We start from the raw sequence: 288358 nt of genomic DNA on the forward strand, positions 1-288358 counted from the left end.
TCATCTGGTGAAGCAGAAGAGAGCTGATTCCTTAGCACTTATACAATATTTCTGTGTTTAGAGGCCTGGGTCACAGTCATGTCTGGTGAAAGCCGTTGGATATGCATGATCTTCATGGCTAATTTAGTGTTTTTGTTGCACTTAAACATTAAATTAGTTCCGTGAGCAAAAATAGATTTGCTCACTTTGCGAGTGCCTTGCCCACAACCTAAAAGTCTAACTCCAATTTTTGCCTTGTGAATAAAAGTATTCTCAGTGGAAGAGAGATTATTGCTGTGTTACTTGCCTGGGCTGTTAGCCTCTGTGCTGGAAATGGGGACTAGGGCGAGGGTTTTATAGTCTTCGGAATTGATAAAGCTTGGGGTGTCACCAGTTGCAAAAATAGAATTTCATAGCAATATGAATTGATTTTATTTTCTCAGCATCATAGGGGGGATTCAGAGAGAATATAAACTTTCCAAACATTATATTTTGTACATTTGAACTTTTTAACAGAGTTAGGACTAGCTGGGAGAGGTCTCTACTCGGATTTCTCTCCTGATTGTACAAAGTGTCCGATCGTATGCTTCTTTAAATGGACCTGCTGTCACCTCTAGCATAAGTGCATTTAGTCTATCCTGCGACATAACTAAACTGAAAAAGCATTTCAGTGATAATGAAAACCTGAACAGGGCTGTGTTTTGGGCACAAGTGAGGAAGATTTTGTCAGCTGTTTGTCTCAGTCGTGTCACAGAGACGCGTTACAGACTGAACCTGTTTTTTAATCAGTGCGGTTAATTTTCATGCGACAGAAGGGAACAGAAGACACTAATTATCAGCACTACTCTCATGACATTCTGCTGTGAACGTAAAGCTCTTTTTCTCTGTGTAAGCCAGCATTGCTTTAACAGTGGCATTTGTTTAGGTCAGTCTGTAGGCTTTGATATTATTCACCTCTTGCATTCTCTTATGCCAGATAAAAGTAAAAAAGAAACAAACCTCCTCTCTTCTTGTAGCACCTTGTGTGCAGGGTGGTTATAGAGGGAATGGCAGGACTTGCATATAGAAGGGAGAGAAAAGTTAATGAGCCAGACTTCTAGGTCCAAAAATGCTTGTTATGTGCTATACAAAGCTAGTTACCCCATGGTCTTAGGTAATATGTTTTATATATCGAGCTATGACAAATATTTATTTTCAAGAAGTTGATGAACTAAAAAATTCCCAGGTTTCTTGGCATGATGGTTCTTAGCACAGCCTTGCCAGTCATGCAGCTGCTATTCTACAGGAGCAAAGACTCTGTGGGTTTGGTCATGAGTGTACGGGGAGATCTGTAACGTTTTTGACTTCAGGGGAATCGCGTCTGAGAATTGAGATTAGGCCGGATCTGTCTCATAACCTTGTTGCCTGCCTGTCTGTTTTATATGAAAATTAGTATCTGGCATTTAAATCTTTTCTATGCCAGAGGAATCAGTTGCAGTGTGCTATTCCGTAGCTGTGATTCAGTTCTTTATCAAACACATCTGTGCAGGACTTCTTGACTTGAAGTAAGATCTGTCCTGCCTCTGTTTTAAAGTTGCCTTTCATCGGTTCAAGTTGGATGGCTGTTAAGAGCTCCCTCATAGTCTGTCCTCCTCAGATTGCCAGATCAAAGTCCAAATTCTTCTGCCTCTCTGAGTTTTCTCCTCAAAATCCTAGGCTCAGTGTCTCCCAGCCTCACGATCCTTCTGTAGGCCTTCACCCAATGAAAGCGGTACGTGGACTATCAAGAGGTTTGTTCCTCGCATCCTCGTCACTGGTTGTGTCCTCTTCTCCCTCCCCTCAATCCCTTCGTTAATGCTGTGCCTCTCCACTGATAATTTGTCCATTGGTGCTCTTGCCCTGAGGAATCTCAGATGCCACGCCAGCAGTGAAGTACCAGGGAGAAGCTGCCGGGGGAGTTGCAGCAGGGCTGCCCTCGGGGCGCAAGGCTGGTGGCTGCCGGACGAAAGTCTGAGCCTTTGCATCTCCCTGCTGCTTCTGCGCTCTCCAAACCTCACCGCCACTGTAAAGGGCTGGGACGGGAGCTGGGAGCTGGAAGCTGAGGAGCTCTTTAAAAACAAAACTACCGGCCTTGTTCCGCCTGTTGCAGCCAGTATCAGTAGCGAGTATTTTCCCTGGCAAAACTGGTCAGTGGTTTGCTGGGTAAAATGGGATCAGCCAGCTGGGAAGGGTCGGGAATGCTGAGGAGAGGGGTGGGTAGAGCCTGGGTTGCAGCTTTCTCCCTGAGAACCGTTGGGAGCATGTTTTGTAGGACGAGCTGCAACCCTCGGCTGAGGAGAATGGCTGGCTGTACGCATGGTTAAAGATGGCAGCTTGGTGGGGGTTGCGGTCTTTTTGTCTGTGGCGGTGCTTGTTACTGTGCCTCATTCGCTGTTTACATTAAATGCTACTGTAGTAACTTGCTAAGTGTTGCCACCCGTGCTCGGAGGATGTGCGCATGGAGGGGAACAGAGTGCCGTGGCGGTGGGAGCTGGTGACTGGGTTGCTCAGCAGCGAAGTGGGAGGATGGCGTAACCCCAGGGGGCAGGTCAGGGAAGAAGCTGGAGCGTGGAGGGACTAGTGACAGCCTTTCGTTCGGAAGCATCAGAAACGCAGGCAGGAGGGCTCTGTCTGAAGCTGGAGGCAGCCTTTGCTGTCATGAGACAGCACCAAGGAAGGGGAGGCAAAAGTTCTGTGTATCATTTCATCACTCATAGTGGATGATTTCGTTCTCAAACGTAATTGTCTTTCTGATTCTTTTTCTGGCTAGCAGCAAACATACATCTTTGGGATCTTTAAGGTCAGCAGTATTTTTTTGTAATAGAAGAAATAAAATAAAGAACTGATTCAATAGAAGCAAAATGACATTTCACTTAAAAAAATAAACATGCCCTTGAAAGCTGTGTAGGTGTGCTTAGAGAATGAGACAAGGAAAATCCAGCTCATAGGAGCAAACAAAAATGAAAAAAAAGAACATACAGAACTGAAAATTGCCATAGTGCAGGAACTGAGGGACACAGTTGAGATTAGGTCAGGGAGAAGAAATTAGCCAAATGGATCGATCATTTAGACTTGTAATCTTAATTGTTTTTATTCTTAAGGAGGCAGTCATCGTATATGACTTTCTCATGTTGATAGGGAAGGCGAGAGATGGTATAAAACTGAGGATAAAGCATTTCAGAAAATTAAGGCTACTTTGTCACTTGTTGACAGGTGAAGGAAAGCATTCAGAGTGACTTCTGACTTTGCTCAATATCAGGGTTTCAATAGTAGCAAGATCCATTTCAGAGTAACCCTGAACTTCGTAGAGGTTGGGTTAATACTGACCTGGAATTGTACCGCCAGAAAGCAGACACTGCAGACAAGTTATCTCCTGGATCTGGAAACTAGATCAAAATAAGGGACTTCAATACCAAGAGCAGGACTTTGATAGTGTTCAGGAGTGGCTTAGGTTAAAACCATGATCCGCTTCTCTCGGCTGCTGCCTAAACCCTGCTGTTTGACAGCCGTTCTTTCGGCAAGCCCCGAGCATCTGCCTGGGCAGCGCCTGGCCTGCTTTCTGGGCTGCCCCCAGCAGCGCGCGCCTGCTCCTGGAGTCCACTCCAGACACGCGCATCTGGAGTCCCTCATTGGACTTGCTGCTCCTGGGGTAGCAGTGCGACAAGCAAGGATCGTGCTTTCAAATACCATTCTTACATGGGCAAGGTGTGGGCATGTTTCCCGTTTTCAGTATCAGTGTCACACATGTGACAAGCCTTAATCTTTAAAGATTTTTTTTTTTTTTAAATTCTATTAGCATAAGCTATAGACAAACGTCATCAGTGTTTTGGACAAAGTGAATCATCCTGTAGACTCTACAGAAAGGGAAGATTGCAAGTCACAAAACAAATTGCCGCATCAGTGATTTTAACATCACTAGCTGTGTTGCATTTGCATAGTCTTTTTGTTCTTATGGTTTTCTTATGCTTCCTTGCAATCTGCACTGTTTTCCAAAAGTTTATAGCACCATCCGATTTTTGCTCCTGTGGATAGATCCGTGAGCTTGCCAAAGCCTGCTGTGTGTTCTCTGTACCAGTCGCTGTGGCGGGGTGAGACCAAGCCCGTTCCTTTGGTTGTCTCTAGCTTCTGCTCTTCAGTTAACTTTTGACTTCAGACCTAAACTCTGCATATCTCATTTCAGAAAAATAATAATAATAGTTTTAGGTGTATAATATGCGTAAAAGCCACAATAGGTTTCCTTGCCAAAATCACTCACAAGTAACTAAAAATTAGTAGGTGGGTTTGGTGGGGGATTTTCTCCGGTCTACTTGACGCTAGAACAGGTAACCACTCACCATCCCCTTCTCAGATTACCAGCAGCATACCAGGCGTAACCTTGATTTATTTTTTTGTTATCTGTTAAACCAGCAATCCAACCAATTCATGCTTTCTTTGGAGAAAAAGAAAAATGGGGAAAAAAAAAAAAAAAAAAAAAAAAGGCATGGAACATGTGTTCTCTTTCCAGCCCTAGTGTAAAACAAAACAACAACAACAAAAAAGGTGTAAAGTCTGAGCACGGTGACAACAGGCAACTCTCGTAATTTCCACTTCTTTATTATGGAACAGAAGATGGAGGGAGGAGTAACAGGAAACCAGTGAATATAAACTGAGAGAAAAGGAGAAAGAAAAGGAAACAAGGGAAAACAGGGGAAGGAAAACTCATAAATAGGCAAAGGCAGGACCAAAGAACCAACGTGGAGGTGGGGAGTCAGGTCACTTTCTGGCAACCAGCTTGTTCCACATGGGAAATACCCCATGTCCGGTTGTGGAGCGTGAGGGCTGGAGAGCAGGAAGGGCTGGAGGCCGGGCTGCCGGCAGCTTTGCTTGCTCGAGGTTTGGGAAGATGCAGCTGCTCCCAGTCATTGCTCCTTCCACTTCTGTACCTGCAGGACAACTATGTAGTGCAGCAGCTAATGCAGCTGAAGCCCCGCTGCAGCGCGTGCAGGTGGGTAACAGAGAAAACGCTGTAAGGGTAAAGGTTCTATGTAGTAGTGAGAGCTCAGGTAAGAGAGTTTGAGGATATATTTTCAAATGCAACTCACCTTTCCCACACAAACCAAACGTGGATTGTGTTATAGGCCTCTTCTGATTTACCCATATTTTAGCTTCCCGTGCAGCTGAGCTTAAATGCATTCTTTAAATAAAAAATATTAAACCAAAGAAATACTGTACTTCAGAAGACTCTTCATAGTGAAGCTCTATCAATTACGGCCTCTTTCCCTTTCTTTCCCACTGAAACATTATTCACCGGTTCTTGGTTCTGTTCCCGGGCATGCACAACATTTAAGATGACGGGTGTTAAAGCTCCGGCCTGTATTTGTTGTGTTTGACTGGAGGAGGGGTGGAGACGAGTGTCTGCAGAGGGCAGTTCACATCATACCCGAGCTGAGTTTTCCGCCCTTTCCTTGCCTTAGGCCTCCAAACGTAGGTGTAGTAAGTCAGGGAAGGTGAATGTAATGTAGGCCTCTGAATGCGTATGTGGAGAAATAAATTAGTAACGTTCTTGATTTTTATCCCGTAATAAGCCATTACAAAATAAGGAAATAATTGACCTAAGGTAAACGTCATGTAAAAAAAAAAAATAATAATCCAAACTCCTTACAGGTGCTGCTTAGATAACTAACCTGGACTTTTGGCTGTAGCAATTCTTCGTGAGAAACATACACTCTGGCACAAATAGCCGGACAGTGGAGTTTGGGATGTGAGAGGGCAGTATGTTCTGTCGCTCGCTGTGTTTGCATTTCTCTTCCAAAAGCCAAAATGAGTTTCCTGAGTTGCTGTTGCTTGTTGTGACAGAACTTCGAGACACTATGAAGTGATATTGCCCTTAGTAGTACGTATCTTTCTTGGTTTGGGCACGGATGTCATGTGAGAGCTTACTTAAAACCAACAAAAAATAGCCAAACCGCAAACAAGAAGCCTCAAACTTTTTTTGTTTTTTAATGATACCCCTAAAAATTGTCATGTTCGTTGCAGTTGTGTAAAGATGTGCCTGATTCACACCGGTCTATATTCTTACAAGAGAGTTGTACCCGCTTCACTATGAAGTGGGCCCGACGTAACAGTTGTATTAAACCAGAGGATTAACGTCATTAGTACTTTACTGGTTTTTCGTAGGCTGAATTCTTCTTTGGCAGGGGACAAACGCTGCTCTCCCATCCCTGGACGTGCAGCTGCCATGAGGCCAGTGCCATCTTCGGCTGGTGGCAGCGGGGCTGAGGCAGGAGGCAAGTGCTGGGGGGGGGCGGGAGATGTAGATTATTGAGACAAGTATCGCAGTGGTGGGCTCTGGAAAAGAGAGGTAGCGGGGGTGTTCTAGTTTCAGTCCTCGGCACCACTATAAGCCTTTTTCCGGAGGAAAAAGAAGTTTTTTATGTAATATCCTCCAATTATTCATTCAATAGGTTTTGCCATTATTCTTCTTTTTGCTTTTTTTTTTCCACTTCCCCCAGGAGCCCTTAACCCAACTCCCCCCCTCCCACCCCCCCAAGAAAAGCCGATCAGCTTTAGCCACAGCGTCACTGTTAGGACGGTGACTCGCGATACAAAGCCAATACAAAGCCTCATCTTGCTGAAAATGAGTTTTCTATTAACTTTGTTAGTTGCAAATTCTTGAGCTTGGGGAGGAGGGGCAGGGATCTTTCCATGCCCAGCGGGTGACAAATCAGGTATTTATTCTTCCCAAGAAGCAAAGCAGTTAAATACCTTTTTCCAGCACGTTACTTAAAATCTGAATCTGTGAGGTTCAGTTTGGAGCTGTAAATGGTACTTCCGTAACTCCATGATTTTTTTTTTTCAAACACCCATCATGCCCAGGACATGCTCTGTACTGTATTATTTGGGAATTTAATAAACATACTTTCTAAAGAAACTCCAAGCATGAACACAGACACAAATTGCATGAAAAAAAAGAATAATGGTTTTCTGTACTCCTGTGAAATGTTGGTGCTGTTGGGTCGTACTTTGCACATTTCTGGTCTGTTTTTCCTTTACTCGCTACTACTTATCATGGTGGTGTGATTTTAGGTGCAGAATAGCTTGCTTTTTTTTTTTTTTTTTTTTAAAGTGGTATCTGGTACTTATTAAGCTTCGTTTATGCGTTTTAGTTCAGTTCTGGGTATATAGCGTATTATATTAGGTAACGGAAAAGCTGCATTACTAATTTGTGAAGAAAGTTAATGCATTGTCAAGGTAAAATTTCACAGCAGAATACGCTCAAGACCACAGTGATCATTTAAAATAATGTAAAAATCTAAGTAAACGCTTTAGAACCATCCCTTGAAAAATACATACACTTTTAGCTTTGTGGCTTGGTTTATTCTTTTTTTTTTTTTTTTTTTAGCAGAGAAAAAGCAGCAGCTCAGCCTTACGCTGACCATTGTACAGTAGGTTATAAAACACCAAGGCTGTTGGAATCCAGCAGCTGAGGGAGCGTAATTTTCTGCTGCCCTTACTAATTACTATCTCCTCATCTCACACCGAAAAAGGAAAATAGCTTCATGGTGGCAGCTATTTCTGAAAGGGGCAGCTAATGAAGGCATTGGAAAATTCTGTAGAAAACTAACGTAATTTGCAGTCTTTCACCTGGAAATCCATTTCGGCATCGCTCTGTTCAAGGCAAGAGCGTCCTCTCCTCCTCCCCTCCCCTCTCAGGTCACCTTAGGAAAATATTTTACTGTAGTTCTTTAAGCTTAAAATCCAGTTGTCTGTTCAGCTTTGTTGTGTTTCATTATGGAGTGTGTCAGATAATCCCTCTTGCTTTAACAAAAAAAAAAAAAAATAAAAATAAAAAAACATATTTTAAACTAGTCCAAAGGTATGGTCATGTATTACTGTAATAAGGATCATGGTTTTAAGTGTACTCCATTTTGGTTTCCACCATGAACATCTAATCCCTGTAACAGTGTTGTATGTTTATTTAAAGTATATATATATAAAAAAAAAAATTAAATGTCAGATTTTTGCATTAAGATTTTTTTAAATTTGAATATGAACTTTGAGTACTTTATTTCACAAAAAATTTAAAAAAATAATTTAAAAAAATACTTTCCTGGAGTGTTAAGTTTCAGAATTCAAGACTATATTTGTCAAATTTAAGTTTAAAATATGTAGCTAACATTGTTTTCTGATATTGAATGTAAATATTTGTAAAAAGAAATTCTTTTGTATATTTTTGTGAAAATGTAGTTCCCCAAAAGATACGAAAGATTTAATAAAAAAGTGCATTTATGTTACCGCTCACCCCTTTCCATTATTACAATATCACTTAAACGTATCTGCGGGCACCTCCTCCTGGGATCACTGTTTGCGCTGCGAGAGCCGCAGGAACTGTCTCCGATGAGAAGTACAAGGTAATTGCCCAGTCCTCAGCTGCACTGGAAAGAACAAGGATTCTTCAGAAAGAGATTCAGAGCGATACTTTCTCTCTTCCTGGTACAAACAGAGACAGCTGAAAACATTTATTTTCTAGTGAAGGGGTATTTAATTTCGTAAGCTTTTTAAATGGGGCACAAGATCATTAATTAATTTTTCTTGCTCATGAAGCGTTTTTGTTCCCTTGTCTTTGTTTTTTCCCCTGTTTGAAAAAGCACCCAAAAGATGCACCATTTCCTCTCTTTTTTCCCCGTGAGGGGGTGATGAGTTCAGTCACTGGCTGCTGGGACATCCCTTCAGTTGGATGCATTGTTCCAAACGTTTGCTGAACAAAAAGTACTTCCAATACAGGAATAAGCTTTCTAAGCCCTTCTGATGATACACCTCCTTCTTCAACAAGAAACATTACCCAAACAGAACACCACATGTGCTTTGAAAGTTTTTAATGGAATTTAAAGTAAAACTTTTCTTACGCAGACGTTTTCTTCTTACAGTGTAAAAAAAATGTAAAATTGCTCAAACTTACAAACTTGGAAAATTAGAGACATTTCAAGTATGCAGTCAGCCTCATTTTATGAAAACAATGTATATTAAAAGTTCAAAAATGCATGAATTTTTCTAACATCCTGTGCCCCTGGTGGTTCATCTTCCTTTACGCTACTGTCCGAAGGAGGCAAAGTTCAGTCCCAAGGTGTATCACAATCATTCGCTGAGGGGAAAGAGAAAAACAATTTGCGTAAGTAACAATCCTGCCAGTCTGTGAAGGGGATTTGAGAAGTGATTTGTGTCCTGCCCCTGCACTGATTGAGACCTTTGCATTTGAGGGAAAGGCTCACGTGATTTGACTGCAGCTTTGGGAATTTTGCTACCGGTTTATGAAATCATGGAGCTTTTCTGCCAGAAATACCTGAACGTGTTGTGGAAAAGACATGAGATAAAACAATGGTAAAGAAGAGCTGATGTTGGATTTTCAGCTTTATTCAAATAAAACTCAGTAAACACAAGTCCAGGTCACGCTTCCAGTGACTCCGCCACAATCTATCCGCAGGCCGCTTGTTTTCCAGTGTTGCATCATATTAGTTAATGTTTATACTACAAAGACCAAACAGTACAGAGTCCTCTTTAAAAGAAAGATGCCTGTAACAGGTATCTTTCTTCATACAATCTTCGTTGCTCATCACACACACGTTACATTGCTCCTGTGAGTAAAATTACATTGGTGACATAAGTCACAACATACATACACTCTAAACCTAACCAAGAAAAATAAAATAAAAGGCATCTTACCTGGTCTGAGTTTGAGGTCGAGTCCATTTCAAGGCATGGCGTGGAGGTACAGCAATAGTTGGATGGTAAAAAGTGCAGTCTGGTCTTGTACACTGGGTATTAAATCTACAATGCTAAAAGCGAAAGTATTTCAGGAGAGGCTACTCGAAGTTGGGGGGCTGAACTTCCGAACAAGCTAACCTAGAATCTGTTATGTGCAAATTTGTGTTACTGTATGACAGAGCTGATTGATAGGTAACTGAACCAACAGCGACACAGACTATTCGACTCCATGACAGAAGGAAATCCTTTTTCAAAAGCGTTAATTATGAATGAGATGCTCCAACCCTGCCACTGCACTGACAGGTGGAAGTGCCTTTGCTTTTCAGGGTTTAGAGAGTTCAGTTTCCATTGATGTGCGCGCACAAGTTCAGAGCACGACACCGCATGGTCTGCGGGGCGGAGGAAAAGCCAGAGTATCTGGCTAAGAATATCTGGGAACAGAGTCCTGGGAACCCAGCGCATTTCAGCACTGGTAGGGCTTGGAAACACACTAAACTTACTGGCGTAGGAATATGCAGGGACACAATTCCATAGAATAGAAGAATGTGAGTTATAAACTCTTGTACTATACAAATGACATTAATATACTTTAGGGTAACTGGGTATCTTTAAACTTCTTCTATACTGCAGCACATCTGAAGGAAGAGTCAAGAGTCTGAAACATATTCCTCCCATATAGGCTACAAGATCTCCTCCTCCTCCTCCTCCTCCTCCTCCTCCTCCTCCTCTGCCCCAGCACCCTGGCTGGGCAGATTTTTGACAAGTGCTACAGCTGGCTGCCTGTTTGAAACTCCCCAGAAAGATCTGGTAGAAAGATTATTTAAAAATATAATTTTCCAAACTCTTCAAGTGACTGCTTTTGAATAGTCTGAGATAAAGTTAGAATGTGAAAAGTAAAAGCAAAAAGTGTGAAATGCTAGAGACATTTCCTGACCCAAAGTAACACACTTCAAGTGTCTTTCTAGAAATTAAGGGAAGAGAGAAGGGAGAATTCTTACTTTTGGGTGGTAAAATGGACATTCCATTTTCTTACAAGCAGGAAAAAACTTGCACAGCGGACTACTGGAGGATATAGACGGTGTGGGTAGCGGTGCTAACAGCAGAAAAGAACAGGAAGTGAGTCAGGATCACAATAAATTGCTTTTTTAACACAGTTCCACACAAGCTTAAATATATCAATCCTTCTGCAAGAAATTACATTTTATAATACACCAAATTTCTGCAAGAAATATGGGAAGCCATATTTCTCCTCCCCAGGATCTCCTCCTGGGGTAGAACAAGACTACGGGGTAATCATTAGTCTGGGTTCTTCACCGTTTCAGGACAGAAGGTGCCATGGTCATGGCAACGCTTCCAACAAAGCAAGCAGAGCTTCTGGTAGGCAGAGAAATTCAAATGTTTAAATGTAGAGAGCAGGAAGTCTGTTCGAGTTCAAGCTAACCAGACTGAAAAGCGCAGGCAGCGCGCTTTCCAGGAATACAGAGGAGCTGCTGGAAGTGACACAGGAGATAAGCACATTGTACTCTGCCTTCTGGCAAAGTAACAAAACTGCATCCTACTAGGACTAAAGCGCTAAACCACTTCCAAAAGATCATGGCTTCAGTGGAGTAAAGGCCCTCCACCTTGGCACCCTCCAAAGGCTCAGGAATACCAACCCGTAATCCAAACACAGCTATTGCCTTCACTGGGTAACCTCATCCCTGAAAGTCATCTCATCGTTACATAAAGTTAACTCCTACAGTGTCATTAAAGAAAAAAATGCTCATACAGAGACAGAAACCTCTGTTTTCAACTTGTCCCCCAAGCTCTCGGTACAACACGTACTCAGTTGAAGAAACAAAACTGAGTAAAACTGCCATGCTGGCTAATCCCTTTAGAAGACGGGAACTACTTGTGCAAGTCACCACTTTGGCCTTGCACGGGTTTCACATGGACTCTCGCATAACGGCATTCAGGGATGTTTCTGAAAACAGTTTGTGCGGTAACACTATGTTATTATTCTTCATCTAGCATTAAGAGTTGAAATAAAATTAAGTCAAAACAAGCAAAAAATTATTTTTTCACCACTGTCAGTTTCTGCTTCCAAAAATATTGTTTTCCCTTCAGCACTTTCATTTAAAGCTCAGAAAAACAGGGGCTCACCTGGTTTGGGAGATGAATGGGGGGTTCGTCGACTGGCATGAGTGTAAGGACAGTCTGGCTTAGTGCACTTTGCATCGTATTTACAGTTTGGATGGATGAACAAGCATTTATCAGCAAATTTGCAGTTAGGAAAAACTCTGAGGGAAAAGAAATCAAGTCATAAACCCATTCCCAGAGCAAAACCCCCACACAGCTGTTGGGCACAAAAGCCAGAATATCAGAGAAAGCCAGAACTACAACAGGGTTTGCGCACGTGTGTTGGTTTCTTCCAAAGCAGAGCACGCAGGAATAGGGTACGAGCTGTACACGGACAGATCTGCGTTCATTTTCCCTGCGGACGCTCTTCACATGCAGTAAATAACTGAACTACCTCCCACTCAGTGGAGTTTAGCAGCAAGCTACTTGTTGCAAGCTATTCTTAAGCGTTATTCTTAGTGTGGGGTGCAGAGCAGCGCTGTGAATTCAGACCTTCGCACAGAGGGGCACAGAATTCCCTAAGTAACGTGGTTCATTCACAGAAGAGAAAGCGTTATTTTGAATTTAGTTATGTCAGATTTTAAAAAGAAAATTCAAGTGTCTGAGTAAATGAAGCTACCTAACCTAGTAACATTTATCTCAAAACAGAAATTGGTTTTCTAGACTGTTGCTGCTTCTGGAAGAGACGCCAAAGGCTCTGTGCACATTCGAGAGTTAGCCTTTGCTTGCATTTTGACAGCTAGCAGAAGAGTGCCTGTTATTTTAGAATGACACCAATTCCCACTTCTCTAAGCACCACAAAACTACCAGCCTGTACACTAAACTCAGCTTTCTTCTGCGTGAGCACAGCTGGGAATTTACTTATTAAAAACATCAGTGTATTCTGACACGTGGTGGATGGGGGGAAACCAGACGAAATTACAGTGCGATAATCTAGCTCCGATCCTACCCTAGCAGACTTAACACTGCCTTGGAATATTTAGTAACACAGAAGAGAAATTCGTACCACCGAAATATAAATAAAAATAACAATAACATGCCACGGGGATGAGCTCTGCACTACTCACTTGCAAGGTAGCGTGGGGTGATGGTACACACATTCATCTCCATTTTTACAGGCAGGCCAGTACTTGCAACGCTCAAGCACCTTCTCCTGTTTTTGCAGCACATTTAACTGTTCCATATCCACTAGGAAGGAAAGAAAAAAGAAAAAAACAAAAACAAACAAGCTGTGACCTTTATGATTCTATATGCAATTTGGCGTACACATAATTGAAATTCATAGTATTTCCTATTCTCTCTCTCCTTTTATCCCAATTCTTGATAAGCCTCTATTAATCAAAAAAAGTCACGACAATAAAAATTTATGTACAATCATATAATCTGAAGAAAATTTCACAAACTACAAAATTAAAGAAGTCAAAATATTTGACTGAAAGCTGCTTTTTGGTGATTAAAAAAATAAATAAATAATCAAACTTGCACATTTATGAGCAAAATAAATTAATTTTCTTCACAAATCCAAATTGAGGCATGAAAGTCAAACAGACCAGATCTTGATCAGACAGGACAAACATTCTTCAACTGAACTTTAATTACGACGGTTCTGCTGAACCAAGCGTTAATAATAGCTATGCTTCCTTTCTCTAAGATACTCTTGGCTCTAGAAAATTATTTCAAGAGATAAAGTAAAATAAAAAAAATTTAAAAAAAAAAATCAGTTTTTACACCAATCAGATACAATTTATTAGTATGGGGGCATACACTGAAAAAGAAGCACTTTCATGTAATTTGCTTGGACAGATACCACATTCACTTCAGTTACCAGAACCCAGACTCCATTCCAAAAAGTATTTTAAGAAATACCAAGCTATACGCGTAGTATTTCTGCAGCCAGGGAGACTGCAAGGACATGGCCTTAAAAGATCTTTCACTTTTCCCCCCATGGGTTTTTCATAATTGCATTGCACATTTACAGCTGGATCCATGAAATTTAAGAGTTCTCTGTATAGCTTCAAATACTATTATTTATTTATTTATTTCAGAAAATTTGGATGCACTGCTACTATGGAAAATAAAGGTCTTTATTTTCATAAGAAAACTAAAAAAATTAATCAAGTACGGCCTTAAGGCAAGCACTGAGGAGGTCTATTAAAAAACAATATCCTCTGTATTTTTCATCACTGTGTCAGCATTCTAAACAATTCAAACATATGCTTCAGCAAGCAACTTCCGATATTATTCAAAAGGTATCCTGAATATACAAACCTTCAAGTGAAATCATACACTGTTTAAGTTCTACTTTCAGAGGTTTTAGCAACTTGACTCTACCAACACCTTATCCTTAACAGGCTTTGATATCACAAATCTAGACAGAAACATTAAAACAACCAGACATATTTTTGAAGTTCAAGGCACGGCAAAACATTTGTCGTAAAATCTCCTGTCCATCATCACGGGGACAAACAATAACGGGTCAACCAGAAGTGCAGGTTTCTGGCAATGAAGACAAACTACATTTTCAAAACAAAAAAACCCCAAATTTTACCAATATCGAGATGTGTGGAGAATTACATACGTGCCATATTGCTCGAGTTTACCAAGATAAAGGCTTCTAAAGATATGGCCCCACTGAAATACCACATTTCATTTGCCTAAAGAATGTTCTAATTTGAAATATAAACACCATCACTTTGATTTCGTAGCAATGGTATCTCCAAGAGTTCTATCCACAATCAAACCAGCACATTAAGTTAGATCCTGTTGGTAAGCAGAATTACCGTCACAGCTGTCTAGCTGCCTGGTTACAATTTGCATCTGCTGTGCTCGAAGGCCTTTTAATCCTTTGCCAACACACATATTTTGGGTAACTGGCTTTAATCCTTCAGTTACACACAGATCTTCCTCTTCCTGATCAGAAAGGTATCCTGGTGGACTGGGCACACCGTCCAGTGTCACGATGAACTTGGGACTAGCAGGTTTCTCTGGCTGCGCAAGCTGGTCTCTACCAAACAAAGAAACGGAGTAAAAATAGATTCTCTGACTCGAGAGGTTTGAGTAAAAGTGCGCTGTGCTAGTAACTAAAAGCAGTACAAGCTAATCTATAGAGAGTCACACAGTAACAAACCCTCTTTTAATACTACTGTAACGTACTCCAGTTAACAGTTTGACTTCTCGTCTCCCTGAAGCACTAATAAGAAATAGAGTTTTCAATGGCATTCAGCAGAGAATTGGGCAGGTACATTGCAGTTTGTTTCACTGTGCTCAACAGATAGATCTGAAAGTTCATTTACAGACATGATTAAATAAAGGAAAGTGATTAATCTTTTGAGGAATTTACAGTTTTGAGACAAAGAAAGTGAGCTTAACTACCATTCCTGGAATCATGAGCCTTTTAACACACAAAAGAGGTGTCTTGGAATCATGAACCTTTTAACACACAAAAGAGGTTATCTCCTCCGAAATACTGACCAGTGCATTATGGAACAGTGGGTGTAACAGTTTTTAGGACTAGGAAGAGAGAACTGAAATACTGACAGTAAGAACTTCGACATTTGGCCTGATCGGAAGATCTGTCTAGCCTAGTATCCTGTATCTGACAGGAGTCAACATGGATAAAAGAGGGAGTATAAAAATAAGGGATGGATATATTTTCTCCAGTCTTCCACTGTCCCACCCATTTCACCCTAGGGATTACCTGAATGGCACGTGATTCTAAATATTTGGAAAATGCACTAAGGAGTTCTCATCTTTGACAGACAGTAACAGTATAAACTTTGTTTCTCTGTGAAATTAGGCTAAAAGCACCTACAGTGTTGAATGCCTTTAAGAAGAGAGAAAAACACATTAAAAACCTGCAAAAATTTACCACTCTCCTGCAGCACAGTCACAGTTTTCAACTGTGACATTGTGAGGTCAACCTTCTGGGTATGTTTCTTCTTTGTTAGTTCTATTTTTAATTAACACAGGCTGTTCAATGCCACACGGAAAGGAAACATTAACAGTTTCTCAAACACAGCAGCCCACTGTGATGAAGTACATCCCATTGTTCCGAGTGGTTTTTAACTCTAATAGGTAAGATACATAAAACTATTTGGTAGCACGAAATATCAGGCCTTTAACAAGTTAGGCAAATGACTGTGCACTGGCCATTGCTCCCCTGGAGAAATTAAAATATATCCAACACCACATCATTTGAAGCTGACATGAACTTTAAACTTCTCTTGGCCAAACTCACCAGTAGGGAGCCTTAAATCACTTCTCCCACATGACACTTAACTGTTTGTTGACTTATGGGTACTGAGCTACCGGCGTGCAGAATGTGCTGTTGTATCTCCAGCACTGAGAGCTCGGGATTCACCATTCCCAGTACTGCGTTAAAAGACATTTCTTAAGAAATGTAATCTCAGGGTGAAACAGGTGTAAAACTAAAGGCAATTTAAGCAAAATTATTACTAAATTAACATTTCAGAAATCAGAACAGATATGACACAAAACAGCAGTACTTTTCCGTTCCTCCTTCTTTATTCTTGCAAATCAAAGACATGCTCAAGCTACAGTTGACCATGGGAATTATTTTCCAGTTAGAAGGAATTCTGGGAGGTTTTTGCCACTGCTTTTTTTACTCTGCTATTCAATATCAGTCCATTTTTCATGATTTCACAGATCCTGGCTGGACTGACATGCACAAGTGTAACTGAGTGATTCCATATAAACCACAAACACGCTTTTCGACTAATGAAAGTCCTAAAGAAATAACTTCTTACCGTGTCTGTATCAGACGCCCTGAGAGTACTCGTACTGCCTCTGTGGCCCTCTTTCCCAGTTGCTGATTCTGTGGCACTATTTCCTCAGATAACTTGGGCTTCTTCAGGATAAATGACCTAGTATCTGTGTGGACCATAGATTCTGCATCATAGTAATCTGAAATGTGAGAAAAATTACATAGAAAAGAGAAAAATTACGTTGTAGTTGTACTCTTAACTTATAGCATATTTTTTTAATATAAATTTAAATGGCCCATCAGCTAATTTTATTTTCATTTCTTACTAGTAGCTTCCAGAAAACATTTTTACTTCCTTGCTAATTCCATAGAAGTGGGTCAACAGAAGCCATAGACCATATTAGACCAGACCAAGAAACCATTACTGAAATGGCTGTGCTGAAACAACATTGAAGGGGATCCACAAACACCCAAAATCTTTCAGGCTTTGAACACCTACTGATGTCCTGCTTTTATTCCTTAGAGATGTAGAAACTAGAAAATACTAGAAATCAGTATACTTAATTGAAAAGGAAGTTATATTTTAACATTCACTGACCAGTAGTGTTCAACTGGAAAAGAAAAGATCACAAGACTTAACCTTGAGTCACTTGCAAGGTATCTTCAATCACAGGATCAATCTGCAGCCGAGAAGAGAGCTCCTTTTGTTCAACTCCTAAAAAAATCCCATTAATTAGAAGCATATTTCACTCCATGTCAAAATGAAACCATACATTAAAGAACTCAAGCATACTCTTTTAATTCCTTTGATTAAAAAAAAAAAAAAGCCAACACACACTTCCACACCTGTAACAAAAAAAACACCATTCTCATTGTTATGAACCCCCTTCTCATTGTTTCAGAAATAGTAACAAGCTTTCTCCTGCCACATGGTATGGCAAAATCTAAATACTGAAAGACTCGAGTCTTTCCCGTAATCATTGCTCGGTACAAACTAAGTCTGTGGGTACGGCAACTTATAAAGGCCAAGTTCTTCCTCTGTAAAGGTCTTGACTATTCAGAGGACACACACAGAGGAAAGCAGCTAACTTCAAGGGACTACTTTACGGTCTTCTTAAAAGAGGTGAAACAAATCAGAGTATCCCTGTTCTACATTTGACTTATGCTTTGAAAAAAATTATTTTGCTTTCTGTAGGTTTCCTAAGCAAGCTGTCATTTCCATTTCAATGGAAAAAGAGCGAATATATTTAGCATAAATATCTTCTCTGCATTAATTCTGTACTGATAAAGCTTCTTATGTACTTTACAATTTCAACTACTTTATGTTGGCAGAAGGATTCCAAACACATCTATATGAGAAATAAGAGACTGAAAAAAACTGGTTTTTTTAATAACGAATGTTCACCATTACTTAACAATGAACGTGAGCTTATGTAACAAAAAAATCTTACTCAAACCAAATTTTACTCAACAATCTAAATATCTAAACACTTAGAAAGAGTAAACTAACTTCTTACAGAAGTGTTTTTCCACTGCTTACTTCCATGATTCCTTGTAACTAACACAGACACACACAATTCTTTCTTTGTAACAAATTCATGCTGGAAAGATGCTTTGGTTGCCTTTAAATGTTAGCCATTTTCCTTCCAGTTTCATAACGGAAGTAAAAACAGCATACTGCTCACGCAGTTATCCTGGTATCAGCTGTCCTGTAACAGCAGGTATAGTACTCCAATATTTACACAAAAAATAAAACATTAGAACTATTTACGTGGTAACAATACGTCAGAAATAATCTTTTAGTACTTCATATGCTGCAAAATTATTCCAAATATTGAGTATCTTAACTCTCTCACATGAAGCTTTGTGACAGAATTATTCCTACAAGATAGTAAGGAAAAAAATGCAAAGGATGGGGGAAAAGAGAAGTTATCCCACTATAAATGGATACATTTGCTTATTGCATTTGCTTATGCAAAATTAGTCTTTGGTGATATGCCAGAACCCTATACCACCCTTTGTGTGTGTGTACATATCTGTCTTACAGCCATGCTTTAGAAAGCTCCTTGGTTTTCAGGGAATTTCCACATCCAACTTTTGATGTTGACTTCAAAATTAAAAGTATTTCTTTTCTCTGCTTAGCCTATTGTAAAATGACATTCCCTTGTATAAATTTTTAAAGAATATTATCAGATGACCTTGAATTCCTTCAACTGTCTGCTCCTTTGGCTCTTCTGCTTGTAGCTGAGAACTCAGAGCAGGCAGTCTGTTTTGCACATGGATTACATCTAACTGAGATTCTTCTGGGCTAATTCGAGTTCTTGGTGCAACTGGAACAGTCTGTTTCTGTGGAACTTTAAATAAAGAAACAATGATAAATCACTTACATGCAACTCAATCACACAACAGTACTATTTTTACATATAGTGCTAAAATAACTCTAATAAATTCCGACACACACACAAAAATCCCAAGCATCTGTCTCCATGAAAAGCATCTTTAGCTACCTGTAAAATCCTTGAAAATACAAGCGATGACAAGACAACAGACCACAGGTGTTCACGATGACCATTTTGTAAATATGTTAATGTAGAAGGAAAATACATGATTCCTACAGTGAGTTTGCAGGATTTGAGAGAACGAGCAGGCAATAGATTTTGGATAGCTTTCAGCCTTGCTCCAGAAGGCATAAAAGTCATGGTTTAGGTAGTTTAGTGAATGCTCCTTCCCTGGCAATGTGCAATGCTTCCTGCTGACACCACTACGTTTACTAACACCCAATGAAATGAAAGCACATGAGATAACAGCTGGATTTGCCCTTCTTCGGCAGAAGTCTCTCCCAGCTAGAAGAACTGAACACCTACACACAGGCAAGTGCTCAGTTGCTGTATCAACTGCAACTCAATATCTAAAACCACTGACCTAAATTGCAGCCTCACTGTTTAAAGAGACTAGAAACTGATGTATCAATTGGTGTGTTGCTCATTATTTTGCACTTTTATTACCTATATCCAGTGCATATTGGCTTTTTGCTGTTTGGCTTTTTTTTCTCCTTCCCTCTCAGAAGGAAGGAGGAGAGTGCAGAAAGGAAAAAAGATCAACCAAATAGCTGAAACTAATAGATGCCTAATTCTGAACACTTTCCCCTTGACAACTATCAACTTCACAATACATCTGACACTTCCATATTGTATCTATAGAGTTTACAGACTGACTATCTTGATTAATATATTTTAAATGACTCTTTCCTCCCTTGTTTACGCTTTCATAATTCAGCACTGAAGATTAATGTAGTCTTCACAGGATATCGAAAATCCCTTACATGTATCACTGACATGTGCTATTTAACATTCTGTTTTATCTCTAAGTGCTATCTTTAGCCTAAATTTCTAAAACAGGGCTTGGAAATATTATAGCTTAGCACAAACAAAAATAAAGCTAATTACCAGTGGAATAATTGGTTGTTTTTGTAACTGATTCCTGTGCTTCAGAGATTGCTTTCAGTATTAAATTCTTATTGGCCTGTTTTGAAGGTGGCAATGAAGGTCTAAGGGAGATAAAAAACCATAATTAATTGTACATGAATTGCAACAGCAACTGTACCCATGTTAAACAGGTATTTCAACAGGTTAACGCAGTTGTACATAATACTGACAGAAATCATCAGCTAAGATTACTTTATCCATATTTGTTTTCAGCTTGTTAATCTATTCTCTGAATGGATGGGGATCCACAAAATGCTCTAAAAAATGGAAGTCCAGAGGCATGATTTCACCTCTCAGCCGAAGCTGCTGTAAAACCATGCTGCACCTGAAAGGCACAAACTGACATTCATTTCCTCCCACTTCTACCCCTCACATGCTGTTACCATGTTTGCGTTGGCACTAATAGTTATGCAGCTGCACTGGGGAGTAAGATCCAGCTGAAAACTGACTCTATCAAAAAAGTATCAGTTGTAAAAAAAGCTTTCCGTTTGTCTTTGAACATCTATCAACAATAAGGAAGTTTAAATCAGATAAATGTGCTGTGGCACTGAAGATAAATTCAATAAAGTGTACTAACTTAAACCATCTTATACAAGCTAGCACTAGATCAGTATAACCACCTCTTCCCTAGTTTAAATGTTCTTCCTTTTATTGTTGAAAATCAGGTACAAAGTATCGATGTAATTTGACTGACACCAGACATAAGGAGCAGAAAAAAAAAAGAAAACCCTCTCAAGTCCTTTGAAAAGTTGAGATCACCTGAAAGAACAAGTGATAATCGGTTTGAAAACTATTCCCAAAATAAAAGCAAAGCAATTAGAACTCTTGCATTTTTTTTTAACCACATTAAATACCTGTTCTGAAACACGCCAACATTAATGTTCTTTTCCTAGTAAACTTTTCCCAAATAATGTAAGATTTCACATTCTGTTGCATTTTATGCACAATAATAAAAACAGGTTACAAAATCAGAGGAAAAAGGGGGGCATAAACAGATATCTCACTCATAGAGTTGTGAGATTGTACAAAAGATATAAAAATGGCTTACTGGATTTTGTCTGTCAATTTTCAAAACTGCAAACCATTTTCCCCAACTTCCACTTTCAAAGTTTTTATTCATTAAATTCATTCTGGAAACCACACAGAATCACTGAGATCTTAAGTACCTTCTTTCTGGCTTTGCAGGTACAGACACACTGCTGGAGATGCTTCCTGTTCGCGATCCATAGTCTTCCTCTTCTTCCTCCTCGTCTTCCCCATCATTACAGAACTTTTTCACTTTGACTACTGAGCTTACAACAGGCAACCGTCTCTTCCTGGAGCTTTCTTCCTACAATAAAAAGAGATGCCAAAATAATTCATTTAGCATAAAACATGTATTAATAAGCCAGCAAATAAAATATTGCAATTCTACCTATAGCCAGAAGATGGAGAACTTCCATTCAAGTTGCACGAGTCTAGGACTACTGTACTGTCTGCAGAAACAAGTGACAGCACTGGAGAATATGAAAATCAGACATGTATCTCATTAAAAATGTAACTGTAAATAACATTTAGAAAAGGAGAAGAAAAAAGTCTGAAGTATAGACAATTTATCCAACTACTATGGACACAGCAGGGTTTTCCAAAGAAATTCATACTACCCTTCAAGATGCATCTGTTGAAAGTCTGACAGAGAAAAGCAGAATCAGTAAAAATAACCTTCTCCTCTGTATCAACTCTGATTTCAGATTAGTGTAAGGATTAACTTCTAGCAAACTGACATATTCCAACAGACGCTAATAGCTGGGCAGGCTGAGTTCAGGCAGTGCACTCACCACCACCACAGCGCATGTGGTAGCGACAAATTTTAATGCTAGGCTGTGTGAAAGCACAGGAGAAAGTACACGTCAATAATTCCTGTAGGAACCACCACTCAGCACTGAACTACACAGGAGCACAATGAGGCATCTGGATGCCAGGTTTGCACACAGTAACCTTTAAATGATCCTGTATCGTCCAAGGAGAAATATCCTAAGGGATGGACCTGGACTACACAGATACAGAAGACTCATACAGTAAAAAACTGAACACCTAAATAAATGATCTTTTTAAAGATAAAACTTCCCAAAGCACAAGAACTTGTCTAAGAAAAGGCAGAATACAGCAAAAGTCCACAGTTCTAAGAAACAACCCTAAAATAGCCCTCTTCTGGATATTATTCATGAAATAGTAATAGAAGAAAATTTTCACAGGAACTTTTTCTAACATTTCCAAAGAGAGATGTGACTGTCATTCAGCAATGACCACTTTAAATAAATCACTATATTCTCATTCTCACTTCCCTATCTTAAAAACCAAAGACATCAGCACATGTCTTTGTAAAGCATTCCAGATTTCCAAATAAAATCCATCATCCTTTATACAGAACTAAATAAGTAGTAGCAAAGCAGAGAACTACATAAGCAGTAACACACAGAGATACACTTGGAATACAAGGTGTGTAAAATTTCTGCTTCATTATAACATTAGCAACCATAACAATCTTCATTCTTCTCACAAAGGCCTCGACTAATTCATATGGCTAGTCTTAAAAATATGAGCTAGGTCTACCACCCTGCCTAGCTTAGTCTGGCCTCCAAAGTATGTAGGGCAGCAATCACCTTTCAGTTTGTCCTTGCATAACACCCATCCCAAAGAGTTCTAAATGCTATGGTTCTAAATAGTATAATAATAATAATCCTAATAAGCAACATAACCAGGCTTTAGAGACTAATGTTTATCTAGCATAGGTATGAATAAACAGCAAAAATACTGATTTACAGAACTGTGTAAAGCTGGAGATTTACATCACACTTAGAGAAGATCATGGTGTTCCAATGATCTAGAGATCGAAATTATTATTTCTGATTCATCATGTGCATCATAACTATGTGCTAACCTATTAGTCCAACTAAATATGGCATGAAGATGTACAAGCTAATTAATGCTGAGATGCAGCAACCTGTCAGGGATGATGTTAAACTATGCAATCTCTTTTTATCAGTGGACCCAAAGAATGAAATCCCAAACCTACTGGTAACGGTGACAGAAGTCCTTTGATTTCTCTAAGCTCAAGATTTTACTGGAAACATACATAGTAATCTAGGTTCCTAGCAACTGTAAAATATTGCAATAGTTTAGACCGTACTAACCTCACTGCCTACTTTATCGGCACTAAGTTTGGAGGTGGGTCTGTAACTTTCTGCTAAGCTGCCAAATGCTTCTGGATTGCACAGCTGGCCTGTCTCCAAAGACCTGCAGCTTTGTGTGTCTAACTGCCGGCTCCCCTGTAAGCTGCCCTGTTGTGACAATCTGTGCACATGTATATTGCCATCTGCACTCCTGCTAGCTGGTGGACGGTAAATTTCAGCGGAAGGACGAGAAGAACCATAAGTTACAGTTACAATAGGTTTCTTCCGTGACAAAGGATTCTCCTGCACGAAGTTAAGGTCTTCATCAATTAGATCATCTGGTTCAGGTTTAATGTCAATTACAGCTTCAGAAGGTGACAGTTCCCTCAAAGGCTTGACTGTAGATGTTAAGCGGGATGTAGAACCATCTTCACAAGACTGCCTGTTAAAATAAGAAATTGCCAACTATTAACTCATCTGCAAATAAAGTTCTGGAAAATGAGAACTGTCTTTTAAACAAAGCCAGCAGGGAAAAATGATGACGGTATTATTGTTCATACAAATCTAACACGCTGATCACTACTTTTAGTTTGGACAATTAATCTCCACCCATCTGTTGCTTGAAGAAATGGAACTGAATTCCTGATTTAATATTTTTTTATGCAACAAATTGTAGCAATGCTTTACTGTTCAAAACCACCTTGATGTTTCCGAGTATCTGTGCTCTTCAGAATGGCTACTACAGTCACACAACTACTAATGTCGGAATGTGTGTTAGTAAATAACCAGAAGCTTTACCGTGAAGCAGTGTTCCTTTGCTCCTGGGAGCTAGTTGAAACTCTCGAGTCATTTCTTTCTGTTCGAGTGCTCGAAACTGCAAGAGGTGGCAAGGTATCCTCACGCCTCCTCTCATCACTCACACATAAACTGCTTTTGCTGGAAGGAAGGCTGCTCTCAAAGATATTAGATTCTGAAGTTTTCGCACTAGTTGGTTCTGTGGAGACAGGTACCTTTCATTTTTATATCAAAGCACAGCAATACAGATTTTGCAGTAAACGTAGCTAAGAAACTGCAAACAAGACGTCATGCAGATCTGAAAACACAACATGCTGAAAGCTGTTTCAGCTGAAAACATCAGCAAGAAACACCCAGAAATAAATTCTGGACTCAGAAATAAATTCTTTATCTCAAAACATAAAACAATTTTCTAAAGAGTCAGGTCCCAAAAGACCATATAAATTGAAAATTAACAAGAGTCAGCTAAGATCTTTTTTTGAAACTCATTAGACACACAACACTACACAGAAAAGATAAACCTACTTTCACTCATAACTAATTTTCTTACTTACCAGTAGTCACAGATCGCAGCTTATCCAAAACACCATGGAGCCTGAAATAGATGGGGGACAGGGAAGGAAGCAAAAGAGAAAAAGGAGAAATAAAAGAACTTTAACTTACATTCAGAATCATCATCTTTCAGAAATGAACTGCCTTTCCCCTCCCATAACAAGCATCTCATTTATCTAAGACTGACATATGTTTAACCTCAAAAGAGAGGCATTAAGTATCTTGCCTCCACAGTGAGTCTTAATACATGCAGGTAGTGTATTCATCACATCATCATCGCTCCAGATCATACTTTTGGCATTTAGTTGGTATACATAATTAAAGCCAGTACTTTTCACTCTTTCACTACAATCAATGGTGTGAGTTAAGTGTCTTCAAAAGGAGTGATTCAAAAAACCTAAGTATAGCTGAAAATTTTACTTTGTATATGAGAGTTTAATTACACAGCAGAGTTAAATATAATTCTAAATACAAACCTAAACAATATACAATTCACAGCATTTAACATACTCAGGATTATTTCAGCATGCTTTTTATATACCAACAATATTCTTTGAGACACATTGATGAGCAAAACCATTTCAGCAAGGTACCAAATTTGCCCTTTGCCTGTGAAAAAGGCACCAAGCTGAAGCAATACATAAAATCAAAAGGCTATAAAATAATAAGGCTGTTTAAAAATAAAAAATCATTACAGTGAGAAGAAAGAAAAAAAAAAAAGAAAAAAAATCCCAACACTTAAATGCATATCCTACTTGGAATTCAAACCTGATCATGGGCATCTCCAGAACTTAGACTGAGTATGAGAAAGGACGTGAGGAACAAAAACATATTGAAAACTGGGAAAAGTAAGACTGTATGTGAGCATAAGGGAGGCTTACGCTCACCTCCTTGTGAGTTTTCACTAGAAGACTCTTAAAAGTTTCATCAACTGAGCTCTGCTGATGCATATCAGTTTTCACACTGACCTCCAGATAACTGTGACCTGACACTTTGTTCCGAGTAAGAAGCCTTGGCCAACCAGCAGGATTGCCAGGTCTGCCACAGAATTGCTGTGAAACTTACAAGCTACAGAGACAAACCAAGGAAGGCAGACCTTATTGAGTATTGTATTTAGCCAGAGACCCAATATTTAAGAATGTAAACATTATAGGTTGCCTTCAGAAGAAATAAAAGCATATAAAACTCCTAACTACAATGCTATTTAACTTTTTTCCACCAGTCCTCTACAGCTTATTGCATAGGTTTCGCCTTGTCTTCTTTTCCATCATTCTCTCAACCAATACCTACCTCGTTACCTGATAAAGTACTCTGACATTGAATTTGTATTTATAAACAAACGTGGATACTGAATTGAGATTAAAAGACTCATTACATTTGGAATTCACCCAGTTGTCAAAACCAGCAGGAGATATATCTACATATAGTTGATATTCAGTTCTAAATATACATATTAAAAAAATAATCGTGATTTCTCTGCCCTGCTGAAATTTGCTTTCTCTGCATCTGTTTTTTTTTTCAGTAAAGTTTTAGTTTCATTTATAAAGCCATAAAAGTGTTTGTTGCTATATATTATTGTGTTACTTCTTCCTGTGTATCAGGATTCAGTCAAAACCCTAGTACTGGAATTATCTTCTTCAACTTGTAAACCTCACTAATTTGTCTAACTGATTCACAAAACTACGAGAAAGACAACTTCATGACTTACTGCTACGGTGAAACCCAAATCTTTGCTGAGACAGGCCACAAGAGGGAACGAATAACTGAAATGCCTGTGTACTTTTTAAAAAAAGGGGTGCATGCTTAATTGCACTCCTTGTATTTTTGACAAATGTCAGAAAAAAATTGAAAACTTTGAAAACAGACTCAAATTATACCCATTCAGGTAACTCTGTCACATGAACACCCATCAGTTTAAATAGTTAATATAGAACAGTGTCATAGTTGGAACTAATCTTCACTTTTTGTCAATGCTTGTTGTTTCATAACATATCCAACTTCCAAAATGTTTTTCTCTGCTATTTAATAGCACAGAAGCTCCTAACCAAATAAAGGGGAACTTGACTAATCACACAGAAGAAATACTGGAAGTGAATGTAAACAGCCAGTATAAAAATGTCAAAGAAAGCAAACTCAAAAAGCAGAAAAAAGAAGTAGTAGTTGTCTAATCTATACAAAACAAAATAATGTTCCTTAAAACTATATTAGGTTAGACACTCAGAAATAAGATTAACTTGAAAAAACACACAACTCTGAAAGGAAGAAAAATCTCTGGAGTGAAATATCTGTTTGGGTACTCTGAAACATGGAGCTAATTAAAGGTTTATACTGTAAGTCAAATTCAGTATTAGAAAATGCATGAGAAATATAACAGCTAAGGCTGTCGTGCCACATAGCATCATTTAATCTACACTGCCAGGAGTTTAGAAAAGAGTTCATCTGTTGCTAATTTGTCCTGCTCACAATAATTCTGGGGTTCTGCTTTTGTTTTGTAGAGCTGGGTGATGGTAAGAAATAAATAGCCTGAGAGGTGGGAATACCTAAGCATTTGGTGCTAAGCCTTGTCAAAGACAGTATACAGAATTAGATCCACCGCTCATCTGTCCTGATATAGTAATTCACATGCACAACTGCAACCTGAAGCTCTATTAGCACAAAAGCAAAGACGTTTCTCTTTGAAGAACTGTTTTACATCTAACTACATTGAATCATAGAATGGTTTGGTTTGGAAGGAACCTTAAAGACCATCTAGTTACAAAACCCCTGCCATGGGCAGGGACATCTTTCACTAGACCAGGCTGCTCAAAGCCCCATCCAGCCTGGCCTTGAACACTTCCAGGCGTGGGGCATCCACAACTTCTCTGGGCAACCTATTCCAATGTCTCACCACCCTCACAGTAAAGAATTTCTTTCTAATATCTAATCTAAATCTGCCCTCTTCCAGTTAAAACCATCACCCCTTGTCCTATTGCTACACTCTCTGATAAAGACTCCCTCCCCATCTTTCCTGTAGGCCACCTTTAAGCACTGGAAGGCTGCTATAAGGTTTCCCTGAAGCCTTCTCTTCTCCACGCCGAACTACCCCGATTCTCTCAGCCTGTCCTCATAGAAGTGCGCCAGCCCTCTGATAATCTTCCTGGCCCTCTTCTGGACTTGCTACAACAGGTCTACGTCCTTCTTATATTGGGAGCTCCAGAGCTAGACATAGTACTCCAGGTGGGGTCTCACCAGAGTGGAGTACAGGGGTAGAATCACGTCCTTCAACCTGCTGGTCACACTTCTTTTGATGCAGCCCAAGCTGCAAGCGCACATTGCTGGCTCATGTTGAGCTTCTCATTAACCAACACCCCCAAAGTCCTTCTCCTCAGGGCTGCACTCAATCTATTCTCTGCCCAGACTGTATTTGTGCTTGGGACTGCCGTGACCCAGGTCCAGGACCTTGCACTTGGCCTGGCTGAACTTCATGAGGTTCGTGCAGGTCCACCTCTCAAGCCTGTCCAAGCCTGGATGGCATCCCTTCCCTCCAGTGTGTCGACCACGCCACACAGCTTGATGTCATCAGCAAACTTGCTGAGGGTGCACTCAATCCCACTGTCCATGTTGCCGACAAAGATGTTAAACAGCACTGGTCCCAGTACTGACCCCTGAGGAATGCCACTTGTCACTTTTCTCCACTTGGACATTGAGCCGTTGACTGCACCTCTTTGACTGCGACCATCCAACCAATTCCTTAACCACTGAGTGGTCCACCCGTTGAATCCAAGTCTCCCTAATTTAGAGACAACGATGTTGTACAGGACAGTGTGAAATACTCTCATCCTCACAGCAGGCTTTGCAGGAATAATTTTTTTTAAGTCAACATATGGCTCTCACTTACCTGAGCATTTCATACTTCATTCAGAAATTTTGACTGGACTTATGAGCAAACAAGGAATATAAGCACTCCAGTCCTTTGCCACTTAACTATCACTGCAATAGCCTAACTGTTGAGAGACTACAAATAATTTACTTATTAGACCTGCAAAGTAAAAGTTTTGATTATTGTAAATTACACAACGGGAAGGATAAGAAACTTCTTAAATTCTCAGGTTTCACTTATAGAAAGCAGTCCTGATTACTGGTAAGAAGTGTGACAAGTAGCTTACAAACATACCAGACAGTAAACCTGACAGTATTGTTTCCAAGGAAAAGGGAAAGGTCTTCTGTCATCTGCTCCTGACTCTTCTTATTGGCCACCATAACCATAATATAATCAGGAAGCTCTTCATCTAATAGAAAGAGAAATATGTTGCTTTAAAGTACAATAAATCATAAAAGACATAACAAACATCCTTAAACATGTAATGAGAAATTTTTTTGGCAGTTTTACTATAAAGACACTGCAGGCAGAGAACTAGGTAAGCAAATTAACAAGACTTCCATTTCCTCTGAGGTTCAAGACAAGTTTCAGCTAAGAGTGAGGAATAAAAAAAAAGATAGTCAACTTCACAAGAACATAAGCTGACGATAAGACCAAAGTATTTAAAAAGTGAGTAAATAACACACAAAAAGATAAAAGAAAGCCACTCTGCTGCCTATATCCTTTTACTTGAAAACTAGCAACCATCTAAAATTTTCATCACTTCAAGTATCGCCAAATATAGTACCGTATCCTTGTCAAATTTCCTTTAGCTACAAACACCAAACAGATAAATATCCCTTTCTGATTCGTGCATTAAACAAATCAAAACAGTATTAACTACTAGATTTTCCACCTGAAAAAAAATCCCAACCCAACACCAAACGGCAACCCCACGAGTCTGTTTCTCTAACTCCCTAACGTATGCAATTTCATACACAGTGAGAAATTTATTCCCCTGCTGGATTGCTCCCAGAGGGTACGCCTACACATCAGAATGGCCAGGAAGGTGCTCAGAATCTGACATTAATGCATTACAGGTTTGGGGAGCTTGGTATTCAACTTTTTGCTTTGCCCTAGCTCTGGTCTACTCTGAAGGGACTGAATGGCGCATTTGTTGCTCAAGGACATTAGGTATGCTTCTTGAGCACGTATTTCAATTTAGTTTAATCAAACACCTCATGCTCTCCAATACCACTCCATTACACGAACATAACAATAGAAAGTGAAGATATTTGGGAAATCCACTTCAAATTGTGAATTTGAACCAACACAGCTGTTCTCATTTCATCAAGTTAAGTCTGTACACAACATTAAAAAGACATAAAAATGAAAAATCTTAAATAGAAATCAAAGGAATTGCCTTTCTTTTGTGTCTCTCTACATACCTGGTAAATAATTCATCTGTACCCTAGACTACAGAACTAACATGCATACATTGCATCTGCACTCCATTATCACTGTTCAAGTGTTCCAACATAACACATTCCTAGCCTAAACCCTAACTTTTAGGTTTTCTGCCTCTTTTTTTTTTAATGCAAACCACAAGTTGCATAAGATGGATAGATAGATAGACAGATACCCAGAACTTAGAACAAATTTTATTTTTTGGCCAAGCTACTTTTAAACCTGATCAACTCCTCACACTGTTTAACATATGATAAAGAAGAAGATACTTTAAGTATACATCACAACATAAGTTAGCACGATTACCTGTAAAAGTATGACAGACAGACAGAAACAACTGCTTCTCTCAGTTACTGTGTCGGCTTATGCCAACTTAAATTGTATGCAAAACTACAGACTCTTGAAAATTTTTATAGTTGATGAATATTTAACTACCTTTATTTTGCTTCACAGATACAAATTTTTCCTTTGTAAGTTCTACACAACAAATCAGTCTCAACACATCTTGTTGTAGAAGACTTTTCGAAAGAAAAGAACTAGCAGTTACAGAAAGAAACAAAAGCATGGTTCTGGCTTGCAGAAGCTAGAATGAGGGAGAACCAATTTTTACCAGTTACCAAGAAGAAGAAATATAAAGTTTTTGAAAAACATTGCTTGAAAAGTCATCCAAAATACTCTTGTCAAGAAAAGAAACCTGGAACAATGATAGAAATTTGGAAAGAGTGATGTAAAAACAAAAAAGAGGCCAAGGGAAGTCAGACTTGGCAATAAAGAATACGAAGTTATTTAAAGTTCAGAAGCTGACTGAGAATAAACTGCAGACACTGTACGCTGATCTTGGGAACTGCCTTATGAATACAGGAAACAGAAAGAAAAGAAAAACAAAGAAAGAATACTCAGCCGTAGCTGGAATCAAAGATTACTACTATTCTACCAGCATCTTGGTATAGAGATAAGAAAGGTTTTTTTCAGAAATGCAGGAAAAAGCAGACAAAGAATCAAGGACTGAGAAACTGAAACCTGGAATGACAGTAAAAAACCAAAAACAAGTTACTGAAAAAGACAACTTTTGAGATGGTGAAAAAAAGATGACCTTGCAACAAAAAACTTCTAAACACAGTTCCTTGGCACCTGCTGAGTTCAGAACATCAGCTCGTATGTAACTCCCTTCTGTGGAGTCAATACATTTTGATTCTATACACACAATGGCCCTCTTGAAGTAGGAAATACGATGAATTCAAGATCAAACTACAAACTTTGAACTTAGTTCTGCAACTCAAGGGATCTCTGAACTATGCTCTTAATTCCTTTCCTTCACCTGAAACCCAAGAAGTATCACGGACAACACGGCAGTTGCAAGACTGAAGTATTCTGCTTCCAACAGAACACTGTCTTAAGTTATCAACTTTTACTCCTGTAAATAACAGCTGCTCTTAAGCGCAATATCCATTTAATCCTGGATTCAGGAAAAAAAAAACAAAGCAGAACACAGACATTCACACTGCTTAAATCTCCTCACAATCCAATATAAAATCTCCCCCTGCCTCTACGACTCAGTTAAATATGTTTACCAATGTTAGCTTAATGTAGCTCTTAGTTTTCCCCTTAACAGTCAAGCTCTTACATTTTGCAGATTTGTCCCACATAATGTTTCTGACACGGCCTTTCCACCTCCTAAAACAGTCAGCCTATTTCTGTCTTACAGTAATACCCTAATTCTCCTAATGTTGACAAATGTCTCACCCTGAATTCCAAAGTCTGTTTCAAAGATGCCTATGAAACTCTGAGTCCATCTCAGAGTGGTCACAGGTAACTGCTCCTATATTTGCAAGGATCTTGCTTTATATGTTTCTCCTTGTGCTTCCTTAAATATTCACAGACACATCATTTTTTGTTTGTTTTTCTTTCAAATCCCTTGCCACCATTTCTCCTTGAAAGGGGAGACAGCCTTCTTGGCCATTTCCTTTAGATGTCCGCGTACTGCCTCTTACGCTTAGACTATACATATTTTCTGAAGTAAAGTCTTTTTCTTTCAAACTAGTTCAGAACCTTAGGTAATTCATCTCGTGTTTAAGGCTTCTGTAGGCAGTAATAATATGTAATAAATAGTAATAAGTAAATATGCCGTTCCATTAACTAGCTGGTTGTTTCCTAACAACAAACCTAAAGAAGATTGCTAAACACATGATAAAACTTACCAACATAAGCCCCCAGCTCCTGCAACTTTCCTTTTATAGCACCCTAAAAAATAATGAAATAGCATTTAAGGGATGGAGCAACAAAGTATTTCTAACTGCAAAACGGTGGAAGACTTAGCAAAGTTCTTCTCCTTAACTGTTTGAGCATGTTGTTTAATTTTCCTATTCTCCAGTGCTCTTGATATAGACGTTCTAACAGTGAGGGACTGGGAGCAGAATAGCAAGAACTGTCAGGAATCTTGCAGCCTCTACGATACTTCCTATATCCCAGTTCCCGGTGCTACCAGACAAGCTCCAAGTCCCAGCTGTCTTTTTTAAAGCAGCGACCATCCGGGCTCATAAGGTGCAAAGAAAACGTATCCCGGATGGTTTGATACAAGCTCATTCCCAGCTCAGCAAGAAGAAAAAACCCTGCCAGGATTTTCAAGCCGTGATTGCTGAGCAGGAGCAGCTTGACGAAGACCTGACGGTAACGGAGACTTACACCAAATTGCCCGGCCGCGGCTGCTCCCCCTCCCAGGCAGCCCCCAGTTCCGGGCCTGACTCCCAGGCGGGACGCTGCAGGGCGAGAACTCCATCTGCGGGGCAGAGCTGGCAGCTGCCCTCCGGGGTACGGTACGACCCCGACTGCGCTTCCCAAAACAGTGACACTCCTGCTCGTGGCCCTCCCTGGGGAGCCCCGGGGCCGAAGGCCGCCCGCCGCCGGGAGCTCCAGGTTACCCCGGCCCGGCTGGGGGTTCACCCCGCCGCTTCCTTCCCCCGGCAGAAGGGGGCTCGGCGGTGCGGGGCCCGCAGCGCGCCGGCCACCTCCGCGTCTGAGGGAGGCCAGAGGGAACCCGGCGCCTCAGCCATCGGCCGGGCCTGCCCCCCGCAAACGGGGTCAGGCCCTTGCTGCGGGTGGAGAGGGAGCGACCCGGCTGCTTCTCTCTCACCCGTATCTTGCGGCTGATCTCGGTGCCGATCTCCATGGTGGTGGTGGCGCCGCCCCGGTCCCTTCCCGCCGCGCCGTGCCCCGTCTCCCCCCCCACCGCGGCCTCCCGGCTCCGTTGCCGCCGCCGCGGGCCGCGCCGCCTCTGGAGCGCCGAGACGCAGAGCGCGCGGCCTCCGCCTGCGGCGCCCCCTGCCGGGCGGCGGCGCTACCTCCGCGCCGCCCCAGCCCCGCCGGCGGGCGCCGCCTGCCCCGCAGCGGGCACAGGCCCGAGGTGGCCCGGTGGCCCCCTAAGGCGGTGGCCGCGGGGAGAAGGGGGACACGCAGCCCCCGCTGGGAGGCCGGTGGGGAGGGACAGTGGGCCGCCCCTCACCGCAAAGCGCTGCTGAGCCCGTGGCTGCGGCCTGGCCGCCTGGGCGAGCGCGGGGCAGCCACCACGCAAGAGTAAAGGAAATAAATATATCTTTTTAGCGTATTTCTAAATAGCTGCGTGTCAGAGGGTCTACTCTTAATAAGTCGAGTGTCACATTTAGCTGTTTTTTTGAGTTGCTTTTTTCTTCATTCCTGGTTTTTATAAAATTGGTTTATAAAGTCCTGCCACATGGCTCAGGGTAAGTATGAATGTCCTAAGATTAACTACAAGGTTATTTCAAAATTAGTGCTCTTTCTTAAAAGTACAAAAAATGACAATTTAAATATTTGTTTGTAAAAAAAAAAATACATTATGGTATAGGAATACACAAAGTATCAAAGTAACTTTTCATGCCATACCACAGCTATACTATAAAAGCACTTTACTATTAAATTTTAGTTTTGTGACCCCATGTTAGACTGATAAGACGTCTTAAAACAATGTGACAATGTGCTTTTTTTTTTGTTCTTCTTACAAAGAGATGGTTGTATCTACTAGTCTTATTGCTACCCGGGATCAGTTGCAGAGGGAGGAAGAACTCTGTGGAAGTGGTGTTTGAGCCACGCCATTTATCTTTGGCACCAACGTCCCAGCTTTGCTTCAGCTGATTTAGTGAGCAGTAACGTTACAGAAAAAGGCTCTTTTACAGGTAACGCCACTAGGTAAAATAAACTCCAGGCGTTGTAGTTAACAGCTGTATTAATCTCTTGCTGCATCACTGCTCCTAATATAAACCAAACATCATACGGAGATAGCCTAGACTAATTATTGCTAATGATCTGTGCTGTTTGCCTGACTATACTTCTAATATACTGGTGTTTCAGTGAGATACCACTAGTAATAGATTAGTTTAATTACTACATTCCATTTTAACCTTCAAGAGATGCATTTTGTTTTCAAGATTTCAAGTAAGCTGTATTACTTAATTAATGGAACAAGAAAAATAATTATTGAAGGACAGAAATAGGAATTGAGTTTATTTCATAACCAACTAATGGATTTACTTTAGAAAGAAATATCGTGTTTAAAAAAAGAAAGTATTCTTGTGAATAACAACAGGAGCTCATTGCTTCAAGTTCAGCACCACATTATGTGTAGGAAAAGTGCCTATTTTCATCTAGGAAAATTCTATAACCTTAATTAGTTACTTAGTAGAACATGGTTCAACATTTTGCAGTGCCCTATAAGTAAAAATGAATCTTGCAAACATGAAATGTCAGGCCTCAAGCATGTAATAAACATATTGTATGTTCATTTTTCTAGCACCTTCAATTCTTGCCAGTACCATCAAGAAATATGTAATGACACTATCTCTTGCTTTTCACAAATAAGAAATGGAATGATGAAAAAACAGGGAGGCTTCAGACACTTCTGAAACATAGAATTGATGAGTAAAGTGAATTTAGAGAACAGCTTTAGGAGTCGTATGTAGAATCAGAGGTATTCTGACTTTTCACTTCATGAAGTCACTATTCTGCATGGCTAGTGAGTAAATCAAGATCCTTTTCCACATAACTTCTTCATTGTTTCAGCATCCTGGGGATGGCCCTTTAATTCCTGGATTATCCTGCCTGCGTTTTTCATCAGAAATGGACAACTCTCCACTAGGCCAAGGAGTATATACATACATACCGCTTTTCTGCCTGGAGGGTGACTGATTCTGCTTCCCATTCGGCTTACTTCCAACTTTCTGTCTTACCATTAGTCACTGCAAAGACCTGATGCTGGACAGAGTTCCCAGAATCGGAACAAGGTGAATACTTGCGTCAGCCTTCACCCTGTTGGCTGATACATTCAACTGCAATCACGCATTTGGAGCAGGATGGAAAAAGAATCAAAACTGTTCGAGAAGGGAAGATGTCAATAAGAACAAAGTAGGTTTATCCTTGTTCCTTTATGGGCGGGCAGTATTCAACCCAACGGGCAGAAACTTCTCTCTGTACTTATAGAACAAGGGCTGCAACATTCAGCTGTAGGGTATTAGTCTTTTCCTCCCATCATCTTCAACAAGAAGATAGAGAATACAGTAAAAGATGCGGGTGTTTTACCCATGCATGTCATGAGTGTTGATCAGGGCTTAAAGGGGAGAAGCAGAAGCACTGTATAGTGCCCTAAGGCAATCACTCTGTGTTTTACTGATGTGTATCAGAGTTCATCATGTGTTCATGGATGCCTTCGTCTCTTTGTCCTATTTATTAGAGTTGATAGTTGGAACAAAGCAGGTAATGGGGAGCTGATGAGGCAAAAAATGAGATAGGGCAAAATGGAGAAAGTGCAGAAAAACACAAAGTTAGGACGAAAACTGGGATTATAGGAAGCAGAAGTAAAAATTTAATTCAGGAATGTTTGATGAGCTTCAAAAAGAGAAAATGTAAGCTGTAGAGGAGCATATTGACTTGTGTCATTATGCTATGCTACTTATGTAGCATATCCTACTTGTGTCTTCTAAGATGATGTGTTGTCTAATGTAAATGCAAAGAGAAAAAAATACAGTAAGGAGTAACTATGGAAAATAAGAAAACTGTAATAAATGCAACTTCTAGGCAGCGAATCAGGCAGGAAATGGGTGTGATCAAGATTTAGAATAGGAAATGTGACAGATAAGAGAATTGAGACCTTGTTTCCAGTATGAATTGTTTAGAAATAGGAAGGGTTGTCTCTGTTACCCTGAATTTTCATGGCTTGGATTTGTCATGCAATGTATTGGTCAGTTTTCTCTGTCGAGTAACCATAGTTCTGGCCTGTAGCAAATACCATTAAAGAAGGGCAACTGCTTAGTTTATTTCAGTTTATCTCACTCAATATAAAATTCCCCTGAGTGAGTTCTTTCCTTGGCTTATGGGCTGCTTATCATAACTATGGCTGATGTATGGGGGAGGGAAAAAGAGATATTCCCCTGATTAGAGGAAAGCCCGTTGTGCAAGAGAAATAACTCTGAAGAATTCATCATAGTGCAAAATTACCTACATATTTCAGCTGAGATTAGTGTCCTCCTGAGTAACAGGCTATTTGCATAGCAGATCTGCAGGTTAGACCTGCTCAGACAGTAGCATGTTTGTGCGCTTTACATTACCATAACACTTTCTAAGTTTTAGTCATGAGTCAGCGTTTGCATGCTCACTTTACCTTTTTCCTCATCCCAGACCTGTTGCAGGTTCGTATATACTTTTGTCTGGCTCACGTATGTGGAGAGCCGTAAAATTACAAATTGCTGATTTCACGCATGCACACACACACTGAGGTTTCCATATATTTGTGGGACTGGAGTGCAGCCCCTTATATGATGTTTGCATTAGTTAAACACAATATTACTTAATTGATATGGATTTAATGCTTGCTAAAATGGTTGTTATTAAGGGCATAGTTTCTTTTGACATCTTTGGGAGTTTTAAGTCCAAGTAAGAGCTGAAAGATCAGTCTTTAATCTGCATTTTCTTGCTATGCATATTACCAACAGCTGAAGCTTTTCAATGACTTTGTTTTTAGCTGCAGACATAAGTGTATCTGCATAGGTCATTTGGTACAAAACACATGGATTAAACTTTTTTAAATATTTCCAAGCTGCGTGAAAATAAGACCAGCAGATTTTTTGGTAAGAGATTTGCCTTAATTGGAAAGGCTTAAAATAAACGATCATATGATTAAAAAAAGCAAGGATTGCCTGCTATTTGTTGTAACCCCTATTTCTGTAATGCCCCTGTAGCCAGAGAAGCAGCTGTTCATTGCTGACATTCTCCCTGCCAGGCATTCCAACTCTCTGAGGTAATGGGCTACAAGCATACGGGCCTTCGCTTTAATTCTTTCAGCGTATCCTTCCGCATGGATAGACCGAGGGGAACGCCTCCAGGAAAAGAAATTAAATGCACACACACAGAGGCACACGGAGACGGGTGATTTGAAAATATTCTCGAGAACGCAGTTTGTGCTCATGCAGCGCAGCGTCACATGAAAGAGGCAGCCTGAAGAGCTGGCTGGCGCAGGTTTATTTTGTTGTAATATTTTCTTCCACCCCCAGCTCTTTACCCAGTGGAATGATATCCAGAGCAAGTTTTTTGAGACAGGAAGTGAGGAATGTTTTCACTATGAGTGATCTGAGAAGAAGGTGGGTTAGCCGAGATAGCAGCTGTTTCGGACAAGAGGAACACAGTAAGTCAGTTCCCGAGGAATACCGATGAGATGGCTCCGGGAGAAACAGTCTTGGAGCGCTGTGGGGTTTTTTCGGCTACACGTATGTGAAAGGAGACTCGGTGTCTTTGGATCACTGCAAAAGGTAAGGGGGGAAAAAACAGACACAGTAAAAAAAAAATAATTAGTGGGTGATCTCTGCTGTGCACCGTAAGACTAAGGAGTTTCAGGCACTTACTTTTTGAAAAGTAAAGGCTGTGGAACTGTGCTTCTGGAGGTAGGGGAGGTTTGAGATAGGCGCTTATTGCTGCTCTTTCAGTCCAAGAGTTATGTCAAAGATTAACTGGTAAAACAAGGGGAGGGTGGAGTATTCTGGGGTTTTTTGGCTCCTCAAATGTTTCTGAAATAAATATATGTATTTCAAGCATTTGAAATAATAGGAACCTTTTTTTGGCATCATATATTGTAGTTTTATTTCGCACGCTGTCATTCATGCAGGCTGTTTAAAAAAAATCTTTGTAAAGTAAAATGCTAATTATCGAGGGGGGAGTGAGAGGTGTAGGTAAAGGAGAAGGATACCACAGTGCTTAATAATCATGTGTCAGTCGCAGCCATGTTGCTGAAATTCTAATATGACATTTTTGAAACTAGATGTTTGTGTTGAAATATAAATGTACAAAGTTAGGCTACTTACAGAAAATTCCAGGCTTGCTAAATAAAGGCTTTTTATTGTAGGAGTTGTCAGTTGGATTTGTAACTCCTCGCAGAATGTAGTTTCTTTTTGCTAAAGTAGCTTTATAACAATGCAGATGTGTCTGAATTTAAAGTAATACAGAAGGTAAATATGAGAGCACTTAGCATTGCAGAATGCACTGCCGCTGAATAAAACCAGCACAGCTGTGTTTGCAAGAAGTACGCATGGCTAGCAGTAGAAGTTACTGAATGATACCTCAGTATTATTCATCAAACTTGCCTTTATTCTACAGTGTTAATTTATTATATGACAAGAATTATTTTTTTGGAGTTGGTCTTTTGTGACATGGAAGTTGGTTACTCAAGTTTTCCTTGTTACAAATGTGTTTCAGAAGTAATGAAGATTATGTCAGACATGTACTGCGTTACAATGAAACTGTTTAGGGTAAATGTTCAGTAGAGCAATAAATGGAAACAACAGACCATAACCTGAAGAGCGCTCCTGGCACGTTCTGAAAATTCTGCTCTAAACTTTCTTCCTATGCTTGCATTGCTACCTGTCCGCATAGCAAAATAACTGAAAGTCTGAGATTGCCTCATGTCAGCATTAGATGGTTTGGGAATTTCACCTCTCAGGTCAGCCTCTTGTTAGTGATTATTATTTTTTTAATTTTTTTTTTTTCCATGCCCTTAGAATACTTTTCTAACGGCCTGATGGGGGCATGGAAGTTTGAATGTCTTTCATATTGGTACAGCATAATAACTGAGATTAAAACAGCACTGCACTTCTGATTGCAGCTTTCAAAAGGATGAGTAAGTTGTTTTTTCTCATTGCTGTAGCACTGAAGAAAGTGCGTAACTCTGCACAGAATGTATTGGAAAACAGGCCCTGGGGACGTGAGCTGAGGTCAGTCAGCCAAAAGTTTATCTGCCAGGAATAAACCCAGTGCGAGATTCTGCTGGCAGTGGGCAGGAAACTAAAAGCTTCTGTCTGCGGAGCATTCCCTGCATGCTGCTCCGGGGAGGCAGGATTTGGAGGATCAAAGTGCAGAGCGAGTAATAAAGTGAGGAGTCCCCACGTATCCCTGAATTTTTCAGGGAAACCTGTTGCTATCAGTTGTTATTTATTCTGCTGCTGCACCCAAAAATAAATTAGTGTTTGGGCCAAGTTATTTTGATTCAATTAAGATTTTAGGTGGTTATCTGTTGAGGATGGGGATTGCGTAGGACAGTAGAAGTGCTTCCAGATTATTAGAAACGTGGTCATGAAGTACGCTTATGGGCATTCTCTGGAGTAGGGTTGCAAAGATGTCATCGAGGAAAAATGCCGTGCTGCCTCATCTTTCTCCCCGTTTTAGGCCTTTAGTGTCTTTCAGCCTCCCTTTCTTATTTGCCTGCTGCTTACAAGGGAGTAGGGAGTCCGATACGAGATTTTCAACCAAAAGCGTTTATGGTTGTGGCGAATAACACTCAATTTCTAGGGCTGTATATAAATGTACAAGTAGTATATGGCTGTCTTATTTGTTTATAGCTATACTTTCGAGTTTAAAAACAGGTGCGCTACATCTGCAGATCCCCTCCACCCCCCAAATAAACGCACATCCTCGTGTTACTCCTGCCTGATAATTCCGTGACTCTTCAGAAACCAAATTATCCCTTGCAAACTCTGCTGCTAACGCCTACCGGCCTGAAAATACAAGGAGGTGGTTGTTTTCTTTTTCCCCTTTTTTTTTTTTCTTTTTTTTTCTTCCCCCCTTTCAGGAGCTGCCACTAGAGGTCCCAGGCCGACGGCAGCTAACAATGAGAGGAAGAAGGGTAGTTTCCCCCTCAGGGCGGCTCGGCCCCCTCAGGCCCGGCCCGGCCAACGGCCGGCGCGCGGGCAGCCCAACGGCCGCCGCGGCGGCCGTTGGGCTGCCCGCGCGCCGGCCGTTGGCCGGGCCCGGACCCCGACCCGGGAGCCGCTGCCTCGGCCCACACCGGCCCAGCCCGGGTGGTCCCAGCCCGGGGCCGGGCCCTGGGCTGTTAACGTGGGGACCGGGGGTACGTATAGCTTTGAGGGAGGCGTTTCAGCCCTTCCCCTTGAGGCGATGGTGGGTTTTCTCTCCAGCGTGTGAAGCGCTCTCTCCCCAGCCCCCTCGCTGTAGCGACTGCCCTCAGCACACGTAGTTCTGTAGGAAAAAAAAACAAACAACAAACCACCACCCTGTATTTATAAAATGTTTTTCACGTGCTGCTGCAAACCAGCGCTAGTGAGATCAGGACGAATTTCACAGGCGAGGGTGCACGCGGTAAGAAAACACCTCAAAAACCTCAAAAGAAGAGGAAGGTGAAGCTTGTATGTTACGGAGTCGAAGGGAAAGGAGGTGCCAAGGTGTTTGCAAAAGGTGGGGAAATGGGTGGCTGCCTTTAGGCTGGGAATAAGTATGTTTTTCAAGAAAAATTAGAAAATAAGTGGTTCTCAGAGTTCACGTGCTTTCTTGGTGGGGCAAAACGTAACCTGAAACGTTGTATGGCAGCTTGACGTAAGAAATAATGGTACAGCTAGCTTTAATTTGGGGACAATTAGAGGAATTGGATTTTAATTGTCTGGTAGGAAATGGCTAAGGTGTGAGCTTTAATGCCTCTCTTCCTGCCTTTCTTTTTTCTTAATCGTTTATGGGGCTTGGTTTTTTGTTTAATCTGACAGATAGCGGCTGAGGCTGCATGCCGCTCTGAAAAACAAGCCAGATGATTGCTGGTTTTGCTCTTAAAGAAAATGGCTTTGTTCAGTATTAGAAATACCTTAGGTAGCTTGGACTTTGTAGAGGTATTTCATCTAAGTACTGCTTCAATTTAGAAATACTTATTTTAAGACATTGAAGCCACATTTGAGGAATGCTCATTATTCACTTGCGAATTGTAAAAAAAAAAAATAAATCATATTGCCAAAGACTGGTGTCTGTGGAAAAACCAGAAACTCTGGTGCTTATTTCATTATTTGAATGTGTAACAGCTCTGCATTTTGGAAAAGTAGACTGATTATTTAGATTTAGAAGAAATATACATGTTATTTTTCCCATGTTACCATTCCCCTTTCAGGCAAAGTATTTCTGATTCTTGTATTTATTCTCTTTCTCTTTTGTTCCTTGCTAGGATTCCAGTGGATGCCCCTTCTACTTGTCTCTTGGTGGAAAACTTGCTTGTCTTTAATGGATACTGCTGCTGCTGGTTGATCTCTGGAGACTTTACAGCTCCTTACCTTTTGAGAGGAAATTGTCCCCTCTCAAGGTCCCAGTGGTAGTAGCTTTTTATCTGTAACCATCTGTGAGGGAAAAAGAAGATGCCTCTACCTTTTGGGTTAAAATTGAAACGAACTCGACGTTATACAGTATCCAGCAAGAGTTGCTTGGTGGCTCGTATCCAGCTGCTCAACAATGAATTTGTGGAGTTCACGCTGTCGGTGGAAAGCACAGGCCAGGAAAGTCTGGAAGCAGTGGCTCAGAGGCTTGAATTGCGGGAGGTAAGAAAACTGTCCAGCAAAGGCAGTCTTCCTCTCTGGTGCTAGATGACTTATGTGGTGACTCCATACCGTTTGGGGCAATCAGTTTAGTTACTGGAGCAGCTATCCCGTTTCCCCTTGTTTCTTCCTATTCTGGTCTTTCTTTATGGGATATCATATTGGTCCAAAACAGTTGCAAAACTTATGTTGTAGAGCTAGGGAATGCCCAAGGGGAGGACATGTGAGAAGTGGCAGTGAATAGAAGCTTAGAGCGATAAACAAAGTGACTGTTTTAAACCTGGCAATGTTGAAAATGCTCTTTTAAAAAAACCCCAAAGGATAAAACAAAAAAAAAATTCTGCTTAAGCAATGTGGTTAAAAATTACTGTGAGACTTGAGACAACTTTTAGCTAAGGATATGAAAGAGAGTGTTATTTGCTTGCATGTATTTCTTTATGATGAATTAGTGCTGTGAAAAGAACTTAAGGGACAAAATGTGATAAGTGTACCAGTGACCCACTATTTGTATTGCTTGTTCAAATACCACAAACATGTTTGCAGACACTGTCTTACTGTCTTGGAGCAAGCATATAGTGATTTAGATCGAGTGCTGGACTCATGAGGAAACACAGTTTGCTAGTTGAATCTGTATATATCTGTGTAACCTGCCTTTTTCCTCAAAAATTCCTTATTTCATATTTTGAAGGATCCTTTTGCAACTGAGATTTGCTTTTCCTCCCACACATGTAGTGATTATTCATACATCTCCTGTATTGAGCGAATTACTTCTGGAATGCTGAGCTGCAAAGTGTTGTTTATAGAAATCTACATAGATTACCAACATATGAACGAATGTAATTGCTTTATAATTTTAGTAGTTGAATGCTGTCAATCCTGTGTAAACTGACATTTCCTATGAGAGTCTCAAAAGGTTTAATTCATTTTATAGTCATTAAACTGACAGAATGTGCAGTTTTGTGGGGCAGGAGAGGGGAAACTTGTAATAAAAATTTACTGTTCTAGCATTGTTGTGAAAAAGACGCTTTTGCTCTATTATGTGGTCTGCCATATAACGGTGTTTTGAATGTGGGATTCAAATACAGGATGAAAACCTGAGACATGGGTAACCAAAATAAGAGTAATTTTTGTCTAATAACTATGATTTTTTTAAAATGTTATATTTTCATTGCCAAGCAATGGCAAGAACTTATAACTTTGCTCAAATATTGAGCAATTAAATTTAGGACTCAATCCTGCAACCATTTATTACTGTACCCAGTATGCATTACTGTAGGATTTCTCAGTAGGAAATGCTATATACAGTAGTTTTCAGAAATATTTTTTTTTCTGTTTGGAGAATAATAAATAAATGAAATAGAGGTGGATCCATTAATCTCTAAGCATTTGTTTACTGTGGTTGTTTTCAATACCAGTATGGACTCTTGTAGATTCTCCAAATATTTTTTTTTCAGTGTACAGTTGGTTTAGAAACATGCAGTTCTGTGCAACAGTATGACTTCTTTTTTTTATCTTGCTCCTTTTAGCACAGGGAGAATCTAACTACACTGGTAGGCTTAGTGTTTACTTAGAATACATCAGATATCATATATTTAGAATTTAGTTATTGTTATGTGAATGGAGTTTGTCAGTTTTATCTGTCCACTTTTAGATGTCACTGCTAAGTCAACAGAAGGTAAAGAATTTTAACTATATTTGGCTTGCAAAATGCAAAGGCTTTGTCTTCCTGAATGATGACCGCTAGCTTTTATTGAACTAGTCGCAGAGTGTTGGAGATGCAGTTTTTTTCAGCTATTCTTCATTATCTTTGTTTGGAGCTACTCCTAAAAATCTGGGTTGTTTTTTTTTTTTTTTTTAGAAAAAAAAAAAGAGAAAGATGGCAATTGCCTCAATTAAGAGTCATATATCAGACTAAGGGAGTTGACAGTACACTATTGAACTCTGAGCAGATTCCTTCAGTCATGCATTCTTGCATGGATTATTTTGGCAGGAAAATGTGTTACAATAAAAGGGAATGGAAAGTAGGGATATAAATTACTTTCCAGAGCTTGCATTCAAAAAATGTTGTTCTGCCCTTAAATAGTCAGATTTGCCAAGCAGATGCTGGATCATTCCTGATTGCTTGCTTGGTAGAAACTTTTCAGAAAGAAAAATTTGCTGAGCACTTTGCTTAAATCTGCAAAAACATTAGTTCTTGATACAGTAAAATACTAAGTACTTTCTATAAGATTTTGCATATTGTTAATGCACTAAGCATCCTTAAAGAGTGAGGGTGAATTCAAAGTGTTAAGCATGAAAATATGACTGTTTATTTGAATACTGAGATTTAATGCAGTTATGAAAACTGAGGCATCAGTTCCAGATTACTGTATATGGGCTATGCAGTTATGACAAGCAGTCCCCATGCACCTTCAAAAGAGTTTATTGCAGAAGGCATGAGGGGGATTTCTACCTTTTTACACATTGAATGGTAAAATTTGTAAATGTGTCTTTCTCTCCGGAACAGCCTGCAATTACTGAATTTGGAAGGTGAATTGAACGGCTTATTTTTAATGCTGTGCCATCTTTTAAGATACTTGTTTTAACAGATCTTTATGTAAATGAGTAGTCTTCAAATTATGCTTTGTGGGGCTAAACACTGGTTTTCTTTTGGTTTTCCAATTAGTACTTCTGAATTTCCAAGTTTTATACTAGTATGGACACATAGCTAGGGCTTGGGAAGTCTTAAGTGTGTTGACAATTTTTTTACTGAATGGTAGACTTTAGAGAAAAGTGAAATGAATGCATTAAACTAAGAAGAATATCTTCTGGTATTCCCAGAATGTGACTCATCAGCAAACGGGTATGTAATCCAGCTCTCTTAAACTGAGGAACTGGGGGAAGAAGCCAAAGGGAACAGGGAGCAGAAGTTACTTACCCTTTGTAGCACAGCCTGTCTTTTATCCTGTGAGAGAACCATAACCAAACCTGATGCATGCAAAAAGCTGTATTCGTTGCAGAAAACTGTTCTGGAATTTCAAGTTTTGAAAAACTGCTGAGAGCTCTGATTGTTAACTACCTTAAAAAGTATCTGCAACACTGCTCATCTTGCATCTAGGGCATGACTATACAAATTAAATACTTGAAAATATAGAAATATTTTAAAAAATATTTATAGAGCTAGATATCTATAGGATGTTTAGCAGGAGATGTTACAGCTGATTTACCTCTCTTGCTGGATCATCTTCTATTTCTGCTTTCTAATAACACTTCTAAACCAGAAAGAAGGGGCAAATTCTGCTACTGCATACAAGCAGAGTCTGACTTAACTGCAGATATGTGGGAGAGATCTGGGCCCAAGGACAAGAACTAATGGTAGGGAAGTTCTGTGGAGAGTATGTTGTGCATATGGAAGTTCCTGTGTTTGTTTTGGATGTGAATGGGAAAGAAGGAATCAAGGTTATGCGGGTCCTGAATAACTTCGAAGTTGTGAAACATTGCTTCAGAAATGCTTGAACTATGCTGTAAAACTTTGCTCTGGATTCTGAAGTATCATCTCTTGGTTAAAGAAAACACAAAAATACCTTTAATTCAGTGTGGTGGTTTCTTAAATGTGTGTTTTGCGTTCATAAAGAGTGTTTTTAAAATAAGGCCAAGTGCAACCATAAATATTCTTACATATGTATGTATCAATAACCATAATGGCTGGCAAATAAAAGTCGGGCCAAGTCATGACAGGGAGGTCACAAGCATAGTTATGTTTATGCCTTTTAACAAAGTCTGACAAAAAATTAGCTAATGCTTGGAGAAATAAGAGAAGCAGTGCTCATAGTTGAACCGCTGTGGTTGTGCCTCTGAACGAAATTTTTGTTAAAATTAGGAAAGGAGAAATTGTCATGGAGGAATGTGTATAAAAAATGCAGACCTTCCACGTGTAATTAATTAATTTAAAAGATGCTACTTTATTGAAAAACAAACTTGACTCCATCTTAAACACGCATTAATTATAAGTATGCTGGAATTGTAATTTAGGAGCCAAGATAAATTGAAGGGAAGAGCACTCAGCCAAAAATCAGTAATTGCATCAGTGCAACTATTGTAGCTCTTACTTTTTTTGAAGGAAAAAAGCTATACGTTCAGGTATAGTATTTGCACTCAGCCTCACTGCACTGAGCAGCACAAAATCAATGTTTTTCCATGAAAGCAATAGTGGCAAGTGGGAAGCCTATCTCCTGATTTCTTTAGGTTTTTTATAAAGTTAAGTCAGAATTTGAATTTAACACTTTAATTGTATTTTTTCACTGTCGCAATGTCTGTGAATTGCTGTACAGTTTTATGCTAATTTTCACAGGTTTTCTTTACTTGTGAAGCAAAGACATTAGTTTATTGTTTAGTATTTTTAGACTACTTTGAAATTTTGCTTTTCCCCACTGTAAAGTAATGAGAATTTAAGCCTCTGATGAATGGGAACACAGTACTTCTTTTAATATCAGTGCTGTGTAAGGTGTGAGTCAAAAGCAGGTATGTAAGTCCATCCTTCTCAGAGCCTTGGTCAGCGGTGGGGAAAAAATAACACAATTTAAAAATAAAACAACCTATGTTTCTACATTTCTTGGTCATGTTGATTGATAAGTGGCCTGTTTCTGCAAGAGGTTAAAATCTGTCTTAATTGGGATATAATGTAGTCTATGCACTATGAAGGTATTGCGCTCTAGCTTGTAAATTAGCCTGTTTACCTTTCTCTAATGTACTGATGAGTAGAATCTGCCTTGCCTGTCAGAAGACCATTTATTCAAGATACTTGAAGGGTGTGTAACACAGTGTATTGTGATTTGTGCAATGTTTTAGTTGAATAAATTAGAATATGTCAGATTACCTTGCAACGTATTGATTTTGTTTATTTCTTATCCCTGCAGTTTTGCTTTAAGCTATAGTTGGCAATTGCTTTGTTTAAATAGTATTTGTGAAACCGATGATGGAGTAATTAGGAGAATGTAACTGTGGGTGGTGTATTGCAAAAAACGTTTACATTATGAAAGAACTAAGACTTAAGACTGACTTCTCTCTGTCTTCATATAGCTACCCTGCAAAACACTCCCTCCTGCAGCTACAGTTGAAGATCATGTCTGTACTAGAAAAACAAAAATAGTATAAGCAAAAGTACCCTAAAGTGAGTAGCTTCAAGGGAGGGATTTTTATGAGTACAGCCAGCGGTCCTCCCTTTACTGCAAGAAGAATTGGTCATGGTAGTATGCAGAGGGGTGCAACTTTCCACTTGGCTGGTACGTGGCAAGACTTGCAGATTTCTTTCTCCACCACTTCCAGGAAGGCTTGGATCTTGTACACTGGCCAGTCCAGGCTGCTCCAAATCCTTTCTGCCCTAGAGACTGGGAAGATTTGTGCAGGAGGTTGTCTGCTGTGATAAGAGTGAAGTTTCTGGAGAATTTTCAGGGCCTGTTGTGTCCTTTTGTAGTTCTTAACATTGGACGTAGGGTAAAGCTTTCACTTGCTATCTGGCAGTTATGTGTAGTACAAGATTATTTACCCAGTTCTCCTGCACGCAGTTTAAATAAACTGTGATATCCTGATGGCAGGAGCTGTTTTGTATCCAAGCATATAATAAAGCTAGACGCAGTGGAGCCTTTGGGCTAACTGGGATTTTGTAAGTCCAACTGCAGTTCTTATCCTTCAGTAATGAGAAGGCGTTTTCAGCACTCTGTTCAGGAAAGGTTTATGGCTTGTTTTGTACCTACCTATTTGTAGGTACCAGTGTAAAACAGGAAAAGCCTGAAAATATATTTTGATTGCATTCTTCTGTAAACCCTGTTGTTGCTTTCTTTTTTAAATTTCTTAGCTCTCATCTTAGGGTGTTGATTCCTCAGGTCACTGTACCCTTGAGGCAGGTAGCAGATTGCATTAATCAGAAGGCACTGTTTTAATAAACAATTAGAAAACAATTCTCATTCCAGTCTATTTGTAACCTGTAAGATATTCTGTAAGATTTATAATATAAGCTATGAAAATTAGCTGGGAAATATATAATTAAATACATAAGTTTGAAGTAAACTTTGAATACTGCTACGCCTGAGGGGATTGTGTGGTAAAGTCTATTTTCCTCCCTGCTTCCATCAACAAAAAGTGGCTGGGTTTTTTTTTTTTTTCCTTTAATCTGAGGGTTTATAGGGAATGATTTTATTATTTTTTTCCTTCCTCCCCCCCTCCCCCCCCCCCAGATGGTAGTAATAGTGTTGTCTCAAAGTCCCAAGGAACATAACTTTATATTATATTGACAGAAAGTGGGAAACATAGTTGAGTTTGGGGATCATAATAGGTGCTGTTTACCTCAGGTGAGACGATTACATGCATTTAATACCTGATATATACCTTTGTCATTTGTATTTCTTTTCTAGATAGCGTAAGCTGTGACCAAAATAGACCCTGAGATTCTATATTAAAACTTTTTTTTTTATACTGCTAATCAGAATAACTGATAGATACAAATTGTATTTAGATTAGAGCCACAGTGGAGTTATATTAGGGATGAGGCTGATCCATATTATGGAAAATAAAATGAAATGAAGCAGTTAGTTGTAGCTAACTAGTACCAGGCAGTTGGTATATGGAAGAAGGACTATCTCACTGCTTCCATTTCAAATTACAAAACAGATGAGGAACAGCAAAGTATGTTCAATAGATATGGAAACTGATGAGAATTTTAAGATTTAAAGCTCAGTTTTTAATGATTTTATAAAAGATATAAAGGGTAACACTTTTTTTTTAAAATAGGTTGGTTACTTTATATCCAAGAATTTCTCAGTAAGCTGTTTCTCTTTGTCAGCACCAATTCTATAATGACATAGAATCATGTAATAGTTTGAGTTGGAAGGCCATCTTAGGGTTGCATGATCCTACCTTTTGCTCAGGAAGGCCAGCTTGGATCAGGTGGCTCAGGGATTGCCTGAGTGAGTTTGAGTGTCTCAAGGATGAAGATTTGACACCTTTTTGGGCTAACTGTTCCAACGTTTGGCTAGTCTTGTTGTGAAATTTTTTTCCTGATCTAGTTGGAATTTCCCACGTTGCAGCTTGTGCCCACTGCTTCTCATACTTGTACTGAGCACTTCCAAGAAGAGTCTGGCTCTGTCTTCTTTATACCTCGCTCTTAGGCAATTGAAGTCCACGGTGAGATTTTATTTGAGTCTTTTCTGAAGACTGGTCAGCCCCACTTCTCTGACTTTCATCATACATCATATGAAAAGATATAATCTAGTCACCTACAGTAATGTAGTTTTGTGGCACTCATACCTAACAAAGCACCTCTGCTTAGCTTAGGAAGTCTGGTTGACTTCATGTAATGCTGTGTTGGACTTTTGGTACTTTTGCGTTCCTGATAACTTTATCTTTTATTCAAAAATGCTTACTATTCTTGTCTGCAGTGACAGAAGGGAGCTAGGTAGAACGTAACTGCAGAAATTATTTTCTTTTTATTTCTATTTGATTTTCTTCAAAGGGGTTGAGTCATGAATAAGTCACTAAAATAAATGAACCTCAAAGTAGTGTTAATCTTAACAGCTTAACATATTTTAAGAATTATGTCATGACATTCTTTTTAGAATTGGGTGCTGTCCTGAGCTGCTAATAATAAAATGTTTTAGCAATGAATAAAAATGGATTCTATTTTAATCAGTGCGAATATTCCAGGGTGCATAAGCTCCTCCGAAAACTCACAGGATCAAATTCTGCCCTTGAAGTCAAGTGAAAGGTTTGCATACAAGTCAGAAGACAGGCTTTGGTCCATAGTGTTTTGTTTGGCTTTCATTTTATGGTGACGTTGCAGTGAACACAATATTTCTTCCTTAATGGAGTTTGTGTCATAGTACTGTTATAATTTCTGACATCTTATGCAATCTTAAGATACTGTTGTCTTCTCAATGTTCTTGTGGGGTGCCAGAGGTTAACACACCCTGTATCTTATGGTTGATGGATTGAATCACAGAAATAAAAGCGAATATTTTCTAAGGTATCAGCAAACTTTGTGTACCTGGACTGAGAAATTTAGAAAACAGTGTTGTTTATAGTATTTGTATTCAGAGCCATATTTCTTTTGTCCTCTTGAAGTTGAAGTATTTATGACTTCTTAAATTTGACTCTTGGTTTGCAGAATTCAGAAGTGAAGACCGCACAGTGTCTACCTGTGAAAAATTTAATTTGTAGGATTTTCTTTACAAGAGAACTCTGTTTCTGATGTGGGAATACAGTCTGTTCCTCTATGGTAATTTTTAAACTTCCCCAACCGTTAAACTATCTTGTATATATATCAGCATTCTGCCTTTCCTCCAGATATCTTCCACTATACTGGAAAAACTGCTTTTTTCTTCTATGAACAGTTCCAATTTAATTTAATTTTTGTATTATAGCCTCCCTTTTTATCAAATAGGACCAAAGTTGTCTTAGAGTTTGCAGAAGGCATCTTGATTAAGGTTAAATGGTCAGAATTCATCCTAAATTTTTTTTTTTGTCTTCTGAATACTGATTTTGCAATTACATGGTAACAGTAATTATAATTTAGAGTTGTTTTTTTTTTTAAACATTGGGAAAAAAACCCCACCAAAACCCACCAACAATCACTTAAAACTGTGTTGATGCTAATTTAGAGAGGGGCAAGGAAGTACCTTTTGCCAGTATGCAATGTCAAAGGAACATTATGCTTTGGAATTGGCTAAAATTTTGCAGTTTTCTAGTTTCCCAGAGGAAATGCTTTTATGGAATAGATGGTTTTATTAATTTAATGCTACACCCTGACTTTTGTGCGCCAAATTACTTAATGATCTGTGCCGATATGGAACATTGACTTCACTGCTGTCCTTGAGGTTTGGTATGTAGCATACCTGCCCATGCTGTGACTATTACATGCATAGTCAGCCTGTCAGAGCTGTAAGGGATAGCTAGAATTCCGTGGGGGTTGACTCTTCATCCTGTTTAGACTATAAACTAAGAAGATGTAGGTAAATGAATTTTCAGATGTGTATATAGGCGAGTTTTCTCAGGAAAGTACTAAAGTGGCCTTTCTCTACTATCAGCTGTTGCTCCTTAGTGCATTTCAAATCTGTGCTCCAAAGCATCAAAATGCTAGAGCTTATGAGAAAACAACAGTAAATACTTTGTTTGCTAGGCAGATAATTTTTCCAAGTCTAAGTAACAGAAATTATTGACGTAAAAAAAAAATCATTATGATGAATAACAGTCTGTTGTTTTATAAAACTTTATCCTTAATAGCTTTATTTTGTATAAATTAAAAACATCTGAAAATATATAAAGAAAAGTGTTGGATTAAGGTGTTGGTATTTCTACCCTTTCTACATATAGTAATATGGACTTGTAGAATTTCCATGTAAATGCCTACAGACATAATTATTATTTTGTAGCATTCCCTTATCTCCCTCCCTCAACTGAAAAACTTGTAATTATGATTTCTAGTTTTGCTGTGATAATGACAAGAATATTTTCCAGTACACATCTGTTTGGTGGTCCAGAACTGAATGAAATACGTACTGCAGGAGCAGATTTTAATCAGTTTGAACATAGTGGAGAAATTTAAATTTGATTGTGTTGCTCAAGATTTTGTGCAGTGGGATTTTGACATTCCAGGGATGGACATCCCTCAGCCTCTCGGGGCAATCTGTTCCAGGGTATACTGTATTTAGGGTTGCCTGCTCAGGCAAGGTAGCTTGCTGCTGTACTTGGTCATTTTCTTGCTCATGGGATGAGCCATGCATGTACTTTAATGAGCTTGTCTTTGACTGACCAGCTGTCCTATGCTCTTTTGTCCTTCAGCATCCCACGTGAGCCTGTCTGCCAGTTCTCCAGAGAAGCCATACTTTGCTCTTTTGCTGTCCGATGTCATTTTCTATTTGCCTTCCTCAGTTCCTTTAGTTTTCCTGTCACATACAAGTGCTTACTACTAACAGCTGTGAGTTGCCACAACAGGGTCAGGGACTGTTTGCAAATAAAGAGTAGGTTTGCTTATGTATGTGGATTACTTATCTGGAAGTAATGACTGCTTTTGATATTAAATGTCTCTCCAGTTCTCTAAGTTTTCAATAACTCATAGCCTTAGTGTTTCAAAACCTTTATTTCTAAGTAGCAAGATTTTCATACAATCTATTTTATCTAATATTGCAATACTAACTTTTTTCATCATGGAAATGCTTCTTTTTCAGATTACATATTTCAGTCTGTGGTATTATAATAAGCAGAATCAGCGCAGATGGGTAGATTTGGACAAGCCTCTGAAAAAGCAGCTGGACAAATATGCCTTGGAGCCAACTGTGTATTTTGGAGTAGTGTTCTATGTGCCTACTGTTTCTCAGCTTCAGCAGGAGATTACCAGGTAAACTTCATGCATGTGTCTATAATTTTGCTTTCAGCATTCTGAAATGTATGGTTTATTGAAAAATTGTTTGCTTTCCACTCCCCTACCTCTATAGAAATGGAAATTATTATGTTAGGCAGAAATTATGTTCAAACTGTGTATTTATTTCCCTTTCGAATACTTAAGATATGTGATAAACTAAGCAAACAACTACCTTTTTGGTGGTTTTAGGAATCTGTTCAAACCTGTTTTCAGTAATAGCCATACTTGCATGGTTAGACTTTTAATTGTTTTAGTCCCTTTATGTTTGTCTCCCCCCCCCTTTTTTTTTTTTTTTTGTTTAGAAGAGCCATATGTTGCTTTTGGGGACGTCAATCCTGCACAAAGCACATGCAGATTTTATTGAGCCATGCTTTCCTTTATTTTGCTTTCAGTACTTTCTGTGCTTTCAGTACAATACATTGGCAAACTACAGGCTAAGCTTCAGCTTGTGATTTTTTTGTGTATCACTGGGCAATGAAGATGGATGGTAGTTTTGATACCATATATCCATTTCTACTGTGAATCTGGGGAACATCACATAAGTGGTGCTGACTGCAGGGGAAAAGTAAAATTGAGCATATATACTGGCCAGTTATTCCTATGGGCCTGTACATTGGCTTCTAGTGTCTTAATGTGTATGGTTATTCTGATTTAATTATTGTTCTCAACAGGCAAATAAGTACAAAACCAGTAACTGGTTTACAAACATGTATTTGTTATTTCAGAAATATGTGCTTGCATTAATTAGCCCAATTAAGCTGCTACCTTCAAGTTGGCCCTGCTTTGAATGGGTAGTTGAACCAGATGATCACCCAGAGGTCCTTTCCAGCTTAATTTATTCTGTGGTTACATGAAACTGTCCTTATATACTCTGGTGCTAAAATACCTTGCCAGAGACCTTTCCCACTAATTGTGGTGTGTAAGCTTTTCAGGCAGATAAACCTCTTGGTGCAGACACTGGTGCTGTAATGTATTGCTAATGCCTGGCAGCTCTAGTTTTTGTTTTATGCATAATTTCTGTACGATTATTTTCTTTCCGAAAACTCTTAAAGTTTTGGGCTTTTTGTCAGCAATTTTACTGGTCTAAAAAGTCATTCTAGTGGTCTTTTTTCTTCTTTTTCTTTTCTTTTTCTTTTTTTTTTTTTTTTAAATAAAATAAATCTTTGGTTCCAGTTCTGTGCTTGTTGGTGTACTAGGATGCATTACAGTAAGATAAATGTCATGATGTTGCGTTGAATAGCTAAATTTCCTGAAAAACCTTGAATATTCTTCTCTGGAATTGATTTAAAGAATATGATGTTTATGCTGGAGTTTTAACAGCAATTTTGCAGTGTACTGCCATGTAGAAAGTAGGAATTTATGTGCCAACTTTATACTCAAGTCCTAGAGGATGGTGCTTTCTTTGATGTATGATAGAGTCTGGATTAGTTTTAGAAATCCATGAAGTTTTTTCATCCCTTTTTGACATAAATGAGATTGAGCACGTTTAAGCAAATTATATTGGTGGATTCCCCAACATTGGACACTTTCAAGATTCGGCTGGACAGGGTGCTGGGCCATCTTGTCTAGACAGTGCTTTTACTAAGAAAGGTTGGACCAGATGATCCTTGAGGTCCCTTGCAACCTGGTATTCTGTGGTTCTATGATGTGTTTAATGTATACCAGGAAATGGAAATGTCATAGACAACAGAGATGGTATTTGTACTATCATGAGGTAGTGTCAAGATTCTTCTCTGTATGTTTATTTTTAATAGCAGTTATATGGAAAGAGCTTATGTACTACTGCTTGAGTGGGAAGATTTATTTCCCCAAATGCAGAGGCTTTTTCCACTTTCCATCCTTTTTTTTTTTTTTTTTTTTTGTTAAGGCCTGGGCTTAGTCCCAGCTGTTTTTGTTTGTCTTGTGTAAGGTTGTTATCTACTACCATATACAATACTGCTTTTTTGTAGTAGGATCCAGAAAAGTCTAAGCAATATTTATAAAATGTCACTGTATTTAACAGGCTGTTAAATAGTGAGGGAAGAGAGCCATCTTTTAGCCCGATCAAAATTCATGTGGAATTTACCTGACCTTTCTAATCACTGAACGAATTGCAACACATGCTTCCACGTTCTCAGGATTAAAACCTTACTTCACAAGAGTTAACATACAATATGAGGAAGTTAAGAAGCTTTTAAAACTAGACTCATAGAAGATAAATGTCCTTCTTGGCAACGTTTGTGTAGCTATAATGGCATTTTTGAGTTTTGAGGTGTTTTGGACTCAAGATAGGGTGTTGCATGGATGGCTGCAAGGGGCAACAGAATTCAAGAAAATAGTCGTTCAGACTGTGGGCAAATGGTACAGCTAGCAGTGGTTGCATGTACAAAAGATGACTCGGTGAAAAGGTCAGATTAAAGGAAAAAATGGTTCCTTGAAAGTGAGAACAAAATGTACTTAGAAGTTGTAATGCAGAAATGAAAGTCACTATTGTGAGCGAAGGGCTGTGGAATGTTAGAGCTGTTGGAAGAGAATGCAGCTATACTGCAGAAGTGTAGTGATCACTGTAAAGAGGAGATCATAAGAATATTAAGGAAGGAAGAGGTAAAAATAAAAAAAAATACGAGGGTATGACAGTAGATAGAAATTATGGAGATTCTTTGTTTTAAGAGGTAGTGGTATTTGATTCTGCAGTGCTATATGAAAGCTAAGGGAGGAGTTAACAAAGACTGTGAAATAGTGGGTCCGAATGATGAGGAAGACTACCCTCCTCCCAAGCTGGGGAATGCAGAGAGGAATAGGAAATGCAGGCATATTCATCAGCACTGTCTTTAAATTAAGAGAGTTAGCTTTTTCTTTTTTTCCCATGTAGGTATCAGTATTATTTGCAATTAAAGAAAGACATCTTGGAGGGCAACATTCCTTGCACACTGGAACAAGCAATACATCTGGCTGGTTTAGCTGTTCAGGGTAAGTAAGGCAATTGTGCCAATTAGCTAATGTTGCGTTAGAAACTTCAGTGACATATTTTCTATTGCATGTTTTCTATTCATTGCTCAAAGACCCGATTCAGTAAGTTATGAAAGGCTTTCTCCTGAGAACTTTGTCATATGGACCGAGGAAGGAGAACAGTGGGATCAGTGGCCCCTAACTTCCTGCTATTTCTGTGCAGTCCTCAGTGGTGTACCTTGGTATCTGACACATGTTTTTAGGAGTTCGGTTTAAATTAGGCATTGGAGTTCCTTTGGAGGCAAAGGCTTTAGTCGTCTGCTTACATCGACAGACCTTTCATCTGTTTCTGTTAATGAAGACTCTTTATTCTGACATGGTAACAAGAGAAAGAGACATGTTTTAATAAATAAGCAAATTTGAATGAACAGTAGTACTTGTATCTCCACTTTTTCTCTCAAATATCCTAGCACCTAAGATCATTTCAAATTAGTATGCAAGACTGTTGGTATGCATGGGAATTGTTAACAATTCCCATGTTCAAATCGCTCCTGAAGACCCATTTCTGTGATACCTACATGAAAATGGGTGCTTTATTTTTCCTAACTGGGGACAGATGGGACAGAGTATGCACTAGAGAACCACCAGTCCTAAGTCTGTCTGCAATAATCATGTCTGGTGTTCCTTGCTAACATGCTTGTTCGATCTTAAATCTCTCAAAATAAAAGTTTTTCATGGCAACAGCTTTGTTTAATGTGTTTGTATATTGCTTCACAGTGAATGCCACTCCAGTATTTCTAACAGCAATTGTAACTCTGCCAAAATTGAAAGGGACTGAAATCATTGACAGTGCATACAACTTAAGGTTTTTTGTGTTTTTTAATTATATGTGTTGGTAGTATCACATTAAAGATGATGATTGTGTTTTTTGAAAATGTGGTTAGCAGTGAAGTAGGGTGAATTATATTAGTACCTTGTTTATATAACTGTGAATCTGTTTAATCCAAGCCAGGATTTAATGGTCTTCAACTGACAAAATCTTGCTTTGCTATTTTCATATCTTTAGGCCGTGTAAGTATCTCTCTGCTCAGTGAGTTGTTTATAGAAATCTTTCAATATAATCCTCTTTCCAGATGGAAAATATTTATCCTTTTAGCTTTCACATTCCTTTTTCAGTCTTGTATAAGAAAGAAACTGTATGTGTTGATAACACAGTGAAAAAACAACTTGGAAAAAACGCAGGTTCTAAATTAATGTGCTCCGATGACTGAAGTAGCTTATACCAGGTAGGTTAGTTAATTTTAGTTGGCGAACGAACAGAAGCAGTTGTTTGATATTTTGAGTGAACTGGTTTCAAGAATGATCTGTATTTGAAATAATTACAATAGCCTAATTCTAAACACTACTTTATGTGAAGTGCTGCGTTGGTGTAGGGTGTCACAGGTTCTCCCCTTTCATCATAAATAACTTGCATATTAATTGTTAATGCTTAATACAAAGTTGGTTCCTAAGTGTCTCTAAAGTTATACTATTATGGATGAGAATCTGTGGTAATGTAAATAGGATCTGTATACTTGGGGATTGTGTTTACGTTTTTGGGAGCAGCCATTCCATACAGACTGCTGTTCCGCAGTTTCTCCTGTGAGACTGGTAGATAACTTTTCCAATTTAGACTGGTTTATTTCTCTTTGAAACGTTGGCAGTTTTTTTCCTGGAAACAGAAAAAGATGCAAATTCATTTGGATGCCTTTTGGCATGAAGTAAAATCAAAACTGTTATTAAAATCAACACTGTTATTAAGTCCCTTCTGAGCATGCCTCTGAGTCTGGAAAGGCTTCTAGGTCCCACTTTTTTTGCACGTCTGTGTGCAGGGAGCTGTAGAAGGCTTGAGAGTGGAAGAGTGCTCCAGCTGCTCTGTGCAGTGTTTTTGTCCAGCCGCAAGTTACGGCAGTCTGCCAGTGCTATACTGTAAGTAGTTAAGTATCTGGCATGAGGCAGTAAAGAAGATGGAGCTAGACTCTTCTCAGGTAACAGGAGCAAATTGAAATACAGGAAATTTAGTTTAAACAAAAGTTTTGTGTTGTGAGGGTGGTAGGACACTGGAACAGGTTGCCCAGAGAAGCTGTAAAGTCCCCATCCTCTGTATTTAAAACTTGACTGGAGAAGGCTCTGTGACAGTCTGCTGTAGCTGACCTATCGTAGGGCTAGATCTCCAGAGACCCCTTCCAACCTCAGCCATTCTGCGTTTAAAAAAACAAATAAAACCCAATGGAACTAAGGAACTTGGAGCAACACTCTGAGTTTTATCATTTCATCTTCTTTCCTATTCACAAGGAGTGTTATCAATTTTTTCTGAACAAGATAAAAAGGTGGGATGTGTTTTTACTTGTCCTCTTCATAAGCATTACTGGTTAGTTTGTTCCGTTGTTTTACTTTCAGATCGTAGTTCAATAGGATGGAGATTTGCTACTTGGAGATCCTGCTGCAATTAATTGGGTATTGAATCATTTTGTTATAAATGTTTGAATCCAAGAAATTTTTTATTTTTTAGCTGATTTTGGAGACTATGATCAGTATGAATCTCAGGAGTTTCTACAAAGATTTGCTTTGTTTCCAGTGGTAAGTACTTACTTTAAATTAATAAATTTAAATTCTTAAGTTGATAAATTTGAATTTAAATCTTTCTTTAGATTGGTAAATGTAAATCATTATTAAAGACTCCATGATTCATCTTGCTTACTGGTCCCTAGATTATCCAAATCAGTAAAGGTTTTCTTTGAGACTGGAGTGAGATAAGATGCTTTATGTTAGACGGGAGCAAAGATATTGCAAGATCTTTGCGATTTTGTTGTCTATTACACTGAAAAAAAAGGTTGGTGTGGAGATGGGAAAGTGAGTAAAACCACTTCAAAACAGTGTTTGTGCTTTTTGGTTTTGTTTGTGTACATATTACAACATCTAAGGCCCAAGAGTAGAGTGGAAGGTCGATTTGCTTGTGTAAAGAAACTATAACCATTTAATTTTGTAGAAATTTTTGTATTTCATTCTATAAATGCTATCTTAAGGGTTGGCTACAAGAAGAAAAAATATTGGAAGAAGCGACACAGAAAGTTGCCTTGCTACATCAGAAGTACAGGTACCATTTCTAGAACTCTTTATTGCTTAATTTTAATGTGATTGCTGTGGTAGCTCAGGAAGTTGGGAATCTCAGAAGGTAGTTGGACTAATTTCACTTCCCATTTAAGTAATTTTTTCACAGGTACATCTGCATTAAAATTACAAGAATTTTTGCTGAATGAAAGTGAAGAGAGAACAGAATGACCATTAAAATAAATTAGAGGACTCTGCTTGAAAATTAAGAATACAGGACACAATTTAACAGTGTGACTTCACCTCTATAATGTTTCTGAAAGTTGTTTATATGAAGTTGTGACCTCAGTAAGGATGTTTCTTGATAAACAACCTTGGCAGATAGTGAGAGCAGTAGAAATGTAGAGGCAGTCATTGTGCCAGAATGCTTTTGATATTAAGTAAAGGTAGGTAATATGCAGTAGTTCAAAGTGAAGGAAAGTTAAGTTGTCAGTTCATCAGTGAAAAATGTTTGTGCCTATGTGAGTAATAGTGATTATATTTGCCTGTATTGCTTTAAAATATTGCTTGAGAATTTCAAAGCCATTTGTCGTTGAAATGCTTTTGTAACAAGATTGCATGGTTAAGGTGCAGGAAAGAAAACTTAATCTGCATGACATTAGGAAAAAGTAAAGAAACAAAAAGTAAAGACTGATTATTGAAAAAGTGTTCAGAGACAAGAAAGAGCATGACATGATTTTGCAGGTAGCGATGATGTCTTTTATGAGATCAACTGAGGTAGGCAGGGAAACACAAGCTTTTAATCCCCGTGACACTACTGCAAGTCTGTGAGAAAACTGTCTTTGGCAGTTGGTCTAATTAAAAAAAATATTACCTTTACCTACAGATCATGTCCTTCTCATATTTTAAAATCATTACAGTTAAAACTCAGTCAGCATTTAGAAAATGAGACTCTCTTTCCTGAAATGCATGTATACTGCAATAGGAGGAATTCAGGTCTTGAACATCTGTGCCAGAATAATCATTCTGATAAAATGAGAAAATACGGTGACAATGATGGATTTGAAGAAGAATGTGGTAATTGTCTGCCATGAGCAGAGATGATAATTTTAACTGGTCTTTGTTGCCATTTACCCCTAGAGATGCCTGAGAGAAAGAAATCACTAGAATGAAAGTGTAAAGGCTGAGACAAATATATCAGCCATTGGTACTGATGAAAACAGCATGATTTGTATCCCTGGATGTCTTGCGAATGTTTTTTAAGCTTTGACAGTGTCAGTCAGAGTAAAACAAAGATCTGTTTTTTTTCTTATTGACAGTACTAACCCATTGTTGTTTTCATTTGTAGAGGCCTTACTCCTCCTGATGCAGAAATGTTATATATGCAGGAAGTAGAGAGAATGGATGGCTATGGTGAAGAGACCTATCCTGCAAAGGTAAACAGAGCTTTGATCTTTGTCTCAGTTACTGTCTTTCCCTATTTAAAAAGGGTTACTTCCTGCCAAAAATAATTAAAACCCAAAAACCATACCACCCCTTTTCTCCTCCACAGTTGTAAAAGTAGTTGCTTCTCATGTAACTTTGCTTTCAAAGACTTTTTTCTGTATTTGCATACTTTTTTGTAACTTCTTACAGGACAGCCAAGGAAGTGACATATTCATCGGAGCATGTCTTGATGGTATCTTTGTGAAACACAAAAATGGTCGTCCTCCTGTTGTATTTAGGTTAGTATCATTCTTTCTTAAAATATCTGTGTGCACTTCACACTTTCTGTGTGTTCCTCACTGGCATGAATAACTCTTAGGTATGATCTGTATTTAATCATTTGATAAAACCAAACATAATCCTGTAGTTGTCACGCTACAGTGAATACTGAAGTTCATGGGAATTTTTCAATGTATTGACTACAGGATGAATATCTTTAAGCCAGATTAATTCTAATTCCATTGCAAAACGCATACTGAGTCAAAAAGGAACAATTCTCTGCACATAGAACGTCTTCAAGTCCTTAGATGGGCGCATCAATTTACTTAGAAATTTTCAATTGTAAAATTATCCAGGAGTAAAATTATACTTTCATATATTATATATAAAAGAAATAGAGGAGAGTCACATTATAACATTTGTTTCATTGTTTTGGATTCATACGTTGTTTTAGTTTACTATTTAATGTTCTCAAAGTTAAATTGTAGACATAGGCATGTCTGCAAATTACCTAACAGTTAGAATTCAGTCTCATGTGAAATGACCTGGTTCCCACTGACTTCAAGAGGGATTGCTTGGGCATCTTGGAACAGAATTTGGAATAAATTTTAAAAAATACATATCAAGATTTTTATTTTTTAAAATGAGTCTTAGTAATCTGTAGTTATCGCTAGAGCAAAAAAGGCTTTATTCTTAGTGAACTTTAATCATCTAGAATTGAATTTTTGTCTGAATATGAACAGAATATTGAAATCCTGTGGTCCAACAGTTGCTGGAACTCGTGCTGAAAGTAGCAACTGTGCTTTCTGTTAGTGGTTTTGTTTAATAGAATTTATAAATTCAGTACTGATAACTCCTTCACAAAAATCCATCACTGCTGCTGACAGGAGAGCTGTTGCCATATTCTTGTAGAGTGGTAGAAGTGCTGTACTCTGCTTTCTTGCAGAATGAAGCAACAACAGTGCTGCTTTCTGACTTTTCAAGCACACAGGGGAGAGCAATAAAGCTTTATCCATGCATTCCACATAATTTCCCAAAGAATCATGAATGGAGTGTCTGTGTAAACATAAGAAAAAAGTTGTGCATTGGAGAGCATCAGAAAGTATTCATATTCCAATTCCAGGATCTAGTTTCCTGCCCTGTTGCTTATTTATTGTATAACTATGGGCAGTTCTACCGGGGATAGATATATCATGGTATTTGGGTGTCAAAAAAGCATAGACAAATGACCCACTGGTACAATTTACAAAGGCTGGGTTATGCTTCAGATTGGTTTAAGTAATTTCATAATTGCATCCATAAATGCCTATGAACCAAGGCTTTAAATATGAGGGGTCTTTTTTCTACATCAAAATGGGGATATTACTTTTTCTCTACCTCACGCATATGATGGTAAGTAGCTATAGGAAATGCTATTAGCCACATCTATATAATGAAAATGGAAGTCGTATGAATACCTTTAGTGAGAGTCCTGTATGTAGATCATGCTTTTTCCCTGTATTTGCGCACTGCAGAATATTCTCTTAATAAATCAATGATACAGGCTTTATTTACACTAACATAATACTAATGGATCAAACTACATTTATATTTAACAAGAAGTCGAATAAATATATGGTATTGTATTTCTTGCAATCTAACTTCTTCTCATCTGTCAATATGCAAGGGAGTTATTGAAAATATGTGTAATGATGCCTTTATGTCTTTGTTTAATGTAGATTTTTTTTTTTTTCCTCTGAAATGTATAGTTTGTTTTCAAGCAGTCGGGACATTATAACTTGCTGAGAACTAAATTTTGTCCAAATTTCATTGATTTATTTATTTATTAAAAAAGAACCCTTGAAACAATTTCAAGTGGAAGATAAGTAATAAACTTATTATTGTACATGTTGTGCATCTTCAAAGGGATAGTCACATACATATTTCCCTTTCAGAAGTCATTTAATGGACATGGAAGTGATGGTCTGCAACTTGTTGAGATAGATTGATGAACTTTGTATTTGTCCGCAGTTCTTGGTGGTGGTTGTTCTTCAGTTGCATTTTCTGTGGTTTAAAAATCAGAGCTCGCCAGTCGTGTTCTATCCCTTTTGTCTGCAGGTGGCATGATATTGCCAACATGTCTCACAACAAATCCTTTTTCGCATTAGAGCTGGCAAACAAAGAAGAGACAATCCAATTCCAAACTGTGAGTAGAATTTTACTTTTAATTTTTCACTAAGACAGCAGTAAATAAAAGCACAAATTAAGACAGCTAATTTAACTCAAAGGATAAAACCTGCTTTTTACATATTTAGCAACTTTGAACTGTATGAGTGATTATCAAGTTCAATCATTAACCTAGCACTGACAAGTTACCACTAAACCATGTCCCTCAGCACTACATCTGCCTGTCTTTTAAATACCTCCAGGGATGGTGACTCAACCACCTCCCTGGGCAGCTTGTTTCAGTGCTTGATAACCCTTTCAGTGAAGAAATTTTTCCTAATATCCAATCTAAACTTCCTCTGGTGCAACTTGAGGCCATTTTCTATCACTTGTTGCTTAGGAGAAGAGGCTGAGTCCCACCTTGCCACAACCTCCTTTCGGGTAGTTGTAGAGAGCGATAAGGTCTCCCCTCAACCTCCTCTTCTCCAGGCTAAACAACCCCAGTTCCCTCAGCCGCTTCTCATAAGACTTGTGCTCTAGACCCCTCACCAGCTTTGTTGCTCTTCTCTGAACACACTCCAGCATCTCAAAGTCCCTCCTGTTGTGAGGGGCCCAAAACTGAACACAGGAATCGAGGTGTGGCCTCACCAGTGCCAAGGTACAGAGGTACAATCACTTCCCTAGTCCTGCTCGCCACACTATTTCTAATACAAGTCAGGATGGCATTCTTGGCCACCTGGGCGCACTGCTGGCTCATATTGAGCCTGCTGTCGACCGATACTTCCATGTCCTTTTCTATCAGACAGCTTTCCAGCCACTCTTCCCCAAGCCTGTAGTGCTGCATGGGGTTGTTTTGACCCAAGTGCAGAACCTGGCACTTTGCCTTGTTGAACCCCATACCATTGGCCTCAGCCCATCATCGATCCAGCCTGTCCAGATCCCTCTGTAGAGCCATCCTACCCTGAAGAAGATCAACACTCCCACCCAACTTGGTGTTGCTTGGGAACTTACTGAGGGTGCATTCGATCCCCTTGTCCAGGTAGTCGATAAAGATATTAAAGAGAACAGGCCCCAATACTGAGCCCTGGGGAACGCCACTTGCGACTGGCTGCCAACTGGATTTAACTCCATTCACCAGAACTCTTTGGGCCAGGCCCTCCAGCCAGTATTTTACCCAACAAAGCATATGCCCATCCAAGCCATAAGCAGCCAGTTTCTCCAGGAGAATACTGTGGGAAACGGTGTCAAAAGCTTTACTAAAGTCTAGGTGGCTTTTAATCAGTGGCATTTAAAGATAAACATGGTCTTGGAGCTTTTCTGGAATGGGCCATGGCATTCCTTGCAGAATTAATTTTATGTAGCATTTACTAGTTGTCTTTGTCAAGAAGGCAGCTGTTGACAATCTTATAGCATGAGATATATTGAGATATAGATATACACACACACACACACTGTAAATTGTGATAGTACTGTAGCTGATAAGAGTGTCCTCAACAAAAGGCTTCTACTTTCAACTTCCATAAATCTAATAAAATTGTTAGGTTAGAGTGCATGTTCAGGCCCACAAAGTACAGTTTTAGGGAAAACCTGTTGAAAGTAATGAAGTTATGTTAATAAACAAAATCAGTCAATGCTAACTTAATCTTAAAAATTTCAGTGGCTTGTCTGAAAGCAAGCAAAGGGTATGCATATTTGGCCTAATATGCAAATTTTGGTTTTGTTTTTTGGCAGGAAGATATGGAAACAGCAAAATATGTGTGGAGGATGTGTGTGGCTAGACACAAATTTTACCGACTAAATAAATGCAGCCTGTAAGTAGAATACATTAGCATAACTGTTGGTGCCCTTGAAGCTTCTGTTGGGAAGTGAAATCTTTTATAACCTCTGTAATGTCTGTACTGTCCTTTTTAGATGGTAGTAATTAATGTCTTGGGGTTTTTTTCTTAGTCTTTTTTGTGAAAATACTTATCACCAGTTTCTCAAACATGGTCTGCATTACAACAGAGGACAATATTAAACGCTGAAATCTTAACAAAAGTAATAGTGTTTGATACCTGCAGTTGGATCTCAGTGCTGTGACTAGAAGTGCAACTTTAGTTGCTTTGGGGGCTACTGTTGCTAGAATGTTTGTGAACTACTAGAATCAGTGGGATTTTGGCCTGGATTTGGGTGGACTGCTCTGAAAGGACACTCTAGAGGCCTTTAAAAGGGCGGGAAGTGTATGTGAAGCACTCCTGAAATGTGCTGGATTGACAGCTGAGAGGTATGTGGTCCTTTGGATATCCATGGAATCTGTATAGCTCAAGTAGCACCAGTGCAGAGTAAATTCAATACGATTCATCAAATTAAATTTAAATTGGCTGGTCTCCAACTTGTAAATCAAGGACTGGAATTTGAGCTACTCTGCTGTACAGCTTTCCTTTAGTTAAGTTACTTCAGTCAAATAATAGGGAATTAGACCCAGTGAATAGTTTGTCGTAAAAAAGCATGATTCCCAAATGTTCCGTTCCTCCACTTTGTACACAGGAAGATAGCTATGGAGGGGTTGGTCCAAAATTTGCTGAGGCCAGTGCAAAGATAATAGAATATTTTGTACCACAGATGACTTGCTAGTGTGTTTAATGCTAATTTATTTTAGAAGAGTAAGATTAATTTGGAATAAAGTAGACCTTATACCTCTAAGCTTGTAAACCTGGATGCTGTTTGAGGGAGATGAGATATACTGGTGGTAGTGTATTTCTGGGACTTGTGCATTACTATCTGAATAATGTCACTTCTATTGAATGTCAGTCTCTTACTTATTTTAACCCTTTCACCACAATGTAGTTTTATTAACAAGCAAAGTCCTCAAAAAAACCTTTTCTGATTATCTCTACTCTAAGATTCCCTTTCATCTGGTCCTGCTGCTGAAAATTGTCTTATGCATGCCTGTACTAAGTTCAGGGTTTTTTTTTCTTTATCTGTACGTACCTTGTCTTTAGAGACTCCCTGGACTCTCCACCTGAGGAGGGCTCTCAGAAATCTTCCCTCATTCTTTCCCTTCCACGCTTTCCAATCCTTTCTCGTCCTTCACTTCCCAAAGGGTGAGCTGAAAATTATCTTTCTTTCTGAAATCTAGCAGTTCCTGCATTTGTATTATTCTGCTGTCTTTTGACCTCTGAACCTTACATCCTGGAGGCAATCCAACAAATTATGAAAATTTATTACCGTTAGCTTGAATGTTAGAACATAAAAATGCTCATGCAGTATAGTCGTACTTTCTGTAACATCTGTAACGTTACATTCTGTAAACAGTTTTATGACCGTTCTTGTAGAACAGATAACTTACGGTATGAGATTTTATATGGGGTTCAAATTTGGAGCTAGTCCCTGGTCATTGTGCTGCTTTTTCTGCCCTGCTGCAGTGCTTCAGGGAGGTCTCCTTTTTATGCCTCATACAAAGAAGGCAAAGAAATAACTGAAGTATTTTGTTCCTGGTTTTGTGATTCTGATCATCCTACCCGCGATGGTGGTTTATTTCCTTCTGAGACTGTTGGGGGGGACTATTTAACACAGAGCCTGTCTCCAAGAAATTTAGAGTGATTTTTAACTGAACTTGGGAGCACTTTCCAAGGTTTGAAGTTGATCTTGGTGGTGTTAAGAATCATTTCTCACCATAAAACTTCTTCTGTAGACAAACCCAGCCCGTTACAGTGAATCCTGTTAGAAGGCGATCTTCGTCCAGGATGTCTATGGTAAGGAGAGCAAAGAGTTTTATATTTGCATTTTTATGAATTTCAGTTGGCTTTGAATCAGCCATTAATTTTCCTTCAGTGGAATACAAGGAGCAGTGAAAAAGATGAGTCTAGCTTGTGAGGAACTGTTTCTGGCTTGTAGAAAAGCTGAATAATGGGAATTAAAATAATTGCAATGAAAAATATTTTAAGCACTTCTATTTTTAGTTTGATTGCTCTGTCTCTAGGAGACTCAACCAGGAGACTCTCCTAGATGTCAGATAGCAAGATACAGTCTTGGGTTGGGGATGGGTGGTTTTGGTTTTGTTTCCTTCTTTTTTATTATTTCTTTTATGACCTCACAGGAGAAACTTACATTGCAGATTTAGAGAAATGGTTTAAGACTAAGGCTTTGCATGTATTTGTGTGTGTGTATTGAACATTGTATATATAATATTATGTGTTATATATAAAAAAATCTTCAAGACTTATCAATAAATCATGAGGTTTTTAACTAACAATAAATGTTTGCTTTCTTAGCCCAAGCCTCAGCCTTATATGATGCCTCCACCACCTCAGCTGCATTACAATGGTCATTATACTGAACCATATGCATCCTCCCAAGGTAAGTTTGTTAAATCCAAGGCCACACTACACAACTTTAGAAGGTAAAAACTATAATTTGCATTTATAGCTACTCTGGCTAGAGATGAATAAATTTATAGGGTGAACATGGGATAGGTTTGTACTACAACACTAATTGAAGTTCTTGCTGCTACTCTAGGCATATAGGCTAATGTGAAATAGAATCATAGAATCACCTAGTTTGGAAAAGACATTTAAGATCATCAAGTCCAACCATTAACCTAGCACTGCCGAGCCTACCACTAAACCATGTCTCTGGGTGCCACATCTACACGTCTTTTAAATACCTCCAGGGACAGTGACTTAGCCACTTCCCTGGGCAGCCTGGGGGCAAGCCTGTTATGCTTGACAACCCTTTTGGTTAAGAAATTTTTCCTAATACCCAATCTAAACCTCCCCTGATGTAACTTGAGGCCATTTCCTCTTGCTCCATCTCTTGTTACTTGGGAGAAGAGGCCAGCTCCCACCTCACGACAACCTCCTTTCAGGTAGTTGTAGAGAATGATAACATCTCCACTCACCTAGGCTAAACAGCTAAACAATCCTAGTTCCCTCAGTCACTCCTCCTCCATATCTTTTCCAATGGGATATGAGCAAAGTTAGTTATGGTATCATATACAGCAACTATAGACTGTGGGCCTTGTGCGAGCTTAAGCTGCCCATCATTTTTTTGGTTCATGTGTCAAACTGGTATGTTAAGGCATTGTGAGATCCTTGTCAATATTGATCTTAATAGCTGCAAAAAGTAACTGAGCCCCCAGACAATTCAGACAATTGAAAAATAAAGAGAAAAAAATGTTAAACCCAAGATGCAGGAACAGAGAAGTTTCTCTCGGAGTTTACTGGACTACAAGGTGGCGGGGAATTCAAAGGCTAAGGAAGTCTGCAAGTTATGGAATTGGTATACATTTGATTGAAAAAGGAAAGAAAAAACCCAAGCAAACCCTAATCAGAATTAAGGAATGCACACTTCCAACCTGGGCAGTTTGCCATGGAGTCATGTCTGCTTTATCTCCTTTTTTATTTGATTGTTACATGTTGTGTCTTTATTTAACAAAGTTGCTCCCCCAAAGGGCTTAATCTAATCTTTTGCAAAGTTGCCTCAGTTTTGAAAGTGACTGTCCAGTCCTACAAATCAGCTGGAAAAAAAAAAAAATGCTCTAACAACTCACTGGTAAGGGAATTAGCACATTTTCTATCTAAAGAGAGTAACACAAGTATTCATGAAGGTACAGGTATATAAATTCAGAATGTAGTTGAATTCTTTCCAGTATAATGTTGGAATTATTGCTGGATACTTGCTACTGCACATGTCCTATTTTTGAACAATTCTTTTTACAAAGAAAAGAATGCTTGATAGTCAGCAAATTCATTAACATAAGTGTGGCAATTATTTTGGTGAACATGAAGAGTTAAATAATGAAAGGCATCTAAAGCAATGACTGAGTTGTTCTTTTCTGGAGCTCGGCAAATTGTACATCCAGTGAAGTACTGGTTAAATTATTGAATGTATATTGGATGTATAAACTGTTACATCGTTTTCTTTACCCATCAGAGTGGGTATACGTTAACATGCAAACAATATATGGTGATGGTTTAAACTGTCACCACAATTTCTGGAGAAAAGTTAATTAAGTTAATTTGATTATTTTTTTTTTAAGGACTTGTGGAATTATATCTACTTGTCACCTGGGGGGGAGAAGAAGAGTGAGGATTTTTTTTTATGGTTGTTGTGGGGGTGTTTTTTTGTTTTTTGGTGCTTTTTTGTTTGCTTTTTTTTTTTTTCTTTCTTGCCATTTAAACTGATCTTATTAGATTAGTGCAAACCCTGGTGTAGACTGACTTTCTTTCAATTAGTGTGGTTTAAGATTGATATGGAGTTTGTTTACCTTGGACTGAAACTTAGCAAACCTATCCCAAACAGAAGAAAACTGTTCTTCAACTGAGACATTGTTTTCCAATAGGAATTTGCATCATCTAAATGAACACAATAGGTTATTCTGGTATACATACCTTGGGTATCAACAACAACAAAAAAGCTGGGGTGGGTTTCTTTTCCTTCCCGTTTCAATATATAGCTAAGAATGAATAACTGAGATTTTGAAAGTCTCAAACATTGATTAGCCATGTCTTAATAGAGGATATCTTTGTTTGATATCTTGGACGTAAAGATTGTTCTTAAACTTTATTTTCAGATAACCTCTTTGTGGGCAATCAGAATGGATACTACTGTCACTCTCAGACTAGCTTGGATAGAGCCCCTCATGACTACAGTGGTCGGATCCGCAATGGTAGTGTCTATAGTGCACATAGCACAAACTCCTTGAACAATCCACAACATTACTTGCAGCCGTCCCCCATGTCCTCTAACCCAAGCATTACTGGAAGCGATGTCCTCAGAACTGATTATGTCCCATCACATAGACATAGTGCACTAATACCACCTTCTTATCGCCCTACGCCAGACTATGAAACTGTGATGAGACAGCTCAACAGGGGAATGATGCACGCAGATAGGCAGAGTCATTCAATGAGAAATCTTAACATCAGCAATTCATATGCTTACAGCAGGCCTGATGCCTTAGTTTACAGTCAACCTGAAATACGAGAACACGCTCACTTTGCTTCCCCACAATCTAACCATTACCCATTTAACCTGAACTACAGTTTCCATAGCCAATCCCCCTATCCCTATCCTGCTGAAAAGCGCCCGGTTGTTGGGGCAGTCAGTGTGCCTGAGTTAACAAATGTGCAGCTCCAGGCTCAGGACTATCCAGCACCAAATATAATGAAGACCCAAGTCTATCGACCACCTCCCCCATACCCATACCCGAGACCTGCAAATAGTACTCCAGACCTTTCACGACATATCTACATTAGCAGCAGCAATCCAGATCTAATCACAAGGCGAGTGCACCATTCTGTCCAGACATTTCAAGAAGACAGCCTGCCTGTGGCACATTCTCTTCAGGAAGTCAGTGAACCTCTAACATCGGCACGCCACGCTCAGCTGCAGAAGAGGAACAGTATTGAAATAGCAGGCTTGACTCCCAGCTTTGAAGGAATAAGAATTAAAGAGAGGACCATGTCAGCTTCTGCAGCAGATGTAGCTCTTCCAAGAGTTATCTCAGAAGGGTCACAGCCCAACGTTTTGATGGAGAGAACAAAGCAAAAAGAAAGCGAGCAAGAAGAAAGTGTGAATTGTGATCATAAGAAAACCCTTTCAGATGCCACTATGCTGATTCACAGTAGTGAGGAAGAAGAAGAATTTGAAGAAGAAAACAAGGCTAGTACAAGTCTTTCTCCTCTCCCTGAAGATCAAACACAACTTTCATCCGTTTTGGGTGGTTATTCTCATGATTCAGTGCTGAACTACCCTTATAGCTCTGTTGCTTCGTCTGCTGGCCCTTTGCATATTCTTGAGCCTAAATTACATATCACAGAGACAGAAAAGAGAATGAAAGATATGAGCCCTGTTCATTTACTAGTAGAAAGCCAAGTACAGAGAAGAGGGGAAGGACTGCTTACTCCATCTATGTCGGAATCTGATCTTACAACATCAGGGAGATACAGAGTAAGGAAAGATTCAGTAAAGAAGAGACCTGTGTCCGATCTTTTGTCTGGGAAGAAGAATATTGTGGAAGGCCTTCCTCCTCTAGGTGTAAGTGGATACTATTCCTCTTGTTTCGGGTTGTTCTGTAGTGGGAGTTGCGTGTGGGTTTTTGTTTGAGGTTTGGCGCTTTTTTAATCTGCCTGAGATGCTTTTAAAACATGTGAATTAAAAGCTACTTTAAGCTTGACCTTTATTTTTCTGGTTTTCGTTGATTAACTTTGCTTAGATATCTTTTATCTGCTTCTCTGCCATGTCTGAGTTTTGCTTGTATAGGCCTCCCACACAAATCCAGTTCTGCAGCCTCCATTCATCTGATATGCCTAACCTGGCTAACAACTATAGAATAAGTGAATTTAAAGTCAGTTCTAGATCCCAAATTCCGCCCTACCTATTCTTATCTGGAACAGAAACAACTCTTTCCATTCCATTACGAGCTTTCTAATCTTCCTTTCACTGAAAAATTGGATGTAGCTGAATGTTTACTTTTTTTGATTCATTTGCTTTCTTCTTCTGAACTAAGAGGGACACCTGATGACGTTACGCAATAAATTATTTCTTTGCATTGTCTTCTTTCCTCCATCCCTTCCCCTTTTCATATCTTTTCCGTTTTGCCTTCTCTTCAAGCTCTTTTTAGCCCACTAAAGGTACTTCTTGCTTGCTATGTCTCTTTCTCCTACTCCAATCTTATGAAGCCATAAACAGTGAACAACTGCATGTTTCTCCACCTTCCCTGTAATTCCCACCTCATAGAAACATCAAGGTCTGTGTGGGACTGTACAATTTCACTGGCAGTCCTTACTGCTCATTTTGTTTTAAACTTTTTCTCAGTTTTATGTAGCCTGTGGCATGTTTCAGTTGCTAATGGAAGAAGGCCATTTTTATTATTATTACTGCTTTTTAAACTTGGTTGTTGTTAGCTTTGCCTGATGGAGTTGGTGTCAAATAGTTCTCTGCACAAACTGGACTGCAGTGGAACTACCATATAACTTCTGCTGTCGTAGTAACCGTTACAGCTGATGATGCAAAAGTTGTGTATTTAAATAGTTACTGCTCTCACAACTTTTTGTCAGTTAGACTTGCTATACCTTCATCAGCTTCATTTCTTTTTATAATTGTGTATGTTTTTCTAAATCTTCTTCCTCCTGTTTGTTATGTGGTTATAGGAAAAAAGGTGATAACTTTCTCCTTGTGTTCTCATTTAGTCACTTAGTGTTTTGATCTCCAAAAGATAAATTTTCAGACACTGATGTGTCTACCAAAATCATAGCCAGCCTTTTCCTGCTGATAGCTATGTAAATGTTCAAAGCAACCTCTGAAATGAAATCGGTATTAAAACTTTTTCACTGGAAATGTTCAGTAAAATACTTTATAGTTCAGTAACACTTAAGAGTGCCATTGCGTGATGGAGAATATCACCCTTCTGTATTCCACGTTGAGATGAATATCCTGGTAACAAAGCTGGCCCCTGGCAAGGTTCACATATTTTGCTTTTTAATGAACTCTTACTGTTGTGTTTGTGTTCACTTCACTTTTAAATGTGGTCTCATCCTCTGAGCTTTGTCTTCATGTTCCTTACTACCATTTAGCTTTTGAAAGCGTGATTATCATTCAAGCAGCCTATGCGCTCACATTTTCGGTATATTTTTGTTCATAACCGAACTTAGCAACTGCGGGAATGATGAAGTTTTCTCTTATATTTTTTAAAAGAATTATTTCAATTTATTCTTTCATAAACATCCCCCTTTGGTATTTTTCTCAAATAATGAATGGTAACTTCAATAATTTAGATTCATGGCCTGATTCAGGGCTCATATCTGTCTGCAGTTCTGTGTTCATATTTTTATGTGCAGTTTGTTGCAAACTTAGTCAAACATTTAACTATACCCAAATATCTGAAATGAACATCCTCATTGTAATGCCCACTTATAGGAAAGAAAAGTGCCTGCAAACTGAATAGTCTAGTAAGGAAGCATTTTTATGTGTTTTTGGTGTTGGAAAGTGATTTCAGTTCTGTCCAAGAATGTCAGTTATCCAGAAGTGTCACCTCACACCCTCAGTTGTGAGCTGTTAGGGAACAATATTTGTCATTCTCAAGCAGTTTCATTAACCTGTCTGGAATGAAGACAGACTTGTGTTGTGTCCTTGGAGGAATGTAGTCCCACCACCCTAATCTCTCCCTGCAGTGCTTATCAAAAAAAAAAAGGTCAAAGGTGTTGGCAGAAGGGGTCAAAGAATTATCCTTTGCTTAATTGAACTCATCTGATTTCTGCCTTATAACTTCATCAGATATTTGAAAATATTTACAAATTTTAGCTTCTCTTTTGCAGGGTATGAAAAAGAATAAAAATGATGCAAAAAAAATAGGGCCTCTAAAGCTAGCTGCCCTAAATGGATTAGCTTTGACTAGAATGCCTCTGCCAGATGAGGGGAAGGAAGAATCAACAAGAGCAACAAATGATGAACGGGTATGTTGAAGTTTTTTCATGCTTGATTTCTCTTTTACACTATTTATTTTTCAAAATGAAATGTATATGAATGGTGCTTTGTGTTGACTTTAAAATGCTTCAGGTTCAAGGTAACTCAAATACTGAGAATAGAAACAAAATGAAGAATGAGACTTCTGATTGATAAGCCATTGCTAGAAATATTGGGTATAACTCAGATTTTTCTGTAAGATTTTAGATTACAGTGATTTAGATAGTAGTTTACCCTTGGAACATATAGGAAACAAATTAACTAGTATCTACTGATAGACTTTTGTGCCAGATCTGTCTGTTTTCTCTCTTAATTTTTGGGTTTTCCACACTGAAAACACATGAAAATTAAAATTCTGAGTGTGAGGTTGAACTTAGTTGTAATTATTTGAAATTCATACAATTTTTACAATAAATTTTGTGGTTAAATTACATTGCCAGAGTATAGCTTGTGCAGATTGTATTTATCTGTTTTCCTCAGGTGGATCCCTGAAAATATAGATGGAACTTGTGTGATCTGCAGAAATTTTAAATTCAGTAAAAGATCTCAGATCACTGAGAGGACATAAGGTTCTAGAATTTGAGGATCATTTTTTGAGAAATACAAGACACCATCTGCTTGTATCAGGGTAAATAATGTCAGTAAATATGCTTCAGCCTGCCTCGTATATCATTAAATAGTAACAGGAAAGTGAAATACAATCAGTATCCAGCCTGTGAAGGCCATGTTGAACAGTGCTGTCATGACACACCTGACCAGGGAGCAACTAGATAGATACACCAAGATCTACAGTGATTATTGTACATCCTGCGACCAGTGGTCTCTTTAGAATCTGGTTCTGAGCATGGTTGGGCATCCTCAGCTGCAGACCCCCACTAGCTCAATTTGTTGACAGTCACTGGGCAGGGATTAGAACTTAAAAGAACAGTCCTGCTCTCACCAGCTGCAGTTTTAAGGAACAGGCCAAGAAAATTAGTTGCAAGTCACACAGTAGAAATTTAGTCTTGGAGTTTTAAGACTTGGAGTGAGAGCCATAGGAGAGAAATTTGACTGTTCCATTTCAACACAGTTGAAGTTATTTTTGAACTGTATATACATTCCTTAAAGATGCTAAGGGACAAAAATTGTGTTGTTGACAGTTCTGCATTTAGTACCTGTGTTGGTTATTTCCTCTTACTTACAGCCATCAGCATAGAGGCAGAATAGATAAAATGAAATGGGATTAATTCCTAAAACAGCTGAGAAGAGGTAATGCAAAGCAGATGTGAGACATGAAGTCCAGACTGCAGATATTTTTTTAGAAGACAACTTTAAAGTTTATTCAGTGCCTGTTTCATTGCTCAACTTCATGCTATTGTGAGGGAATTAGCCTAAAGATAATAAAGGAGTTTGTGCAGTTGATGTATTGATGTGCAAATGGTGTATGACTGAGGTTTTACCCCTTCCTCTACAACATTTGGCATTGCAGTTATTTGATACAAGATATTTTTCTGACCTGATACCGCAGAGCAGTTGCTGTGAGAGGCCGGGGACATGTGACATAGATGAAATTTTCTGGCTGAAATCTTACGTACTATTCCTCTAATTATTGTTGGCAAAGATTCGCTGAAATTCCAGAAGTGTCTTATGATTTAGAAAGAACTTGATTTTGAAAGAATAAATTGGGGTGGGGCGAGGCGAGCAGCAGCTTATTAAATAAAACAGGTTGAATTATACTAGTAGAAAAAATCCTGGGTTTATACCTCAGCTGCAGCCAGAGGTTCTAAGAAGGCTTTGCTGCTGTATGCAAAGTTTAGTATCTTCAGACTAAGAAAATGGAATATTGGTAGCGAATTATTAGCTCATTGACTGAGGCAAGTGTTTTGTTTTACATTTTTAGACATTTTCTCCATCCAAATGACAAAGTTGACTTATTTTTTTTATTACAAGATTAAAGGAGACCTTTGCAAATGGTGTAATCTAATATGCTGTATTGAGTAGGAGGATTAATGAGTATTTCTTGTTCAAAGGTATTTGAGGTGGTTTGTAGTATAGCATAGGTATCTGGTTTCGTCAAATATTTCTTTGCCCAAGTGGGTTGTCTCTATAGAAACTATGACATAATTTTTGTTTCACCAGTGGTAGTCACAGTCTTTGTGACCTAATGAAGTATAAGAGACTTCTTAGGTTTCACTTGAACAAAATTTCTGCTGGTTATGGTTGCTTCTAATTTATTCTGGTATGTGTGTGAAAACAATAGCTGGAAAAGCATTGAAAAAGTGTGTTGGAGAGGAAAATGCATACATTTTATCCTTCATGAGTTCTCTGTTAAAATAGACTCACCTTAGAATGTGACTTTGTATGGTTGCCTGTGTTCTGTCTTTCAGTGTAAATTTCTGGAACAACGGTTAGAGCAGGGGATGGTGTTTACTGAATATGAGCGCATTCAGAAAAAAAGACTTATAGATGGTGAGTGCTCAATAGCTCGGCTTCCTGAAAATGCTGAAAGAAACCGGTTCCAGGACGTCCTTCCTTATGATGATACCAGAGTAGAGCTAGTCCCAACCAAAGAAAATAACACGGGTTACATCAATGCATCTCATATCAAGGTGAGAGAAATACTGTTGGAGAAATATTTTCCAGTTCATGTGGTAACTAAAAATGGATGTGGCTATCAGTTTTGGTCTGGTCAGATGAGTGAGAATCCCTCCATCTCTATCTTTCCCTTCTTCTGCAGAGGTTTCTTTGGGGAAAGGAGGAACCAATTTTTCCGCATTACGTAAAATAATGGAGGGTTAATTATTGGAGAGGTCTTTTGCATCTTGCTTCTGTATTGATTGACTGTCTTCTTTCTGTCTCATCTCTCTGTGGATTGGTGCTAACAGAAAGCACGTCCATTCATCCCAGGATTAAGAAGGCAAATAGCTTTATAATAAACTGGGATCCTTTGCAATGATTATGATATTTTTGAACTGCAGTGGCAGAGGAACGGGAACCAGGGGGAAATCTGCTTGTTTATAATCTTCAGTTGTGCCCTTTCCCCAGCCTTAGCTCTTTCAACTCTATTTAAAAAAGTGAAGAAGTTGCAGGGTGACTTCAAGAACCTTCAAGGCAATTCATTCATTTTCAATGCATTTACCTACTTAAAGTGCAACTAAAATTGCCTTCATGCTTTCTTTGAAAAGAGTTGAGATCGTCCAAGCAGCAGTTGTAGTTGCATTGCTGTCTTTTTTTTTTTCTTTTTTTTTTTTTTTTAAATAAATCTGTTTGCACATTGACATGGTACCATAGTTTCTATACTTTGGCTCGTTCACAAAGGTTGAGTAACTCTTCTGACTCTTCTCAAACAAGTAAGATACTATTTTTTGAGGAAACATCAGCTAATGCTGACTTTTTACTGCATTTATGGCATCCAGGGTATGAAAGCTTTCTAAACCTGAATTGTCTAGAATACCTTAAATTAACAAAGAAATACAATTTTATTTACTCACTTCTACATTATGTTTATGATGTGAAATACATTATTTAGCTATGTGCTTATACAGTTTTAAACATTGTGTCTCTTCTGCATCTAATGTGACAAGATGCAGCTAAAAAATGGGAGGGAGATATCTCACAATTGTTGCTGTCTTTTTGCAGTTTGTGCATCTTCAAATGCTGACTTAAGAACTAGGAAAAGGAAGTTTTCAGTAATTACTAATCTGATGCCTTTCTTTTTACAGATCTCTGTTGGCGGCATAGAGTGGGATTACATTGCTACGCAGGGCCCTTTGCAGAATACATGTCAGGATTTCTGGCAGATGATCTGGGAACAAGGGATTGCCATCATAGCTATGGTGACGGCAGAGGAAGTGAGTATAAACCGAGTCAGGATTCTCCCAGAAATTTCGCAATGATTTTGTTATGATCTGTTAGAGGAAGGGGATCTTTGCTCCAACAAGACAATCAATCAAAGATAAATTTCTAGTGACCCCTTTGCCATTTTGTCTTGCTTTCCTTGGCAGAAAGATGTAAATTTGCAAACTCTTTCCACTGGAAATTTGGTTTACTCAGTGAGAAACCATAACACTGTAGTAGTACTTAATAGAGGAGAGATACAGTTGTTACAGGAGCATTAGTTGTATTAGTATTCTTATGTTTATTGTTCAGCAAGCATTTTACTTTTAAGGAAAGTGGGCGAGAAAAAAGCTTCAGATACTGGCCACGTCTTGGTTCAAGACACAACACTGTAACGTATGGAAGATTTAAGATTACCACACGATTCCGTACAGACTCAGGCTGTTATGCAACAACGGGTTTGAAGATTAAGCATCTTCTCACAGGACAGGAGAGAACAGTTTGGCATCTGCAGTATACTGACTGGCCAGAGCATGGCTGTCCAGAGGATCTAAAGGGATTTCTCTGTAAGTTGTGTTTAATAGCTTTCATTTGTGGTTGGTTTTATTTGTTTTTTTAATACCTCCTAAAATGGCTGCTATACGTGAATTAGCTTTCTGCTGTAAAAGGTTCCTTCACACCAACAAGAGATACTGAACTACATTCTTGTCAGGAATATACCTGCCAGTTTGTTAAAGTGACTGTTTATGTCTATATAAATTTACTAAAAGCTCATATAGATTAGAAGATAATTGCATCACATACAACACGTTTGAGTATGTTCTAGAAGTAGCAAGATGGCCACAAGCTGCCTTTGGTGGGGGGTAGGGGAACAAGGCAAAGAAAGCCTTACAAAAGTTAGATGATCTTTATTGCTCTGCATTGGTTTGGTTGGGATATGACTTTTGAGTGCATCATTTTTCTGTGGGACGTCTTATGTTAAATTACTACTTTTCTGGTGGTCATACAGCATGATAGCATGGCTTATGTGGCTTCATCTCCCAGGTTTATTATTCTTATCTTGTTGAACTTAATAGCATACTTGGAAGAGATACAGTCAGTGCGGCGCCATACGAACAGCACTGCGGATCCTAAGAACTCCAATCCACCTGTACTGGTACATTGCAGCGCAGGTGTAGGACGAACAGGAGTGGTCATTCTGTCAGAAATCATGATCGCTTGCTTGGAACACAATGAGGTGATCTCTTTTTCTTTCTCGTGCTTTAAATAATGTGAAGTAGTGGAAGAGTAAATAACCTGCCTAATAAATATTTTATGGCTGTTCATCTGAACTTTCCCAAGATGTGTCCTTTGGAAGAGCCCTTACAACTATGGTTGAAAAAGCTCTTGGCAATTCAGCAGAAGTCAATAATCTTCTAGAGTTGCCCACTTACACGCTGGGTACTGGAATGCTCATTTGGATTCTTGACTCCATAAGATGTTGAGTCACTGAGTGGAACAAGGTGTGCCCTAGGCTACTGAGCATATTTCAGGAATTCGCCCTGACTTACCACTTCTACTTCATGCAGTAGTTTTAATGGATAATATTCAAGAACGTGCTTTGTAGCCACTCTCTGTGCTTGTTATTAAATATTTTGCTCCTAAGTGAGTGTATCTGCAGTATCAGTCTCAGCAGAAGACAAAGGGGTAGTTTAATAGAATAAAATCTGGTCCTATCAGCTTTTAGCCAGAAGTGAATAGGTGTAAACTGTTTATTAATAACATAATATGCCTGCTGAGTCTCAAGAAACTCTTCTGTTGTGCATCTCTGTCCTAACTCTATAACAGACTTTTGCAGCCATTAGAAATGTGAAGACCCATACCCCATGAGATGCATTTTCATTTGGCAAGTTTATTGTTACGCATATTTCCCAGATGAGGAGGTAGGCATGGTCAGTGGTGTCATGCAGTCCATACTGCAGACACAGGCAATGAATTGTCAGAGCTGAAATTGGAGCAGCTGATTCTGCCCTTACATCACTGGCACTACTCTGAACCTCCTGCTGAGAAACTGCAAGCCAGTCTCCTTGCTCACCAGTCTCTTGTAATGGTTTATTCTCTTCCTCCAGATGCTGGACATCCCACGAGTGCTGGACAAGTTGAGGCAGCAGAGAATGATGATGGTGCAGACTCTTTCACAGTACACTTTCGTCTACGGAGTTCTCATTCAGTTTCTCAAAAGTTCTAGACTTATATAATCCCTGCCACTTCCTAAGGGACCCTGCAAGAGTTTACAGAAAGAAAGATACAGTTGTCCAGGCACACCTGCTCTCACTGGTGTTTTCTTTGTATGATGAATTACACAGTTACCTTTAAGGGCTGGTATGTGACTGTTAAATGCGAGTCAGTGTAACAGTCCCTGCAAAGCAGGATCTTCACTGGACTAAATTCGTCCCATGTTCAGTTGCAGTCATACTAGGGAATGATTTTACTTGTACTGGTCTGTAGTACTTGCATACGTTCTTTAGGGTGGTGTTACTCTGGGTAAAATAAGTATCTTATGGAATGGAAGTATATGGCACAATTTTACTAACATTATGTTTTAAAACATAATCGGTAACTATGCGAAAGCTAAAATCTCTAGGTGCACACGGGGTGAGAAATCTGCTCCTTGGGAATGTCAAGGTCTCGTGCAGTTTCATTCTGCTTTCAATTTTATAGTTAGAACAATACATCTATATTTTTTAAAATGAACTTTTGTTTTCTTCTGGTTTACTCAGCAAACTTAGCAGCTTTTAGATATTTTAAGCTGTTGCTTTAAGGACAGCTATTTTTATATTCAGCATTTTTAATTAAAAAAAAAAAACCACACCAAAAACCAAAACCCCAAACTTTTTAAACAGCATAATGTTTTCAGAGGAGAAGACTGACAGTGTTTGAACTAACTTTTCAAAAATCATGCAGAGAGTAGTAGGGGAAGCTCTTGGCAATTAGTTGTAGTGCCGTGTAATAGAACTGACAAGTGAAAGGTGATGTTAACTGCTGATAACTTCCATTTGAGCGGAGGCATGTTTACCTGCAAAAAAACAGGAGAAAAATATTCTAATTATTTACAAGGTTATTGGAAACAAATGGATGAGAGAAAGTACATATTCAGTATTATTCATATATTTAGAGGACAGTTTGATTTTACTGGCTGAAATCAAAGTGGACGCAAATGTTTTAAGCACTTTTTTTGCTCTGTTATTTATGTAGTTAAACATAGAAACTATAATCATGCATTGTTTCATATAGTAATATACCATTACTAACCTGTTATTTTAGGAAGAGCCTTTTAAGGTGATGAAGTGAGAGAACCAAAATTGGAGTAAGAAGGTGCATAGTGGCGAAGCGGAAATGATCGTATGAAGCATAATGGAGGAGGTGTGGCAGCTATGATTGCTGGTTTACACAGTGCAAAGACGACCATTAAAAACGTTTATGTTCCCAGTCAGAAAAGCCTTTAAAGCACTGGAAATTTCTGTAGAATCCTTCAGATTATTTTGTCAGTACTAGAACAGATTTTGCTAATGCTGTGCAGTGTTGCAATGAATATCCACAGAAGCTGTTTGAGAACACCTGCAGAATGTAAGAGCTCTTAGAGGTGACGCTGGAGATGTGGGTATTTTTGTAGCTGTGTAGGTGGCTGAGTCAATGGCTGTGGCATGGACCCGAAGATAAGTTGTACCTTTTGTCCCCTGGGTCTCGTCTAATGACAGTATCCCTAAATAATCCTCTGTCTGTGGTTTTCAGATGGGGACAGCGTGGTTTTACCTGCCTTTTCAAGTGTTTTGAGATGATGAGTTGAAAATCCCTATTCAAAAGTGAGCTATTATTTTCTAGATATCTGGTTTAATTTCAAGAAAGCCCTATGGTAGACCAGTCTGCAGGCATGTTTAAGTGTCCATTTCCCTTGATACCTGCTTAGTGAAATGAAATGAGACTGAAAGTCATTTTTATCTCTGGTGAAATTACATAATTTTTTCTGAGCTCTAACAAGGGTTTGGAAACTATTATGGATAATTAAAGCCCCTTCAAAACAATAATTGTCTCCCAAAACATTAATTAAGAATAATAAATAGGTTGCCTCAATTTCCTCTGTAATAAGCTACTTCCACAAAAAAAACCCCCACACAGTCCAAATGATATTGTGCTAATATGTCATTCTATACAAAATATATTACTTTAAAGTACACTGTATTAATCTAGTGCATTTGTTCTGGTTTCAGGCAGTCTGAATTGTTCTGCTCTTAGTAGAAGAAAGATTGAATATTTCAGATGGGGGAAGAAAATATTCTTTTTGTGACTATAAAATGCCTAGGAAGTATTAACTGCCAGATGTAAAACTGGAAGTCCAAACCAAATCTGACACCAATTTAATACTTCTGTGTCAACAGAAGTATTGAAAGAAACAAACATACTTAGCTATTTGTATTGTGCTGTGTTTTAAAAACATTGCTACTTTTTGCCACAATTCCGTCTATCTTCAGAAATATTTTTGAATGGGAAAGTATGCTCTAAAATGTAGTTTGTACCATTTCCATTTCTGAATTTTGGACTGTGATCTTCATAACCTGACACATGCAGCTTTTAAAGAATTTATATACAACCACAACTTCAAGCAACAATTTTTAGCTGTTCATCAGTTACTGGGAGAGAGAATCAGATGTGAGGCATTAAAAGGAACAAAGCAAGTAATTTAATCCAAAATTTATGGGATTATTTGAGGTGGGTGAGGAAATGTGTGTCTTTTGGCTTTCTTTTCTGTTTGCTGAAAGAAGTTGTGTTCACTTTTAGAGGCAGTTGCTCTCTAATCTGGTAGTCACACTCTTGATTTATTTTTTTTAAGCATAACATTGCTACCTCCTCCACTTCAGCTTTCAGTTCTGTCCATCAGCAGCCTGGTTTTGCATTAATAGACTTGACCTTAATAGTCCTGACTTTATGTGAGTTTTCCTTGTGAAGATAGCAGGATTGCTTTTGTATGTGAGCATACGGCTCCAAGTGAGCGTTGAAAATGAGCAGTTTCTCTTCTAAAGATACCAAATGAAAATAAACCTCACAACATCCTGTAAGAAAATTAATTTTAAAACCATTGTTTAGATTTTCGGTTAACTTTTAAAAGAAAATTCAGTTTTTAGCACTTTGTTATGAGCCTTGAAAAGGGATGCTTTATTACGTGTAGTTGCGCTGAGTGCTTTGTGAAGTGTTCGGACATTATGAGAACATACACTGTCCAAATCCAGTAACGGTGTGAGTTGGAGGTGGATTTATTTGTCAAAAGCTCAAAACTCCACTATAAGCCTGTCCATTTTGCCAAATGTGCTTCTGTTGTTATGGGGATGAAACCAGATTATTATGCAAGATTTGAACTGACTTTTTTTAGTAAGAAAGACATTCTTGCAGTAAATGGCAAAGATGATGCTGATCTCTAGGGATATCAGAGCTCTCAGGGATAAATAAAGGTGCTATATACTGTCAAGAGACAGATTTGACTGTCTTTTTGTGGGCTAGGTGGAAAATGCTTTTTAGATTCAAATTCTATGAAGTCGGGAGAACCAACAAATTGTAGTAAGGGCTTCTGCACATTTGATTTCTTTCTTGGTTGCTCTAATGAGAGAGTCTTCGGCCAGGGAATCTTTGTAGTCTTAGGCTAGTAGCTCTTCTCTAAGAACGTAAGTCATCTTGTTTGTTGCAAAGATGTCACTGGCTTAGCTGTAGGCTGCAAATCCTTCCTTGCCCTGTTCTGAGACAGAAGCCCCATGGTACGCAGGGGAGTTTGGCATGCATAGCTTTTCTGCAGCCTGCACAGGAGTGCTCTCCTTTTTCTGCTGTCCCCTGTGAAAAGCAGGAAAAGTTTTATGCCTTAGTGTCACTCATCGTGATACCTTTTGCACAAGTGAGTGGTAAAAACTACAAGTGCAGGGTGCTATGGTTTATATCTAGAAAGACATTTAATTCAAAGCAGGTGAGCAAAGCAGAGTTCCTATAATTTCTGTGGATGAAAAGCTGCTCTGAGTTATCATCAACATTTAGTAAAAACAAGCAATAACAAATAAATTTAAAATAAATGTGTACTAAAATGGGAAAAAATCCTGGCATTTCGAGAAAGGTATTTTTGGCTCCTCTTGTGATCCTGTGTATCTTTTTTTGAAGTGGATGACATTTGGAGCAATTTTCTCCAAAAATAGCTTCTTAAATTTAATAAGAAAGATTACCTGAGGCTGCTGCTACATTTTTCCTGTTGGAGCAGCTGTTAAAGTTAAGTGGCTCATAGATTTCAATGGCCTCTGGACCAAACCTGGGAACTGTGAGGTTGTTCATCATACAAGCTAGCTGTGTAATGAGACCTCATTTTTAATATCAGTAGCATTACTAAAACCCTGGACTTAAAAATTGTGAACTCATTACTATATTTCAGTAGTTAGTTCAAATTATTAATTTAAAAGAAACAGCACCTCAGTTGTTAAGAACTCTGTGCTTTAGAGTTCAGGGTTTGTTTTTTGTTGTTTTTTTTTTTTTTTTTTCAATACTGCAAAGTAATGCAAAGCCAGAGTCCAGTCCTGCAAGATGCAAAATTCCTGCAGTTCTTCCTGATATTGTAGGAATTAAAATGGGCTTATTGCCAATGAAAGCTTGAGCCCTCAAAGCATGAATACTCACATGTCTGCTTTAAATTTAAATACAGATTACAAGAATTAACCAAAAGAACGTGGCAGGAATGTGCATACATGAAGCTACAGCATTCAAAGGAAAAGTAGCTGAGATAGTTCAGAAGAAATTCTCTTGTGAAAGTACAAAATGTTGGAAGTAGAGAGTGAGGATTTGAGGAATGGCTGAAGGCATTTGGAGGAGGATTTGGAACATTTTGTATCCGCAGTAGAGCTGCTAGAAAGGTGTGATTCATATGGTATGTTTTTCATGGCATGGTAGGGTAAGTGAATATGTAGTCATAAGTGTTATTTTTACTGGCTTTTTAAAATGTGATTTTTGAAATTCCAAATATTTTTTTCAGAGGTTCTGTTATTTTTACATATCCTTTCCAAATATATTTAATGCAATCTGTCGACTCAGTTTCTGTTTACTTATTAAAGGTCAGATTTTTTTCAAACTATGGTCTCTGGTTTTACACATGAAAAATGCAGGGGGAATAGGCATACATGCCGTTTTGTAGTGATAATTTCTAGTGGATGCAGGTGAGATGATTTGAAAGTCTAAATACTTTATGAATGCAGCCAGTTTACAGTCAGTGTGAATTGCACCAGTTTAAGGCTGGGCTGAAAATCAGGCCCTTGAAATGTGGAATATAACACGTGCTTGGAAGTTATGTTGCAGTGCAGCATTTGCAATACAGTGATATTAAAATAAGATAATACTGTGCTAAGGTAAGGGAAAAATCTTGAACTTTTAGCAGCTGTTACAAACATGTCTAAAAAAAAATAATAAAAAAAATACATTTCTTAGTAAGATCCTGTTGGGGACCAGGTAACTTGGTGCATTCTGTTGGCATCACATATGTTACTTTAAGGTCTACAGGGGCTGAAAAAAAGAAAGGATTTGTTAACTTCAATGAGCATTTCAAAAAACAGTTGCTAAATGGCCTTTGGTTCTATTCTTTGCAATTTTCCCCGTGACGCTGCGTTCAGTGGTGAAGAATAACCTCCAGTGTAGTTGTTCTTTGGAAGACTATTCTTCAGCTCTAATTAGGGAATGAAGATAGAAATCAAATGCAAAGAATGTAATGAATAGAGTTTACAACAGATTGAGCCTGTGGCGAGTTAGAGAGCAAGTCTATAGTTAACGTAATGTTATTTTGGTTCAGATATGCAGCAATCCAAACTACCAAGTTCTTAATTTCATGAGCACAGTTTCAGAAGGTGCCTAACTTTTATAAAGGGAATTTAAATGCTGTTTTTCCATTTGGAAATATTTATGTAAAATTAGGAGACTCTTAAAAGACTTTGCAAATGCCATTAATTTTTAGAATGGTAGGAAACTTGATGAGGAAAAAACCATGTAAAATCCTCCAGTCTGTCACCTTGCTAATCCTGGATAATTCTGACAGACAAGGTGTATGTGCTTTTTGCAAAGATACTTTCTTAAATGGCTTTGAAATACCCAATGTTATCTGTCCTCAGCGTGGCTGATCTGGGGGGACTTGGATGGAAATTTTAGAGGCTTGACCTGGCAAATCAGTAAGTATGTCTGCTCCTGCTCATTGCTGAAATCTCTTCATTCAGTTAAAGCAAATGGGTGTTTGACGTCCTTTCAGCAGTTTTGTAGGATTGAGTCCTTAATGTCAGAGGAATGCAGGATCTGGCTTCATTTTCGTTTGAGCCAGCGTGCAAGGATTTAAATGGGACTTTGTTTAAACAGTAGCAAACATGAAGTATTATTTTCTAGTACTAAGCTAGTGGTTAACATGTCTATTTTTGCTGTCTTGCCACCAATACTGTAAAAATGTATAATCAAAGCAGCTTTAATTCTTGTAAACTGAAATTGGTTTGTAAAACAATGTACAAATTGTGTTTCATAGACAGAAAAGCTTGTATTACTGAATGTAATATATGTGAAATGAATATATTATAGTCTATTTTTGCCATGGAAATAAATATTTGAAGCAACTATGAGTTTTTATTGTTCCATTGTTAAAAGAAAAATCAGAGAACTTAGTTTTCATGTGTAGTCCTAGGTTGGGACTTTACCTTCTGTACGTAAAGAAGATCACTCTTCTAAAACACTGCAAGTACTGTCCTGAATCTCAGTACAAAGATAAAACTTGTACTGTCAAATACTAATAGCTGTCATCTTTGTGGCAGGAAAGTCTTGCACCTGCTTCCCCACCATTTTTGTTTACAATGTTTTGCATTTTCTAAAGCTATTTTTAGTATTGAACATAGAGTTTCCCCATAACTTTTAAGTGGAGGAGGGATAAAAAGATTTTGAAAGTTGAAAAACCCTTTCCGAAAGCATGTGAGAGAGGGAACTGTTGATTGTATACTTACTTACGATCATTGGAGCTGCTACCAATGACTAACACTGAAGTTTTTCTTCATTTTATAATTGGCATTTAGTCAATAAAGGAGGTGGTGCAAAAGATTTGGTGTGTAACACCTGGTGCAGCACAAGACTGCATGATGTCACGATAAATGAATCGCATGCTGGACATTGCAATTTCACTGGGCAATGGCATTTCCCTTGTCTTTGCTAAACGCCTAGTGCGCTGCCCACTTAACTGAAATCTGAAACGACCGGGCTTTTAACTAAAATTTGTCTTCTAGGTATGATTAATTTGATGGCATTAATCAACTTAAGGTAAGACAGTGACATACCAGCTATTCATGTACTTGTCTGATCAGTTCCCAAATCCTGGGGAGCGTGCTGTGCAATGTTCAGTCTTATTTGACACAGATTCAAAATCAGAAGAGGGAGATGTCACTTTTTGGGGTCCTAAGCACATGGTAAAAATAGCCAGTAGTTCTGACATTCTGATCAGACTTACTATTTATACTGGGTTTAGACCTAAGGCAAAGGTCTCTTCAGAAACCTAGGTTTCCCCTAAATCCAAATCACTCTAACCTGTAGCTGTTATTTTTCAGCACTGTAAAATCCCCATTACAGCCTTCTGGTGGCCAGAGCTGGCTGACAGGGAAGTGAATTGATTCTTGGAATTGGCATAGCCCGCCAGAAGCTTTCTTGGGCAAGAGTTCCAGGACTTCGTACAAGAGAAACTTAGGGGAGCTGTTGAGAGGGGCTCCTCGCCTAGTGCCTTGACTAGGGGAACTGAAGGAGCTCTCCCTCAGCTGTTAGGGTTGTTTGAATCCAGAATGCCTGTGGACAGGTGAAGGTTACATGAAACTCACCAATGACAGGTACTTAGCTGGAAGTTTTACATGTGGCAGTTGCTCTGTTTAGGATCTGATGCGTTGTTTTTTTTTTTACACCAATTCCTTTTTCCTGAGGGGTCAATATAACATATAAATATGTGTTCTCTCTCTCTCCACTATTTTGATGAGCATCCCCTGGAAGGCTGAACTCTGCATGAAGACAAGCTGCCCAGTGACACAGAAAAGTTGCCAGTTTACCTCCTGCAGCCTGAGAACTACTTGTGGATGTTCACAATTTGTGAATATGATGGGAATGTCACTTGCACAGGTACTGCCAGGAGAATGGTGTTGCAGGCGAGTTGGAGTTGAGTGAGGACTGGGTGATCGGTGAATGCTTGTCAGCTCTGAACTTCGCAAGTTATTTCGTATCGTGGTGTATCCCGTTGTCTCGGTTTGGCTCTTGGGCAAGTCAAATCTCATGCCATCAGCACTTGCATTTGAGTGATGGGAACATAATGCATAGGGAAAGGGTGGTTCTGATACCTAAAAGCTAATTCTGTTATTACAATTACTTTAAACTAGCCTCATTAATTCAAAGAAAAAACAAGTGTAAGTAAGATATGGGTGAGCCTGGGACTATTTTACCACAAAATTTCTTTATCTTTGAGGCGCACAGGGTTGAAGACATGTAACATTTGACGTCATGGCATTTTTGGGGAGCTTTTCTGAAGCAAGGACTTCAGGACACAGGCGTGTTCTTGGGGTCACTGCTTGCAAAACGGCACAACATAGAAGTGAGAGCTAGAAGGGGTAGAGCTTAGAAAAATTCTGTCCCATTTCTGATCAATCACCACATCTCCCAGCCTCATCTGCATGACAATCTTTCAGGCAAACATCTAAGTTTAAAGCAAACATCTGCCATCCCTAACATACCAAACCAGTATTATTTGCTGCCCTGCTTATTCTATGGATTTAAAGTATCTGTTGTAATAAACAAAACAACCAGAAAAGACTTGGAGGGCTTGCAGATAAGGTTCAGATTATCATTATTATTATTATTAACCATTTCTAAAATGGCAATCATGTACCTTACGTAAATTTAGAAGGACATCAAATCCTTCCACGAACAGACCCTGAATTATCATACCCAGAGGCGAATGAAGAATTTTCACTGGTGTTAAGTACCTATGAAGAAAGCCCCTGTCAAGCCTGGCTAATACTGATAATCGGTGATTTAAGGGAACTGCATACTTTGTGTGCGCGTGTGTGTATCTGATTTCTTCTGTCTGCATGCTGTGCTAGTCACGACTGGTAGAAGCTGAAAATGTCTTTCCATTGACAAAAATCTTCAGGGCGCTATAAGATAGTCTGGTTTTAGTTTGATAATGTGGAAGATACTATTTTAGCAGATTTATCAGGGCTTATTGAGTTTCCTGCACCAGAGCAGTATAGAAATAAATTAATTTGTTCTGAAATGAGTGTTTTTGAGCCCCCAGAAATAGCAAGTGCTCACTCTGTATTTCAAAAATTTGTCTCCTGAAGGCCAGGAGCTGTAGGTCTCTACCACTTTAAATTCCATCAGTCACAAAATGTTTTCTTCTCTCCCTGAATTAGGGGAAGCAATCTAATTTGAAACTATAAATCTTAGGGAGTTCTACTGCCTCAGTTTTCCGTTTTAAGCCATCCTTTAACTGACACATTAAAAACATGACATTATTTTTATTTCCTGGCTCTTGTGGTCCTGAAAGCTATCTTGCAGAGGCAGGCCAGCTATGATAATCAGTAAATCTGATTAGATTTTCTTTGGGGGGGATTTCTGGCTTGAAAAAGAGAAGTATATAGACAAGGATCAAGTCTGTCAAAACCTGGCGTTCGATTCACTTCCTGACAGCAGCTCCGTAATGATTAAGGAGAAAATCACAAGCAACACAGTGGCTCCACCAGCCCGCGACAGTTGGCCTGCTGATCCCACTTGTTGTGGTGAATTATCGCCCGGGGACACTGGACCCAAGGACTTGTTCCTTCCAGGGTGCTGGTAGGTGATTCTTTCTTCCTCTCTCCTGCTGCATGGCTCTTTCCACCTTACTTGAAAAGAATCCCTACCACCTTCCGTAGATGTGCTGCGACTCTTGCTAGAGCACACGGGTTCCTGTAGCAATGCCCTGCCCAAATGTGGTCATCTGTTTTCTTCCTCATAAGGAGAGGGGAAACACTGCACTGCATTAGTAGTCAGGATCAAAACGTAATTAGGAAAGAGGAGGAAAGTGCAATTGTTCACCAAAAATAGAATCAAACATAGTTGGTTGATGAAGGATTTGTTTTCTTCCCAAGTTCCTTTTAGGTTTTAAAGGGCAGAAGGAGCTGTTGCACAGCCACCTCAATCAGTCAGCGGTAGGAATGCAAACAGCAGGTATTAGATGCAATAGCTTTGATGCACTGTGGGAAAAAACCAATCTACCTAAAATAAGGAGCATGGCGGAGTGTATGTATGCACTCCCTGCACGCAGAGCAGAATTATTCCTTAGTGCCACGGTGTTAGTTAGGAGGGCTGCCAAGGTGAGTTTAGCACTTTCAGTGCATTTATGCCATCAAGCTGGAAATAAAATGCTCCATTTGAGCCTGTTTTCAGGACAAAAGGTCAGCCTTATCCCTCTGCACAATGCTGGTGTTTAAATAATGACAAACAAGCAGAACTGAGGCTAATTTACATTCTCTGTTGAAAGAAACGAGAAATATTGCACTACAGGCTGAATTGTCCCGATACCTGTGATGCTAACTTTGGCCATGAGCTGGCCCGTCCCATTGCTCACCTGCCCCATAGCCTTGTTACTGAGACTGCGTCATGGGTGCTTTATGGCAGGGGTGTGCGCTCACCTATCGGCTGCTTCAGGGAAAGGGATGGACAACAAGGAAGTGGCTGTGGAGATGTGCCCGGGAACCCTTTGGAGAGATCTGATTCCACCATGAAGTGAGCTGAATAGAGGCTCTGAGACGTTCAAATACTGAGGAACAGCCATGGAGAAAACACACGCTATGGAAAGCTACAGTGAGCTACATGTTTAAGCTGAAAGCCCGTGTGTAAGGCTTAAGACTTTCAAGGCGGGATGGGAGGACACATCATGCAAGCTTGTTTCTGGGGAAAGGGAAACTGAGCTGGGAGCTCGAGGAGCTCTTCTATCTTTCTCTGACAATCCACTGTTATCTGAGATGGTTGTTCCCAGCATTTGGGAAGCCTCATAGCCAGCTCTCAAACCCATGCTATCTGTATCATCTCTGGTCTTGCTTGTGTCAAACGTCAGGAAAAGCAGGGTGCCAAATGCCTCTGAGCTGAATTTCTGGTTGGAGAGGCTACACCTCTGAGGTCCTGCAAGGCATTCTCAGGCTGACAGGAGAGCTGATGGCCTTTGACACGTTGCTTCACTTCTTATTTGGCATGCGAGCGTGCTTATGGGCGAGAGAAACAGATAGCTGGGAAGAGCTGGGGTCACCTCATAGTTCTGTTACTCATCTTCTGGAATCGGGCTCTGGCTGCTCTGAGATGTAAGGTATGCTGCAGCCCTCGGGCAGATACTGTAAGGGGAGTCCTACAGGCTTGCTGAATTCTTGGGATAACTGCGGAGAGCTCTGCACCTCGTGCTGCAGATCACGCTGCCTGTCCTCTGTGAGAATGGGACAGCAGAGCTCCGCGGCCTGCCAGGCTGAGGCTGTGTTCGAGTTTCTCTCTCAAGTTTCATATGCCTCCCAGCTCCATTTATGTAGCCTTTGCTTGCCCTTCTCAAGGTCTAATTTCATTCCCCCGATGCAGTAAGGCTGGAGGGATGGTAGGGGAGACTGTGTGTGCCGAAGCCTGTGATCTGCAGGAGGGCAGAGCAGCAGCCCCTGCCTGCGCCCAGTGGGGATGGGTGTTTGGCGCCACCCGCATTCCTCCAGCCCGGAACGTGGTGCTGCGTTGAGACCCCCCCACCTTTTGCAGGCCAGTCTCACAGTTTAAAAGATGAATGCAAATGTAACTTTTGTGTGTTGTCACCTGGGCGTCAGGCACACCTCCTGCCCTTTGCTGCCTGCTGGAGTTAGCTTAGTGGGGGAGCTGAAAGGATCAGTCCCTTTAGGAGGCCTGAAGAGAGAGCCTGGCTGCTCTGGAGGCTTTCTACAGAGCACAGAGTCCCCTGCACCGTAGACACAGCATTCTTGATTTTGTTTTCCCTTCACTTGAGTTAACCCTTCTTGTTGCTACTCGTGAAGTGCCTGACATCCTGGAGTCCTCCCAGTTTTTCTTTAAGGAGGTTGAGATGGAGATCAGCTGCGGGTGCTCTGCAGCTCAACTGATGAGTTGGGATGCCAGTGATTGCCGATTCTTCTCTCCCTTCCCAGCGATGCTTTATCCCTGTGACATGCCCAGCTTCCGCTGGCCCACGATCTGCTACAGGCTTTGAAACTGAATCCTTTGACTGGTTGTGACCCATGCTGGTGTGGCTGATTAATTTACCGCTCACCTGTTTGCATATCGCTTGCTTTGCTACTTGGAATAGAAACTGAAGACGGTTGTTTCTGAATGAAGAGGATTTCGCTATTGATAAAGGAAACAGGAAGATTGGACTGCTGGTGGGTATCTGGTTTGGTTGTTTTGGAGGGTGAGAAACTGTTTTTATTTAAGTCACTGGGTGCTGTTCTGTTCCTTACAATCCGTGTCCATACCAGATGTTAGCTCCTGAGTCGTGGGGACAGCGGGACAAGTGCCTGGGAAGCGCCAGGGAGAAAGGCTCTAGAGATAGCCTGGATCCGCAGTGCCCTGCACTTGCTTATCAGTGTGTGCTCCTGCCTTGGGTGGCCAAAAAACTAAAGTGGGATGCTGGGGTTTCCCATAGCTCCCTGCAGTACACCCCAAGTTACAATTTTGTGGGTTTTCCCCTTTTCATTAATTTTTAGGTCTCAAATAGAAACGCTTCAATACAAAGGTGGAAAAATTGAGGAAGCTCTAATGTATCTTTGAAGACCAATGTTAACGAGTGGCATCTAAAGTTCTACTCTGCACCTGTGTTCTACCTGATTATAGGTCTCACCATTTTTTTAAAAGGTGGAATAAATAATGATTTCCCTTTCCCCTTTCCTTTCATCCTACGTTCCCTTTAAAATTCATTTTCCATTGCTATTTGTCCTTCCCCCAGGCTGTGGCCCAGCAATGCCGCCTTTCACTGGTGCTCAGGCACAGAGGAACTGAAGGGTGTTTTTGGGATGGCTTGCTGGTTAGAAGCTGTGCTGTCACTGCATTGAAATAGTCTGCATTAGGTGCTATGAATGAAATTCCAGGACCTAATTTTTATTTATGCTAATGCTTTAGTACTCTTGTTCATACTCCTCGCACAGATCATTGCTGAGAAAAAGGTAGCACTTCTTTCCCCACTGTCTGATGGAGCCATTTCTACTTGAATTATGAAATGTGATCAGTTGAGCTGCATCATTCTACAGCTCCTGTTGCATAGCTATAAATGATGTGAAGGTGTACAGAAACACAGAGAAACAGGACCCCGGAGTCATTCTGCAGCTAAGCCTAAATGAAAAATGTGTAGTTGCCTTAGTCGTGGGGTCGATTGGGGATAAAAGGATAGCTTGCATTCTGCTTGCAGGTTTTTGTCTTCTGGTCAGCCCTAAGACATCTAAGCACCTGTTTCTTTCATCACATTAATCTTTCCGTCAAATGAGCAAAAGCCCCACTTTGCTTTGTAAATAAATGGGATCCTACCTTTGAAAACAAGAGCAGTGATGACAAAACCGGAGGCTTTAAAGATAAGAGACTGGTTTGTTACAGAGCAAAGTAACAACAGCGCGCTTTTGTCCATTTGAAGTAAACATTGATGGTGTTATGCGTGCGCTCATCGCCCTCATAAACAGGGGCAGAAATCAGTCTTTCCAGCGCAGATCACAGCTGCCGACTGCTTCCAAGATCGTTACTTCTGAAGCATGCAGGTTTGTCATGGTGTCGTGACTACCTTGTTCTGCTGTTGCTTGTGCCAAAACCTGAGTATATCACCAAGTAAAAGGCGAAAAAACAAAAAACCAAACCCCAAACAAAAAAACCGCTCAGAAAAAACAACAAAGCTTGCTTTTATTTGTCTTATCAGTGATAAGATTAAGTGGGTCAGGCTTGCATATCGAGTTGCTTAAACAACTTCTGCTTGAAGCACCACCTTAAAGTAAGTGTGAATAATAGGGAGAACGTTTTAAGCCCTGGATAGCCTGAATATAGCCTGAATAGCTTTTGGATCCGTAGATAAACTAATTGATTTTATATAAATAACATTTCTTTAGAATGTTTTTTCCCCACTAGCTGGTGGGATTGGCTGTTCAATGAGAAACCAGTTCCTCGGACTGGGCTGACCACTCCAGCTGCAAGGATGGTGGAGTGTGTGATCTTCCAGTTTTTTACTAGAAACTTCACTCTGGATACAAGAAATGTTCACATGGTTGAAGCAGAAAGATGCTTTCTTTGTGAAAGGTCTGCTTTAATGAATCCATCTACTCTTTTAAGTTCCATCTACCTACAAAAAATATCCTTGATGTTCAGACAGCTCATCAACAGAAAATATGGTCAAGGAACTTTTCTTGTTTATTTTCGTGTTACTCATGCTACAGGAAGTGAGTGTGTCATTGTTTGCACTTCTCTGAGGTGACGTCATGACCACTTTCACTGCTATGGTGTTTATTTTTTTTTTTTATTTGTGGAATTTAAATGTGAAATTCTTGTTAATCTTTAATCAGACTCCTGTTGACCACAAGCTAAAGCTTGATGAGTGATCTTTTTTATGACAAGCAAGTTATACAAGTGTAGTGATAGGTAGGGAAAAAAACCCTGAATTCCGTTATTGACCAAGATCGGAGAACTCAGAATGGAGGGCACCAAGAGCGAGTGAAGTCCTGGCTGAGCAGCAAACAGCCTTTATACTTGATTCGTCTGACCACGCTCTTTAGTTTTCAAACCAGTCCCTCTGTGTTAAAATTATTCAGAAACATCTTGCCATTCAGCGCTGTGGGGTAAGGAACAGAGAGGGAGGTTGCTTGGGGATGGGAGACATCCACGTTTGTCTTTGTGATGGAGGACAAACCACCCCTGCACCATGCTGCATCAGTCCGGTGGGTGTTTGTCTTTCCAACAAGACAAGTGCTGATGGAGGGATGCAAAATCCTCACGTTATCTTACCTACTTCTCAGTGAGCCAGAGCCCACCAGCTGCGGGCCAGGTTTGCAGGCCAGCCAGTCGAGCGCAGCAGATGAAAGGCTCGTGCCCATCCGCACAGCTGCGTGTGTGCGGCTGAAATAAACCCGGGTCTGCTCTCGTTGTCAGCAAGTCTAATTTATTATTGTGGCAGAAGCAGCCAGGAAAGTGCCTTTCGTTTTTGGGGGAATTGCAATGCAGTGCCAGAAACGTTGCTTTTGTTTAATTGGCTTTCTCTAGAGTTTTTTTAAAATTCCCACCCTGCTTCTGCCCCCACCCCCCCCCCCCCCCAAAAAAAAAAAAGTTTATGCTTCACAAGTGAATCTGTGGTCTATGTCTAGTGAAGCTACTTCTAGCTGCAATCGGTCATCTAGCTTACGGAATCACTAGTTTTTGGTAGACACTCATGAGCCACGGGGGAGGCAGGGGGGAGCACTTGTATGTGTGAACCGTGTCCTGGTTTGACGTAAAACAGAACCAACTTTCTTTTCAGTAATTTTACTTTTCAGTTAAGTCTCTTCTAACTGACTGCACGCTCTGAAATTAACGGCATATTTTTAAGACTGTAGTCCACTCCCCGAGTGATAAGGCCTGATTGCTTATAAATTGTAAAAGGAATGGTACACAGAGAGGCTCCTGCTGATACTTACTGCTATAACAACCCAGGTCAGCTCGCTTGGCTACGTGCCCTGGTGGAGGGCTGGAGGCAGAAAACCTGCATCACGCTCAGTATAAAAGCTGAGGGATCAAAGGGGTCAGGCTCGCTCTTTCTTCAATGGCCGGCGTCCGAGGAGGGCTCTGTTCGCCTGCCTCTGATCCCAATCCAGGCATTCTTGAATCCAGATCTGGAATCCAGTTCCCGTCTATCGCTGAGTCCAGTCTGGGACTTTCCCAGTGTGTGATCGTCATCCTGGGAGCTCAATATGGTTTTGTATGTATTGTATAGATATCATTATTTTCTTTGTTAATATTATTTTCTTTTTATTATTAAAGTAGTTTTAATTTTCTTTTCAATCGGTAAGTCTCTCTCCCTTTTTTTCTCACCCTTCTCTTCTGGGAAAGGAGAGAGAGAAAGAGAAAGACAGTATCTGTTGTTTGGTTAGTGGCCAGCGCAGCCCCAACCATGACAAACTGCAACCACTTGGGTTTGTCCTTGGAGGAAGCAGATTTAGGCCAGCCCTAAGCGCTATTTGGGGACAGGGTTTATCTGCTTCCTCAGGCTTCTTACAGTTCCTCACCTACAGCAAGACAATACAACTTCCTGGCACTTCCTCAGAACCTCATGGTGAGCTCGTTCTGCAGTAACGTGGATGCCAGGTAATAGCTGTACTGATTACACACAGAAATTTGGGCTGATTTTGCATAGGTTAACGTCAATGTAAACTCTAATCATAAAATAGACCACCTTTTCTCCATTTGCTGTACGAGATGCCTGATGGGTCTTCTACTAGTCTTAGGTACTGACTGATGACTAACTCGATGTTTTTTCAAAACTAAAGCTTGATGCATAACACTATGCCAAGGTTGTCATTAGTGCAAGAAATTGAACCGTGTATTTTAGTGTTGCGCAGGTTGAAAATTGCTGCAGTCTTCGCTTTCCAGAAACATCAGCTGAATCATGGACAACTAGGATTAAATAGCTCAAGAGCTGCCATATGCAGTAGCTAGAGATAAATGTCCTTTTCAGGCAGGAAAGCTGATGGGAGGTGAGGCAAAGACTGAGCGCAGCCGGTGCTGCAAAACGGCTCTTTATTCCCCTTGGTACAAGGAATAAGATGAATCGAATTCACGGCTGAGGAAGGAATTCACGGCTGAAGGAACGAGGGCTGAAGAAGGAATGATCATCTACCCCCACCAAAAGAAATTCTTATGTTCGGAAAGTTGCCTGTCCACACTCATTCCTTTAGGTAATGCAAGGAAAAGGTATGTTTCTTATCTTCTCCAGATATTGTAAAAGCAAAAAAAAGTTGATTGTATGAACTTCATGCCTCAATGGGATTTAACATCAAAAAATGGACGGAACGTTCGGAGAGGAAAAAAATGCCGCCTTCTTCCGGGATGGACAAACAGTTCCATCCCTGCCCTGCAGGTATGTAATATACCATGTTTTGGTGTGGATAAATTGAATTCTTGCAGACTAAAAAGATCTCGGATCTTTATAGCAGGACCACAGCTGCACTAGCAATGTGTTACCAATTGATTTATTTATTATAAATAAAAAACAATAAATATTTTGTAACATGCTATTACAGCTTTCTAAAAATATATATCTATTTCAATATTCTCAAAAGTTAGTCCTGAGTTATACAATTATAGACAAAATATACAAAATTTGATAACCAAAACTACCCCTTACAGTCTACATTACAACAGATATTAATTAATGCCTAATTAATAAATACCCTGCTAGAAAGACTTTAGCAGTGTTTTAACAGAAATAAACTGAAAATAAATAATTTACTACTATTTAACAAGTGGCAGTTCTCCACAGAACTAGCTCCATCCCTCTTCAACAGCTATATTTTGGCTACTGTTAGGAATAGTCGTGTGAGATCTGAAGGGCCTCTGCAAAGGTTTCTTCAAGATCATCAAGTTCCCTGTTGGTTTCCAAATCAGTGTCACAAGTAATCAAATGTAAAGTTGCCCCACATGAGGGTGAAGTGTCTGGCTCTTCTTCAGCTTCCACACAAGGGTGAGACTCTGTCCCAGCATCCACCATTTTAGCGACATCTTCTGAAAAGTCATCCTTGTTCTGTGTCTCCTTTGAACTTCCCCTGCATACTGGTGATTCACGTTTGTTTGGTTCCTTTAACGATAATTCCATGGTCCCAAAGAATTCTTCACTTTTTGTAGGTTTTCTTTGCCTCTGACTTTTACTGGTAAACTCAAGCTCTTCCATCGCGTCAAACTCTTGCAGATCCAGTGAGTCGAAGGCTCCCCAGCCTGGGTGGATTTGCTCTGCACCACTGCCCGCGTTGCAGCCCAGGTCTGCTTTCAGCACATCCAACAAGTGGCGCATCTTGCTCTAGGGGATGAAGAAAAAAAGGGGTGACACTTCTCCAGTCGCGTGGCCCCCATCTGCCCAGAACTCAGGGCTTAACTCTGAGGTAAGGAAAGGCAGGCTGCTTACAATCGAGTGACTAAATTATACAGCGAGTGTCACCACACTGAACTGACTACTGTCCCTCTTTTGTGACTGTGCCTGTGACTCACGCATCACGGTAGGTCAGGAGTCTGCAAATCTCATTTACAGAGAGCGCTGCTCCCCGGTGAGCATTCCGGTTACCTTTACCAGCAAATACGCCAGCGCATTTCCACTGTACCTTGGAAACGCCGCTGAAGCCCCCTGCAGAGAGGGAGGCAGCTACGGGGGCAGCACCTACCTCATCCAAACGGGTCTTATTTTCTTGAATATGACACTCAAACAGTTCTTCCAGAACTCTACAAATGAACAATTAAATGAATTAAAAGGAAGAAAACCAACGTTTAACAGATCTACACAAACGAATGACCTCAGATTTTTAGTTTCATTTCTTAGCTGAAATGGGACCACTAAGGCTGTTTCCCGCTGGCCGTGTGCTCAGCAGGCAGACCCACGGTAGCCATGGGATGATTTGTAGCGTGTTTGGTCGGTTGGGTCTGGACGGTGGGAAAACCCAACGATCCAGTGGTGGCATGCTGAAGTATCCAAAATCTCTCAGGTGCACCACAGTGGCTGAGATACACAAGTGTAAATAAAGGGAAGGAATAAAATCCAGCTTCAGAAAAAAATCCAGAGAAAAATCCTCAGTCCCAACCAAGAGCTCTCTCCCATTGCTTAATCAGGATGAGAAAAAAATTCAGGACAGAAGTGTTTTGTGACAACTAAGGTACACAGTCATTGGAACAAATTTCCAGAAGGTCAAGTGAATTTAATCTCGTTTACAACAGAAATTGTTAAAAAAAAAAAAAAATAATGCAAGAAGGGTTTTAAGGGAAGACAACCTTATTGTAAAAAAAGAACCAGAGGGAGACTGCTCTTGAAACTTCTCAAAGATTAATTTTTGGATTCAGTGTATTTAACATTCTCATTGATAGCCGACATGGGAAACAAAGTGAGAGTGCACAGAATAGAAAAACAGCTGGGAACATTATCAATCCAGAAGAAGATCAGAATATTATGCTGAAATTAGACTGCCCTGAAAATGGAATTACAAAAATGGGTTAAAATTCTGTATCAGAAACAGTGCAGGATTTTTTTTGCTATAAACTTGATAGTTCTTTATCCAAAGGAACTGATGTGGAAAAGAATTTGGGAGTAGTACTCAAATACATGAATTGTATCATAACTTAGCGTTTAATTATTGAAAAAAACCTGATTTGGCAGCTGGTGAGCCCTTATCTGAAACAGTCTGTAATCCTGATAACCCACCTTGAAGACTGAATTCATATTAGAACAGGAACAAGGACAGAAGGGAGATGGAGGATCTGTTGTGTGAAAGAGTAGTAACTTGGTTTATTTAGCAAAAAAGATGTTGCAAAATAAAATGATTTCTTCTTAGCATCACTCCACCGAGGGCTGCAGGTCATTTTCTAACAGAAGCTTTATCTCATGGTACAACAGCAGCAGATCAAAGACCCACAGGTCTTCCCTAGTTATCCTTTCTTACATAAAGCAAAAAAGAAAAGGAAACAAAGCAAAAGCAAGAGGTAGCTGTGCAGTATCTGTATATTCTTTCTTACAGGCAAAGAAATGATTATCAAACACTGCTTCCCTTTCTTACAGAGTCCATATTTTTCTGACACGCATTACAAATTTGAAAACAACCGTAACCTACCTGTTAGAAAATAGCCCAAGGCTAAGAATATCATTTGTTACATCTTCAATGAAAGCTAAATATAAAAGCTCCTCTTCTCTGCAGGGAGAATAGAAAACCCAATGTTAAATGTTTTAAAATAGAGACACATATTACACAATGCAGTAGGTCCAATCACCGTTACGGGAAATGCCATTAAGAAGACTGTATAGTTCTTCCCACCAGCTGCTATTTTTCAAAACGGTAATTCTATCAGGAAAAACTGACCCTTTCATTCAATTTGAATAATAATAAAAAACCCTGTGTAAAATATCAGACTTTTAGAAAGGCCACTATGGTGCTCTGTGTTTATGCTAACTTTCTGTTGCGGTATAAATTAGCACAGAGATCCTGAGTGACGAATCAGCAAATCTTGGAAAGCGCTCTGAACCTGCTCTGCACTGAGGAAGAAAGGGGCGCTAACTGGGAAGAAAATGTAAAATTGCAGTTTGATGCTCTGAGTAAAGGCTTCCAAAGGAGCTTCTAGAGAATCTGACCGCAGCTGAAAAGTGCTAGTCCTCAGTGGAAGCTCAGAAAAATCTAAGTGCTTATTTGCCAACCCCCACTCCTTTCAAACAACAACTCTCTGATGTACAAAATCCTTGTTAATGAGAGATGTGGCTTTCACCTCTTTGATTGAATTTCTCTCTGGTTTAATACCTCTTAAAGCCTTGTTGATGCCAGCTGCTCTAAAGGGGAGACTCTCCAAAAGTTTGGAGTTCTGTTTCGAGAACAACAAGAGAGAAAACCCCCAAAGAAAATATTTCAGTGCCGTTTCTCTCTCATAGCATCTTTCTAAATATCCCGAAGTACTCAATCAAGCTCTATCAAACATCCTCCAGTCTTAATAAACAGAAAGTAAAAAATGGGATACATCTTGCATGACTTTCATTATGTAAAATTTTTCATTCAGGTTGAATATTGTCATTTTGGTTCCCTCTATCATCAAGAGAGAAAGGTATCTATAGCTGATCTCTGATACCTATATAACACCCTTAAAGTTAGACAAGAACAAGCCTCTCCTAAAGCACAAAGAATTACACAACTTTCTTAAGGTCGCACAATAAATCACTAGCAGTTTTTCTGATTCTTAGCATATTTCAGAGCAGAAATGTGGTTAAGAATGCCCCTAAACTCAACATTTTACCTTGCCAATGTTTGCTTCAGCCAGATTACAGCCCTAAAAAAAGAAAATCTATAGCCACTGGTTAATGAGTGAAGTCTATCTATCTTCTTTTTTTATTCACATGGAAACTGTTAAGTATTACAAAATTCATAGTCATGTAAATTCAGTTTATTCTGAGTCCTCGTTTACTGATTCGAGTTCATCAGTTTTGAGGAAGGGTTTCTAGCTTAATGATGCAAACTAGCAGAAAGCCAGTTCAAGCATACTTACTCAGTCTCGATAGTCCTCCTTGCTGAAGGCTGCTGAGAATACAACGACGTCTCTCTAATCAGAAAATCAGAGGGGAAGAAAGAGCAGAAAGCAACGTTCTAAAAAAACCCCTTTCTACTACCTTGCATCTTACTTTCTTCTGGAGCCATGCTGTGCCATTATACCACTTCCTCTTGGAAAAAATCCACTAGAACACCCCCAAACCCTGCTCCAGTAGCAAAATCCACTGCTTACGCTGAAGCCTGAAAGACTACGGTTCAAGGGTATTATAACGCCTCACTAGATGCAGAGCTCTAATACCTCAAAAGACCTCAGTGTTACTTCAGATGCTGTACAGACCTCCACTGTCCGTGAGAGTGCTTTTTTTTTTTTACTCCGAGTACAATTGTTACTCAGGTACAAATGCCTTTGTATGAAAAGGCCGGAGAGCAAATCGGCAAGTCAAGCGTGATGCTCAGGTCAGCAATGAGGAGAATCAGCTGTCAGCCCTGGGCTCTGGCCTGATTTCCAACACTGTTCTTCTATCCTAGACAATATTCTGAATCTCAGTGTTACATTTTCAGAAAAAAAAGATGTGGGAAATGCCTTTGGTCTGCAATTCTCACAGATCATAGATTCATAAGGCTGGATGCCTGCAGACCTTTTTTCCTGAAAGGAAATGCCAACTGGAATACCAACCCGCTACGTAGTTGTAGCGCTGTGTAAGAAATACATAGTTTTTAAGCTCTGATGGAGAGAGCTAACAGCTGTATTAACATGTCATCAGTCTCACTCCTGACAAAAATATTCATATATTTCAGAGTTCTCTTTCTTGAATTGGCTTCCCAGTGGAACTTTATCATAAGAAAATAATGAATTTTGAAATTGAGATAGGCCATTGATCTAAAAAAACCAACCAAAAGTCCTGTGAGAAGAGACTTGGTAATGAAGGTTTATGACCTAAGAAGAAGCTGTATAGAAAGCAAGAAGGAATGCTTCAAATATTCCTTCCTGCTGTAAATCAGTCACCTTAGGAAGGAGTACGGAAAAGCAGCTATTTCTCTCTCGGGCTCATCCAAAGTATATCTTCTACCTTCAGCCTACAACACAGAGAGAAGATCTTTATTATCAGTGCAAATACACAGAAAATTTTACCATTAAAATGAACCTAATAACTACCTGTGATTAAGCAGCCCTCCAAATTTTATGTCTTTTCTGAGGAACTGTGGGTAAACTGAGACATATGGCAGAGACTTTGCTTTGACATCCAAAATTTTAGTCGGGGGCAACAGGAGATGCGGAACATTTCTCCCCTGACAAGTACGTTAAAGATGAATCATCTAAATGCCAGAGGGGGTTGATGTCACCAACAGGAGTAAAACTTGGTATGCAAAAACAGGAAACCAGCACCGTAAATCACATCTCTTGAGCTGCCTCCACAAAAACGATGGAAGGTAAAGTTGATGACTGCCTTCATTTTAAATGATAATACCCTGAAAGCACCTCTCTAAAGCTACATGACTTACTGTTGTCACTTTTACAACAGCCAAAGAAAAAGTCAGATATGACAATTTTGAAATGAAATCAGAAGTTCTTCATGGAACTGGAGTGAAGCCTTCTGAATAACCATTTAACCTTTCCTTAACGAGGTCAGCTGCAGCTACAGATCAGTTCAGGTGTAGCCACCCTTCTGTAAAGCTATAACTACACATTCTCTCTCACCCCTCTCCTCCAATGAATAAACCAGAATTATTTGCTTTATTAAGCCAGAGACATGAGGAGTCTGACCCCGGAGCCTCTATCGAGGAAGAAAGTCCACAGTTATTCAAGTACTTCTCTTACGTTTGACAGGGCTCTTTGATTAAGGACTTGCCTGTATAGTGGCTACAAGGTAAAGCACAAAATAAGAACCTAACTTCCGATCGAACTCTTCCATGCAAATATTAGTACAAATTAAGACAAAATAACTTTGTATTTGAAGTCTAAGAAATATTTCAGGTCTTTTGCCTGCTTCCCTCTGCCTCCCAAAGATGCTGGTATTCCATTTCATCTTTAAAACGTAATCATCTTAAATCACTATCCACTAAGGCAATTTCTGAAATACCAAATAACCAAACTACTAAATTAAGCTGTCACAAACACAGAATTAAAATCAAAATGATGGATGCAACGGTGACTCTGTGACTCTGACAAAAAAATACTAGAAGCAGGTAGAATTTGAAATGGTGATTGTTCATTAAAGCATTCCAGATCCATTCAGCAAGACAGAAAGCGAACAGTATCAAGGAAAACTTCACCCCTCGCTGGTTTGGGTGCTTCCTCAGAGGAAGGGATTCCTTGGTTCCAATTATTTTCTCAAGGGCTTTTTGGAATATGCTATCCAATGTAAAAATGAAGAAAAAAGATCCTTGAAAAAAATGTACCTTCTGCTACTGAAAAATAAGGTACCAATTATGTATGTCTTTAATAGGTATTTAAGCGATAGTGCACTTGTAAAAACCGTTGGAAAAAAATTTGTAATATCCTAAGATCTCTTCACGTGCCTCAATATATTTTCTTATTGTTTCCACTCATTCTTTTGAAACTCTCCAGAACTAATTCATCTCACAAAAATAAGGAAAATTAAACTTAAATCAGTTGTATACTGCTGTGGCAGAGGTGCAGTATATACTCCAAAATGATGGTGAAGGGTGTGGTAAGAGTACCCAGATGATTGATAGATGATGGCTGTATTACCTTCAATGTGATCTTCTGCTGTTCACTCACAAATTTTCTCCCAGATGCTTTGTCTGCAGATGGAAAGCTACAAAATTTTGGAATGTATTAGATTTCCAAGAAGGCTACTTTCAAAATATGCAGGATGAGAATACCAGTGCCACTATGGAAATTGCCCATCGATCCGAACAGGATGTAGTATTAAAATGTCGTGGACAGTTTAGAAAATTTCTGCCAGACTTCCATTCACATAGTAAAACTAAGCCGTCGTTCATTTTGAAGGACAACAATGGTCATACATGTGTTATGCAAATCCATTATTTGGCTGCATATTTACAGGGGATAGCTAAACTATCCAAAATAATTGTTCAGGGTTGGGAATGGAGATGGTCCTATACATTAAAAGTGTACCAGAAAAATGTGTGACCCATAAGCCAGAAAATTAATAGTTGCAATATGGAGCCGAAGCTATCCTAATTCCAATCTTATGAAATTCCTACTTTGTTCTAGGACAAAATCAGAGTTAGACATGCAGGCACTGAGGACACAAAAGAGAAAAGATTTCTCTTTATGAGGTAGTATCAGTAAAACCAGAACCAAATTAAAACGGTTTAATTTCCTAAGGAGTTCAATGCAAGAGGATATTAATTTTGTATAAAATATTTCATATAGGATACAGCTGAAGGCATTTAAATTAAAATGATAAAAAGACAATGAAGAGCTGCATTCAAGAGTTAAAAAAAGGAAAGGATCTTTGCATGATGTATTAATTAATGAACTGGAAAGTATGAGACTACAGGGGCAACAGTGGGGAACTACCTGCATGCTTATAGCGGTTAATTCTTTAGAAGACAGAAAGCACAACTACACGCTAGAGAGAGCAAAGAAAAGAGAGAGGGAATGACTATCCCCAGCAGATGTGAGATCCCACGGTTTGGATTTAGTGGCAGTTTGTATCCAATTTGTATAGATGAAACTAGTTGCTCCGGAGAGAAGGCAACAAAATATGTTAGTGAAAAAATGAAAACCACATTCTGTTCCAGCTTTTGCTAAGGCTTATCTAGAATAATTTCAGAATAATTATTCTGGTTTAATACGAATGGAAATGAGAGCAAAACGTGTTGCTTTTATGAAGATAGCGTTACCATAACATCTAAATTCCACAGTTTCAAAATAAAGTTTTAATCTCTGTACCTGATCACATCGGTCTGCGTTTGAGCTTCCACATGCTGCTTGCAGTGATTTTTCCTTCTCCTTCGAGCAGGAGTGTAATACCTGTACTCTGACAGGAAAGATTTAGCATCTGATATTAAGGTGCGTGGAGTAAAAGGTTTTCGGCTACCAGTAAAGAATTCAGAGTGCCTGTCTAGAAGGTCCCCACTGCGTACTTTGGAGTTGCTTCCTTGATGCCTCTGGGAATGACTAGTGCTCACAAAACTATCAGTGGAGCAACTGCATGAAAGTCCAGAGCGTTTTCTTGGTGTACTTGATGTAGTGACACTTGAGTTTGAGTTAGATGCATTAGATGTGTTCCGAGAACTTCTTCTGGCATATCTTACTGGACTGGAGCGAACCAAGCTATGCTCGCCATAAGGAGAGAGCGCTCCTGATAGGTACTGTGCGTGCTGAGCATAGGGGAAGAGACCATCTTTGTCTTCTGCTTCCAAGAAACTCTAGAAAAAATTAAAACAAGATTTGATTGCTTCGCAAGTTACCAGCTTTGCTCAGGTTGCTGCTACTCCCAGCTATTATTGTTACCGCCTTGGAGGTATTTGCTATGTAAAAACTATCCGATTTTGTAAAATCAAACTGGTTTCAGAGCAGCCCCAGATTTTTAACAGATTTTAAAACCTAGTCATTGGAAATAAGAGCGTACTAAGAAAATCGTTTGCTTCAGTAGCAAAACCTTGGTGCTTTGTTACAGAATATCAATGGCTACATCAAACCAAGAGTTTCAATCATTTTAGTCCAAAGGCTCAATACATTTTTATAAGTCAAGGAATTGTTGCATCAAGGCAAATGATTTTATCTGGGTATGCTCGGTTCATACCGCCTGGGCAAGGTAAGGTAGACATTATAATTATCCTGCTGACTAGTTCATAGTATGTATTCTCTTCAAGTGTGGAGTTGTTGCCTTTCTCCCCAGATCCTATTGGCTTCAAATCCTATCACACACCAGCTCTCTTTATAAGGTGTATATTCTGTAAGGGGCACCACGTGCTGATTCAAATTGGACCAACGTGGTAACCACTATAATGTGCTTTAAGACACGGAATAAGAAAACTGTAACCAGCTGTTCCTTCCCTCTGTGCCCCTGTTCTTCCTGTACAGGCCATAAAGCTCTGCAGTGACAAAAGGGAGAAAGGAAAGTTGATTTCCATATGCATTCCATTCATCTCTTCTTTACGCTTCTATCAAACAAGCAAAAGCTATTAAGTAGAAGCATTATGTTATTGAAGTTGCTGAAAACCTGAGAAAGAGTGGATCCAGTGTGATGCGACTTAAAAGATATTCTGCATTATGCATTTATTTATCACATACTACCCTAACTGCCAACTGAAAAGATTCACAAGATTCACCCAGCAGCCCGTCCTGATCTTCTAATTAATCCACGTGGAAATTATTTTGAGAGACTGAGGCATGGATTCAGTGGATTTCCAGTGGTGCTTCCTTGCCTAAGCACAATATAAACCTGGAGAAAATCCTCAAGAACGCTTCACTTTTTGAAAATAATCAGATGATTAAGAATGTGGATCGAAGGCTGGATGTGTAATTTTCCCCACCAGCAAGTGACAATGGGCTGAATGCCAACAAAAGCAGCAAAATCAACTGTAAAATAAAGTACCTGTGGGAATTCTGCAAGATAATCAATGCTTGTGAGACTTGTGAAGTCTCCTACTGGGGAAGGTGAAGAGGGGAAAAAAAATAATAAAAATCTGGAAATCCTTTACATTTGTTGAAAATTCATGACACTGAACCCTGGTATAGGATAGTAATACATTACTAGCAAGGTGACAGTATATAGTATATTAACCTATGTAATTCATAGTACAGATTGTAGATATACACAGATTTTGTGTTCTATCATTCAATTCCTAAAAAAAGGTGTTCTTAAGAGTTCTAAACAATATGAATTCTACTGTATAAATGTTGCATTTTCTCATAACGCTGCTACTGTTACTGCTTTGAATCTACACCATTCAATATTTTCCTTTCAGAACTGCTTGATATTTTAAATTAAAACTTAATACAATTAATATACATTTTGTGGCATGCAGTAAATGCTATTTAGAGGATTAAAAAATGCAGGTAGTTTACCATCAAAATTAAGTCACTGAACACACTGCTGTCATATCATGTATTTCCTTCACAGCAATTCCACATAATTTTCTCCCAAATCAGTAAGACCTATCTATGCTATTCCAGTAACTCAAAATGTTTATAGCTGCTGATGCCTAATGGGAAGGTATTTTTTTCAGTTAGCTGAGCCAAAATAAGCCCTTCTTGATGGTGTCTCATGTGAGACAACTTTATTTTACTACTACAGCATAATTAAATGCTGAACTGATAACATGCAGTAACAATACCAAACAAATGCCTGTGTTAGCAAGCAGTATAATAAGGCTTACCAGCGTGATTGTTTGCATATAAAGTAGTTGCAACGGTAGCTCAGCACTATAGAAAACAGATAAGACTGGAAAGTTTCAGAATCCACCTATACAGATGTTTTGAAAAGCTATTTCCATACCCTTCAGCGTGTATTATAAACAGCTTAATTTTTCTTGTATGCTTTTTACTCTCAGTGATTAAAACAGTCTGTGGAGCTGCGATATAAATCAGACTGTAGAAGCATTTGTGAACACATGATGAGTGCTGCCTCGCAATATACAAAATAATAAATAAAAAAAGATATTGTTATGAGCCAACTACACAACTCATCGAAGCCACATGTTCTATTCTGTAGATGCAGACAAGTTGATCCTACAACAAGAAAAAGGGACGGGGTAAATATGGCAATATCCTAAATTTAAGCATTCCTTATTTACGGGGAAGCTTGGGGAAGTTCTTTTCTTCTCGTTCTTATGCGTATCATAAGCAAAACAGACCAAGCAGCTAAGATAGTGACTAGACAGAACTGCAAAGTAAAGCCGTATCTGTGTCAGTCTTGAGATGTATTGAGAAAGAAGAATGTCTTTTGAAGGCCTTATCCTGGGGTAAACCTTTACTGCCCAAACAGGTGGGCAGTTCAGCCTTCAGATACACAAAGAAAAGATGTCAGGAACAAGGAACTATGTTGGTGACTTCAAAAAGATTTTAAGGAGTGTCAGAGAATGCTGTTTGTTTGGAATTTGTCACTAAGCTTTCATAAAATTATTTGTACACCTGCGTTGGTATAGGCAAGTTAACTGTAAACAACTACGTTAATTTTCTTCTCTAATCTGTATCTATAAAAACACCAGATGTTTAGATGGAAAAACAAAAGCAGACAAAAACATGCCTAAAATATGCAGTAACCCACTGATGGAAAGATTTTTAGCTCTATTCTTCATAAACAATTAAAAAAAAAAACAACCCATGGAAATACCATAGGTTTGGACATAAGCACTATGAAGAACTATAACTAATGTAACTTGGAGTCAAGAATCTTGACATCTATCTTGCTTACCAATATATGTTCCTATTCTATTCATTCAACCAAATGTAATTTGTTTTGAAAGATAAATTTACTTAATTATATATTTCATTAATAATAACCCCCTTAAAAAGGTTTCATAAATTACATATTTATACTTCAATTTTGTTAGTCATAAAACTGTGGGAAATGGAACATTACTTGCAGAAAAGTTGTATACAGGGGACCCCTGAATCTTCATGGGGTCTGTGGAAGAGAAATTTCAGTAAAAACAGATCAAAGCATACGGCTGTCATCTGACGGGCAAGAGAAGTAACACAGAGAAAGAACCCAGATTTCTCTCTAAGTTACTTTTACATTCTAAAAGAAGTTTACTTCTCAACTCAAAAGCTGCTTAGGTATCAGCTGCCTTATAAAAACCAAGCTTTGAAAAGAAAGCTTGGTAAATCTATTTTTATGTAAAAGGTCCAAAGGCACCTCTCACTGCGGTCAGTGAAGTTACACCAAGATGAATTTAAGTCTTGAAATTAACTTGCTCTTATATGAAAAGGTCTTCCAATAGAATAGTTCATCTACCATTGTCAAACGAGATCACAGAGACACTTATGAACTGCGCTGTCAAGATACGGAAGCTGCAGTTTTGTAATAAATGAGCATCTGATTCTTTTAACTTGAGACAGCCCAATTTATAAAGCTGCTTTAATAGTGCTGTAAGTGGGCAGAGCGCCTGCCCTCCCCTACCCGCACAGAGGAGAGGTCTCCTGTGACAAGTGACAAGCTGCCTTTACAGGTCCCGCTCTCATAACCCCCTTGTATGGCACCTGTTCATTTCATTACACACTTCGATAATCAGTCAAGAATTGAGAAAGGCAAGAGAGAAATTCACACAAATAAGTGAACAAATAAGAGCTGTATGAATATAATCACTGGGCATGCTGGCATCAATAATAATAATTTTTCTCTTTCAAAATTATGTTCCTGTTACATTCTTTCCTGCCATGTGCGTGTGTGTGGTATTCAATTGTATAATATGGTATGCTCCTACTTTCATCAAATACCGTGATGTTATTAATAAGGGTTATTACTGAATGTGCGTATGGAAATGTATTAATTCAAGCAACCAGCGTGAGAGGTGATAGTCACTATGAAGCCTGAAGGGAAATCTGTACTGAACATTCCCAATGAACACATCTTTCTTGATGCTCAGAAGATTCTTCTGCTTTCTTTAGTCACTTAAATCTCTCATGCTGACAGAACGAATTCAAGCACGATACATCTTCAGACTGTTAATATCATAACAGTATAATAAATCTTTGAATATAAAGCATTGGAGTAGGCAATTCACGTAGCCATGCATGTGTGCTGCATAAAAAATTAATAGGAGAGATTTGAAACAGTTAATGGTGTTTCCTAATCTATACTTCATATGCACAAGCAGACGGTCATAACCATCATTCTTAAGAAATCAAAAAAACTCAAGAAACAGGCTGAAAGAGATCTTGAAATGTCAAGGCAATGGCAACCATGCTTCAAAAGGTTAAAAGAGAAATATTTTTTTTCTCCAACTGACGTTTGGCATGGATTAATTTCTTCAAAAAATTTCCTTAGCAGCCAGAAATGCCTATTAATAGGATTATCTGAACAGGGGATATGAAATACCAAGTCTTGCTCAAATCAGAGATTTTACTCACGGCCAGTTCCATTCGCTTCAGAGATAACTTACGTTGAGCTTCATGTGGTTGGATCTGCTGAATCACTCACACAAATGTTTAAAAACCCAAATCAGCTTTGTACAGAAAAATAAAAATTAAAAATCTAGAGATTTCACTCGGATACAGCTTTCCATCCCTGGCAGCAGTTGGAAAGACTACATAGTAATGGCACTCTATGCATAGATGTCACAGTATTTTCCAGACCGTGCCAAACAGCCTTTTCTATTGTGAGAAAACTTAAGAGTAATTCATTAAAGAAGGAGTATATGTAACTAATTTGCTGACAGATAAATGAGCGGATACCACGAATGTGCTGCTTATCCATCCTCAAGCTTTCCAGTCTAAATAAGCCTCTAAATACTCTTAAAAAATATGCTTAAAAACTATGTATTCGCAAAGACACACAAACACAAAGCTAGCGTCCCCTTCAGCATCCGTATCTGTAGTTTATAATCCTATTTTGATTAAGTTTTACACAAGGTGTCAACCATCGTTATTACACTACATGGAAAGAAAGGAGCAGAAGAGAAGTACAGCTGTGTCCCCAGGACATCTTATGCTTTCCCTGTCCCTCTACTTAACTGTGAGAGATAAACCACTGTCCTCAAAGTAATTCAGTTGTAGCGATCCCATCCAAAGGCTGCTCTGTCATGCCATTTGAAAATGTGTGTGCTCTTTAGGTCTTCTGCTCAAAGTAGAGAAATGCATGATCCTCTTACACCATAAACAGCTATCACATCTTAACCCCCTGGCTGTAGATGGAATACGTCCATCTCTGTGACCAAAAGGGCTCCAGGGAGACTTCATAGCAGCCTTCCAGTACCTAAAGATGGCCTACAGGAAGGATGGGAGGAACTCTTTATCAGGGAGTGTAATGATAGGATGAGGGGTAACGGTTTTAAACTGAAGGAGGGTAGATTCAGATTGGATATTAGAAAGAAATTTTTTACTATGAGGATGGTGAGACACTGGAACAGGTTGCCCAGGGAGATTGTGGATGCCCCATCCCTGGAAGTGTTCAAGGCCAGGCTGGATGGGGCTTTGATCAGCCTGGTCTAGTGGGAGGTGTCCCTGCCCAGGGCAGGGGGGTTGGAACTAGGTGATCTTTAAGGTCCCTTCCAACCCAAACCATTCTATGATTCTATGAAAATACTCTCTTTGATAAAAATCACTGATGATTTCAAGAAGTCAGTAACGAAATCTATGTAACCACAACAGAAATAACTTTCTCAGTTCATTACATATCGTAGCAGATTCTCACATTAGAGTAACTTTTAAGTTTATAACTAGATATAACAGATAAAGAATTAACTGTTCTTGTGCATTTAAACCCTTGTAAAAAACAGTCAAAGAGCAGGCCACTCCGGTTCGAGACACATTATAGCTGTTCAGTTTCACAGTCATAAATAAAATACACTGACTAAATCACAGAGCTTTTAATAAACGTATAACATGTATTATATAGTTTAGATGAACTATTTTTACTTCTTTTTGGTTTTACCATGCACAAAGCACAGTCTCAATTGAAAACAGTTTCTGGGCTCCATTGCAGCATTAAATAATAATAAATGCAGCTATGTGAAAAATTAAAATGATGATATAAAGGCACCAGAGTTACCAGAATGCATAAAAAGTGAATGCTAATGAATGAAGCCTTTTGAAAACAGAAAGTCAGATGCATACATCAAAGCTGTTTAGCATGTATTTAGCCTATAATCTAGCCAGGCATTGACCTTGTCAGAGTTACAAGGGTTATTATATTTTTATATACATATATATGTATGCATGTTACTCTTAAATTGATACACATTTTAGAAGAGCCACATTTTATTAGGCAAGAAATTATGCATTATGAAAGTAATTTCTTTAACCTTTGCATTCTTACATTTAAATGTAACAGTGGCAAAGCCAGGAGAATTCCACTTGTCTCTTTTTCTTACATTCCTCCTATAATGTTCTAAGATGCTTCTTAAGCACAGGACTACATTCTACTCTTGCCATTACCTCCTTGGAAACCTGGAGTATTCCAAGGTTGACTGCTTCAAGTTTGCGCTGAATCCCAATCCCAACCCAGGAATATTCTAATTCCACAAAACAATTTTTGGAGCAGTTCCACAAAAAGAGGATGTATGATCAGCTTTCTCCTGATGGCAACAGTGACAGCAATAATATGATTACTGTGCGGCAAAAATCCTCTACATTATCACATGCTTTAATAGGCATCCTTAGAATTTGTTTTCCAACTGTCATCCATTGATACATCCTGATGGCTAAAGAAATACAATTAGAATGGCTAACTCATCCTCACACGGCGTTAGAGGACAGCTAATCATTGGAGTAGAAGAATCCTCCCTCGGTGCATAAACAAGCATAGGAAATCAATGTCTATTTTGGCAAATGAAGTAAAGTTTAAATAGGGTTGCATTTTTAGCACAAAAATATGACAGACCAATTACTTCCACTGCCCACCCTTCTACCAGAAGGCTCACTTCCAGATTTTCACTTCTTACTGACTCACTGGTGCTCTTGTTTATACTACAGTGAAACATATTTTAGAAGTCCAGCAGTCAATGATTCGATTAACAAAGTGCCAAATAGTATTTTAGTGAAGATTACTCTTCGCATTTGTAAAGTTTTAAAAAAAAGCCTTAGTGGCAAAAAAGTATTATATCCAAAAATTACTTTTTATGTGTGGTTAAACGTTAATTCAGCATGTCTCCCAACATCGCTTTCTAAAATATACTTTTCAGTTAATAACTTGAAATTCAGACTCAGTTTGTTGCGTTACACCCTGAGGCTAGCAAGCATAAGGAAAGCTGCTGTTTCTGCTGGCATGATGAAGGCTACAGGACAAATGGCGGTGGGAAAGCACCTGTAAGTAATTAGAAGAACTGAGACAGATATTACTTTAGAAAAACCTTGTTTTGCAAAAGATTAAAACAAAGGAAAAAGTGAGAGTCTGTTATAACGCTATATTAAAGACCACAAGTGAATCCTTTCATTTTAAAACTGAGATTTTATGCAGTAATTAGAGATACTTTTTAAGCACACTTTACTTGGTTTTGCAATGAAATGATTTAAGGAACTTCTTAAGAAAAAAAAACTTCTTTATGGTGAGGGTGACAGAGCACTGGAACAGGCTGCCCAGGGAGGTTGCGGAGTCCCCTTCTCTGGAGACTTTCAAGACCCGCCTGGGTCCTGAGTAATGTGCTCCAGGCAATCCTGCTTTAGCAGGGGAGACGGACTAGATGATCTCTAGAGGCCCCTTCCAACTCTGAAATTCTGTGATTCTCCTGCCCCCACTTTGCAGAAAATAACACGGAAGGACAAAAATGGTATTAATAAAAAATAAAATTTGGATGTTAAATATGACATTTCCTCCCTTTTCTTATGCATGCCTGCACTTTCATCCTTAACTAAGTGCCATGTACTGAATTTCAAAGCGTTATTTCTCTGCACGGCAATAAGGTCACACTCAAGACTGCCTGCTGCAAAAACCAGTCACACAGAAAGAAATTAATGGTGAGTTTTCTGCACTACTTGGAAACGTCCTCCAGCCCTATATATATTTAAACAACATATGATGCATTTGCTGTTAAAATCAACAGAGTTAAAACATAATTTTGTTTTAAGTTGCAATTGCTCCTTTACCGTGACGAACAAGAGAATGTCATTTATTAGGCTATTTATTTATTATTTGGAAATATACACCACATATCTGATTGGAATGCCATCCAAAATAGGTGAACCTATGTATATAAACAGAAAAGCACTTATTTAGACAGCTTAAGTAGTATTTTCATATTCAATAACTGCAATTTGAGCATGCAGTATATTGTTAGATATGAAATGTATTTCCAAAGCAGGACTTCCATGATAAAAAAACCACAGAAGATACTCAGTTCTTCTGCCAGGAAGGTTAGTGGTAACTAGAGTTCTGCCTTAGGAAATAGTAGAAAGCTCTGGAATGACAGAGAGGACATGGGAATTTCAACTGAGATGAAAGTGAGAAAATTCATGCGTAACTAGAGCGTGGATTTACCACAAGCACTACTCATCCAGGTACCTGCCGTCTTTGTCAGAAGGCTGAGATGTGCATTTGGTGTTGGGCACATGCCAGGAAGACCCTGGTCTATTTTCTGCTGCTTGAAATATGCCAGTCCTCCCTCTAGAGCTGCTGCACAGCAGCGATCAGCTGTTATTACGGGAGGCATGAAGACTGTGATATCTACTAAACAAAATTAAAATATCTACCTTTCCAAAAGAGGATGGCAGCAGCCTTCCACTCTCTCTTGAGCTGGATCGGGAGGCAGTTTTACCAACACTCATTTCCTCTTCACACCTGGCTATCTTCTTTTTCAGTCTCTCTCTTCTTTGCTGGTCAGCAACTTAGAAAAGAGACAAAGTTTGTCAGATCCAAACTGAAATCTTATTCTTTTTTTGTCCTAAGTGATTTGAAAATGTCACAGGGGTTTCCAATCGCTCAGCAAAGTCAGAGAGCAATTATGAAAAATTAACCTCTATTCTTAGAAAAAAATATTAGAATATGCTGGTAGCTAAAACTGTACCTTAGCTGAAGCTGTACCTTAGCTTCCCTGAAGTATTCTCGGCTCCCACAACTAATGCAACACTACACAAGAATTCCAAGATCACTACTGCTAACAGAGCACTCTGCTCAAAAACTCACAAGTGTGCTCTCAGATTTTTATGGATGGAACTCCTTTGATGTACCCTCACCCAGTATTTCAGCAAAATTCAACGTGTTTACTGACAGTAAATTGGACATGTAAAAAATCCATGCTTGAACTATGTAAAAATAGAGAGTAGTCTCCCAAGCGCAGAAATCCATGGCAAAACAGCACCTTCCTACCAAGAACATAAATGATGAAGGCAAACACAGTGAAAGGGCCACTGCCACAGCAAGAGGGAGAAATGTTATCCGTCTGCACCGCTCTGCAGTTCAAGACCTTGTTCAGTGTTCCTGTAGCACAGAAGATGAGCGAAGTATCTGCCATCAAACAAAGCGAAGAGCATGAAAGATGGGTAAATTTTCTGTGTTCAAGTGTGCTATCAGTCACCTCCATCTGCTACCTTGCATAATACAGCCCCCAGGTGCCACAGATGAAGTTCACAAAGTTGAAAAAGCCAAACGAGGCTGATGAAAAACATTAATAATTTAATTTCCAAATGTGAATGAAGAGGTTTTATATAAGCAATCATACTTTTTGAAGTCTATATACGCAACAAAACCTGTTTTAACTCTTCACTACATTTCTCACTCACTTAACGCAGACCTAAGCGTATGTATGGTTTGTTTGACACAGACAGAAAGGCCTTTGCGGATTTCTTCTTCAGTTTCATAACGTATTTATATCACACTCTGGTAAACCCCAGTCTTCACACACACTACTATACTTAACACATGGAAATGTAAATAACTTTGTGGATTGGTATGGTACATTCTTCCAGACAGCTGAGAACTACAGCAATCTGAGGACATTTAATCAACCTTTAAAATACATTCATCTGTGTACATTAACCCTCCAGACACATTAATCTCTAGGAATTATTTAAGTAAGTGTATTCATTTTATGAAACATTTTAGTCCCCTCTTAAACTAGAAATGATTCTTTCAGATGCAAAATCCTTGCTCTCATTCCTCAGGAAAATCCCTCTTTCTCTGTTGTTCAATTTTTACAATTGATATGTAAAATACAAAGTAATTTCTTTTATGTCTGCTGATTTATTAAGTGTATTCCATTAGAGTATTTACAGTATGAACTTGTTTTTATTCCTGGAAAAAACATTAGCTGAAGTTAAGATATGCTAAATTCTACAACTCTGAATTAAAAATACACCTTGTAACAGAAGGAAAAAATATACTGCACCATTAAACAATTAAAACTCAATATTTTTTTTCCTACACTGATTTATTATTATCTGGCTGTTCTAAATTACTATTTTTTCTAATTGTGTTTGTCTTAAAAGTTAACAGACAAGCACTCAAAAATTAGCTGCAGGTCAGAAGTTTTACATGTTTGAGCTAAATAATTACACGCGCTGGGCCAACAGAGCGTGTCCGTGCGTGCACGTGCATGGAAGCTGTGAGAACTCACGTCTTGCCTACTGCTCAGGTAAAATGGTGATGGCTGAAATGCGTGGTGAATAAAATATCTAGGGAAACAATGAATGAATGACAGCTCTACAAAGCAAAAATGCAAATCATACAGAAGTATGAATGTCTCGTTTTGTAAGTGTGAGTAGACGCCTGAAACACAAATTTCCTTACACTCAAGTGCTTAAGTGGAAAGTGGGTTTGTCTAAGACAAGACAGGCTTAATCACTTCACTACATGTTCTACCTGCGTACCACGGCTTAACAGGAGTTTCTGGGCAAAGTGCAAAGCACTGTGAATATTATTGCAAAACTGAGTTCTCGTATTGTCCTTATTCTGCTCTTTACAGGATAAAGACTAAGATTTAAAATACATGGACAGACTCTGCCTTTACTACTGGCGTTCAAAGCTATAGAAGCCCACTACAAACCTCCTCCCAGGACTGTGTGCTACGACTCTTCTCAGCCAAAGCACAGCTTGTGCCCATGAGTAAAGAAAGAACGAAGAGTAAGTATGCCAGCTAAGGCTATCTTTAGATGTCAGAATGACCCATTGGGACTACTGTCACCTGCATGGGAAATGTACAGTCTTTGTCTCGCACCAGCCATATAGTGAGCTTAGCTCAGCTAATCCATTAAGTGCGTTCCAAAAGCTATAAAGTCACTCACGCATACTGAAAGGCAGAGCAGACATATGCAAATCACAACAGCAGAAAATCCCAGCAGTGTACCCATCTTGTTGCAAAATTGGGGAATTTTCAGGCTAGATCAGCTGTAAAAGCTAGGAACTGTGAAACCAGCAAAGCAAGAGATAAAGAAATCCTTCTTGAAAGGTTCTTGTAGACGTAAACAGACAGGCAGGTGTAAGTTAGGATAGTCCTGAGGCAGGTAGCAAGTAACTCAGACAAGGGTACAGGAACAGACACAAAAACATGCATTCTGCCTACCTCCCCTTACTTCACATGTCCTTACCCCAAGCAGGGACTGGAGAATCCAGTCTTTCCATTTGACTTTAGCCAGACAGAAAATGGTATCATACAAATGGCCTGAACCTTGAAGGCACTAATTACAGTATTACAACTGATGGGAGCTGAAGATACTTAAGGCTGCCATACATAACCACTTGTCCTGCAGCTGTGAATATATTAAACGCAGAAAGAATGAGGCCAGCGTTCAGGAAGAAACATGTAATTTTAAATGGGAGATTTATCTGTTAATTGGAAAGCTTGCTCACTGCTGAAGATATCTTCTGCCTCAAATAAATCACAGATACAGCTTCTTTAGTTTTCAGTGAGGTTAATAAACTAAATTTGACAAGAGTGCCCTTGTCATAGACTAGCGGGAAGTAAACATCAACTGCTTTTGGTAACAGATACTTAATAATTTCACTGCACGTAGCTTTTACGGCACATTGGCTCCAGAAACACATCACATTTGTAGAGTTAAATATGGGAAAAGTTCAAGACAATAAGTATCTTGCGACAAATAAAAAAAAAAAAAAAAAAGAAAAACACTGGGTTTTTTTTCTTCTCTTTAGAACTGGAAAACTAAAAGTTTAATAATAAAATACAGAATGAAAAAATACAGTCTATAGATCCAAATAACGTGAGTCCCCTTTAAAGTCTTATTAGAGTCTTTAAGATTAATTATATCTTAACAACTGCTGTGCTTAAAACCACCACAAAGATTTATAGTATAGTAAAGAGAAAATGTATTAGACTATAAACAAAGTAGTGATTTTTGCATATCAGATAAATTCAGAGTCTGTGAAACTGAATGCCATTAACTTATTGCACCCACCCCATGAATGTGTTCTCTAAATTCTGTGGTTAATGAGGGGAAGCACAAGACCATGAATGTTAGAAGTTAAACTGTAGCGTTCTCCATAAAGAGCTACCTATAAAACGCTCATCAATCTGTCCTAGAAGTAACACTTTTGCCCAGGCAAATGCCCTTTTTGCAAAGGGTACACCACACTTCTAAAGCACAGATCACATTGTTGTATTTCCCTGTTGGAATACTCCCTCTATAGGCTTGATTCTTTTTTCCTCAAGCCTAGGCTGCAGCAGTATTTCCAGACACACGCTTAAAGTTATAAAACAAATGTCGTAAACCTGAAGAAACAAAATAATCATACATACCACACTCCCAAGCAGCTTGAAAGCTCTGCGCTTATAAGGACAGTACGATTTGGAATGCCAGTCCTTGTCCTTTGCTCTGAATTTCCAATCTCCAGATTTATCATACGTCACATCACAGTAAAACTGGCAGCTAACCTTCAAGTTATTTCATTTTTGATGTAAATAATCCATGGCAGACAATGAAATATTAAGTTAGATTTAAATTGAGTTCAGCTTGCAGAACAATGTACCCCAAAGGAATTGTCCAACGGCGAGCATTTCTCCATTGTGTTTTTATATCAGCTATTTTTGCAGTAACCCATTCTGGTTATTATTTCCCTTATGAATTCTCTTAGATAAACAATGCAAACATCAGCCTCATTTCTGCTGAGCTTGAAGTGCCTGCAGTGACCGTAATTAAAGTGTTCAGCATATCAGCTGGTGACATTACTTCTGCAAGCAAGCTTTTCTTTCTGTAAGAATTTTTACTATCAGCTTCCTAGCCCTACACAAATCCCCAGTACACCATGATTTAAGCACCTGGGGTGAGATCTCATCAAATACAAACTGAATTTTGCCATTGGGTGTGAAGTCCAGGTTTCTCATAAGTCTAAATCTAAATATCTTAACACAGAAATTTTAATTTTCATAACCCTAAGAGATGATTCTGCAGGCCTGTGCATCCATTATCAGTAGCACTGTTTCATCAAATAGGGGAGGAATCACCATTAAAAAAGGTCACAAAAGATTTATTAGAGGCTTGATATTACAGCCTTGCTTGTATCAAATAGAAAGTAACGTTTGTATTGGGGTACTACTAATGGCAAAATCTGGCCATTGCTAAAGCTTGGAAAGAAAGCCTAAGAGTGAGAAATGAATCCTTCAGAGGAATTTCAGGAGAGGCTAGAAGCACAGGATTATCCCAAATCCATCCACCTCTGATCCTTGTACAGGGTCCTCATCTGACAGACATCTCATAGATACTTCTGGCAGTCGTATGAAGAATACAGCAGCCTGTACACAGCCTACTACACGGGAATTGTGAAATGCTGCACTAACGCTGAAGAAAACTTCCAAGGCTGCTCAGGTAAACCCCCACTCATGTTACAGCCTAGAGAGATACACCCTAGAGAGAGGTGTATCTGGCTTCTGGGTGGATTTTGTTTCAGGGTACCACTGGGGCAGTCCCCAAGGACAATTTAGACATATTGTACTAAGCTAATACTGAGAATAAGTGGAAAGCATAATTTTATTCCTGTTCTCTGGCATGCTACAGCTATTTTGTGATCCTCAGTGGTGGAAAATGTTATAAAAACAACACCACCCCCCCTCCAGTGGATAAATAGCAAAGCTGGGTCAAATCAATTAAAAATCAGGGACACATTTTTAATAATAATGATGATGAACTACTGAAACAACTACAAAAGGAAATTATATTTTCTCTATTTCTTGACCTTTACAGGTCAAGACTGCAGGCCTTTCTTGTTTATGTGCTTTATTTACCATATTCAGTATAGTTGTTGAGTTCCCTATTAGCACAACGGGATGGAATTTTTGGTCTGCTTCACTCATGATGTCAGACTAGATGATCTAATGTTGTTGCAAATACAAACTCTGTGGAAAATGTATTTTTGATGTACTGAATACATATCTAAAATGAATTACCTCTCATAAAACAAGAAAGAAAACCTTTCTGTAGAAGAAACTTTAAAGTAAATAACTTCTGCAAGAAGTAAAATTACTACAGTTAAAAGTACACGTTCATAAAGATTTTTTACACAGTGAGTTTTCCTGCTCTCCAAAAATTCAGACTCGATAAATATACTACAACATCTTTCCAAAGACACACTTGAACTCTGAAAACACACATTAGAATTAGCTGAGTGTTTGACTTTAAAGAGCTTATATTAGTTGCTTATAACTTTCATTTTCAGAAATGCGTATGTAAGGAGAAGACTCAACAGAAAAGTTAAGAATCAAAGATGGGGAGATCTTCTGAAAGCTTCCTGTAAAACAGCAGCAACAACAGAATACAGAAGACAGCTGTTGACAGCATAAAGGGTAGACAGATACAATGTAAAACGTGGTCACGTGAAAAATTAAAATTTAAATACAGAATTCTATAAGAATAAATATTTCTTGACATGTCTACTTGAACCTAACCCCCCAAAAATTAGAAAAACAACATCACTGATCAGTCTGAATTGTTGTCTCTCCCCATCTCTCAGCCCCCTCCCCAAGCGTTCCAGTTCCATCAGGCTAAAACAGACTTCTGGTGGGTAACTTCTCAGAATCTTTTTTTTCCCCCTTCTTCTTCTCCCCCTCCCTCCCCTCGGTATCAAAGAGACCTGCATTCCCAAGCACACTAATCACTGGGTTCAGGCTGTACTATCAATATGCCCTGTGGAAAAACCTCTAAACACATGGGTTGAAAAGTTAGTACTGTTAGAAACCAGGCATGTGTAGCAGCAGCTGTCTTACTTGGCACAGCTTTTGTCAAGTTTTCTGGCACAAATTCCACAACCACAGGCTTCTAATGGCCGCTGGTATCAATCAACATGCTTGGACTAATTCTGAACATAAAAGTTTCACATTTCAAGAAGTTTCACATTTTAACAACTATTTTAAGTCAATAAGGCTGATCTAATACACAAGAACATGCTCGCTGCTAGCCCAATGGCATGGCAGCTTGCCTACTTCGCTGCCAGCGAAGATACCAGGAAAAGAACAGTGGAAACTAAATCCACTTTAAGGACAGAACACATTCAGTTGGCCAGGGAGAATGCCAACTACAGTATCATGTTTAATTCTTAAACACTGATGACTGATTCATGGCAACAACCCCAAAGGGAAATACTCACCTGCTATTTTAGCAGTCCATGAAGCACATTTTCAAGGGATGTTTTCTAACACTATCTGCAGGAATTCTGTTTTGTAATTCTATGTTATTAATAAATCTTGGCATTTCAAACTGAAAATTTACGCCCTTTCCCAAATCTCTTTTGAAATAGAGGGGGAACAGAAACCTTATTTGGGATACGATAAGTAATAAGACAAGGAATACAAAAAGAAAAAAGTAATAATACGCTTCAGTTGAGGCAATGACAGGCGCAAAACTGCTGGCAGAATAAAGCTGTAAACCCCTCGACTATAGAGATTCCCCTGATATTCAGTCATATTGATGCTGCAACTGTTTCTGGAAAAATTGTGGGTCCCATCTCCACCAAGAAAAAGAAATTGGCTTGAAAATATTTTAAAAATCCTTTTCTCTTACTGTCTTCTTCAGTACATTTTCAGTACTCTTACTGCTTGAGCTACTGGCTGTCATACCCACACGATCTGTTTCATTGAGACAGAAGAAAAACTATTCTCCAGTGGATTGCCAGAGACACTGCAAATGGTACCTTGCACTGAGCCGAACACCTGAACAGAAACACTTGGTTGCATTATTATTACAGTACAGAAATCTGTAGTTCTTGATGAACAATGCATAGAACAGTAGGAAAAAAAACCAACACCTCTAATCTTAGGAATGAAATAAATCAAAATAATTCGCAATTTCATTCTAAACATCTAGAGTTTATAAGATTAGTGCAGATACTGGACAAGGGATGCCTGAGTAGTCTTAAACACCTTGAAGGCAGTGAGACCAATCATGAAGAATTTGAAAGTAGATGTGCCCTATGGAATTTTCCCTTTACTAACTCTGCACAAATTTCAGCCTGCGTGGCAGAGTTTCTTATCTAAGGTGATCTCAGTCAGGTAACAAAAAATATGAAGAAAGCAGGTCAGAAAAAAATATCAGTTACATGCACACATTGAGTATAGATATTAATCCTCAAAGATTTTTTTAAGAAAGGATAATCTTAAGTATCTGGTACAAACGCATACACAAAAATCCTGGACCTACTGCAGCTGAGACACTTTTGTCATTGACCAACACAAAACAACAATCTCAACTATGGCACCTAAACCCCTTATATTCCACCATCCAAAATTTGCCTTTGAAACTGGAATTACCAGGATAAATGCTTTCAAATGAATTCAGTTCTAATCCTGACAGTGTTTGAATTGGACATCTGGAAAAAATCTTTTAGCTATGTAAATATTACGACATTGGAATGGGTAACTCAGGTTGCAGAACCTCCATCCCTGGAGGTTTCCAAGACTTGGCCGACTGATCTAGTGTTGGCAGAAGCCCTATCTTGAGCAGGAAGCTCAAGGAGTTCTAAATGACCTCCGAAGGTCCCTTACAACCAACATTTCTGCGATTCCATGAAGGCAGGTACATGACAGAAGCTTAGCTTCCAAAACATTAGGAGAAATGACAATGCATGCAGACTGAGCCGCTGAAGAGAAATCACTAGACAGGAAATCTATGAACCAGTGTCTCTCATCTCTGCTGAGTGGAAAGACCCTCTTCTGAAATGGTAAACAGAACCAGCAAGCAAGCTATATAACTTACAGCCTTATGTTTGGGGCAAGTGCTGAACTACTAGTAAAATCAGACATTGAGACATTTCTCTCACTCTTGCAGAAAAAAAGAATGGGCATCTTCTACTGCAAGAAAAATAAGTGTTTGTAGCATTTTATGTAGACAATTTAAGATAAAATTGTAATTGGTAACATTTTTCAGCATTGCAAGGTAAAAACGCTACATGGAGGAATATTCTACTAAAAAGATGTTGTTTACATAAGTTTGCTTTATTACTTTGCTTTCTATCTTTCACTTGGCACTCTCATTTTTAATAGAGAACACGAAGCACTTCACAAAATAAAACCTAAAAACTGGGACAGAGACATAATACTGCCTTGAGAAGCCACTTTTAGGGAAAAAATACACAACACTATTGCTTTGTTAAACAGATTTTTAAAAAATGGCAAATTCATTGTCACTTTATAATTGCACAATTCTTCCCAGTGCAGAACAGCAAGCAAACAAACTATATTTTAGAATTTAGCTAAATCTAAGGATAAAAAGCTCTAATCACACTGGATACTCAGCTCTGGGAGACCAAGAAGTCCGTCCAGCATTTCTTCCAAATGAATCCTGTGCTACTGACTAGGATCCCAGTCCTTGAGCTATGATGCTCAGCTTCACTTTATGAGCTATCTCTATTTTGGGAATATAATAAATTTCAAGGAAGTAACATTAGAACTTCCAAGTCTTAGGCTAGACTAACAGCAGGTAAATTGAGGATTTTTTTTTTTTTAAATCAAAGGCTTTATTTTTTTTCTGATAGCTATAAGATTTTTTTTCTTTTGTGAATAGGAAACATCTTCTAGGGCTGCATTGGTTGTATGCATGTTCTAATACGATAAAACACAGCAGCAGATTTCTCCAGCCCAGTTTGAAAACAGGTGAAAGAGCAATTAAGAAAGGATTTAGTGCACCAATTTTATCAAACAGATGGGTAAAAACAAAAGCAGCAACACAGGTGAAATGTTTCCGTCACACTAATGTTCTGTCTGTGACCAGGACAGAGTTACATAGTCAGACACCAGTCAGAGTAAGATGAACTGAAAGAGAAATATATTGCACAAAGCCTTGCTATCTGAAATGGAAATTTCCTCACTACAGAGCACACCTGCTAGTGTCATGACAATTAGCTGTTAAGGTTAAGGCACTGTTGCTGTCTCCCAAAATGAACTCATTAGTCAAGAAAACTCATTCTGGTGTGAAACACACAAGCTACCTACCAGCTCAGAAGCATTTTATCTGTAAAGACAGCGGACTCTAAAATATGTGGGCATTTGTTGGTGTTGAGAAATACCCAAGATCTGAAAAGGTATGGAAGCATAATTGTTAATTAGGGGACCTAAGAAAGATTCCAGTAGATGCAGAGAGAAAAAATACATGAGGGTTTTACTACACAAACACATAGGTGTAAATTTTCTTCTTACACAAACCCTGTATTTTTCAAAGCAAATCTTGGTAGAGCTGGGGCATGAGAAGGAAGACTCTTTTCAGATGACTCTGCAGAACAGGTGATCTGAAATTCCTACTGCAATCTGCAGACTCTAGATATTCCCGCAATACTGCGGCTGCTTGTGATGCACCTTTTGAAAGCAGGAAAACACAAGCCAACATACAGCATCTTTGATCCTGGTGCAGCTTATTGCTTAATTCAGTCTCAACCCATTATGCAGAAGTACTGAAACAAATTCTAATGAAATTGAGTCTTTCTGCCAAAAGGATGACTGATTTCCTGCATCAGCTCTAGTTACTCTGATCATTTTACAAGGCAGTATCACTCTGGTTTGGCTGGATTTGAGACTAACCACAAAGTATTCTGTCCCAAGTTTATCTTTCCCTCCTAAAAGAATATTTTACTTTTTTACTGTACCTCAGCAGCTGTAACTAAATATTGAACTCGAGAAAAAAAGAACATTCTCTAATTGCATTAGTGAAAATGACAGATAGAAAACAGAAATATACCTTTGTTATTTTAACAAACAGCTGCTATTTATCCCCTTTGACTAATACACTTCATTTATTATTCCATAAATCAATGAGTTGAAAGTATTGGTCTTTAGCTAACACTATGAAGTAAGGCTACCGTAATGATATCGTTAAACAGCATTAAGAAATGAGATAACTCCCAGAAAAAGTAACCGTGGTTTAATCCAGGCTGTGGGGCTGTGCACTTGTAACTGGTTCTGTTTTCTGTGAAATGGAATGAGAAATTTCAGACCCGGTCCCCAGGTGCCCAGAATTCCTCTTGACTTTGCACTATTAAGATATCTTCTTGAAAGTTCCAGCTCACATTATATCAGAATAAAGGAGAGAGAAAACGCTGAAGTTCTCCTTACATGCTCCATTAACTGTGTGGATGAAAAGAACCCTAAGCAAAATTAATTGTGAACCTAAGCCCAACTAATCACTCTAACAGACAAGGTCCATCTCACTAGCATTACATACACTGCAGACTCTTTACAGACTTTTTACATACACTGCAGACTAATAGCTGGAGCAGTATATGAAAAGCTGAAGAAACAAGGAGATACATGAATGCTTTATCAAGGGTTATATTCTATTGTTATTCTTCTATTCCTCTGGCTTTTTTGTTTTAAGTTAGTTTTACAGAAGCTTTTGCAGAATTAACGTACCACAAATACTTACATTTGATGCTGGTCAACCTACTTTTGGGCACTGAACAGTCTACAGCTGCTGAAAATAAGAAAAAAAATAAGTGTGAGTGAGTCGATATTTACTTAGTATTTATCGTGGCCAGAAAAAAAGCAATAAAACAACACAGAAGACTAATTTAATTAGCTCACAGCAATTTTTCTCTATTTTAAAATATGCTAGTTACAGTGTATTTAAAGTACTAGTTTGATATTAATACAGAGAATTTTTGAGATAAAGATGTTAAAGTAAAATATATATTTGAAGGAAGAATCATCATTTATATTAAGATTCCTTACAAAAGGTTTCTATACACTTTGCGCTGATGGCATTTAACTGCACATCTGAGGATACTATGTTAAATGGTAGAGACATGACAGATTATTTGTGAGCATGGACTCTGGCAGAATCCAAAGCCCCACTATACCTCTCTTTAAAGCAGGTATTAAGAAAAGGAGCGATGATAATCAGTGGAACCACCTCCAAACCCTATTTCTGAAAATACGTAGAAAAAGAGTGTACAATGTTTTGGGAGGCATTCAAAAAACATTTCTCTTGTAACTCATATCCCACAAACTTTTATGGATTCAATTTAAATACTCAGGACATCCTGTCAAGCCCTAGCATTAATAACTCCAGGACTGAGATCCCCAAGACAAGTTTATGCTGTGAAGAATGAAAATAGGCTGTGAACTGTAAACCAAACCAACAACTATCTACAGACTTTTCTTAGTTCTGTGCACGATATTAACTTTTTAAGCACAGTATTTCATGCTCCTTGTATAACCTTAAAAAAACAACTTTGGCTGTAATACAGTTTATTTTCAACTATAGCACTGACAACGGCATATTGTCAGTTCATAGTGGAGTAAACACATATTTCTAAATCTGAAAATTTTTTGATCAAGATCTCACAATAATTAAGAAACAAACAAACATGTACAAATTCAATAGGCTTTTAAGTTCCAAATTTCACAATATTTGTCTTTTGATAAATATAAGTGAAATATGTGACAAAATCACATACATATCTAGTGCTCAATAAGACAGATTAATAACACAATTTTCTCATTTGCAAACACATGGGGCAATTTTCAAAGTCCTTAAAAGTACCTAGTGCAATTGACTGAAATATGAACAAGTGATAAGGAACATTTTTAAATTAAAAAAAAAAAGAAAAAAAGAAAGGACACAGTGGTCTGAATTTAACTGAAAATGTTCTGTGTTAATTCTCAAAATAAATTCTGTATGCTTGCTATTGTGACTATCTCCATGATTTTCAGTTCAGCATATTATTTCATAATTAATTATTTTATCAAAAGTAGAATAAAGAGAATTCAGCACAAAGTACCCTGAAATTAAACTAGTATCTTTGGTAGCACTTAAGGAAAATGTTTCCATACAAAACTTCCTATTCCAATAATATAAAAGTATTATTAAGTAGCAGCCATATCTCCTTGCTGACATCAGTCTGAGTATGAAACAGGAAGAAATCCATACTTCCCACAATCCAATTCATTCCCTTGATATGAGTCCGTTCTGAAAGAAAGAGCTAAATCTGGGGGGAGAAAGTTCATTCATATATGCACATTTTTACCTTTGGCTGAAAGGATTTTGTTATAATGAAACACCATGTGATCTCTGATCAGGTACTGGGTAGTTAGACTTCGGGAGGAGTCGATGCAGAAAGCTGTCAAGATCAAAATACATTAAAACATTGTAAAGGCAGGCACAAGAATGCTAAAGTTTTGAACAGTTATTAACTGCAATTCAAAGCCACAAACTAGATTAGTGTGTGCGTAACTTCTTTGCCCAATGGCAGTCCTTTTTCTTTAACAGCTACTATCACATGAAATCATCCCGTCTCCTTTGGGTTTTTTTTCCCCGCACTGAGCCATTAACTCAATAAATAGCTACAGAAGTGGCTGAAGGTGGACTATGAAAATGTCAGCATGGAAACTTCCTGTTTCTCCATTCTATGCTCTTCTGAAAAAAGTGTCTGAGGTGGCAGTATGGTACAGAAACATATACTAGCTCATATAAACTACTGACTGTAAAAGAATATGTTTAACCTCAAGGGTTCCTTAAAGCAGTAACCATATTTATAATCCAGCTAATACAGATGTGACATCTATATATTTGGATATCTTGCTAACCATTTCTAGCTAGCATTACAGTCCAGGCAAAACTCACTTCTCAAAAGTATTTTCAGTAATGAATACTAAACGTAAATACTATTAAACTTCACCAATTGAGCTCAATGCAAAGGTTTTAATAACAAAAACATTTTAATCATAAAATCAATGAATTCACATAAAAGGAATCACGTCAACCTTCTGATGAAAGCACATGTGTTACTTACCATTACTCTTTGTACTCAAGTGTCCTTTAAACGGACTTGCTGGACCACATTTGGGAATGCCAACAGCTGGGTATTCACTCACTTTATTAAAGTGTGAAACAAAACAAAAACAAATGTTAGAAAAAAGAAAATGCATATTTTGAGAGACAAGATAAAGCAGACAATCCTTCCTCAAAGAACTCATGAATGACTGTAGTGGACCTTTTTCACAGAGGAAAAAAATCGTTTGTAAATGTTATACTATTACTGGAGTACAACAGTGTAGTTAAGTAACTTAACCTAAACACCAAGATATGATGGTAGTACTTTCACTGGTTCAGGGAGCTAAACAGTGGAAGAAACCATTAGATCACTTCACTCTGAACTTTACACCGGTCATCAAACTGCAGGCAGAAGGTTTTGTACCTATGCTAATCTTCCATTTGTTTTAAAGTTTTAGGGATGGAAATTTATCATTACGTCAAATGAGTAATGTGAAAATATTCCGTACGCAGACAATGACTGGGGTTAGTATTATATTAAAATACAAGTTTAATAGGTAGAAGGAATTATGCTTGTGTGAAAATCATCCTATCAATGAGAACACACTGTTTCAAAAATCTATTGTTAATGTAATAGCAATTTGGTTTGCCATTCAGTCTTCTGGCAGTTTGAAAGACTGGGAACTCTATAGACAAGTGTAGATGCTGACAGAACTTAAACAACCAGTTGTTCCAAAAAATGAAGGAATTAAAAGCTCTACATCACCACCTTGAAAATAAATGTCGTACTGCCAGGTCACAATCACTGTCTGTTATGCAACCTACGATTTAAAAATCTGCACCTGAATTAATTAAGAATCTGAAGCATTTTTAGATCAAATTTTAACAGGCAATATCCTATTACTACGAATACTAGCATATACAAAGCATTCCTTTAAGGTTTACAATACCCTGCTTAAAATGCAAAGCAAAACAAACAAGATTTCTTTAACAGAGTAAATATACCACACTTAACACCGGTTATAAAGCCATGCAGCATATCTCTCCAAATTTATTATTACTATCAAGGTCCATATGGTCTTCTCATACCCATCCTACTTCTCATCTGTCAATTCAGGAGTCTGTAATCTGCCACGTAAGCGTTTCCTAGCAATTGGAGGCGCTAGAGCTCTGGGGCAGTAACTCTACTGCTCTACACCTACTGGCTACCTCTGGCTTCCCACTCTTCATCAGATGAAGCAGCAAGCTGGACCTACCCAAGATGAGTGAGAATCTCTTCTCAGTGGCCTTCAGCTGGGTCAACAAAGGCTGACATAATTACAAACTGACTGGGTGGTGCAAGAAGCCATTGCACACATATTAAAAGCCCCTTAATTCCACATCTCATGGCTTTTTACCTCTTGCATACCCAGCACCTGGCTTCTCAGGTTTTTTTTTTTTTTTCCCAATTTCCCACTGTTATATAATGACTCTTACAGTACTATTGCAATTACGTACGTAACTATTACATTCTGTAGCTCTACTTTAAGTGCAACAGCATGTTGCACAAGATGGTTAACACGCTGTCTGACTATTAATTAGTAGAGATTGCAGCAAAACAAATAATTCCTTTAATAATGTTTTAATATCATTTTCCCAAAGGCCTTATAAAAGACCACATAAATTTCAAGTGACTAGGATTAGTTTGGAAATCAACAAAATGTGTCTTGAGAAAATAAATAAAATTAAAATCACCAGCATATGTGGAAATTTGCAGAGTACTTTCTTGGGACCCTGTTGTGAAATTACACAAAATCTGGATCAATAAACTCAGTCCTCACTCTCATGAAGCCCAACAAATATCAAGGAAATTTTGAATTAGTATGAGGATTCCACGCTCCAAAAAGCCAGCATTTATGTATGGACTTCTGTGGCTTTACAGTATTAGAGGTGGTGTCTGCAACAATAGTGCTCCCACTACTCTTTGCTATGAAGCTGACAGACCAGCAGTAGGAAAGGGACAAGAAAAAAAAAATTCATCCCTGTCCTGCAATTGTTTTATCTTTCTAATGTTTTCTTTAAAGCCAAAGGACAACATTCCTGCTCATCTGCATCAATTTCAAATGGCTCATTTTACATTCCCCTCGTGGTACAATTCTTCCTAATCCCCATTTGTGATTTAAACATACATAGAGACAAACAAAGCTGAATTACTTTAAAAATATTTAAATTCCAAACATACAGCAAGAATTTATTAGATTTAGAATGACTGTCTCCATAATGACTGCAAACCTTTGTCAATAATGGCTTGCTTTCTTGTTTAATACTATATTTCTCTACATACCAGTGGTATTCACGGTCTAGCTGGATACCCACCCTGAAAGCCACGACTTCCTGAAGTTAAAATGTTCACATGTTTAACAAATGTGAGTTTTTGGGAGGACGTGAATGCTAGAATATAACATTTCAGTTGATAAAAGTTTGTCCTAATGATAAAAAAAATGCCATGTATATGCCAGAAATCTATATTATAGCAGACACCTGAGAATCAGAAGGTTTCATTCACAGTTGCTCAAAATAACCTAAATATTCCAGTATTTTCTGTATTTCAGAGCTAGGTTATAATTCCAGAAGGAGACTGGTGTGATACTGATAGATAAATGCTCACAACACCACCTCTAACTCATTTTTATGTGACAGAATCATAGAAAGGTAAGCACGGGCATCTTAAAAAAGCAGAGACATTGTTATAACTACAGTTGATTCTCCTCAGGTGAGCTAAATGACCTTGCCCTGAGTTACAGATGATCAGAGATGCTCAGAAACCTGTTGCTTTTACTGTCTTCAGCTGGAGACGCGTCTGTTCAGCTCTACAGGAAAACCAGAGGATTTTGAAATGTTCACTTGCTTTGCATAACCAGCAGATGGCATACAGATAAACTCCATCGAAAAAACTACTGTCTACTGGTTTTGTCTTTTACAGTTAATCTGTAACAGGCTTGAGGGAGGAAAAAAAGAAAAGGGGGAAAAAAAAAAAGTCAGCTTCCGCCCCTCCTCCACCCACCATTGTTATTACATAGGGCAGAAAAACTGTCAGAAAAGGTCAGATGGGAGAAATGCTTCAGTTTCCTCTATTTCAATTATGGACACGTGGACAGCCCAGAAATCCCCAATTTGCAGAAGTCCCAATGGCACTGGAAACTCAGCACCATTTGTCAAGAAGTCATGGTCTTTGTGCAGGTGCTATGTCCCCAAACCTCGGTTCCTCCTGCATGCTGTAACTTCTGTGCCACCAAGGAAAAGTTTCAAGTCCCTGATCCCACCAGATGGATCTGCGACCCAGCTCCTGCTAATTGCAGGATAACACCATCGCTCAGCACTTTCACAGGTATCCCTGAACTCCCCCAGGAAATACCTTGGACATTACAATATTGATGCATTTTCAGGAAGTAGAGGGCCTTGAATAAAAGTGTTCCTGACTGCTCAGATTTTAGGATATCCTTGAAATGTTGGGGTTGCTGCCCCATTAATACCTGGACCTGTTGAAAACTTTCATGCCATTAACAAATTACATTTTCTTGCTGTTTAGAACAGTTCCTTGACGGACAAAAGTTTATGCTGAACAGCTTTTTTCTTAATATCTAGTTGGGTTCTGGTCGCTCTATTCTGGCAAACCGTACATTTTCTTGTAGCTTCAATTAAAGAACAGAACAGTCTTTAACTTAAAAATATTTCCATAAACAGCAGAACTTGTGATGAAGGCTTCCTATGGTCCTCCCATGGTGCTTGCTCCTACACTCTCTGACTCCCGTGCAAAATAATGGGACTGAGGCCCTCTCTCTCTGTGAACTACTTGTTTTCACAAAACACGTAGAAAACTTATCACAGAAAAAGGGTCAAAGACAGTAATATGGGTGAAATAATGCTTAGCACTATTGAAAACAGAAGAGGCAAAGAATAATAAGCAAGACTTTGTTTTCTTAGGATCCCAGGCTGTTTCACGTAGATTTTCCATCAAACGTATAATTTCTACACCGAGTTCAACTTATAATATCCTCCCTATATCTTCAGTTTGAAACTCAAACCCGCTTTTTATAGTGTCAACTATTTACAATGAAGATGCACATTGCTAATATCAGAGGAGAAACTGGAGGATTTGGTATGTGGAGGATACCTAATATATTTTACTGTTTCTAAAAAACAACTGAAGTGAGGTAGAAAGCATTAACGTTCAAGTGTTTCACAACTGTAATGTCAGGTTGTTTACTGACTTTAACAGGTATTTGTTTAGATGCAGTCTGTGTTTTCAAAGTTATTTGCACAATAGCACACACTAAACTTAAACCAAAGGCTTAGATATGTGAAGACAATTTTAAAGAAGGTGGGATTTTCAGCAAATTACATAGTAACTAAATATAGACCCAACAAAAGGATGGTAACTACAAAACATAGGAATTAGAGCACCTGGATAGCTACAGGAGTGATGGAAGCTGTATTGGTTTAGGACTGCGAGCAGAGTAGCCTGTATTTTGGCTACTTTGCCTCTTTTTTTCAAAGCCATGCATGCAAGCAAGATTTCTTTCAGTGAAAAAGTTTCTACTGATTTTGTTAGTTCTTAAACAATATATTATTTGGGAACAGGAGCACTTGTCTGAACTGAACTTAGGAGAACTGATCCCAGTATTTGCAGTACTGTATCAGCTTTTGCAATAATTAGGTTTCCTGACTACAATGCACACGTTCTACTTCTTACAATAAAAAACTTCCAGTCACAAATTAAAGGTCTATGTAAATATATTTTCAGAACTGGACTGGAAACTCTAAGATAATTTCGATTCATTTAAGAAATTATTTTCTGAGATTTAAACCTCAGAAACTGACACGTGTAATGGACTCCTGTCTTTGATGTAGTATACATGTAACTATGTCACCTAAACATACATTTCCTCAGAGATATAAGTGGACTTTCCACACTGAATATAAAATCAGGATTCTTACAGTGTGTGTTCTCCAAAACTACAGAGAGCAAACAAATATTTCTAAATATTAATTAGATCTTTTAGTTCCTTCTTACTACTTCTATTTGCTTGTTGTAAACTTCCCCTGCTAGTGTGTGACACTACACAACAAAGAAGAAAATAAATTAAAAAAAAAAACCCTTTCTCTATAAATCTTTACAGCTGGTATCTATGGTAAGTAATAATTATATTATTCTAAAGGGATTTTAAGATATTTTGTTTGAATTATCTTTTCATTTTCATTTAAAATGTATCCTATCTTTATTTCTAATTTTACAGTCTTAAAAATGATGGAAATTGGTGGTTTCTATTTGTTACTTTGTTTCCTAGTTTTTGGATATGCAGAATTTATGGAAATTGTTTTTCTACAAAGCCATTTCAGACTTGGAACGTGAATATGTACTGGAAAGAAGCCCAGTCTTTCATTACAATGTTCTCATAGGAAGGATTTTAAACACAAGTATTAGACACACTATTTTTATAACAAACCTGTACTTCAGATATAGCAAATAAAAAATACTGAAAAAATTCAGTCAGGCTACCCTTACCCACCAAGACTTGTTACTTAAAAGATAACCCATAAAAAATACAGAGACCTTAGGTGCAATATTGGATATAGGCATCTAAATCCAGCAGTACAAGCCACAAAACCTTCATTTAACTGTGTAGAGATGTATGAACACTGTGTTTTCCAAAACGCAGCTCCTAGATACTAGCTTGAGTTCAAACAGCCCTCAGTCCCAGGTGGATTTAGACCTGAGGTCTCCCCAGCTGTCCCAGAGAAATATGCTCATCACTCCGCCAAGGTACGAACCCTTTTGTGCACTGCTTTTTGAGTGGCTCCAGGACTCTTGCATTCCCAGCTGAACAGCGGCCTCCTCTCAGCTGGAAATGTAGGAAGCACCTGTCTCTAATGGATTAGAACTGCAGCATCTGCATGAGATGTGGGGATGTGATCTCCCTGAGGCTAATAAGGACACTCAACCCAAGGTGACAAATGCTTTGCAAACACTCTAGCCACTACACTGATTTATAAAGGTTTGGTGGTGTTGCCTCTTCCACCTTCCACCACCAGCTCCTTTTCTTCATCTCTTCTTCCCCAATACCTCAATGGTCGAAACCAAAACTAGCTAGTGAGACACATTTGTCCAAGTGGGTAACTCGGACAACGACATGCAGAAGGGGGTTTTTGCCGTGAATTTAATACAAGTCAAGGATGCTCTATCACTACCACCCTTGTTCTACCACCTAGTGATCTTTTCAGTGATCTTCCTGCTATGAATTCACTCTTCTCTGTGCACACTAACAGTACACTACAGCACTAATGCTATACACACGCTGAGGAAGGAACAGCGGTGCTTTAAATAATCTCTGTGAAATCCTAAAACATTTGGGAGTAGGGATGGAAACGCCTTCAAGCATCTAATCTAACACATCTAAAAAGGTCATATTTAAAGTAATTATATTAGGACCTGAAATATAGGTTCCTCTCTTTTTGGTACTACGATAATTTTTAAATCAAAGTATGCATTAACTCTTTATGCTCCAGAAATTGTTGTGCATATGAACACAACACTGAAATATACAGAGTAAACACTACTATCTTAAAGTACATTAAGAGATTAACATGGTTACGAAAATCCACACTGGATTTAAACTTAATTTACTTAAATAAGAAACTAATTTTTCTATTTTTAACTGATTTTCTTTCCTATTAGCACGATGATATACTTCAAAAAAAAGAATAACAGGATACTCTATTAGTAGTACTACTACTAAAGCTTGCTTTCCTACTGATGAGGCTCACATCTTCCTACCATACCCCCTAAAATCCTTTCAATTTCCCAAACTTGCTGCCTTTTCCTTAGCTGCAGTCATTCCCCCCTCACTCTAACATCCCCAGCTGTGGCCGAGGAGGTGCTATTGATGTTATAGTCGGTTATCTAGTTTAAGCTTCTTTGGTCGCTTACCCTTGGCTGACTAGTTCTTATCCTCTAGTTGCATATCTGGGAATGAATGCAGAACAGAATGACTTTCTCTAAAAAATGCATGCTAATTTGTTGGGTTTTTCTCCTACCCAGCCACTGACATTTGTGCCACTAAGACTCCTACTTCTTACTCACAAATGGGTGAAATTGGCTAATAGATGCAGAACTGGAAAGAGGAAAAGGCCCGCAGAGAGCAGTGACCCACCCACAGGTTCCTTCTTCACCAGAACAGGTTAAAACATGGCAAGTCCCTGCAGCACCTATGCAATCACAAGAGACCTTCAAACATGGCTTGAGATTTAGCTGGTTACTGAACGCAGATGGTATTCCATTTTATTTTAAATCTACAGTGGGGCAAAACTGAGCACTTCATAATCACATCTGTAATTTTTTCCTGTTGATACAAGCTAAACCGAAGCCTCTTGGACCCATTTCTGGTTTCAGTGACAACAAAACTCCTATCAATTCTGAAAGTATAAGGTCTTAGATGTGAAGCCAGCTTTAATAGGATCACATTAAGATTTCTTAAGAAACGGCAGAATCCACCAGAGGAAAAAGTATAGTCATTATTTTCTAAATTTTCTGAAGCAAAACTTGATGAATAAAGCCTGAAGAAGCTACAATACCCCAATTTTGAAATAAAGTCACAAATGTTCCATCTGAATTTTGCATGGGGCTTGATTTGTATCAGAAGCAAAATATGATGAAAGTGATACAACAGATCACTCCCTGACATGCACCATACATAATCTTCTAAGCCATTAATTAGATGGGCACTATTTATACACTTACTATGCTGGATTACACAAAAGCTCTTCTTTACACCTACTCCTAATGCTGAAGAGTTAGGTCTCTCAGTCCTTTACAACTAATAACCTAATAGTATTCTGCATAAATTAAAACCATGCAACCAAAATTATATTTCCATTTCAAGAGTCAAACCATCCTCTGACAAATTTAAGAAGTCTAATGAAATAGTATTGTACAGTAGCCTTAAAATATGCTAATTGAGTCACATTTGATGAAGTAATTATTGAAAAATACTTGTTACAATTTTCCTAGCTACAGGCTTCACATGACCAGTAAGGGATATTTTGGATGCACGTTATTGCTCTATTCGTACTCCAAAAGAAGAAACTAATGGCTGTGTGTATCAGCAGCACATTCTGTGATACAAATCGCAGGCAGAAGCAAATGAAACTGAGTCAGTCCCAACATCATTTGCTTGGGCAGCACCTGTAGCCTTAGCAGTGGCACCAGCAGTTTCCTATTTTCCAGAAGGGTGTGTGAGGGATGGTGTTCCAGAAATGACTGTATGCTACCTTTGAGTGATATGTATACAACTATCAATACTCATATCACAATTTAGAAACTTCTGGCTTAAAAGGTTACTAACCTGAGTTCACTGCAAGACAGCACAGAGTAATATAGGAGTATACACTACCTTGTGCTGTAACAATTCTCCTGTGGGAATGGTGCTATTATTCAAGGGTGTCAGAACACTAGCTCATGAGCACATCCTACACAGCAAATATATGCGCTGGCTTCTACTGCTACAAGAAACTCAACATTATGTCATCCCATGAACATGCATTTTGAAGGTGTTTCAATATCTAGTGTCAAACCAACCAACAGATAAAACATACGTTTAAGTCTAAATATATGGACAGAGTATAGATTCTTCTGTTCGTATTACCTGTGCCTACAAGGAAGCCCCACCCCACCACCCCATTAGTGTTATTAACTTCCACTCTGTCATATTCCTAAATGAAAATACATTAGCAAAACTCTAATGCACAGCTGGCCTCATCCACAATGGAGAGCAGAGAAACCTTGATCCACTGTGCTTCAAAGTTGCAGGGTATAATCTGGAACAAAATAGCCAGTAGGCTTAATGATTTGAATCCTGTTTACTTTAGCACTTATTTCACTTGAAGCATGCAAGAAATCTTCAACAAAATGGGACCAATCAGGTACTTAACTCCTATTACAAATTTAAATTATTTGCTGGGATTAGTCACATTAAGTGACTAAAACTCACCTAATAGACTATTTGACTAACGGTCAAATTAAGGATACGTTTAAGTGATTTGCTGAGCCAAGGTTTTAATGTGGTAAAAAGTTAAGGACAGTGATTAACATTTCCCAATTTCAGTTAAAATGTACTATTATGTTTCAAATATAACTTCTAAATGCCCTTCCTTCTTTCAAGATAAAAATAGATTCTTTTTCAGCTTCCCTGACGGTCAAAGGCAACTTCAGCTTCTGAAAAATCGAACTGGTATTACCAAACTAATGCTTGAGTTTAAAGAGCTGCTTGTTCAAGTGGCAAATGAAGGAATACAAAGAAAAAAAAGCAGTTCAAAAGTTACAGATGTGTGTTAACACCCTTCCAGCTCCAGTCAAATTAGTGCAAGGATTTCCCGCGATGCAGGAAAAATCTAAATAAAATGGTGTTCTCCGTAAATATGCGAAGTATTTTAATTTTGTTTTAGAATCTTTGAAGCTTGTGCAAACTGTCTGAAGTTGACATCAGTCTCCACCCAGCAACAATGACGACTTCCCCATTGTTGTAAGATAAAAGTGACACAAATGTGTGTCATTGATTAACAATATGCATATGATTTCATTGCTGTTGAGGTATGTGCCAATCACTGGCTGTGGGAATTAAACATCCCAATGCAGAAGACTGGATCTAAACAACAAAACTGGTTTAGAATTACAGTATTGAGATTATTTGAGGTCATACTATAAATCTGTGACTATATTAACTGACTCCTGAAATTACTACAGTAAATAACTGGAAGGTTTACACCTGGAATTAGGGAAAAACATAAAGGACTAATTCTTCAATATTTTTATGGGGGAAAAGATAGCAGCCTCATTTGAACTTTGTAAAAAACCTACGTGCAATTCCTATATAGTCCAACATATTAAAAAAATAGTAATAAAATTTTTCTTTTTGCCCAGTATTCTCACTAAACAAAACAGAAACCCTGATACAAAACAAGTTTAAAATTTTAGTTCTTTCTTTACAATGACAAGGCCAGGCCTAAACAAGAAACTTTGCACAGAGTACACTAGGACATGAGACAGGGTATCCCACCTCTTCTGTATTAATGTTCTGGAGAGACAGTGAGTGGATACAAGTGTCTTATACAGAAACCACAAATATGATGCATTCTGCCTCTTTCATAAACTGTGTGCAAGCAACCCAATGGCTGTTCTGCCAAGTTTGCTCAGGCACACAGATTTCTAGGTTAGCTCACCATAAGGAATTAGTATCTCTGCCTGCGCTAATCCCTGCTGTCTGTAAGGATTCTTCCTGCGTGTCTGTGAAATTAGACATAGGGCTGTCCACTCACATACTACTGACTCTATCATAACCTCCTATGCAGACAGGAAATAGCTTCCCAGGTAAAGAGACACACATTAAGTCTCTCCTACTTTTGAACTATTTTTTTTTTAAACAGGAGTCATTCACACAAAGCTTGCTGCAACCTCAATGAAATTTAGACCTTGCATGCTATTTATTTTCATTTTATGGTAAACAGACAATCAGCATGTGCTTTCTAATTGTGTATAAAAATATTCTGAGAATCAAAAATAAGAATAGTCAGAAGAAGGATAAATTTTTAGTAAAATTGCCTTCACACTACATAAGACAGCATAAAAATTGGGTGCACAAGTTTTTGCTCTGAATTTCGTATTTGCATGTAGTGTTAGAATTCATGTTCAAACCCTACTTTGATATGAGGCATCTTCTGGAGTGACATCCGTCACTATCTCCAAAGACTGGAACTGACACCGAGATACAACATGAAAGCATAATGTTATCTCAAAGGATCTGACCTTATACAGCTATGTAGGATTTTGACATTACAGCACAGCATTGAATAATTCCTACCATAGTTTTATATTATGCATGTAATCCAGTTCAGATCTAAAAATATTTTAGGTATTTTCCAAGAGCTGGAGTTGACTCATGCAAACATTTCTGCATGTTTATGCCTGTTTTTATCATGAATTACAAAGGCTCCTACAATTATTCATTGGAACAGAGCACAAGAGCAGCCCATGGTAAGGAATCTGGGTAAGGAAGCACTTTCTAAGAGCTTCAAAACTTTTGAGTCTTTTATTTTTCAACTACGCTTGCATTAAAATCCCACCAAACCAAAAAATGCCATGCAAGTGATGTTCTACACACAGGGTAAAATCCACTGTTATCCATGAATACCAGCTTTGGTGAAGGAAAAAGTTGACACCAAACGGCACAGAAACTTAGGCCTTGAAAACAAAGCGGCTGATACGGGCAGCCTGAAACACTCACCACAGCAACACTAAATACCATTAAAAATACATATGCATACCCATGACGATGGCTGTAGGGTGGACAATGTAAAGCCACGTTTCTGGGAGGACTGTAACCTTTCAGGCGTTTTATGTGTAACCTTTCACATCCCCAGCTGCCCGGCCTTGCTCACTGAGGGCGAGGGCCCGCACTGGGCTACGTTCAGGGCCGCAGGGATGGCACAGCAGCGCTGCCCCACAGCCCGGCCCGGGCCCAGCTCCCCACGCCTGACAAAACATCTAAAGGCGTGAGAGGAGCGAGCCCCGAGCTCCCCTCAGCGCCGGCTGTAAGAACCACCCAGCCCCGGGGCCGGCTCCGTGCCCGGCCCCCCGCGCAGCGGCGCCGCCATGCCCGCCATCACACGCCGGCGGGGACAGGGGAGGCACCGCCCGCCCACAACCCCGGGCGGGAAATGGGCCGCGCCCGGCAGCCCCATGCCCGGTGGGGACGGGGGAGGCCGGGCGGCAGCGCGCCCCACCGGTAGGCAGGCGGGCAGCCCCCGGCCTCGCCGCCTCCCGCGTCCCCCGCTCGGCCGCGGAGCCGCCACCGAGCCCCCCGCACCTTGGCTCCGCCTGCTGCCGCTCTCCATCCTCAACCCCATGCTCCCGACCGGGCCCGGAGGGGCGGTGCAGGCCGGCGCTCGCCTCGGCGGCAACCCCGGCTGGTCGCCGGCGGCGGGCGGGCGGGGCGGGGCGCTGGGCCTGGCCCGCCGCGGCCTGGCCCAGCCGCCTCCGCCGTTGCCATGGCCACGGGAGCGCGGCGGCGGGCGGGGAGGCCTGCGCCCCGCGGTGCGGTCCGCGGCCTCCGGGCCTCGCCGTGAGGGCTGCCCGCTCTCCCAGCCCCGCGTCGGCGGGGACGCAGGGCGCTGAGGTGCCCCCTCACCCCTCGGGCTCGGCCCTGAGATGTCTCTTCAGCCAGTGCCTTGCACCCAAGTGAAAGTTCCACCCCATCAGTGACAGGTGCCCTAATTATTTAAGACTTTTTCTTATAATTTGACAGGAAGTTGAAGAGTCCTGGATGCCAGGGAGTGATTTAAGGCAAATTGCTCATATTTCAGAGGAGCGAATGATAAATTGAGAGCCTAAACCATTCCTAGCACATTAGACTGAAGAAATTAATTCTCAGTATCTTTCAAATTAAATAGCACCTTAGAAATGAACCGCAAAAGCAAACTTTTAAAAAGCAGCATTTTATACATTCACTGATGAATGTGTTCATGCTGAGGTGTTGTTTTTTAACTTTTCAAAGAAGTGATAAGCTTGTATTTACTGTTTCTCAGGCAGGTGAAATCTCCCAGGATTTTTACAAGAAAACCCTTTGCATGAAGCTTTTTTCTTACTGATAAAGACAGGGCACTGCGGTCGCCTCCATAGCCAGACATCTCAAAAAAGGCTACATGTCATCCCAGCTGGAGGGATATTTTCCTTCACCATCTAGAAATGATTATTAATTATAGGCTAAATAGAGTTTGTTATGTGATTTGCTACCCTTCGTTACATGCTGGGAAAAATTGTTTGAATCTAGTTCAAAATCATAGTAAAATCAAGGGGATGTTATTTGAAAACAATTTTTCTTCCTTATTTCTGCCTCATTCAAAGCTCCCAGTAACACACACAAACGTTCATGCTGCATTAAGCCTGTAGTTTCTTTACCCCAGTACTTTGTGTAGACTCTACCAAATCCTTCAGAAAAATTTTAGTAGTCCGCTATTGAATTTTAGCTGAAACGTCTTGGTAGCCCCTAGCTGTTGGGGGTCAGCCTGTGACTCCCCTTGTAATTTTAGATATTCCCATGGGCTACATGAAGTACTCTTTGGGTATGGCCTTAGTTCTTGTACTCCACATTGTAGCAGTCATTTTGGCAGTTTAATTCTGTTTTCTGTAAAATCATCTATAAATACAGTTGTATAGTTAAATTTGTCTGGGTAAGGTCAGGAGAGGGAATATATGCCTTGGAAACCTGTCAGTCTTCAATCCTCTGGTGGTCCTCTGTCTTTCTGACTGTTTTTTTTTTTGGTTGGTTGGTTTTTTTTATAAAGCATCTCTTCCCATGACATTTCAACTGCTGACAACCATGATGCCACAAGTACCTTACCTTTTTGTCAAAACAAAGTAATTTGATAGCATTTTGTAATTTTCTCTTTATGTCTCTTGGATGTGAGGGCAATGTGAGATGTGAGAGTATATGTTCTCCTGATTCCTCCACAGAGAACCTAGATTTGGGGTTTCAGGGTCTCTGGTTTAGACTTCTTTGATGTCATCCAAATAGTTAAATCCATAGATTGTAGAGGTAGAGATTGTCTTAAAACAGTTTCCATTTCAGATACCTGAAGAAACTAGATCTTAACCATTAGCTGTAATACTCTCTATTGGCTGCAGAGATCATGCTACAGGAAACACTTCACTCCCTTTGCTTTTTTAAATATTTTTTTTGTTTCATTGTCTGAATTCTGCATTTCAGGTTCCTGAATTCTGAGTATGCAGTACCTGTAGCTGTTCTGTCTGACCCAAATGATGTATTTCTCATAGTTTCCTCCCTATTCTTATACTTTTATTCCACCATGTAGATAATTAAAACACACAAATGTAAGTGAGCGTTTTTAGAAACATACCACAACTATTCCCCTGGTTTCTAGGCAACGCTGAGGGAATGTAGTGATTTCCACTAGTTTCCTCTCAATCAGCAGCCACAGCATCCTAGAGATGTCCTGGCTCTGAAATTTTTGACCTGCAATGGCAACACATGCCAAAGCTTTACATATTTCTAATTGGTCTGACTTATGGTTCTTTGGCCTTTGTCTCCCTTTGGTCTGTGAGAGTATATATATTTTAAGGCGTAGTTAAAAAGTAACCCAGATGTATAGCAACGCGCTAACACAGTAAGTGCTGTAACATTTACTAAATAAAAATAAGACTTAACAGAAATTGAATCAGTCCTGGACTTTGATCCATCCAAACAAGTACAGAAATAACACAGATCGCTGCAGAGAGTCTACCATTGTTGAAGACGCAATAACATGACAAAACCTGTAAAATTTGTCCTTTCCTAATTTGAAAAGAGGAAACACAGCACTGAATGCTGTTGTCTGTCTTTTTCAGCAGGGCATTTTCCCCTTTTCCTTGGAATGCATTACAACAGAACATGGTTTTGAAATGTGCCTACACTGGGTGGGACTGAAAGCAGCAGGAATGTATCATGAGAGTCACATTTGCACGTGTAGATGGCCATCTGTCCCTACCCTGACACAGACCTACACAACTATTGCCTTCTTGTCTACTATCTCAGCCCTGTGTATCGTCCAACATAGACACCTAACTTTTCCTTATAGCTGTCTATCAAAGGAAGCCTACATAGGCAGGCAGGAAACATCCCAACAACGAGATCTGCACACCATATTCACAGACTATTCTACAAAAGTCCTAAATTCATCACACTGTGAACTTAATGATGGAAATAAATCTCCTGGGTTCATTTGAGTTTTTATTTGGCATCAGTGCGGGTTTGTCATCCACCCATGGCTTGGGGTGTCAGCTTTCCAAGCCTCTCGCTGCTGCTTGCACCAGGCTGCCCACTGGCTTGCAGCAGTCCCCGGCCAGCACATTCAGACCATTAACCTTGTAAGCCGTTCCTCTACAACTATCTGGAATGAAAAAACTTTCCCTGAAAGATCAGAGGAGGCAGTGCGTTCTAAATGCATTTAAACAGGCTGTCTGAACAGATTTTTTTGCTACCTACTTAGAAAATTCTTCTGTCAAACAATTGGAGTAGCTCTCGTGCAGCTGGTGTGAGGGGAAAAAAGAAAAGACTTAATAACTACTGAAATAGTTCTTTTTTTAAGCACACTTTTTCCAGGAGGAATGGTAGGTTCTTTTCTGCCTCATGTTTGCTGCATGTTCTTTGGTCATAATGGTTCTTCGAATTATTTAAAATCATGTGCAGTCTTGAAATATCATTGCAACTTTGTAGATGATAGAAACTTATGTGTTCTGGCAGGGCTGGAGACTCTTTCGCTTTCTGCATGGCAACGCATTTAGTTGTTTTGTTATTGTCTGTATGGCAGTTGTAGTCAGGGGGTTTTGTAAAGTTAGGACTCCAGTGGGAAAGATGATGCAGAACCAATTCAGAGGAGATGGTCCATGTCTTAAAAACTGCAGGTTTTAATACCGTATAATTTAGAAAGCAATAAGGGAGCTAACTTAAAGTAAGAGGGAATGTGATAAGGAAGATAAGGGGAACTATAGGAAGATATAATGACTTAAGGTTTCTGTGAGCACGGTGTTAAACTGCCATACTATTTATCAGTTTAGAAGAAAAAGTCTCCCCTACATTGTAACTACTACCAAAACCCCTTCAGGAAGTTGCTGTGCAGACATACTCGGTACAACTATTCTTTCTCTTCAGATCTATACAGAGTCTTATAATGCACCTATCCCCATGATAGAAGAGTATTTTTAAATGTGGCAAGGAAGAAACCTCTATAAATTGTGTAAGATGTTATTCTCAGCTGTAATGTAAAACCTAGTAGCTGGGCTCACTCAGGTTCTGCTTATATTTGTTCTTACACTGTGTCATTTTCTGTTTATCTGTTCCCATGAAAGTTCACAGACAGGAGGCTTGTATGTGAAAAACTGTCCTTTATTAGGGCTGACTGCTGAGGGCTGTTCTTTTCTCATTACCTTACTTGAACTGTTAGGTATAAAGAATGAAGACTGCAGTTACTAATGGAGTAAATGGAATTTTAAAGGTAAAAAACTATGTAAATGTCATAACTCAGTTGTCTAGACCATAAAAATGCTTTATTAACAAAGGTGGTGAAGGGTTTAGAGCACAAGAGGACCGGAGGAGCGGCTGAGGGAACTGGAGTTGTTTGGCCTGCAGAAAAGGAGGCTGAGGTGAGACCTTACCACTCTCTACAACTACCTGAAAGGAGGTTGTGGTGGAGTGGGGGTTGGTGTCTTTTCCCAGGTAACAAGTGATAGGACGAGAGCAAACAGCCTCAAGTTGTGCCAGAGGAGGTTTAGATTGGATATAAGGAAAAAAATATTTACTGAAAGGGTTATTAAGCATTGGAACAGGCTGCCCAGGGAAGTGATTGAGTCTCCATCCCTGGAAGTATTTAAAAGATGTGTAGATGTGGTGCTGAGGTGCATGTATTAGTGGTGGACTTGTCAGTGCTAAGTTAACAGTTGGACTCGATGATCTTAAAGGTCTTTTCCAACCTAAATGATTCTATGATTCTGTTCTGCCACATGGAAATGCTTACTCATAGTAATTAATGAGAAATGGAATGAAAACATATTTTTAATATTTCAATCATTATCAGAAAATTAGGACTCAGATTAGACATATATGAATGATACAACTCCATTAAATCCATTGAAGCTATTCCTGCTTATGCTGAGATGGATCATCTATGTCTACCCAGCCTGTGGCAAGCAGACAGAATAATGTCAGTGTGGCATTTTGTGCAGCCCATCCACCTTCTGCAGAGCTATTGCAGCATGCTCATGCGTGCCTAGCACTTATTAATCAATGCACGTGCTTGAACAAATGGCATCCTATGTGCTGAGGAGAGTTTCTTCAGCTCTACCAAAGTTAAGAGGAAGAATTCTTGAGGGCAGCTTTAGAATTGCCTGCAAAAGACAATACAGATATATTCTGATTCTCCACTTCGATACATTTTTAGTATCTGGGTGAATGAGAAATACAGTTTTACTAGAAATAGGCTGAAATTCCCAACTGGAAGAGTTTGGGGATTTTATTTCGGTTTAAAAAGGTACTGTAATGACGTTGCCTCTGTGTTTTTATGTATACTCGAAGATGAAGAAAACAGAAAATCTCTTGCATGCTGTGTTTCACAAGTGATAGGGATTTTGGTCATGTTAAGCACTTATAACTATGTGTGAAAGAAAACGATGGGCAAGAAAATGACAGGAATCAAAATGGAGGGTGTGAAGTGTAACTGTTGCAATGAAATCCTGTAAGACTAATTTTTCTATGGAATAATTAATAGTAAAAAAAATTTTTAGGAAAAATTGCCACAAGTACTTTCTGTTACATGGTCTAGGGCTTCCCCTCAACTAAAAGTTATATTCCAAGGAAAAAATTTGCTACTTACTAAATTTGTATGTTGATACTGACGTCGTAAGTCTTCATGAATATCCATGTTCAGATTTACATAGAACCTGAATTTTATTGTTTTAAAATTTGGTATAAAACCTTTTCTTTTTCCTTGCCATAAACATGTTACATGCATCAGAAAAGAAAGGGACTTCAGTTTGATGGATGTTTCACAGGCCCAAGCGTCAGGATGCTCAGGGTCTGTTTATAGCTTTGCCGGTGACTTGCGTGACCTTGCGTACACCAATTCGGGTGCCTGAGTAGGCTGCAGTCTAAATCACCTTAATGTGATTCATAGTTGGTAGTAAAAATGGAGACACTTAGAGTTACTGCAGTTGTCTGCATTTTTGGGATGAGTCTCTTTGCACTGTGCTTATCACCAACAGAACCAGAAATTACACCTATCCATTGAATAATAAATATCAAAACCACAGATTATATCAGATGGATGAAACCTAAACACAGAATAATATTTATCCCTAATCTAATGTCACAAGAGCCAGTAGAGCCAGTGATTTTTAATATTAAACATAAATATCTCTGGTTGTTAAGAGGGTAGCGTAATGAAGTATAGCAATTCAACGCAGGACTAGAAGGGGTTGAACTTACTCTGAGTAAGCAAATCAGATAGATACAGAATGTAGAAATAAAGGAAAATAGGACTGGGATAGGAAGAAGTCTTATTTGTTATAATGGTTTCTTTAATGACAGGCAACATCATCATATAAATCTCTTCCAGGAGCTCTTCAATCTCTGCCTTAAAAGTTGTATGCTTTTATTCTTGCAGCCATCTTTAAAAATTTGCTCAAAAATTTGGTTCCTTAGATGACTAGAAACCTCTAAGTTAATGATCAGTGTATACTCCGTTAATATTGTACCAGTATTCGTCTCATGCTCTTCTATTAACTTTTCAGAAGTTAGGATTCCCATTCCCCAAATTTATGTTTTTCTTCATCTGTTCTAGTAAGATGCGTGTTAGAAACATTTACCTGATTCATATGAATTTTGCTTTCCAAGACTTCCTATGTTCAGTTAATATTCCCATGTTTCTTTCCTCCTGTGTCATCATCTACTGTGCATAATAACAATTCTTCTTTGTCCTCCAGTGCATGCCTTTCCACTTGGTGCTACTAATACTAGTTGTGTTCTAATTTGTACCACACAGATTTGCAGTATTAATAAATACTTTCCAAATTATAAGCTGTTCTTTCTTGGTATTGGCAATACCTTTCAACTTCTGTCATTCCCACATCCCATACATTATAAATATGCACAATTAGCTATATTACAAAATGTACTGTGAAAATATTAAAAGTCTTCCAAGATTTGTCTTCCAGAATCATCACCAGTAACCTCTCTCCAGTCCTTGTAATTTCTCTATCAAGAAAAACTGTTTCATCTCTCTTCTAGCTAAGTGCGTCTCAAGAACCTCTCAGGTTCTATTTGGTTAATAAAACCTGTTAGGTTTTATTGCATTTACTAATTACTTCCACATGCCTTTGGTTTCTGCTTTCTTTAAAATATATCCTTAAGAGTGTTGAGGTCAAAGTAGCAGGCCTATCACTACCTGGGTCGTTTTCCTCCTTTCTGGGTTACAGATACTATATTCACAATTTTCCAGTTATTTGGTATCACCATGGTAGCTTGGTTATGGCTAGTTGTGTTCCTCTCCCGCACACAATTATTTTTATTTTTTTCAGATTTCTAAGAACTATGGAAGGATTTCTGGAGAAACTTCACTGTGTTGTGAAATTTCATAACCTCATTCTGTCTGAAAGATACGGACTAGGGTCCTCATCTTCATCCGTAAAGGGATGAGACACCTGACAATCGTAAGGCAACATGCTTTTCAGTAAGTACCCGGAAAACTATGCATTAATACCATGAGTTAGAAAATATTAGCAGGTTCTTTCCACCTCAGCAGGAATTATGGGGAAGGAGTTTCTATTCACTTTACTGGAGGTGTAGTAATTTGATTCTCAACGGCATTTGTTATTATGTCTCTAAGTCTAAGGATTGGGGAGACAGCAGTTTAACACACATTACTTCATTGATTAAAGCTTGATGCAAGTTTTCAATAGCCTCCATTGTTCTTGGCCTTAACAACATTAGCAATTTTTTAGGTGGAATAAAATATCTGAGAAGGAAGATGACACTTATAAAACAAAACACTCATGATTCACCTCAAAATGGAGGTGAACGCAAGGCTCCCTGTAAGACCATTGTCTTTAGATTTGCAGATATGGAGATTTTTCTTGTTGCTTTGGAAATGACTGAAGAAAAATTGGTTCTTTTAGTAGAAGTCGAGACAGTAGCAAAAATCTTTACAAAGTACAAATGGGGATGGGGGTAGTTCAGCCATGGCAATTCTGCTGCTTTTTCTTTGTGTGTAAGAAAAAATGATTGTCATTTCATTTGCTGAAAAGAGAGCTCAACTGCCTTTTTTTTTTTTTTTTTTTTTTGCTTCTGATAATTTTCTTTTCATTTCAGTGGCCATTTCTTTTGGATCTCTGGAGGTTTAGAGGATTACATTTCTAGTAACTAGCTCATGTTTGCTGTGTTGTGGCTGCTGCAGTGTTACTGATCTGAAAACTTGATTCTCCAAAATAATGAAACGTATAGCTATATTGGTTTACTTTTGTCAGTTCCCATGGCAGCCTCTCCAGCTCTAAAGATCCTATGGGCTGTCAGACTGTTGTGTATTCAATGTTTGCAGCAGCTGGATTTCCTCCTACCACTATGTGTGAATCAGAAACAACTAACAAAAGGAAGTTGACTGCCTTTTCTCACTAACCCCTGATTAATGAATAATGAATGTCATGGTAGAGGATAAAGTAAGCCAAAAATAGATGTTTGTTTTAGTGACATCATTCCTAAAGCCAAAACTGAAATATTATTCATTTTGGAAAATTTCATGACAAACAGACACAATCTTAGAGAATTTTCATGCACAAAGCACCTATTCACTCTATGTCAAAACTTGTTATTTGGTGTTTGTTGCATAAACAAAGAAAAAAACCCACTTGTTTAAATATCTATCCCAAATCAGAGTGAAGCACAACCACACCAAGTCCTATCTGCCGTGAAGATGTCACACCTCTGAAGCAGAAAAAACATGCTGAAGAGTCAAATACCAGATATCACCTCATTTGTTTTAGAAGTTGTCACAGCTTAAGAAAGTACTGATTTCAGTGCTTCAGTGAGTTTCCTACCAGAAATGAGGAAACAACAGGATCCCAGCTTTTCTGTAGTTTGCCTTGAGTAGATGTCTTCATCCAGTTAGGAGAGAAACAAAATACATTACAATGTTGAAAGGCATGGAAAATAACACACAAAAAAGTAATGAAATAAAGTTGCAATAAATCTTTGTTTCATTCAGTTTTTGCTACTGCTTTTCAAGACAGCAGAATAAAGATCGAAAAGACAAAAAGAATTGTGGGAGTGAGAAAAAGGAAGTTGGCATACAAGAATAAATTGACAGGTATAGATTTCTGTGATTCCACAAAATGAAAAATTGAAGAGCCTCTGTGATTTGTTCTTTTGGGAGTGTTACAATATCAAGAATGAGATATTTATTATAATTAAAGAATGATGAAATATTGCCAGAAAGTAAGATGAAATACTGATTTATAACCCAAATAGCCAGCATGTATAATTTATAGATGTTTGTGGTAATTGAGAGGGAGGGTGGGTTTATGCAAAGATTTTGTATGGAATAAACTACTGGAATAGTAGGTATATTTTTACCAAGCAAAATGATAGTATATGTCTTGATTCTTATTCTATTTCTTTAAAGACAATATTTTTCAGTATGCCAGTCTGGGCTCTTACATCATAAAATTACCCTTTTTTTTTCCAATTAAGTGGTTGGACTTTGGAAAATCTCATTTTCATTTTTCACTGTATTCAGGATTCTCATGAAATTAGATGAGATGCTAGACCATTCTATATACCAATTACCTCATCTGTAAATGGCCATAATAATATTTATTCTAAAAGGTTTCCATGATTCACTTTTGCTAGTAGAGTGTTTTCAGATACTCAGCTGGAAGATGCTAAAGAAAATAGAATTAGCTGTATTATGTTTCTCCTTGAAATATCAAGTACAGGCATTGGCAAAAGCAAGTTATTGATCTATTTGGCAAGGACTTGTAATAGCAAACTTCCACACCTGTTCATATATATAGCAGCATCTAATGTTAGTAGAATCAAATTTCTGTCGATATTCTTATAACCATAGCTGTCTGAGTTCCAACTTATGGGAAAACTTGCCCATAAATATACATTTTTGCACTACTTCTGAACTCCTGTGGAGTCCATTTTTATTGCTGTCTGTGCAGATAGCTAACTATCGTGGTGACAGCCTTCATTCATCCCATCTCCTTCCTTTACTCAAAATGTTTGCCAATATAGTCCTGTGCTAAATTCTTTTCTTCTTTAATTCCATTAGCGTGGTTACAGTACTGATGGATTGGGTGGTGTGTGCTTAAAATGAGTTCCACAAGATAGTTAGGTGCCTAACTGCCATTAACTCAGTCAGAGTTGCTTGCCTAAATACCTTTGTGAACCTGTGCTATAGTCATTTATAGCTATGGATCAGGACTAATTGTTTTGGATCGGATCCCTGAGTTCTTGAATGGTCAACTGGAGGCTATTTAAAGGGTCATCTTTTTCTTAGCATGAATACACAGCACTGTCTGAAAACTTTTTTTTTTTTCAAGGTGTCTTCAGCTGGGGATGGAAAATCACTTGTTGCTTGTGAAAGCTTTGGTTGACAGCTGCTATAATAAAACAGTCACCAATTCCCAGTACTTTTTAGTATTTCAAAGAAGTGTTCTAAATGAGAGGGAGGTCTTTCCCTTAAGAGTTGTGTGAAACTATTTCTTTGTTACAATAAAAAAAAAGAAAAAAGAAAAAACCCCAGAGTGCTTATCTGAGTTGTATATGCATTTTGTTGTACAAGTAATTTTGATCCGACTGCTCAGGAACCATATTAAGTCACTGTGAACTAGAGATTACCTGCATCACATTATTTTGTGTAGTAAGGTAGGAGATTAGAACTACTAAATGGGATCTTCGTAGACAAATACAATGTAAAGATGCAAAAGATATACAGTGGTTTATATTGTTCCTTTTAAATAGAAGATCCCAAGACTTTTCTATGTATTACGCAAATAAGTCATTGCAGCTGTTTTAGAGCTGTAAGAATGCATTCCTGAATGCTTAGGAAGTTAATGTACATCAGTTTTTCCATTCTTCAACATAAAGACATGTTATCTCAGTACAATTCCCAACTCAAATAGTCTTTTCATTGCATTTATATTCCCAGACTACATATAGTCCAGAAGCTTACTATAATTATATATGGTGACACTTTTCTTTTCATGGGTAACAGAATGAAATGCATGTCACCTGTTGGTCTGTAGGCTGTAGCGGATCTGCTAACTGTGAGAAGCCACTGCCTATGGGTTGATTCACAGTGAGCTTCTCACTTTGCTGAGAGTATGCCATGTGTGAATAACACTGCAGTCTCTTGCCATGTTGTATCTAAACTGTTGTAATTCCACTACATCTTCTCCCACAGAATGCTATGAAATAGTTAATGAAATGGAGAATACGTTCATCAGGGTAGTTGTTGTAGAAGGTGATGTCATATACTAGTAGGAATCTAGTCTTTTAATTGCCTTCTTTTTTACCAGGTCCACTGGATTCCACTCACAGGTTAGTATTTGTGTTTCTTGTTCATTACTATATATGTGCGTGTGTGTACAATTTGTGTAGAAATTCAAATTGGGATGCACCTACTGTTAGGTTACACATCTTCAGAAAGGCAGGAATAGCTTTTTCCTTGCTAGTATATTAAGACATGCAGTCATGAGCTGTTTTCCTGATTGTTGTTTTTGTGCCTGGCACACCATTCCTATAATTAATTTTAATGTTTTCTAATTTACACTCAGAACATAGCTCCCACTCATCCTACAACAGAATAATAAATTATTGATTTGGTTTTGCTTGAAATATCATGCTATTTCAAAGATATTTTCCCCTGAGAGATCCAGCTCTGAAGGTGCTGGTGGTGTGCAGATACAGAGACCTAGGCAATTCAGAGTGTTAGCCTTTCAAACAATGGCTAAACTATTGGTTGCAAAAGTTCTACATCTGTGTGGCTGCAGAGATGTATGTCCTGGGCTACAAAGTTGAGGGGAGGTGGGGGAGAGTGCTGGGAGTGAAACTGAATAGGATGCCTCTTCTCATTCCCTATTCCATAGCTCCATACTAAATACCATTGCTTTTATATTTTGCGAAGAGCTTCTTACTACACAAGCCATGTGAGAAATACGCTACCTAATTTAGAAAGTAGTAAAGCTCTTCTAAGTACTGTAAAAATGGTGATGATTAATGCAAGAGTTGTAGTCAGCCCTTTAAATGCTCAGTATATCTTCTTTCTTCCCTTGCTGTTCAGAGTAGAAAAGAAATAGGCACAACTGAAAGCTATAGAAGGATGGTCACAGTGAATGGTGTCTGCGCGGACTGTTCCTCCCTCCTTTATTCTATAGCTGCATTAATCCCTGCAATTAATAGGCTGCTGAGACGATATACTGCGTTGAAAAAACCTGAAAGGAACAGCTGCAGTTAGTGGCGTACTCGATTCTAAGAAATGATGAACATTTTCAGTAAAATGGGTGGTAAGACAATGCTTCTGAGACCAGCATTAACATCTTTGGTGTGTCTGGCCCCTGACCCTGCCCTACTGGCTGATAAGGCTGCTGTCATGTCTCCGGGAAGTAAGGTCAGAGTACGGGATAAGCATTCTTCCATGTAGCTGAGTGAGTTCTACTAGTCCTGCAGATTAAGAAGGAAATAGTCAGGCTATGCAGCAGTACAGAAAATAGTCTGAAGTCTTGCCCAAGATCCCTGTGTGTTCTAAGTACAAAGCTTTGTAAGTGCATTTCTTACACCTTGAGGCACCAAAAAAAAAAAAAAAAGCATTACAGCAATGAGCGCATGTATATAAAACCAGGTTACTTGTCTCTATTTTCCTTGATCTACTCAAGTAGTGCAATTTTATACTACTCCTTGAATGACTCCTATATTTGCAGGTGTGATTTAATATATTTCTATAGTGCATTAAGCACTTTCACTCGTTTATCCCCTCATTCTGCCTTCAAGCTATAAAGTCTGTGTCCCACCCATTTGTCCTTACCCTTTTCATGTCAAGGCCATCTATTCTCCGATCCTTCATTTGTACCACAGGCTTTGTGGTTTTCCTGTTCCCTTTTTACCTCATTGCTAGCATGGTTGCCCATACTTCTCTCAGGATGTTCCTGATACTGACTGCCCTTCATCCGCTGCGCCTCATTTTCCTTCTCTGGATATTTTGTGTGCTACTCTTCCCCATGTGCTGGCTGCTACTTTCTCTTTACAAAGTCTGCATTGTCACTGCATTGACGCTGCATTGTCACTGCATTGACGCTGCATTGCCTTGGCAGGCCAAACTCTCACGTGGGGCCAGGAAGCTCATGCACTAGGGAGGCTCATACCCAAATTTTCGTGAATGGCTTGTTTCTCCCATACTTCCCCCGGCCCAGATCCCTGGTGCCAGCGAGACCGGCGGGTGAATGGACAGCCGGGGAGCGGAGGGCTGCCCGCCGACTAGTCACTGTCCAGGGTCCTGAAAGCCATCAGCAGGCTGGGCTGACTGCTTCGTGTACCGTTCCTTTCGTGACCCTACTACCAGTGTGAATGTCAAAGAAACATACGTATCTCCGAAAGCTAACCCCCAAATTTCCTGTTTAATATAGAGGGAAGTTATCAGCCTGCTAAGGTAAAGCATCGTTTAAGTAATCTAGTAAGAAATCTTTAAAAAATGATGAGAGGGAAGAGAATAGTACTGCTATAAAATGAATTTGGCGTCTTGTTTTTATTAATCAGGCTTGCTATTTTTGTCAGATATCAGCCCTTGATCTTATGAGGATTCTTCAGGGACATCATGGAAAAACTAAGAGCCAGATTGTAATTCTCCCATGACTATGATTCAGGGGTAATTGTACTGAAGTCAAATTAAACTAATGTGAAACAGATGCAAGTGGGTTCAGACAGAGACTCAATACTATGCAGCTTGAGTTAATACTTTTTTACATGGCAGATCTTTTACTGAAAAAAAATTGCTACATTATACTATTACACTAATAATGTGCATGTACTCTACTTTTTTAGGTAGAATAAAAATGTGAGGTAACTACTCACATTTTTGCAATTTTACATTGTAGTCCTTGCTGGTGATACAAAGAGACTGATATAACTGTTGTCTGAAAGCTGGAGTCTGGCTAATGAGGAATGGTTTCCAGAAAAGAACTGAGGATGAAGAAGAGGATTACAAACTGTGAACCAGGTACCCCCTCTCCTGTTCTGGCATTTAGAGGGTGGATGCCTAAAGTGGGTCTGAGGATATGAATGATGTGTTAGGATATGAGAGGCAGGATCCATAGTGTATTCTGTTTAGTGTCACTGGCCAAAGGAACCTGCAGACAGGCTGTAGTAACTCAAACAGGTCAGATCTGAAAAGACACCATCCTGGCAAAGGCTACTATTGAGGTCTAGTTGCCAAGAAGTAAGTTTTCTGTTCTGTGGATTCATCCCTGAATGCATGAAGACCCAGCACTGCATGCTAAGACTTAAAAAGTACTGAGAAACTGCATACAGTAGAAGAAAATAAAAAGTTGGTTTTCCTTGCACAGTACATAGTAGTCCTGATTCTTAGTTAACTTCTTGATTCCTAACTGCACTAAAGCTTCTGAAAACCATCTGAAAAAAAGGATCTTCAGGTTATCCTAGAGAAGAGGCTTTAAATGTCCCCTTAGACAGAAGGCTTCCTAGAGAGTAAAGTTTTAAAGGATTCTGCACTGGATCCTGTCCAAATTCATACTACTGAAGGACGCATAAATAGTATATAAAGAACAGGATGCACTTCACTGTGGCTCTCTTGGTCTGAGTGTAAATAACAACAGTCCCATGGCAATAAACTGAATGAAGAATGATCTTCACAATCAGAAATACCAGATTTCAAACAACCATATAGTTAAACATAAACTGAATAGTTATATAGACAAGTGAGCATATTGCAAAGTGATGCCACAAAGACTGTCTAGACCTCTATCTAACCGTGTCCCATCTCTTCAGTGCATCCAAGAAATGGAACATACAAGATACAGATGATTTCTGTCTACTATTGGTGCATTTTTCCATTCCTGCTCACTGGGTTTAAGTAGGTATAAGAACTATTTATTCATCTGTTCTGCTATGGCTTTCTTCAAGTTAAATCAGAGCAGCTTCTAAATCACTCATGCCATATTATTAATGAACAGTAAAAGGGCACTTAGCTTTTTATTTTTCTTTCAGTGAGATTGCTTGTAATAGAAAGCCTCTTGTCTATTGTATTGTGACTGTCACAGGCCCAGTCCTATAAGGCGCTGATTCTCAACTAACAACAACTCTGAGGGCATTAAGTCTGAACAATAAGCCCTAAATGAAAAGGCAGATCAGTTTGATAAACTATTAATAGCACTACTAGTTGAGTCCTGAAAATTCTTATCCAGATACTAAAGTAGGCTGATCATGCTATATTTAGTTTTTTTGTCTTGGTGGTCTTTCATTTAAATGTTAAAAATTACTGAATCCACTTAGCTTATAAAAGTTGACAGAGTAACAGCTTGAAACACTATAGCTTCAAGGCACTGGTTCTCCCTATCATGAGAATTTGACATCACTGAGGGGTGAAAGGCCTTTTATTTGCATAAGATAATAGTTACGTTTCTATGCAACAGCTGTGCTGCCAGTGAAAGATGCGCTCATTGTGCCAAATCCATCTCTGGAGTAACCCCATTGATTTTAAATGAGTTACTTTGGGAATAAATTGGCCCACTAGATAAAACTGCAGGTCTGAGGCATCGAAATAATTGAGCAAGATTTCCATGATCATAACATGGTAAAAAACTGCAAAACGCTTACATGATGTCATGCATTTATGTACCTGACAGATCACAATTGATTTGCAACAAGGTTTTTAAACCATATAGCTTGAGCAAATGTTTATGTAGAGCTTACAGACACTTTTTTGGTAATATAGGAACATTAAGAGGATACAAGAAATGGGAAAATGGTATTGTGTCGTTATTATCTACTTAGCGTTACTGTAAGTGAAACAACTATGAGATGTCTTTCTAAGGTCAGTTTAATAATAAAGGATTCATATGACCACATGAAAATTCTTCTTCTTTAGTTAGTAACAATCAGGATCTGCTTCTGGTCATGAACTACCTGAAGATTGCACCTCTAGACTATAGACTTCCTGCATATGTTAGCAGGAATTTAATGCTGTTGGCCTTTCAGTAGCCTGGTTGAGTTTGGTGATCTTAGCTGAGTTCTCAGTGGACAGTTATCTGTGGCACAATACCGACTTCATTAGTTAATTGCTTATAGTTATGGCACAAAGACAAAGTAGTGCTTGTGTTAGGGTGACTGAGCTCCAAATCACAACTGAGTAATATATGTCTATATGTTAGTTTTTCCCAGTAGTGTAGAAGGAAGATGTCAGTAAATTGGAAACGGTTTTGAATGCTGAGGGAAAGTTACGTACATGCATATATAGATGATATATTTGTGTGTATAAATATATAAGTAGTTTTTTATTGTTACATATTTGATAAGTGATCTAAGCCTTCTTTGAAACCTTTTTGGTTATTAGAATAATGAAGAGATTAACCAATCATGATTCAAGTGAGCGCACAGCACAATTAGCAAAGCCTACTCTCACTTTTGTTTCCATTCAGTTTGCAGAAGAAACGTCAACAGGAATCCCAAAGCCTGTTCAGAATGCATCGTGGTTTGCTTGCAAAGGAAATACCTTGTGCTCCTGATGTCATCATTGCAATCATCTCAAATTCAAGTCTGACTGAGCAGGCTCATTATCATTCTCACCATGTCCTCCCATAGAGCAGCCTCTCCCGCCTCCTCCTGTACAGCACAAAACAAGAGCCACAGGGGGTGCTTGGATTAGGGAAAGGAGAGACACCCAGCACCTCCCCCCAAGAAAACTTGCTGCGCTACTTACATCCAGTTCCTTCAAACTACATACTGCTTTACAGGATCTTGCACGCCAATGCCAAATGAAGGTGGGGATTCACAAATATTGATTTCCCCTTCCTGTTTAGGGTTGAACAAAGACTGGGGACAAGCATGGACATGAGTATTTAGCTTCTGAATGCGGTTATGAAAAGAGTGTGCCGGCCTCCACAGTAAGAGTTTCCTGAGGAGAGCCACACATTTCAGACTGCTTTTTTTTTTTTTTTTTTTTTTTAACCAGGGCAAATTTCTCCCTTTTGTCTTACAAGGATAACTAACATTTGAGCAACAGATAGGAAGGCAAGACGGAGAGAATGGTTGAGCAAAAAGCAGGGAAAAAATTGTCTCAGGCACCAAGTTTAGGTCACAACTATGCTTCCTGAAAATTCTGAAGGTCCTGGCTGTGGACCTCAGGACCAATTCTATCTCTGAGCCATAGCCCACGTGAATTTGTGGATCTCTCCCCCAAACCATCCCAGCCAACCATCCCCTTCACACAAGGAGTTGATTTCCACTGTGGAAGAGAGGAGGCAGGACAGGGTTAACCTTGCACAGTCTTCTTTCAGGCCCCCAGAGGGGCTGGGGTTTTGTTTTCCTGGCTAAGGGAGGGGAGCTGGGGCATGTATTGTAACTGGAACTGGAGACCTTTCTGGTGTTACCAGCCTGTTTTGGGTTTGAGGGAAAGCCTGGAGCAGGAGGGAGAGGAGAGAGAATGCAGACTTGGAAAGCAGCGAGTGTCTGGTAATTGCCCAAGGTAGAAGCCAAGTGTCCTCCATTTCCCCGAAGCCTCCTGACAACTTAGGGGGGCTCAGAGACCTTCAGCCTCCCTCCCAGCCCTCCTGCCCCCTCCCCGCAGCCTGGCCACATCTTTCAGCTCGGCCGTGCCAGCGTTTCCCTTGACGCCAGGTGTCCATCCCTGTCCGCAGCACAGAGAGGAGCGGGGACAGAAAGGGGAGCAGGAGTCCCCTGCGTTTTGGGGTGCCCGGTCCTGGTCCTCCTGAGCCTGCGGGGGCTCGGACCATCCCCTGCCCTTCCCCTCCCCCTGCGCCGCAGAGGCTCTGGATGCTGCCGTACTCCTGCCATGTGCTGCCGCCGCCTCTACCGCTGCTCGTAGCTTAGTGGAGCGTGTCTCCGGCTGCAAACTCCGCCAAACAAGCCTGCATCCTCCTCCAGGGAAGGATACCCAGTAAGTACCAGCCGGAGCCTGCCCCCTCCCTAGGGCACCCCGCCACCGCCTCTTACAAAGGGACTCGCAGCCTCTTGCCCCCGCTTCCTCTCCCCACCCCCTTTTTAAGCCAGTGCAGAGAGGGGCTCCGTGAATTCCCTCCAAAGCTATAGGGTGGCTCCCTCCTCCTCCTCCTCCTCCTCCTCCTTCTTCTCTTCCTGCTCCGGCTCTCCTTGCCGAGCCAGGCTGCTGCTGCATTCAGCCGGGGTGGTCCCCAGCCTCGCCCCAGCCATGCCGCTGCGGCGAGCCCCCCGTGGCTGACTTCTGTTACCCCTCTAGTGCCCGGGGCTGAACTGAGGTGGGCTCATTTTTCGGGGGGTGGCTCAAGCTAGAGAGTGTGCGCGCGTGTGGGAGGTGTCCCTGGGGGTGCGGGGGGGCTGGCTGACTCCCCGATCCTTGCAAGCCTGCGGGCTCGCCAGTCCGGGTGCCCCCTCAGGTGGGCGCAGAGGAGGGGCCGGGCTGCAGCGGGGACCCCGCCACCCTGACATCTGCAGGTGGACTGGGCGAGCCAGCCGCGGGAGCCTCCCCAGGAGCTAGCAGCACCCTGGACCCGCTGCCCATCTCAGCCTGCTCCGTTCCCACTGCCCCCGCAGACCCTCTCCCGTCCTCACTCCATCCCTTCTCCCCCTCTCTCTGCTGGGGTGCTTGCACCCCTCCTCACCTCGCCGGTATACAAACCCCTCCACTCCACTCCCCTCCCCGCCCCTCCCCACCTTCTTTGATTTATTTGTGTATTTCTTTCCTTGGCAACCACCAGTTCCCCTCAGTCAAACAGCGCAGGCTCCCTATAATTTGAAATTAATTTGTTTGACTGCAGCATTGAGACAGGAAGGTTGGGAATTTATTTAATTCTTTTTCCTCCCTGTGCAAAAAGGAAGCGATGAAATTTCCAATCGAGACTCCAAGAAAACAGGTGAACTGGGATCCTCAAGGTTGGTGATTCTCTATTACTATCATTACTATAATAATAGCAATTATTATTATTCCTTGTGTCTAGTGACTCGTAGGAGACTATTTGACTCCAAATGGGAGGAGACATTGGATGCTTGTCTGCTTCCCATGTGCACTGCTTAGTCTTTCTTGCTCAATCCTAGCAGTTCGGTAGAAAATGCTTCTCAGCTATGGGGTTGGGCGGGTGCGTGGGTAAAACCTCTTCTAGGTGTAAGTTTTATAGTTCTATATTTGATATCTGTCTTCCCTCCCCTCCCTTTTTCTTGAGTATTTTCCTGACAAACTTGCCTGGGATGGCAGCGATCTCTGGCTCACAGCATTGTTTGTTTTATCTGTGGCTCCTTTGTTGTTTCTAGTGATCATTGTTTCTGCTAAATGGGTGGTACAGGAGTGGACACAGATGTGACTGCTCAGGGCTCCTCGATGGCAAATGTTTGTTGGCAAGCAACTGGAGCAAAATGCTGCTGCAATATGACCCATAATGTGGATGGTATCAAAAGACACATTAAATAATGGAGCCCAAAGGGAGCTTTAGACTCCTTACTCTGTCCTGTTAACAATTGATCAGCCCAAGTGGATAGTTTGCTTAACTCTATAGTTAGGTTTGGAGACTGTCTTAGGGAGTGTGTTTGTGTGATGATGGAAGGAGATTTACGCCAGTGCAGTGGTTTTCAATAAAAAGATCCAAGTGGTGTTTTAAAATAAACCATAATGAAATGCTCTCCTTTCCTGGCATGGGGAGGAGGTTCATATGCAATCTACAGAAGAAGTGACTGAAAAAAACCCTACTGGTAATTTGTATACTGGTGTGTCATATTTCTGTGCATTGGTACAGGAGCAGAGCAACTTGAAGCCATATGCTCAGGTTTGCAGCAGAACTGCTGGCAGCCAGTCGCTGTACAGCAGTGCTTGCAGGAAGTATGAAGTGATAGCACGGGCTTTGATTATTCATCTTTATTCTGCAGGTTCAGTTTTAGTGGCCAATTTGTCTGCCATCCCCCGTGCCCTCACGTCTACAAAACGAAACCTTAGAAACAGTTTCTCCTGGTGTAGAAGGAAAACAGCAGAACAGACATCTTTCTGCTAAGCAGATCTGATGTGCTGTTTGAACAGTATACACAATTAAGCTTTAGTTTAAGCCTTACTACATCTTTAATTAGTTGAAGGCTGAAATCAACACTTCAGCCTCCTCCGCCCTCATCTCTACAACGAACACATGGATAGTAGTGCTAACAGAGATTTGATTATTTTAATAACACTATATTCCTTATCCTAGGGTCAAAATTCTGTGTGATGAAAACTTGCTCTTCCCAGGTGTTTTTCTGAATGTGTGTTTGCTGTTACCTCATTTTAATTCATTTTATGGATTGCAAAATGCCTTTTAATGCAAAAAGCCCTTTCCTCCCTTTCCCTGACAAGGCACACAGGAGGCTTTACTGATGGCATTCTGTATGCAGCTCCTTTGCTTGGCAATCAGCTTTAAAGCATATGGATCCAACAGGTGGTTGGTCACAATTTACTAATATGTCTAAAACTGTAGAGTACTGTAACAGGTAAAAGACCTCCAGCCCAGCAGGTTTCCTCTCTACCAAGCCGAATCCCTGCTAAGCACTGCAGAATTCTACCTGTTATTTCCCCTCAGTGTGTTGACTTCATTAGCCAAGCAGCAAGGATGCTAATGTATAGGCAGGAAGGAAGCAAAAAATGTTAATTTCTGATTCTCCAAGGGACTCAGGAAACAGATAAAATTTGGTGGACTGGAAAAAGGCAAATTAGTTAGGAAAAGTTGTCTCAGGCCCAATCTTTTAACCAATAGAGGAACAGTGCAATGACGTTGTACTCACATAGTCCCACTGAAGAATTAGTGATGTGGTTAGAAAATAAGGTAGATCAGAGTTCCATTCTATTTGAAACAAAATATATATTTATGTAGATATAAATGTTAGTGAAGATCTACACAAAATTACTTAGAGCCCTAAAATGAATTTGATTTACAGTGACATATGTAGGCTGTTCTCTGCATGTACATGTGAAGAATGATGTTAAGTTTTGCATCCTATGTGATATCCTTGGAGTAAAGAACCGAAGTAGCTTTTCTCAGATACAAAGATCAACATGTAGAAAGCTGGTGGTGCAAGGATATGAAGAGTCCTAAGTATTAAAAGCAGAGCTCATGCCCAGTTAATGTTCACACACAAATACCAGGCTCATTTCAGTACGTATTGTATGATTGTGCCCTGTTCTGGTCGTCAGACAGAGAACGTGCAGTTTCCACAGTTTTGTCTAGTAGGAATTGTGCTAACAGTGCTTGAAATATATCAACTGATGTTCCTGGCAAGCAAACTAGCAGTCCAATGATGTAAGTGAGAGCTATGGTATCTCAAAGATTGTTTAGATCTGGTTTTTCCAGGCAATATTTTCTAGAAACTATACACATTTCTAAAGGCCAGGGCCCTTGTTGTGGAGATACAGCTTGCTTTGGACTGATGATGTTGCTGGTTTGAACCCAGGTCGGAATGATAGTTATTGAAATGAATTAATGCTCAAACTCCGTAATGCTGACTGAACTATAAATATTTACATAGATAAATAGATTAGAGTGTGCTGGTAGCTTTCGTCTGACATAAAACTGGTATTCTCAGTTCACATCAGCAAAGATCAATATACCGTAGAAAGACTTTGTGGAGAGAACAGATTTAAAAGAATAGAATTGACATGAGGGATGGTGTCTGACAGACAGCTAATGGGAGGCTGATTTCTCAGCCGCTTAACAGGAACAAACAGGGCATGGAGACTGACCTGTGCTTTTATCCTGTTGTGTAGTATCTTCACTTGTCTTGGGTATAGATTATATCTGTGTGTTACCCGTAAATGCTGAGTGTGTTTTCTAGATACACCAAATATTTCATAAACCTGGAAGTATATAGGGTCCAGATTCCTCCAGTGAAGTCCCCTGCTATCCCAGGCAATCAAACTATAGAATCCCATTAACAAACGGATCAAACTGCGTCCCAAAAGTCACTGGGACTTGTCCCTAACAATTCAATGTGAAATATGTCCTAGAATATCATATATATTGTTTTAGGGAGAGTTGAACACATTGAGTAGGGGCACAGGAGCTCACACTACCTGGCCTTACATTTCAAAAACCAAACCTGCCGTTTGTGTTTCTGGTGGAATCAACTTGGATATACACAACCATAAAGCATTTGATCTGCCTATCGCTGATTTTTGCTTCTCCCATTTGGTGCAATTCAGGTAAAGCAATAATAACTGCAATTAGTGAAAGACAAGATTTTTAGTTTCACACCTCATGCAACTTCCCACCTATATTTTTCAGAAAATAAGATTGGGTTTATAGCAGCATATGAAGACATTAATTCTTGTAATTGTTTTTCTCGTCTCTCCTCTTTCCTGCATTCCTCCTCCTGTTTGTTACACCCACCTGTTGTCCGTACTTAAATTGGCTTATAGTCTCTTTGCACATATATTTTTGTACAGTACCTAAACCCCAGTGGGTCCTTCATCCTGACTGACACATCTCAGCAATGTTTTTTTTTCCCTATGAATTATCTGCTTAAAATGGCTGTTTATTTGTAGAAAAGAAGTGTAGATGAGACTGTTTCCAATATGCTCAGAAATTATCCCCAAGCACGACTGTCTTGCAGGGTGATGGTGAGATGTCTTTTCCAAGGGAAGGATATCTGTCTTGGTGATGCTCTTAGTAGGCAGAAAATGGAGTTCGGTCTTGTTCCATCCTTTGTGCCTGCAGTTTTTGCTCTCATTGCAGTGATATGGATTGTCAAAACCTTTGGAATTTCCAGGTAGGTGTTTATCTCTACACTGACGTTTTGGAACTCTGAAGTTTTGATGCAAGTTCCTGCATCCTTTCACAAAGACATTGTTCATGTAGGATGGCTTTCGCAGTTTGGAACCCTAAAATCACGCATTTATTATCATCCTTACATTTAATGTGGGAGTTAGTGGTCTGTGGGGAATTCAAGCTGTGGTTGACAGTCTGGAGTTCCTCTTCAGATTTTGCTACGGACTTACTGTTTAACCTTCAGTAAGGCACTTACCCTTTCCTTTCCTCCCTTTTTCCTTGGCTGCAAAATGGGAATATTAATACTTCCCTAATGCACAAGGGTGTTGTGAAATGTAATTAACTTGTTTAGAGCAATCTAAGATCTGCTATTGAAAGAAGAGCATATGTATTGCAATCAAATGCTAAAACAATTAGGAGGGAGCAAAACAGCCTGTCATCATACACAGATCACATCATTTAAGAAATAAGGTTATCTCTGCACTTTACAACTAGAGGAAACTAGTATTACTTGCGCTTCCTTACAGACACTGAAGACTCAATTGAGTTTCCCATTAGAGGTATCTGGAAACATTTGATATTCCCCAGCTGCTACTCCAGAGGGGCTCAAGTCTTCCATAGGTCCTGTGTCACCTGCCATGGTATTTCTCACTTCACCTGAGACACCTCAAGCAGAAATGGACACCTATATGCAGGGCAGCTGAGCTGAGTCTCAAATGCCTTTATGCAGGTATCGGGATTAGATCATCCCTTGGTGACTGTTTTTTGGAAAAATCTTCAGCATCAGCTACTGAATATAAATTAAACTGACGTTGCCTGCAGAGTGTTACAACCTGCTTCAGCTCCTGCTTTTTCTGTCCTTTCATTCAAAGGGACCAATGCAGAAGGCAAACTTGATTATAAAGGCAGAGATGAGTAGAATGAAGGTATTCATTTCTGTCCTCTGTTTTCAAGAAGATATATGAAAAAAAGTGGAGTGCAACTGTGAGCTAGACAATATCTTTCTGCACTGGTAAGCTGTTTCTTAGTAGCTCAGTGTAAGAAGATTGCTATGGAAAACTGTCATGTGTAAAAAAGCAGCTCTGATCCCAGCAAATGACCCATAGTCAGCAGGGTACCGACCATGTCCTACCTGTATCACAAAATCATATCGGCTACTGACCCATCTGATAGACCAGGACTCTGCTGTGCATAATTAGTATGGGTTGCAGAACAACTCTAAGGAGTTTATTTTAAAGAGAGATTTGAAGAAGAATAGAAATTTGATAAACAGGAGGACGCTCCTGGCAATGCATTGTATAGGCGCAATAGTGCCAAATACAGTAATGGGGTAAATTTGAAGAGTTTGGAAAGCAAATAAAAGAGAATGAAGAAATCAAAACTCTACTAAAGGCTGTGTGGAGCCTGCAGGGGAGGCAGATGAATACTGTGGACCCTTGTGTATTAAGAGATAGGAATGTATGATTGAATTAGCACGAGAGGAAGAAAGAGAGCAGACAGCTATTGGTTTCGTCATTGTTGTGTTTAGGATGCCCTGGAAATGGAAAAACCAAGGATTCAGAAAAGTAAAATTAGGAATAATAAAATGGCAGAGTGAAAGACTGGACAGCAGCTTTCTTAGGAATAGTAAGGAAAGACTGAACTCTAGTCAAGGTAAGAAAGATGAAGGTAGGGTATCGTTAAGATGTCATCCGTACTGTGAGAAAAAGGGAACGAAAAGAAAGTGTGAGTATAAGACAGGGAGAGCAGTAGAATTGCCAGCAGTTGGAGAGGTTAAGACAGAATTATTATTTCAGTGAAGATCACCAATGCTATTTTTTTGCCACATATGTACAAGAGTAACCGATTAATAGGCTTTTGGATTGAAAAGTCCCTTGGGCAGCTCTTGAAAACTGATGCTACCTGAAATGATGGAGGTTGCTTGGGAGAAAGATCTATGATATCAGTTGTAATTGAGTAGATTTTGGTTCAGCTTTTAGCATTTATGTGGATTTATGTAGCTAGCATGTAGACTATATCAGGTTGAGACAGAAGAGTGCATATATATGGTGATACAGTTTAATTCTTACTCTCTTGACTTAATCCAGAGCTAGGAATTTTACCACTCACTTCAGTGAGATCATGAGATTCTTCACTTTAAAAGTGTAAAAACTGTGTTATCCCTGCAGGCTTTACTGAGTTAAAAGTAAAGGAGTGCCTGGAACCACAGGGAGAACAGGGTCCCTAGATGTTGTGTTGTAAATAGGGTAAGTACCTGGAGTGAAAAGGGGAGGGAACAATGAAGAGGTCAAGATAAGAAAGGGGTAACAAACACACTACTATTCAACAGGTAAATTATTACAGAATTCAGTGTGATAGGAATGCCTAACCTTTATTTTGTAATAATCTCAGTGTAATAGCAGAAGCCAAAACAGAGAATATAAATGTCAAACAATTGTTTGGGTTTTATGGATTTTTTATGTAAAAGAAGTGACATTCAGCAAAAAGCTAAATAGTACCCTTTTAATATCCTTTTTTTTAATAGGAATGTCTCTGTCTTCTGTTTTCTGTAAGAAACTGAAAACATCCTGGGACCTGGCCTTTGTCAGGCAGAGGCCGCTCGTGTTCTGTTTCCTAAGACATCAGTCACACCTCTATTGTTTGTCTATAAAGCATGTATATGAAAAACATTTTAACTATAATGGAAAATGTGCTCTAAGATGGACCCACTGACTTTCACAAATAACGTGCCATGCAGTTCTCACTGGTTACCCCAATTAGATAAAACAAGTGAGAACAGCACATATCATACACCTTTGTACTTCAGGGTGGTAGTACCAATCTGTTTTAGTCCATGGACCATTATTATTCTCCCAACATACACTCTGGGCTGCTTTTCACAGTTACAATCAAACATTAACTCAGATTATTTAAACAAAATGATATTTCAAAAGTGAACTATGAATCTCTTACCATGTTAATGAACCACAGAATTTAGGGGATATTTCCTTGGTCTGGGAATGCTCAGTCCAAGAATTCAGATTTCAACTTTTTCTTTAATGGCTAATGCAATTCTTATGCTTTTACAATTCTTATTATTGGCAGTGTCCCAAATGCATGTATTATTATGTGTTATTCAGATGTTCCAAAATACAAGCACAGGAGATCACCGGTAAGATTTTGAGGCTAGGGTGGAAACTTCAGTGTGGGTGTGTCTCCGTGTTGGGAATGGAAATGAAAGCCAGTAAGGTGATAGAATCTGTTATCAAAACCTGGATAGAGGGAAGGAAAAGGTGGAAAAGAATACACAAGTCTGGCTTAATTTTATTTTTCTGTTTTTAAAATGGAAGGGGAACATCCTGCTGAAAGCTGAGTTGTGACAGCTGGGGCATGACATATAAAATATAAGAAAGGGATTGAAACTTGTTGTACTTAGGATCTGGAGTCCTGAATAGGGGTAGTGATCAGTTGCAAAGTCTTGGGTTGTATTCAATTTTTTTTAGAACTCCAGACATAGTTAGGTCTAGCATTTTGTGTTTGCTTTTTGGAATTTTAGAGCACATTTGAAAAGAAATAAAGACCTAACAAGGAGAGACAAAGGAAAGCTGCTTTGAGTAATGTAGGTTACAAAAGAATGGACCCAAAGTGTGCCAGGGTCAGATCTGCTGCCAGAGGTTCCAAAAATGCAGAATGAAAAGAGTGTACCTGTGGTAAGGCTGAAAAAAAAAAAAAGGGTAAACATGAAGACAAATTTGTCTGTCTCCAACTAGAATTCACTGTTTTCAAGCACATTAAGTTCTTCCTACCTTTTAGAAGTAAGCATGTAACCTAGGGCATATTTAAAAAAAAAAAAAAGAAGTATTTTTATGTTCTCTGTTGGTTCCTCAGGCATGTATCAGGGTCCTCCTCTGTGAGTAAAACTAAAGCACAGTCGAAATAATCTTACGGACATATTACGCAATGTCTTCATCTCATAAAGTATCTTTAATACATGATGATCTGTTTATTTGGCTAGTCCTTCATTGGAGAAGTATGATTATGTTTCTTCCATTTGTTCCTCAATTCTGCCACAAAAAGATGCATTCAATAGGTCTTTAAATTGATTCACTTTTCTTTCTTTCTGATAGCGCATAGATTATGCATGATTTTGTGACTGTTGTTTGCTGAAGACAATAGACTGTTTAACTAGTAGGGGATAACAAAAGTTAACACCCTACAAAACATCTTCTTACAAAGCAATAGAAGTTATTTTGGTATCACTATCCTACAGGATCATCACAGTGCTTTAAGGATCAGGCTTTGAGTACCTACATTTGTTAGAGCCATATGTTCATATCTCAGCAGGACTGACTCATCCTTTCTTCCCTACGAAGAAAAAACAACATGTTACTGACTTTACTGGATGAGGATTTTGGATTTTGGCACTCTAAACTTATGCCGCTGAGATTCTTAAAATTTGGTGATATGCTGTTAAAGGGTGCTTGGATTATTTCTCTCTTACTCAATACTGTAATATAATAGTACTGGCATGATTCGAAAACAGCAAATACATACTGACAGCTTGTCCAGGGCTTTTATCCTCTCAAATTTCAGCTTTTCATTTTTGAAGAAACAAAAGGCAGTCACTAGCTACTATGTGTGAAAATCCTCAATAATAAAAGAATTATAAAAGAAATGGTACTGCAGAAACTTCCAGCTGAAAGGAAAGAAGCAGCTCACACATCTCAAAGACATTCCTCTAGGTTAACGCCAATCCATCATTGGTTACTTAAATGTTAACACTGCTAATTTCAGATTGGACAAGAAAGGGTTGTGCAGAGAGGCCTTGGGTAGCAGCAATCACGACAGCCACAGAAACAACACCAGTGCCATTTCTTCGTGATGCTACAGCCACCATACCAATTTGTCTTCAGGAGAAGTAGAGTTCATTACTGGGTTACAATGATATACTGACACGTAACTTTGTGACCTGAATTTCTCATTGCTACCAGACATTTTTTGTTGGTTTAGTTTTCTAAAAATAGGCATCTGTTGTCATTTAAGGAACTATAAGGCAGTGGAGACATTTGCATAGTCCTGGTATATATTATAATGGACATAAAGGACCTCAGCCCTTCTGGAGCAAGAGCTTAAGGCCAATTAGGATGTCATAGGATCTCAGATGGGCAACTGAATTACGCCATTTGAGCATAACTTAGTTGGAGAATAAAACACCTAGATGTAGGTAGGTATCTGAAATGCAGAGGTATTCTAAGTTTCTAAGGACCTGCTATGGTTAGGCGAGATATAGTCAAATATGGTTTGTGGAACCTGGAGAACTTTCAGTAGATGTCTGGTTTAGGGTCATCAGAATCACTCTTCAGGCTGCACTGACCAATTTGACCACATCTGTATTGACTCTAATGGGACTCCAAGTTACAGCAAAGGAAAGAAAAGAGACAAGGGTTGTTCCTGCTCATATTTTGAACTTCAGCTCAAATAGCTTTGGGTAGCTTCTCACTGGAAGGATTTAGGGCAGGTATACACCTCTTTTTCCTGGTGGATTCTTTCTTAATTTGTGCATGCTTTGGGGTTTTAAGAAGTTACATCATCATGGTTAGTGCAGCTCTGCTGGAAGTTGTAAAATACTACTTTGAGCTTGGCATTATTAGCAGTGATTTCATTTGCTTTTGCCAGCTCTGAGTGCAGGAGAATGTGTTCATGTCCACCTGCTGTACACTGTGCAGGCATACTTTTGCTTAGGTGGACCTTAATTGTGAGCAAAACTGATTAGAGGGCCACAGCTGTCTCTTTCGTAAGTCTGATTTGTGAATGCATGTAGGTACATGGCGGTGATGTAGTATGGCAACACTGTGAAGTACTGTGAGATGGTAGAAGCCATATCATATCGGCAGATGCCATCTTTGTGTAGCTATAAAGTTTTATCATAGCTCAAATTACAACTGTATTTCTACAGTATTATCTGAATAGAAGATGACCATGAGATAAGTCTTGTGTAATTCTGCTGTTGTACCAGTCTCCTTATCATCTAAGCTACCCTAAATTATATACTATATAGTGAACTCCAAGCCAGCTTTGTGTAGCCAGAATGAACCTAGCATTGAGATGGAGCTCTGTGTGCCCAATCAGCCTGCCAGTGACACTGTTCATCTGTTCTGTTTATTATATACTGCTGTGAGCAGCATAATGGGTCCGAAGTCTCTTTAACCTATTTCTTTTTGCTTACTCGAGCTCTCTTTGATTCCCAGTCACTTTCTAATAATTGTCTTACATGCAGCCTGGACAGATAAATCATTCTGACTATGGCAACTTTACTGGTGCAATTTATGCACCAAAAATGTAAAAGAAAAAATGTGTATGTTATAAAGAATTGAGAATAAGAGAAAATAAAAATGGCTATGCTGAACAAGTGCATTTCAAACAGCAACTTTCTATTCCTTGTGAAAGATCTTTTCTGCACAGACTAATTTTGTAATAGCTGTCTTATATTATATGTATTCTTCATCCTTTTCCCGTATAGGTTTTCAGAGTATTGAAAAGCCTTTATTCACTTTAACTAAGACTGTTACTGTGTATAGGAACTTAAGACCGCTAAATAGACTGGGTCCTCAGGATAGGCAAATAGTATAGCTCCAGTGAACTCAAAAATAGCCTGATTGATGTGCTGCTTAGAAGATTTCTGACCATTACCACATGATGAAAGATCCACTTTTATTGCCGTTGCCCAGAAAATGTGAGAAATTATCATTTAATTGAAGTGGTGGATCATTAATGAGATTTGCTTGAATTCAAAGTATTTTTCTGTAGATTCCAATCATTAGCCAGGTTTGGGAAGACACCACTAGACTGATGCAGAAATTCTACATGTTTTTACAGAGGAGCATCAGTACAAACTCTTTAGGTATGGTCAGTAATGCGAAGATACATCCGTAAGGATGCCCCAAGAAATCTTTGAAGGGAAACAATTAGTGCTGACACTATTCTTATTCTGGGGTTAGAGGTTATGTTGCATGTGTTTTTCTGGCCTTACTCGTATGTGAAAGATCTGTTCCCTTGGCTATTAACCTCAGAGAGTCCTGCTGGAGACATTGAACAGCCCCAGCTGAGTGATGTATTGGTGTCTCACAGTTCCAGTCTATACTATAGTCGCTGGTGCTGCTGAAGTCCCCTTCGCATGACTGAGGTGATCAAGAGATTCCTTCACTCCACTGGTAGGCTGTACCTGTGGCAGACAGCCAGCATCAATCACATTTCAAATGTAGATTAGATAGCTTCCTGCTAGGAAGGTCAGCATGAATCTTTGCTTTGTTGTTTGTCTCCTCCACTTGCTTGTTTTACCACTAGGTTTCTGTCAATAAGAATGTTCTTCCCTTGTATGCAAGCCTTTTTATGCTAAGTTGCAAGACTTAGATTTCCTTCACTGGTTGGTCTGGCCATGAGACCACTGGCTAAATTTCTTTTGTGAATCCTTGAGATAGGATATTTGCAAGATCCCAGTCCAGTTGCTCTAGCAGAAGGACATCAGGTAAAACCCTGACCCTACATCATCCTATGAGCACTTTGAAGCAGAACACCTTGAATTTCTGTGGTGGGAAATTCAGACTCTTCCTAAATGTTACTGGAATCCTGGGACACTTTCCTGGTGAGGAAAAATAATCAACTCATTTCATCCAATGGCATGTCATGGGGCAATGGATTTTTTTTTTATTAGTCTTTAAAAAGAAGATTATGGATAAGCAGCATCATCACTGCTTCAACCTGTCTGTTGTTCATCGAAGGGTGAAGTTTTCAGAGAACCAGAGAGCAGCTATTTTATTCCTTGACACTTGAGGCTTGTGACATACTGGCAAGAAAGCAGTTTTCTTAGGTATTACCTAAAAAGGAAAAACAATATCATATCATAGAATGGTTTGTTCAGTGGTACATTCATCTTCTCTGACAGGAACTCCTTTTGACAAAGTCATCTCTATACCCCAAGATCCTGAGCCAAAAGCACTTGCTTCCTGTTTGGCTCTTGACAGAACAGAGACCTGCATGAACTAGAACTCACAATTTTAGCAAGAGCAAGAAATACTGATCTTATGCTAGTGAAACGGGTTTTAGCAGCGATCTATTGGTTTTAGTCTTATTTCAGAAAGGGAAAGGTGAGAATTTTTCTTGGGTTTCTCTGTATTCAGTTTCTCTATAAATAGCATCATAAACCTGATGATAGCACTGCTGCCAGTGAGCGTGTTGGAACAAACACAGTCACCAGTCTTGAAGCAGGAGGGCTCCTTATTTGGGACTTGCCCCTGCCAATCACTTCTAATCTCCCCTCAACTCTTCCTGCTCGTCACTGTAATGCTCTTCTACTCTATTTTATGTTTTCCAATACCTGAAGTTCATTGATGAGTCCTGTCACATATGAGCATGTGCTTGGCTTCTTGCTCTGGGCTCAAGTGTCAGAGGCAACGGGGAGGGTAGTTGAGTGCCGAGAAGAGAAACTAAGCAGAGAGTTATGGGTATGCTGCCTCCCACGCTGCCAGCAGGGTTGGAGACGAGTGAGGGACAAGAGCAGATGGATGGATTTGGAGGAGGGCAGGGTGGAAAAGAGGTCAGGAGAGAGAGAAAGCAAAGCAAGGGAAACAAAATTCGAACTGCCCTCCAGCAGTGTGCAATCTCACTCCAGCACAAGACAAATCTCCCTCAAGTATTCATCTGGACTTGGCAGCTCTGTAAGTAGTGCTACAAATGGTGTCAGTAGCAGTGCATCTTCATGTTAATGCCAATAAGTCTTAGCTAGGAATGCCCTGAGGACTGCTGTCCTGAAGCCAAACCAGAAAGAAAAAAATGAAGGTGCTTTCAGCTGTTCCTGGAGTTCACGTCCTGCCTTAGCACATCCATTCTTTTGACCAGTGAGCTGTCACGTATGCCTTAGAAAAGTGCAGTGCCTGGGAGAGGGAGGAGGGAGGGGAAAGTATCCCAGCATCCCATGACCGTGACTTTTGCAGAGATTTTTTTAATGTCAGTGAATAATTTCTGGCTGATAACCTGCACAAGCCAGCCTTGGGCTTCCTGTTGTTTCCCTGCCATTTGCACAGCGTCAGTAGACAGGAGCTCTAAGGCTGTGTTTGGAAGAGAGTAACTCCTGGGCAGTCCATTTTAGGTTTGTGGGCAGGCTCTGACTGTGGTTCTGACAGCAGAGAGGCTGGGTCAGAATCTGGAAGTTCTTGTAAATAATCAGCAAGAGCAGTTTACACATGGGTATCATATTTTTCCTTTGTAACCAACAAAAGAAAGGAGTCTGAGTTATGGCTGTGTATTAATCTTGTAACAGACGTACCAGCCTTTTGTCATGTGTAGTGGAAAAAGAGAATGTCCCCTAAAAGAACTTGAAGATTTGCTAATACAGTGATGACAAATCCTTGTACCTGCTTGATGCACATATGACAAAGACCTTGTTCTAATCAAGTTTTGAAATTACTCTTGAATTTAATTAATTTGCTAACATCTCTGTGGCAGTGTTTACATGAGACAAACTGTGAACACATACAATATTGTTTTTTCTCAGTGTCACAGAGGTTTATCTATTATTTGTGAAACGCTTTGAGATATTTAGATAATCATGAAAGATTGTTATAGACTTGGCACAACTGATGCAAAGAGGAATGTTGAGATGTGTTTGACTATCTTACACGGAAGGGGAGTGAAAGGATTTCAAAAGCATTTTCCTGGTGTGAGTTGGGACTAGAATATCAATATGAATGATTTAAATTTTTTTTTATATATATCTCTAACATTTCACCAATTTATTTACAGATGCTGGATGATGAACACAAGCCTACATTAGGTTGTTTTTCTTTGTTACCCTTCACTGATAGCTTTTCTTCTTGGGCCCATAGGGGTATGCAGGGCACATATTGAAAACACTGACCTAAATGATTTCTGGCAGATGATTTTATGCCCTGTTCTTAGATACTTCCAATGAAGGAGATTTCAATATTGCAATGGCTGTTCTCATGCTTAGCTATCCTTTTAGCTAGACTTTTCCCTAATACATAATCCCCTATTCCTCTGTACAGATTGATCAGTTATTTCTTGCCCTATTCTTAAGGGATCTACGCAAGAATTTGTCACTGTCTTCAGTTAGTCAGTGTCTTATTTTCATTTGTGACACTACAGTTCACATTTTTACACTTAGTCCAAACAGCATTTTCATTTATATTAAGATAATCTTTGGAAAGTTGCAATGAAAGTCGAAGTGGGATGTTGAAAAGATCACTGTGTTGATAATAATTTTGTGTCATGGACAAATGACATTTGAATACGTGGTAGAGTTTGATTTACTGTGGTTCAAACCAAGATAAGATATCAGTCAAAACTGATTGAAGGAAGAGACTGGTATTTCCCATATTCTTTAAATGCAGATCCAGTGTTTGCCTCCTGTGGTGTGCTAATTCTTTCTCTCCTCCTATATCCCTGTACTCTTAACACTCAGTTACAATGAAGCATGTCAGTATTTAGTCACCATTCAATATTTTGGTGCCAAGTGAAGCGGAGAAAGATGGTGAATAGAGCAGCCTTTTCTGTGCCATTCAGAGTTTGCTTCCCTTTTCTATTAGCCTGAAGAAAGAAAAACATATCTTTGTCTTCACTGGTTGCTAACTATATGCAGTCATATGAAAGGTTGTGTGGAAGCCAAAAATGGACATAAAATTAAAGAAATAAAGTACAGATGTCCAAAATGGGAGTAGCTCTTTTTGAATAGGTCTTGAAGCACACGAGTCTGGGAGCAGGAGAGTGGATTTCTACTCCAGCCTTGTCGTTTTTTGTGTGGTCTTGGTTAAGCGATTTCTTTTTTGCCTAGGCTATACCTACGTAGTTGTATTCAGTGAGAATTGAACGCTGCTGCCTGAGCCAGGCCAGCCCACGGAAACTGTGAACTTGAACCTACCTGGTACAGCACTGTTTTGAACCAAAATATGTCCTGTGAAGTGGCTAGGCCTATAAACAGAAGTTAGCACTATGCTAACAAAGCTACTCAGCTTTTCTTGGTTTGAAGCTGGCTTGAACCTGAAATCTTAATGAAAATTGGATCAGTCTGCAAGAAGGAGCCTAAAAACACTTTGGAATTCCCCACACGAAAGATTAAGGAACACTATTGTTGTCTAGCATCAGATTTTTCCAGAATGGTTTGAAAGACAGTGATATATGGTAATTATTGCTATTTGTAATATGTTCAAGGCAGGACACTCCTGTTCTAAGCACTGCTGATGTTAGGGCCCCTGTCCTGAAGACTTTATTCTCTGAGAAGTAAATAATTATAATATGTAACTATTGATAAGGATATACACAAAAACTGATTTAGGATTTGTTGGCACAGTGAGAATTTTTCTGGGTTTTATGTAGTTAAGGGCACTGAGATTTTAGTTCTGCAGTGTTTTTATTTTCCTAAGCAGCCATTGTGAGTTTTTCCTTTCCCTGCTTTGAAAGCTCCTCGCTAGATGGGTGCTTGAACTGCCATTCTTCTGTGCTTTAAAGAACGTACAATTAGAAATGTCAGCACCTTTCAGAAATACAATAAGTATAAAAATAGTATTCAGACCCTCCTCTCTCGCTATACTTTCTTGACTAAAATTAAATTAGCTTGTGCATACTTCTTTTCTATCTCTTCAGGGGTACTAGGTTCAGAAATGCTAAAGTGAAATGACAGAATACCAGGGAGTATTTCAACAGCCTCACAAAATATGTTGAAAACAAAGAAAAGGGATATGGCATAGCTCAGAGGAATGGTAATTGCATAGACTTTTTAATATTTTATGCACTTGTTAAACTATCACAACTAGATTAATGGGTAATCCAACCAGTCAAGTTTACCCAGCACCCAATTTAACATCTAAAAGCAGATGGTGATTTTCTTACATTTTTAAAAATTGTCAGTCAGAGGTATCACGTTGTATTGCTACTTTCCCTTGATTGGTTACGAGCGTATGCACTTCCTGCCAGCATGAAATATTTAATGAATTTGACATTTAGCTTTATGTGAAAATGTATGCTGCTAACATCCATTTTCTTAAATGTGTATGGAAAATGAGTGAAATGAAGTGCTTATATGTGGGAAGGAAAAATGAGAATGAAAGATGACAAAAACTGAAAAAATCAAATCCACTCAACAGGACAAATTAATGTTTTTGTTCCATATTGACCCAGCTCCAGTAGAGAGTGACAAAAAGGCATTATTGTTGGAAGACTGCTTGCTCTGTCTGTAGGTAACTCACGTTCATCACTGTAGTTTAAGTCCTGATCTATACATTGATATTCTTAGGGCATGATTGTAATGGACTTATGACTTTTTCACCAAAATCCATATGCAGTCCATGACTGGTGAGAGTCAGAGGAAAAACAGAGGAAAAAAGAACAATACAGTCTGAGTTGTGTCCTCACCTTTATTGCCCCTGTGCAAAGTGTCTGTGGTGGGTTGGCCTCGGCTGGCTCTCAGATGCGCACCCAGCCACGCTCTCACTCCTTCTTCTTGGCTGGAGAGGGGGAGAAAACAAGGTGGAAAAGTTTTTGGTTGAGATAAAGACAGGGAGATCACTTAGTAATTACCATCATGGGTAAACCAGACTTGACTTGGGGAAAATTAATTTAATTTATTGCCAGTTAAAATAGATTTGGATAGTGAGAAACAAAGACAAAGGTTAAAATACCTTCCTCCTTCTTTATTTTTTTCCTAGGCCTAACTTCAGTCCTTCATTCCTGACTCCTCTTCCTCCTGCCCGCCCTACATGGTGCAGGGGGGATGGGGAATGGGGGGTTGTGGTGAGTTCATAACAGTTCCTCTAGGCTGCACTTTCCCCCTCACACTTTTCCTTTGCTCCAGCATGGACCCTTCCCATGGGATGCAGTCCTTTAGGATAAGCCTGTGCCAGCATGGTCTCTCCACAGGCAGCAGTCCTTCAGGAAATATCTTCCTGCTCTGGTCTGGGGTTCTCCACGTGCTTCAGTGTGGATATCTGCTCTGGTGTGGTCTTCTCCATGGACTGCAGGGAAATACCCGCTCCACTGTGGTCTCTTCCAAAACTTGCACAGGCTGCAGGAGAATATCTGCTACAGGTCCTGGAGCACCTCTTTCTCCTTCACTGACTTTGGTGTCTTCAGGATTGTTTCTCACACTTTTTTTCCCCATTCCTCACTGCTTGCACAAGATTTTTCCCTTTCTTAACTATGCCCTTGGAGAGGTGCTGCTGGCCTCACTGATGGGCTCAGCTGTGTCCTGCAGTGGGTCCACTGGAGTCAGCAGGAACTGGCCGTGTCCGGCATGGGACAGCCCCTGGCCTTTCCCCAGAGAGACCACCACTGTTGGTACCACTACCAACACCTTGCCACCTAAACCAAATACATTGTCATGGAGACCAGATAGCCAGGTACCTAGTTTGAGTCAGACACTTGCTGCACAACTAAATGGAAGCAGTGATACTCTAGAAGTATGGACAGTAGAAACTGGAGAAGATTCCCACAAGATTTGTCCTTTGGAAGAAACTGCTATCAAATAGGAGTTACAGTGTCCTTCAGTGGAAGGCAAGATTCAATCATCTGATGACTTACTGCATAGCTAAGTTTCTTGTCTGCCACATAAAGCAGCTCTCTAGGAACAGAGAAGAAGCTTAAGTTCCCCTTAGTTCTCCTGATCTCCAATGCACCAGCACCACCACTATGTGAGGACTCATAGCTGGGAAGCTGTTTCCACAGAAAGAGACCTTAACTCAAACCACACTAATTTCTTAATGTCTACCATGTTCCAATTTAGGTTGTTGAAGATTTTTTACTTTTGCTTAAACTATAGTTTTCTAATGAAGAAGAATGAAAGCCACATTGTAAAACAGTGATGGTTTTTTTGTTTTCTCGTAACAACTGCATTCCAACTCAATTAAGCAGTTGGGGTATTCCAAGAGCTATTAATTAGTATGTTTCAATTATAACTGATGAAGCAGAATTATGTAGATTTTTTTTGGAAACTTACCGAGATTCATAATTTTGAGGACTAGCTGGAAATATGTGACAAATGATACAAAAATTGCAGAAGCTTTTTATATGACATTTTCCCCAAAGCTGCTGTCAGAGACGGCAAAGCAACGGTTACACATAATTCCCACTGGTACATATTACTGTTATTTCTCTCCCCACCAACAGAGAGAACTCAATATATGAACTTTTACTCTATTTCACTAGCATTATCCTACAATAGGAAGCAAACAGGGACTTTATTCCTTATGCAGTTTTGTAACCTAACATAGTCCTCCCATCTCACCGCCCCAGTCTAGGAAAGGAGCAATTGGGAGCAATCAGCGCTACTTTCTTTCTAACAGCGCATTCAGTCTTTTTTGCTTAACGTATGTTGCCCTTTCTGCCTTTACCTGTCTCTCTTTCCGTACGTTGTGGAATGCCTTGCCACTGATGACTGCATTTGCAGCAGACTGCTAAGATGTTGCTGAAGTCAGCAGCGCTAATACTGCATTAGAGAATCCACTTCAGGGAAAATAATGCTAGATTTAACCGGTGGGGTACTGCTGCAGTGAAAAGCTATATGCTCAGAGGCACTCTCTGCATTTTCCAAACAAACAATATGTCAAGCTTTGCTTTCATGAACAGTAAATGTAATAGTAATGCTTCGCACTTCAATGGCATTTTGCAGCAAAATGCTGTACAAACAGTCTGGTGAAATTCCCCTTTTGTGGTTGAACACCTTGGGGATATGCAGAGGGACCAGGGCCAAACAGGTGTAAAACGTGTCAGCGCTGAGAGCAGTTTTCTTGATCCATGGCTGTATGGATCCCGTGGTCCCCAGACAGTGGTGCTTATTATTATGCCTCAATCCAGAACAACAGCCACAGGGGTACTGGTGTTCTGCCCCATATGTAATCGTAGCCTGCAGGCAGGATTTTGTCTCCCATTTCTTGATCACAGATGAAATGTCACCTGTTAATTAGCCCATATCATGCAAAGATGCTGCACAAACACAAAGGCAGACACAATCGTTGTCTACTGGGATTTTTGCTCTAAAAGCCAGACTTCCTAAACCAGCATCAGATTGTTGAGTGCCCAGTGTGTAAAAATCCAACGTTCATTGTGTTGGTTAAATGGATGCTCTCTACTTTACAAAACCTGTTAAAAAACACAATAGACAGAGATGAAGAATGGGGGTGGGGAGGGGGCTGGAATAGCAAGCAAAGCAGGTGGTGGAAATAATTAGCCGTGAACTCATAATGCAAAATGTTAATGGCTTAATGATTTTTTGGTTACACATGGACAGAAACTTCCACGTTTCATTACTTCCGTCATACATGTAGCAACCACCCGCTTCCTGTTGGACATACAAATTCCCTTCCTCCATAAACCCGCATGCATTTTCTGTTTGTGACATATTCATGAGAAGTTCATATAGCCGATAGCTTCAGACACTGATTGCCTCAGCTCTTCCTCTAACATTCCTCTTATCCTTGCTCTGACTTCCAGGCACAGCCCTGCTATCTTAACCCAAGCAGCCAGTAGCTGAAATCACTTTGGGGAGTCTGTGGGAAGGTTGTGAGATTGGAAGCAAATGCTAGATACGCATATCCCCCAGGAACTTCTGTTTGGAGATGAGCCAGAGCCTTGGAGTGCAAGATCATATGTTATCCACTGGTGGGCTGCTCATTTTCCTGCCTTTCCGCACTGTTCAATCAGGAAGTCTTTTGATGTTAACTTTGGTGTGTGGCTGTTTCAGAAGGGACGGGGGGGCAAACAACTAGAATACTCTGTCCAGTGGAAACAAAATAAATGACACTCCTGCTAGGATGCTAAAACAATTATGGCTAGTGGAGTCCCTTCATCCCCCAGTCCTTTGCAATCCATTTTAGAGAAGCTAGATCCACCTACTTTTAGTGGCCGGTTCAGGGAAACTGCAGTGGACTTTGCTAGCACCTCACAGACATTTCCAAGCCTTGGTGCTCCAGGTCTCTGTCCTGCAACTTCATACATTTGATAAAATATTGTATCTCTAAATTTCTTCAAGAGGAAATGCTAACTTATTAACTATTACTACAGGAAGGCTGTACAAGTGCTGATAACCCAATGTAGGATCTTGTGAAAGCTGTAGGGAGTATGATTTTCTCATGAATTTTCTCAGTGAAACTGGACTGCATGACAAGATTACTTTATAATTCAAAGTAAACTTCTAATTTTAAGACAAAGATAAGGAAGACTCCATGGGAAATTTTGCCTGCTTAACTATGTAAATGTTTGAAGAAAGTATAGTTTCCTTTCTTTACAAAACCTCCCATCATATTAGGGGGATTTTTGAGAAACATACTAGTATTTACCTTCGGATGCCCATCAAAGAACCTTTTTACTTGTGCTGAAAGTATTTAGTTGTCTTGTTTGGATGGACTCACTAAAATGGGAGAGGAAATGTCCAGTTTTATTTTTGATCAACTCAGGTATTAAACCCAGCTGCTGGGTTTATGAATGCATAAGTATATATGGCCTCAATCTAATTCTATGCTGAATCCTCTGAAAGCAACACTTGCATCAGATGTGCCAAGAATACTCTATTGCACTCTCATTAAAATGTACATACATTCCTGTGTGCTCATGTAAGACAGAAACATGGAATAAAATAAAGTACTAAATAAGACAATCCATTAAACCTGACTTACGTTTTTTCACAGACAAAGTTTGTCACAGAAATACCTCAGAGGAGGGTATGTTAATTTAAAAAGTATTTGGTTTAAACCAGTTGAGAAAATCTCCTCTAAAAACAGGTTTCTTCAGTATCTGCCTTATTCTTGGCATATTGGGCAAGATAATTGTCAGGATATAGGTCAGTGTAGCAAAACCACTCTTAATGTTGTCATAGTCAAAAGATAGTTGAACATCCTCTCAGCATTTTGGCTTATTTGAAACTGTCCTTCTGAGGTGGCTGTACTTTGAATCTCTCTGTCTAGAGATTGTCCCTTTAAAGTAGAACTATTTTCACAGAGTCATAACAAGTTATCTAGCTCACCCTGCTGCTGTAAAGCAGGGCCGACTATACCTAAATATTTCTGGGAGAAATTAGTCTAACCTCTTCTTAGAAACATCAGTCTCCTAAAGCAAAGCATACCTGCAGTAATAAAGGGCAATTCTTAACCTGAAGCAATGTTTTATGGTGCATCATTTCAATAGCTCCAGTAGTTTACATTACAGCGTTTTGCTTTAGAATGGAGTATTTCAGTTGGAAGGAGCCTACAACGGTCATCTAGCCCAACTGCCAACTGCTTAAGTTGGGTTAGGCTTTGCCCCAGTCTTCTTGACAGTCAGTGTGTAAGAGTTTTGATTCCTTAATTCTCATCAATATTAGCAGAAATCTCAGGTATTTAAGCTCCTCACATATCAGTGGGAGGCCTGGCTGCACAGTACATCAAATGCAGGTAGTGCGGAACTCTCGGAGGTGAACAACGGTGCAGATCCTAACATTTTAATTTGACTTGTATTATCAATATATTCAGTTGCTTTACTTTGAAGCTTATCCAAACATACGGGAACTCACCTTTCTTTCCCCACTGACATCCTCTTTCTGGGGTAAGGCCTGTGTCGAAACACTGGTGTGTTAGTTTGAGGGTACTTGCTCCTTTGAGGTTATGTGTCTACTAATTCAGTGCGTGTATGTGAATGGAGATTCATCATTGCTTTCGCTGAGGCAGATTAAGTCATCTTTGATATGATTTAGCAAACACACATGGATGAGACTCTGTTCTGGTAAAAGCCTGTTCTGACAGCAGCTTGTTTTGAAAAAATGTGGGTAAATAAAGCAGGAATTGTTGTGCATTTATTGTAAACATATCCTCTTCTCTTTTGCTCTACGTTTGTCCTGAACTACAACCTAAACTATCTCTACAAATCCAAGAATTTCTGTAGTCTTTCATTTTCTTAAACTCTTTGTATATCTCTGCACATTGTTGAATTGCCACTGCAGTCCATCTTTTGATTTTAGTAAAACTACTTGTTAAACTTCTGGAAGTTTATATAGCTTTTATGTTTATATGTTTGTTAAAAAATTGTACAGACATGGATTCTTATCCATGCACTTTTCTAACTTGTGTTAGAAAGTAAACACTATTTTATCTTTTTCTAGTGAAACCATGGTGAAACCATGGTGAAGCCATGGTTTAAAGCTGAATGGCAGCACTTTTCTGAGAGCACAATTTCATGGAGGCAGAGTTCCAATTAGAAATTGGGCCTTCTGACTTCTTACCGTGTGCTCAAGTCACTAACCCCACTCTCTTGTCATAAAGAGTGAGGTAGCTGCTAGACACTGAAACATCTCTGGGATATTCACTGCAGTTGTGCCTTCTGCATCACCTTTCTAAGTCTGTCTCTGTTATATATCAGTTGCTCAACGAGCTGCTTTATTAGAGTCTTCCTGTGTATTAATTTATATCATATAAAATACTTTAGGATCAACACTTCTACATACGCTTAGGGTAGCTATTACTAATAGCAGAAAATGAAAGACTTTAACACAGTTCTTCTTTGGAAAAGAGTTATCTTTTATTTTAGAGATAAGCATAGTAATCCATTGAGCTGTTTAAGTGACACAATATTTATAAGATCATTTTACATTCCCTACCCTGAACTTTTTCCTTTGAAGACAGAATCAAACAGGCCATGATTTTACCGTAAGGCCGTTATTAACACTTTGCTGAAAATATGATTTGAATAAGAAGAAACATTTATACTAGCAGAGAGGAAAACAAAACTCACAAAAGCTATTTTAACTCTACCAGCTCTTGAATTCCTTCCTCTTGATTTATTATTTGTGGAATACCAAAGTCAGGCATCTCTCTCCACTGAAAGGCTCACCCAGCCTATCAGTGGACTATGCCAGTCATGGTGAGGTGGATAGCTGTTTCAAAAAGTAGTAGCATGCTGTTTCTGTCTTATGAATTCTGCTGTCTTCTTACCATGTGACCCTCTGATCCTGGGACTATTTTGGTGAGTAATCTCAAGTGTGCAAAATCAGCCCTTACACAGAAGTTAGGGGCTCTAACTAATGTAAATTGATTGAATTCCATGGAATCCATGGAAGTTATGTTACATTGATTTACATCAGCTGAGCCACTTCTGGGAATACTCAGATTTAATTAGTTTAGTAAGGAGACATTGTGAGTCAGATTTAAGATGTTTGCCTATAGAGGAAGGGAGTTTCTAGCTGCTTCATACTACCTCTGTATTTTACTTTTTTTTCTGAATACTTTTGTGATATTTCCTGCTGAAACTTACTGTATCTATTACAATAATCCTTTCCGGAGATTTAGAGAATGAAATAATTAATCTCTTTTACAAACAACATGACTTCTTTCTAATACTGTCACTCTTCTCCCTATTGTCACTTCAAGTTCTTAGAACTTATGTGAAATATATGTGGAGATAAGAGGAAGTGTCCTTTTAAGTTTGATGTCACTCCATTCTGGCTGATAAGTGTTGGGAATCGTCATGACCTTTTGATGGTCAAACTGAGCCACAGGGTTTTGCAAAACTGAGATACACACAAAGGGGATCAACCACAGAGGCTTTTCCTCCGATCCTGGTTTCTTTCTAATATATTTAGTATCTGCAGCCTCTAAGTCACATATGAAAAGAAATATTAACTGTAAGTGTAAGGCAACTATAGATTTCTGTAGTTTATTGGTTAGCAAGTAAGCTGGCAGTTCTATTCTCAATGCAATGCTTCAGAGATGTATTGCTTCTAGGAATGTGTGACTGTAGTAAACAGCTGAGTTCTTAAATAATTCAGTATCATAAAATGGTTTCTATTGGGACAGAGTTGTAGCCCACTTCAAACTCAAGGTGTAATCACATTGTATGTTCAAAATGTATAGAATCAGTTTACTGTGCCACTCTGATCAGATGTAAATCCTTCTGCTTTAATTTCTGAGCAAAACAGCAAAAACACTTTGTGAATAAATTCAGAGAATACAGCTAAAGTGAGTCTATTTTAATGTAAATCTGATTTAGATCTGATATGAACAAATCAATCCAGTTTCAAAGAACTTACAGGCCAGTGACAGTTGCACCATGGTAAGATTACAGCAGGGATTTGGTTTAAAATGAATCCAGCATCTTTAAAGCCTGCATGTGGCACCATTATACCAATGGATGCTGAGGATCCCAGCCTCATCCTGCCGTTGCTAACACTGGCAACAGAGAGTGGGGAAGTGTGGTGCTGAGACATCGGAATTATGTAGAAGCGAGGCAGTTTTGATTTGTATGCCTTGGTAGCTTGACACAGTGGTCAAGCTAATAAGTCTGGCTGGAAGTCAGGGCTTATTAGCTCTGATGTGCTGCTAAGGTCACGTGGGCTATACAGTGTCTCAGTCCCAAGCTAGGAGGTCCATTGTTGTGCTTGGCATGTGAGTGACTTTGACCTCAGATAGCTAGTATGCTTTGGCTGAAGAACAATTTATGCTAAAATTTGTGAAGCTTCCAGGCTTTAAGAACATTTTCAGAAGTCATGGTTTTGTGGGTCCATGTAAATAATATGGGCCTGCTTATGTTGGTGAGCCAAACAACATTGTGGTTTGCAAAGCATTTTCTGTCTCTGTCAATACCAGGCCAGGTAGTGATCACTGATGATTAACAGTTCAATATCCTTGCACTATTAATACTATTAGTATTATGATTTAAGGAAATAAATCACTGCCAGGGTCCCTCATCAGACACCACCTTGTGTAATTTATATCCTAACTAGTCAACATTTTCATGTTCTTATTGGAAAAATGGTTTTCTGCATCATTCTGAAATTTTTGCTTATGCAACTGACCTGTCCAGTTCTAGAGGTAATGGTTGAACTAAACCCTTGAGGTGGCTTGTATATGGATGGACAGAACACACATGGAGCCTTCCAGATGAGAAGAATCTCTTCTATGTGAATAACATGGTTTATGCGAGTCTTGAAAATGGTATCTAGGAAAGTTGTATATGAAGATCAAGGTTGTACCCTTAGGGATCTGGTTTTAAATAAGATTTTTTTTACTTTGTGTTTCAGTGGCTGTTCCCTCACCAGTGCCAGCTTGTGAACCTGAGCCCAAAACTAACGGGCATTACCCAGCTCCACGACTTTCTGTTTCATCCCGAGCCACTGTCGTTGCTACCATGGAAGCCCCTTCTCAAGGCCTGCAGACAGTCATGAAGTGGAAAACAGTGGTGGCCATCTTTGTCGTGGTGGTAGTTTACCTGGTAACAGGAGGACTCGTCTTCCGTGCCCTGGAGCAGCCCTTTGAAAGCAAGAAGAAGAACACAATCGCGCTAGAGAAGGCTGACTTTCTTCGGGAGCACGTTTGTGTAACTCAGCTGGAGCTGGACACGCTGATTCAGGTAGGCCATGTGAAAAAAACAATACTTCTTGGAAGTTAGGATAAACAGTTTGGTGGTTCATTGATCGGCTGAGTTGGTGGAACGCGAAATTGTTCACAGAGCCATCACAATGGGCAGTGTGAAGAGCAGGCTCTTTCCCAGTCATTTTAGAGTCCGTGAAACAGAAATTATGTCTTCAAAATGTTGTAAATAGAGGTTAAATGTATTCATTAGAATAATGAAAAATGCGTGGAAAGAAAATCAGAACTTAGTATCTGTAAGAAATTTTTGTAAGATTTGCTAGACATTTGCCCATCATCTCTTTAAATTTCCAAATGATATTAAGGTCTTAATTTTTCCTGCAAAATTAACACAGCAACCATGACAGCAAACAGAAAATGATAGGTGGGAATTTTGAAATAAATATTCAGCCAAGAATTCTGAACTTACTGGTATATTAATTTACAGGTTTAGTATTGTGAATTTTTTCTATTAAAAATAGAAAATAATTGGCATTTAAGAACTACAGAATTTTTAGCCTGGTCTAGTATGCAAAGCTTTAGAATAAATTTTGAAGGAAATAAATATCAAGTATGTAGGGATAAGTGGAAAATGGAATAATGTGCAAGAAAGGTCTGTCAAGGATAGAGTTATCTTTCATTGCTTAAAACTCTAGACAAGGAAAATATTATGGATCTTACAAGAATTCAGAAGAGTATCCTCTAGGATCCCATGCAGAAACCTATAAGTTAGCCTGGGGAAAATAGAGATTAGATAAGAAATGTGAGATACCTAAGGAATATATTCCAAAGTTGAACTTCAGCCCTATGTTTTAGACCTGAATTTGTGTCTGAGCCTTCCAAAAGCACATGTTTTCCTCTGAGGTGTTGCACCACAGCCCCGTTGTGATTTCAGGCTGTTTGAAAGAACACAGAGCTATCCCCTGGATTCTTGTGTCCATCCACTTAACTATGTTATAAAACCCTTTCTATAAGTAAATCAAATTTATAAGCTTAGTATTTCTTTTAAGAAGCTGTTCCGGTATCTCATTGCTGTGATGGAAAAAACATTCTCCTACTTTTCAGCCTAAACTTGTTCAGTTTGCTTGTAGCTGGTGTTCCACAGACAATGCCCCATTGCTTAATTGATTCCCCTTCCTTGCCCACACGTATAGGCAGTAATGCTCTTCCGCCTCTCCTAAGCAAAACGAATTATTTCCATTTCTTTGCAGATAGATGTGCTCTGCTTGTGCTCTGTGTTCACAGAAGACAGGTCAGTTCTGAGTCAGAAGCTGTGTCCCTGTACCTTTGGGCAGCCTGGTACTCTAGCTAAGAAGCCAAACCTCCTTCAGCAGGAAGCGATACTGTGCTGATATGATTATACGGCTTTTGGATCAGGGCTGGCTTGGATAACATCCTTCATCTGTCTGCAAAAGACAGGTGAACATGTCTGGTTGACAGGGTGAATTCTGTTCAGGGATATTGGTTCAGATGTGTTTCTCATGGCAGTGTTGCAGAGATCCGTATTTCCCTCAACTCCTTAGGTATAATATGTGCTGGCTGATTAAAGGATTTTTGAAAAATACTAAAAGCAAGAAGCTTGTATTCCCTTGATGGGAATGTCACTATTAAAAGATATGCAAAGTGCTTTCTTTTCCAGCAGAAAGCAGAACATATACTAGGTGCAACAAGCAAAGCACCTCAACAAGATGGTAGACTCCTGCACACTAACTGCAGTACAAAGATTTCTAAACAGCCCCTGTTCTCTAGCGTAAGCTTTGTACTAGTTTTAATTCTTTATTTCACACAATATTTTTCCTTCTTTCACCTCAAAAGTGGTGACACTAAAATAAAAAACAGGCATACTTTGTCATTAGAAGGCAGATATTCTGAACAAATATTATCATCTCCTGAGATTCCAGTATGTCCTCAGGCATTGCACTGCGTAACTGGAAATCATTTTGCAATGGTAAATTAAATGGGTTTAGCAGCTTAGCATGTCTTAAGGCCAAGTGATGTGAAATATTGAAACAGATTTGTCAATAAAGAACAAGTTCCTTTGGTTTCTTCTGTATGTCTGGGGGTGAAACTGGCTCCAGGGATGTAGTTGGGTATGCTGATACAGAAAACTGATTATAACTGACTTCCACAGAAGAATGGTGAACCACTGCTTGGAGATAATGTCAGGGGGTTAACATTGTGCTTTCATGCCTTCATGTCGATGATCTGAAAAGTGACATCTCCCTGGCTGGCGCAATGCATTTGTGCATTGCACTGAATGCTGCATCTGCCTTTACAACAGTGATTTCAGACTGTGTGGCAACCTCCATGCGTCCTGGCTGCTGGGCTGTGTGCAGTCAGCACCTGGCTACCACTAAGGGAGCTATTTATAATTAATGTTTTTTGACTACCTGAAAGCCTTTAGATGAACACAGATCATGTTGTCCAGAATGACTGCGTTGATTCATTTTGATGCTTTAGAGAATATGGAAAAAATACAAAAAGAGAGACCTTAGACTGGCTTGTACCCTTTTCCTGTGGAACAATCTTTTAAGGTGAAAAGGAAAAGGAGTGTCATGGTCTTTTCAAGGCTAAGGATGGAAACAATGATCCCTTTGTCCCTTTGGAAAACCTGTAAGGAAGATATCCAGCACTGTATGAGGAAGCTGTTAAAATTTAGTGTGAATGAGACATCCTTTACAACTTGGTCTCCAATAACCCATTGCAAATATTAGCACTGGTAGCACAAATGTGAATTGCTGTGTCCAGACTGTAAAGTTCATTCATAGACTTCATAAGTAATATAGTGATGAAAGCAGTGCAAATCACTAGGAAGATTCGAAGTATTTTAAATTTGTATTTATCTCTTAGGTTTTGGTTCCGGTCTGTCTAATACTAATACTATGACAGGTAAGTTTTTCTTAACAATAGCAAATATTCACGGTGCAGGCTATATTGTCCAATGTCACCTGAAGTGGAAGTTCTTAACTGTAGATTGTTAAAGCCCATTTCTGCTTCTGAAGACATTTGTTGCAGTGAAGCAAGTTCATTATTTAGTACCTTGTGTGATCTACAACTTGGCACAGTGAATGCCAGAATAAGAAAATGACAAAATTGTGCACTCTATCTCGACACTTTCGAGTTTTCAGAGTTAGAGAGAAGTGAAATCTAGAATATGCTAAAACATGATGAAATGTCAGGTGCTTCACGTACATTTAGCTCTATTGTACCCATTTGAAACAATAGCAGAAAGCAGCAGGACTCAAGTGACTGGACATACAGTTGAAAAGAAAAATAACATCGGTAGTTACACCTGCTAACGTATTACAGAATTTTTTTTTTTTTGTTTGTATATGTCATAGCATAAGGTTATTAGCAGCTGGGGTGAAAAAGAAGTCCTCTTGCCTTTGTAATATGCACACTTAGAGTGTATAATGGGGAGTTTATGCCTCTCTGAAAGATCAGATGTTGTCTATAATTAGGAGGGGCAGGCAGGAAGACCATCAATGTGTTTTGGCAAAGTAATTCCTGCAAAGCTGATAAGGGTATTCATATTCTGTTGCTATGTAGCCTGTGCACCATGTATGAGTAAAAACTTTTGTAATGTGCCCTGCTTTCTTAATGAGCCCTGCACAATGACGTAAGATAGAGTGGCTTGCTACTATAAGAAGTTACTTAGGTTATTGGCGGGCTGCTTTCTTCCTCCTTTTCCTTCAGGGCTTAATTTAGGAGTCGGAGTGATTATAGAATAAAAAAAAAAATCACCCACCTGGGAACTAAGTCGTATTATCAATGTCCACTAATGACTACAGCAACTCATTAGAGTTAGCCTGTAAGCTGAAAAGGAAGCGGAGCTGGAAATAAGCTAGTCAGGCTTTACTGGCTAATTATGTTAGTAAGAATTCATATTTTGGATAGGCATTTTTGTTTAGTGTTCTGAATTCCTTTTGCCCTGAAGGTAAGCAAGAAACGGAACATCCTGTAAAGATGTTTCAGTTTTCGGCTGCTTGACTGGTTCACTAGTGTCATACGCCAGCTTGTCTTTTCAGGGTGATTCCTTGTAAAACGAAGACAACTTGGATGACTTTCATGTGCAAGAAGAATCATAGAATGTGTTGGGTTGGAAGGGACCCTTAAAGGTCATCTAGTCCGACCCCCCTGCAGTAAGCAGGGGCAGAAAGCTCTAGATGGAGCAGAAAAAAAAGTATTTTTAGTTAACTATGGGGAAGACTTGCCTGTTCTGAAGACAGGAAAAGACTATTTGAATCGTGAGGAAAACAGTGGTAAATATCTGATCATTGAAGCTTCTGCCTGTGCCTCTGGAGGTTGTCCTCTATATGTCCCAACTTCCCTTCTGCCCCTGATCTTTATTTTACCTTATTCCCCCTAAAAATATATGAAAAAAAAATTCGGATCTCTTGGGTCCTGTCTAAGTTGGTGCAGGCACTCTAGTTCGTAACTTCAGTCCAGAGATGTGCCAGTTGTATAGGAAACAGACTGAGCCTAGGATGCTGCAGAAGTCTGCAGCTGTCCTCTAGCTACGTTGCTTCCAGAACTTAGCCAAGAAGTCTGCAGGGAGCTAAGCCCTTTGGACTCAGATCCCTGTGCATGTCCCTTGTTGAATGCTGTAGGTCTGCTCTCCACAGTGCATGCACAACAGTCAAATCACTGTAAGTGTAGGTAGATCACTATCTATCTACCTTATTGTCACCTAAAGACCTTTGTGGGATAGGCAGAAATATTCAAGGGATGGGCTTTCAAAGCTTACTACTTTTGATTTTACCTGAACAAATATTGCTGGTCTTGGTCCTTCAAAAATCCTGTTGTGGAAAAGTGAATAAATGGGGATTTTTAATGATGATCCCTTAATCACTGTATGAGGGGTGGTGAGAATAAGCAGAGAGTTAGGGAGTTATTAGGGAATCAGTCTTTAAAAGCTGCTTGCTAATAAGAAGCATCCTAATAATCATAATAGAGAAACATCAGAGCATGAAAGGCAATCGAAACAACTTTTTGTATGCTTGATAGGAATCTGCTTGGAAAAGAATTGTAGGAGGAGATAATCATTATTGGATTAGCCTGATCTGTGGAGAGGTATTAATGTAACTAGAAAAAAGATGACAAGAATTTTCTTTTCTTATCAAATTCCTGTCCTTGGTTACACACACGGTACATCCTTTGAGTAGCTCAGCACTCGAGAAGGGTATTATGCTTGTCCTTGGAAAAGATTTGTCTTCTTCATGCTTGGGATCTTAGTGGAGAAATTAATGAAACATGAACAAGTGAAACAGATAAAAGTCTTTTTTCCCAGAAAAAACAGAAAATCTGTTTTGTTCCTGACTCCTCATGAGCTGCACTAGCTCCCAGCTATCTCGTTGCCTATGGGCACAACTCTAGAATTTTCTTGATCTAATTGTCTTAATTAGCGATCGAGGTACCTAATACATTAGCGAAGGCTGGCATGTACTCACTCACTCACCAAGGAGGATCAAATATGTGAGTATCTGGGCCCAGTGAGGACCACCTGCACCCCAGGGGACAGAGGGCTGGCAGCTGTGGAGCCCACCACTGCCAGCCAGGGAGCTTGGCTGGCTGGGGGCAGCCAGGGGCATACCCCAGCCCAAAGTATCCGGCACCTCCCTGGGGACAGGGATGAGTTAAGGCTGGGCTGAGACATCGGCTCATGGGTGAGGCCCCAGCTCAGCAGAGCCTGTGGCTGGTCAGGGCAGGGCTGCAGGGAGCTGAAGCCCGACACTTGTACGGCATCACTAGGGCAGGAGCTGAAATGGTGAAACCACAGTAGTTTCTGTTTGGTGTAAGGAGAATATAAATGATTGTATCTGTAGAGAAGAGATACTGTTTTGATCTTATGTTGCGGGGAGGGAACTCTTGACACCTGGTGAGACAAGTTAGTGTTGACTATACCTTTCTTTGGACTTTGAGTCCTATATGTTAACAACTAGGCAGCCCAGGGTGGGCCAATGCCTCATAGCCCTTAAATATTGCTGCCTGAATGTCAACAGGTGGAACTGATAAAGCCTATTCCAGACTGAGATGGAATCTGGGTTGCACTCTTTGAGAATACAGGATTCAGTCATTCCAGTATCAATACATATGCTGGGATTTTGCCGTGGAGTTTGCCCTCAGCGCCATGCAGATTCACCAGACCATGTCTTTTTGATTACAGAGGGACTGTAGTGTGCTGATACCAAAAGGGCCGAGAGTAAAATGCACATCTATACAATGATAGGCACCCAAGCTGAAAATTGTGATAAGAAATATACATTTTAGAAAAAAATTATATTGAGTACTTGGATTTACTTAGGTAGTTTTGTCATTTCCCTTACTCCTATCTGCTTATTGGCTTTAGGACATATCCATTTCTTGAACATCAAGGAAGACTTTCAGCCCTTTGAGGTATTCCAAGTTATTGCCTTCCCTGAATGGGCGGCATTTCAAAAGATAAACTACCATAGATTAATAATTATTAATTAAAGAAGAATCCTTTTTGAATTCATTAAAAATATTGAAAAAATGTTGTGTACTGTGCATGTAGCTCCTCTTGTGAAGGCAGAAGGGATCAGGAAAGGAGTAAGCGTGAAAGAGCTGTGGGTACTTTGATAACCTGTTACTTTTGACTATACTTCAACTGTAAAAATACCTGAAACTGCTAATTTAAAATGTCTTAAATGTGGAAGGTTTGCCAACAGAACAGTCAGAAAATTGGTTCTTTCCCTACTCCAAGATGTAACCTGAGGATGCAGCTCTACAGGTCATGCTGCAAAGCCTATCTGAAGTTTCACACATGGGAAACTGTTGTAAAATTTCATGGTCTGTGTGAACTGGGAGAGTCTTGCCAGTGATAGTGTCCTTGTTTGAGTTTTGTGTCACTCTGCATCTAGCGGGATACTTCTGTGTAGGTGGACTTGTGGTGGTGATAGTAAGGCATCTTTTACTCATTGCGTGACCTGAAATTGCGTATTTAAGTGCTGCTAACTGCAGGGCTGCTCTCCTCTTGCTGCTCACTTTCTGTCCTCCATTGCAGCATGTAAAATACTACGTATTAAGAGGTGGCATTGGAGTAGTTGGGTATTTATAAATGAATGATGTCAGTCAAGCTTTAAAGAAAATATGAATTTGTTCTGGATGAGAAGGGAGCCTGAAAAGCTCAAAGCTACCTAGGAGCAACGGGAAGCTCCTTCACTTCAGGGTTGGTTCTTGGCCCTAATAGACTTGCTAAACTGTGTAAACTCAAATGTGATTAAAGTGTTGTAATTAGCTCGCTGACATTCACACGCTCAAGGGGAAGGCAAGCAGCATTCCTTGGCAGAAGTAACATGCTGGGGTAGCTGACAGTGTGTCATGGCCTATTTAAACAGGCAACCTGTCTCTTATGCTGATTTACGCTCTTCTAGGTAAACAAACAAATGACCTCTGCTTTCACACCACCTGCAATATGCCAGCAACTGGTACAGAAGCCCTTCAAGGGGTTTGGTCTTAAACACTTCCTTTCTCTATATCCCTGTTTCTTGAGATATGGACAGGTGCTGAGGAACCCTGGCTTTCTGCCCACGTGAAATACAACCAGTCCAGTCTGGGTCTTGCTCAGGCTGTAATTCCACAATCAGCTTAGCCTGGCATGTAGCAGCTCCACTGTTAAAAAAGGCTGTCCCGTACTGAGCTCTTGAGACATACCTGGCCTCTGCTCTTGCCCGTGAGCCTCTTCTCCCACTCCTTTCCCTTTTTGTGGGGCAATGTGATGAATAACTAAAACCTGGGGAGCAGATTAGCTGAAATTAGCCCGAAGAAAAAAATGCGGTAGAGGAACATTTGTGACGATGAAGTCAGTTGGAAATATAGGCAAAAAGTGACTGAGGAAAAGTGCAAAATGGAACGGAAGAAAAGAAAAAATGTGATAAATGAACCATCAAAGGGAAGAGGTGAATGAAGAGAAAAGTGTATCATTAAAGATAGGGATAGAAGAGATGTTAAATGGATGTATTTTAAAGTCAGTGCTAAAAGCAAAGAGAATATGAGGTTATAGGGAAGATCAGGAGAGAAATCATAGACATGACCAGGTGAGAAGTGGAGCAGCGGTAAAATAAAATGGTTAACTTTGCTTTGCACATTGACTGTATAGAAAAAGGTGAAATAAAAAATCACAGTGATAACTCATAGATCATAAGTCAGAGGTAAAAGAGAAGTGGTTAAAGAAATGGAATAAGAAAAGTCAAAACAAACTTGTATTGATAGGTGGGAATTCTGTGTTGAACAAAGTCAACGAGAGAGAGGATGTAAGAGGCAGCACTTTGCCTCCCTTGTTGAGACCGGCAATAAGTTCACTGAAATAACCAAGGCTAAAGGCTGGTGGCAATATTTAGGAGGAGGAGCAAATATCAAAGTGAGAGAGAAGGGGAAGATCTGGCAGTGGCGTGAGTAGCATGATAACAGCAAGATGAAGTGAAATTGGAACAGAACAGGAGAAAGGCGAAGAGCTGGAAATGGTAAGAGGCAGAAAGAGAGAAACTTGCTTCCTTTGCACTGGTTTTATGGGAGTTAATCTCAGTTGGGAACATTTGGGAAGGAGAGGTTTACTTTGAAAGGCTGTCATTTTAGGTGCTATTCCAGAGTGAGGTCTGAATTGCTCCACATTGGGCAATAGATTGCATGAGATCTACAAGCAACTAGGGAATGTATAGCAAAGGGCATCCCAGGAGTGAACTTCGAGCAATCCAGCTGAATGTGCCAGGTGCTGATGAGAGATTTATTTCTGTGCTTTGGAGGCTGGTGCATTTAGCTCTATCTTCCTTTGGTCTGTGAAGCTGCAATGGAAGGCAAACGTGTATGTGCCCATAACACGATATGGTACATTTTCTGAAATTCCCAAGCAAACGTTCAGCAGGCTGGTATGTCTGCCTGGTTTTATTCAGTGCTCTGTGAGACACATGGCAGTGACCTGGAAGCAGTATAGCTACCTCGGCTTCTGTTCTGGATTTGGTTCATTCAAGCGCTAGCTGGGAGCCTCTGTACCATGCTCTATTTGTGGACATGCAATCCTGTCCAGTGTGGCACATGGGAAGTCCTAGCAGATCACAAAATTGTTTCATTATGTTTCCACGGCCATTCTATTTGTTCATTTCAAATAGGGTGTATATATATGCTATTTTTTCTTTAGTTAACATAAAATATAAATAACTTAATCAATTATTAATTGCCTGGGAATTAAATCCCTGGCTGACTACCTTCAGTTGACTTCATGAACATTATTTGTATTTACCACCCTTCTTGCTGCTTTTAACATCAGCTGTTCCCATTGGGGTTTATTTCCTTTGGCAGTATTGCTACAAGAATGATATTTATATATCTCTTTGTGTTGTCCTTCCTCTGCTTCTCAGTTGCTTTGTATCTTTTGTCATTTGTACATGCATTTTATCTTTCTTCCACCTTAATAGCTATTTATTTCAGTCATATATTTGGCTCTTGAGTACAAAGGATGCTACTATACTTTGAGCAGGTATTAAAAAGTTTAAATCTAAGCTGTTCCCATGGTCCTAGAAATTTCCCTTTGGCGCCTATACTGACATACATAGGATATGGTAGGGCATGCATAAGGCTGATCTGTTGTCTTTTTCTTTGCAGCATGCTGTTGATGCTGATAATGCAGGAGTCAGTCCCATAGGAAATTCATCTAACAACAGCAGTCATTGGGACCTCGGAAGTGCCTTTTTCTTTGCTGGAACAGTCATCACAACAATAGGTATGTTTATTGTTTATAGAATCATCGAATCATAGAATGGTTTGGGTTGAAAGGGACCTTAAAGATTATCTAGTTAAAACCCCCCTTCCATGGCCAGGGACACCTCCCACTAGACCAGGCTGATCAAAGCCCCATCCAGCCTGGCCTTGAGCACTTCCAGGGATGAGGTATCCACAATTCTCTGGCCAACCTGTTCCAGTGTCTCATCACCCTCATAGTAAAGAATTCCTTCGTGGCATCTAATCTAAATCTCCCCTCTTTCAGTTTAAAACTGTTACCCCTCATCCTATCGCTACACTCCCTGATAAAGAGTCCTTCCCCATCTCTCCTGTAGGCCCCCATTAAGTACTAGAAGGCTGCTATAAGGTTTCCCCTGGAACCTTCTCTTCTCCAGGCTGAACAACCCCAACTCGCTCGGCCTGTCTTCGTAGGAGAGGTGCTCCAGCCCTCTGGTCATCTTTGTGGCCCTCCGCTGGACTCATTCCAACAGGTCCAAAGCTGGACACAGTACTCCAGGTGGGATCTCACCAGAGCGGAGTAGAGGGGCAGAATCACCTCCCTTGCCCTGTTTCTTGTGATGCTGCCCAGAATATGGTTGTCCTTCTGGGCTGCATGAACACATTACTGGCTCATGTCGAGCTTCTCATCAACCAACACCCTTAATTTTCTTAGTTTTCACTAAAAAGACCACGAATCAATACCCAATGAAATAACTATTCTATGGTTGTTAGAAATTTGAATTTTAATGTTATGGATTAATTTACCCATAAGGGTTTTATTCTGTCTCAAAATAGGACATCCTAAGTACGTCAATTAATTTTGGCTTATGCTCTGAAGTTTCATATAAGTAATTCTTCTCATACCCTATTCCTTGTAATTGGAAATGTGTTCACATAAGTATCACATCCTTTTTAAATCCTTCCTTGCTTTTATACTAATAATTGGAAGGAATTCCACAAATTGTACATTGTGTAAAAAAACCCACATTTTTTTTTCCATAGAATTTGTGGCCTTGAAATACTGACACATTTCTCTCTATTAGATGAAGGGTATACTGAACTACTCCATTTACTTTTCTTAAACCACTAGTTTTAGTAAGTTCATTATTCAGGCCCTTATCATCCATCCCCCCTATACATTGTGTCCAATGTATTTAGTCTCTTGATCTCTGAATGCTGGCCTTAGATATCCTAAGGTTTTTATCCTCTCCTCTGTGAAGATCTTGAAGATTATTCGAGCAGCTGGAATTTCAGAAGATGGTCTGAAGGAAAAAAATGATAAACTGGTAACACTGGTGATAAGGTTAATCTGCTGATAATTATACAGTGGTTTTATAATTTAAAGCTTGATTTCAGTGCTGTTATGGTTGGAGGTCAAGAGATCTGATTATTTGGAAATCACTGTCAAATTGTTGCTTTTTATTTGCATTGCCTTTGAGTATTCTTCTGATTTAAATATTTGATAAAGTGTTTCTCCATATTACAACTGTAATACACACACTGGTGACTGTATAGACAAATAATCTGAGAATCACATACGCTTCATTAAAGTGTGAGAATCTGACTGAATTCTGCAAGATCTTTGTGCAGGTAATGCAACAAAAAAAATCCTGTGGCAGTTAAAGACTTGCTGTGGCGATCATCTCAAACAGTGAAGTGTGTGTCTTTGGCTCTGCCTTTTCTTTGTTGTCAGAGCGAGGGTGAAAGAGCAGTTGTATAGAGTGTACTCCTCCCTGTGTTCCTCTACATATTAAGCTACATTACCATGTATTTTTAACGGTAGCATAAAACCAGCGGGTGGCAAGAAAGAAAACATTTCTGAATCAAATGTAAGAAAACCCTCCCTTAATATTTGTTTACTCAATAGACCCAAATGACAAGCTTTTAAATTACTCATTAAAATAAATGCCACTATGTAGGCATAGTTTATGTAGGCATATTCATTGACATCTGCTATTTAAATAACTTATTGAAAAGAGCTTGGATTTTTGCCCATATTTGCTTTAAATTCTCCATGAATGAGATTTTGATAGGCTACATAAAGTCTATGTATTGTGTCTGGGCATAAAAATGATTTTATTTTATCCACCAGAGCCCTGTTAGGGCTCCTCTTAGGCAGACGCTCAGCAGACTACCTGGTCAATCTCCGTCCACTGGCCTGTGGAGCCATGAAGAGGACTGTGGTTTGGAGGGGGGGGGGCATTGTTGTGTGTCAACATAGTCCTTTCACCATCCCATGACAGAGAGATATATCCAGTCCCAGTGTCACAAACCTAACATGATTAGGACCTGGGAGCTCAGCCTTAATTCCCAAGGACCAGGAGGAATTGCTATAGATGAAGCAGACACTTTCTTAGATCTCCATCTCTTTGGATGCTCTGTGTTTCCACTTTATTTCATCAGTGATTTGTGATTGTGTGGTCACTTTTAATATTAAAATGATTATGTATTGTCAGAATGCAAATCTCTATTACATTTCAGTAAAGATACCTGATCTTAAATAAAAAGGTGCAAATATTACTGCCACAAAACTCTCATGAAATACAAATGTTAGGCTCTTTATTGTCAAATTGAAAGAGGAACTGAATAAAGACTTCAAGGGCAAATTTGTGTAGTGTGGGTACAGTTTGGAGGCCACAGTGTAACTAGTCAGTGTGATGAGGGGCTGAGGAAATTATGAGCTAACCACTGAAAATGAGCCTTGTCAGGTGAATCACACTCCCATCAGGAAGTCATTGGCAATGACTCCGAGAGGAACAGCAGCACGCAGGCACCAGGCCAGCATGGAGGGATTTTTGTGCCATGAATAGTCAAGCTAGATTAATTAATCAAACACAACTTTAGATAGCACCTGAATCTATAGAAAACATGGGTAACTGAGGCTGTAAGAAGAACTAAATCACAGTGGGTAGCTTGCCTGGGAAATGACATCATGCCATGGAAACTTTGTAAATAGGAATTACATGTGGAACAAAGGTATGCCTGCAGAAACAGCAGTTCTTCTAAACTCATTAGTTTTTCTAATTAAATTTTTCTAATTTAGTTTTTCTAACAGCCCTGTATAAATTCTGGGAGTCTGACAATTATTTTTCTTCTCAGGGTATGGGAACATTGCCCCAAGCACTGTTGGAGGCAAGGTTTTCTGCATCTTGTATGCCATTTTTGGGATTCCACTGTTTGGCTTCTTGCTGGCTGGGATTGGAGACCAACTTGGAACCATCTTTGGGAAGGGTATCGCAAGGGTGGAAAAAGTTTTCAGAGTAAGTTCACTGTCAGTTGTTTGCTTGTGTTGTATAACTTGCTTTTAATTCTGTTGCTGTTACCTGCAGTCTTTTTTACATGTTGGGCACCATGAAATATTTTCATGTCTAGGTGAGATGATGCTTAATGTCCTTCGGGGTTTCTGTAGTCAGTGGAGAGAAACAGACGTCTCTAGATGGTGATGGTGACGTAGGTGTTATAGATCAGGCTCTGAATTTCCTTTTTGATGCTGTCTCTGGGGAATGTGTCTCCTAAGCTAGGTTCCTTACAAGGACTGGTTGTAAACACCTTCAAAACACCACAGGTTGCGTTGGACATATATGTCCATTCACTGAAAACAGAGAGAAGGTAGTGTAACTTCTGGAGGAGCAGGGATGCAGAGTATGTCCTGACTGTATTACTGATAAAGCCTAAAAGACTTGGACAGCGCGATTACTGGGGTGAATGTGAACTTGTGAAGAGATGGCCGAGTGATATGTTTTCACTGCAAGAGGACAGATGCATTGGAGTAGATCTGCAGCTGCAAAAACTGGCATAATGCCCCTGAATGGGATCATCTTCATGGTATTTACCTGCCCTGCCTACCATGGATACATCCTACACTAGATTTCTATATAGACTTTCTCATATGTATTTTCCCCTTATGTTGCCAGTACCCTCTATTTTTGAGCATATCACTGTAAGCAACTCTTTTGCAAGCAGTGCTGCAGACCTGGCAAATGCTGTTTGGCTAGTTTGCTGATGGTTCACTTCAGGGATTCTTTCTTTGAAGCAGAACTTCTAGAAGTGACCTGTGTGATGTTTCCCTTGGAGGCGGTGTAACTGGAGATAAGTCTTTCGAGGGACTGAGTGGATGAGAAGCTGTCCAAGCCGGTTAGTTTAATACGCATCTATTTCTAGAACATTCCCACAGATGAGAGCAAATTACTTCTAACTGTTTTTGAAAGGAAGTAATTGAGTATTAGACTGTAGTATGAGCAATTTCCCTTTTGATTAAATTACTGTGAAGTGTCCCAGACCAGCCATAAGGAATGTCTCAGGCTAAATGCGGAAAAAGGTGACTAGTGATTCTGTGTGAGTAAGCATGTACGTGCCTGACTGGAGAGCACTTGAAAATGGCCCACATTTTCATGAAATCAAAATAAGGTTATTGAAAGGTGGCTCAGGTTGGGCCTGCAAAACCAGAAGTAGCTAAGATCCCTAGTTGTTTTTTCACCTAGCTTCTTATTAGACCTGCTTCACTTCAAAGGAATCTCTGAACCTTCCAGGCTACTTCTGCCCAAGAAAAACTACAATCTCGAAGTCATGATATGAATTGGGAGTCAGAAAATTCTTGATTTATTGTCAGCTCTAGTACTGGCTTTCTGGGTGACATGGACAGGACCATTAAAGTGTCAGTATTATAGTTTATGAGTAAAATAATACATGCCCTACTTCAAGTATTTTAAAATTTGCAGATGAATGCTGATACTAATGTGTCATATAGGATATAGCCCTTTGGCACATAATGGGAGTTCTTTTGGCATTCAAAGTACTCCTTCCTTTTCTTGAGTTAATGCCGTTGCTTATTGTTTATAACCATCTAAACTATTTCTTTTCCTCCTTGGTATTTTGTCAGCTTCCAAAGCAATTTAGAGATCTGTGGTCCCCGTGTTTAGTTAAGATGTGTGTTTATTCCTTTTATTTTGATTCTCATAAATCCATTATGTCTGTTCTTTTGTGATTTGGTGGATGGGGTTACACATAATTTCCTTCAATATTCCTAGTAATGAGGTTCAGCTATTTGAAATATTCCTGATATAGTTACTATTTACATGCATCTTAGCCACTAGTCTTAATATCAGTGTTTTCACTTTATATGATTGTTTACATATCATTTGACATATTATAAATGATCATTAATATATTATACATGATATATAGTTTATATTGTTAGCTAATGCAGCATATAATAATCATTATAATTTTACTAATTATGTAATTTATTATCACATTGTGTTTACATTGGTAGGCTTCATAAATGTTTGGACGTAATCAGATGAATCGAAAAGTGGAGTAACAGCTCTTGATATAATCCTGAGCAGTGAACAAAATTTAGTTCAATATGTAACTCTTGTTTCTTACTTTATAACTGTCTCCTAATGAACTCAAATTCAGCATGTTTGTGGGTGTAAAGTAACCTTCTATAACCTTTAAAGAGAGGACATAAAAATTAGGAGAATAGTTAGGAGGAAACAAAAAGGAACAAACATAGGTTAAAAAGACACCAAAAAGCTTAATGTTGGGTGATGTGCCTCACGAATCTTTTGGAGCTAGCTGAGAGGTCACTGAGTGTGTATCAGTGATCTAGAGAGATAAGAAATTGAATTTCTGGAAAGATTTTGACAAGTTTTCTTATCAAAGGCTATAAGGAAATGAAGCTGTGATGAGGTAAGAGGTCTCACATTCAGTACATGTTTAAAAGGTAAACAGAGATTACAAAATGATGGTAGCATTATTGGTGTGATTCTACTGGAGTCCTTGCTGCGATCTTACTGTTTTAACAGGGATGGCCTGGAATGGTTCAGACAAAAGATGAATATGCAGGTGACAGTGTCTGCACATTATGTCTCTAGATGTTTCAAGATAGGTAAAATGGAACCTGCAAAAGGATGATAAGATGATAAGTGGAATCCAGTGTTGGTGATACAAAATAATGTATATTTCTTAAGTTTGAGGAAAGAAATCCTAATGTATTCATATAGGGATATTATCAAATTTCACTACTCCAAAAGGCTCCTGGAATTACTGTGGATGGTTGTCTGAAAATAACACTGAAACTTAGCAGCAGTTAAAAAGGTAAAAAAGTGTCAGCAGAAGAGATGAAAACCAAAAGACCATCTTACCTCTGCACAAATCCATGGTGCACTTGCACCATTAATATCACATGCAGTTCTAGTCACCCTGTTTTGAAAAGTAATTAACGGAAATGAAAATTAGTGCTAGGTCTGCCTCCACAGGCCTTGTAGTTGAGTCTGTACGATGGCATTCACTAGCTACCTGTATTTGCTTTCTATTGGGTCCTCAAGGGCAATTTGGGACAGTCCAGCTTCTAGCCTTGGGGAAGGGAATAGGAAGAAACTTTGCATGTGTCCTGGACATTATAATATATCAAGTTTCCATGTGCTTTTGCCTCAATATTCTGCTTCTGTCTGTCTCTGGTTGCCTCTGTTTATCCCCTTCACTCTTAGGGATGTTATGTGGCTGGTGTCAGGATAGCCAAGAGTTCCTGAAATCCTTGCAACTTTGTCATCATCTGTACAGGTGGATGGGATTTGAAGGCAACTTGATCTTGCATTGTGGTTAGGATAATTTTTGAAGTTAGGTAAGAGGCAGTATGCATACACTGGCAGGTGGGAAGGAGAGGAAGGTTTCTCTGACGGCACGGCAGTCTTCACCCAACACGTTTCCTGAACAAGTTTCTTGCTCCATCCAACAGTGTAACTGTGACCATGGAGCCCATGGCACGCAAGGGACAGCTTGCCCCTGGCATTCTCCAGCATAGCTGGAAAGATGAAAGGAGGGTTTCTCCCAGAAGAGTTGTGCTAGTGCACTTCTGCTGCCTCTGATGTGACCTGTGTGGAGCCCCACCAAACCTACATTCATTAGCAGCACAAATTACAGCCTAAGAATGCCACATTTAGCTATTGCAGTGATCAGCCCACGCACTCTGTGGGAATTTTAAGAACAATTTGAACTCCGTAAAGGGGAAGAGAACTGCTCTTATCAAACACACACTACCTCCACAGTATTGACAGACTATTTCAGCAGAGGAGCTGGACACATGCCACTACTCATCTTGTAATCCAAAATGTTGCCACTATTTCGGCATGTAGATAACCAGGAAAACAACTATTCATTTGTGACTAGGTAGGGCTGAAAGTATTTAATTGCAAAATAATGCTTTGTAAAAACAGGAACTTTTCATGTACCATTTTAGGAAAGGGAGGCACCGGCAGAGTGACACTGCCTGGGTTACGAGAAGGTATCCCAAACACCACGCATTGGCTAGTCTGTGCCATCTGTCCTACTGGAATAATCGTGTTTGGTATAAGTAAATAAACATCAACCAGATCAGAGACATAAACCAAAGCGTCCCACATGGTAGCCCTACCTACTCAGCTACTGATTATTCCTATATGTCCTATAATCTGTGGCAGAACCTCGCTGCTAGTCTGTTCTCACATGCATACAAGTGTGATTCCCAAGAACACGGATATGTACAGGGTCACCAGATTCACTTTATGCACTGATGACAAGCATTCAATATCTGGGTTGAGTGATGAATCAGTTTTCACAGCCCACCTGAGAAAACCGCGTAAACACTCAAAATGTAATTAAAAAGTCGGTAATTCTTATATTTTCACCTGGCAAAGCTTTCCAGACACTACAGAAATGAAATATGCATTCCAAGTAGTCATGTTATCTTACATATGTGAGGGATCTTATGAATGACCTGAGACAGTTTCTATAATAAACAGCAGAACAAACTCCATTCTTTTGGCTTGCTCTGTACACACAGAGGCTGTAAGCGTCTAAAGATAGAAAGGAAAGCACTCCATAGGCAGAGTGCACAGTTACAGAACGCAGCAGCTGTCATTATCATGAGTTAAATATAGGCTAAATTCAGATAGTCTTTATTGAAACCTTATAATGAGTGTTTAGATTCTCACTGAAAGTAGATGAGATGAGCATAACCTGACAGATCTTCCCTCATCTTGCAGTTCAGTACAGGTGCAGGCATTCAGCCTCGGCAAAACATGCTTCTGAGAGCACTCTGGGATTTTCTGGCATCTAAAGTGAAGCCAGTGTGAGCAGTTCCTGGACTTGGTTACTGCTTTCACTCCTCTGGCTTCCAGCATGATGCTGAGGACAGGTCTGGCAACACAGCTGGTAGGGTGTGAATTGCAACACAGGGATGTGAGCGAGCAGCCAGAGACATGGATGGTGGCAACGCTGCATCCCTGAAGCTCACGTCTCAAGAAAATACACTACTTTGTGCCTCTGTAAACAACTCACACTTCACTGAACCAGGGGCTTTTCAGAACACACACATCTGCCACCTCTCAGGTTTTCAGCATAGGGAACCTGTTTGCCCGTTGATCTCTTGAGAAATGGTTTGCTCTGGATTTAAGAGACATGTAAGTCTTATGAAAATTATATACACCTTTTTTCCTTTTTTCTGAAAGACAGCAGTAGGCATTACCTTAACCTTGAAACAGTCCTAGGAAAAGTAGTTCTTAGTTGGAAGATAGGGCTGGGGCAGCAATAAGAGAAGTCCCACTGAGCTGGTGCAAAGCTTTCTTCTGGCAACTGCCAAAGCTCTGCCTTTCCTCAACTTTGTTGTTTGTCTTTCTGAATATATCAAATCTACCCTAGCTACTCTCCCTCTATGCAACTTCTTTTTAGAGATTTTTGACTTCTCTGATCTCTTTTGTTACTGTACAAGTGACTGGAATTGTCTTTATAAATTCCTTATCTGAAAATGAATGGAAAACAGATCCTGTGAAAGAAAGTTTGTACAAGAGAGTAACTGTGCAGAGGAGGAACTTAAAAATACAGTCTTTTTTCTTTGTCTCCCTTCTGTCTGTCCATTTGCTCTACTATCTCTCATCTTGTTCTGTCTCCTCCTCTTCTTTCCCTTGGCTCACATCAAACCCTTAACATTATGCCTGATACCAGGCATATGCTGTAGACAGTAAATTATCCATGAGCCAACAATGTGCCCTTGTTGCCAAAAAGGCCAATGGAATCCTGGGCTGCATAGGGAAGAGTGTGGCCAGTAGGTCGAGGGAGGTCATTCTCCCCCTCTACTCTGCACTGGTGAGGCCACAACTGGAATACTGTGTCCAGTTTTGGGCTCCCCAGTTCAACAGGGACAGGGAACTACTGGAGCGGGTCCAGCGTAGGGCAACCAAGATGATTATGGGACTGGAGCACCTCCCTTATGAGGAAAGGCTGAAAGAGCTGGGACTCTTTAGCCTGGAGAAGAGAAGGCTGAGGGGAGACCTTATTACGGCATACAAGTATCTAAAGGGTGGGTTTAAGGAGGACGGAGCCAGGCTCTTTTCAGTGGTTCCCAGTGACAGGACGAGGGGCAACAGGCACAAGTTAGAAGATAGGAAGTTCCGTTCAAATACACGGAAAAACTTCTTTACAGTGAGGGTGACAGAGCACTGGAACAGGCTGCCCAGGGAGGTTGTGGAGTCCCCTTCTCTGGAGATTTTCAAGACTTGCCTGGCTGCAGTCCTGAGTAATGTGCTCCAGGCAATCCTGCTTTAGCAGGGGAGTTGGACTAGATGATCTCTAGAGGTCCCTTCCAACTCTGAAGTTTCTGTGATTCTGTGATTCTGTGATACCAGGGCAGGACTGGTGAATGAGTTCTCAGCAAAGTTTGCAGTTCAAAGAAGTTGTTTGAGGTTTCCTTGAAGTACCACCTTTACCTCTTCTTTCCTGGGATAATGCCATACCAAGGGACCCCATCTGCTCCCTAACAGGCAACCCCCACCCCACGCTTTCTCTTCCAGCCCAGTTTCAGCATCAATTCTTCTCATTTTTGGCAGCTGAATCAAACCTTCAGATGAGATCATTCCCAAAGCCAAAAATTCAAATCCAGATCACTGCTTAGACAAATTAGTGAAATCATTCTGGATTTGCACTCTTGTAAATGAATTCAAAATTTGGGACATGGTTAATAGATAAATGTATTATAACCTAAGTGACAGGCTAGCTAGTAAGATCCTATTTGTAGTTTTTAATGTATGGTCTGACACCTGCATTTCTGAGCAGATTAAGTTAATGGAAGACTGATGGAAAAGTTTTCTCTCCACTTCCTGATATCTAATCAAAATATACCAAAAATCAACACAATCTCTTTTATTTTATTTTATTGCATTTCATTACCAGCCAGCATCAGTGTGTTATTACATCATCTACTAAAAACCCACTGAGGATTTAACACCCTATTTTTATTTTGTTTTTAATATAGTGTTATTCATTGTGATTTTCTGTAAGGAAAAAAGCTACCGTTTTTTGGGGGTTTTTTTGTTTGTTTTTTTTTTAATTTTTTAAATTCATTCAAGAACTTCCACAGAGGAATGGTGCAGCACAATGATCAATCTGCCGTCTGCTGGCATCCTGTCCCTGGACAAAGCTGTCAGGACGGGTGTGAAAATCAACCTACTGGTGCACGCACACAATATTATTCCAAAATGATATAAGATTTATGAGCTGAAATTTTAGTGTTCAGAGCTTAGCCTAACAATTTCCTGGGTCATTTACAGCAATGAAGCTGATGAAGGGTCTAAAGCACAAGTTTTATGAGGAGCGGCTGAGGGAGCTGGGATTGTTTAGTTGTTTAGCCTGGAGAAGAGGAGGCTGAGGGGAGACCTTATCACTCTCTACAGCTACCTGAAAGGAGGTTGTAGCGAAGTGGGGGTTGGTCTCTTCTCCCAGGTAACAAGTGATAGGATGAGAGGCAATGGCCTCAAGTTGCACCAGGGGACGTTTAGATTGGATATAAGGAAAAATTTCTTCACTGAAAGGGTTGTCAAGCATTGGAACAGGCTGCCCAGGGAAGTCGTGGAGTCACCATCCCTGGAGGTATTTAAAAGATGTGTAGACCTGGTGCTTAGGGACATGGTTTAGTGCTGGGCTTGTCAGCACCAGATTAACAGTTGGATTAGATGATTTTAAAGGTCTTTTGCAACCTAAACAATTCTATGATTCTATGGCAGAGGAAATTTTCCCTCAGAATTCCCAGAATTCCCTTTCACCAGCAAAAGTAAAGTTTCATATGAACTTGGTAAGTTACCTGCAGGAAAACTTTGAGGAAGAAATGATGCAAATGCTTTCCTCATACACAAGATCACCACATTATGGAAAGACCAAAGGTGATGTAGCCTTGGAGAGAAACATTATGGAGAGCATAGAGTATCCTGACTTGAAAGATTTTTCATTTGATTCTGTGATTCTGTGCCTTTCACTCATTGGGAATTTGGTTCTTTGAAGCTACTTCTCTTTTGTTCCCCATGCATAAGAATAACTTTCTCAGGAAAAAAACTAGTTCTTTCTCAGGAAAAAAACCACCTCCATTATATATGAACTGCAGGAAAGTATCTTTTTCTGCACAGTGCTGAGATAGTAAGCTAGTACTAAAAAATTCATGAGAAAATCTATGGATCACAGCTTTTGGCATTTTATTTCCTCTAACAGGGTATTTAATTCAGTTATTGATGCTTACAGCTAGTCTGCTTCAGGGAAAGTAACTTAAGTGCAGCAAAACTTTTGCTGATTTGTTCTTATCTGCTCGTCTTTGTTGCTGAGTATACATTTAGAATCTAAAGCTTACATGGGCTGGCTGTGGAGCACATCTTTCTTTAGTTCTGCAAGTCAATAACCTCTTGCAAATTGGCATACAATTCAAGGGTTAATATTAACCTGAAATGTTAAATTCAGATCTTGACATCTATGAAAGATCTTTTAAACATTTTGGTTTTATTAACAATGTCTGTTAGGCCTGTAAGAGCTTGTGAGAAGTATAGCATCAGCCTGAGGCAACTTCAAAGAGCGGATCATGAAGGTCTTGAAGTGAGTCTGCCTCTAAAGAGAGCCCCAGGAGGTGTTGAGCCGGGCGGTAGTTGAAAGGGCATTCCTGGGGTTGCTAGAAAGAGAAGGCAGCAGCTCTAAGAAGGGAGAATGTGTCAACACCAGGAAGAGATAATAATTGCTCCAATTTTAGAACCAAATCAGTCTTGCTAAAAAGATGATAGTATAATGAGGAAATACTATTCTAAAACCAGGCTTTAAAACTAGCTTAAATCCAGAGAATAGTGTTATCTGGAAATCTCAAGTCAGCTCCAGTGCACCAAAACTGAAACCCAATATGCATTAAAGTCCATCCCCCAAAGTAATTACCACTAGTTTTACTGTAACACCTCTTTCTGTGAGTGTTAGGCACTGCACAGTGTAGCTGTTGACTACCTATAGTCAATAGAAGAAATCTTGAACTGTTTTGCCTGCTTATGTGAGGCCTTTTAATATATTTTCATCTTTTTTTTCTTCATTATTTAAAATTATTAGAGGTTCCAACCTTCGATAATTCTTCTTACTGGAGTCATACTCTTGTCACTGAACTGCAGTGCTCATAATATTTTACAGCTCTTAAAAACAGAATATTGTACAAAAACTAGTCAGGGATCCATGATTAATACAAAGGCTTTATTTATTGCTGTTCAGGTATCTATCTGTATTACAGTAAATTGTAATAGTTCATTTTTTATTTGGGAAGCAATTTTCATTACATTGCTTTTTGACTGTGTGGATAGACTGCAGCTATTGTAGTATGTGAACCCAAGATCCTCTGTTATTCTCAGGGTTTTTCTTCATCTACTTTAGCTTTTTTTTTTGTATGGTGCCTAATATTTTAGCACCTGTTTGAATGTTTACACAGAATTAATTAATAAACCAAAGACAGGTGTAGTAGGCAATTAGTGGCTAAAAAACTGTTTTAAGTGCAAGGTAAGAGAGTATTTGGCAATTGGCACTCAGTAGAAGGTCAAACCCTTCTATGGATGATGGATCAACCTGTGCATGATGATTTATCATGCTTAAAGAAGACCATAAAAACAATAGAGTAACAATGAAGTAAGTTTTGAGGAAGGGTTTTTTTCCCACTGTTAATTTGAATGTACTCAGGCTATTTTTTGTGTAAATCAGGGATTATCTCTGGAATATGATCTCTATCCTTTTCGCACCTATTGTTCCCTCTGTCTGTTTCTTTTCTGTTTTCTGTGATGAAAAAAGATGAGCACAATTTCTTTTTCTGTATCAAAACCCAATCTTTGCCACATCACATTTGGTTTGAAACCAGGTTAGTATTCAGAATGATCTCAGTATAAGCAGTGGCAAGGAGTTGCATTTCCATCCAGAGCCTGAATCCCAATTTTCTTATTAAGGAAGTGACTTAAACAGTCCTTTATGGTTTGAAATGTTGAGGAACCGCTATTGGAAAGGGTAAAACTATGCCTGTCTGCCTCCTGCTAAATTTAGTATTAGTCACAGAACTTCTAATTGCAGTGAAGTGCACTGGAAATAAACCCCATGGGTCTCAAGCAATTATCTCTCATGAAAGACAAGACAAACAGGAGCTGCAAGCATGATTAAGAGTTTACGGAGCCGCTAGGGTTTCTTAGATACTGTGAATGAAGCTTAAAAAATAAGATACTTCAGTGGAAGCTGCTGATTAAAGCCAAAGAACACGTGAACTTTTCAACCAACAGCCTGAAAGTTAAACTCTTTCCTAAGCACTAATAGTGAATAACTGCCTTTTGTTATTGCCTAAAGGTTTGATCGTATTGCTGTGGAAACTTCTCTGTATTGCTGACAGTGCGGTGCTGAAATACCAAATCCTGTGTGCTAGGGTTTTGATCCAGGTGTTGCGAACTCTGAAAACCTGAAATCCTAAAGAAAATCCTAACCTCAAGATTGTTTAGTTTGCAATATAGGGAGTGAAGGAAAAGCAAGACAGAAATGCAACTGCAACACAAAATCACTCATCATAAAGTAATTGTTGATCCCCCCCTCTCCCCTAACAAATACATAGAGCCATTCTAGTTAGTGTTCTTCAGAATATCCTCCAAAATTCCTGTAGGCAACCTTGGGGGAAACATCAGAGACTGAGTGTGAGGGGAGTGTTGGATCTTGAAAGGCAACAGACAGAAATCAGTTCATGAGGGTACCTGTACACGGTGCCTCATCCCAGGCATGAGGACTGTGCTGCTTTTTCACTTAAGAGATGCCACTTCAAGGTTACGAACAGGCTGGATGGAGGTGGCGAATTTTGTGTTATGTTGCTTTACATATTCAACTTTCACCTTTCAGAACTGTCAAGCTATTGTATTAACCATGCTAATGTAATTTACATGTTCATGTTTTCCCTTGGCACATACACATGTCATTGTGGCAATAAGAATTGTCTTGAGGCATGGGACAAAGTGTTTGATGCACCCTTCACGCTACGCAAGACCTTTCCTTTAGAAGGTGTTCCCTGCCTTCCTTTTACCTTTGCAGGTAAGCAGTGGCACCTCCTGCAAAATGTTGGAGAAGGGGGAGATGTGGCATGGAGGGACACTTCTAGGGGTGAGACATTTTCCACTCTTTCCACATTTTTGCCTGGGGGGAGCTGCTCTGTCTTCCTCCTTTCACTTTCCTTCCACTCTTCTGGGATCTGTATCCCACCTGGAGTAAAGTTCACTCACTGTGGGCTACTTACCTGAGAGAACACTCTTTGGTTACTTGGCTAGTCACAAATAGTGGTTTTCTCTATAAAGACTGCAATATTGCGATCTTTATAGTCTTAATAGCTGTAAGAAATCTCATGGTAAATATAAAATATGCTTTGGAGGCTTCTGCAAGAATTTCTTGCAGACAATGATACATGCTATTGTACCTGAGAAGGGCAAGGGAAGGCTGCTTAGCCAGTAATTCCAAAATAAGCAGAAACTGAAAACTGCAGTCTAGAAATAGATACAAGAAGTCTAGCCTGAAGATCTACTCCCTGTTCAACCTTTCAATGTCTAGTCCGACGAAGTATCCACTCTAGCCTTACCAATGCTGATGTTATTACATTCCTAATCACTAGGGAAATGTTCTGAAAACACAACAGTATGGAGAAATCTGGATGCTTTATTCCACTGCAGAGGAAGAAAACAAACAAACAAAAAAATAGAATAAAAAATGAAAGATCAAACAGAGCTGAAAAAGAAACATTGAATTTCTCCACCCTGCTAAGATGAGATATTTCTAACATGAAGTTTCATTTTCTTTTTCTTGTTAAGTCATTGAAAGTGGCCATGTCATGCAATAGATAACTAGATCTCTCATTGATCTAGCTACACTAATTGTCTTTCTCTGTCTCAGTGCATTTCTTAATTAGATGCTGAGCATATACTCATAAAACTAGCCTTGCTGCTATGTGGCAAGGCTAGGCACTTTTCTTTGCACCATCATAACGGCATTTTATTTTTTGTCCTGAACTGCACCGATGAACAAGGTTAAAGCATTGACTCAACGCTGATCAAAGGCAGGGTTACCAGGAATGACAAGGTAAAACCTGTTCAGGTACAGGGAAGTGATATTGAACAACCATTATTAACCCATTCTTGCACTCCCTGAGAGTAGGAAATATAGGTGTGACTCAGAAGGGAGTTGAAGGAAGGAGCAATACATTCCAAATTTGGCCTCTGTGAGCATCCTTTGAAATTGCTTAAGTCTGTGTCATGAACCTCTGTTGTCCTTTTTCTGCTCCAGTGTCTGAGAAAATCATATATAGATATGAATCCCTCTTATTCAACTTTAATTTTTTCTTAGGCCCAGTACAGCTCAGCCAGAACAGAGGTTTGGGCTCATTATTGGGTTTTTTTGGTTGTTTTTTCAGTAGCATAATAAGCAATGTGCAAAAATTGTTGGTGCATATCAGAAAGCCCTATGTGTGCTTTCTATGTGTGTGTGGTATGTCAAGCCTAGAAAATTTCCGAGCCAGTATTTCTGTATTTTCATAACACATTGTCGGTACTCACATTATGACTGCAGCAAGATCCATGCCTAGAGATTTACAAAAATAACATTAGGGAAAGCTGCTGCCCTGTGAGAAGCTTGCTGCATATTCCATCTGGGTCTAGACAAACACCCTGCAGAACTGTGGTTTTATGGGGAAAAATAGCAATGTAAAAAAATCCTTCTTTACCCATGCACTGTATGTGTTCCGGATTGTCTCTCCCAAGCTTAGTAACAAATGTGAGTGCTTACAGCTTTTTATATCTGTCTCCCCTGTCGTTCTCACTACAGTTAAGAAACAGGGGATGGATTTTGCATCTTCTTCTGCATCAATAGCAGCATTCTTTATAAAACATGAGAATTAAAATAGCACTGAGATGCCAAGAGAGCTGGTTAGCCAGTAGGGGAAGCCCGTCTCTAGTGGAGTGGTCCAAACCACTGTTCTTAACCCATGGAGGTGTCTGAAATGTCGTATGTATTTTAAAATATATGATTTAGAATTCTGCTGCTATGCTTTCAAGGGGCGGTGCCTTCTTCATCGATGTGGTGAGTAGGCCCTGGCTGGCAGCAAGCACCCACACAGCCACTTGCTCGCTCCCCTCCCCACAGTGGGACGGGGAGAAGATAGGAAAATTCGTAGGTCAAAATAAAGACAGTGAAATCACTTACCAAGTACTGTCACAGGCAAAACAGACTTGACTTGTGGAATTTAATTTATTGCAGATTAGCATAAATATTTAATTATTGAGTTGGGTGTTTGGAATCAAAAAAAGACAAACATTCAAAATGCTTTTCCTCTCCCTTTTCCAGGATGAGCTTAACTCTCAGGCTTATTTCACTTCAGACACCGCGCCTCCACCTGTGGTATTTCCGCAGGTCATGCTCAGTCCCTCTCATGCAGCAGGGAGTGGCACAGGGATTGTGGTCTGGGCACAGTGGTTTCTCTCTGTTGCTTCTTCTTTCTCAACCCTTTTCCTCTGGTCCTTCACTGGTCATTATGGGCTGCAGTCCCTCCAGGAAAAGTACCTGCTCTGCCATGGAGAACCTCCCGTTCTCCTGACCTTGTTATTCCCTCATTCCCTCCTCCTTTGCCTGTCCAGCATTTCTGCCCTTTCTTAAATACACTCTCCAAGAAGTGCCACCATCTTGTCTGAGGGGTTCAGCAGTGTCCTGCGGTGGGTCTGTTGGAGACAGCTGGAACCGGTTGTGGTCACAGAACACAGAACAAAAGATACTTATATTGTTCTCAGATGTTATCTCTAAGCCACTGATATTTGAAATACATTTAGTTTCAGTCTCATTTGGAATGTGAAGGAGCTAGGACAAGTTAGAAAGAAATCCACAGTGACAGATATAGGCAGCAGTGAGGTTGATGTGACCATACCGCTGATCAGGAGCTCTGTGAGCCCAGTGCCATGCCGGTCTTTCTGTACAGCCTGTTGAGATGGGCATCACACTTTACTGAGGTATGTGCCAAGCTCTGAACTAGGGCTGGCTTGCATTTGACTGAGCTGAAAGGCTGGCAGTGTGAACCTGTGGCTGTCTGCACCCTCTACACTAGCCTAGCAAAAATGTTTTGACTAAGGACATACCTAATGTTTGTGTCAGAGCAAAAAAATAGAACTGATATATGCAATATTCTGGTTTATGCTTTGAGTACGAAGACTGGCTTTCATCTTGTTAAAATATTTTGATCTGGAGAAAGTGATTTAGAAGACAAGCTGTTTAATTAGTGCACGGGCAGAGACAATCTGTTCCAAGAATAGTTGGCAGCATGGGAGAGGGCATAAAGTTAAGAATAGGTGAAGAGGACAACAGAAATGTTAAAGAAATGTGTTTTCTTTGGAGGAGTGCTCCAAAATGCAGAGCCTTGTGGCGAGATGAGGACAGCACGTTCCATGCAGGCACATTATACTAGCACTAAAAATATGACATTGGTCATCTAGCCAAAAAGGTAAACAACTTGCTTGGAGTCTTGGGGATATTTGTCAGGAATTCAGAGAAGAACATGTTTGGAAGACAGAGGAACCATCTGAGCTCACTGTGAAGCAGCAAATGTTCCAATACTATTTTTGGTTGAGTAGTACTGTATATTGGGTGAGTTTCTGTGAAAGGGGAGGTGACACTACAAAATCTTGGAATAAGCATATTTGAAATATGCTGTTCTTGGAAATATATATGTTCAATAAATTTAGCATTTAGTCTAGTCTGATAAATGGCAGTAGCATCTTTTGATCCCATACCTTATGTCACCTACTCCCTTTTTGAAGGAATATGTGTCATCACCATGGTCTCAGCTTGGGAACTTAAGAACCTTCTTTGGTTCTTTTGTGGTCAACGGTCAGGTCAGAAAAAATTGTGCCTGAGTTAATTAATCTGAAAAGTGCAGGAGCTGTAAAAGAATCCAGTTCATCAGCTGTGATCTTTGTCACCAGAGACAGAGAAAAGGGTGAAAAAAACAAAGAAAGAAAAAAAAAACAAAGGGATTTTTTTGAACTCCTGAAGTTATTGAATAAGACCAAAACCAATAAGACCCCTGTGTATGTAAGAGAAAATAAGGAAAAAGCAAGGTCACAATTAGTGATGGAAAAGATGCATAAGAACTAAATTCCACTTATAAGGCTGTTTTCATGAGAATGTCTGTCCACACCCCTCTTGGCGCTAGAGCAGGTTGACAGTAGGTTGTTTAAATTAATATGAGCAAGGTGATGTCAGTGATGTTGCCTGTTTAGCACTTAGCCACCTTAAGAATAAAATCAGCACCTTGATTAGTAAATGGAAATGAGCCCTCATAGGTGGTTGTATCACAGAAAACTCCGTTCTTTTCTTCTTAGATTCTGCCTTTAATCTTTTCCAGATTAGCTCTGAGTATATTTAAATTGAAGTCTCTCTCATTAGCAGGCACTAATTTATTTATATTTGTGAACGTCTTACAAATTATCTGCTTCATCAATGTAGAGGGAACTTGTTAGCAAAACAAAGCAAAACAAAACAAAAGTTGAAAACATCTCTTTTAAAGGTGTTTTCATTTTACTTAAACTGCTATGAGATGAACTACTTTTTGTGGAGAAAGGCCTCTCTTACTGTTTTATTTTGACACCTATAGAAAATTGCATATTTATGCCACAAAATGGGCTCAGAGGATGTGTTAGCCTGGCTGGAGGTGCTCAGCTGTTTGTCAGAGTTTAGCTCCAGATTGTAAACACTATTTAAAAGAGAAGTTTGTATGAACCTTTTCATATTTCTCAACCTTTAGTGTTATATATATATAGTGTTATACATGTATTTATTTGTTTTAATAATGACTTGGTATAGCGTAATAGTGCATTGGTTTAGGCTAATCTAGTCTCGTCTTGATACAACTGTGCCAAAACTGGAATGTAAAGGCTGCGTTTCCTTATTCCTGAGAACCTGGGCAGGACAAAATGATGTTCTTTGTAGTAAAATAGCAAGGCTAACTCCATCTGCAAAAAAACTCATGCACACCAACCTTTTTGTAATCTGTGATTACTACAATGTACATATGCCATGAATAATGACATTTATGCCTTATTTTTTGGATCGACAGCAGTTATACTTTACTGTGAATGTCCGCTGAATGCATGTCTTGCTGTAAGAGGCCCCCCCTTTTTACTTGTATCCTGAATTTCTTGTGTTATTGTCCAATAAGTAATTCTACCTCTGAATCTTGCTTTTGTGCTCTTCTCAGTAGCTCTAAAAATGCTGTGCCTGATTCACCATTGCTTTCTGACTTCATTTGTACCGGTGGAAGAGTAAGAAAAAATAGACCCTTAGCTGCCACACTTTTGAGCCAGTGACTGAGATGCACAACTATGAGTCAAGCCTTTCTGCAGATCATCTCATTAACGTCGTTACCATTTTTACTTGAAAAACCAACAAACTTTGGCTGAGTTTGTCACTCATGAACAAGTGGATGTCCTGAACGTTTGGTACTGATTTGCAGGCCGTTCTTTCCACTTCTGTTTCTACCATGAGACAAGACAATCCTGACATATTGAAATGCATTTTAATGTTGCTATATGGGGATTGGAGGAAGGATTACTATGCATGACTTCGCTTTACTAGCAGTGCTTGGCAGCTCCAAAGTACTTTTTGTCCAAGGATTCCCAGAACTATACAGCCTCCTAATTTCCACTGTAGCAAAGTGTCTGCCATTTCATTTTTACGTATCAGGAAACTGAAACATTTAGTAGGAGTGAACAAATCGCCTTGGCCAAACTAGTAAATAAAGAGCAACTTGGTTAAATCCTCATCCTCCATGACAAAAAGCAAGTGTGCCAATCTAAGAAACCATGTAAGATTCATGTGATCAGTTGCTTTCCTTTCACCACACATACCGTAAGTCTGAAATGCTGCCATTGTGAATCTGTGTCCATACCTCTTAAAGGAGCTACATCATCCTTTAGTATTTTAGGAAATTGCTCAAAACGACTCTCCAGAAAAAGAGGAAATAAGAAGTAAAGTTAGGTTTTACTATTCTTGTGTTGTTTTTCTCCTTGGTACTTCAGTGGCAGTTTTTTCCATGTCTCGTATTTGATTAATCTTCTTTATGGCATTGTATTAGTAATCCTATTTAGCCATTTCTGTTCAGCCAGACACAGAAAACAATGCGCACACACAAAAAGAAAAAAATTAAGTGTAGGGATCATCTCAAACGGTTTAAGAAGTATTTATGAAACATGTCATATTTATGCTGCTACCTGGGTTCTAAATGCAGAGCACCCCAGATCAGAGGGTCTGACATTGCACCTCTAAAAGAAATGCTCATGCTTTAGTGGAAGCAGTAGTACTGCTCACAAGCTGGCCGGATATTAACCAGTTCAGGCAACATCCCTTCTGTATATTACAAAGATAACTTCTGAGACCTTATTTCCTGTCTGGGCATGTCCTAATCTGAAATGAGATCTCATTTCTGGGTTAAAGGAGATGCTTGATTTGGAAAACTAATTTGGAAATATGTGAGTTACAGTGACCTCCACATTCCTTTTCCAGGATAAATACAGAATTTACACTGCCACTGTAATTAATCCGCAGTAAGATTTCTAGTAATTTCCAGGTTTCTCATGAAACTCTATTGAATTTTGAGTTTATTTACAGCAGAGAAAATCTGAAATAAATCTGCCAGAGTGAGTTGTGTTAATTCAGGCCTGCAACAATATTGCTGGAAACAAAATCTAAGTTTATTTTAAATAACTTTAGAGTTTATATGATCTAGGAGTGTAAAATGTTGCAATTACACTGCTCATATTTGTATTCAGTTTATAGCAGCCAGTGACACACATACTCTTTGTTCAAGAGCCTTCCAGTGTGGATTTATGTGGGTAGTTTTATCTCAGGTTTTTTGGTATTTGTCATAAATCCTTTATTTTTGGAGTAAACTGATAAACCTATCTATTTTTGAAAAGGAGATTTAACCCTTGTATTTGTGAGTGAAGGCTGGAAATCACGAGTCTAGAAAACCAAAAGCATGAATTATTACTACATAAAACCTCAGGTTTTGGGGGAAAAAAAGGATTTGTTTTTATTTTAGTCTTGGTCTTGCTTGTGGAATGCTTGGTGCTGGTGAGGCAATATGGGCGCACATACACATTTATGGAGCTGTGAATGCACACTTATTCTTACACATTGAACCTGAACTGGAGTGTACTGGAGCCTTTCTGAAACTCAAGACTGTTTTTCCGGGCTGTGTTTCTGGTAGGTTAGTAACTGCCTAGTGCATGGAAAATGGGAATCACCATTTTCTGGGCCCAGACATAGGGGTTCATTATTACAGGCAGCGCTCTCACTAAGGGGGAGGGAGGATTGTATTCCACCTAATAAGCTCACAAAAACCAGAAAGAGACATACCAGATGACATCAGGATTATCAGCCTGCCATTCACAAGGTATGCAGTCCCAGAAATCCACTCAAAAATAATTTTTTCTTTTGTTATTTCCTTTTTCTAGAAAAAGCAAGTGAGTCAAACAAAGATCCGGGTGATCTCTACCATCCTCTTCATCCTGGCAGGCTGCATTGTCTTTGTGACCATTCCTGCAGTTATCTTCAAACACATCGAGGGATGGACAGCCTTGGAATCCATCTACTTTGTGGTTGTCACTCTGACTACCGTTGGTTTCGGTGACTTTGTCGCAGGTGAGCAGCTTTGAGCCTAGGTGCTGTGCATGAGGGCCTTGGCTTTTTAGAATTTGTTTTCTGGTGTAGAGAGGAGGCTTTCCACAATGTATTATATTCCAGTGAAATGATGCCAGGTGTTTCTCCTGGGGTTACTGTGCAATAGGACACCAGGTTGATTTAAGATCCAGGTGCTTTGCCATCTGCAGATTGCAAGCATTCAGCAGTGTAGATAACAGGAGTCTGGGAAGTCCTGATTATCCTTTATCGTGCAATGAATTATGCACAAGTCAAATGACTTTCCCGTTCAATTCAAGATTTGTGTTAGTCCGTTATGGCTCAATCTGAAGCTGACTGCAGAAGGAAGCAGCCAAAATGATGAATGGACGAAGGTTTTACAAAGTAGGGCTGAGCCATAGGGCTGGAGAAATCTCTGGTTGGATGCGGTAGTGGGCTGGTACTACAGGAGCTGCAGCATTTCGGAAACTGTTTTTTTCTCTAACCTTGGCAGAAATTTTGACATTGCAGTTGGCCTGTTAAGGAAATCTCATGTAGGAAGAGAAGGACTAATGGGGTATGCATCTCAGTGCTAGGAGGATACTCTCCAAGATTAATACAGTACTAGAGGGAACTATAAATATCCGTCCTTATCAATTTCCAAAGAGGGTGTCAAGATTGTCGGCTGGAGAGATGAGAGATTTTTTTTTTTCACACAATTGCTTTGCTAATGAAAAGGTGGTTAAAATAAGTGGATTTTTTTCCCCATTAGTACATGACCTCTACTCCTCATTTCTGTTAGTGGTCCTACTTAAAGACGTTAAGATGCCTGCGTTACAAACAGCCATATTATGGTACTGTTTTGTTACTTCCTATAAATCGGTGAAATATGAATGAGTTAAAAACATGAAATGAAACTACAGGGATATACAAAGTTGTCTTTGCTGAAGAGCTGCAGACAAGTCTTTTTGTAGAGAAGACTCTAATCCTCCTTTTTTATGACATAGTGGTATAGAAGATATGAATTACTGAGGAAAAAAAAAGGCACTGAACAAGAGATCCCCAGATATGAAAAAGAAGTGTTTTATGAGCACTCAGATACAAAAGTGATTGTATGAGCTTGGTCCATTTTAACCACTTAAATGTGAAGAGAAGCTCACTGATACTCTGTCTTTGTGGTATCATAGTGTGAAATAAAGATAATTCACAGTATTTTTCTTAAGCATATCACACTTCAGTATTGTTTTCTTTAATAATATGATAGTAAAAAAATCTCTGAATATTAAGTTTAATTGTTCTATATCCAACATGATTAGGAGAATATAATCCACAGCTGGGTGGCTACTAACAAGGGGGATTTTTCAAAAATCAGATGGAGGACCCTGAATAAGAAAACTTCAGAGGCGATCTCATGATAAGAGTTTAAGGCAGGCGATCACCAGGATATTTGGGGGTTATTGCTAGTTTTGAAACAGATTTTCTGTCACTTTTATTTTCTGTCACTTTAATCTCTCAGTATCTCTGTCCCTTCAACATCAAATAAAAAATAATACATCATATTGGTAAAATAGCATCAATGGAGCTATGCTGATTTATCCCACCCAGAACGTGTCCCATAGCAAACTGGGAAAGTTTTTGTACTACTGGAGATAAAATTGTGGATGGAGCCTGAAAAGACAGAGTGTCTGATAGGCTGAAGAAAGTGGTCTCATACTTTTTCAGTCACCTGATTATTCTGTAAGACAGACCGAGACAGTCTGTTTCATAGCAAGCTTCCTCAGGGACATGTATGATCAGAAGAGCTTCATTGTACCATAGCAACAACAGTACCCACCTCCCATTGTTTCACACTCTTAAAGACTGGGAAAAAGAGAGTGATTCATGCGGTCTATGGGGAGAGATTAACATCAAAACTAATATTTGGGTCCCTGCCAATTCTCAAATGTCTGACCTTCCATGGAGATGTTCAAACACCGTACATACACTCATACTGAGTGTGGACAAAATTAAGGAGTTATAGCAATGTCTCAGATTGCAAAAAGCTCAAGGGGAGATGCTGAACTGTGTTGTCTGGTGATTTTAATGAGGGAAAATCCTAAAATCTCTCTGTAGTCATACAGAGGTACAGGTTGGTGTCTATCTCTTGTCTAACCAAGGCTGGGGTCCAGGAAATATGCAATCCTCTCCCCAAGTCCCCTGGTAGGCTTGCTCTTCAGGCAGAGATTTACACAAGTACCACCAAGGTGGTGTTTGTTCACCTGCACTCAGGGATATGGCTGTGCCCATGGGGCTGTGCAGACTCCTTGCCGCTCGCTCTCTTCAGCTCAGGGCTGTGCCTGCCTCTCACTGGCTCTCATTCTTGCAGTGTGCGTAGCACTGTGATAGTACTGGCAGTCTCAAAAGTGGGGCTGTGGTTGCTTTCTTTCGGAAAAGTTTATTCTACTCTGTGGTAGGCAGAGTAGAATAAGGCTACTGCACTTATTTTATGGTCTTCGTAGTCCGTTAGATTTGCCAAATGTCTCCCATACTTGTTTTACCAGCTCATCCTGAGACTTGCATGAAGACCATATAGGATGTTTGTTGCTTCATTTGATCCAAATCTCCTCTCAAGTCACTGGCCAGTGAATGCACTGCTATAAGCGATACCCAACCAGATAGTATATCCTTATTATCAGGGTTGATGCACGGTTGGCTTCCTGTCAGATATCCTGATTTGGAGGGGAAGACAAAGCTACTTTTCTTTTTCCTGCACATAGGTCTCTCAATCCTGTAGCTAAAACCAAAAAAATCTGGAAACTCTATAACCTGAGGGCGTTGAACTGTAAAGTTTCTCAAGTACCAGACTGCAGGCAGTTCAGGATAAGGAAGACTAGCTGTATTAAACTTTTTTCTTGGAAATATGTTCATGCTGTTGTGAGTACTATCAAAACAGTAATTTTAGACTCGCTTCAGAGTATGAGCAATATAAAGAAAAGTGTTTACTAGGTGCTCTAGCAGGTCACATAGCAGCAGAACAATAGGTAATTTTGAAGAGTCTTAAATTAAGAACAGACTTCGTTCCTCCCACCTGACGGGCTTCTCATCTATTATTAGAACTACACTGGTGTTGGCAAGAGTCAAGAAACACTTTCAGGAATGTCTCAAAATTGAAGATATTTTGTCATAATTTTGGCATCTCATGATTCCTAAGCATAAGCATATGCTTATTTCAGGAGGAAATGCTGACATCCATTACCGGGAGTGGTACAAACCCTTAGTGTGGTTCTGGATCCTTGTTGGCCTTGCCTATTTTGCCGCTGTCCTGAGTATGATTGGAGACTGGTTAAGAGTCCTGTCCAAGAAGACAAAAGAAGAGGTATGACTAGTAATTTCTCAGTGGTTTGTCATTTTATGAGAGCTTTAATTGCCTGATTCCTTCTTGTCTAAAGAAGGATGTTCCTCTGCATGACCAATGCTCAATATTCTGCATGATTTACTCCACTGGGTGCCTTTGTTATACAGTTACCTCTGATCTTGAAGGAACAAAAGCAACTGAAGCAACCTAGGTTGTTACACCTCTATCAGTACCATGAAGTACACAGAACACATCAGTAGGATTGAATTATGGAATAAGAGAGGCCAGCCTTTACTCTGAAACTAGCTACAAAATTGTGATAAAAATTTCAGCGTTCTCTCTTTTAAAATTGGAGATGCATGGGGGTTGAAGACATTAGTTGGCTCTCTTCATTATGAAATAAGAATCTGCCTTTAAACCAGGGTTTTATATTGACTTTTCCTACCTTTCCCTATGCCAGGGATTATCATTCCGAATAAAGGTTTAGATTCAGGCCCCTTACTGAGTACCATATTATTGAAAATTTAAGAAACCGAGTAGTCAGCATCAGGGAGAACATGATTAAATTCACTCAGAATATGCCCCTCATGATTCAAAGACAGTATTGCTAATGCTTCACTCAAGTAAGGGTGGAAAATAGGAGGCAATTGCCATGACTGTAGAACTAAAGCCCGTTGTGGATCATGTTAATAATATAATTTCAATTTTTAAGACAATCTCCTCCTGCATTACTAGTAAAGCTAACCTGGCAGAGTTAGTCAAAGAGCAAGCATAGACAAAATTTAGCAGAGGGGTAGTGCTCTTTATCATTTATGAAGGCATCTGCGCTACCTGTGGCCCGGTGCATCCCCTGAGCATCTCTATTAATAAAGAGGAGCTTCACAGAGAGTTTAGCTGTCAGGTTGATCATCAGCAGGCTCCTAAAGGTGGGAATCTTATCTCTCGTGGGAGATGTGAAATACCTGCTGCCACAAGTCATACAGTTCTAAATGGACGCCTGCTCATCTGGCCTGAGGAACCAAAGATGACTTTCTTGTAGACTACTGAATGCAGAAACTGAGTTCTGGCTACAGCAGCCCAAGCAAACCTTGGTGGGCTTCTGCAGATATCTTACTCCTGAATCAGTTCTCCTTTAGCTGAACTTTGGAAAAGGCCTGTGTTTACTGAGATATTGCTTGGTCATTCATCTTCTTTTTTCTCTTTTCAGAATAAATATTTATTCAATACAGCAGCCATGTATGTGCTTTATTCCTAGCCATTATTCTGCTCTCAGGTGCAAAACAGTTAAACAGAGCAAAGCAGTGAGACATTTAAGGGCATGCTCATGGTGCCCACACAGAACATGTGTTGAAAACTCCTCCAGCTGGCTTGAGAGCGTGGTATTTGGACAGTTAGGCAATGGAAACCTCCATTAAAGACAGCTACATTTGTCCCTGAGAATGAACCCTAAACTGTACCAGTCAGAGGTCCACTTGAAATTATCTAGTGGGTATTTCCAGCATTAATTGCTCTGTGGCTCTGTGGCACTGAGCAGAACCTTCAGGGGGACTGAACAGCTTCATCCATGAGCAGTACAGGGGTTGGTACTGGGACTGGTGCTGTTTAACATCTTTGTTGTTGACATGGACAGTGGGATTGAGTGCATCCTCAGCAAGTTTACCAATGATAACGAGCTGTGTGGCGTGGTCGACACACTGGACAGAAGGGATACCATCCAGAGGGACCTGGACAGGCTTGAGAGGCCCATGCCAACCTCATGAAGTTCAACCAGGCCACGTGCAAGGTCCTGCACACAGGTCAGGGCAATCCCAAGCACAAATACAGGCTGGGCAGAGAATGGGTTAAGAGCAGCCCTGAGGAGAAGGACTTGGGGTTGTTGGTTGATGAGAAGCTCAACCTGAGCCAGCAATGCACGCTTGCAGCCCAGAACCATATCCTGGGCTACATCAAAAGAAGCATGGCCAGCAGGGTGAGGAAGCTGATTCTGCCCCTCTACTCCACTCTCGTGAGACCCCACCTAGAGTACCGTGTCCAGCTTTGGAGTTCTCAGCACAAGAAGGACATGGACCTGTTGGAGCAAGTCCAGAGGAGGGCCACAAAGATGATCAGAGGGCTGGTGCACCTTTCGTATGAAGACAGGCTGAGAGAGTTGGGGTTGTTCAGCCTGGAGAAGAGAGGGCTCCGAGGAGACCTTATAACACCTTTCCAATATCTGAAGGGAGCTGACAAGAAAGCTGGAGAGGGACTTTTTACAAGGGCACCTAGTGATAGGATGTGGGGTAATGGCTTCAAATTGGAAGAAAGCAGATTTAGATTAGATATCAGGAAGAAATTTTTCACTATGAGGCTGGTGAGGCACTAGAAGAGGTTGTCCGGAGAAGTTGGGGATGCCCCGTCCCTGGAAGTGCTCAAGCCATGGGGCTTTGAGCAACCTGGTCTAGCGGGAGGTGTCCCTGGCCACAGCAGGGGGGTTGGAACTAGATGATCTTTATGGTCCCTTCCAACCTGAACCATTCTATGATTCTATAGTATGGGAAAATACGTTACTGCATTGCTTCACTGGCTGTTGTGCTGTTTTGAAGCATATCAGTATAACTATATGTGATTACTTTTGCTCACTCCTGATCATTTACTACTGACATTATAAGTCAGGAATTTTGTTCTTAACCAAGGAGGCACTAGCACGAACACTTTACATCACGCAACACAGCTATAAAATGTGTGATGTGGCAAAATGTGAAGCAGGCAGACAAGTTGCCACATAAGCCATTAGCTAGTCACTAGTTAGTGTGTTCAGAGCTTGGCCAGTATAAACACTTTGCTGCTGAAGTTGGGTCCAGATGGATGCACTGGAGCTGGGACCAGTCTCCAATTTTATGGCAGAGAAGAAAGTGCTTGTGCTGCTGTTCTGTAGGAAAGACTGTCGCTTCATTTTGCTGTTGTTTCTTTATTATTATTCATTTCTCTTTCTCGTTGTTGTAAAGGTTGGAGAAATAAAAGCCCACGCAGCAGAGTGGAAAGCAAACGTGACGGCTGAGTTCAGAGAGACACGGAGGCGGCTTAGTGTGGAGATCCATGACAAACTTCAGCGGGCAGCCACCATCCGGAGCATGGAGCGCAGGCGCCTGGGCCTGGACCAGCGGGCCCACTCCTTAGACATGCTCTCTCCAGAGAAGCGCTCTGTCTTTACTGCCTTGGAAACAGGACGCTTCAAGGCCTCATCTCAGGAAAGCATCAACAACAGGCCTAACAACCTGCGCCTTAAAGGGTCAGATCAGCTCAACAAGCACGGGCAGGGGGCATCTGAGGACAACATCATTAACAAGTTTGGATCATCTGCTAAGATGACCAAAAGGAAAAACAAAGACCTCAAAAAGACCATCCCTGAGGACGTGCGTAAAATTTACGAGACCTTCCGAAACTACTCCTTGGATGAAGAAAAAAAGGAAGAGGAGACGGAGAAGATGTGTAATTCTGAGAACTCTTCTAGCACTGCGGTCCTGACCAACTGCATCCAGCAGCACTCAGACCTGGAGAATGGAGTGATCCCCAATGAAACCAAAGAAAGGGAACATGAAAACAATGCGTTACTTGAAGACAGAAATCAAATGTAAAAGATGCTTGACTTGAATTAACAATCTTAGTGTTTTTATATACATATATATATTGAGACACGTGCCTTATACAGACTCCTTATTCAGTCTGAATTATATAGCATCGAAGAATATTTCACTGTGCCATAAAGACTCAAGCTTGCTCTGCCAAAACAAATCAGGAACATAGCACTGCAGAATGGCAACAGAAAGCTACGCACATGGAAATTTCAGCCTGTATAAGATTACCAGGGCAAGACACAAAGGAAGAGACTGAACCATGGCTATGTCACCAGAGTGGTCCTACCATGGCATAATATTAGACAAAGGGCAGCTATGTAAGAAGAGCCTTTGAAAGGGATGAAAAAGAGCGTATCTTTGTAATGGAGTATGCATCCATAAAGCCTTCCCCTGGTAATCAAAAAGAGGAGAAATGATTGGAGTGAACTAGAAACTTTCAGTAAAGCTTAGTTTACGTTTTGGCACGTGATTGAAGCTAGATTTTTTTTTTTTCCATTTTTGAATCAGATGCATTATCTTTCTAAACTCCAGAAGAATGTCCATGGACACAGCCACCAGCTGGGTGCTGGTCTGAAAAATCAACACAGACATATTTAAGGGTCGGATTGCTCTTTTCATGAAAAAAAAAGGAAAAAAACCTCTGTGGGTATTTATCTTAACCAGTGACGGAAAGAAGAAACAAATGGATTTTTTTTCTCATGTAGGAAATACTCAATGTAAAGTCACAGCAAGAAAGTACATATGAAGAAAATGCAACATCTCATGCTATGTTGTTGAAGAGAAACGTTAATTTAATGATATTTGGCTAGGTGTATAAAACAGTGGGCCAACTGTTTTTTTTTAAAGAATTTCTCATTCACACTTTCTACCACTGGAAAAAACCTTCAATTTTAATGCTGTAAGACTATGAAGACAGAAGGAAAGCTATAGCTTTTGCATGTCAGCAAACTGCTGTTCTCTGTAGCTGAATCTGAATTTTTAAAAATAGACATAAGAGCATATACGCTATTCAAATGAGGGCCAGGGCAACCGTAGAATCTCAGGGCTCTCTGCCCCCTGTTGCTGGGTTTGGGTTTAGACATAAGCTGCAGTCATAATCTCAGAAAAAAGAAAAAAGAAATTTAGGAAAAAGAAGTTGAGAAAAATATGGTGGTAATCTTTTAAGTGCTTATAGCTTTAAGTGCCATTAATGCTGTCACATTTTGTAACTTTTTAAACAAGTATTTTGAATTATTTGTTTTATTTCCTTTCAGGTACTGTCTTTGTTTGACATTTGCTATCTCTTTTCTTGATAAAATCTTAACATGAGCTCTCTGCATTTCTAGACTAAAGTGAAATGTAACCAAACTGTGGACATTTTTTAAAAATCTTTTGTGGTGTCTGGACATATGGATATAAGGAATACAAATGTCCCTAGACTTCACAGTAATTATTCAAAGAAAAGGCTGCAAAATAATTAATGGGAATTGCAAAACACACTCAAATTTTGTAGCCTCAGCCTGTGGGCTACTGCGTTTACCATTGCAGATAGAATTTGCATGCTGGAAATGAGATACACGATTGCACCAGCGATACTTTCCCCTGCGCCTTCACAAAATCCTAAATATTCCTGCAATTCAAACTGTGGGCTTATAGGTAAAGTAAACATGGATGTAGATGGCAGAGACGTACTAAGTCTTGCAAGTTAGTTGAACGTACTGATGCTCGCAGGTCATACAGACACAGAATTTTGGATTTGCATGACCCACGTCTGCACGCACAAAAATGCACGCTTCATTTTCTGTGATAGTTTCTGAGATTTTATGCACAATGAGCCAACTCAAAATCTAACTGGTCACCAGAATACATGATTGCTATGGCTATGACTAGAAGCACAGCAATGCAAATGCAAATTTTGAGTCTGCATATTTGCATATCTAATTAACTCTGCACGATTTGCAGGACTGAGCCAAATTCCACCAGTGCAGAGGAGGAAAGAAGTCCTCGGTGTGTTCTGTCTGCTGGTTCACTTCCCTTGAAATATCATATCATCTCTCTAATTTTGTTATCTGTTTGAAAATTAAGGATGAAAAAACATTTGAAAAATTTCAGGTCATTTGAGATTGCTTCAGCTCAATAAGATCTAACAGAAATTGAATTCTGCTTAGTTCACCAGTGAATCTCTTAAGGTGTGGGGCTTGCTCTGGCTTTAGCTTACTGGAGGCAGGGCAGTAAGCCCACTCCCCAGGGAAAGTTTCATCTGCCTCAAGAGCTGCTGTGGCTCCTGGAGGCTTTTGTGCCATGCAGCCCGGTGCTTGGCTTCACGATGATGCAGACGGCAGTTTGTGGCCATCCTCAGATCCTGTCCTCCTCAAGCCACAGGCAGACACCAGCAAGATGCAGATCTGTTCAAGCATCAGAGTCCTTTAGCCCTCCTGTTTCTCCTGGTTTTGGGCAGGACTGGGATGAAGTTCAGCCTTGAGTGCCACGGTGAGCAAATCTTCTGCAGTGTCACTCAGAAATAGAGTGAATCATGTTGTGCCAATTCTGTAGTGCCAGGATGGATGAAGCATACCTGGATGTACTAAAGTTTTATGTTGTTCAGATCTAGGGTTTTACTGTGGCCTGGTGGGAAGTTAGGAATGAAAGCTACAATTTCGATTTGCATTTGAATTCCGGAAAAGCTACAGAAGTACTCAGACATGCCATTTGTGTCCTGGAAATTAAAGTACTACCTGGTTCCACCATACTGCTCTTTGCTTGTATGAAGGATCAGGCTCACGAAAGCATCTCATCTGACTCTGAAAGCACGCAATCCATACAGGTTGTGCTAACAATTCTCTTTGGTTATCAAACGCTAAAACCAACATCATGCATGCAGTGAGATTTTTTTCCTCAACTGAATTCTTCTCGCAAGAAATCATTGCCTGTAATGGAAAAGTCCTGCACAGGCAGCTGTAAAGATATGGGAGATGCATTTCCTCTATGTGAAATATAAGGCTTAGTCATAGCCAGAGCATTTCTGCTGATTAGGGTCAGGGAAAAACCAAATGTCTGTCTTGGAGGACTTATCTGTGTGAGCAGGGAGTTGGACAGCAGGCAAATCATGGAAAACAGGTCAACATGGACAAAAGTGATTGAGGAGTCAAAGTCTGGTGGCCAAATTCAGAACTGTTTGCTTTGATGGGATAGAAGGACAATGAAATCTTGGCATATTTTTAACCTCCAAACTTTCTGAGTTTTCAGTCTGTTCCTTGTCTGCACTCTCGTTGATGGGGTATGTGTCTCTAGTTTCCACCTGGCCACACCATGCAGGAGTCCCTGGCTGACATTTTATCAGCTGTGTCTTCAGCAACTCCTGGATGGGGATGTGATAGTTTCAGGGACAAAGGGTGATGCTGAATAAACTCCCAGTGAGATACTGAACAGAGCATTTGATGACCTTTTACATGAAAGCAAAACACTCTCTTTCGTTGCTCTCCATTTCTGTGTCTGTGAAACTTGCTGAGAATGCTGCCAGTCTGCTACTGGAGTAAATATTTTCTCCTGTATGATTGCCTATTAAATACCTCAATATACGTAATTTTTATTCTAATTTGGGAAGTGCAAATGGTGTATTGCATAGGGGGGGTGGAGAGAAATATCTGACAACTAAAATGACATTTTAATGTCATAAATTGCTTCTCCCCTTGTAAAGGCCATCCCTTGGTTTTGGTTGTATGCAACAGCTTGGGAGAGAATCTCAGTTCAAACATCAAATGTTTTTTTGGCTAAAATTCTCATCCTTTGGCATTTAATAATACTTATAAAAAGCTTGTGATGTTATTTCTAGTGAGGCTGTTCCACCATTATTGAAAGTTTTAGCAAAAGGTAGTCTGAACCATAACCAGAACTCCTTACTCTAAATTATACCCTTTCACAGCAGCCTGAAAATAAAAACTCGAACAAAAGGGTGGCTTACTGACTTTAACTCTCAGATCCTGCCCTGAGCACAACATGACTTGACATGGGAATTGGGACCTGAAAGAGCAAAGGCAATATGGATTTTCTGTAGCCGCAGCCCTCACACATAGAGGACGACTCAGCTTCTGTTTTCCTGCAGCTTTCAGCTCTGCAGTCCCACTTTCTACTGTCTTGTGCAGGAGAATTCTGGCATGCTCCTTTGGGGATCCTCCTGAACCAATAACCATCATCGAACTTGTGCAGATTTTGCATGAGTGTTTTTGAAAAGATTTGTAACTTCATCCATGTGGCAGTCTGTGAATTTCATTACCCTTTAATAGGGAATATTATTTCTAATAACAGTTATTAGAAATAATAGTAAATAAAAGCAGTGATTTATATTAATGAAATCTGATTTTGGTTGTTGCTGTGAAGTTATAAATCATCTGAGCTTTTGCTGTCTGGCTTTATGATGTCTCTAGTACAAGTGTGCTTCTTCCAAAGCCATTAATGGGCTATGCCAGAGACTTTCTGCAAAATTCTCTAACCCACAATAAATTAAAGTATGTCTGTGAGTTCAGGGTGTTAAAAACCCTGTCCTTATAAAATCTGCGTTTTCCTGAAGAATTTGTGTTTGTGCTGTACATGGCTGTTTGTTTGCCAGCTTTGGTTTTCTCAGGGGCTTATTTGTGTTGTCAGGTTGCATGATGTCTGCTAGTCTCACTTTTCCCATCATCCACTAAAAATAAATAACAGGCAAAGACCAAGCTTTATGTTACGTTGTGTACTAACCTCGAACAAGAAGTCTTCTACTAAACAGATAGGAATTTGAAAGTTGACTGGGAACTGCTTCAGTCCTTCCTGTACATATATTTGTTCTGAACTATGCTTTGTCTAATCTAAGGACAAAATCCGCCCCCATCAAGTCAGTGCAGTTAAGTGGAGCTAGCTTGCTGTTTTTAAGCTTCCTAGAGCAAAGACCTGCTGTTTTAACTCATGTCTGCAGTGCCATTTACGCTTACTGGGATGGCTTTATATCAATACTAAAGACAAATATGCCCAGCTTCAGAAACAGTTCCTTAAGCAATTAAATATCAATGAAAACACAAAGCAAATCTACACAAATCTATGAAATTTGGTTTGAAATAAAGGTTTGTAGATTAATGTACGAAACTAGTTGCCTGAAATATATCAGCAAAAAAATGCACATCTGAAAATTCCTTTAGGTTGCCTAATTCTTTCCGAGGACCTCATCTCCTCTACTACCAGTAGCAGTTACTGTCCCTAATACCATTGCTGAGCTGGACTATATTTTTTTCCTCCTGCCAGTGCAACTGAAGTACATAATGATGTTAGACTCTGTTGACTCACCACACTGCTGAAATCAAACACTGAGGAAGCAGTTGCGAAAGCTGTTTTGGGGGTGTCCTGACGTAGCCAGCACATGCTCCATAAGCTGGATCATGCTGGGTTGAGAAGGTCACTCTAAAGGCAGGTCTTATGCACAACACTGGTGACTTCTCAGGAACCGGTTGAAAAAAGGCCCCATGTGAAGGCATGAACGTGCCCACCCTTGCACACTGATTTAGTGGTGATGACTCCCCGCTCCGTGCAGGTAGATGTGAACTTCTGTGCTCCCTCATTTCTGGTTACAGGTCATGTCTGAGCCGAGTCTTATCACCACAAATACTAGTGATGGTGCTTTCAGGGGAAAGAGGACATTTCTCTAGCAGGTGGCCTTTTGAGGCAAATCTGCTTTGCTTGGCCGAACTCCTTGAGAGCAAATCACAGGCAGGTGATATCTGGTATGTGAGAGAGAATACTTTAGTCTCCCAAATATATTCCACCCACGTGGTCTTTTTTCCTTGTGAGAGCTGGGTGCTTAAAGAGGAAAGCTTACAGGGCCTATTGTGAGATATGAGCCAAACATACCAGCTTTCAGCCTACCATTTAGCACTTCCTCAGATCCTGGAGTCTTGTAGTAGCTGTAATTAGAAAAAGGCAGGATTTGTATCTGGATCTCAGCTTCCCAACAATTTAAATTTATTCAGGCCAGTGTTTCAATGTTGACTGGTTTTTTTTAAAGTGCTAATGGAATTTGATCAGGACCTTTTGGACGGGGCTGAGAAACCATTATTAGTTATTTTCAGCCTTGCATTTGAAAAGCAACTTTCTTAAAATTTGGGGAAACATGTCATTGGGATGCTGATCTACTATTTTTCCTGATCAACTTCAAATCAAATTGTATAAACAATTAGTAAATCCACTTGCAAGGATGTTCTATCTACTCTCTTGTCTCTGTCCCTCTTTCTCTCTCTCTCTAAGATTTTATGGTGCTTTAGAAAGGCATTTTCGGAAAAGGGACAATTTCATAAATGTCATTACCAGGGTACAGAGCAGAATGTGCTTGTACCATCTTGATAAGTTTTGCTGCTATTGTCTTTATTTTATGATGTAATGTTTTACAAAGATGGAAAAAAAAATTGCAACAAAGACCTTCTGGATGATGAAAATGCTTTTCCTGTTGTGTTTTTTTTTTTTTTCCCCTCTCTGTTGTCTTATCATCCATCAAGGGCAGAGGAGCTGTAATTAAACTTCCCTTTTGTGTATCACTCTGGAAAAAAAGTGCATTGCTGGTAATCTCACTGTTGCTGGATCTTTGTGCTTGTTTTTACCCCTTTCTAATTTTTCTCTTTGGTTGACAATCCAGACTGCAGTGTTTTCTGGGTGTCTAATGTGGGAAGAAGTGATGCTGGGCTGGTTTCAAAAGAGTGGCACGAGCTTCCAGCCACACCTCTACTCGTACTGAGCTGTGTTTCTGCATCCGGTGACCAGTCAGTCGGGAAGCAAGAAGTAGAGCTTCGAGGAGGCTCCGTCTCTCTTTCCTAGTCTCTCTCGATAGAAATTATTTGCCAGGATGTCCGGAAGAAGTTACTAATGCAGAGAGGTGGGAGGAGGTGGAGCTTTTTGACCTTGGGAAGCACAGACATGGTTAGGGTTGTCTTTTACTGTGAATTCTTTTGTCTTTTTGCAGATTTTTTGGTGTCTTCATGTTGTCTATCTATCTTCTATCTGAGGCCTCAGTTTCCCCTCCTGCCTTGTTGTTTTTCCATCAACTTGGGAAACTGCAACACAGGCCAGTCATAGGGCACTCACAGAGGGTGCAAACTCTTGAACTATGGTTCCTTTGTCAGCAAATGGGGGTAACAGAAAATTCCTGCAAGCGCAGTTGATACTTCCTGTATAGTCTATGTGGAGACCCCTCGTGGCTGAGCCTTCCATTGACTTTGAGAAAAAAATAAGAAAAAAGCCTTCTCTGAACTAAGCAAAAAAATCTCCCCTGTTTTTGTGCTACTCTTTATATGCTGTTTATGCTACACAGTCCGTACTGGTTCTTGCTACTTGTGTATTAATTGTGTAAGTCAAGACATATTTCTCCAAAGCGCACTCCCTATTTCCAAATTATCTCCCTTCCCCTACGAGGGGAATCTGACCTGCTTTATCTCTTAATCTGACCTGCTTTAGCTACTCTATCACTTTTGCTTTTTCTTGCAACAATGGTTATTTGCATTTTGTAGTTTATGCACATTCTCATTCTGCTTCTTCACTTGATTTCCATTTCCAGGGCATGACCTTCTCTAGCTACAGCTGTTTGCTCTGACTTTGTGACCTATTGCCTGGGATATAGAGAAGGCTACTTTGTTTTTCGAGTCCTCCAGCAAGCTCATTTATCTAGCCAGCTGACCCAAGTAATTGTTCCTAGAGGTGACTGAGAACAACAATGAAAAAAAAAAAGAAAAGGCAAGAGGGTGGATGTGTGACAAGTTGTGAAATACTCTTTTCTGCTCCAAAATCTGTACGCAGGATGCTAAGGGTTGCGCTTTTTCTTGCTGAAACATGATTTTCTCAGTACAGTCTGCTGTTTTACATAACACCAACTATTTTTGAAACAAATTGTTACAGGGTAGAAAAAAAGATTAAAGTTGCATTAAAACCCAATAAATTTAGAACTAACATACTAAAACCAAATAGCGCAGGAAGGAGGATCCCACACAAATTTCACAGCACATTGCTTGGGCTGGCAGGTGCCAAGTTGCTTTCCGGCAAAGCTTTAGATCATTTCCATGGAGGACGCTGGAGACTTTCCCCACTGTAGGAGACTGCCTCTGGGTCATCCCTTCCTTCCCGTCTGGCACGAGGTGCTGATGTTTTTCTTGATGGTGCTCTCTTGACGGTGCCGCATTTCTTGGGCAGACCCTCCTGCTCTCTTTTGGGAAAACATCATTACTGAACCAAATTTAAACAGGATGGATGGATACCATAGGTTTGGCTTGGAGCAGTTAGCTAAATGGACCTGTGCCACTATTTCCTCCTAAGTATTGTTATATGACTAGGAAGAATAAAGCAGTAAAATAAGGTTGTATTACGTTCCATAGCATGTTGGGACTGTGAGTCTTGGTCGTGCACATGAAGAACTTGTTTGTGATATCTGCTCTATTAAACTGAGCCACAATGTGCCAAATAGGTTAATTGGTGGGGGTCCAAAACTGCAGTCCTTCTCTCTCATTTAGAACCATGAGAATCACTTTAAAAAAAGGAGTGTAAAATGAGCAACATAGTCCTACTTTTTAGCAGAAATCTGAGTATTTCTTGAGGTGGACAACTGACTGTCATGTTTGATCAAAAGCAGAAAAAACATGGATATTGTAATTCTGGGGCGGGGGTGGGGGGGGGCAGGGAAGAAAAAAACCCAAACGAACAACAAACACAGAACAAACCCTTTTCCCTAAGCCACTATCTTACTGAACATATCTGGACTTCTGTGCATTTCATGCTTTTGCAGGTGGTATCAATGAAAATAAAGACACACACACTGCATTTTGCTCTTGTTAACCTTTCAGAGCTAATCCAGCAAGGAGAAAGTCAACTGGCTATTAATCTCTTGTATGCGCTATATGCAGATCTAACAATTGCAAGTTAATTGCTTCCCCTTGCATGAATATCTGGGCAGAAAAATTGACACGGAAAATTCCGCAAAGGACAGAGCTTGGCCTGCACATCTCTTCTTCCTACGAGGGTTTGTGTGAAAGAAAGTACCCAGCACGTTCCAGAGCACAAGCTGAGAATGCAAGGATTGAAAAAAGCAACAAAACAGCATGTAAACTGAGGCTGTTTTGCAAAGAGTCGTTAAAGACAGACAGGAACCTCCCGAGGTCATTTTTATGATGTCACATTACAGACCTGGGGATGACTTTAAGATGTTGCAGCAGGAAAAAACAGAGCTCCAGCGATCACTGTCGCATCTGTTGAAGCATGTGGAGAGGTCGGAGCCAGGCTAAATGCGAATACAGCAGCGTGCTTGCCAGGGATTAAGCACAAACGGTGACTGCATGTTTTGCTACAAAGGAAAGAAGCACTATCTGAGTAACAACAGCATTTCCAGTGAGCCTTAGGTGCAGGAAGAGACAAGTTGTGCTGTCAGATTTACACTGAAGTGTTTAATCCTCCAGCTCAGGGGGGTCTCAAAGACAACAGCCGACTCAACTGTGCAGCCCAGACTCTTTCGTAGAGCAGGTCCATCTTGAGGGGAATGCGTGCTGTGCTGTGAAGCCAATTATACTGTTTTATTTCCATTTCTCCTTCTGATGTAGCTCAACTTGATAAACTAAACATAGTTTGTCAGGTTAAAAAAAACCCTTCTCGGCTACAATTGCCACCTTTTTCCCTTGAATCCCTTCTGCACGGCTGCCTGCTGAGAATGATGTATAACAAACACCACAGTCTCGCTGTTTGAGGGAAGGTGTATGCCTGGATTTCTCATGGGAAGAGAAAGAGGAGGAATCCCCCTGAAGCCTAGGCTCATCTTAAAATAAAATTTTCACCATCTCACCTTGCAAATATGCATTCCTTTTTAGCAGGAAGTTATTTTATCTTTCACAGCTTAACAAGAGCTTTAAAGGAATAATTTCATTTCTGCTTTTCGTTGCTTAAGTTTCCTGCCTTGCTAGGTCTGCTCTGTAGACTGGACCTCCCTCACTCAGGCTGAGCACTAATAAATTAGCCATGCCCACTTGTGATCCTGCATGAAGCAATCTCATCTAATTAGCTCTTCTTTGGCAGCTCCCAAAAAAGCCAATGTAATGCAACAGCAAAAGAGGTTCGGGCTGTCCTTGGCAATTTCTCTTGCCCATCATCAGTCAAACATCCCTCCCTGGGTTTCCTATTCCTGCTCATCTGCTCGTCATTAACACCCCTAGCACGGGGCCCACCTGCAGTAAATTTAATCTAAACTCTCTGCAAGGCAGTTGCTGATATGTGTTTTTTCACGTGTGAGGGGAAGCTGTGAAGGCCAAGATAACTGAGGTACTTTCTATAAATATGATGATGACTCATATTTGTGGTTCTGAGGGTGTTTGTTTTGAACAATGACCATCTCAGCCACTGCGTGGATCTCTGCGTGTTGGTCTAGACAGACTAATCTGTTATTAACATGTATAGTAAATTCCCATCAAGAATCCAGATTATGGGAAAATGAGTGCACTGGGGATCCCCTCAGGTGCTGAAAAAAGTTCCAAAGACATATAGTGTTATATGTCCAAAAACGTAGCTCAATAAGAGGAAATAGTTAAGTATTGCTTAGTTAGTCCGTTTACTGGTCAGTTTGCACAAAGAATTAAAAGGAGACCTACAGGTGCTTATGCGCCCAAAGACCTTTGATGTCTTTGGACATCAACAGCCCTGGACATCACAACAGCCCTGTGAACTTTGGAAAGGAAAATGGGCTTGTAGAGAGAACCTGCGGACTCTTTGGAGGAGGTTTTCATGTCCGTTGATGTGATCGTTAATCATGTGTGTCACAATCAATATGTATGTGGAGTGCAAAAGGTCAGGAAACATTGGTTGACGTGTCAACCTGTTAAGCAGTAAACTCGGGTATGTCAGTGTCCCTTGGCTTGGCAAAGATTTGAACGTGTTATCGGCTATGAAACAGGAGGATGTTAGGACAGTGCAGTGCCAACATTAAATAAGAAATCATGCAGGGTAGACAGACGTGGGGTTTCTTCTTGTACTGTATTGGGGGACCTTCTTTGGCATCTCTGATCCATTCAGAGGGCAGAAATCCTCACTTTGTTTCTGAGTATTTTTATCACTACAATGACCAACGTCTTAGGTTTTTGGTTTTTTTTTCATTGTAACAAAAATGTATTATATCTTGAGAAGTACTAGGAGTAGTTTTCCAGAGAGGCAAACTCTGCTAAAGAATAAGTTGATTGTTTTTTTTCAACTTTAGGAAAAGAAAATGGTAATGGATTGGATTAAGGGATACTGTGTTTGGATCAAACTTTAAACAGGGGTTTGATCAAGCATTAGGTGCAAAATTGCACAAGGCTAGCAAAATACTGTGGGAAAACCTCAGTCCCTGGGCTAAGAACAGACTGGAAAAGGGATGAAATTTTGGTAAAACTGGAGCAGAGAACTACTGATCTTTCAGTTCAAAGGTAAACTCTGGAAGACAAAAAAGTAATTTGAGGGTCAAACCCAAATGAAGTCTTATCTTCTCAGTGAAATACAAAAGCAGTAAAATGCTCCAGCCAAATTCAATTTGCATTACACCAAAATGTCATATTTCCATTTAAAATGAACTTTTCTCTGAAAGTTAAAGGAATCATCTATTACTTAAAATGAAAAATAATTGGCTTACAAAGTGACAAAACACTTTGTCTTTTTTTCTTTTCTTTTAGGTCCAGATGAGATCATCATATTATTCAGCTGACATATTATTCAACTGAATTTGGTTTGTCAACACAAGTGAGAAGAGTCAAACGATTTAGCCAGCAGGAGGCAGATATGGTTCAAGTAGGAGAAGGCTGCTTCTTTCCTGTTGTACACCAAATCTCTGAGCAGCTCTGAAGCCTGCTCTCACCAGCATGCATTTAATAAAATCACTAGAAAAGACAAGGTAGTGTTTGGGAAACGTAGTCTTTTCTCAATAGGAGTTTAATGTAATGATCTAAGCTTCACGTGAACAGCCAATGCTAAATTAAGGGCACATATGAAGTCTTAATCATTTAAATTATTTTGGTAGCATAGTAAATGCTACCTGATTATTAACTTCAACTCTGGGCAGAAGATGTTTTCTTCCTTGAGGTACTTGTTTCAGCTTCATATTTAACGTACTGCATTGTATTTTAACAGTCACAGAATTTCCATGAAGCCCTAAGACAGGAAAATGGGAAGTGTAGGACAAATTGCAGTGTTGTTAGTGACATGATGACTAATGTTTATTTACTCTTTTTTGAAAGATTTGTTTTTCAATAGAACACTTCCTTGAAAGATCTCATGTTCCCAGAAGTAAAAATTAATTCTTGTCACAAATACCAAGGAAATATCATTATTCCTACTTTATAGCATAGGGTATGAGCTATCTGAGGTTACACAGCAACCTGTGTCTGAGCCAGGGTTTTATCTCTGACTCGTTACAATGTGGTCTAGCAGCAGGCCAGCCTTTCTATCTTGATTATACCATGACTTTCTCACAGGCACAACTTTCCCTATCAATAAACTGCTAGATTAAACTTTGATAGTATTCCAGGTACTATTCTTGGTTTTTTAAATTCATTGTTAAATTTGTAGTTAGGCACTCACAAAATGAGGAAATGCCAGAAATAAGATTGTCCATGTATCTTAATTCACCTTATTTCTGCTTTATGAGTCAAACTGTGATTTATGTCATCATATGCATGCCATGGGGTTTCCGTCTCATGCTGTGTGTTCTGTGCTGTGCTCAGTTAACAAGTATTTTACCTTTTCCTTCTTGTTCACCCTGGCCTTATTTACTGCAGACTGTTCCACCCATGCTCTGTAGACTGATATTTTCTCATGGGCTTCTTGGTAGCATTAATCACTAGTGTACCTGGAATCATCGAATGGTTTGGGTTGGAAGGGACCTTAAAGATCATCTAGTTCCAACTGCCCTGCCCTGGGCGGGGACACCTCCCACTAGACCAGGCTGCTCAGAGCCCCATCCAGCCTGGCCTTCAACACTTCCAGGGATGGGCCATCCACAGCTTTTCTGGGCAACCTCTTCCAGTGCCTCACCACCCTCACAGTAAAGAATTTCTTCCTTTCAGTTAAAACCGTTACCCTTCATACTATCATTACACTCCCTGATAAAGAGTCCCTCCCCATCTTTCCCGTAGGCCATCTTTAGGTACCGGAAGGCTGCTATAACGTTTCCCTGGAGCCTTCTCTTCTCCAGGCTGAACGACCCCAACTCTCTCAGCCTTTCTTCATAGCAGAGGTGCTCCAGCCCTCATCTTTGTGGCTCTCCTCTGAACTCACTCCAACAGGTCCATGTCCTTCTTATGTTGGGGGCCCCAGAGCTGGACGCAGTACTGCAGGTGGGGTCTCACGAGAGCGGAGCAGAGGGGCAAAATCACCTCCCTCACCCTGCTGGCCATGCTTCCTTTGATGCAGCCCAGGATACGGTTTGCCTTCTGGGCTGCGTGCGCACACTGCCAAGTCGTGTTGATCTTCTTATCAGCCAACACTTCCAAGTCCTCAGGGCTGCTCTCAATCCATTCTCCACTCAGTTTGTATTTGTGTTTGGGATTGCCCTAACCCATGTGCAGGACCTTGCATGATTCACAACTATTAACTGCTCTTTTGTGGTGCTACGAGGAGGTAAGGCAGTAGTGTTCCCCCACCGTCACAGAGTGGAGGATAAACCACAAAGAGTGTCTTTCCATTAATGCTGTAGTTTCAATCTGAGGAGCTGGGAACCTGACATTTTACTCTAGTGTTATGAAGCACTTCAGACTTTGGGATATGAGGATCCAGCTAAGGATCCAGCTGTTTAGCAAATCAGCCCCAGAAGTAAATGTCCAGAAAATGAAGATGGAACAGATTCTGATCACGTTAGAAAAACCTGCTTATGTTGCTTGTTCAGCATTTCCAAGCAGAAGTAAAAGAAAGAATCCAGTTTTCTATCATGGCATTTAATTTCCTAAACTAAGAGACCTCTTGTAGCTTCTGCATCAGAGATTTTGACGACAATAGTCCTCTTTACTGCAAGGTGCTGATTCATCCCTAGGTCTATCATGTGGACCAAATAAGATGCATCTCGAAAGTTTGGAGAAGATTGTGCCATGCTCCTTTCTCTTCCATTTCTAATTTTCTCAAGTCCTCTGTCTCCTTATAGTGGCTCCTTCTCTTCCTTAATGGTGAGGAGCAATACTTCCAATACAATCTTTTATTGCTTTTAAGAGTAAGCTTTCTTCTGTTCCTTAAATCAGGGCACTTTTCATGTGGAAGGAAGGAGAAAGGTCTCCATATTACATCCTGAAAGGACACAAAGGTTTTCATGAAAATCTGAGAAAAATGCTTGAGGAATGAGATTTGAGACTTGCCCTTTCCTTCATTCTACATGGAAGCTAGTTTTAGGTTAGGCATCAAAAATGTTAGATATTATAGCACAAACCTTTTAGATGCCAAAAAGAGTTACCGGATTTGTCCTGAAGTTCTTTCCAAATTTCAAGAACTTCAGATAAGAAGGCCTGACCATCTTGATCCATGTCAGAGCAATGGTACAAGAGGAATGTCAGTGCCTGAATATACTAATCCATCTCTAAGAAGGAAATACAGCACACAGAGTGTACAAAAAATTGCTTTGCTCTCTCATTTGAAAAACAGTAGCACAATGCAAATATTTCCCTGGAATGAGAGTGAGCTTTTGGTGATGTGTTATGAATATCCAGCCTTCCTGTTCCCTGGCTGTATTGCATACTGCTGCTTTGTTTTCAAGCTGGGAGGAAAAGTGACACATACATAGATAATACCATGGATGTCTCAGAAAATGCTCCGTGAGTGCAGTTCAATTTAAATCCTTGTATAACACCTTAAATTTGCAGTAGATAGTGCATTATTAATGGAATGCAAAAACTTTCACAAACCCATCATATTTGTTAGTTAATCAAAAGCCAAAAAAAAAAAAAAAGACAACTTTCCAGTTGAAGTATTCAGGAAGTCGTGGGGTTTCAGATCTCTAGAAGGACATTAAAGTGAGCATCTACATGCAGCCATGAAGATCAGCTTCAGAAATGGCATGGTTTGCACTCCTCTGTCTTCAAGCAGAACTTTCTTTTTTGCTTTGCAACTAGAAATCAGCATGACTTTTTTTTCCCCAAAAATGTTTCACAAGTTGCTCACAGATTTTGAGTAACTCTTTGATCAAAGGTGGGAAACACAGCTCAGTTTTGGAACTGCCTCTTGAACTCCGCTTCCACACTGTCAATGCACTGAGCCCCCACATTTCTTAATAGTCTGTCTCCACCTCTGCTACTACTTCCATCTTTTCTTGACTACCCCTTTGTGTCCTGCAAAGGCTAGTGGAACTGATGAAGTAACTGAGAAGCAAGCGAGTAGTTAGCAAGAGAGGTCCTGAAATAGGACCCTTCTCCAGAGACTACTACTACACAAGTGTCCAGTCTCTTTTTTTGCTAAAACTTTTTCTCTTTTGTCCTGCCAAGTGCAATATTTTTTGCAGTACTCTTTCTTTTTTTTTTTTTCCCCCAAAGTCTTTGCAAACACCGGATGGTAACAATGCAGAGGGAAGCTACTCCTTTCAACTTGTGCTGTCCAGTGAACCTGACACGTAGAAGCTGAGGGATCTATTGATTTTGATATAATACCCTGATTTCTCATGGTCACTTGCCTGGCAAGTGGGAAAGAACATGAGCTTCTGGCAGAAGAAAGGATTACAGCAGGGTATGAGAAGTGCCCTCCCAAGTCAATGTGGCCAGTCACCCTGGAGCTAGGGACTGGGCTCTTCAGTGCACTCCAGTATCTCTGCTGCTGCTGCTACTGCTCTCCTGCCCTGAGCAAATGCTTATGGAACAATCCTGCAGGAAGTGGAGACCCTCATGTTTGTTTCCCATACCCAGTTTAGAGCTTTCTGGGTAGTATACCTCCCTCTAAGCTTGATGTTCAAAGCTCTTGTGAAAGCCCCTTCTATCAACTAGACAAAGCCATCTTCATTCTTCTCAGAGAAGTCCTTTGGGACCATATTACCTTATGGCAACAGCTTACATTGAGCAGCAGTCTCCTTTTCTTTGTATCCCTTTATGGTAATTATTTCATAAGCTCAATAGCTTTTCTGCTGTTTCATTCTACAAAGGAAATAAAAATTGCATTGAGGTCCTTTGGAAGGTGTCTTTCTCTTCCAAATCAATTCCAATCACAGATCTCAGTGAGAACTGGATTTGGTTTGCACTTCCCTAATCTGCAGTAAAAACTTCTAGTAGTACAGCAACATTTTGCTTTGAAACTGGAAATTTACTGCTTGGCCCACTTGTTTATACTTAGAATCATAGAATCATCGTATTTCCTTCTATTCATACATAATACTTTCTAAATATAGTGACAATCTATGTTTTTTCTTTAGTACATCTCTGCTTCTTCTATGGGCTGTGATTAGTTCTGCTTTTGTTTTGTGGTTTTTTTGTTTGTTCGTTTGGTCTTTTTTTTTGGTATGTTAGTTTGGTTTTAATTACTGTAAAAATGACCCAGTTCATGCTCTGGTGACCCTGTTGAAAATATTGCTTTTTAAATGGCTGTTGCAATCTGGGATCTTGAAGCCTTTGATCTGGAGCATCACGCAGAGTCATTTCTTTACTTCAATAGCCATAGTGATGACGGTCTGTTTTTTAAAGCTAGATCAGCCTTAAGAGGCTGTTACCTCTTCCAGCCAAAACTCCTGTGATGGCTGAGCCACTCCTTTGATCTCAGTGAGGTTCAAGTAAAATACAGAAAAAACCTGAGTCCAGTTCGCTCTCACTTGGTCTCATTAATTGTCCTGGGCTAACAGGAATAAGAAGCAGAGGGTATATAGTTCTGACACTTGCTACAGTTTTGAATACAGACCGCAGAGTGGTCAAGTTCAATTACCAGTTTTATATAGCAACTTGTCAGAGTAGAATCACACCATCAGCCTAACGTTTATCGTCTGCTTCTGAGATAGAGTCAGTTATGCATCGATTTAGCCCTTTCTAGGTCTAAAAATCTCCTCTAAGATGAAGATGGTAGAACGTGTCACATATTGCCTGTAAAATTGCAAGGAGAAAAATTTAAGGCTCATCCTGTAACTTTTCAAGGTCTATTACAGGTATTGTAACTTAAAGGATTGGAAATGAAAAAAGAATTGCATTTTTGCCCAGCTCCAACAGACTGTGTTTTGAAAACCTTTATTTCTGAATCCAGTAGACTATTAATCATGGAACAGAAAGCTTTGCCAAAGACTTCTGATTTATATTCCAGTTAGAAATTTCTATACAGTAAGTGTTTGGTTCAATTTCAAACTGAGGAAATGGCTTGGGCACAGTATTATCAAAGGACATTTCAATCACTTATGAACAATGTGGAGGAAGCAGGGGAGTAAATCTCTTTGGAATTTTACTTCTTATGTAAGTCACTTAACTTTAATGTAGGGATTTGTGGACCTCTGTGAGCAAAGAGAAGTGAAGAAATGGAAATTCACCCTTCAGTCCCAGCAGCAAATACTCTGATTTACAGCCAGAAATTGCAAAGACATTGAAGCAGTGTTTGCAAAGACCTCTTTATGCATTGCATTTTCATGTTTAGCTGACGAGTGAGCATGCCAGAGCCAGTGTGACGCTTGTCAGGAATGGGGACAGGTCAGGAGTGGCGACCTGTATCTCCTTAGATCCGAGAGCTATGTTTCCATTTGCTGACCCAGTCAATATTTAATTTACACTATATAAAATCAGCAATTGAAAGACCCCCATTCTAGAAAACTGAGTGGCCAGGATATTTCTTTTCTGGAAAATGAGGAGGATGAGGGATAAAATTCCTTCCAGGTATATCCCGTAGCTGAGATTAGCTCTGTAAGCAGTGAAGCACTGAATATACATCCATCCTCCTTGTGTTTTGTGGCGAAAAAAATTGTCAGAGACATCTACTTCCAGATGAATCTTCATGTCTACTTTTCCCCTAGAGCAGTGAAGTCTCTCTGGGACACTCAAAGCAAGGTATCTAAACATCTGAAGAGACAGGATTTTTCATACGCTTCCTTGTCCTTGGTGTGACTAATGATTTGCCAGATCTTCAGGGATTTGGCAATGAAGTGGGGACCACTAGTACCTGTGCATTTTCTCTTTGCTGCTTTTGACAGGATTCCAGCCGCAGTGTCTTTTGACTCAACACTGTTTACCATCAATGAACTGAAACGTGCAGAGATGAAGACAGGTATTAAAGCCAAAGGAGAACCACAGCAGTTTTGCTTACCTGTAGGGTTATGTCAGGAGTCAGATTAATTTAAATTGGGAAGAGGGCATGTTCTTGCATAGCATCAGCTAGAACAGTCACGGTGGAAAAATCCTACCAACCAGGCCGCTCTCTGCAAGGCCCAGCGTTCACAGGCCTTTCTTATTCCTTCTGCTGACAGCTCTGTACTGATTTCACTGAAGAGTTTAGAAGTAGGAATGGTGATAGGAAAACACATATTTCAAAATGACAAATTTAAATATGTATTTTTAATTAAGTTTCAGAAAATATTCTTGTGGGGTTAATGGATAAGGACTGGGGGGAAAGCAAAACAGTTGTTAGCCTTTGCTACATATAGAATTAAATATTTGAAACAAATTTTCTTCTTTTCAAGAAATGAGGTCCTGGAGTACTGTGTAAAGACTACCTCCTGTACTCTTAGGTGTGTAAATCCAAAATTACACTGCTGGATTTACATACCAATATAAGAATATAGTGTTGCGTCTTGGATAAGGATGGGGACTTCATTTCAGTATGGCAATATGTTTCTGAGGACCTTGCTAATGGTAATCGATATATGAAATAGAACTGCGCATGTCCACTATCATCAATACATGTTATTCAATGAGATTATCTGTTTATATATGCATCAAAAGGAGCAAAAAATGTTTAACTTGCTTCAGTGGGCTGTAAGCAGAAAGAGAATAGATGAGGGTTTTGAGCACACTGCATCATATAATATCTTATTCAGGAAATCTTCTGAATTATTGATTATGTTTTTCTTTTCTTTTTCATTTTGCGAGTCACTCACCGCATTCATGTTAGCCAGCCATAGTCTTCTGAGGTTATCTACATTAATTTACAAGTGGCTTCTAACTGTCACGCTAGTTCAAAGTGGGATGTGCCCTTTTTTTCTGAGATCAGCATACTGATCCATACTGAGATCCATACTGAGATCCATACTGAGTCAGCAGCCAGTATGGAGTGATTAATGTGGAATCCTGCCGCAGGATGGCTTGACAACAATACTTCCTTTCTGTTGTCTCCTAAGCAGGTATAAAGGCAACAAAGGCCTTTGGTTAATGAAAGGAGCCAAATTCAAATATGTCATTTAGAGGTGTTCACGTCTGTCTCTTTCAACCAGACCCACGAGGCTGCCTGTCTCCCTCCCCCTCCTGGGACTTCATACATTTTTACTGAAGATTAACTTCAAAAAGGGCTTATGCTGTTTCATCCAGAGGGGTTGACTGTCACTGTGCCTGGCAGGTGCTGACTGTCTGTCATGGGGACCAAAGTATCCAGAAAGTGAGGTCTAAAGGCAGTAAGAAGCCAGGACAGAGGAGATGAGCTCTCCCATTTGAATGTGGACTCCAGCATACCACCTGGGACCAGCTGTCCTTTGTGGCGATGCGATTGTGCATGCTGAATGCTTTGTGAAAAAGTGGTTTTAGGTGAACAAGGAGATGACAAACCTGCTCTGCCCTCCATTGCTTAGTGCTGTACATGGCTGGCTGCAACTCCCTCTGCTCCACAGCGATGATCAGCTGTGTCTCTGAAGCATGAGATTCCCCAATGCTGAAGAAATAAATGCTGGCCTCCTTCTAAGCTCAAGGGACCCACAGGAAAGGGAGAGAGAGAGACGAAATTGTCTCTGCAGAAGTGTCACTGGCTCGTTGAGGTCTCAGCGTATCAGCTAGGTGGTTGAATGATTCCTGATGAGCCTGCAGATAATTCAAAGGACTATTGGAAACCATATGGCTTGGTCTTTTGCTTACTTATTCTAATGCATTTCAGTCTTCACTGTACAGTAAATACACAACTAGCAGATGATAGGAAAGCAGAATCTACTCACCAGGACGAGATGACCATTTTTGCATGAATATGCCCTTGCATGTGCTGGGGTGGTTCTGGGCTTTATTGCCAACCCTTGGTGAGAGTGGTCCTGGGTGGCTGCTGGGCCATGCCATGCAGTGCCTGCTCGGTGATCCTCCTCTGCCCCTTCTTGGGGTGGCAGCTCATCCCCACCTGCCCTTTCCATCCTCTGTTCTCATGACTCCCACGATGAGGAGAGAGAGGATATCGGATGCTCTTCCAGTCACTGAAAAACACCTCTTTTTTTTTCTAGTGTGGGGAAAACTGCAGCCATTGTGTAGACTATCAATCAGAAGCACAGCAATGAAGCCATTTTTCCTTGGGTCTTATCTTTTAGAGTACTTTTAATAGCGCTTTTCCACTATCCTGTTATCAGAGTAAAGTCTCTAGTCAACATGTGTCAGATTGTGTGTATTTTTATACACAAGCTTTTGACGTTATTTCATGTTGTTCATGATATACTTCTTTTAAAAGAAGCTACTGGGAACTTCTAATTACCTCCCTTTATTGCTTGTTTTCTCAGATGAGATGGATGAAATTCCTTCTCTGATCATCTGAAGCTTTGCTAGAGCTCAGCAGCACTTATTTAAGGATTTCTAAATTACTTAGCCCACCAGCTGATGGACAAAAGCCTTTTGCCTCAGGCTCCCAAACCATCTCTGCAAAGTATGTTCTGCTCCTCACTCCTAATTACATCACAGCTAATTGCAGTGCCTGGTGCTGCATAAAGTGCAGCTGCCACCTGCTCCCAGGGAAGGTTACTGATCACCAGGCTCGTGTGTGGACAGAGACCCTGCTGGGGTTAGAAAGGGAGGGAGTACTGCCAGGACTCGCTTGTGGGCATCCGCGTGGGTAAAACCTCTTGTGTTGCTGCCAGGCATCACCCCTTTAATTCACAAGCCCATGGGAGAAGCCTGAGTATCACAAGGTAATATTGACAAGGTTTTATATTCCAGGAGAGGAGAGGAATGAAAGTCTTTCTCAGGCATTTAGTGGAGTCCTTCAGAGAGCAGACTGTGTGAGCGATGAGCATCTATCAAGTATTTGCCCCACAGTGAAAGGAACTGGTACAATTTAAGCTGTCCCATCAAAGAAGATAATTAACACCAGGGGAGCAGGGTTAGGACTTCAAATCAAGTCACATGCTTTGCCTGCTAAGAACTATGAAGACTAAATTAATAAAAAATCGCATCTGGGGAAATCCAACTACTACCAAGTGTCTCAGACCCACTGTAGCAGCACAAAGCACCCACACCAGCTGTGGGCGTGCTGTTGTATTTGCTCTCCCTGAAGCCACTGTGCCTGGGTCAGCTTGGATGGTTGATACACTTGGATGGTACACTCCAGTCCAGTTGATGTGCTCCTCATTCCGTTTGGAGAGGAAGGGGAGAGTGGCCATGAAGTGGCTCTCCCCATCCTCTGTGTTAGGAAGAGCTGTGTGCTAGGGAAGCGGACGAGCCAGGGGAAGGACCCGAGCGCGTGAGGTGGCTCTAGCTGTGGGTGTTAAGAGGCTCAAGTGCCCTGGAGTAAACTGTTTCCAGCACAGCTATTTACAGCAGCGATGTCACTGGTAGCAGCAAAACCAATGCATCTCAATAGGAGAAGACAGATTTTTCACATTTCAGTAAAAAAACCTAATTAACCTCTTTACTGTATTGCACCCAGTACACTGCTAGTCTGGCACGTAAATTCTATACCAAAAGTCTTTGGAGATAGGTTGAAAATCCCAGTGGTCTCGCATTGCTCTGTGTTTGAGCTTCCAGGGCTCCATGCAGAGGGGAGCAAAGCTGTGCCTTCACCCTGCTGCTCAGGGTGTGTGGAGCTGACCCAAGCCACTCCTGCTCCAGCCAGCACTCAGGACTTCCTCCACTGAGTGATAACACTACAGTGATGTCTCCACTTGAGAAAGTCAGCATTCATCACTGTGAGAGCCCCTGGGGAAACCACATGGCTGAAGTTGACTGAGGACTGGAGAACAACCGGATGGTAAATTACAAAGTTCTCCAGGGAGCTGAGCAGCTTCTCCGCCTGAGCAGCCTGCCATAATGGGCTCTTATTTTGCTAATCTTCACTCTCTGGTGTTTTTCAGGCTGTTCCCTGACTGAGATTAAGACAGAGCTACAGCATTCACTGCCCAGGTGGAGTGGGTGTAGGTGGATATGGGAGGGACACCTGCTGTTCTCTCTGCACTAGCTCTCCTACCTGGCACTCAGCATGGGGTTTGCAATCAAAAGAAGAAAAGAGGGAGCACTGCACGTTGCACGAACTGAGGCCATCATCCCCACGGGCAGAAGATTGCTTACCTATTCAGTCCCTTGCCTGGGCATTGTGATAAATCCAAACACTTGAAATAAGCTTGGCAAGACCCAAGTGGTTAGTAACGGTGTGCAGTCCTCAGAGGTCCAATCCAAGGAAAATAAATACCACAGAACACTACTGGGAAGCTAATTGTCTATTTGAGGATCGTGAAGCATTTTAGAAATGTGCTTTAGTTCTCCATATCAAGTAAGAATATTGTTGTGCTGGGCCAGACCAGGTGTCTGTCTTGGCTTTATGTCTCTTACATGACAGTACCATGAGATACAGAGGTAGGAGTGGAACATGCACCAAATCCTCCTCCTCCTCCTCCTCCTCCTGCTTGCTGCTTCTCCTCCACCTCCCTGTTCAAACTAGCAGGCAAAATAACTCCATGTTTTCCCATTCCCACTGAGACCTCCTGGCTGATTATTACTATTAGCAAAGCTGCCTGACTATACTTTTCTCCTCCTTGCTGCATTATAGCAAAGGTCACCAGTGTTAATAATTGAAGCAATCATTTATATTACTACTTATCACCCAGATGGCTCAAGGCAGTAGTGTAAAATACAATAGAAAACAATTTGAAATAAATTAGGTCCTTGCTAGATTTAACAAAGAAACATTTTGACTCCGATGCTGCAAATCGCAGAAGCTTGAACTTTGGAAGGTAAAAAACACAGTGATGGTGAACCTTTTAGTGCTAAAAAAATATGGCAGGAGCAGTTTCAGGATGTCTAGGCATGCCTGTAGCAGCTTCATAATAGCTAGCACAAGTAAATAGGAGCAAACCTAGAAAGTGGGAGTGAGGGGGCTGTTACAGATCCAGAAGACTAAGTACATACACCAGCTGATTGGTGCTACAAAGGAGAAAAACTCCAACCCTGGAAATCTGTGCTCTGCTTGGCTTGCGAAGCTGCGTGGGAGTGCATGTAGCTGCTTTGTCCCTGCTCTTGTTACCTGTGCTACAAGGTGAGGGCAGCAGACACATAACCCTGGTGCCACATGGCTGCAGCCGCGCTCAGGCAGGCCTCCATTTCCATCTGTCTTGCACAAACTTGTTACGAAAATACATTCCCTTATACTCTGTTGTAATGACCGATGGGATCAATTTCAGTGTATATGTTTCTTTTTCCTCAGCCAAAACTTTACCAGGGTTAGGTACACCTTGTTCCTTGGGAAGTGAAGCGAATGATGAGAGCAGATAAATATGCTGCTCTGCGGAAATTGTCTTCCCTGGGGGAAGCTCTCTCTGCTTGTGACCCCCTCTGAAGCCAGATAATATCAAAAACGTAAAATGCACTTGAAGTCTCAGCCTCTGTCACTCTGGACTGTCATAAATATCTAAAACTTCTGGTTTATTGTTTATGTTAGGTCTCGCCCAAAGTCTGAAGGAGCTGCCTGCTCTGAACGGACTCCAGCCTGGAGAGCGGTGGCTGAATGACAGCCTTCAGTTCCATGCATTAACTGGGCAAATCTGGGTGCGATTCCTTGCCTTGTCACAACTTTGATTGCTTTACTTTTTCATGCATCTCATTTCCATCAGGGTGTTACGAAGAGCAAGGTACTACAAGGAGAGGGATGGTATAAGAGCGTAAGATGGCTGAAAGGTGGGGAAGTGAGGGGGATTCATTTCAAGTTTGGGACATCTGTGATTAGAAGCCTTCATCAGGTGAGAGTTTAGACGCCCAGCTCATATTCCATGCTACGGGGAGTACTGAGGTCAGAAGTCAGTAGGTGTCTACCTAGGGCTTGGTGATACGAATTGCTCCGTTGCTTGTGCTTGCTGGGTATCCAATGGCTATAATGTGCTTAGTGCTCCAGCAGGCACCTAAAGCTAGGTGTCCCCATCGCGACCCACTGCCTGTGTAATGGAGAGAAAAAGACTTCACTGAGAGGTTCAAATTAACAATGTATTTGGACTACACTCACAGGTCCGATACGCCGCTATTGCAAGTTCTTACAGATACAATGGAAGACTGCACAAACGAGTGCACAAATCACGATCTTAGAGCATGCTAGACATCATACGTATGTTACTAAATCACTTACCCTCTCTCTCTCAGGTAAGGCCACTCAATCCCGGGAAGTTACCTTGCACAGCGTCCTGGACAAGGCGGGGGCAGAACTTCCTACAGGCCAGCTGTATCTTTGGAAGATTCCCCCGATTTTCTCCCCAAAACTTTGGACTTCAATATCCTTTGTCGGGACTGTGCTTGAATGGATTACACTGTCTGGGATGGTTATCGCCGGTGGTTTGATGGCCCCTCAGATAGCAATGTTTATTTTGTGATGTCTGGTCTCACACTCACTGAATAGTGGTGGGACTTGACTCAGGGTGTTTTGTTCGTTAAGGGCACCATTTGGGTTTCAGTTCTGGTTTCAGTTTTTATTGTAACGCAGTGTTGAGACCGCACTGGGCTGTGTCATCTCCACAGCTCCCCCCAAGTTATCTCTGCGTCGTAGATAGGGATCAATAAACATCTGCCGAGGGGAGATGGAGCTGAGTCGAATGACAACTCCCTGCATCTCACCTTTTGTGTTCTGAAACCGGTTTATCCAGGTGCTCCCATTCAGCCTGAGACATCCCATCCCACCAAGGCTGGCTCAGCAGGCTGCCCCTCGCCAGTTGTGGTGAAGTTTCACACCCAGCAGCTCCCCGACATGCTCTCCTAAACCAGGGTGTGGGGCCAAGCCCTCGCTCACCGAGGGATGGCCGAGCACACCTTTCCATCCACACGCCTGCAGACGGCGGAGGAAGGGTAGGGATACCTGATGGTGGGGAGCCAGGCTTGCTACAGTTCAGCTGGGCTGGGAAGGGCAGGGCTGTAGCCACGCTTCCTCTGCAAGCCCACGCACCTCCTCCCGGCTGGGCTTTGCTTACTCAGCATTGAGCTCTGCCGGCACTTGCTGCCCTCCTTTCCTCCCCGGAACAGGCACACAGGCCCAGGGGAAGGACAGAGTTCAAGGGCAGGATCAGCTCATTGCTTCATTGCTCCCCTTGTGTGAGTTAAAGACATTTCTTCCCCTGCTCTCTTTTCATTGGTTTTTGTTTTTTTTTTTTTTCCTCCTCAAAACGTTCCTCCTCAAAACAGGTGATAGGACAAGAGGAAATGGCCTCAAGTTGCACTAGGGGAGGTTTAGACTGGATATTAGACTGTCTATTTTACACTGAAAGGGCTATTAAGCATTGGAACAGGCTGCCCAGGGAAGTGTTGAGGCACCGTCCCGGGAGGTATTTAAAAGATGGGTAGACATAGTGCTCAGAGATATGGTTTAGTGAAGTTTTTTGTCAGAGTTAGGTTGATGGTGGGACTAGACTATCTGAAAGGTCCCTTCCAATCTAGGCAATTCTATGATTCAGGGGCTCTTTTATCACAGTCCTCAAGTGCTTTCTGTGTATGGGTGGTGCGGAGTAAAAAGGGCATATGGGTGTGGGAAAATCAGATGGAGCGATGAGCTGGCAGTGGTGGCAGGAAGGAGGGAAGGGCGGCCATATGTGGGTTAGCGTGCTACAGGAGGTAGATAAGTGGGGAGAGACAAAGCTGGTAAGGCTGCAAGATAGTTCTGCTTTGTCTGATTGAAAAGGCGACATCTGAGAAGATATTACAGTACAAAGGACTCATACTGTAGGGTGTGGGTGTTTTTGTTTGAGTGTTTTTTTCCAGAGGGGACGGTGATTTCATAACTGTGTTCCGCAATGACCCGTGCACAAGAGATTAGCAGTTATGAGGGATTCGAGTTCCAGTGCTGTGAGCAGAGATAAAAGGCTGATCTCTTTGAAATGGTAAACACTGGCATGTTCATCCTCCCTGGATGTGCAAGTGATGGAGGAAAGTCGTGAGCACCTTTTTTTAAAACGGAGATAATATTACAACTGGAGTCTAGACAGGTCTGATGGCTCAAATGCAAAACCTCCCAAAATATAATAAATAGATTTTTCAAAACATGCTGAATATATGGATTTGGGAGAGAAAACTCCCATCGTATTTTTTATGTTTCAAAATACAATTAGGACTGTAGATGCCTTTAAGGAAACCAGTTAATCCTGTGACCACTAAACACTGCTTATCTCCACCTTCTTCATGCAAGTGAGATTTTTGCATAAACTGAAAATAAGATTTCATTTTTTATGAAATATAGAAAATCATTGTAAACAGTAATTATGTTGGATGGACCTATTTGAGATTTCTCCCAGGAGACCCAATGACGCAATTTGGGGAAACTCATGTGACTCCAGTGTAGCTAGAGTTTAGCTGGTTTGTAAGTTATTAGACATAGGTACAGCTGTATTATAAAGGAAAAAAAGCCTCCAAACTCCTCCCAAGAGAACTGTGGAAATGTAATAAACTCTTGCATTATTGGCGGAGGGAACATTATAAAGGAAATCTGTGTACTGAAACAATCTTTCTTAAAAATTCAATCAAGGGCAGATGAATTCAGCTTGAATGATCATTACAAGCAAGGAAATGCCATTTGGATTTGTTTTAGTTTAAATCAATTAAGAAAAAAAAATTTATGCTTGAACTTACCTACATATCACCCATTTTCTTCAGATAACCTGCCCAAAGGGATTTATGGGCCTATAGTGTCAGACTTATGTTCATAGATGTGACGTTCAAGGGTTTTTTTTTGTCTCGTGACTGCTAAACAGCTTCTTTAGAGATCTTTACTTCTTCTTCCTAGTCCGCAGGAACTCTGTTTCAACTCTGTTTGCCAGAGTTGAAATACTGTGCTGGTCCCAGATATGGGCTGGAGACCAAACCAAACGGAGTCAATGTCCCAAGTATCTCCCAAGTATCCCATAGAACTGACCTTATGAGACCTTTATGGAAAATTTTAATCATTGAAAATGGTGACTTGAAATACTGTGAAGCCAATATTGTATTAAAGAAATGCTGAAGGTGTGTCATGTACACACTTAACTCATGAGGATAAGCATCTTCATGCTGGAATCCTTGTGAGCTTTACAACATTGAGAAATGCTAACATCTGTCTAGGCCACTAGTCCTGAACCTCATCGAAGCTGTTGGGCTCGCTAAATTGAGAGGTGGCAAGGGCAGGAGCCTCAGCATAACCAACTATGAGTCCAGGGCCACAGGAAGGCTGTGCCTGGACACAGCTCATCTTTATTGCCTGACCACTAATGGAGAGCTTCATCATTACAGGCATAAGTGGGTGTGACTAAATTATCAAAGTGTTGATAAGCAAACTAGTTCTAACCTTCAGGCTTATTTTTGTATCTGTAGTTACCTAAGCGAGTCAGATCTCATTCTGGGATCCTCTCTAACATGCAGGTGAAAAGTTCACTTCTAGTGCTGCCTCTTGCTTGTGGACATTTGCCTTCCTCTGAGGTCAAAAGGAGATGATAAAGCTTAAGCTAAGAGTCTTATTAAGCCTTAGTTTATAAAGCAGCCTAAAAAAAGAGACTCTCTAAAGTCTGTCAGTGCTACCTATCCTGTAGCATTTCTTTCTTACTATTTCTATGAAGAGCAGCACTCTGGTAGATTAAGTGTTCCACAAAGCACTAGCCTGTGACTTGGGCTCCTAGTTTCTGCCAAAATTGTGCAGCAGGTGGAAAATAAGTGCAGACCCGAGGGCTTTTTTCTGCTAATACTATTCAGGGCATCTCTTCACATTACAGGCATAGTCTGTTTAGGCAAGAAGGTATCTGATCTATAGCAAGCTGGGTCTATGCTTGCCACAACCAATTTCATAGGTTATGAGAATTGTAAATCTATGTCATGATGCAGAAAAATCAAACAGACCAACACAAGTCTTCCCATAACAATTTATTCATGATAGACTTCAAGTCTTCTGCAATTACTGTAAGGCAGACAGGACAATTTGGCTGTTTTTTCTTCATGTTTCGATATTGAGTCCTTCCAATGCAAGTATATCTTCTTTTCACCTCTGTCACCTAAAAATGACCAAACTGAGATTTGGTAATTAAACTAAAAAATTTACTGAGATCTACCACATATCTTTTGGGTTTCCCAAGTCTGAACATTACCTTGGAGAGTTTGCGAACGAGAGGCCATTCTATGTTTTATTAACCTGCAAAGTCTCGCAGCATTTGCCCATGCCTTGCTTTTCATTTCTTCTCCCACCATCAAGGGTCCTTCAGTTGGAGGGTGGAGGCGAAGCAAATAACACCCCTTCCATGTTACTCTCAAACCTTAATAGGTTAAAAAAGCAAGAAGGGGGAAACTGAGGACTCTCCCAGCCTCACTGCTATGGAATCACTTCTAATTTACACTGTTGTTTGTTGCATTCACTTGAGAGCATTTCTGTGGCAAGTTATTGTAAGCATATTTCAGGGCCAAGATGGGGTGACGGAAGAAGAATAATGTTAAAGAAGGAAAAGCATTTAAGTTGTACCGTACATGATGAATCTGACTGATGGGAAAAAAATAATGTGATAGAAGTTATTGTTGTTTTCTAGAGTTAGTTTCTTTGTGTGAACTTCTCCTAGACCATGAACCTTTCTGACATGAGAACCACATGTGTGCTTTGCGTCTCTTGGTGCTTGGGGACTTCAAGATACAGCTTGATTTATAATAGCAACAACTTAATTAGAGACCTGTGGCATCAGCTGTGGCATTGATGTCTCCTTATTTATTCCTGTGGCACATCATAGCTGTGATTTTTTTGGTGTTTACCACAGATCTTAATTTTGTTGAAGGTGTTGGGAAGTGGCTTGTGCTGTTTGGTGGAAGACGTTGTAAACTTCCCCTTGACGCCCCTCAAGTAGATTTGTATGCAGCATGTGGTAGCCTAAGAGGGCATGAGTCTGGGTGTGATTCCTAGTCCTGTGCTCTCGGTAAAACTTCTGATGTACAAACCATATCTGAGGAGCCCTTGGGGAAGTGGGCAGAAATATATTTCCTTGACAGAAGCTGCTTACTCCTGCCCATCCTTTTTCCAAGCTATTCCTCAGACCCAAATAGGGATTGGGCTGCCAGAAGGAATAGACATATACAGAACTAATGTTTTTTGTGTATGTAATAGCTTACATTAAAACCAATTTATGATATTTTTGTGGATTAACGTGGATGTAGAATTGTCCAAACTAAGGCCTTGGTATCATCGCCCCCCAGTCTCATCAAGTGGTTGCATAGATGACCATTACATTGCACAACTAACAAAAATTTTCACCAAATTCTTATAAAAAGTGCTTGAAAGACAACAGTAAAAAAAACCAAAAACCAAAACCCAAAGAAAACTCCTGTCCCCAAGGCTTTCCTGAATGGTGGTTAATTTCTATATTTGCTTTGATGAGCAAGTATTCTGCTTTTAATAAGGACCAGGAAAAGGAAATTTGAGGGGGGATTAATTACTTTGTGGAGATAATGATTCGTCTGTTCATCTAAGCTGGTAATTGATTTCCAGGAAGTGGATCCATAGTACTTAAACAATAGTCATATAAAATTTAAATTAAAATGACTTTGGGAAACTTCATTCAACATGAGTGACTGTGGGAATATGCTACCCTTAGCTGAAGTCCGGCTGAACTGCATTCTAAAGATTCATTTGAAAAGTCCTGTTAGGAGCACGTGTTCCTGGCATACCCACAAAGCCACAGATTTGTTATTGTGGCTGACATTTTCATAAATTTACAAGCTTAGGGCAAACAGGTACAGCCAGTTTTGGTATGATGCAAGAGCTTAAATACAGGTTACGCTTGTTTAACTCAGCCAACAGGAACTGCATTTTACAGACACTCCTACAATGACTTTGCTAATACTCCTCTGTGGCTTTTTAGCTGTATCAAAAGCAACATATTATATTTTGAGGTGATATGGCAAAGAGGTCTCTCTCTTAAGTGGTGGATATTACATAGCAGTTCTTGAAAACTGCCTCTGAAGTTTGTGTAGTTTTTATGGCTGCAATCTTTTTTTTTTCCCCCTGAAGCTTATTTTGCTCACCTTTGAAAAGAAAGTTTCTAGAAGAAGCTGCTGATTCTCCCTTCTTCCAAAAGTCTGTTCTTTGTTGCTTGTACAGTTTCTTTTTCCCCCAAAAAAACCAGAAGTGGAGATCATACCCCATTGCTCTTTATATAAGCTCCTCTGTTCTCCACTGCTCATTATATGATGTTCAGTTGTTCACAACCCAGGCGAAAAATGGCTTGTGCCTCCCCTCCAGTGGAACAGAGGGATACTGTTGCAGAATGGAGAAGAAAGATTAATCCCAGTTTAGCTCTGGGCCACCAGTGTGTTGACACGAGGTTGATTTAGAGGGGCACTACAGGAACTATAGAGATTTCTGGCTGGATAGGAAGTAGAGGAGACAGCTGAAAAACTACCACAGAGAGTAGTGAAATCCCCTCTAGTATTGACCTGCTTAGGTCACAAATTGCTTTATTCCTGCAAACAGGGTCTGTTGCTTCCTTTCCTAAAAATTTTTGCCTTTAGTCACAGGGAAGGGTAGGCTGTCCAGTGCAACCGCTTCACTGGGTAAAGGAGCAGGCTACTTATCTTCTTTCTTCATCCGCTACTACTTGGTGGCTTTCTGCCATCAAGGTCCCAAATTGAGCATAAGTGTAGCAGACACAAACAGGTCTGAGTGATCAGAGGCTGTTTAGCGAGCCATGCTAATTTTTGTCCTTTAGAAACTGTTTCAGATGCATCTAAGTAAACATCTAAAGAGGCTAAAAAAATCCCCCTTAAGATCAATATGGAATGCTACCATTTTACAGATAATATTTTAAAACCCCGTGAAATGAAAAGGTAAATACAGGGCAAACATACTGCATTTCCCCAAAGCTCAGGTTTTCTGCCAAACAGTTCCGATGGTCAAATTATAAACAGGCTTCTGTGAGCTGCCTTTTTCACGTGGATTGGAAGCGGAAACCGAGAATTCTCACTCTTCATAAGACGAGAAATAAAGGATCTTCCACTCTCCAAAGTGCAGTACTCACTGGGTTTTCTGCTTATTTGTGCTCATATATATCAGTCCTAAAATGTGCATGTGTCTTATAATTTGTATGCACACGATGAAATATGAATTTATTTAGAACTACGTTCTCATCTGATGTTGCTCACATATGTAGTCAGCAGTTTTCAACTCCGAGCTCTAGCTGAGAAGGAGCATCTGACTACAACTAAAAAAATACAGGACTGGAGCAACGTCAGAAATGTAGAAAGCATTAAAGATGAATGCCAGTGTAATAGTCTTGACTATCTGCTGGCAGGTAACAGTGGAAGTTTGATAATAACGGAAGTTTGATATAAAGGCAGGTTATGATGTTTCTTGCCTTTTCTTTTCTAGCCAGAAGCAGCAGATGAAAAATGAAGTTTCTCAGCTCTATTAACCATTGATCTTTGTGGATGGTGGAGACGTATTTTACCAGGCTGTTTCAGTTGCAGTCCTAAACCAATAGTTCATTCTGTTGGTAAAAACAATTCTGGAATTAGGTAAAACTAACTGTTTAAAACAAATGCACAGTATGTATTTCAAGGCTCCTTTTTGCCCTAATTTCTGTTTGGAAAATAATTAATCCGTCAGGTAAAGAAGCAAGTAGTTGTCTATGGCAATAGCTAGCTCTTTGACAGCTTCTTGAGCGGTATTCCCCATCCATCACTGAAGAGTGACAGTCTGGCCACTCCTGTTCCCTCAGTAACTCCATTTCTCTGCAGTACTTTATAATAGAGCTCTGTGTTTCAGATGAGTGGTTTCATGATAAATACTGCAGTGATGCTTAGATTGTTCCTAAATTTTCTCTTTCTCTGAACAAAGGATTCCAGGTTTGCAGCCAACAGCCTGTTCTGAAAACAGATGCTGATCGCTCTTCCCCCTGCTTTCCTGTCATGGTTGTAACTTAAGCTGAGACTGCACAGGAAAGGAGAAAAGAAAACGTGTCTTAAAATCTTTTTTTGATGTCTGCTTCCATGTGACAGCTTTCTTTTGCTCTAACTACTTATTCCAAGACGCTTTCCGGTTCTTCAGATCAACACAATCCTGCTGCGTGAGCAATAAAGTTTGCCGCAAAGGCAGGAAACACAAGGGAAGCTGCGTTTCAAAGCGAGATGAACCTGAGCCACCTATTTTGTAGCACAGCAGTGATTGCAAATGTCCTCTGATGCCGAACATATTTGAATCTTGTTTTTTATTAGTGCCGTTTTTACAGCAGTCTTCTCTGTGTTTAGCTTTTCAATGAAGGCTTCTGACATTTTCTCCTACATTTCACCTTTTCTGGCTTGTTCTAACCCAGTCAAAAGATGGCTATTTCAGCAGGCCACAGTACTGACGTGGCAGACAGGTACAGCACGGTTATTCCCTGTCTCACCCTCAGACCTCTGCCTGGAGAGCACTGGGCAAGCCTGATTTCATAGGTTTGCGGTTGGTTTCAACATGTGCAAATACTTGGGCAAGGGCCAAGTTGTAGAGAATATGGGTACACTGACAGCAGGCTTAGAGATACTGAGGTTCCTGTCTTTCTACAGTGACGTTCAAACCTCAAAAGCTTCCTATTTACACATCAAAAAATGGATACCTACTGTGTGAAGGGACAATTTTCCTGTGAATAATAATCATTGTTTTACAAGTCATGCTGCTTTTGTTTGAAGAATTGAATTCTGTGACAACCAGAAGGAAATGAAAGAAAGACAGGAGAATATTCCTAAATATCAATAGCTAGCAGAAAAAGAGAAAAGATCAAGGAGATTTCAGTGACATTTCATATCAAGATAGCTTATGAAATCCAGTACATTCCTTATTGGTGTGTATAATTCTTTCTCAATACCTGCCTCTAACTGGTAACTTACTGCTCATGTCTGTAACACGCTTGTAAGATACCTTGCAGTTAATCCTTATGTTCTTAATATTTTGCAGAATTGAATACTATAGCAACTTTTTCCAGCTATCCAGAATATCAAAACATGCTTACCTATATCACATGCTCCTCTGCCCTTATAGTATCTGACAGCAGCTCCTGCAGGGGTAGTGAAATATCTGAGGGTAACTGCTGACTTTATCATGGAGAGCACTGCAAATGGAATAGCTATTGCCATGAAGTTATTCCTCCATGTAAAAAATGTAATGAATGATCTTCGTTTCTCTGCTCATAATAAATTGGTGGATTTCATTAGAGCATCGATTCTCATGCTCCAATCCCTAATAATCTTATTCAAAGTCTCCCAGCAGAAACAATATGAGAGGGAATACGGTTTTGTCTTGCCAGCTTGCTGGGGCACTGCAGACAGAACTTTAATAAGTGTGTGGTTAAGTTCATAATTTAAACATCATTTCTTTTGTCAGGACTTTACATTTGAAAGTCTTCCTTAATGTCATTTGATTGTAGTAGCGTGCCAGGTAAATTAAAACAAACAAAAAACCCCAAGGGTATCTCATTATGGCAAATCATAGTTCCCTCTGGATCGCGTAAATGAGTTAATATACTACTGTATGCTTCCAAATGTATTTATTAGCAGTTTACTTTCAACTTGTTCTTCAGTGAGCTGTTTCTTTTACTAGCCAGCTGTTTAATTATATATTCTTTGTATGTCAGCAAATGATATCTTCTGTCACGTAAAATGTTAATGGGTAGCACAGGACTGATACATCTGTTTGAATTGGCACGAATGTAGGAAAAATCCCATACTGTGCTGGTAGGTTCCTTCACACGACTGTTCCCACTTCTTTAGTGCAAACAAACTGTACTAATTTAAAAGATTTGCTATTATAACATTCAATCTAGATGAATCATAAAATTGCAGCTTTGAAAAACTGTAATGCCAAGTGTAGAATGAAACTGATGTAGAATAAAAATAACTTGGGTTGAGTACTCTGTGAACTCTAGATGGTGTAGGGAGCTGTATCTACACTGCCTTAGCAAATGCTGCCTGTTCCTGGACTTGAGTTTGCAAGCTGTGCACAAGTGTTGTATCCACCATTTATTCTAGTGCTGTCTGTTCCATTCAACCTTACATTTCTAATCATGTTCCCTTCCTGGGACTTGATCATGTCTCATTTGCCTGCTTTGAATGAAGCTGGTTGTGGTCTGTCTCCTTCCACCAGATGTGATAGAATGGGCTATCAACCATGTCTACTCTGAGGTTGTGTCCCCGCTGCACTGCAGCCAGTGCTGGCAGAGGGTACAGCCTCTCGCAGGGATGGAAGAGCCCATCTCAGGGGCCTGTGTGAACCAGGAGGCCCCATGGTGAGCAACTCCTCAACTTCTACCCCACCTTTCCTCCTAGGAAGTATGGCATAGATCTTCCTGGAAAGCGTTTCTTTCATCCACCAGTAGCTGCCTGAACTTTGACTGAGTCCAGTCTCTCCTCTAGAAAGTTTTGGGTTTGGAGATGGTCTGTCAGCACCCGCTGAAAGGATCCTCTTTTCCACTCTAGTATGCAGTGACACAGACAGAAAACTTCTGGATGAGGTCGGTCATGCTCAATGCATGTATGTACATGCGTGTACATGTAGGTACATGCTCAATGTACCTGCCCTGCAGATACAGCATTTTGCATGTCTGTCACAATTGCCTCAATTGTAGAATTCCCACAGAAAGAATGACTCCAAAACAATTGGTAAGAGGGGCAACCAAATTCCCAAAAACCCCACTTTACGGTTTTAATCAAACTTCCCGCAGCTGGATTCAGCCTGAAAATTGTGGTGGGGCTGGGGGAAGGGGGCATAAAGTCCAGAGTTTGTTGACATTTGCTGTCTGGCTTGAGTTTGGAAAGTCATCTTTTCTCAAAAACTGACTGTGTATCTTGTGCGCAGACTTCACTGTCAATTTTATATTGTATTGATACTTTGTTATCAAATCAAGTTACTTCCTAATTTACTAGGAGGCTATTTTACTACTTTATTTTGGTCTGAAGACTGTGTGATGCCTGAAGTCATGACCATTAATGCCTTTTTAATAAAATCAAACACTCCCTCCATAAACAGTACCCACAAATTGCTTGCTTTTTGTTTTGAATAATTTAGTTTTGCAATATCCAGCCTTATACAAGACACTTATTCACCTATTTTCAATGAATAATGTAAGACCAAAGTTTTTCTCTTATTTTTTCCTTCCCTTCCCTTCCCTTCCCTTCCCTTCCCTTCCCTTCCCTTCCCTTCCCTTCCCTTCCCTTCCCTTCCCTTCCCTTCCCTTCTCTAAAATACTGACATAAAAGTAAGCTTTGTCCTGAAATTCTCTACTTACATTATTGTAAATCTTCTGCACATTAGGGCAAATATAATAATAGGTAACCTGTTTTTGTTTTTCAGTATCATGCAGTTGTGGCATCTTTGATTTAGTGGAATTCTTGTCCAGCTTCCATTGCCCATCCAAACGGGTTCTTGCTTGTACTCTGAGAGAGAATTGGAATCATGTTGATGACTTCCTAAGGTGCAAAAATATACGGCAGACAATGGACAGTTATTTAACTTGTACAGAGGAAAAGAAGTACTAGTGGTAATGATGCTGGTCGACAGGGATTTTAGCAGACGAGGATTCCTGTAACATAAGAGGACCTAGAGCCGATAGCAAACCTTGTACCACCTAATTCCCTGTCAAGCGTAAATGCAATAATGATTAGAGGAACACACACACAAAAAGTACTTAACACGTGATGAATCACAACAGCTCTTGGGCTTTCCTGACAAAGGAAACAGCAGAGGCAATGCGAGGAGAAGGATATCTTTGGGGCTGTATACCTTATTTACACTGCTGTCAAAGGAAAACGAAATGAGCAACAGAAGTCATGAATCTAAACTTGTTCCATGACTAAAGCAGTTGGGTCGTGACTAAAGCTGTTATGAGACTGCACATTCCAAACTGCCAACATTTAGTAAAAGGCTGAACTGTGTTCCTAACAAATATTAAAAGCACAAATGTACGGTTGCCAAATATGTCTGGTTTCCAAAGTTCATTCTGTTTTATTCTAGCTGTTTTGTCCCCATCCTGCCCACTCACATCCCGTGTCATCAGTAATATGTCTGGTGTCTAGAATGATGACAATTCTGTATGACTTTGGAGATAATGAAATATTGATTAATAGGACGTTTATTGTGAGAATATCTTTTATAGAAGACCAGCTGTGGAAAGAGCCTGTACATGCCTGCTTCTGCCAGCCTCAAGGTAGTCACTTGAGAACCTCCTGGGTGCTGGGCAAACAAAGAACTGGAGAATCTATCTAAGGGAAACTGAGAGTCTTTTTGATCTACAAATGGGCATATTGAAAAAGCAGTTTTTCCCTTGCTCACTTCATCAAACCCGAGTTCCGCCTCCCGTAATTTCATTTTTTTCCTCAATAAGAGTGTGAGATGCTTTTGTCTTTCTCCATTTTTGTATAATAGTTTGCAGATTTGGTGCTCTCTTGGTGTTCAGAGACTGAACTGTGGGCAGAATGGTTAAGACGAACAGCCCTAATGGCACGGTCCGTAAGGCAGGGCAGTATTCTGATGGAAATTAATTTGAAGACAATTAAAGTTCATTACAGAACAGAAAGCACGCAGGAAATCCCTTTACTGGCTGCTACCGCTCAACTGTATGTAGACAGACATTCCATGGAGACCAAGACCAAAACGAAGACTCCAGTATCTTGAAATGATGAAGATGACTTGCCTGAAGTCAGAAGGCAGGGAACTGAAAGCTATGTTTATTTTAAGGCAGAAATGCAAGGTGAGGTTGGTGCAGCAAGCAGGAGTTTCACCTTCGGTTCTAAATGAAAGTGTCACACAACATTTGTGTTTAGACGAGATGTACCAGATTCAGGTAGTGAAAGACCCAGAAGAAAGTCCACATGAATGTGTTGACTTTATGAATGAATCCTGCAGTATGTTTCAAAGGTCCATTAAACATAAATAGTCTGTGACAGGTGCATTAAACTGTTCATGCGTGTTCTCACCACAGAAAACAAAGCACAGCCGGTGGTTAGGTGATCCCGTAAAAGCTTTTCTTTTAGTTATAGATCTTTTTGTTAAACCTCTTTTCTTGATGGAAGAGATGAGTAGAAAAATAATTACTTTGGATAATTTCTATTTACAAAGATTAGGCTAGGCACTTACGTATTTTTTTCTGTGCTGCCTTTTCTGGTCTAGCTCTGATCTACCCCCCCACTTTTTGCGCAGCCTTACAGTAAAAACATTCATATCGAGGAAACATTTTCCCTGCAGCAATTTGGAGACTGGCTTAGAGAGGTACCTAGTGAATGAGTGCACAAGGAGAGCCTGTGTAAGGGAACCGGGAGTAAAAATGGCTACTGCTCCATACAAGCTGTGCGATGGTAAAAAATTCCTGTATGCCATGGAGGAAACAGGATTTCACTGAATAATAATTAGAAGATTTCCACTTTTCCTGAATTGTTGACTGACAGATTGCAAAGTCTTGGGTCTGTTAATTATTAGATTTGTGAGTCTCCTTACGGAGTAACTCTCAGGCTGCAATTTATGTGTAATGCAATAAATAAGCAGCCGAGTGTGTGAGGTTAGTTATGGGAGTCATGTTCTGCCCTTATATATGTAACATGCGATTTATAGTGCAGCTTGCCACAGAGTGCAAGCAAAAGCAGCCACATATGAAATATTTCCTTTGACAATGCTTTGGCTAATCGTGATCTTTTCACACGTTACAAACGCTACTAGAGGGCAACACTGCAGCCTGTCCAAAGGAGTGTTTGTCACCCAAATGTCTCTAGCTAATAGTAGGTATATGTAAACCAGCAAATTAAAAGATGGCTGGATTATTTGATGCAAACTCTTAAATGTGATCTTTTCTCTTCCTTTCTCTCACCCTACCTACAGAAGAGCATGGAAATGTTCTGCCTCAGTGATCACAGGAAAATCATTACAGTAAACACAGCTGCCATGCGCATGGTATCTGAGCAGAAACGTGTGAAGGATGGGACCCAGATCGTCCTAGACCTGTCAAAGACCCTTGAAATCAAGGCTTCCATTTCTCCCAGATGGATGAATATTATTTCTTGCCACCCTTACTTTTGGAGTCTATGAAGGTCACGACCAAAATCAAGCTGGGTGGTTCTTCCACATATGTAATGGCAGGGGACACTGCGAAACGCCACACCTTGAGTATTGTGTCCAGTTCTGGGCACCTTAATACGAGAGAGATATCGAGGTGCTGGAGCGAGTGCAGAGGAGGGCAACGAAGCTGGTGAAGGGCCTGGAGCATAAATCTTATGAGGAGCGATTGAAGGAGCTGGGACTGTTTATTTTGAGGAAGAGGAGGCTGAGGGGAGACCTCATCACTTTCTACAACTACTTGAAAGGACATTGTAGAGAGGTTGGTGCTGGTCTCTTCTCACAGGTAATTAGTGATAGAACAAGAGGGAATGGGTTCAAGCTGCAGCAGGGTAGGTTTAGGCTGGACATTAGGAAAAAATTCTTCACAGAAAGAGTGGTCAGACACTGGAATAGGCTGCCCAGGGAGGTGGTGGAGTCACCATCCCTGGATGTGTTTAAGACTCGTTTAGATGTGGTGTTAAGGGATATGGTGTAAGGGAGAAATTTGTAGAGTGGAGTTGATGGTTGGACTCGATGATCCCAAGGGTCTTTTCCAATCTAAATGATTCTGTGATTCTATGAAATACGGTGTCTCAAAAACCTGCAACTGAGTTTCATGCTGGACCCATTTTTGGGTGGTTTGGAGTTAAGATGAACAGCCGTACGGCCCAGCAGCAGGCAGGCTGTGAGCAAGAAGACAGTTGTTTGAGACTGCAGGGGAGGAACCTGAGGAATAACATAGTCATCAGAGTGGGAGCTTGCTCCAGGCATTCAGCTTGTTATTTCTGCTTATGCAGGGAAAAGGCACGTCTGTGGGTGCATCCATGTTTGTGTGGAAAAATGCAATTGATATTTGAAACAATCTTTGGTCAAAACCAAGGCCCTGATACCTCAGTATCACCTTATACCTCGGGAGTGGTGGGGTCCACCACCACCAGAGCTTCACAAACCTCAAGTTTAAAATCTTCAAGACTTGTTTCTTTCCTGTGCTTACCTGGTGATGACACACAGGCAGTACTGAACCATGTCACACCAAGACACCCGAGCACACCATGCCCACAAAACAGCCCCCAGCGGGGATCCCCAATGGGCCAAAAGGCTTTAGAGTCATCACTACCTGGAAGTAACCTCTAACCGAGCCAAATGCTATAAAGCAGCTTACAGCACAGGCAGGTTATATCCTTAGGCTGTGATGGCTGTAACAGCTGAAATGATCTAGGTCAAGCTTTAACTTTTTAATCCATCACCTTTGCGCCATACCAAGGCATTTGTTTGGTGGTGCTTTTGAGAGGAAGCTGCTGACATCTGACTCACTGTTTCCTGCAGCGTGTAGGTGTTTCTTGGAGCTCCCTCAAAGAGTGACCCATCCCGACGCTGCTCATCCTGCGAGCTGCCTCTGAATCACTGCCATGGCACCAGAGTACTGCTAAAAGCTGGAGCATCAAGGCTATTCATGTAGAGGTATCAAGGTATTCAAAAGAGGTATCTAGTAGCCAAATGCACCTACTGTATGTCTCCTACTTTGTAATATTTTTGCTTTCTTTTTGCACATTGAAAACAAAGGATGGAATTTAATCTCTGGTAGAACTGGGGTCGTTGCAGTGGAGTTGGACTAGAATGAAAATGGCCCCAAAGATTTTGCTGCAAAACTGAGTGGCAGAAGGATTAAATAAATTGTAGAAGGCAAACGAAGCTTTCCCTGACCATCACTAAAAGTTAAAAGCATTAAAATAAGTAACACAGTTGTCATGGTGACTGAGTGTTTGTTTATGGTAGAATACATCAGGCAGAGCTGAAATGCGTTTAATTTTAAGCTCAGATGACAGGGAACTGAGTAGTGTAAGCAAGAGCAGAAATATGCTTTTGGTAGATACATGAAAGCAATTATTTTTTTCCTATGAAAATTCATGTCACTTCTCAGTGTTTTTCCTGCCCGGCTTCTTATCTTCATTCAAGTTCTGAATATCTTTGCCTTCTGCAAGCACAAGAAGCCAGCAAGATAGGTTTAAAGGAAGATAGAAATGGGCATTACTCATAGGCAGACTCCTGGTAGTAAACAGCCAACAGGCCCTCCTATAGCAATGTTTTAAAGAGGAGAATAACCCTTAAATCTGAATGCTGCACTATACATTCTGTGGTCCTGGCATCTGCAAATACGTAAGCACTCAGCTGAATAATCTGCAGCATAGCATTAGTTCAGCATTTTTTTCTCCTGAAATTGTCAGATGACTCAATTGTCTGGGCTCCATAGAATAAAATTCAGTCTTCTTTGCCTAAAAATAGCAGTCGTTAAAAAAAAAAAAAAGAATGAAATATTCAATTTGCCTCTATTTAAATCGAGGGGAAAATCCTGTTAAGGGAGGAAGTGTCTGATAGACTAGAAGATAGTTTGACACATGATTACAAATTAGTTGCATGTAAATTACTCTTGTTAAGCTGTAATAGGCCCTACTTCTACAGGGAGCTTTATGAAACCATTGGGGCGAAGCTGCCCGCTTGAATTTGATAGCAAATTTCCCAGTGACTTCAGCGCCTCTGGGCTCAGTCAAAGACTAACGAACCTACATTGTCATCTACAGCTGTGTAGTTCCAGATAGTATTTCACGTCCATGGCAAAATATCCAATGGACTTTAACAGGAGATTTTCACAAGGTCTGGACACAGAGCTCATTTATTTAAGTGCTGGAAGCGGGGAATTTGCAGAAAGCCTAAAAATCATCATAGACATCATCTCGTGTCTCCTTCTCTCTGTTTTAAAGGCACTGCATGTGATAAATGGAGAAGAATATCTGAATGATTTGTGTGTAATGACTGCCAGTTTACAGGGGGCTTTTTGGTGGTAGTAGTAGGGAAATCAAGTTTATTTTGTATTTAATGCTGTTTTTAGCAACATACCACTTTACACTTTATGATTGTAGATAAACTGGTAAAAAATTAGCTAGAAATAATCATTATAGATTAAAAGTCAGAGGTAAATCTTAATGAAGTCAGTAGTAAGACATGTATTAACTTTAACAGGCATGAGATCAAGACTTTAATGGTACATGACACGAGCTAGGTTCCTTTTGAAGATGTCACTTCAGAATAAAAGAGGAAAAATGTTTAAAGTTCTCTGTCCGTAAGAGAGGAAAATATGTGGTTTTACGTTAAAGTTGAAAAACCTATCAGATGACTTCACTAAATAATTTCATTTGTTAGATAACTAGATTTGCAGATTCCTACATAGATTACCAAACTAGTAATGGTTTCTATGGAATTATTGGTAACCACAACGTTATTATTTAGTAACTGCATAAGATGAAAAAAAAAAAAAGATATATGGGAAGTCACTTAATCCACTGGGCTAAGAAGCAGTAAGAATGATTCTCTAAAAAATGCTTGAATGCAGAAGTACCAATATTTTATAAACAGTTTCCCCCCCCTATTTTAAAAGGAATAAAATCCACTACTTTCCTGGGTCGCCTTAGACATCTTTTTAGCAATGCATTGGTTTTCTGAAAGGAGAGCTGGGTGAAACATTTACTGTAAAAGTAGCTTTTGGATGAAATTTCCATCTCCCCACTTCATAATGCTTCTGCAAAATAGTATCAATTTCATGTTTATTGAATTTTCACCAAACCAATCCTTAGGTATGAGTGAAACTGAAGAGTGAATTTTATTGTTTGGCCTAAGCTGATATGTTAAATCAAGGTAGCTCAAATTATTTCAATAGTTCTGTGTTTCTTACAACCCAAAATGTGTGCCTTTTAAAACAGTTGAAAGGTCTTCAAGGTCTCAATTTTGCAAAGTGCAACATCTTTGAGATGCAAAACTAGGAAGTGATATGCAATTAGAATAAAGCTAAAATTCATTCAAATAACAATACTTGACTGGTGAATGCTTGGTCTCAGTGAGGGCTGCAAGTATTCAGCCCCTGGGAATGAGCAAGGAGACCTGTGTGAGCATTTATATCTGGAGAACTTTTGAGATGGCTTTCTTGAGAGGTGACGCAGAAGTCAACAGACCTAATACTGGTTCTACTACTGGCAACCTGTCGTACAGGCAGCACACAAACAGGCAAACATGGTAAAAACACAGACATCTGCTTTCTTCCGCTGGCCTTACTCTTGAAGCAGAAGAAATGCTTGCAGTGATGAAAAGCTCATTCTTTCATCTTGGTCCTAATAATTCTGAATGATGCCATGAGCTCTGTCATGAGGATATTTGGTCTCCTAGAAGGTGGACTGAGATCCCCTCACCAATTTCTCGTAGTCCGTAAAACCTTCTATTGCACTGGGCAGGAGTTGCATGCACATTTTTGGGAGCGCTATGGTTCAGTTTTTCCATCCTTTATAGGTTTCCACTCATGATCATCACTGTAATATTTGAGCACATTGTCCACCTCCCAGTCAGGCGCCAGTGGTACCATTGTGGAGAAAACAAATGGTCACATAAACATAATTTTCTTTGTGTTTTGCTACTATTTTGTTCTTACTGTTTAATTTCATTATATAATTCAGATCTGAAACACTAGCCTGCGAGTTTCCACTGGAGTGTGTTAAAAGGCTATCTGATTTCCCGTCTGTTTCACCCGCCTGCTTTATAACTGTTCAACAGGAACAGAAAATTAAGGGTACAGATTTTTTTTTCAGCACAATGGCAGGAAGAAAGCTAAAATGCTAAATGTGCTGAGGCTTCTTTGCTTATGTGAACTCAGGCATGTCCCTGCCCATCGGCACGGGCTGGGGTCTGGAGCAGCTGCGAGTCACCTGCTCGGCCTCCAGCCCCGCACAATTACTTACCCTGCACAGCCAGCGCTAATGTGTTGTGACAGAAGGGTCAGGGGTGAAATAGGAGACCTTTTTTTCCTAATTCAGGATACATTACCTTTCCAATAACATATGGGTACAACTTTCAAGGCGTCAGGGTTTAACTGCGAAGGTTATGTTATTCAGAATGCAGAAATTACAGAAGCGATGACACACAATTCATTCAAATAAGCGCTTGTTTTCTAAGAAGGATGAATACTGCACCTCTGTTGGAGCCCAGCTGCAGTTCTGGACACTCATTGAAAATCAGGCTTTTTATGCCTAAAGAGCAACCACAAACCAAACCCAGGCACACTGAGCACAAATGCCGCTTTGTAGAGAAATGAAAAACATCGTCTGGAATTTCAACAACTCATGAATGAGATTTTTCTTTTGCTAGAATCCTGGTCTTCAGTAATTTTTGTTGTTGGTTTTCTGCCTCAGACCTAAATTGAGGATTATTGTCATTAAGCTTGACTAGATGTCTTCGGCTACTCTCTAGAAAGGCAAATAAGACCCCTAAAAAGTGTTAGCAGGTGTACAAAACACAATTCTGAACACCAAAAAGGCTCCTACTAGCACTAGATAGCCTTTGGTCAAACACTATTTCTTTCTTGATGAGTTTTTGCTGCGTTAAGAAATGATCTTTTTATTCTGAAGAGTACTGGTCCAGAAAGGCATAGTATTTCTCAGTAATGTCAGAATGTTTGAGCTCTACAATATCTTTAGCATATTATTTTGGCAGCAGTTAACACTTAGGTGAGTCTCATTTTATTATTCATTGGAGTATTATACAATTTTGAATAATTTTTTCCTAATACTAAAGGTTAGAGCACAGGGAGTTTCATAATCTTGTGTGGTGTTTATCTGTACCTAGACAGTGCTACACCATCTGCCAGGATTGCTTTTCCTTGATTATGGATCAGAACAATTATAGTGACAATGAATAATTATTTTCCATAATAAACAAGGAGGTGGATGACTCAAAAGACTAGTAATGCTTAAAAACAAGGCTGTGACTTCCAGTTCACTGGTTCAAATACAGCTTGGGCCGTGATCGACCAGAAATCAACCCTAACTAACTTGGATACCATATCTTTATTGGCAACGTGGACAGTGTGATTGAGTGCACCCTCAGCAAGTTTGCCGACAACACCAAGCTATGTAGGAGCGGTCGACACACTGGACAGAAGGGATGCCATCCAGAGGGACCTGGACAGGCTTGAGAGGTAGGCCCATGCCAACCTTATGAAGTTCAACCAGGCCACATGCAAGGTCCTGCACACAGGTCAGGGCAATCCCAAGCACAAATACAGGCTGAGTGGAGAATGGACTGAGAGCAGCCCTGAGGAGAAGGACTTGGGAATGTTGGTTGATGAGAAGCTCAACATGAGCCGGTAATATGCTCATGCAGCCCAGAAAGCCAACCGCATCCTGGGCTGCACCAAAAGAAGTGAGGCCAGCAGGGTGACGAGGTGATTCTGCCCCTCTGCTCCACTCTTGTGAGACCCCACCTGGAGTACTGCGTCCAGCTCTGGGGTCCCCAACATAAGCAGGACATGGACCTGTTGGAGTGAGTCCAGAGGAGAGCCACAAAGATGATCAGAGTGCTGGCGCACCTCTCCTATAAGGACAGACTGAGAGAGTTGGGGTTGTTCAGCCTGGAGAAGAGAAGGCTCTGGGGAGACCTTATAGCAGCCTTCCAGTACTTAATGGTAGCCTACAGGAAAGATGGGGAGGGAGTCTTTATCAGGAGTGTAGCAATAGAATGAGGGGTAACAGTTTTTTTAGATTTGATATTAGGAAGAAATTCTTTACTGTGAGGGTGGTGAGACACTGGAACAGGTTGCCCAGAGCAGCTGTGGATGCCCCATCCCTGGAGGTGTTCAAGGCCAGGCTGGATGGGGCTTTGAGTAACCTGGTCTAGTGGGAGGTGTCCTTAGCCATGGCAGGGGTTTTGTAACTAGATGATCTTTAAGGTCCCTTCCAGCCCAAACCATTCTATGATATAGAATAAGCTTGGTCGTATTATTTTGGCTGTTGTGGCATTTTACGAGAAAGTGTGGAAGAATGAGAAAAGAGTCAACAACCTCAGGACAGATTCAAAATCAAGTTAAGCCAGATAAAACAATCTGCGGAAGGATACCCGTCGCTATCCATCATTTACTCTCTCCTGTTCTTTTACTGAATGTATTAACATGCTGCAGCATGGCATGATATGCAACTCACCATCAGAGAAATATATTCCAAAATCTTCCCCTACCCTGCAAATTATGACATTTGACTTAGTAAGAATAGATTTAGGCATTTTTATTAGCTATCTTAGTAGAAAGGTTGTAAAAATGGTAGGACATGGAGAATGGACTCTCTGTTATAATGAGTTAAAGCTGCCCTGAGTCTGCACTTGACCTGGGAGACGGGCAGACTAGAATACAGTCCTAACGTGGGCACCCAAAAATGCCTTTACCCTGAGCTCTCTGCGCAGCAGAATGAAAAGGGCTGTGAATAGAGCCAGCTGCAGTTGCAGTGTTGCTGCAAGGGGAAAGCACCGGGCTGGGCAAACGGCCTGCCTGGTCGGGAAGGGCTGCCTGATATTGATGTACTTCAGGAGTTAGATGTCATATATTGCTCTCTTTATACCATTTTTTATATTTTTTTTCTTTCTTTCCTCCCTTTAAGATAATATTGTTAAGTCAATTGATTTGCTTGCCTAAGAGAAAGTCAAGGCAGAAAATTGAGTTTTGTTTTCCCTTAGTTTCTGAGCAGATGCTCCAGCTGGCATTTTATTAGTGATCCCTTTAAATTTGAACCCAACCCTTGTTGCTGTCAATCAGTGGTTGGCAGAAAGATTACAATAATAACATTAAACATCCAGCCCCATGGCGGTAATATGATGCATCAAGAAAAGGACTGCTCCCAGTGGCCATGGAAAAATGTCCAGTATTTAAGTGTCTCCCCTGGCACACATTGGAACCAGGCGACCAGGCTGAGACTGCATCTGCTGAGACCCATTAGCAAAGCAGCTGAAATACAAGTGTAGTAGAAGAGGCAGTGGGAAATCAGTCCTTGCAAATGGTTATGAAAATAATTATTTATACACTTAATGTATAAGCTTTCATCTGCATGTCTCAAATGGTTTTATGAACACTGATGAATTAAGTTTCAATGCACCCTTGTGAGATATTTTACTCCCATTTTGCTGCATTAATTAATGTATAAATAAATGCACAGGGAGCTGAAGTGATCTGGCAATAGGAGTGCTGTAAGTTTATGCGATATAGTATAAAAATAAGGCCTAATGGTCCCAGCTCTCTGCACCACAGCCATTAGATCCTTGGCCTTCCAAGGGCATCAGCTAATACACTCAGGGCTTGTCAGATTGTTCAGCTGCCCTTCTCATAAAGAATGGAAAGAAACAAGGGAAATTATTAGACTTTGTGTGCAACGATTACAGATTATATTCCCATCCATTAACTGATGGCTAGCTAGGTGCATTTGTTTTCCTGGTTACTTAAAGAGATGTTTCCCCACGCACGATGATCTCTCTTCCCTATTAAAAGTGCAGGCAGAGATACCCCTCTGAAATTGTTTAGAAACCATGCAAAGGTTAGAGAGAATTATTATACATAATGACCAGAAATATCAACAGGGAATATGGAAAGAAAAGACTCAGATTTATACTGAAGTCCTTTCGTCTTAAATTCTCAGTGGCTCCAATGGATTTCAGGTTCTGAATAGCTACTATATACTACAGGATGTCCCTTTTTTGATCTATCAAACAGGACAAGTCCTTATTCTTTGAAAAAATTAACACTGAGTAAAACCAAAATCAGCTGTCTTAATGTAATCAAAATCTCTTTTCCCTCTAACGATTGCTGTATATGTAAGGAAACTGTTATATCTTCTGGTTTTGATTTTTGGTTCACAGCTCTGGTTCACTTACAGGTGCTTTTCCCGTCATTCTGAATCGTTTTATAGAGAGGACTTTGAAACAAGCTAAAATCCAGTTGGAGCAAATAGCGGGCTTTGGTAAAAGCAAAAAATGCTGCTTTTTCACTTCTTTTTTTTTTTTTTTTAAATTCAAACTTCAAAAGACCTTTTTCAAATAAGAGGAAGTTTAAAAAACCGGCAATTTTACAGCGAGAGAAATGTGCTTTGTCTGTGGTTTCCTTTGTTCCCTCTACTGTTGTTGAAGGTTTTGTACTTTATCACAGGTAACGCCGCAGTTCAGGGTTGCTGTCTCTCCAGAACAGCTCTTTGAAAGACAGGTCCGATTCTCCGCGTCCTTACTCCAGCCTTAACTCTCCTGCTGTTTCCCTGGGCTCAGGAGAGTATTCCTGATTTACGACGCTGGGGAAGGAGGGGTGGCTGGAAATGACAGCAGGGGTTTCGAGGTATGCCGGGCAGCTCAGGAGCCCTTAACAACAGCTCTGCATCTCACTGACAGCCTTCACTTTCTGCTTGATTCTGGACTTCAGCCCTAATCACGTAGACCCTGTCTTTAGTGTGTAGATAATTAAAAATAAGCACCGACCTCTGTATGAAAGGGACGAAGGCCAGCCTTCTGCACAAGCAGCTTTGATTACAGTACGCGGGGAGAGAGAAATTCCAACGTGCACAGTTTGCATTGCACTGGCTTTCTCTCTTCTTCCTGCTAGAAAGGCAGGGATGATGTTAACCATTTTATTTTTAATGTTATTTTTCTTCAGTTCCACTTTCAAAATATTGTCTGCTCCCACGCCCTTAAAAGCTTTACCAAACCGACACACATACATAAATCTGCTCCTAGAAATGTGAAATGTCTTTTGGGGGAGATTGTCAAAAGTATATGAAGGATTTAGAAGCAAAAAATTATTGGGCTTTGGAAATGCTTGTCTCCTTTTTTAACCCTTTTTTCCTATACATCTGGTGCTTTCATACAAGGCAGTTCTTCTGTTTCTTCATAGCTTGACAGCCTGGCCACTGAGAGAGCTGTCAGTCAGCTCAGATGATGGCACACACGGCAGACTTCCGAGCGTGTTTGAAACCAAGACCCATCCCAGATCTTTCATATATTAATCTTTTTCCGCTCCTTTACTCACTCATGCCACTGAACACTTTCCTTGACTCTCTCTTCTTCAGCTGTGAGAGCCACTGTCACGGGTACAAAGCCTAAAAAAATAAGCTCTTACCTTGTTGTGTTAAGTGATACATTAGTAAGCAGGATTCACTCGGGAAGATACACCCCCATTACATATTTCACTGGACAGAAAGGCTGGACTGGCCTCACGTTGTTCTTTGAATACCCCCAATGCAGATCCCTCAGTTACCACGTCTCCGTATTTCTATCGGCTTCGCCGTGCTGAAATATTCTCTCACAGCCAGTTGTGTCACTTGGTGGAAACGCTGTCATTCCGGGAGCAACTGGGGGATGGGCACTGAGGGACTTCAGCCGTTCCAAGTACCTTTACCTTCATCATTTCTGCAAACTCAACTGGTTCTGAATAAAAACAGCCTTGTGAATTGTCTGCCTTGTAGGTAAGCAGAACATACACCTTCAGTCAAGTAAATTAGGCTGAATACAGAGCATTTCCCAACATTGGTCACAGGTTTTCTAGATCTATGCCAAGGGATTAAAGTCTATTGCAAGAGCCACTCCTATTCAACTGCATATTAATAAAATACTCCTTCAGCGCTGACAGGGATAAATAAAGCCCAGCCACTGCCTGCAGGGTAATGAGGCTTTATATGATACCGTGCATAAGCTGATGAAGTTTTCTAATTTGTACATTTCACACACGTAATTAGAAATATAATGTGAACCTGAAAAAGAAACTGTTTGAAAAACCATTCATGTGGCTGGAGCTTGGTGGGAAGTTTTCTCCATCTCAAAGTGGCAGCAGCTGGCCAGCCTATGCTTCATGTCTTCATGGTTTCCGCCATGGTTGTGTAGGGTGAGGTCACATCCTTGGATCTCTTTTGTCTTATAGTTTCCCTCTGCTGGGGAAAGGACCTGGAGCAGTAATAATGTCCTTGAATTCACCTGCTTTCTCCATCTTTTCTCCCGATTTGTGCCTGTGGGTATTTTATTAAAGGTTTAAGGTTGTTGGAGGGGTTTGGGGAGATGTTTTATGGTGCATGTGAGTAAGGGGGAACAAGTACTCCATGGATGTTTCTGCACCTCCCGCTGTACAGGCAAGTTTTTGGAGCTTATATGGCCTTGCATTTCTACTGTCCCAAAATCTTTTTAATTGACTTCCATCCCTGGCAGTGTTCAAGGCCAGGCTGGATGGGGCTTTGATCAGCCTGGTCTAGTGGGAGGTGCCCTGGTCTAGGGCAGGTCTAGTGTCCCTGCCCAGGGCAGGGGGGTTGGAACTAGATGATCTTTAAGGTCCCTTCCAACCCAAACCATTCTGTGATTGATTCTGTGACATGGAAAGGTTTTCACATGTTTATGTGTCACAGAGAGCTGTTTTCAAAAGTAGAGTTTCTGAAGGGCTTTCAGGAGTCTGGAAGGGAGAAAACAAACAGAAAAGGGAATGTGAATGGCAAAGTGTACAGCTCAGGCAATTTTAGATAGCAGGCACAAGCCTTTCCGAGATGCCATGATACAGGGGATGCTTGTGCTCAAATAAAGTGCCTAGGGTAATAAAGAAAATGGCAATTTCGCAATTCATGGTAGGAACTGGACTTCGAAGGAAGTGAAGTAATTGAAATCAGACACTATTAGCCAGAAGGGGAAGCATAAATCACTAGCTGGGGGAAAACGAAATGACAAATGGATGGGAGTGATGGGGAATAGGCACTAGTACAGCTAAAATGACAACAACAACAACAAAACATGAAATCTATAGCTGTTCTACAGCCAAGTTTTGTGGGTGGAGAGAAACAAGATATCCTGGTTTACATATTTTTAATAATTTGGACACTTGATTTCTGACTACAGGCTTGCTACCTTTATTTCGCTAGTGTTACTCACAATTGTGGACACATCACGGCGAACATATTTGGAAAGCCTCTCCTGATGTCAGTGGAGTTTCTTGGATTTGATAGGCGATGTGTATACCTGCATACCAACCTGTATTTTCTATACATGTAATAGTATCATTCTGTTGAAGACAGTGGCCATTTTGTAGTAGATGCAATTGTTGTGTGCTCCAGGCTTACATCTATAGTTCAAGCTCTTTCATGGAAACCGGACTCCAGACTTTTTGACTGGTTTTAATCTGAAATGATTTCAATTTAGATTGCAAAATGCCTTTTGTGATAAGGGAACATGAAGTAACAGAGGGCAAACTTCTCCTCAAAGGTAATTCTTACCTACAGACTGCAGTATTTGAATGTAAATCTGTAAATCTGACATGCTGTAGTTGTTTCACCAAAAAAACCAAACCCCCAAACCAACAATATCCATATATTTAAAGGGCATTCTTTAGATATGGAAAGGCTGACCTGACACAGCACAGCACTTTCTACTAAAAGTTTTTTTCTCTGACATGTTTTAAACACAATGTCACATAAAAGTAAATACTTAACCTTTTGTCTCCTTCACAGGGGCCTGCATAAAGCATTTAGCATACACTAAAAAACCCTTTACTGTGCAGATTCTCCTGAATCTCAGGTGAATACGCCATTTAATTCACAGCCAGCAATCTTACTGGGGAAACCAGCTCATCTACGCTTTGGACCTCTGACTTCTGCTGTAACTATTCAATCTGTCTTTCTGTTTCTGGGTGTGACATTTTCTGCCCTTTCATTCATTCCAAATAGGTTTTCTCTTTAACCTTGTGGTACCAAAACATTTCATTGGATTTGAAAGTAATGGCACTCGGTAATTGGTGATGCACCAAGTGGTAAAGGGCACCTCCAGTAATTTACTTGAATGCTGTCTGTATGAAAGCTGAAATAATTTGATTCTTCAGCGAAGGGGTACGGCACACTAACAGGATCTCCCAAGGCATTAGCGTAAAGACACCCATAGCAGGCTGCCTTGGCTCTGCACTTTCCCTTTCACTGCTGTAGTTAAAATTAACAATCAACAACTATTGATAAAAAGGACAAGTGGTAAAGGTTTAAAAGGGTTTGGAAGGATTTTTCATACTTGTTTTTATTGGCTAGCTTATATAGTAACATTACTGTAACTCTACACTTCAATATTTAATTAAAAATAGTCAGGAGCTTTTAGGGTCAGGAATAATTTTCTGTCTATATATTTGAACGTTCAAAATGTTTCACATGATGAAATTGTAGTTTTCTGGCCAATCCTAAATATTATCTGTATGCACACGTGGCAGAGGAAGAAAATGAAGTATAAATATACATTTGTGTGTGGATATGAGCGGATACAAAAGGGAGTGTGTACAAGCATCGTTGTGGATTAAAAGGCGATGTAAGCCATGGGGCTGTGTACAGGGCTGAGAGAAATTAAAAAGCATACGATGCTTGAACAAAATTATTGAAATATATGATTGACCATATGACTTTACATGAATTATCTAGTGTGTCTTAAGTTCCTCCTTCAAAATGGAAATGATGATTTCATTCTGTGGAGCATTTTGAGGTCTTTAAATATTTGTTGCAGGCAAGGATGGAGGGGCAGAACAGGGAGTCTTTTTAGCTATTATTTTCTTCTGTTGATATAAAAATGTAAAGATTCATTTTGACCAAGTCTATCATATTTTAAGTTAGTCTCGTTCACCTTAGTAGGCATTATTATCTAACCACTATGAAAAAATAAGCTAAGTGTATGTATTTTGTTAAGTTACAGCGAAAATTACTTGCCTAAACAGCAAAAGAAGGGAGTAAGGAGAGAGGCACAGGTACGTGAAGTGGCTTGCATAATGATCCGGCTGAGAACCCCCACCAGAAATAGAAGAGCTTTCTAGATAAATATTTTGATATGTAGTGCTTTTTTCTGGTGTCTATTATTTCTCATTGAGAACAATTCTTACTCATTTGCATGTCATTATACAATGCTGACGGGCTTCTTAGTGACAAGACTTGCGTAAGTCTGCAGGTTCAGCAATAGTTCAGCCACACATATAGATGTTTGTTCCTTCTTAATGGCATTAGTTTGGGTGACATTTGGCTTTCAGTGCATATTATTCATGCTCAATTATGGTGGAATAGATAAAGAATTGGAAGACACAGTCACATCCGTGTTCCTGAATGAAGAGTCATTGTGTCATGCTTATAGAGACTGAAGTGTCATCCAAGTGAATTAATTACAACAATCTGTTTTCCAATTCAATCTGGCAATTATTCCCTTTTCAGAATAGTCAGCTTTGATTTTGTTTATGGATTTTGTACAAACTTTGCAACAGACCCATAAGCATGTCACCAATTCACTGCCTCTTGGAGGGCACAGGGAGGCAGCTGTGCAGCTGTGGAGGTTACGGCAGCGTTGAGCCTGGAGGGGGGGTGTCTCCATCCTCTGCCATTGCCTGAGAGCATCAGGGCAAGTCTGTCTGTCTGAGTCACGGACCAAATTTCTGAATATGAAGAAAGAATGAGGTACCCCAAGTGACTCTGGTTTTCAGCCTTTCCAGTTCTGAAACCTTACTCTGTCTGTCTATAGGGCATAAGATCTACTTTGTGGAAGTGATAGTTTAATTGCTTTTCATAATGCATTTTGATCCATCCATGTTGGAGACTATAGGGCAAAAAAAGCTGGATGTGGCTCATGTCTGTCAATGTGGATATAGGGAAATAGTAACATCACTTCTTGTTAGACTGAAGTTCCTTTTTAAACGCGTAACAGTGTCTTGTAATGTTTGTTGCTGTGAGAGTTGTCTTCAAACTGCAGCTGAATTTCACACATGGTGCCAGGGTGTCTTTTTCCTCAGCTCCATTACAATGACAGAATGAATCATAGAAAGTGTTGGGTTGGAAGGGACCTTTAAAGGTCATCTAGTCCATACTTCTGTGCTAATACTTTTTTGGCCTCCACATCACAACTTAAAAACAACTCTCTCCATTTGGACATATTAAGGTTAATATCAACTATATTTTTTCCTTCCACAAACCTAAATATAGTAAGATACAACAATCATTAACACACTTTTCCATTACTGGTATATCTCTAAATTAATCCTACAAAGAACTAGTACTAAACCTCCAAGTACTCAAGACAAATTTAGAGCATGAATAAACAGGATCTGGTTTTACGTCTCATTACAGCAAGTATGAAACTGGCTTTTGTATTTCTTTAATGTCCAGCGTAGTTTAACTAATGGTGGTCTTGAATCAAAGGTTGGATGCATGTTTGCATATAGGTGTACGTGTATGAAACTACATTATTTCTATCAAAAGATATTCTATTGGATTTTTCGAGAGGGGTGAAGAACTGCAGGTTGAGGGAGGAATTTTTTTAATTGAAACATGTTAGGTATCTCATGGTTGTTCGATGAATGAATCCATCATGATAGTGCTGTCTCCAGGGAAACTTTGAAAGCTATTACCTAGAAACTCAATGAAGATCAATTATCTCCTACCACCTGCACATGTGCAATATGTTTAAAGAATGGCAACTGCATGTAATGGAAATAGTGTCAAAGATAGGGTTTTTTTCTCCTTCAGTATATCAGTCATAGTAATCAGCTGCTTCTTTCTGTATCCTAATAGATTAATTATGAGGAGAAAATGCTTTGAATACAAGGAGAGGTGTTGCCAGCATATGTCCCTTTGCTATACGATGCTGAAGCATCTTTACAAAAGGTAGGTCTTTCTCTGTGCCAGTGTGCGATGGAGAGCGATCTCAGAGCAAAGAAGGCCCCTTACTAGCTCAGTTCCTACCACAGACTTTCTTTCTCTGATGGCTCATCTGAAAGCTGTGTCTTGGGTTTGCTTAATCAGCAAGCGCTGCTAATTGCCAGCAATGGCAAAGCCCAGGGAGATTCAGAGCCCTCCCTCCAGCGCTGTAAGAGAAGCAAAGATTTTTACAGGTGAAGGAACAGCATGAACTGCTTCAGAAGCGATGCCTTTAATGATTCATGGATCTAATGATTATTGTTATTAATGATGATGCAGTGCTTAGAGCCATTAATACAAATCTTAAATAAATGCAGGACAAGCACTTTTTTATAGCCTGGAATTACACGGTCTAAGGGATATTCATAACTACAAAGCTGCATTATAAAAATATGCATTATGATTGTTACATCAGTTCATTCTGCTGAATTTGCCTCATTTCTGGATTTGATTATAGACCTTAATTAGCCATTGTGGAATTGAAAGCAAATAAGAGATTACAGAAAACAAATTAAAAGGTTTAGATAAAATCTGTTAAATTATGAGAATGAATTCTGTCACTTATCAAGAATAATAAATTAATTAACTTTAGGTCTTACCCCAGCCAAAGTACAAAAGCACATTCTAGTTGTGGTTTTCAATGCTTAGAGCAAGTTGGTTTTTTATTTGCATGGAAGCGAGTACCTAAGAATGTAGATTCTTATGGAGACGCCACCAATGTATATGAGGCAAGGAAGCTATGGGTTTGGCAATGTCCTAGGTCCCCTGAAGGTAGATGGGCAAGTGTCTTCAAAAACAATTTGCTTATGTAAAATGCAGACCAGCTTTGCCACTTTCAGCACTAAACTGTTGTGTACACCAGCAAGTAAATGTACAGTAACTGGTTCCTTTGAAAGTTGGGGGTGTCGATGGGAAAAATCCCATCACCAATGAAGAGATCAGGAAAGGAACTGAAGAAATGTTCATCCTCAACAGATTTAGAAACCATTCGCTATATTCAGGGCACTTACCTGGATACCAGCACACACCCCACTCCCCGCTTCCAGTGGAAACAACCAGTCTAAGAGAAAACCTAATAGCCCAAAGGGAACCAGCAGCTGCCGGAACTGCCGGACAAATGGAAACTCAGGGAATGAATGAGAGGCCTGGAGACCGCCCATGCTCTTTGATTCCGAAATGCCTCAGCCCCCCTGGATGTTAGTCTATAATGTATTACAACCCCCCCCACCCTGTAGCTCCAGAATAATCTGTTTCTTCTGCTACCTATTACTACAGATAGTCAGAGTTACAGATCACTCATTGCACATACTGAGCCTCATGTTTTTTTTCTCTTTCCTGTCCTTGGTATTCAGTTACTGAATTTCAGCAGTAGTGGCTGTAGCTGCGATACTGCGGGAGCAGCAGGAATGAAACTTCTCCAAGGCACAGCCCGTTCTCCCCTTCATGTTGCCCAGAGCAGATAAAACACACTCCTGTGCCAGCTGTGCAGCGGAAGGGACAGCTTTAGCTCCCACAGCCACCCTAAAAATCCTCTGCTTGCATTCAGGGTAAGCGTCGAGGATTCACCGACTCAAGGGCCACCACGGCCTATCCTGCTTATCTAGTCTGCAGCCTTGTACGCAGAGTATTTACTGGAAAAAATGGATTATAGATTTTTTGAAGCTCTCTTGCATCCTTTTAGAGCCTCCAAGCGACAGTGCTGCTGCCTAGGGAACTCACTGATGTTTAAACGCCTCTGTCATGAGGAAACTTTGGCCTTTTTCATATATGACTGGCAAACTGCACCTTCTAAGGCACTTGGTCCTGCAATGCCATTCTGGCTACTCAGGCAGACTGTCACACACATGTTTTCAATGTCTAAACGCATAAGGAAGTGATCAAATTACTCCTCAGCTTTCTTTTTGGGTAATCAAATATATTGAATCCTTGTGACATGCAGTATGGTTTTCTAGCCCCTGGCTAATTTTTGTGAAATTTAGCAGAAACCAATTCACATCTTTTAAAACTTGACACTCAGTTAAGGTTTTATCATACAAAACAAGCAGCCAAAAGATGCTTCTCTCCTAATGTGGACTCATCAGTGCTTCGCTGCTAATAAATTAAAATCTCTCTGCTCAGTGGTGTATTGCCAAAATGTCGTATCTGTTGAGCATCCCATTTATTTAGCCTTAGTGTTGCTCATTAGACTTGCTCTCTCCAGGAATTACTCTGCCGTAGTTAGTGGTACTAACAAAGATTTGGATTTCCAGTCAAAGATCGATTTCCAGTCAAACCAAGTAGGAAATGCATTATTTCACAGGTATGCCTTCTCTTGAGTTACTAATGCAGACCTCAACTTTAGCCTTTTTTACCTGAAAGGTCAGTAATTTAGTAATGTCAGCTAGCTGGCTCTTTTCTTATTAACTCATTAATATAACAAAGGGCAGCTATATCCAGAATGGTTATTATGGAATATATGTTATGCCCATCTGTTACAGTAGGATATCGAGAGCCTAGAGAGGATGATTCACAATTCTGAGGCAATGTCCTACGGATAGTATAGAGCCTGGTGGCAGATGGGAAAAGATGGATCCGAGCAGACGGATCTGGGTGTGGTTCACATGGCACATACTGGTTTGCGCTGGGGCAGAGCACCAGGACTAACTTCTCTCCAGCAGGAGCAGCCTGCAATGTGGCACTCGGAGCAATCACCAGCCCTCACCAAAATAATTCACCTGAGAAGGCAGGCGGGCTCATGGTGCTGCGTATCCCGGCCCGAGCACCGGCACAAAGCTGCACAGGAATAGCCAAGGGCAGTATTTTACTTCCAGAACAGCATGCCAGAGTGACAAACTACGTAAGGTGTTCAGGTATGACTGCTGATGGTGTCTAGGCTAATTTTGGATTGATTGATGGGGCTTCCCAGATGCTCACAGTTACTAGTCAAAAAAGTCGTTCTGCAGCGACAGTGAGGTGACAAGGACGTTGATGGCAGAATGCACTGTACTGTATCAGCTCCTGAAATGGTGACTAGGACAGGAATGCCAGGGTTTGCATGAAGAAGGCAGCTCTTGGTGATGCTAAAGATTACGGTTAGATTTGCAATACAGTGTTTTCAAAACAATGTAGTAATACTTGAGATACTCCAAAAAAAGCAGCCTAACCAAATGAAACCTTTAGCAATTACACTGTTTTCGAAACGTGAATCACACTGATTAAATACAATTTTCTATGTAAAATTTGAACTTGCCATTACTATTATCACAAGTGCCACTCATCCTGTGAAATGGGATGTAGCCCAGATCTCAGCAAAGTCACTAGGAATCTTTCCTCGCAGTCTGACGGGAGCCAGCTTATGCCTTTTGTACACTGATATTGATTTGGGGAAGGAAGTTGCTCCATGAAAAAAACATTTACAAGCTGAGACAAAATGATGAGGAAGAGAAATAAGCAATACACCTTACTACAGTTATTGTTAATCACTTGTCTAACCTGATTTCTGTTCAATCGACAAATTGGGTTTGAGAAGGGAATATTCCCGATGTACCCTCTGCAGGGGGTTTCAGGCAAAATTCAGTTCTGGGTAATGGTGTAAGTTTCCAGTAAGCCCACTTAATTGAGTCTTTCCACTTAGAAGTACATTTTCTTGCTTTCCTTTGATCTGGAGGTGGGAACTATCAGAATTCATCAAGTATATTTTAATCGATAATGGGGTTTGGCAGTACAAATACGTGAACGGTCATTTCGACAGCCTTCCGGAGCCCTGCGAGGTTCTTTCTTCACCACTATATCCACCTGCAAAGAGACAGCTTGAGGGAGGGAAGGGAGATATACATGTGAAATATGCCCAAATGATACCTGCGCCCAAAGGATGTCCGCAGAAGCCTGTGTTGGGGCCCAAGGGAATACTGTGATTTAAGAGGCGTAAGTTCGACACAGGGCTTGTGCATGTTTGACAGCTCTCTCCCTAACGAGCACAGAAAGAGCCCACAGGCTGCCCTTTCCTCAGCGCAGGTAGCAAGAGTTCTGCGAGGTCTGAAGCATCCATCGGGAGCTCAGCAGCCTCTGCTCATGTGAGCACCATGTTGTCTTGGATCCTGCCCTTTAAAGCTTCTGGATAAGCTATAATTAATGACTTAACAGGATTTCAAGGACCTCTCAGGATCTTGGCAAACAGACTTCAGCTGGAGTCCCAGATGCTCAGAACCACTCAGAATCAGCTTGTAATAAAAAACAGCATTGTAAATTAGGCTACAATTAATAACTTTGCACACTGACAACAGTAGTATAAGGTTCAAGAGAAGCTCTGAGAGCAGAAGGCAGATGCATGTTGGTTGTATAGTCACGTTTTATACCTTCCTCTCTCTCCTTTCCCTTCAAGAGGATTTTTATAGCTAGCTACATTTCCCATTCTGTACCTTCTTCCTCTATGCCTATATTACAAACACCATCGCCGCGAGCTGAAGAAATCAGCTGTCTAGCAGCCTTGTCTATTTTAGGAAATCTAATGATTTACCTATAAACAGAAAGGCACACGTCTGCAAGGTTCATCATAGTAAGCCTTGTGCTTCTAATAAAATATTGATTTCCTCTCATCCAATAATTTATGTCTTCAATTGGCTTGATCGGGCACCCTGCTATTTTTTCACAAGATACAGCAATCACCAAAATGTCTGTGTAGAATAAGAATGTGCTGCTGTTTTTCGTGGGTTTTTTTTAAAGATAATACATTCACATGCAGCTATGAACAGAGTGTTATTACAGATAGATGAATCCCTGCAAGGGAAGTACTGTTGCCATACCCAAGGGAAACACAATTTTATTTTTACTCTTAGCTGAATTAATTGATTGAATTGGTGCACGCTATAGTTAAAGGTCACTACATACATGTAATTTCTAATAGCTGCAACTATTTATGTGAATTCTCAAGTGCCATAGATAGAAAAATGAAAGGCGGGCTGAAGACAATGGGGTTCTCCCATTCTGTGCTGAGTTGAAGACTTCTTCAATACCCTCTTTATAAGAATCTTTGTGGTTCAGCACCTCATACTAAAACTTAATACTTTCCACAAATGGCTGATAGCAAGGAAGAAATACAATTATCTCAGGACAAAGAGGTTATTATCAGAGCTCTGCATTGTCTCTTTGGCATCAGTTTTCTATAATAGTTGGTATTAACCTGACATACATAACATGTGTATAACTGGACTACTTGCTGCACTGTATTCAGACTCTGATCTGATTTATATCTTTGCTATAGGAGGTTTATATCCACGTGTGGTGACTGACCAGCACAGCCACAGCCTTTTTTTATTGTCTGGTTCAGTCACTGGTAATGCAAAGGCTATTGGCAGCAGCAGTTTGCTAATAATGAATATACAAGAAAAATGGCTATTTGGGAAAGAATGGCCATTAAAATCTACATTTTTATATTCATTAGACAATAGAGACTGTGCTGGTGACATGTGTTTAAAATGTGTTAAGGTATGTAGGGGTGGTCATGCGATACAGGATCTGTCTTCTCGTGGTTTCCCATAATTCAGGAAAGGGAATTTTCCTGGCTACGGTGATTCTCTGCAAAGCCATTTTCCAGCTGTCTTAGGTGTCTGTATCTGTGAGTGCGCATGTATACCTGCACGCGTGCTGCTCCTCTGCTGACTGTGCAGCGCGTCCTCAAGGAGAAGTGATGCCCGGACACAAGAAAAGAGCATCACAACATCCCAGAATGATGGCATGATAGGAGAGGGGAGAGTGTGGGCATAGTCTCTGGGCACAGCCACCATCTCTGGCCCAGCAGATAAGCCTCTACCTTAATCAAAAGTCCTGTATGTGGCTTCGTATGAATGGCAAGTACAGCTATTGCTAATGCTAATTACATAGACAGCTCTGCACAGGACCCGGCCTGTACGTTCCTTTAGTATTTGTTTCATTTGATCATGTTCCCACAAGACCAGAAACTTCAGATACATTCCTTATTGACAAAACTTTCTGGCACATATTTTCTCATTCTGTCTTGAATGGCATAGACTGAAAATGATTGGGATGTCTGTTTTGCTTTTGGTGAATTACACAACCGCTTGTTCATGAAAAAAGATTGTGTTAGTGGGAACAGATAATGATAATAACAATAATAATAATGATTATGTTGGTAGGAGCTATTGAGAACATTACCAAAACATATTCTGAGATTAAAAACTAAACCTGGTTCCAACGCTTCAAAGACTCTTGCAGTCACAGAGCCTGAAGCTGAAATTGTGTTTTCTTGCCAAGGATTTCTATTCCCAGAAGCTGAACATTCCGCTGGTCCTCCCGACCCATTATTGATGAGTTCTATTTTTGTTGCTGATAAGTGTTGTTGGCATTGTTTACAACTACAGACCACAATAGAGTCAATACTAATTGAGGCAAGAGCGTGCATCGTCCCTGCATTCGGCTCTGGCACAAATTACTATTCCTAGATTGCAAAAGGGAAGGACGAAGGACGTTTTTCAAGGTTCTTGAGAGGAAAGTATAAATTGAAGAACTCAAAAAGCCTCCATTTCCTTGTTTTAGTTCTTGATTTCCTTACTTTGTCTGATAGTGTGAAAATGCGTTTAGTCCGCAGGTAGGAATGACGAAACAATAAAACAAACCCGCGTGTGCATTTTTGAAGCAGCGGCACCCTTTATGGAAAACACAAATACCAAGGAGCAGGTGCATTAGAACAATCTGAGGACCCACAAATGTGTGGGATACTGAACCAGGGGTTATAACTGGATGGCTGCCTTCTCTTTCTCTTGTTTATTGTACTGGCTAGGGGAAATACTGCGTTTCAAGGTTTTTTATTCTCAGAAGACTTTGGTAACTTTAAATAAAGGAAGCTTTAGATAAGAGCGGTAACAGCATACAATGCATACAAACCAATTCTGGAGATTTCTGTGTGTTTCTGGTGGTGCTCTGAGACCCTCTGACAAAAACTGTAGGCTGAGTATTCAACACCAGCGGTGGGATCTAGAGCTAGAGCCAACACATCTTTCATCTTTGCTACCTACCTGCTCTCCGGTCATGAAAGGACAAGGTCTGTCATGGCTCAGACAAGTGCTGTCACGACTTGGTGTCTGAAGTCACAGCGTGGAAGCAGAATGGGTTAGTGGCAGATGTCACTGATGTGTCGGCAGACGAAGCACCCTCAGAAGTGGCAGCTACTAGGCCTTTCCAAAGCTTCCTGTGAGTGTCCTCACTAGTGCCGTCCACGTGTCCATCCCACAGCAGCCTGGCTCTTCTTGTAACTGTGCTTCCTTGGGAAGCTGTACTTAGAGGATAAGCAAGCATCGACATGCTGACTCCTGAAGGAGCTGGAGAGGCCTTTTTGTGAATCTTGCATCAAGCTCCATGGTCAGCAGCTCAGAGAATTTTTAATTAGCTATAGCTCATCTAATCCTTTGAGCACCTCATTGCAATGCTTGCATATCTATGAAAACATTTCAAAGCAAATAAATACATTTAATACTTTCCTCGTTGCTACTCATATCTGAGAATATGAAGAAAAATTCTCAACAATGGAAGCTGATTACAGATTAGCCAGCTTAATGACGGAAATTTCTTCATGTGGGACTTTTGAAATGAGACTAATGAAAAGACAGTGGGGAAAAATTCCATAGGAGAAGGGGAAGATGGAGTCATGCCATTATTAACTAGTGCTATTGTAACTCAAGTTCTGAAATGTGGAAATTTACTTTTATTTTTTAGAGTCTAGATGTAGATTTTGTATTTATGTGTTAGAAAAGCATATTGACTCCTTAATTAGGCTTTCAATGGATTAACGGGGGTTTTGCCAGTGAATTTAGCTCATGCATAATTAACCTGTACTGGCATCCCCACAGCCTGATTCATGGCTGAATTTCTAAAACACGGTTTCATTTGGTACTCTAGCTTTTACTAAATGTCTTTTACCTTAACTATCACTGCAATGATGGATTTCCTAAAATTTGCTTGTGAACTATATATCAGTCTTTGCCAAGTCAACAAAATTAGTGGAAGACTCTCAGCCCAAGAAAATTACACTCAGTAGATAGTGCAGGACAAAGAAATTTATTTCTTTATTTTAACTAACACAAACCCATCTAATTCACAGCACAGAGGAAAAAGCGGCCTGTTTCAAATAGGTAGTTGTGATGCCTGCCCAACATAGCACCCTACAGTTATTCACACTGTGTTTATTCCCATATAATTATTAATATGATGTAAGGGCTCAGCAAGAGTCTTCTCATTATCCTTCCCAAATGAGAGCAAAATGAACTATCAGCGAGCTACCAAGAGCTCGAGCAGTGTGTGGGAGATCAGTATGGTGCTAAAAGGTTAAAGATCTGTCCTGCTGGCCCTCTGAGGATGCATATGACAATTTTCCAGTGAGTGTGCACCAAGCAGAGTGCTGAGTGGCACCCAGCATTTACAGGTTGGAAGCTTTCCTGAAATAAAAGCCTGACGTGAGCTGATGGAAAGAGCCAGAGCTCCTCATAGCAGCAGCAGGAGGCTTTACTATCCAAAGGCTAGCTTCATAATAGATGTGAGCCTGCCTGGCGCCACTGAAAATATCTTCTTATGCCCAAGATTCTTATTTCATTTAAATATGAAAGCAGATGGAGATCTCTAGGTGGGTCTCCTGGCAGACCACAAAATCAATTGAATAAGCTTTTTTTCTAGTTAAACAGAAAAGCAAAAAATCGACCTTAATGTTTTGTCTCAAATGGGAATGTTTCATTGTGGCTTTGAGTTTTAAAATAGCAATATCCCCATAATAGTAGCAAATTTTATAAAGAGAACACTCTTTCAAATAACCTGGTGTGCTTGTTTTAGAAAATACCAAAAGAAAGCAGTAGTCTTTTTACAAATATTGTCTTCTAAATTATTTGGTTTAAACTGATATGAATTCATAAATGTGTTCTAGTTATCTTTTTTTTTTTTTTAATAAATATTGGGGGGTTTTGCCTATCTCCAAAAAAAGGAAACATGTAAGAAACGCCAACAGTTACATTTCAAAAAAAAAAAAAAAGCTACAGAAATAGGACTTTGGAGAAAGGCAATTGGGCCAGACTGGAATTCTTGTAACCAAACTGCTACTAACTGGAACTGCCTCAACGCAGAGATGAACCCACTGACTTTCAGAAAAAATGCCCCTGAAGGTAAGTAGAGGCAGATGAATGTGGCTCCAGGACCTAGGGACAGCCCAAACATGGGAGGATCACAGGTTTCTCACAAACCACTCAATCACCTCAGTATTATGTCTAAACCTCACTTTTCAGAGGAAAGCTCATTTATCTGGGTACGGTAATTCAATGTGAATTTAGATCACGGTCATAGTATTCTAAGGTAAGGTAAAGACGTGACGTTTATTCTAATGAATAGGTTTTAATGTTAACACCACATTTCTGAAGTTACTTCAGTTGTATATTAAGAAGTTCTTCGGAGAAGTAACTCCCAGGGACAAAAATAACTCACGTAACAGGAAAAACAAAAAAGGGGAAAAAACCCAGAAGGCTGCAGTAAAAAGGAACCTGGGTTGCATGACATCAGTTTATTTTGTCATCGCATGTACATGAGACTTCATGGTGGTCAGCTCTGGAGTTCATTCAATGGATGAGAAAATTCTCCTGAATCCTGCTTGTGGCTGCCATTCTGGTAAATGTGTCCTTTCTGACCCAGCCAAAATACTGATACCTACTGAGGTTTTTTTTCCCCTTTCCCACCAACATGCCACTTCCCTGTACTGTGCAGTGGCTCAGGGTTGCTTATGTTAGCAATAAAGACGTGAGGAGGTGAGCAGAGATTATTTTATAAATATTCTTCTGGACATATAAGGGAGCAAGATGGAGCAACATAGAAGACTGAACTTCGGAAAAAGACAAAGGAAAAGACGGGAAGGGATGTCAAGGATTAGTGAAATGGAGACAGAAGGAAAAGGAAGAAAAGGAGCCTAATGCTTCATATTTGATGGACTTGTACAACCTAACATTTAATTTTTTTCTTTGTTAAGTTTGATATTTAAATACATAGGATTGAACCAGCAAAATAAGAGCTGACGGTGTACTACAGGACATTATTTGCAGCTTAGGGGCCAAGTGTGTCCTGACGGCAAAAGAGAAGTACATAGAGTTCAATGCAGGGTTTATTAGCTTTAATTTCGTGTTTTAGTTGCAGACATTTGGAAGCACCACATTATTGAAAGGTCATTTTTTTTCATATGAATAATACAGCTTAGAATAAAAACTGAGCACACAGGAGCAAAGTTAATAAATGCTGAGAATGTAATTCATTCCATACTGCTTCCTGAAACACATAAATCACTTTGAAATGAAGACCAAAATTGCTCACAAAGCTAGCTAATTAGTGAATATTTTGACTTCTAGGGTTCAGAAGATTCATAGGTGTCACTGAAGTAAAGAAAAAAGGTTGTGTCGTTGCTATTTCTGGTCTTAATACACAGAGGAAAAACATGAATATAGCAAAGGATAAAGGAATATTGATTGTAGTTACAGGGAGGAGAAGAAAGTAGTAGCATCAGCTAAAACTGTAACTGGCCTGCTGTACCGGTTTGGGCTGTGATAGAGTTCATTTTCTTCTTACTACCTTGTATGGTGCTATGCTTTGGATTTGTGATGAAAACAGTGTTAATAACAGAGGGATGTTTTAGCTATGGCTGAGCGGTGCTTACACAGTGCCAAGGCCTCTTCTGCTCCTCGCCCTTCCCCACCAGCGAGCAGGCTGGGGGTGCACAAGAGGCTGGGAGGGGACACAGCCGGGACAGCTCACCCCAACAGTCCAAAGGGATATCCCAGGCCATACAACGTCGTGCTCAGCAATAAAAGCTGTGGGAAGAAGAAGGCTGGGGGGGACATTCGGAATTACAGTGTTTTGTCTTGCCAAGGAACCATTGCGCATGGGGATGGCTGAACACCTGCCTGCCGATGGGGAGTGGTGAACGAATTCCTCATTTTGCTTTGCTCGTATGTGGCTTTTGCTTTCCCTATTAAACTGTCTTTATCTCAATCCATGAGTTTTCTCACTTTTACCCTTCAGATTCTCTCCCCCACCCCACCAGGGGAGAGCAATCAGATGGCTGCATGGGGCTGAGCTGCCCATCGGGGTTAACCCATGACAGCTGGTAACAGAGTTAACAGGAGAAGCAGCCTAATCCTTCTGGGAAGCAGATAAGGGGAGTGTAAAGCACCTGAAAAGCTTTACTCTAATGTGAGCTCCTGGGATAAAATGGGGAAAACCCCAGTACTGCTCTGGATATGGAGTTGGATGCTGCAGAGATTAGAGAAGTGTTGTGGAAGATCATGCCTCTAGTGCAGCAACTGAAAGGTCTGGTCATTGAGAAAACATGTGGATGAAAATGATTTACTGTGCTTCAGGGAAGTGAATGTCTGCAAAGAAATAAAAAGGTAAAGCGTGAATTTCTTCAGGGGTGTTATTCAGCAGTACAAAGTTATGTTCTGATATACTTGGAGGCTGGCAATAAGAAAGCTGCAGCCTTGGGAACTCCTGTGCTATAAATGCCTGAGGAGAGGAGCTGACCCATAAGGGGATGAGTTTGAACTGCTGGTGAAATGTCCTGTGTGTGCTGCTGTGATATATCAAATAGGGTGTTTTGGCAGATGTAGGGGAGCATTACAGCGGGTCTGAGTGAGTGCTGGTGGTACTGCGGAACTGGTGCCAGTCCCAAGAACAGAGCCTGGCTGGGACATGAGAAGAAAAAGGCTAGTGGGATGGGTTTGGGAATGAGGGGCTCATCAGACTGGAAGAGCCTGCTTTGTTTAGCAATGCAGATGCCTGTTGCTTGTATACGCATGTATATGTTTATCCTGAAATAAATACTGGGAAGAAAGGAGACACGATTAAACAAAAAAGTTCTTGCAAAGAAAACTAAGCATAAAGCAGCAGTTAATAAATCCAGGCTGGAAGAAAGCTCACAAGGCTCAGCGTTAGGCCTTTTGTTTCAGGCTCCTGGGTCTGATGATTCATAGCCTGACAGCTCAAGGCAGAGGCTGAAAGGACCATGATGGCTCGCCCCAGCTTCACAGGAATGGGGTGCAGGGGCCAGCTCTGCTCCCAGACCCCCTTTTCTTCTTTATAAGAAACACACCTTTAAACTAGAACTCTTTTCTGCTTTTCTATAAAGCCTGGCTAAACAGGGCAAAATCGCCACCTAGTGAGGATAATCTCTCAGCTCCCTCATTTCAGACAGTCTGCTGTAAATACAATCGAGACCATCAGCTCTATGTAATATTTTGCTGCGTTTCTTTGAGTGAAAATGCTACATAATACTTGTCAAGAACAAATCAAGCATTTAAGGAGAAATGAATCTGCTGAGGTGACAGGAAAACAGGCATTTTCCAGAAAATAATAGGTATCCCAGCATAGGGATTGCTACCATCTCTCGCTGCAATCATTAAGGTGCTTACTTTAATGTTTTTGGAGTGTATTTACAGAGGCCTTGAGTGAAGGGCCAGATTTAATGTCTGCACTGGGTGTCTTATGCCTCCTGCACAGGTAGTGCTTCAAAGGGTCTCTGAGTTCTTGGTCATGGCTCCTCTGAATGAATTGCTACAAACAAATAAATTGCATAATTGGCTAAAACCCAAAGAAGTATCTAGAAGTGGTTTCACTTGTAATAGGTCTGTAATGAATTAAAATGAATGCACAACAAAGAAAAGACAAATCTACATGTACCAAGTTAGCAATTTTTTGCAACGGCTTCCAGTTAAATCCATTTTGCAGGTTCCTTTGGCTTGACCTGAGTGACTGAGCAGGAATTTGTAGTCTGCAAAACTTTTCATATCTACCAAATGATTCTTGAAGTTTACGCTTTTCTATTATTGCTACCCTGACACCCTTTGTGGGTGGCTTCCTGTCACAGTGAAGAAATAAACTGAATGTTAAGATTAAAAAAAAATGCATATCAAATCACTGTTAAGATTTTACTAAAAAATAATGACATTTAAAACATTGTATTTTGGATCCTTTTCTCCCCCCCTACATTTAGGGATTTAAAATTCATGCTGTCAAGACTCTTTGTGCAGTGATAAACATAAAACACAAGAAAAAGGGAAAATACACAAGAACCTACAGTTACAAGAGCTGTGACTTTCAAGTAACCACATGAAAAAAATTCTGAAGAAATCATGAGTATAAATAACAGTAAGACAGGAAGAATATTTTTGTTTTCTCAAGTAAAGTTATTTTCCTTGATGCCCCTTGGTAGAGATGGAGTTGTGGTGCTTACTGCTGATAAATATTTCTAGATCTTTTTGAAACTGCACATGCCGGGCTTACCCAAAGTCAAATTTTGAACCTACTAGAGCTATAACCTGGATCCAAAAAGACTTTAGGCCTGTATTTTTCCTTTCCAAAAGCAGCTAATTTTAAACTGCAAAATGCTACTGTCTAAATTTCTTTCCTGCTTTCCACAAAAATAAATCATCCTCTAAGTGTCAACGCTAGACTTAGTGATGAAACGTGCTGCTCAAACAGAACATGGGGAATTACAACGGCTGCAAACTTCAATGTGAGTTTAAATGTTGAGTCACTGGCCATGCCTTCAGAATACACGGTAGTATCTTACTACTTCTGTTATGTGGTGAGGTCCTACAGAGACACTGCACTGTGCACCAACAGCCATGCAGCTGGGGAAG

The 288358-nt window shown here is 40.0% G+C and overlaps 4 protein-coding genes and 2 long non-coding RNA genes across 16 annotated transcripts; 4 read left to right on the plus strand and 2 right to left on the minus strand.

Annotated features, from left to right (window-relative positions):
• Positions 1-4571: 4571 nt before the first annotated feature.
• On the minus strand, positions 4572-33144 carry ZC3H14 (zinc finger CCCH-type containing 14). 8 transcript variants are annotated; one of them, XM_054201620.1, is made up of 20 exons: positions 32999-33144; positions 32067-32109; positions 28717-28831; positions 24566-24606; positions 24015-24210; positions 23490-23658; positions 21231-21394; positions 20026-20126; positions 18778-18933; positions 17220-17294; positions 16623-16779; positions 14637-14860; positions 12924-13044; positions 11881-12017; positions 10737-10831; positions 9697-9809; positions 8279-9118; positions 7621-7794; positions 5661-6324; positions 4572-5500 (listed from the first exon to the last, which is right to left on the minus strand). In XM_054201620.1, the coding sequence occupies exons 1-17, from the start codon at positions 33032-33034 to the stop codon at positions 9112-9114; spliced, it is 1950 nt and encodes a 649-aa protein (XP_054057595.1). In that variant the 5' UTR covers positions 33035-33144; the 3' UTR covers positions 4572-5500; positions 5661-6324; positions 7621-7794; positions 8279-9111. The 8 variants fall into 8 exon arrangements, with proteins under 8 accessions (XP_054057595.1, XP_054057594.1, XP_054057592.1 ...); XM_054201619.1 differs by having other exon boundaries at positions 23484-23658; XM_054201617.1 differs by having other exon boundaries at positions 6141-6324; positions 23238-23658.
• A 4080-nt stretch (positions 33145-37224) lies between these two features.
• On the plus strand, positions 37225-84882 carry PTPN21 (protein tyrosine phosphatase non-receptor type 21). Of its 2 annotated transcripts, XM_054201611.1 has the most exons (20): positions 37225-37676; positions 41357-41723; positions 51917-52086; positions 54962-55059; positions 57590-57657; positions 58104-58174; positions 59477-59564; positions 59764-59852; positions 61930-62017; positions 63709-63788; positions 64959-65060; positions 65651-65711; positions 66231-66315; positions 68531-69996; positions 72276-72413; positions 74790-75011; positions 76125-76253; positions 76571-76805; positions 77316-77476; positions 78348-84882. In XM_054201611.1, exons 2-20 carry the CDS (start codon positions 41544-41546, stop codon positions 78474-78476), a joined length of 3660 nt encoding a protein of 1219 aa, XP_054057586.1. In that variant the 5' UTR covers positions 37225-37676; positions 41357-41543; the 3' UTR covers positions 78477-84882. The 2 variants fall into 2 exon arrangements, with proteins under 2 accessions (XP_054057586.1, XP_054057587.1); XM_054201612.1 differs by lacking the exon at positions 64959-65060 and having other exon boundaries at positions 37226-37676.
• A 10945-nt stretch (positions 84883-95827) lies between these two features.
• SPATA7 (spermatogenesis associated 7) lies at positions 95828-138271 on the minus strand. Of its 2 annotated transcripts, XM_054201621.1 has the most exons (12): positions 138168-138271; positions 126290-126370; positions 125525-125617; positions 123922-123969; positions 112819-112952; positions 103414-103892; positions 102241-102307; positions 100534-100604; positions 99526-99579; positions 98112-98189; positions 96678-96735; positions 95828-96319 (listed from the first exon to the last, which is right to left on the minus strand). In XM_054201621.1, exons 1-12 carry the CDS (start codon positions 138205-138207, stop codon positions 95828-95830), a joined length of 1695 nt encoding a protein of 564 aa, XP_054057596.1. In that variant the 5' UTR covers positions 138208-138271. The 2 variants fall into 2 exon arrangements, with proteins under 2 accessions (XP_054057596.1, XP_054057597.1); XM_054201622.1 differs by lacking the exons at positions 126290-126370; positions 138168-138271 and adding an exon at positions 122499-122579 and having other exon boundaries at positions 125525-125542.
• LOC128909660 (uncharacterized) lies at positions 96263-105169 on the plus strand. Its single transcript, XR_008466433.1, has 2 exons — positions 96263-96401; positions 104551-105169. It is a non-coding gene; the product is annotated as an uncharacterized LOC128909660 (long non-coding RNA).
• LOC128909661 (uncharacterized) lies at positions 114880-118950 on the plus strand. Its single transcript, XR_008466434.1, has 3 exons — positions 114880-115186; positions 117752-117885; positions 118733-118950. It is a non-coding gene; the product is annotated as an uncharacterized LOC128909661 (long non-coding RNA).
• A 17636-nt stretch (positions 138272-155907) lies between the features above and the next one.
• Positions 155908-220903, plus strand: KCNK10 (potassium two pore domain channel subfamily K member 10). 2 transcript variants are annotated; one of them, XM_054199914.1, is made up of 8 exons: positions 155908-156033; positions 156947-157004; positions 181872-182200; positions 191818-191935; positions 195034-195194; positions 213756-213942; positions 217131-217273; positions 220237-220903. In XM_054199914.1, the coding sequence occupies exons 2-8, from the start codon at positions 156953-156955 to the stop codon at positions 220864-220866; spliced, it is 1620 nt and encodes a 539-aa protein (XP_054055889.1). In that variant the 5' UTR covers positions 155908-156033; positions 156947-156952; the 3' UTR covers positions 220867-220903. The 2 variants fall into 2 exon arrangements, with proteins under 2 accessions (XP_054055889.1, XP_054055890.1); XM_054199915.1 differs by lacking the exons at positions 155908-156033; positions 156947-157004 and adding an exon at positions 169468-169539.
• Positions 220904-288358: the final 67455 nt, after the last annotated feature.

This window comes from Rissa tridactyla, chromosome 4 (genome assembly GCF_028500815.1).
Source record: "Rissa tridactyla isolate bRisTri1 chromosome 4, bRisTri1.patW.cur.20221130, whole genome shotgun sequence".
Lineage (NCBI taxonomy): Eukaryota > Metazoa > Chordata > Aves > Charadriiformes > Laridae > Rissa > Rissa tridactyla.

Coding starts and splice junctions, on each gene's coding strand:
- KCNK10 (XM_054199914.1), top strand. CDS start 156,953: ATGAAATTTCCAATCGAGACTCCAAGAAAACAGGTGAACTGGGATCCT. Junction 195,195..213,755: donor GGGTGGAAAAAGTTTTCAGA/GTAAGTTCACTG, acceptor TCCTTTTTCTAG/AAAAAGCAAGTGAGTCAAAC. Junction 217,274..220,236: donor CCAAGAAGACAAAAGAAGAG/GTATGACTAGTA, acceptor GTTGTTGTAAAG/GTTGGAGAAATAAAAGCCCA.
- SPATA7 (XM_054201621.1), bottom strand. CDS start 138,207: ATGGGGTTGAGGATGGAGAGCGGCAGCAGGCGGAGCCAAG. Junction 123,970..125,524: donor CAAAATCCTTTCAGCCAAAG/GTAAAAATGTGC, acceptor TCTTATTTTCAG/CAGCTGTAGACTGTTCAGTG. Junction 98,190..99,525: donor AGGAGGACTATCGAGACTGA/GTAAGTATGCTT, acceptor TTCTCCCTGCAG/AGAAGAGGAGCTTTTATATT.
- ZC3H14 (XM_054201617.1), bottom strand. CDS start 33,034: ATGGAGATCGGCACCGAGATCAGCCGCAAGATACGG. Junction 28,832..32,066: donor GGAGCTGGGGGCTTATGTTG/GTAAGTTTTATC, acceptor TCTTTCTATTAG/ATGAAGAGCTTCCTGATTAT. Junction 9,810..10,736: donor GTCCATTTTACCACCCAAAA/GTAAGAATTCTC, acceptor TTTCGCTTTTAG/CATTGTAGATTTAATACCCA.
- PTPN21 (XM_054201611.1), top strand. CDS start 41,544: ATGCCTCTACCTTTTGGGTTAAAATTGAAACGAACTCGACGTTATACA. Junction 59,565..59,763: donor AAGAGACCTATCCTGCAAAG/GTAAACAGAGCT, acceptor AACTTCTTACAG/GACAGCCAAGGAAGTGACAT. Junction 69,997..72,275: donor AAGGCCTTCCTCCTCTAGGT/GTAAGTGGATAC, acceptor TCTCTTTTGCAG/GGTATGAAAAAGAATAAAAA.